At 39.4% G+C, this 252,623-nt stretch overlaps 1 protein-coding gene across 1 annotated transcript; it reads left to right on the forward strand.

Moving 5' to 3' along the window:
* The first annotated feature begins 114,907 nt into the window (after positions 1–114,907).
* Positions 114,908–242,670, forward strand: LOC131859020 (photosystem II CP43 reaction center protein-like). Its single transcript, XM_059212532.1, is given in 4 exon segments — positions 114,908–114,932; positions 156,304–156,429; positions 189,792–189,917; positions 242,096–242,670. Coding segments are annotated over 4 exon segments (852 nt in total).
* Positions 242,671–252,623: the final 9,953 nt, after the last annotated feature.

The raw sequence follows: 252,623 nt of genomic DNA on the forward strand, positions 1-252,623 counted from the left end.
TCAAAGAATGATGTGCGGCAAAATGGAATTTTGACACTACTGGCTCCGGAATAGGGACTTGTTTCTTGAAACCTTGTTGTGCCTCAAAACATTGATTTTGATGTGCCAAAATCAGGGCTTTCAAGGCATAATCTCCGAAATGAGGTTCTAAGAGCATGATGTACATGAAAATTAAATTTTGATGCTACTGACTCTAGAATCGGGGCATGCATCTTGAAAACTTGTTGTGCCTAAAAAACATTGATTTTGATGCTTTTGATGCACAATCTTCAAATGAGGTTTTAAGAGTACAATGTGCGCCAAAATCAAATTTTGATGCTATTGACTCTATAATAGGGACTTGCATCTTGAAACTTTGTTGTGACTCCAAAAATCAATTTTGATGCTCCAAAACGGGTGCTTTTGGGGCACAATTTCTAAAACAGGGTTCTAAGGACACAATGTGCATCAACAATGAATTTTGATGCTACTGGCTCTAGAATAGGGGCTTGCATCTTGAAACATTTTTGTGCCTCAAGACACTGATTATGATGATCCGAAACCAGGGCTTTTGAGGCACATGCTTCGAAGTGAGGTTCTAAGAGCACGATGTACACCAAACTTAGATTTTGATGCTATTGACTCTGTGCATTAAAATCACGTTTTGACACTACAGGCTCCGGAATAGGGACTTGCGTCTCGAAATTTTATTGTGTCTCCAAACACCAATATTGATGCTCCGAAATCGATGATTTTGAGGCATATGCTCCAAAACAAGGTTCTAAGAGTACGATGTACGCCAAAATCAGATTTTGACGCTATTGACTCTATAATCGGGACTTGCATCTTGAAACTTTGTTGTGACTCCAAAAATCGATTTTGATGCTCCAAAATTGGGGCTTTTGAGGCACAATTTCTAAAACACGGTTCTAAAGGCACAATGTGCATCAAACTTGAATTTTGATGCTCCTAGCTCTAGAATAGGGGCTTGCATCTTGAAACCTTGTTGTGCCTCAAAACACTGATTTTGATGATATGAAACCAGGGCTTTTGAAGCACAAGCTTCGAAATGAGGTTCTTAGAGCACGATGTGCACCAAAATTAGATTTTGATGCTATTGACTCTAGAATCAGGACTTGGATCTTGAAATGTTGTTGTGCCTCAAAACATTCATTTTGATGCTCCAAAACTGAGTCTTTTGAGGCACAAGCTCTGAAATGAGCTTCTCAAAGAATGATGTGCGTCAAAATGGAATTTTGATGCTACTGGCTCCGTAATAGGGACTTGTTTCCTGAAACCTTGTTGTGCCTCAAAACATTGATTTGGATGCTCTTAATCTAAGGCTTTTGAGGCAAAAGCTTCGAATGAGGTTTTAAGAGCACGACGTGCACCAAAATTAGATTTTGACGCTATTGACTCTATAATTGGGGCTTGCATCTTGGAACTTTGTTGTGATTCAAAAAATCAATTTTCATGCTTTAAAACTGGGGCTTTTGAGGCACAATTTCTAAACCAGGGTTCTAAGGACACAATGTGAATCAAACTTGAATTTTGATGCTACTGGCTCTAGAATAGGGGCTTGCATCTTGAAACCTTGCTGTGCCTCAAAACACTGATTTTGATGATCCGAAACCAGGGCTTTTGATGCACAAGCTTCGAAATGAGGTTCTAAGAGCACGATGTGCACCAAAATCAGATTTTGGATGCTATTGACTCTAGAATCAGGACTTGCATCTTGAAATCTTGTTGTGGGTCCAGACATTGATTTTGATGCTCCAAAACTGAGTCTACCGGCTCTAGAATCAAGACTTGCATCTTGAAACCTTGTTGTGCCTCCAAACATCGATTTTGATGCTCCAAAATTGGGACTTTTGAGGCAAAATTTCTGAAATAGGGTTCTAAGAGCACAATGTGCATGAAAATTAAATTTTGATGCTACTGGCTCTAGAATCGGGGCTTACATCTTGAAACCTTGTTGTGCCTCAAAACACTGATTTTGATGATCTGAGACCAAGGCTTTTGAGGCACAAGGTTTGAAATGAGGTTCTAAGAGCACGATGTGCACCAAAATCAGAGTTTCATGCTATTGACTCTAGAATCAGAACTTGCATCTCGAAACTTTGTTGTGCCTCCAAAACTTGATTTTGATGCTCCAAAACTGAGTCTTTCGAGGCAAAAGCTCTGAAATGAGCTTCTTAAAGATGGATGTGCGTCAAAATAGAATTTTGACGCTACTCGCTCTAGAATAGGGACTTGTTTCTTGAAACCTTGTTGTGCCTCAAAACATTGATTTTGATGTGTCAAAATCAAGGTTTTCAAGGCACAATCTCCAAAATGAGTTTCTAAGAGCATGATGTACATCAACAGTGCTTTCGAGCCACATGCTCCGAAATGAGTTTCTAAGAGAACGATGTGCATCAAAATGATGTTTTGACACTACAGGCTCCGGAATAGGGACTTGCGTCTCGAAAGCTTGTTGTGCCTCCAAACAACAATTTTGTTGCTTCAAAACTGATGATTTTGAGGCATAAGCTCCAAACTAATTTTTATGTTCCAAAAATGAGGCTTTTGAGTCACAACCTCCGAAATGAGGTTCTAAGAGCACGATGTGCGTCAAAATCAAATTTTGACACTACCGGCTCTAGAATCAAGATTTGCATCTTGAAACCTTGTTGTGCCTCCAAACATCGATTTTGATGCTCCAAAATTGGTGCTTTTGAGGCACAATTTCTGAAATAGGGTTCTAACAGCACATTGTGCATCAAAATTAAATTTTGATACTACTGGCTCTACAATAGGGGCTTGCATCTTGAAACCTTGTTGTGCCTCAAAGCATTGGTTTTGATGCTCTGAATCTGGGGCTTTTGAGGCACAAGCTTTCAATGAGGTTTTAAGAGCACGATATGCGCCAAAATCAGATTTTGACACTATTGACTCTATAATCGAGACTTGCATCTTGAAACTTTGTTGTGACTCCAAAAACCGTTTTTGATGCTAAAAAACAGGGGCTTTTGAGGCACGATTTCTAAAATAGGGTTCTAAGGGCACAATGTGCATCAAACTTTAATTTTTATGCTACTGAAACCTTGTTTTGCCTCAAAACACTGATTTTGATGATTCGAAATCGGGGCTTTTGCTGCACAAGCTTCGAAATGTGGTTCTAACAGCATGATGTGCACAAAAATCAGATTTTGATGCTATTGACTCTAGAATCAGGACTTACATCTTGAATCCTTATTGTGCCTCCAAACATTGATTTTGATGTTCCAAAACTAAGTCTTTCGAGGCACAAGCTATGAAATGAGCATCTCAAAGAATGATGTGCGTCAAAATAAAATTTTCACGCTTGTGGCTTCGTAATAGGGACTTGTTTCTTGAAACATTGTTGTGCCTCAAAACATTGATTTTGATGTGCCAAAATCAGAGCTTTCAAGGCACAATCTCTGAAATGAGGTTCTAAGAGCATGATGTACATCAAAATTGCATTTTGACTCTACCCTCTCTGGAATTGGGACTTGTGTCTTGAAACCTTGTTCTGACTCCAAACACTAATTTTTATGTTCCAAAAATGAGCCTTTTGAGTCACAACCTCCGAAATGAGGTTCTAAGAACACCATGTTTGTCAAAATCATGTTTTGATGCTATCAGCTTGAGAATTGGGACTTGTGTCTTCAAACCTTGTTGTGGCCTTTAAACATTGATTTGGGTGTTTTGAAACTGGTGCTTTCAAGCCACATGCTCCAAAACAAGTTTCTAAGAGAACGATGTTCATCAAAATCACGTTTTGACACTACATGCTCTAGAATAGGGACTTGCATCTCGAAAACTTGTTGTGCCTCCAAACACCAATTTTGATGCTTCGAAACCGATGATTTTGAGGCATAAGCTCCAAAACAAGGTTCTAAGAGCACGATGTGTGTCAAAATCAAATTTTGAGGCTACCGGCTCGAGAATCAGGACTTGCATCTTGAAACCTTGTTGTGCCTCCAAACATCGATTTTGATGCTCCAAAATTGGGGATTTTGAGTCACAATTTCTAAAACAGGGTTCTAAGAGCACAATGTGCATAAAAATTAAATTTTCATGCTACTGGCTCTAGAATCGGGGCTTGCATCTTGAAACCTTGTTGTGCCTCAAAACATTGATTTTGATGCTCTCAATCTGAGGCTTTTGAGGCACAAGCTTCGAATGAGGTTTTAAGAGCACGTTGTGCGCCAAAATCAGATTTTGATGCTATTGACTCTATAATCGAGACTTGCATCTTGAAACTTTTTTGATGCTATCAGCTTCAGAATTGGACCTTGTGTCTTCAAACCTTGTTGTGCCTTTAAAAATTGATTTGGGTGTTTTGAAACTGGTGCTTTCGAGCCGCATGCTTTGAAACGAGTTTCTAAGAGCACGATGTGCATCAAAATCACATTTTGACACTACAGGCTCCGGAATAGGGACTTGCATCTCGAAAGCTTGTTGTGCCTCCAAACACCAATTTTGATGCTTCGAAACCGATGATTTTGAGGCATAACCTCCAAACTAATTTTTATGTTCCAAAAATGAGGCTTTTGAGTGACAACCTCCAAAATGAGGTTCTCAGAGCACGATGTGTCTCAAAACAAATTTTGAAGCTACCGGCTCAGGAATCAGGACTTGCATCTTGAAACCTTCTTATGCCTCCAAACATCGATTTTGATTCTTCAAAATTGGGGCTTTTGAGGCACAATTTATGAAATAGGGTTCTAAGAGCACAATGTGCATCAAAATTAAATTTTAATGCTACTGGCTTTTGAATCAGGGCTTGCATCTTGAAACCTTGTTGTGCCTCAAAGAATTGATTTTGATGCTCTGAATGTTGGGCTTTTGAGGGACAAGCTTCAAATGAGGTTTTAAGAGCACGATGTGCGCCAAAATTAAATTTTGACGCTATTGACTCTATAATCGGGACTTGCATCTCGAAACTTTGTTGTGACTCCAAAAATTGATTTTGATGCTCCAAAATTGGGGCTTTTGAGGCGCAATTTCTAAAATAGGGTTCTAAGGGCACAATGTGCATCAAACTTGAATTTTCATGCTACTGAAACCTTGTTGTGCCTCAAAAGACTGATTTTGATAATCCAAAACCAGGGCTTTTGAGGCACAATCTCCGAAATGAGGTTCTAAGAGCATGATGTACATCAAAATTGCATTTTGACTCTACCCACTCTGGAATTGGGACTTGTGTCTTGAAACCTTGTTCTGACTCCAAACACTAATTTTTATGTTCAATAAATGAGTCTTTTGAGTCACAACCTCCGAAATGAGGTTCTAAGAACACCATGTTTGTCAAAATCGTATTTTGATGCTATCAGCTTGAGAATTGGGACTTGTGTCTTGAAACCTTGTTGTGCCTTTAAACATTGATTTGGGTGTTTTGAAACTGGTGCCTTCGAGCCACATGAATAGGGACTTGCGTCTCGAAAGCTTGTTGTGCCTCAAAACACCAATTTTGATGCTTCAAAACCGATGATTTTGAGGCAAAAGCTCCAAAACAAGGTTCTAAGAGCACAATGTGCATCAAAATCAAATTTTGACGCTACCCGGCTCCATAATCAGGACTTGCATCTTGAAACCTTGTTGTGCCTCCAAACATCGATTTTGATGCTCCAACATTGGGGCTTTTGAGGCACAATTTCTGAAATAGGGTTCTAAAAGCACAATGTGCATCAAAATTAAATTTTGATGCTACTGGCTCTAGAATCGAGGCTTGCATCTTGAAACCTTGTTGTGCCTCAAAACATTGATTTTGATGCTCTAAATCTACGGCTTTTAAGGCACAAGCTTCGAATGAGGTTTTAAGAGTACGATGTGCGCCAAAATCAGGTTTTGACGCTATTGTCTCTATAATCGGGACTTGCATCTTGAAACTTTGTTGTGACTCCAAAAATCGATTTTGATGCTTCAAAACTGGGGCTTTTGAGGCACAATTTCTAAAATGGGGTTCTAAGGGCACAATGTGCATCAGACTTGAATTTTGATGCTACTAGCTCTAGAATAGGGGCTTGCATCTTGAAACCTTGTTGTGCCTTCAATCATTGATTTTGATGTTCCAAAACTGAGTCTTTCGAGGCACAAGCTTTGACATGAGCTTCTCAAAGAATGATGTGCGTCAAAATGGAATTTTGACGCTACTGGCTCCGAAATAAGGACTTGTTTCTTGAAACCTTGTTCTGCCTCAAAATGTTGATTTTGACGTGCCAAAATCAAGGCTTTCAAGGCACAATCTCCGAAATGGGGTTCTAATAGCATGATGTACATCGAAATTGTATTTTGACTCTACCCACTCTGGAATTGGGACTTGTGTCTTGAAACCTTGGTGTGACTCCAAACACTAATTTTTATTTTCCAGAAATGAGGCTTTTGAGTCACAACCTCCGAAATGATGTTCTAAGAACACCATGTTTGTCAAAATCGTGTTTTGCTGCTATCAGCTTGAGAATTGGCACTTGTGTCTTGAAACCTTGTTGTGCCTTTAAATATTGATTTGGGTGTTTTGAAACTGGTGCTTTCGAGCCACATGCTCCGAAACGAGTTTCTAAGAGCACGATGTGCATCAAAATCACGTTTTGACACTAGAGGCTCTAGAATAGGGACTTGCATCTCGAAAGCTTGTTGTGCCTCCAAACACCAATTTTGATGCTTCGAAACTGATGATTTTGAGGCATAAGCTCCAAAACAAGGTTCTAAGAGCACGATATGCGTCAAAATCAAATTTTGACTCTACCGGCTCCAGAATCAAGACTTGCATCTTGAAACCTTGTTGTGCCTCCAAACATCGATTTTGATGCTCCAAAATTGGAGCTTTTGAGGCACAATTTCTGAAACAGGGTTCTAAGAGCACAATGTGCATCAAAATTAAATTTTGATGCTACTGGTTCTAGAATCGAGGCTTGCATCTTGAAAACTTGTTGTGCCTCAAAACATTTATTTTGATGCTCTGAATTTGGGACTTTTGAGGCACAAGCTTCGAATGAGGTTTTAAGAGCACGATGTGCACCGAAATCATATTTTGACGCTATTGACTCTATAATCGGGACTTGCATCTTGAAACTTTGTTGTGACTCCAAAAACTGATTTTGATGCTCCAAAACTAGGGATTTTGAGGAACAATTTCTAAAACAGCATTCTAAAGGCATAATGTGCATCAAACTTGAATTTTGATGCTACTGTATCTAGAATAGTGGCTTGCATCTTGAAACCTTGTTGTGCCTCAAACACTAATTTTGATGATCCAAAACCAGGGCTTTTGAGGCACAAGCTTAGAAATGAGGTTCTAAGAGCACGATGTGCACCAAAATCAGATTTTGATGCTATTGACTCAAGAATCCAGACGCGCATCTTGAAACCTTGTTGTGCCTCCAAACATTGATTTTGATACTCCAAAACTGAGTCTTTCAAGACACAAGCTCTGAAATGAGCTTCTCACATAATGATGTGCGTCAAAATAGAATTTTGACACTACTGGCTCCGGAATAGGGACTTGTTTCTTGAAACCTTGTTGTGCGTCAAAATAGAATTTTGACACTACTGGCTCCGGAATAGGGACTTGTTTCTTGAAACCTTGTTGTGCCTCAAAACATTGATTTTGATGTGCGAAAATCAGGGCTTTCAAGGCACAATCTCCAAAATGAGGTTCTAGGAGCATGATGTACATCAAAATTGCATTTTGACTCTACCCACTCTGGAATTGGGACTTGTGTCTTGAAACCTTGTTGTGACTCCAAACACTAATTTTTATGTTCCAAAAAAGAGGCTTTTGAGTCACAACCTCCGAAATGAGGTTCTAAGAACACAATGTTTCTCAAAATCATGTTTTGATGCTATCAGCTTGAGAATTGAAACTTGTGTCTTGAAACCTTGTTGTGCCTTTAAACATTGATTTGGGTGTTTTGAAACTAGTCCTTTCGAGCCACATGCTCCGAAACGAGTTTCTAAGAGCACGATGTGCATCAAAATCACGTTTTGACACTACAGGCTCCAGAATAGGGACTTGCATCTCGAAAGCTTGTTGTGCCTCCAAACACCAATTTTGATGCTTCGAAACCGGTGATTTTTAGGCATAAGATCCAAAACAAGGTTCTAAGAGCATGATGTGCGTCAAAATAAAATTTTGACGGTACGGGCTCCAAAATCAGGACTTGCATCTTGATATCTTGTTGTGCCTCCAAACATCAATTTTGATGCTCCAAAATTGGGGATTTGAGGCACAATTTCTAAAATAGGGTTCTAAGAGCACAATGTGCGTCAAAATTAAATTTTGATGCTACTGGCTCTAGAATCGGGGCTTGCATCTTGAAACCTTGTTGTGCCTCAAAACATTGATTTTGATGCTCTGAATCTGATTTTTGGAACATAAAAATTAGTGTTTGGAGTCACAACAAGGTTTTAAGACACAAGTCCCAATTCCAGAGTGGATAGAATCAAAATGCAATTTTGATGTACATCACGCTCTTAGAACCTCATTTTGGAGATTGTGTCTTCGAAGCCTTGATTTTGGCACATCAAAATCAATGTTTTGAGGCAAAACAAGGTTTCAAGAAACAAGTCCCTATTGCGGAGTCAGTAGCATCAAAATTCCATTTTGACGCACATCATTCTTTGAGAAGCTCATTTCAGAGCTTTTCCCTCGAAAGCCCTGTTTTCGGATGATCAAAATCAGTGTTTTGAGGCACAACAAGGTTTCAAGATGCAAGCCCCTATTCTAGGGCCAATAGCATCAAAATTCATGTTTGATGCACATTGTGCCCTTAGAACCCTATTTTAGAAATTGTGCCTGAAAAGCCCCAGTTTTGGAGCATCAAAATCGATTTTTGGAGTCACAACAAAGTTTCAAGATGCAAGTCCCGATTATAGAGTCAATAGCGTCAAAATATGATTTTGGCGCACATCGTGCTCTTAAAACCTCATTCAAAGCTTGTGCCTCAAAAGCCCCTGATTCAGAGCATCAAAATCAATGTTTTCAGGCACAATAATTTTCCAAGATGCAAGCCCCGATTCTAGAGCCTGTAGCATCAAAATTTAATTTTGATACACATTGTGCTCTTAGAACCTTGTTTCAGAAATTGTGCCTCAAAAGCTCCAATTTTGGAGCATCAAAATCGATGTTTGGAGGCACAACAAGGTTTCAAGATGCAAGTCCTGATTCTGGAGCCGGTAGAGTCAAAATTTGATTTTGATGCATATCGTGCTCTTAGAACCTTGTTTTGGAGCTTATGCCTCAAAATCATCAGTTTCGAAGCATCAAAATTGGTGTTTGGAGGCACAACAAGTTTTTGAGACGCAAGTCCCTATTCTGGAGCCTGTAGTGTCAAAACATGATTTTGATGCACATCGTTCTCTTAGAAGTTCATTTCGGAGCATGTGGCTTGAAAGCACCAGTTTCAAAATACCCAAATCAATGTTTAAAGGCACAACAAGGTTTCAAGACACAAGTCCGATTTCTCAAGCTGATAGCATCAAAACATGATTTTGACAAACATGGTGTTCTTAGAACCTCATTTCCGAGGTTGTGACTCAAAACCCTCATTTTGGGAACATAAAAATTAGTGTTTGGAGTCAGAACAAGGTTTCAAGACACAAGTCCCAATTCCAGAGTGGGTAGAGTCAAAATACAATTTTGATGTACATCATGTTCTTAGAACCTCATTTTGGAGATTGTGCCTTGAAAGCTCTGATTTTGGCACATCAAAATCAATGTTTTGAGGCACAACAAGGTTTAAAGAAAGAAGTCCCTATTCCAGAGCCAGTAGCGTCAAAATTTCATTTTGACGCACATCATTCTTTGAGAAGCTCATTTCAGAGCTTGTGCCTCGAAAGACTCAGTTTTGGAGCATCAAAATCAATGTTTGGAGGCAAAACAAGGATTCAAGATGCAAGTCCTGATTCTAAAGTCAATAGCATCAAAATCTGATTTTTGTGCACATGGTGCTGTTAGAACCTCATTTTGAAGCTTTTGCCTCAAAAGCCCTGGTTTTGGATCATCAAAATCAGTGTTTTGAGGCACAACAGGGTTTCAGTAGCATCAAAATTAAAGTTTGATGCACATTGTGCCCTTAGAACCCTATTTTAGAAATTTTGCGTCAAAAGCCCTAGTTTTTTAGCATCAAAAACGGTTTTTGGAGTCACAACAAAGTTTCAATATGCACGTCCCGATTATAGAGTCAGTAATGTCAAAATCATATTTTGGTGCATATCGTGCTCTTAAAAAATCATTCAAAGCTTGTGCCTCAAAAGCCCCAGATTTAGACCATCAAAATCAATGCTTTGAGGCACAACAAGGTTTTAAGATGCAAGCCTCGATTCTAGAGCCAGTAGCATCAAAATTTTATTTTGATGAACAATGTGTTCTTAGAACCCTGTTTCAGAAATTGTGCCTCAAAAGCCCCAATTTTTTATCATCAAAATCAATGTTTGGAGGCACAACAAAGTTTCAAGATGCAAGTCCTCATTCTGGAGCCGGTAATGTGAAAATTTTATTTTGACACACATCGTGCTCTTAGAACCTCATTTAGGAGGTTGTGACTCAAAAGCCTCATTTTTGGAACATAAAAATTAGTTTGGAGCTTATGCCTCAAAATCATCAGTTTCGAAGCATCAAAATTTGTGTTTGGAGGCACAACAAGCTTTCGAGACGCAATTCCCTATTCCGGAGCCTTTAGTGTCAAAACACCCAAATCAAATTTTAAAGGCACAACAAGGTTTCATGACACATGTCCCAATTCTCAAGCTGATAGCATCAAAACATGATTTTGATAAACATGGTGTTCTTAGAACCTCATTTCGAAGGTTGTGACTCAAAAGCCTCATTTTTGGAACATAAAAATTAGTGTTCAAAATCACAACAAGGTTTCAAGACACAAGTCCCAATTCCAAAGTGGGTAGAGTCAAAATGCAATGTTGATATACATCATGCTCTTAGAACCTCATTTTGGAGATTCTGCCTTGAAAGCCTTGATTTTAGCACATCAAAATCAATGTTTTGAGGCAAAACAAGGTTTCAAGAAACAAGCCCCTATTCCGGAGCCAGTAGCGTTAAAATTCTATTTTGACACACATCATTCTTTAAAAGCTCATTTCAGAGCTTGTGCCTCGAAAGACTTAGTTTTGGAGCATCAAAATCAATGTTTTGAGGCACAACAAGATTTCAAGATGCAAATCCTGATTCTAGAGTCAATAGCATCAAAATCTGATTTTAGTGCACATCATGCTCTTAGAACCTCATTTCGAAGCTTGTGCCTCAAAAGCCCTGGTTTTGGATCATGAAAATTAGTGTTTTGAGGCACAAAAAAGTTTCAAGATGCAAGCCCCTATTCTAGAGCCAGTAGCATCAAAATTCATGTTTGATGCACATTGTGCCCTTACAACTCCGTTTTAGAAATTGTGCCTCAAAAGCCCCAGTTTTGGAGCATCAAAATCGATTTTCGGAGTCACAACAAAGTTTCAAGATGCAAGTCCCGATTATAGAGTCAATAGCGACAAAATCTAATTTTCGCGCACATCGTGCTATTAAAACCTCATTCGAAGCTTGTGCCTCAAAAGCCCCAGATTCAGAGCATCAAAATCAATGTTTTGAGGCACAACAATTTTTCAAGATGCAAGCCCCGATTCTAGAGCCTTTAGTATCAAAATTTAATTTTGACGCACATTGTGCTCTTAGAACCCTGTTTCAGAAATTGTGCCTCAAAAGCCCCAATTTTGGAGCATCAAAATCGATGTTTGGAGGCACAACAAGGTTTCAAGATGCAAGTCCTAATTCTGGAGCGGGTAGCGTCAAAATTTGATTTTGACGCACATCGTGCTCTTAGAACCTTGTTTTGGAGCTTATGCCTCAAAATCATCGGTTTCGAAGCATCAAAATTGGTGTTTGGAGGCACAACAAGCTTTCGAGATGCAAGTCCCTATTCTGGAGCCTATAGTGTCAAAACGTGATTTTGATGCACATCGTGCTCTTAGAAACACGTTTCCGAGCATGTGGCTCGAAAGCACTAGTATCAAAACACCCAAATCAATGTTTAAAGGTACATCAAGGTTTCAAGACACAAGTCCCAATTCTAAAGCTGATAGCATCAAAACACGATTTTGAAAAACATGGTGTTCTTAGAGCCTCATTCCGGAGGTTGTGACTCAAAAGCCTCATTTTTGCAACTTAAAAATTAGTGTTTGGAGTCACAACAACATTTCAAGACAGAAGTCCCAATTCCAGAGTGGGTAGAGTCAAAATGCAATTTTGATGTACATTATGCTCTTAGAACCTCATTTCGGAGATTGTGCCTTGAAAGCCCTGATTTTGGCACATCAAAATCAAAGTTTTGAGGCACAACAAGGTTTCAAGAAACAAGTCCCTATTCCGGAGCCAGTAGCGTCAAAATTACATCATTCTTTGAGAAGCTCATTTCAGAGCTTGTGCCTCAAAAGACTCAGGTTTGGAGCATCAAAATCAAAGTTTGGAGGCACATCATGCTCTTAGAACCTCATTTCGAAGCTTGTGCCTCAAAAGCCCTAGTTTCGAATCATCAAAATCAGTGTTTTGAGGCACAACAAGGTTTCAGTAGCATCAAAATTCAAGTTTGATGCACATTGTGCCCTTAGGACCTTGTTTTAGAAATTGTGCCTCAAAAGCCCTAGTTTGGGACCATCAAAATCGATTTTTGGAGTCACAACAAAGTTTCAAGATGCAAGTCCCGATTATAGAGTCAATAGCATCAAAATCTGATTTTGGCGCACATCTTGCTCTTAAAACGTCATTCGAAGCTTGTGCCTCAAAAGACCCAGATTGAGAGCATCAAAATCAATGTTTTGAGGCACAACAAGGTTTCAAGATGCAAGCCCTGATTCTAGAGCCAGTAGTGTCAAAATTTAATTTTGATGCACATTGTGCTCTTAGAACCCTGTTTCAGAAATTGTGCCTCAAAAGCCCCAATTTTGGAGCATCAAAATCGACGTTTGGAGGCACAACAAGGTTTCAAGATGCAAGTCCTGATTCCGGAGCCGGTAGCAGCAAAATTTGATTTTGATGCACATCGTGCTCTTAGAACCTTGTTTTGGAGCTTATGCCTCAAAATCATCGGTTTCGAAGCATCAAAATTGGTGTTTGGAGGCACAACAAGCTTTTGAGACGCAAGTCCCTATTCCGGAGGCTGTATTGTCAAAACGTGATTTTGATGCGTATCGTGCTCTTAGAAACTCGTTTTGGAGCATGTGGCTCGAAAGCACCAGTTTCAAAACACCCAAATCAATGTTTAAAGGCACAACAAGGTTTCAAGACACAAGTCCAATTTCTCAAGCTGATAGCATCAAAACACGATTTTGACAAACATGGTCTTCTTAGAACCTCATTTCGGAGGTTGTGACTCTAAAGCCTCATTTTTGGAACATAAAAATTAGTGTTTGGAGTCACAGCAATGTTTAGGGACTGAAGTCCCAATTCCAGAGTGGGTAGAGTCAAAATGCAATTTTGATGTACATTATGCTCTTAGAACCTTATTTCGAAGATTGTGCCTTGAAAGTACATCATTCTTTGAGAAGCTCATTTCAGAGCTTGTGCCTCGAAAGACTCAGTTTTGGAGCATCAAAATCAATGTTTGGAGGCACAACAAGGTTTCAAGATGCAAGTCCTCATTCCAAAGTCAATAGCATCAAAATCTGATTTTTGTGCACATCGTGCTCTTAGAAACTCATTTCGAAGCTTGTGCCTCAAAAGCCCTGGTTTCGGATAATCAAAATCAGTGTTTTGAGGCACAACAAGGTTTGAAGATGCAAGCCCCTATTCTAGAGCAAGTAGCAACAAAATTCAAGTTTGATGCACATTGTGCCCTTAAAACACTGTTTTAGAAATTTTGCCTCAAAAGCCCCATTTTTGGAGTCGCAACAAACTTTCAAGATGCAATTCCCAATTATAGAGTCAATAGCAAGAATTTTGGCACGCATCGTGCTCTTAAAACCTCATTCGAAGCTTTTACCTTAAAAGTCCCAGATTCAGAGCACCGAAATCAATGTTTTGAGGTACAACAAGGTTTCAACATGCAAGCCCCGATTCTAGAGCCAGTAGCATCAAAATTTAATTTTGATGCACATTGTGCTCTTAGAACCCTTTTTCAGAAATTGTGCCTCAAAAGCCCCAATTTTGGACCATAAAAATCGAAGTTTGGAGGTACAACAAGGTTTCAAGATGCAAGTCCTGATTCTGGAGCCGGTAGCGTCAAAATTTGATTTTGCTGAACATCGTGCTCTTAGAAACTCATTTCAAACCATGTGGATCGAAAGCACCAGCTTCAAAACACCCAAATCAATGTTTAAAGGCTTTTGAGTCACAACCTCCGAAATGAGTTTCTAAGAACACCATGTTTGTCAAAATCGTGTTTTGATCCTATCAGCTTGAGAATTGGGACTTGTGTCTTGAAACCTTGTTGTGCCTTTAAACATTGATTTGGGTGTTTTGAAACTGGTGATTTCAAGCCACATGCTCCGAAATGAGTTTCTAAGAGCACGATGTGCATCAAAATCACGTTTTGACACTAAAGGCTCCGGAATAGGGACTTGCGTCTCGAAAGCTTGTTCTGCCTCCAAAGACCAATTTTCATGCTTCGAAACCGATGATTTTGAGGCATAAGCTCCAAACTAATTTTTATGTTCCAAAAATGAGGCTTTTGAGTGACAATCTCTGAAATGAGGTTCTAAGAGCACGATGTGCGTGAAAATCAAATTTTGACGCTACCAGCTCCAGAATCAGGACTTGCATCTTGAAACCTTGTTGTGCCTCCAAAAACCGATTTTGATGCTCCAAAATTGGGGCTTTTGAGGCACAATTTCTGAAACAAGGTTCTAAGAGCACAATATGCATCAGAATTAAATTTTGATGCTACTGGCTCTAGAATCGGGGCTTGAATCTTCAAACCTTGTTGTGCCTCAAAACATTGATTTTGATGCTCTGAATTTGGGGCTTTTGAGGCACAAGCTTCGAATGAGGTTTTAAGAGCACGATGTGCGCCAAAATTAGATTTTGACACTATTGACTCTATAATCGGGACTTGCATCTTGAAACTTTGTCGTGACTCCAAAAATCGATTTTGATGCTCCAAAACTGGGGCTTTTGAGGCACAATTTCTAGAACAGGGTTCTAAGGGCAATGTGCATCAAACTTGAATTTCGATGCTATTGCCTCTAGAATAGGGGCTTGCATCTTGAAACCTTGTTGTGCCTCAAAACACTGATTTTGATGATCTGAAACCAGGGCTTTTGAGGCACAAGCTTCGAAATGAGGTTCTAAGAGCACAATGTGCACCAAAATCAGATTTTGATGCTATTGACTCTAGAATAAGAACTTGCATCTTGAAACCTTGTTGTGCCTCCAAACATTGATTTTGATGCTCCAAAACTAAGTCTTTCGAAGCACAAGCTCTGAAATGATCTTCTCAAAGTATGATGTGCATCAAAATGGACGCTACTGGCTCCGGAATAGGGACTTGTTTCTTGAAACTTTGTTGTGCCTCAAAACATTGATTTTGATGTGCCAAAATCAAGGCTTTCAAGGCACAATCTCCGAAATGAGGTTCTAAGAGCATGATGTACATAAAAATTGCATTTTGACTCTACCCACTCTGGAATTGGGACTTGTGTCTTGAAACCTTGTTGTGACTCCAAACACTAATTTTTATGTTCCAAAAATGAGGCTTTTGATTCACAATCTCAGAAATGAGGTTCTAAGAACACCACGTTTGTCCAAATCGTGTTTTGATGCTATTAGCTTGAGAATTGGGACTTGTATTTTGAAACCTTGTTGTGCCTTTAAACATTGATTTCGGTGTTTTTAAACTGGTGCTTTCGAGCCACATGCTCTGAAATGAGTTTCGAAGAGCATGATGTGCATCAAAATCAGGTTTTGACACTACAAGCTTCGGAATAGGGACTTGAGTCTCGAAAGCTTGTTGTGCCTGCAAACACCAATTTTGATGCTTCGAAACCGATGATTTTGAAGCATAAGCTCCAAACTAATTTTTATGTTGCAAAAATGAGGCTTTTGAGTCACAACCTCTGAAATGAGGTTCTAAGAGCATGATGTGCGTCAAAATCAAATTTTGATGCTACCGGCTCCAGAATCAGGACTTGCATCTTGAAACCTTTTTGTGCGTGTTTTGAAACTGGTGCTTTCAAGCCACATGCTCCAAAATGAGTTTCTAAGAGCGTGATGTGCATTAAAATCACGTTTTCAAACTGCAGGATCCAGAATAGGGACTTGCGTCTCGAAAACCTGTTGTGCCTCCAAACACTAATTTTGATGCTTTGAAACCGATGATTTTGAGGCATAAGCTCCAAAACAAGGTTCTAAAAGCACGATTTGCATCAAAATCATATTTTGATGCTACCGGCTCCAGAATCAGGACTTGCATCTTGAAACCTTGTTGTGCCTCTAAACATCGATTTTGATGCTCCAAAATTGGGGCTTTTGAGGCACAATTTCTGAAATAGGGTTCTAAGAGCACAATGTGCATCAAAATTAAATTTTGATGCTACTGGCTCTAGAATCGGGGCTTGAATTTTAAAACCTTGTTGTGCCTCAAAATATTGATTGTGATGCTCTGAGTCTGGGGCTTTTTAGGCACAAGCCTTGAATGAGGTTTTAAGAGCACGATGTGCGCCAAAATCAGATTTTGATGCTATTGACTCTATAATTGAGACTTGCATCTTGAAACTTTGTTGTGTCTCCAAAAATCGATTTTGATGCTCCAAAACTGGGTTCTAAGGGCACAATGTAAATTAGTGTTTTGAAGCACAACAAGGCTTCAAGTTGCAAGCCTTGATTTTAGAGCCAGTAGCATCAAAATTCAATTTTGACGCACATTGTGCTCTTAGAACCCTATTTTAGAAGTTGTCCCTCAAAAGCCCTAGTTTTGGAGCATCAAAATCGATGTTTGGAGGCACAACAAGGTTTCAAGATGCAAGTCCTGATTCTAGAGCCAGTAGCATCAAAATTTCATTTCGACGCACATCGTGCTCTTAGAACCTTGTTTTGGAGATTATGCCTCAAAATCTTCAGTTTCCAAGCATCAAAATTGGTGTTTGAAGGCACAACAAACTTTCAAAATGCAAGTCCCTATTCCAGAGCCTGTAGTGTCAAAACGTGATTTTGATGCACATCGTGCTCTTAGAACCTCGTTTCAGAGCATGTGGAGCGAAAGCTCCAATTTCAAAACATCAAAATCAATGTTTAACGACACAACAAGGTTTCAAGCCACAAGTCTCGATTCTCAAGCTGATAGCGTCAAAACACGATTTTGACAAACATGGTGCTCTTAGAACCTCATTTCAGAGGTTGTGCCTCAAAAGCCTCATTTTTGGAGCATATAAATTAGTGTTTGGAGGCACAACAAGGTTTCAAGACACAAGTCCCAATTCCAGAGTTGGTAGCATCAAAACATGATTTTGATGTACATTGTGCTCTTACAACCTCACTTCGGAGCTTGTGCCTTGAAAGCCTTGATTTTGGACCATCAAAATCAATGTTTTGAGGCACAACAAGGTTTGAAGAAACAAGTCCCTAGTCCAGAGCTTGTAGAATCAAAATTCGATTTTGACACACCTCATTCTCTTAGAAGTTCATTTCGGAGCTTGTGCCTCGAAAGACCCAGTTTTGGAGCATCAAAATCAATGTTTGGAGGCACAACAAGGTTTCAAGATGCAATTTCCGAGTCTAGAGTCAATAGCGTCAAACTCTAATTTTGGTGCACATCGTGCTCTTAGAACCTCATTTCAAATCTTGTGCCTCGAAAGCCCCGGTTGCGGAGCATCAAAATCAGTGTTTTGAGGCACAACAATGTTTCAAGATGCAAGCCCCGATTCTAGAGCCAGTAGCATCAAAATTCAATTTTAATGCACATTGTGCTCTTAAAACCCTATTTTAGAAATTGTGCCTGAAAAGCCCCAATTTTGGAGCATCAAAATCGATGTTTGGAGGCACAACAATTTTTCAAAATGCAAGTCCTAATTTTGATGCACATCATGCTCTTAGAACCTCGTTTCAGAGCATGTGGCTCGAAAGCTCTAGTTTCAAAACATCAAAATCAATGTTTAAAGCCACAAAAAGGTTTCAAGACACAAGTCCCGATTCTCCGGCTGATAGCGTCAAAACACAATTTTGACAAACATAATGTTCTTAGAATCCCATTATGGATGTTATGCCTCAAAAGCCTCATTTTTGGAGCATAATAATTTGTGTTTGGAGGCACAACAAGGTTTCAAGACTCAAGTCCCAATTCCAGAGTCGGTAGCATCAAAACGCAATTTTAGAAATTGTGCCTCAAAAGCCCCAGTTTTGGAGCATCAAAATTGATGTTTGGAGGCACAACAAGGTTTCAAGATGCAAGTTTTGCTTATGGAGCCGGTAGCATCAAAATTTGATTTAGAACCTTGTTTTGGAGCTTATGCCTCAAAATCTTCGATTGCGAAGCATCGAAATTGGTGTTTGGAGGCACAACAAGCTTTCAAGATGCAAGTCCCTATTCCGGAGCTTGTCGTGTCATTTTTGATCAATGTTTAAAGGCACAACAAGGTTTCAAGACACAAGTCCCAATTCTCAAGCTAATAGCTTTAAAACACAATTTTGACAAACATGGTGTTCTTAGAACCTCATTTCAGAGGTTATGCCTCAAAAGCCGCATTTTTGGAACATAAAAATTAGTGTTTGGAGGCACAACAAGGTTTCAAGATAAAAGTCCCAATTCCAGAGTTAGTAGCGTCAGAATACAATTTTGATGTACATCATGCTCTTAGAACCTCATTTCGGAGCTTGTGCCTTGAAAGCCCTGATTTTGGAACATCAAAATCAATGTTTTGAGGCACAACAAGGTTTCAAGAATCAAGTCCCAATTCCGGAGCCTGTAGCGTCAAAATTCTATTTTGACACACATGTTTGTATTAGAAGGTCATCTCAGAGCTTGTGCCTCAAAAGACCCAGTTTTGGAGCATCAAAATCAATGTTTGGAAGCAAAATAAGGTTTCAAGATGCAAGTCCTGATTCTAGAGTCAATAGCATCAAAAACTTATTTTGGTGCATATTGTGCTCTTAGAACCTCATTTCAAAGATTGTGCCTCGAAAGCCCCGGTTTTGGAGCATCAAAATCGATGTTTCAAGATGCAAGTCCTAATTTTGGAGCCAGTAGCATCAAAATTTTATTTTCACACACACATCGTGCTCTTAGAACCTTGTTTTGGAGCTTATGCCTCAAAATCTTTGGTTTCGAAGCATCTAAATTGGTGTTTGGAGGCACAACAAGCTTTCAAGATGCAAGTCCCTATTCCAGAGCATGTAGTGTCAAAATGTGATTTTGATACACATCATGCTCTTAGAACCTTGTTTTGGAGCATGTGGCTCAAAAGCTCCAATTTCAAAACATCAAAATCAATGTTTAAAGGCACAACAAGGTTACAAGACACAAGTCTGGATTCTCAAGCTGATTGCATCAAAATACAATTTTGACAAACATGGTGTTCTTAGAACCTCATTTTGGAGGTTGTGCCCCAAAAGCCTCATTTTTGGAGCATAATAATTTATTTTTGGAGGCACAACAAGGTTTCAAGACACAAGTCCCAATTCCAGAGTCAGTAGCGTCAAAACGCAATTTTGATGTACATCGTACTCTTAGAACCTCATTTCAGAGCTTGTGCCTTGAAATCCCTGATCTTGGAACATCAAAATCAATGTTCTAAGGCACAACAAGGTTTCAGAAGCAAGTCCCTATTCTGGAACCTATAGCGTTAAAATTCCATTTTGAGGCACTTCATTCTCTTAGAAGCTCTATTTCGGAGCTTGTGCCTTGAAAGACCCAGTTTTGGAGCATCAAAATCAATGTTTAGAGGCACAACAAGGTTTCAAGATGCAAGTCCCGATTCTACAGTCAATAGTGTCAAAATCTGATTTAAGTGCACATCATGCTCTTAGAATCTCATTTCGAAGGTTGTGCCTCGAAAGCCCCGATTTTGGAGCATCAAAATCAGTGTTTTGAGGCACAACAAGGTTTCAAGATGCAAGCCCTGATTCTAGAGCCAGTAGCATCAAAATTTAATTTTGATGCACATTGTGCTCTTAGAACACTGATTTAGAAATTGTGCCTCAAAAGCCCCACTTGTGGAGCATCAAAATCGATGTTTGGAGGCACAACAAGGTTTCAAGATGCAAGTCCTGATTCTTGAGCTACTAGAGTCAAAATTTGATTTTGAAGCACATCGTACTCTTAGAACCTTGGTTTGGAGCTTATGCCTCAAAATCATTGGTTTTGAAGCATCGAAATTCATGTTTGGAGGGAAAACAAGCTTTCAAGATGCAAGTCCTTATTTCGGAGCCTGTAGTGTGAAAACGTGATTTTGATGCACATCATGCTCTTAGAACCTCGTTTCAGAGTGTGTGGCTCGAAAACTCTAGTTTCATAACATCAAAATAAATGTTTAAAGGCACAACAAGGTTTCAAAACACAAGTCCCTATTCAAAAGCTAATAGCGTCAAAACATGATTTTGACAAACATGGTGTTCTTAGACCATCATTTTTGGAGCATAAAAATTAGTATTTGGAGGCACAACAAGGTTTCAAGACACAACTCCCAATTCCAGAGTCAGTAGCATGAAAACACAATTTTGATGTACATCGTACTCTTACAACCTCATTTCGGAGCTTGTGCCTTGAAAGCCCTGATTTTGGAACGTCAAAATCAATGTTTTGAGGCACAACAAGGTTTCAAGATGCAAGTCCCGATTCTACAGTGAATAGTGTCAAAATCTGATTTTGGCACACATCGTGCTCTTAGAACCTCATTTTGAAGCTTGTGCCTCACATTTTCGGAGCATCAAAATCAATGTTTTGAGGCACAAAAAGGTTTCAAGATGCAAGCCTTGATTCTAGAGCTAGTAGCATGAAAATTCAATTTTGATGTACATTGTGCTCTTAGAACCATATTTTAGAAATTGTGCCTCAAAAGCCCCAGTTTTGGAGCATCAAAATCGATATTTGGACGCACAACAAGGTTTCAAGATGCAAGTCCTAATTTTGGAGCCGGTAGTGTCAAAATTTGATTTTGACACACATCGTGCTCTTAGAACCTTGTTTTGGAGCTTATGCCTCAAAATATTTGGTTTCGAAACATCAAAATTGGTGTTTAGAGGCACAACAAGCTTTCAAGACGCAAGTCCCTATTCCGGAGCCTGTAGTGTCAAAACATGATTTTGATGCAAATTGTGCTGTTAGAACCTCATTTTGGTGCAAGTGGCTCGAAAGCTCCAGTTTCAAAACATCAAAATCAATGTTTAAAGGCAAAACAAGGTTTCAAGAAACAAGTCCCAATACTCTAGCTGATAGCGTCAAAACACGATTTTGACAAACATGGTGTTCTTAGAAATACATTTTGGAGGTTGTGCCTCACAAGCCTCATTTTTGGAGCATAAAAATTAGTGTTTAGAGGCAAAACAAGGTTTCAAGACAAAAGTCCCAATTCCAGAGTCAGTAACGACAAAACAAAATTTTGATGTGCATCGTGCTCTTATAACCTCATTTCGGAGCTTGTGCCTTGAAAGCCCTGATTTTCGAACATCAAAAGCAATGTTTTGAGGCACAATAAGGTTTCAGGAAGCAAGTCCCTATTCTAGAGCCTGTAGCATCAAATATCCATTTTGACGCACATCATTCTCTTAGGAGCTCATTTCGGAGCTTGTGCATTGAAAGACCCAGTTTTGGAGCTTCAAAATCAATATTTAGAGGCACAATAAAGTTTCAAAATGCAAGTCTCGATTTTACAATCAATAACGTCAAAATATGATTTTTCTGCACATCGTGCTCTTAGAACCTCATTTTTAAGCTTGAAACTCGAAAGCCCCGATTTCAAAGCATCAAAATCAGTGTTTTGAGGCACAACAAGGTTTCAAGATGCGAGCCCCGATTCTAGAGCCAGTACCTTCAGAATTCAATTTTGATGCACATTGGGCTCTTAGAAGCCTATTTTAGAAATTGTGTCTCAAAATCCCCAATTTTGGAGCATCAAAATCGATGTTTGGAGGCATAACAAGGTTTACAGATGCAAGTCCTAATTCTGGAGCCGGTAGCGTCAAAATTTGATTTTGACGCACATCATGCTCTTAGAACCTTGTTTTGGAGCTTATGCCTCAAAATTGGTGTTTGGAGGAACAACAAGCTTTCAAGATGCAAGTCCCTATTCCAGAGCGTAGTGTTAAAACATGATTTTGATGCACATCGTGCTCTTAGATCTTTGTTTCGGAGTGTGTGGCTCAAAAGCTCTAGTTTCAAAACATCAAAATCAAAGTTTAAAGGCACAACAAGGTTTCAAGACACAAGTCTCGATTCTCAAGCTGATAGCATGAAAACAAGATTTTGACAAATATGGTGTTCTAAGAACCTCATTCCGGAGGCTGTGCCTCAAAAGCCTCATTTTTGGAGCATAAAAATTAGTGTTTGGAGGCACAACAAGGTTTCAAGACATAAGTCCCAATTCCATAGCACAACGCAATTTTGATGTACATCGTGCTTTTAGAACCTCATTTCAGAGCTTGTGCCTTGAAAGACCTGATTTTGGAACATTAAAATCAATGTTTTGAGGGACAACAAGGTTTCAAGAAGCAAGTCCCTATTCCAGAGCCTATAGCGTCAAAAGTCGATTTTGATGCACATCATTCTCTTAGAAGCTCATTCCGGAGCTTGTGCCTCGAAAGACCCAGTTTTGGAGGCACAACAAGGTTTCAAGAAGCAAGTCCCTATTTTGGAGTCTGTAGCATCAAAATTCCATTTTGATGCACATCATTCTCTTAGAATCTCATTTCGAAGATTGTGCCTCGAAAGACACAGTTTTGGAGCATCAAAATCAATGTTTGGAGGCACAACAAGGTTTCAAGATGCAAGTACCTTGTTTCAAAGCTCTTAGAACCTTGTTTCAAAGCTTTTTCCTCGAAAGCCCTGGTTGCAGAGCATCAAAATCAGTGTTTTGAGGCACAACAAGGTTTCAAGATGCAAGCCCTGATCGAAGAGCTACTAGCATCAAAATTCATTTGATGCACATTGTGCTCTTAGAACCCTATTTTAGAAATTGTGCATCAAAAGCCCCAGGTTGGAGGCACAACAAGCTTTCAAGATGCAACTCCCTATTCCAGAGCCTGTAGTGTCAAAACATGATTTTGATGCACATCGTGCTCTTAGAACCTCATTTCAGAGCATGTGGCTAGAAAGCTCCAGTTTTGAAACATAGAAATCAATGTTTAAAGGCACAACAAGGTTTCAAGACGCAAGTCCCGATTCTCAAGCTGATAGCGTCAAAACAAGATTTTGACAAACATGGTGTTCTTAGAACCTCATTTTGGAGGTTATGCCTTAAAAGCCTCATTTTTGGAGCGTAAAAATTAGTGTTTGGAGGCATAACAAGGTTTCAAGACACAAGTCCCAATTCCAGAGTCGGTAGCGTCAAAACTTAATTTTGATGTACATCGTGCTCTTCGAGCCTAATTCCAGATCTTGTGCCTTGAAAGCCCTAATTTTGGAACATCAAAATTAATGTTTTGGGGCATAATAAGGTTTCAAGAAGTAAGTCCCTATTCCTGAGCCTGTAGCGTCAAAATTAAATTTTGACGCACATCATTATCTTAGAAGCTCATTTCGGAGGTTGTGCCTTGAAAGACCCAGTTTTGGAGTATAAAAATCAATGTTTGGAGGCACAACAAGCTTTCCAGATGCAAGTCAAGATTCTAGAGTCAATAGTGTCAAAATCTGATTTTGGCGCACATCGTACTTTTAGAACCTCATTTCGAAGCTTGTGCCTTGAAAGCCCCAGTTTTTGAGCATCAAAATCAGTGATTTTGAGGCACAACAAGGTTTCAATATGCAAGCCCCGATTTTAGAGCCAGTAGCATCAAAATTTAATTTTGATTCACATTGTGCTCTTAGAACACTGTTTTAGAAATTGTGCGTCAAAAGCCCCAACTTTGGAGCATCAAAATTGATGTTTCGAGGCACAAGAAGGTTTCAAGATGCAAGTCCTGATTCTGGAGCCGGTAGCGTCAAAATTTGATTCTGGTGCACATCGTGCTCTTAGAAACTTGTTTTGGAGCTTATGCCTCAAAATCTTTGGTTTCGAAGCATCAAAATTGGTGTTTGGAGGCACAACAAGCTTTCAAGACGCAAGTCCCTATTTCGAAGCCTGTAGTGTCAACACGTAATTTTGATGCACATCTTGCTCTTAGAACATCATTTCGGATTGTATGGATCAAAAGCTCCAGTTTTAAAACATCAAAACCAATGTTTAAAGGCTCAACGAGGTTTCAAGACAGAAGTCCCAATTCTCAAGCTTATAGCGTCAAAACAAGATTTTGACAAACATGGTGTTCTTAGAACCTCATTTCGGAGGTCATGCTTGAAAAGACTCATTTTTGGAGCATAAAAATTAGTGGTTGGAGGCACAAAAAGGTTTCAAGACACAAGTCCCAATTGAAGAGTCAGTAGCGTCAAAACCCAATTTTGATGTACCTCTTGTTCTAAGAACCTCATTTCAAAGTTTGTGCATTGAAAGCCCTGATGTTGGAACATCAAAATCAATTTTTTGAGGCACAACAAGGTTTCAAGAATCAAGTCTCTATTCTGGAGCCTGTAGCGTCAAAATTCCATTTTGACGCACATCATTCTCTTAGAAGCTCATTTCAGAGCTTGTGCCTCGAAAGACCCAGTTTTGGAGCATCAAAATCAATGTTTGGAGGCACAACAAGGTTTCAAGATGCAAGCCCTGATTCTAGAGTCAATAGCGTCAAAATTGGATTTTAGCACACATTGTGCTCTTAGTACCTCATTTTGAAGCTTGTGCCTCGAAAGCCCCGGTTTCGGAGCATGAAAATTAGAGTTTTGATGAACAAGAAGATTTCAAGATGCAAGCCCTGCTTCTAGAGCCAGTAGCATCAAAATTCAATATTGATGCACATTGTGCTCTTCGAACCCTCTTTTAGAAATTGTGCCTTAAAAGCCCCAGTTTTGGAGCATCAAAATCAAAGTTTGAAGGCACAACAAGGTTTCAAGATGCAAGTCCTGATTCTGGAGCCGATAGAGTCAAAATTTGATTTTGATGTACATCATTATCTGAGAACCTTGTTTCGGAGCTTGTGCCTCAAAATCTTCAGTTTCAAAGCATCAAAATTGGTGTTTAGAGGAACAACAAGTTTTCAAGATGCAAGTCCCTATTCCGGAGCCCGTAGTGTCAAAATGTCATTTTGATACACATCATGTTCTTAGAACCTTGTTTCGGTGCGTGTGGCTTAAAAGCTCCAGTTTCAAAACATCAAAATCAATGTTTAAAGGCACAACAAGGTTTCACGACAAAAGTACCGATTCTCAAGCTGATGGCATCAAAACACGATTTTCACAAACATGGTGTTCTTAGAAACTCATTTCAGAGGTTGTACCTCAAAAGCCTCGTTTTGGAGCATAAAAATTAGTGTTTAGAGGCACAACAAGGTTTCAAGACACAAATCCTAATTTTAGAGTCAAAATTCCTTTTCGAGGCACATCATTCACTTAGAAGCTCATTTCGGAGCTTGTGCCTCGAAAGACCCAGTTTTCGAATATCAAAATCAATGTTTGGAGGCACAACAAGGTTTCAAGATGTAAGTCAGGATTCTAGAGTCAATAGCATCAAAATCTAATTTTGGTGCACATCGTACTTTTAGAACCTCATTTCGAAGCTTGTGTCTCGAAAGCCTCGGGTTCGGAGCATCAAAATCAGTGTTTTGTGGCACAACAAGGTTTCAAGATACAAGCCCCGATTCTAGATCCACTAGTATCAAAATTCAATTTTGATGCACATTGTGCTCTTAGAACCCTATTTTAGAAATTGTGCGTCAAAAACCCTTGTTTTGAAGCTTGTCTCTCAAAATGTGATTTTGATGCACATCATGCTCTTAGAACCTCATTTCGGAGCATGTTGCTGGAAAGCTCCAGTTATAGAACATCAAAATCAATGTTTAAAGGCGCAACAAGGTTTCAAGACACAAGTCCCGATTCTCAAGTTGATAGCTTCAAAACACGATTTTGAGAAACATGGTGTCCTTAGAACCTCATTTCGAAGGTTGTGCCTCAAAAGCGTCATTTTTGGAGTTTAAAAATTAGTGTTTGGAGGCACAACAAGGTTTCAAGACACAAGTCCCAATTCTAGAGTCAGTAGCATTAAGACACAATTTTGATGTAGATCGTGCTATTAGAACCTTGTTTTGGAGCTTATGCCTCAAAATCTTCAATTTCGAAGCATCAAAATTCATGTTTGGAGGCACAACAAGCTTTCAAGATGAAAGTCCATATTATGGAGCATATAGTGTCAAAACATGATTTTGATGCACATCTACTCTTAGAACCTCGTTTCGGAGCGTATGGCTCGAAAGCTCTAGTTTCAAAACATCAAAATCAATGTTTAAAGGTGCAACAATGTTTCACGACAAAAGTCCCGATTCTCAAGCTTGTGCCTCAAAAGACCTAGTTTTGGAGCATTAAAATCAATGTTTGGAGGCACAACAAGGTTTCAAGATGCAAGTGTCGATTCTAGAGTCAATAGCGTCAAAATCGGATTTTGGCGCACATCGTGCTCTTAGTACCTCATTTTGAAGCTTGTGCCTCGAAAGCCCCAGTTTCGGAGCATCAAAATCAGTGTTTTGAGGAACAACAAAGTTTCAAGATGCAAACCCCGATTATAGAGCCAGTACCATCAAACTTCAATTTTGATGTGCATTGTGCTCTTAGAACCATATTTTAGAAAATTATGCCTCAAAATCCCTAGTTTTGGAGCATCAAAATCGATGTTTCGAGGCACAACAAGGTTTAAGGATGCAAACCCTGATTCTGGAGCCGCTAGCGTCAAAATTTGATTTTGACGCACATCATGCTCTTAGACCCTTGTTTTGGAGCTTATACGTCAAAATCTTCAGTTTCGAAGCATCAAAATTGGTGTTTGGAGGCACAACAAGCTTTCAAGACCCAAGTCCCTATTCCAGAGCTTCTACAACCAAAACATGATCTTGATGCATAGCCTACTCTTAGAACCTCATTTTTGGAGCATAAAAATTAGTGTTTGGAGGCACAACATGGTTTCCAAAAACAAGTCCCAATTCCAGAGTCGGTAATGTCAAAACATAACTTTGATGTACATCATGCTCTTAGAACCTCATTTCGGAGCTTGTGTCTTGAGAGCCCTGTTTTTGGAACATCAAAATCAACGTTTTGAGGCATAACAAGGTTTCAAGAAGCAAGTCTCTTTTTTGGAGCATCAAAATCAATGTTTGGAGGCACAACAAGGTTTGAAGATGCAATTCCTGATTCTAGAGTCAATAGCATCAAAATTTGATTTTGGCGCACATCATGATCTGAGAACCTCATTTTGAAGCTTGTGCTAAGAAAGTCCCAGTTTTGGAGCATCAAAATTAGTGTTTTGAGGCACAACAAGTTTTCAAGATGCAAGCACAGATTCTAGAGCCACTAGCATCAAAATTCAATTTTGATGAACAATGTGCTCTTACAACCCCTATTTAGAAATTGTGCCTCAAAAGCCGTAGTTTTGGAGCATCAAAATAGATGTTTGGAGGCACAACAAGGTTTCAAGATAAAAGTCCTGATTCTGGAGCCGGTAGTGTCAGAATTTGATTTTGACGCACATCGTGCATTTAGAACCTCGTTTCAGAGCGTGTGGCTCAAAAGCTCCAAATTCCAAACATCAAATTCAATGTTTAAAGGCACAACAAGGTTTCAAGACACAAGTCCTGATTCTCAAGCTGATAGCGTCAAAACACGATTTTGACAAACATGGTGTTCTTAGAACCTCATTTCGGAGGTTGTGCCTCAAAAACCTCATTTTTGGACCATAAAAATTAGTCTTTGGAGGCACAACAAGGTTTCCAGAAACAAGTCCCAATTCCAGAGTCGGTAGCATCAAAATGCAATTTTGATGTACATCTTGCTCTTAGAATCTCATTTCGGATCTTGCGCCTTGAAAGCCTTGATTTTGGAACATCAAAATCAATGTTTTGAGGCACAACAAGGTTTCAAGAAGCAAGTCCCTATAACGGAGCCTGCAGCATCAACATTCCTCCAATTTGACGCACATCATTCTCTTAGAAGCTCATTTCAGAGCTTGTGCCTCAAAAGACCCAGTTTTTTAGCATCAAAATCAATGTTTGGAGGCACAACATGGTTTCAAGATGCAAGTCCCGATTCTAGAGTCAATAGCATCAAATTCTTATTTTGGGGCACATTGTGCTCTTAGAACATCATTTTGAAGCTTGTGCCTCGAAAGCCCTAGCTGCGGAGCATTAAAATTTGTGTTTTGAGGCAAAACAAGGTTTCAAGATACAAGTCATGATTCCTGAGCCGGTAGCATCAAAATTTGATTTTAATGCACATCATGGTCTTAGAACCTTGTTTTGGAACTTATGCCTCAAAATCTTCGGTTTCAAAGCATCAAAATTGGTGTTTGGAGGCACAACAAGCTTTCAAGATGCAAGTCCCTATTCCAGAGCCTTTAGTATCAAAACGTGATTTTGATGCACATCATGCTCTTAGAACATCGTTTCAGAGTCTGTGGCTCGAAAGCTCCAATTTCAAAACATCAAAATCAATGTTTAAAGGCACAACAAGATTACAAGACACAAGTCCGGATTCTCAAGCTGATTGAGTCAAAATACGATTTTGACAAACATGGTGTTCTAAAAACTTCATTTCGGAGGTTGTGCCCCAAAAGCCTCATTTTTGGAGCATAAAAATTAGTGTTTGGAAGCACAACGAGCTTTCACGACACAAGTCCCAATTCCAGAGTTGGTAGCGTCAAAATACAATTTTGATGTACATCGTGCTCTTAGAACCTCATTTCGGAGCTTGTGCCTTCAAAGACCCAGTTTTGGAGCATCAATATCAATGTCTGGAGGCACAGCAAGGTTTCAAGATGCAAGTCCCAATTCTAGAGTCAATAGTGTCAAAATTCAATTTTGATGCACATTGTGCTCTTAGAACCCTGTTTTAGAAATTGTGCCTCAAAAGTCCTAGTTTTTGAACATCAAAATGAATGTTTTGAGTCACAACAAGGTTTCAAGAAGCAAGTCCCTATTTTGGAGCTTGTAGCTTCAAAATTTCATTTTGACGCACACCACTCTCTTAGAAGCTCATTTTAGAGCTTGTGCGTCGAAAGACCCATTTTTGGAGAATCAAAATCAATGTTTGGAGGCACAACATGGTTTCAAGATGCATGTCCTAATTCTAGAGTCAATAGCGTCAAAATCTGATTTTGATGCACATCGTGCTCTTAGAACCTCATTTTGAAGCTTGTGCCTCAAAAGCCCCGATTTCAGAGCATCAAAATCAATGTTTTGAGGCACAAAAAGGTTTCAAGATGCAGGCCCTGATTTTAGAGCCAGTAGCATCAAAATACAATTTTGATGCACATTGTGCTCTTAAAACCCTCTTTTAGAAGTTTTGCCTCAAAAGCCCCAGTTTTGGTGCATCAAAATCAATGTTTGGAGGCACAATAAGGTTTCAAGATGCAAGTCCTTATTCTGGAGCCAGTATTGTCAAAATTTGATTTTGACACACATCGTACTCTTAGAACCTTGTTTTGGAGCTTATGCCTCAAAATCTTTAGTTTCCAAGCAGCAAAATTGGTGTTTGGAGGTACAACAAGCTTTCAAGATGCAAGTCCCTATTCTGGAGCCTGTAGTGTCAAAACATGATTTTGATGCTCATCATGCTCTTAGAACCTCATTTCGGAGCGTGTGGCTTGAAAGCTCCAGTTTTGAAACATCAAAATCAATGTTTAAAGGCACAATAAGGTTTCAAGACACAAGTCCCATTTCTCAAGCTGATAGCGTAAAAACACGATTTTGACAAACATGGCTTTCTTAGAACCTCTTTTCAGAGGTTGTGCCTCAAAACCCTCCTTTTTGGAGCATAAAAATTATTGTTTAGAGGCACAACAAGGTTTCTAGACACAAGTCCCAATTCCAGGCTCTATAGCGTGAAAACGCAATTTTCATATACATCGTGCTCTTAGAACCTTATTTTGGAGCTTGTGCCTTGAAAGCCCTGATTTGGGAACATCAAAATCAATGTTTTGAGGCACAACAAGGATTCAAGAAGCAAGTCCCTATTCCCGAGACTATAGTGTCAAAATTCCATTTTGACGCACATCATTCTCTTAGAAGCTCATTTCGGAGCTTGTGCCTTGAAAAACCCAATTTTAGAGCATCAAAATCAATATTTGGAGGCACAACAAGGTTTCAAGATGTAAGTCCTGATTCTAGAGTCAATATTATCAAATTTGATTTTGGCACACATCGTGCTCTTGGAACCTCATTTTGAAACTTGTGCCTTGAAAGCCCCAATTTTGGAGCATCAAAATCAGTGTTTTGAGGCACAACAAGGTTTCAAGATGCAAGCCCCGATTCTAGAGCCAGTAGCATCAAAATTCAATTTTGATCCACATTGTGCTCTTATAACCCCGTTTTAGAAATTGTGCCTCAAAAGCCCCCATTTTGGAGCATCAAAATTGATGTTTGGAGGCACAACAAGGTTTCAAGATGCAAGTCCTGAATCTTGAACCGGTAGAGTCAAAATTTGATTTTGATGCACATCGTGCTCTTAGAACCTTGTTCTGGAGCATATCCCTCAAAATCTTCGGTTTCGAAGCATTAAAATTGGTGTTTGGAGGCACAAAAAGCTTTCAAGATGCAACTCCCTATTCCAGAGCTTGTAGTTTGAAAACATGATTTTGATGCACATCATGCTCTTAGAACCTCATTTCAAAGTGTGTGGCTTGAAAGCTCTAGTTTCAAAACATCAAAATCAATGTTTAAAGGCATAACAAGGTTTCAAAACACAAGTCCCATTTCTCAAGCTGATAGCATCAAAATAGAATTTTGACAAACATGGTGTTCTAAGAATTTCATTTCAGAGGGTGTGCCTCAAAATCCTCATTTTTGGAGCATAAAAATTAGTCTTTGGAGGCACAACAAGGTTTCAAGACACCATTCTGAATTCCAGAGTCGTTAGCGTCAAAACGCAATTTTGATGTACATCGTGCTCTTAGAACCTAATTTCAGAGCTTGTGCTTTGAAAGCCCTGATTTTGCAACATCAAAATCAATGTGTCTTGAGGCACAACAAGGTTTCAAGATTCAAGCCTCGATTCTAGAGCCAGTACCATCAAAATTCAATTTTGATGCACATTGTGCTCTTAGAACCCTGTTTTAGAAATTGTGCCTCAAAAGTGCAAGTCCTGATTCTGGAGCCGGTAGCGTCAAAATTTTATTTTCACACACATCGTGCTCTTAGAACCTTGTTTTGGAGCTTACACCTCAAAATCTTTGGTTTTGAAGCATCAAAATTGCTGTTTGGAGGCACAACAAGCTTTCAGGATGCAAGTCCCTATTCGAGAGCCTGCAGTGTCAAAACGTGATTTTGATGCACATCGTGCTCTTAGAACCTTGTTTTGGAGCTTGTGGCTCGAAAGCACCAGTTTCAAAACATCAAAATCAACGTTTAAAGGCACAACAAGGTTTCAAGACACCAGTCCTGATTCTCAAGCTGATAGCGTCAAAACTCAATTTTGACAAACATGGTGTTCTTAGAACCTCATTTCGGAGGTTGTGCTTCAAAAGCCTCATTTTTTGAGCATAAAAATTAGTGTTTGGAGGCACAACAAGGTTTCCAGAAACAAATCCCAATTCTAGAGTCGGTAGCATCAAAATGTAATTTTGATGTACATCATGCTCTTAGAACCTCATTTTGTAGCTTGTGCATTGAAAGCCCTGATTTTGGAACATTGAAAGCCCTGATTTTGGAACATCAAAATCAATGTTTTGGGGCACAACAAGGTTTCAAGAAGAAAGTCCCTATTCCAAAGCCTATAGCATCAAAATTCCTCACATCATTCTCTTAGAAGCTCATTTTGGAGCTTGTGCCTTGAAAGACCCAGTTTTTTAGCATCAAAATCAATGTTTGGAGGCACGACAAGGTTTCAAGATGCAATTCCTAATTTTGGAGCTGGTAGCGTCAAAATTTGATTTTGATCCACATCATGCTCTTAGAACCTTGTTTTGGAGCATATGCCTCAAAATCCTCGGTTTCGAAGCATTAAAATTGGTGTTTAAAGGCACAACAAGCTTTCAAGATGCAATTCCATATTCCAAAGCCTGTAGTGTCAAAACCTAATTTTGATGCACATCATGCTCTTAGAACCTCATTTCGGAGCATGTGGCTTGAAAGCTCCAGTTTCGAAACATCAAAATAAATGTTTAAAGGCATAACAAGGTTTCAAGACACAAGTCCCGATTCTCAAGCTGATAGCATCAAAACACGATTTTGACAAACATGGTGTTCTAAGAACCTCATTTCAGAGGTTGTGCCTCAAAAGCCTCATTTTTGGAGCATAAAAATTAGTGTTTGGAGGCACAACAAGGTTTCAAGACACAAGTCCCAATTCCAGATTTGGTAGCATCAAAACGCAATTTTGAAGTAAATTGTGCTCTTAGAACCCTCATTTTGGAGCTTTTGCCTTGAAAGCCCTGATTTTGGAACATCAAAATTAATGTTTTGAGGCACAACAAGGTTTGAAGAATCAAGTCACTATTCCGGAGCTGTGGTGTCAAAATTCCATTTTGACGCACATCATTCTATTCGAAACTCATTTCGGAGCTTGTGCCTCGAAAGACCCAGTTTTGGAGCTTGAAAATCAATGTTTGGAGGCACAACAAGGTTCCAAGATGCAATTCCTGATTCTAGAGTCAATAGCATCAAAATCTGATTTTGGGGCGCATCGTGCTCTTAGAACATCATTTCGAAGCTTGTGCCTCGAAAGCCACACTTACGGAGCATCAAAATCAGAGTTTTGAGGCACAAAAAGGTTTCAAGATGTAATCCCGTATTCTAGAGCCAGTAGAATTTTGATGCACATTGTGCTCTTAGAACCCTGTTTTAGAAATTGTGCCTCAAAAGCCCCAGTTTTGGAGCATCAAAATAGATGTTTGGAGGCACAACAAGGTTTCAAGATGCAAGTCCTGATTCTGGAGCCGGTAGCGTCAAAATTTGATTTTGGTGCACATCGTGCTCTTAGAACCTTGTTTTGGAGCTTATGCCTCAAAATCTTTGATTTCAAAGCATCAAAAATGGTGTTTGGAGGCACAACAAGCTTTTAGGATGCAAGTCCCTATTACGGAGCCTATAGTGTCAAAACGTGTTTTTGATGCATATCGTGCTCTTAGAACCTTGTTTCAGAGCATGTGGCTTGAAATCTCGATTTTCGAAACATCATAATCAATGGTTAAAAGCACAACAAGGTTTCTAGACACAAGTCCCAATTCCAGAGTCGGTAGTGTCAAAACGCAATTTTGATGTACATCGTGCTCTTAGAACCTCATTTCAGAGCTTGTGCCTTGAAAGCTCTGATTTGGGAACATGAAAATCAACGTTTTGAGGCACAACAATGTTTCAAGAAGCAAGTCCCTATTCCAGAAATTGTAGCGTCAAAATTTTCCATTTTGACACACATCATTCTCTTAGAAGCTCATTTCGGAGCTTGTGCCTTGAAAGACCCAGTTTTGGAGCATGAAAATCAATATCTGGAGGCACAACAAGGTTTGAAGATGCAATTCCCGATTGTAGAGTCAATAACATCAAAATGTGATTTTGGCGCACATCATGCTCTTAGAACCTCATTTCAAAGCTTGTGTCTCGAAAGCCTCGGTTTTGGAGCATCAAAATCAATGTTTTGAGGCACAACAAGGTTTAAAGATGCAAGCACCTATTCTAGAGCCAGTAGCATCAAAATTCAATTTTGATGCACATTGTTCTCTTAGAACCTTGCTTTAGAAATTGTGCCTCAAAAGCCCTAGCTTTGGAGAATCAAAATCGATGTTTGGAGGGACAACAAGGTTTAAAGATGCAAGTCCTGATTCCTGAACTGGTAGCATCAAAATTTGATTTTCATGCACATCGTGCTCTTAAAACCTTGTTTTGGAACTTATGCCTCAAAATATTTGGTTTCGAAGCATCAAAATTGGTGTTTGGAGGCACAACAAGCTTTCAAGACGTAATTCCCTATTCCGGAGCCTTTAGTGTCAAAACGTGATTTTGATGCACATCGTGCTCTTAGAATCTCATTTTGGAGCATGTGGTTCGAAAGCTCCAGTTTCAAAACATCAAAATCAATGTTTAAAGGCACAACAAGGTTTCAAGCCACAAGTCTCGATTCTCAAGCTGATAGCGTCAAAACACGATTTTGACAAACATAATGTTCTTAGAATCCCATTACGGAGCTTGTGCCTCAAAAGCCTTGTTTTTGGAGCATAAAAATTAGTGTTTTGAGGCATAGTAAGGTTTCAAGATACATTTCCCAATTCCAGAGTCGGTAGCGTCAAAACACAATTTTGATGTACATCGTGCTCTTAGAACCCCATTTCCGAGCTTTTGCCTTGAAAGCCTTGATTTTGGAACATCAAAATCAATGTTTTGAGGCACAACAAGGTTTCAAAAATCAAGTCCCTATTCTGGAGCATATAGCGTCAAAATTCCTTTTTGACGCACATGTTTGTCCTAGAAGCTCATCTCGGAGCTTGTGCCTCGAAAGAGCCAGTTTTGGAGCATCAAAATCAATGCTTGGAAGTAAAATAATGTTTCAAGATGTAAGTCCCGATTCTAGAGTCAATAGCGTCAAAAACAAATTTTGGTACATATCGTGCTCTTAGAACCTCATTTCAAAGCTTGTGCCTCAAAAGCCCCAGTTTTGGAGCATCAAAATCAGTGTTTTCCGGCACAACAAGGTTTCAAGATGCAAGCCCCAATTCTAGAGAAAATAGCATCAAAATTCAATTTTGATGCACATTGTGCTCTTAGAACCCTCTTTTAGAAATTGTGCTTGAAAAGCCCCAGTTTTGGAGCATCAAAATTGATATTTGGAGGCACAACAAGGTTTCAAGATGCAAGTCTTGATTCTAGAGTCAATATCATCAAAATCTAATTTTGGCGCACATCGTCCTCTTAGAACCTCAGTTCGAAGCTTGTGCCTCAAAAGCCCCGGTTACAGAGCATCAAAATCAGTGTTTTGAGGTACAACAAGGATTCAAGATGCAAGCCCCGATTCTAGAGCTAGTAGCATTAAAATTCAATTTTGAATCACATTGTGCTCTTAGAACCCTGTTTTAGAAATTGTGCCTCAAAAGCCCTAATTTTGCAACATCAAAATCGATGTTTGGAGGCAAAAAAAGGTTTCAAGATGCAAGTCCTAATTCTTGAGCCGGTAGAGTCAAAATTTGATTTTGACACACATCATGCTCTTAGAACCTTGCTTTGGAGGTTATGCCTCAAAATCTTCAATTTCGAAGCATCGAAATTCGTGTTTGTAAGCACAACAAGGTTTCAAGATAAAAGTCTCGATTCTCAAGCTGATAGCATCAAAACACGATTTTGACAAACATGGTGTTCTTAGAACCTCATTTTGGAGGTTGTGCCTCAAAAGCATCATTTCTGGAACATAAAAATTAGTGTTTGGAGGCACAACAAGGTTTCAAGACACAAGTCCCAATTCCAGAGTCGGTAACATCAAAACACAATTTTGATGTACATCGAGCTCTTAAAACCTCATTTCAAAGGTTCTGCCTTTAAAGACCTAGTTTTGGAGCATCAAAATCAATGTTTGGAGGCATAAGCGTCAAAATTCAATTTTGACGCACCTCACTCTCCTAGAAGCTCATTTCGGAGCTTGTGCCTCAAAAGCCCCAGTTGCGGAGCATCAAAATTAGTGTTTTGAGGCACAACAACATTTCAAGATGCAAGCCCCGATTATAGAGCCAGTAGCATCAAAATTCAATTTTGATGCACATTGTGCTTTTAGAACCCTATTTTAGAAATTGTGCCTAAAAAGCCCAAATTTTGGAGCATCAAAATAAATGTTTGGAAGCACAACAAGGTTTCAAAATGCAAGTCCTGATTCTTGAGCTGGTAGCATCAGAATTTGATTATGACACACATCGTGTTCTTAGAACCTTGTTTTGCAGCTTATGCCTCAAAATCTTCAGTTTCGAATCATCAAAATTGGTGTTTGGCGGCACAATAAGCTTTCAAGATGCAAGTTCCTATTCTGGAGCTTGTAGTGTCAAAAAGTGAATTTGATGCACATCGTACTCTTAGAACCTTGTTTCGAAGCATGTGGCTCGAAAGCTCCAGTTTCAAAACATCAAGATCAATGTTTAAAGCCACAACAAGGTTTCAGGACACAAGTCTCGATTCTCCAGTTGATAGTGTCAAAACATGATTTTGACAAACATAATGTTCTTAGAATCCCATTACGGAGGTTGTGCCTCAAAAGCCTCATTTTTGGAGAATAAAAATTACTATTTGGAGGCACAACAAGGTTTCAAGACACAAGTCCCAATTCCAAAGTCAGTAGTGTCAAAACACAATTTTGATTTAGATCATGCTCTTAGAACCTCATTTCGAAGCTTGTGCCTTGAAAGCCCTAATTTTGGAACATCAAAATTAATATTTTGAGGAACAACAAGGTTTCAAGAATCAAGTCGCTATTCCGGAGCCTGTAGCATCAAAATTCCATTTTGACGCACATGTTTGTATTAGAAAGTCATATCGGAGCTTGTGCCTCGAAAGACCCAATTTTGGAGCATCAAAATCAATGTTTGGAAGAAAAACAAGGTTTCAAGATGCTAGTCCTGATTCTAGAGTCATTAGTGTCAAAAACTGATTTTGGTGCATAGCGTACTCTTAGAACCTCATTTCAAAGATTGTGCCTCAAAAGCCCCGGTTTTGGAGCATCAAAATCAGTGTTTTGCGGCACAACAAGGTTTAGAACCTTCTTTTGGAGCTTGAGCCTTAAAATCTTTGGTTTCGAAGCATCAAAATTGGTGTTTTAAGGCAAAACAAGCTTTCAAGATGCAAGTCCCTATTCTAGAGCCTATAGTGTCGATACGTGATTTTGATGCACATCGTGCTCTTAGAACCTCATTTCAGAGTGTGTAGCTCGAAAGCTCCAATTTCAAAACATCAAAATCAATGTTTAAAGGCACAATAAGGTTAAGAGACAAAAGTCCGGATTCTCAAGCTGATTGTGTCAAAATGAGATTTTGACAAACATGGTGTTCTTAGAACCTCATTTTGGAGGTTATGCCCCAAAAGCCTCATTTTTGGAGGATAAAAATTTGTTTTTGGAGGCACAACAAGGTTTCAAGACAGAAGTCCCAATTCCAGTATCGGTAGCATCAGAATGCAATTTTGATGTACATCGTGCTCTTAGAACCTCGTTTCGGAGCCTATGCCTAGAAAGCCCTGATTTTGGAACATCAAAATCAATGTTTTGAGGCACAACAAGGTTTCAAGAAGCAAGTCCCTATTCCGGAGCCTATAGCTTCGAAATTCCATTTTGACGCACATTATTCTCTTAGAAGCTTATTTCGGAGCTTGCGCCATGAAAGACCCAGTTTTGGAGCATCAAAATCAAAGTCTGGAGGCACAACAAAGTTTCAAGATGCAAGTCCCGATTCTAGAGTCAATTGCGTCAAAATCTGATTTTGACGCACATAGTGCTCTTAGAACCTCATTTCGAAGCTTGTGCCTCGAAATCCCCGGTTTTGGAGCATCAAAATTAGTGTTTTGAGGGACAACAAGGTTTCAAGATGCAAGCCTTGATTCTAGAGCTAGTAGCATCAAAATTCATTTTTGATGCACATTGTGCTCTTAGAACCATGTTTTGGAAATTGTGCCTCAAAAACCCCAGTTTCAAGATGCAAGTCCTGATTCTTGAGTCGTTAGAGTTAAAATTTGATTTTGATGCACATCGTACTCTTAGAACCTTGTTTATGACTTCATGCCTCAAAATCTTTGGTTTCAAAGCATCGAAATTTGTGTTTGGAGGCACAACAAGCTTTCAAGATGCAAGTCCCTATTTTGGAGCCTGTAGTGTGAAAACATGATTTTGATACACATCATGCTCTTAGAACCTAGTTTCGGAGCGTGTGGCTCAAAAGCTCTAGTTTCAAAACATCAAAATAAATGTTTAAAGGCACAACAAGGTTTCAAAACACAAGTCCCTATTCTCAAGCTGATAGCGTCAAAACACGATTTTGAAAAATATTGGTCTTCTTAGAACCTCATTTCAGAGGTTGTGCCTCAAAAGCCTCATTTTTGGAGCTTAAAAATTAATGTTTGGAGGCACAACAAGGTTTCAAGACACAAGTCCCAATTCTAGAGTCGGTAGCATCAAAATGCAATTTTAATATACATCGTGCTCTTAGAACCTCTTTTCGGAGCTTGTGCCTTGAAAGGCTTGATTTTTAAACATCAAAATCAATGTTTTGAGGCACAAGAAGGTTTCAAGAAGCAAGTCCCTATTCAAGAGCCTGTAGCATCAAAAGTCCATTTTGACGCACATCATTCTCTTAGAAGCTCATTTCGGAGCTTGTACCTCGAAAGACCCATTTTTGAAGCATCAAAATCGATGTTTGGAGGCACAACAAGGTTTCAAGATGCAAGTCCTAATTCTGAAGTTGGTAGCATCAAAAATTGATTTTCACGCACATCATGCTCGTAGAACCGTGTTTTGGAGCTTATGTCTCAAAATATTCGGTTTCGAAGCATCAAAATTTTTGTTTGGAGGCACAACAAGCTTTCAAGATGCAAGTCCCTATTCGGAAGACTGTAGTGTCAAAACATGATTTTGATGCAAATCGTTCTCTTAGAACCTCGTTTTGGAGCATGTGGCTCGAAAGGTCCAGTTTCAAAACATCAAAATCAATGTTTAAAGACACAACAAGGTTTCAAGACACAAGTCCCGATTCTCTAGCTGATAGCGTCAAAACACAATTTTGAAAAACATGGTGTTCTTAGAACAACATTTCGAAGGTTATGCCTCAAACGCCTCATTTTTTGACCATAAAAATTAGTGTTTGGAGGCACAACAAGGTTTCAAGACACCAGTCCCAATTCCAGAGTTGGTAGTGTCAAAACACAATTTTGATATATATCGTGCTCTTAGAACCTCATTTCAGAGCTTGTGCCTTGAAAGCCCTGATTTTCGAACATCAAAAGCAATGTTTTGAGGCACAACAAGGTTTCAGGAAGCAAGTCCCTATTGCAGAGCCTGTAGCATCAAAACTCCATTTTCACGCACATCATTCTCTTAGAAACTCATTTCAGAGCTCGTAACTCAAAAGACCTAGTTTTGGAGCATCAAAATCAATGTTTGGAGGCACAATAAAGATTCAAAATGCAAGTCTCGATTCTAGAGTCTATAGCGTCAAAATATGATTTTGGCGCACATCGTGCTCTTAGAACCTCATTTTGAAGCTTGAAACTCGAACGCCCTGGTTTCAGAGCTTCAAAATCAGTGTTTTGAGGCACAACAAGGTTTCAACATGCAAGCCCCGATTCTAGGTCCAGTACCATCAAAATTCAATTTTGATGCACATTGTGCTCTTAGAACCCTGTTTTAGAAATTGTGCCTCAAAATCCCTAATTTTGGAGAACCAAAATCGATGTTTCGAGGCACAACAATGTTTCAAGATGCAAGTCCTAATTCTGGAGTCGGTAGCGTCAAAATTTGATTTTGACACACATCATGCTCTTAGAACCTTGTTTTGGAGCTTATGCCTTAAAATCTTCGATTTCGAAGGATCAAAATTGGTGTTTGGAGGCACAACAAGGTTTCAAGATGCAAGTCCCTATTCCGGAGCCTGTAGTGTCAAAACGTGATTTTGATGCACATCATGCTCTTAGAACCTCATTTCAGAGCATGTGGCTCAAAAGCTCTAGTTTCAAAACATCAAAATAAAAGTTTAAAGGCACAACAAGATTTCAAGACACAAGTCCTGATTCTAAAGCTGATAGCGTCAAAACACGATTTTGACAAACATGGTGTTCTAAGAACCTCATTTCGGAGGTTGTGCCTCAAAAGCCTCATTTTTGGAGCATAAAAATTAGTGTTTGGAAGCACGACAAGGTTTCAAGACACAAGTCCCAATTCCAGAGTCAGTAGCATCAAAACACAATTTTGATGTACATTGTGCTCTTAGAACCTCATTTCGGAGCTTGTGCCTGGAAAGGCCTGATTTTGGAACATCAAAATCAATGTTTTGAGGAACAAGGTTTCAAGAAGTAACTTACTATTCCGGAACCTATAGCATTAAAATTCCATTTTGACGCACATCATTCTCTTAAAACCTCATTTCAGAGGTTGTGTCTCAAAAGACCTAGTTTTGGAGCATCAAAATCAATGTTTGGAGGCAGAACAAGGTTTCAAGATGCAAGTTCTGATTCTAGAGTCAATAGCGTCAAAATCTGATTTTGGTGCACATCGTGCTCTTAGAACCTCATTTCGAGGCTTGTGCCTCGTTAGCCCCGATTTTGGAGCATCAAAATCAGTGTTTTGAGGCACAATAAGGTTTCAAAATGCAAGCCCCGCTTCTAGAGCCAGTAGCATCAAAATTCAATTTTGATGAACATTGTGCTCTTAGAACACTCTTTTAGAAATTGTGCCTTAAAAGCCCCAGTTTTGGAGCATCAAAATCGATGTTTGGAGGCACAAGAAGGTTTCAAGATGCAAGTCCAAATTCTGGAACCGGTAGCATCAAAATTTGATTTTGATGTAAATCATGCTCTTAGAACCTTGTTTCAGAGATTATGCCTCAAAATATTTGGTTTCGAAGCATCAAAATTGGTGTTTAGAGGCACAACAAGTTTTCAAGACACAAGTCCCTATTCCGAAGTTCGTAGTGTCAAAACATGATTTTGATGCACATCGTGCTCTTAGAACCTCATTCCGGAGTGTGTGGCTCGAAAGCTCCAATTTCAAAACATCAAAATCAATATTTAAAGGCACAACAAGGTTTCACGACAAAAGTCCCGATTCTCAAGCTGATGGCGTCAAAACACGATTTTCACAAACATGGTATTCTTAGAAACTCATTTCGACTGTTGTGCCTCAAAAGCCTCATTTTTCGAGCATAAAAATTAGTGTTTGGAGGCACAACAAGGTTTCAAGACACAAGTCCCAATTCCTAAGTCCGTAGCGTCAAAATGCAATTTTGATGTACATCGTGCTCTTACAATGGCATTTATGAGCTTGTGCCTTGAAAGCCCTGATTTTGGAACATCAAAATCAATGTTTCGAGGCACAACAAGGTTTCAAGAAGCAAGTCCCTATTCCAAAATTTGTAGCACGAAAATTCCATTTTGAGGCATATCATTCACTTAGAAGCTCATTTCAGAGCTTGTGCCTTGAAAGACCCAGTTTTCGAGCATCAAAATCAATGTTTGGAGGCACAACAAGGTTTCAAGATGCAAGTCACGATTGTAGACTCAATAGCGTCAAAATCTAATTTTGGCGCACATCCCCTCATTTCGAAGCTTGTGTCTCGAAAGGCCTAGTTTCAAAGCATCAAAATCAGTGTTTTGAGGCACAACAAGGTTTCAAGATGCAAGCCCTGATTCTAGAGCCAGTAGCATCAAATTTCAATTTTGATGCACATTGTGCTCTTAGAACCCTGTTTTAGAAATTTTGCCTCAAAAGCCCCTATTTTGGAGCATCAAAATCAATGTTTGGAGGCACAACAAAGTTTCAAAATGCAAATCCTGATTCTGGAGTTAGTAGCGTCAAAATTTGATTTTGACACACATCATTCTCTTAGAACCTTGTTTTGGAGCTTATCTCTCAAAACATGATTTTGATACACATCGTGCTCTTAGAACCCCGTTCCGGAGCCTGTTGCTCGAAAGCTCCAGTTTTAGAACATCAAAATCAATGTTTAAAGGTACAACAATGTTTCAAGACACAAGTGCCGATTCTCAAGCTGATAGCGTCAAAACACGATTTTGACAAACATGGTGTTCTTAGAACCTCATTTCAAAGGTTGTGCCTCAAAAGCCTCATTTTTGGAGCTTAAAAAATAGTCTTTGGAGGCACAACAAGGTTTAAAGACACAAGTCCCAATTCCAGAGTCGGTAGAATTAAAACACAATTTTGATGTAGATCGTGCTCTTAGAACCTTGTTTTGGAGCTTATGCCTCAAAATATTCTGTTTTGAAGCATTAAAATTGGTGTTTGGAGGCACAACAAGCTTTGAAGACACAAGTCCTTATTATGGAGCATGTAGTTTCAAAACATGATTTTGATGCACATCCTGCTCTTAGAACCTCGTTTCAGAGCGTATGGCTCGAAAGCTCCAGTTTCAAAACATCAAAATCAATGTTTAAAGATGCAACAATGTTTCGGAGCTTGTGCCTTAAAAGCGCTAATTTTGGAACATCAAAATCAATGTTTTGAGGCACAACAAGGTTTGAAGAAGCAAGTCCCTATTCCGGAGCCTATAGCGTCAAAATTTCGTTTTGACGCACATCATTCCCTTAGAAGCTCATTTCAGAGCTTGTGCCTCGAAAGCCCCAGTTTTGGAGCATCAAAATCAATGTTTGTAGGCACAACAAGGTTTCAAGATGCAAGCCCTGATTCTAGAGCCAGTAGCATCAAAATTCAATTTTGATGCACATTGTGCTCTTAGAACCCTGTTTTAGAAATTTTGCCTCAAAAGCCCCTATTTTAGAGCATCAAAATCGATGTTTGGAGGCACAACAAAGTTTCAAAATGCAAGTCCTGATTCTGGAGTTAGTAGCGTCAAAATTTGATTTTGACACACATCATGCTCTTAGAACCTTGTTTTGGAGCTTATCTCTCAAAACATGATTTTGATACACATCGTGCTCTTAGAACCTCGTTTCGGAGCCTGTTGCTCGAAAGCTCCAGTTTTAGAATATCAAAATCAATGTTTAAAGGTACAATAAGGTTTCAAGACACAAGTGCCGATCTCAAGCTGATAGCGTCAAAACACGATTTTGACAAACATGGTGTTCTTAGAACCTCATTTCAAAGGTTGTGCCTCAAAAGCCTCATTTTTGGAGCTTAAAAATTAGTCTTTGGAGGCACAACAAGGATTAAAGACACAAGTCCCAATTCCAAAGTCGGTAGAATTAAAAGACAATTTTGATGTAGATCGTGCTCTTAGAACCTTGTTTTGGAGCTTATGCCTCAAAATCTTCTATTTTGAAGCATTAAAATTGGTGTTTGGAGGCACAACAAGCTTTGAAGACGCAAGTCCCTATTATGGAGCATGTAGTGTCAAAACATGATTTTGATGCACATCGTGCTTTTAGAACCTCATTTCAGAGCGTATGGCTCGAAAGCTCCAGTTTCAAAACATCAAAATCAATGTTTAAAGACGCAACAATGTTTCGGAGCTTGTGCCTTAAAAGCGCTAATTTTGGAACATCAAAATCAATGTTTTGAGGAACAACAAGGTTTGAAGAAGCAAGTCCCTATTCTGGAGCCTATAGCATCAAAATTCGATTTTGACGCACATCATTCCCTTAGAAGCTCATTTCGGAGCTTGTGCCTTGAAAGCCCCAGTTTTGGAGCATCAAAATCAATGTTTGTAGGCACAACAAGGTTTCAAGATGCAAGTCTCGATTCTACATTCAATAGCGTCAAAATCTAATTTTGGCGTACATCGTCCTCTTAGAACCTCACTTCGAAGCTTGTGCCTCGAAAGCCCTAGTTTTAGAGCATCAAAATTAGTGTTTTGAGGCACAACAAGGTTTCAAGATGCAAACCCTGATTATAGAGCCAGTACCATCAAAATTCAATTTTGATACGCATTGTGCTCTTAGAACCCTATTTTAGAAATTGTGCCTCAAAATCCCTAGTTTTGGAGCATCAAAATTGATGTTTCGAGGCACATTAAGGTTTTGGGAGCCTGTACTATCAACATGCTTTTGATGCACAACGTGATTTTGATTTTGAGCCTTTACTATCAATGTGCTCTTTGAACCTCATTTTGGAGCGTGTGGCTCGAAAGCTCTAGTTTCAGAACATCAAAATCAATGTTTAAAGGCACAACAAGGTTTCAACACACAAGTCCCGATTCTCAAGCTGATAGTGTAAAAACATAAAAATTAGTGTTTGGAGGCACAACAAGGTTTCAAGACACAAGTCCCAATTCCAGAGTCGGTAATGGCAAAACACAAATTTGATGTACATCGTGCTCTTTCAACCCTATTTTAGAAATTGTGCCTCAAAAGCCCCAATTTTCGAGCATTAAAATTGATGTTTGGAGGCACAACAAGGTTTCAAAATGCAAGTCTTGATTCTGGAGCCGGTAGCGTCAGAATTTGATTTTGATGCACATCGTGCTCTTAGAACCTTGTTTTGGAGCATATTAAGACAGAAGTCCCTATTATGGAGTCTGTAGAGTCAAAACATGATTTTCATGCACATCATGCTCTTAGAACCTCATTCCGGAGCGTGTGGCTCAAAAGCTCTAGTTTCAAAACAAAAAAATCAATGTTTAAAGGCACAACAAGGTTTCAAGACACAAGTCCTGATTCTCAAGCTGGTATCGTCAAAACATGATTTTGACAAGCATGGTGTTCTTAGAACCTCATTTCGGAGGTTGTGCCTCACAAGCCACATTTTTGGAGCATGAAAATTAGTGTTTGGAGGCACAAAAAGGTTTCAAGACACAAGTCCCAATTCCAAAGTCGGTAGCATCAAAATGCAATTTTGATGTACATCGTCCTCTTAGAACCTCATTTCGGAGCTTGTGTGTTGAAAGCCCTGATTTTGGAACATCAAAATCAATCTTTTGAGGCACAACAAGGTTTCAAGAAGCAAGTCCCTATTCCAGAGCCTGTAGCGTCAAAGCATCAAAATTCAATTCTCATGCACATTGTGCTCTTAGAACCCTATTTTAGAAATTGTGCCTCAAAAGCCCTAGTTTTGGAACATCAAAATTGATGTTTGGAGGCACAACATGGTTTCAAGATGCAAGTCGTGATTCTGGATCTAATAGCGTTAAAATTTGATTTTGACGCACAACGTGCTCTCAGAACCTTGTTTTGGAACTTATGCTTAAAAATCTTTAGTTTCGAAGCATCAAAATTGGTGTCTGGAGACACAACAAGCTTACAAGATGCAAGTCCCTATTACAGAGCTTGTCGTGTCAAAACATGATTTTGATGCAAATCATGCTCTTCAAACCTCGTTTCGGCGCGTGTGGCTCGAAAGCTCTAGTTTCCAAACATCAAAATCAATGTTTAAAGGCACAACAAGGTTTCAAGACAGAAGTTCCGATTCTCCAGCTGACAACGTCAAAACATGATTTTGACAAACATGGCGGTGTTCTTAGAACCATTTCGGAGGTTGTGTCTCAAAAGCCTCATTTTTTGAGCACAAAAATTAGTGCTTGGAGGCACAACAAGGTTTCTAGAAACAACTCCCAATTCCAGAGTCGGTATTGTCAAAATGCAATTTTGATGTACATCGTGATCTTAGAACCTCATTTCGGAGCTTGTGCCTTAAAAGCCCTGATTTTGGAACATCAAAATCAATGTTTTAGGTTACAACAAGGTTTCAAGAAGCAAGTCCCTATTCCGGAGACTATAGCATCAAAATTCCTCCATTTTGACGCACATCATTCTCGTAGAAGCTCATTTCGGATCTTGTGCCTCAAAAGACCTAGTTTTTGAGCATCAAAATCAATATCTGGAGGCACAACAAGGTTTCAAGATGCAAGTATCGATTCTAAAGTCAATAGCATCAAAATCTCATTTTGGAACACATCGTGCTCTTAGAACCTCATTTCGAAGCTTGTGCCTCGAAAGCCTCAGTTTTGGAGCATCAAAATTGGTGTTTTGAGGCAAAACAAGGTTTCAAGATGCAAGCCCCGATTCTAAAAGCCAATAGCATCAAAATTTAATTTTGATGCACATTGTGCTCTTAGAACCCTATTTTAGAAATTGTGCCTCAAAAACCCCCGTTTTGGAGCATCAAAATCGATGTTTGGAGGCACAACAAGGCTTCAAGATGTAAGTCCTAATTCTGGAGCCGGTAGCATCAAAATTTGGTTTTGACGCACATCATGCTCTTAGAACCTTGTTTTGGAGCTTATGCCTCAAAATCTTCGGTTTCAAAGCATCAAAATTTGTGTTTGCATGCACAACAAGCTTTCAAGATACAACTCCCTATTCAAGAGCCTATAGTGTTAAAACTTGATTTTGATGTACATCGTGCTCTAAGAACCTCGTTTCAGAGTGTGTGGCTCAAAAGCTCTAGTTTCAAAACATCAAAATCAATGTTTAAAGGCACAACAAGGTTTCAAGACACAAGTCCTGATTCTCAAGCTGATAGCGTCAAAACACGATTTTGACCAATATGGTGTTCTTAGAACCTCATTTCGGAGGTTGTGCCTCAAAAGCCTCATTTTTTGGTAGCATCAAAACGCAATTTTGATGTACATCATGCTCTTAGAAGCTCATTTCGGACCTTGTGCCTTCAAAAACCTAGTTTTGGAGCATTAAAATCAATGTGTGGATGCACAACAAGGTTTCAAGATGCAAGTACTGATTCTAGAGTCAATAGCGTCAAAATATAATTTGGGAACATCAAAATCAATGTTTTGAGTCACAACAAGGTTTCAAGAAGCAAGTCCTTATTCTGGAGTCTGTAGCATCAAAATTCCATATTGACACACATCATTATCTTAGAAGCTCATTTCGGATCTTGTGCCTTGAAAGACCCAGTTTTGGAGCATCAAAATCAATGTCTGGAGGCACAACAAGATTTCAAGATGCAAGTCCCAATTCTAGAGTCAATAGCATCAAAATCTAATTTTGGTGCACATCGTATTCTTAGAAACTCATTTTGAAGCTTTTGCCTCAAAAGCCCCGTTTGCAGAGCATCAAAATTAGTGTTTTGAGGCACAGCAAAGTTTCAAGATGCAAGCCCCGATTCTAGAGCTAGTAGCATCAAAATTCAATTTTGATGCACATTATGCTCATAGAACCCAGTTTTAGAAATTGTGCCTCAAAACTCGCAGTTTTGGAGTATCAAAATCGATGTTGGGAGGCACAACAAGGTTTCAAGATGCAAGTCCTGATGCATATGCCTCAAAATCTTCAGTTTCGAAGCATTAAAACTGGTGTTTGGAGGCACAACATGCTTTCAAGACTCAACTCCCTATTCCAGAGCCTGTAGTGTCAAAATGTGAATTTTAGGCACATCATGCTCTTAGAACCTCATTTCAGAGCGTGTGGCTCGAAAGCTCTAGTTTTGAAACAACAAAATCAATGTTTAAAGGCATAACAAGGTTTCAAGGCACAAGTCCCGATTCTCAAGTTGATAGCGTCAAAACATGATTTTGACAAACATGGTGTTCTAAGAACCTCATTTCGGAGGTTGTGACTCAAGAGCCTCATTTTTGGAGCATAAAAATTTAGTGTTTGGAGGCACAACAAGGTTTCAACACACAAGTCCCAAATCCAAAGTCGGTAGTATCAAAACACAATTTTTATGTACATCATGCTCTTAGAACCTAATTTCGGAGCTTATGCCTTGAAAGCCCTGATTTTGGAACATCAAAATATATGTTTTGAGGCACAACAAGGTTTCAATAAACAAGTCCCTATTCTGGAGCCTGTAGCGCCAAAATTCGATTTTGACGCACATCATTCTATTAGAAGCTTCCAATTCCAGAGTCGGTAGCACATCGTGCTCTTATAACTTCATTTCGAAGCTTGTGGCTCATAAGCCCTGATTTCGGAGCATCAAAATCAGTATTTTGAGGCACAACAAGGTTTCAAGATGCAAGCCCCGACTCTAGAGCCAGTAACATCAAAATTCAATTTTGATGCACATTGTGCTCTTAGAACCCTGTTTTAGAAATTGTGCCTCAAAAGCTCCCATTTTGGAGCATCAAAATCGATGTTTGGAGACACAACAAAGTTTCAAGATGCAAGTCCTGAATCTTGAGCTAGTAGAGTCAAAATTTGACTTTGACGCACATCGTGCTCTTAGAACCTTGTTTTGGAGCCTATGCCTCAAAATCTTTGATTTCAAAGGATCGAAATTCATGTTTGGATGCACAACAAGGTTTCAAGATGCAACTCCCTATTCCGGAGCCTCTAGTTTGAAAACATGATTTTGATTCACATCGTGCTCTAGGAACCTCGTTTCAGAGCATGTGGATCGAAAGCTCCAGTTTCAAAACATCAAAACTAATGTTTAAAGGCACAACAAGATTTCAAGACCCAAGTCCCGAATCTTAAGCTGATAGCGTTAAAACACAATTTTGACAAACATGGTGTTCTTATAACCTCATTTTTGGAGCATAAAAATTAGTGTTTGAGGGCACAACAAGGTTTCAAGACACAAGTCCCAATTATAGAGTCGGTAGCATCAAAACACAATTTTGATGTACATCATGCTCTTAGAACATCATTTCGGAGATTGTGCCTTGAAAGCCCTGATTTTGGAATATCAAAATCAATGTTTGAGGCACAACAAGGTTTCAAGAAGCAAGTCCCTATTCGAGAGCCTATAGCGTCAAAATTCCATTTTAACGCACATCATTCTCTTAGAAGCTCATTTCGGAGCTTGTGCCTTGAAAGACCTAGTTTTGGAGCATCAAAATCAATGTTTGGAGGCACAACAAGATTTCAAGATGCAAGTCCCAATTCTAGAGTCAATAGCATCAAAATCTGATTTTGGCACACATCCTGCTCTTAGAACCTCATTTCAAAGCTTGTGCCTCGCATTTTCGGAGCATCAAAATTAGTGTTTTGAGGCACAACAAGGTTTCAAGATGCAAGCCCCGATTCTAGAGCCAGTAGCATCAAAATTTAATTTTGATGCACATTGTGCTCTTAGAACCCTGTTTTAGAATTGTGTTTTAATGCTACCGACTCTAGAATTGGGACTTGTTTCTTCAAACCTTATTGTGCTCCAAACACTAATTTTTAAGCTCCAAAAACGAAGTATTTGAGGCACAACCTTTGAAATGAGGTTCTAAGGACACCATGTTTGTCAAAATCATGTTTTGACGCTATCAGCTTGAGAATCGGGACTTGTGTCTTGAAACCTTGTTGTGCCTTTAAACATTGATTTTGATGTTCTAAAACTAGAGCTTTCAAGCAACAGGCTCTGAAATGAAGTTCTATGAGCCCGACGTGCATCAAAATCATGTTTTGAGAGATAAGCTCCAAAACAAGGTTCTAAGTGCACGATGTGCGTCACAATCGAATTGTGACGCTACTGACTCCAGAATCAGGAATTGCGTTTTGAAACCTTGTTTTGCTTCCAAAGATCGATTTTGATGCTAAAAAATAGGAGCTTTTGAGGCACAATTTCTAAAACAGGGTTCTAAGAGCACAATGTGCATCAAAATTGAATTTTGATGCTACTGGCTCTAGAATCGGGGCTTGCATCTTGAAACCTTGTTGTGCCTCAAAACACTGATTTTGATGATCTGAAAAAGGGGCTTTTGAGACACAAGCTTTGAAATGAGGTTCTAATAGTATGATGTGCACCAATATCAGATTTTGATGCTTTTGACTCTAGAATCTAACTTGCATCTTGAAACCTTGCTGTGCCTCCAAACATTGATTTTGATGCTCGAAAACTGGGTCTTTCGAGGCACAAGTTTCCAAATGAGCTTCTAAGTGAATGTTATGCCTCAAAATGGAATTTTGACTCTGGAATTGGGACTTGTGTCTTGAAACCTTGTTGTGCCTCCAAACACTAATTTTTATGCTTAAAAAATGAGGCTTTTGAGGCACAACCTCCGAAATGAGTTTCTAAGAACACCATGTTTGTGAAAATCGTGTTTTGACGCCATCAGCTTGAGAATTGGGACTTTTGTCATGAAACCTTGTTGTGCCTTTAAACATTGATTTTGATGTGTTGAAACTGGAGCTTTCGAGCCACACGTTCTGAAATGAGGTTCTAAGACCATGATGTGCATCAAAATCATGTTTTGACACTACGGGCTCTGGAATAGGGACTTGCGTCTTGAAAACTTGTTGTGCCTCTAAACACCAATTTTGCTGCTCCAAAACCAAATATTTTGAGGCATAAGCTCCAAAACAAGGTTCTAAGAGCATGATGCACGTCAAAATCAAATTTTGATACTACCACCTCCAGAATCAGGACTTGCATCTTGAAACCTTGTTGTGCCCCCAAACATCGATTTTGATGCTCCAAAACTAGGGCTTTTAAGGCACAATTTCTAAAAGAGGGTTCTAAGAGCACAATGTGCATCAAAATTGAATTTTGATGCTACTGGCACTAGAAGTGGGCCTTGCATTTTGAAACCTTTTCTTCCTCAAAACACTGATTTTGATGCTCCAAAACCGGGGCTTTCAAGGCACAAGCCTCAAAATGAAGTTCTAAGAGCAGGATATGTGCCAAAATGAGATTTTGACCCTATTGACTCTAGAATCGGGACTTGCATCTTGAAACCTTGTTGTGCCTCCAAACATTGATTTTGATGCTCCAAAACTGGGTCTTTCCAGGCACAAGCTCCGAAATGAGCTTCTAAGAGAATGATGTACGTCAAAATGGAATTTTGACGCTATAGGCTCCGGAATAGAGACTTGCTTCTTGAAACCTTGTTGTGACTCAAAAAATTGATTTTGATGTTCCAAAATCAGGGCTTTCAAGGCACAAGCTTCGAAATGAGGTTCTAAGAGCACGAGGTACATCAAAATTGGGTTTTGATGCAACCGACTCTGCTATTGGGACTTGTGTCTTGAAACTTTTTTGTGCCTCCAAACACTAATTTTTATGCTCCAAAAATGAGGCTTTTCAAGCACAAACTCCGAAATGAGGTTCTAAGAACACCATGTTTGTCAAAATCATGTTTTGACACTATGAGCTTGAGAATTGAGATTTGTGTCTTGAAACCTTGTTGTGTCTTTAAACATTAATTTTTATGTTTTAAAATAGGAGCTTTCAATCCATACACTCCAAAATGAGGTTCTAAGAGCAAGATGTGCGTCAAAATCATGTTTTAACACTACAGGCTCTGAAATAGGGACTTGTGTCTTGAAAGCTTGTTGTGTCTCCAAACACCAATTTTGATGCTTCGAAACCAAAGATTTTGAGGCATAAGCTCCAAAACAAGTTTCTAAGAGCATGATGTGCGTGAAAATTAAATTTTGACGCTACCGGCTCTAGAATCAGGACATGCATCTTGAAACCTTGCTGTGACACCAAACATCGATTTTGATGCTCCAAAATTGGGGCTTTTGATGCACAATTTCTAAAACGGGATTCTAAGAGCACAATGTGCATCAAAATTGAATTTGATGCTCCAAAAATGAGGTTCTAAGAGCACAATGTGCGTCAAAATCTGATTTTGACACTATTGACTCTAGAATCTGGACTTGCATCTTGAAACCTTGTTGTGCCTCCAAACATTGATTTTGATGCTCCAAAACTAGGTCTTTCGAGTCACAAGCTCCGAAATGATCTTCTAGGAGAATGATGTACGTCAAAATGGAATTTTTATGCAACAGGCTCTGGAATAGGGACTTGCTTCTTCAAACCTTATTGTGCCCCAAAACATTGATTTTGAAGTTCCAAAATTAGGGCTTTCAAGGCACAAGATCTGAAATTAGGTTCTAAGATCACGATGTGGATCAAAATTAAGTTTTGACGCTACCAACTTTGGAATTGCAACTTGTGTCTTGAAACCTTGTTGTGCCTCCAAACACTAATTTTTATGGTCCAAAACCGAGGATTTTAAGGCACAACCTCCAAAATTAGGTTCTAAGAACACCATGTTTGTCAAAATCGTGTTTTGACGCTATCAGTTTGAGAATCGGGACTTGTGTCTTGAAACCTTGTTGTGGCTTTAAACATTGATTTTGATGTTTTGAAACTAGAGCTTTCGAGCCACACGCTCCAAAATGAGGTTCTAAGAGCACGATGTGCATCAAAATCACGTTTTGACACTACAGGCTCCAGAATAGGGACTTGCGTCTTGAAAGCTTGAAAGCTTGTTGGGCTTTCGAGGTACAAGCTCCGAAATGAGGTTCTAAGAGCACGATGTGCATCAAAATCAGATTTTGATGCTATTGACTCTAGAAACGGGACTTGCATCTTCAAACCTTGTTGTGCCTCCAAACATTGATTTTGATGCTCCAAAATTGGATCTTTCGAGGCACAAGCTCCGAAATGAGCTTCTAAGACAATGATGTACATCAAAATGGAATTTTGATGCTATAGAATGCAAAATAGGGACTTGATTCTTGAAACCTTGTTGTGCCTCAAAACATTGATTTTGATGTTCCAAGGGTTTCAAGGCACAAGCTCTGAAATGAGGTTCTAAGAGCATGACGTACATCAAAATTGTGTTTTGAAGCTACCGACTCTGGAATTGGAACTTGTGTCTTGAAACCTTGTTGTGCCTCCAAACACTAATTTTTATACTCCAAAAATGAGGATTTTGAGGCACAACATTCGTAATGGGGTTCTAAGAACATCGTCTTTGTCAAAATCGTGTTTTGATGCTATCAGCCTGAGAATCAGGACTTGTGTCCTGAAACCTTGTTGTGCTTTTAAACATTGACTTTGACGGTTCGAAACTAGTTCTTTCGAGCCACATGCTCCAAAATGAGGTTGTAAGAGCACAATGTGCATCAAAATCACGTTTTGACACTACAGGCTCTAGAATAGGAAATTGTGTCTTGAAAGCTTGTTGTGCCTCCAAACACCTATTTTGATGATTCGAAACTAAAGATTTTGAGTCATAAGCTCCAAAACAAGGTTCTAAGAACAGGATGTGTGTCAAAATCAAATTTTCACTCTACTGGCTCCAGAATCAGGACTTGCATCTTGAAACCTTGCTGTGCCTCCAAACATTGATTTTGATGCTCCAAAACTGGGTCTTTCGAGGCACAAGCTCCAAAATGAGCTTCTAAGAGAGTGATGTGCATCAGAATGGAATTTTGACGCTACAGGCTCTGGAATATGGACTAGCTTCTTGAAACCTTGTTGTGTTCCAAAACATTGATTTTGTTGTTAAAAAATCAGGGCTTTCAAGGCACAAGCTCCGAAATGAGGTTCTAAGAGCACGATGTACATCAAAATTGCATTTTTATGCTACCGACTATGGAATTGGGACTTGTGTCTTGAAACCTTGTTGTGCCTCCAAACACTAATTTTTATGCTCCAAAAATAAGGCTTTTGAGGCACAACCTCCGAAATGAGGTTCTTAGAACACCATGTTCGTCAAAATAATGTTTTGACGCTATCATCATGAGAATCGGGACTTGTGTCTTGAAACCTTGTTGTGCCTTTAAACATTGATTTTGATGTTTTGAAACTAGAGCTTTCGAGCCACACGCTCCGAAATGAGGTTCTAAGAACACGGTGTGCATCAAAATCAAGTTTTGACACTACAGGCTCCAGAATAGGGACTTGTGTCTTGAGAGCTTGTTGTGCCTCCAAACACCAATATTGATGATTTGAAACCAAAGATTTTGTTTTCCAAAACAAGGTTCTAAGAGCACAATGTGCGTCAAAATCAAATTATGACGCTACAGGCTCCAGAATCAGGACTTACATTTTGAAACCTTGTTGTGCCTCCAAAACTGAGGCTGTTGAGGCACAATTTCTAAAACAGGGTTCTAAGAGCACAATGTACATCAAAATTGAATTTTGATGCTACTGGCTCTAGAATTGGGGCTTGCATCTTGAAACCTTTTTGTGCCTCAAAAACTGATTTTCATGCTCTGAAACTGAGGCTTTCAAGGCACAAGCTTCGAAATGAGGTTATAAGAGGACGATGTGCACCAAAATTAGATTTGAATGCTATTGACTCTAGAATCAGGACTTGCATCTTGAAATCTTGTTGTGTTTCCAAACATTGATTTTGATACTCCAAAACTGGGTCTTTCGAGGCACATGCTCTAAAATGAGGTTCTAAGAGATTGATGTGCGTCAAAGTTGAATTTTTGATGCTACAGGCTCCTGAATAGGGGCTTGCTTCTTGAAACCTTGTTGTGCCTCAAAACATTGATTTTGATGTTCCAAAATTAGGGCTTTCAAGGCAAAAGCTCTAAAATAAGGTTCTAAGAGCACGATGTACATCAAAATTGTGTTTTGATGCTATAGACTCTGGGATTGGGACTTGTGTCTTGAAACCTTGTTGTGCCTCTAAACACTAATTTTTATGCTCTAAAAATAAGGCTTTTAAGGCACATCCTCCGAAATGGGGTTCTAAGAACACCGTGTTTGTCAAAATCGTGTTTTGACGCTATCAGCTTGAGAATTGTGACTTGTGTCTTCAAACCTTGTTGTGCCTTTAAGAATTGATATTGATGTTTTGAAACTGGAGCTTTCGAGCCACATGCTCTGAAACGAGGTTCTAAGAGCACGATGTGCATTAAAATCATGTTTTGACACTACAGGCTTTGGAATAGGGACTTGCGTGTTGAAAGCTTGTTATGCTTGCAAACACCAATTTCGATGGTTCGAAACCGAAGATTTTGAGGCAAAAGCTACAAAAGAAACTTCTAAGAGCACTATATGCATCAGAATCAAATTCTAATGCTACCGGCTCCAGAATTAGGACTTGCATCTTGAAACCTTGTTGTTGTGCCTGCAAGCATCGATTTTGATGCTCCAAAATAGGGGCTTTTGAGGCACAATTTCTAAAACAGGGTTTTGACTCTAGAATCGACACTTCCATCTTCAAACCTTGTTGTGCCTCCACACATTGATTTTGATGCTCCAAAACTAGGTCTCTCGAGGCACAAGCTCCGAAATGAGCTTCTTAGAGAATGATGTGCGTCAAAATGGAATTTTGATGCTACAGGCTCTGAAATAGGGACTTGCTTCTTGAAACCTTGTTGTGCCTCAAAACATTGATTTTGATATTCCAAAATCAAGGCTTTCAAGGCACAAGCTCCGAAATGAGGTTCTAAGAGTACGATGCACATCAAAATTGTGTTTTGACACTACTGAATCTGGAATTGGGACTTGTGTCTTGAAACCTTGTTGTGCCTCCAAACACTAATTTTTATGCTCAAAAAATGAGGCTTTTGAGGCAGAACCTCTGAAATGAGGTTCTAAGAACACCATGTTTTTCAAAATCGTGTTTCGACCCTATCAGCTTGAGAATCGAAACTTGTGTCTTGAAAACTTGTTTATGTCTTTGAACATTGATTTTGATGTTTTGAAACTGGAGCTTTCAAGCCAGACGCACCGAAATGAGGTTCTAAGAGCACGATGTACATTAAAACCACGTTTTGACACTACAGGCTCCGTAATAGGGATTTGCATCTTGAAAGCTTGTTGTGCCTCCAAACACCAATTTTGATGATTCGTAACTGAAGATTTTGAGGTATAAACTCCAAAAAAAAGGTTCTAAGAGCACGATGTGTGTCAAAATCAAATTTTGATGCTACCGGCTCCAGAATCAAGACTTGCATCTTGAAACATTGTTGTGCCTCCAAATATCGATTTTGTTGCTCCAAAACTGGGGCTTTTGATGCTCCGAAACTGGGGCTTTTGACGTACAAGCTTCGAAACGAGGTTCTAAGAGCACGATGTGCCTCAAAATCAGATTTTGATGCTATTGACTCTAGAAACAGGACTTGCATCTTAAAACCTTGTTGTGCCTCCAAACATTGATTTTGATGCTCCAAAACTGGGTCTTTCGAGGCACAAGCTCCAAAATGAACTTCTAAGAGAATGATGTGCATCAAAATGGAATATTGACGCTACAGGCTCTGGAAAGGGACTTGCTTCTTGAAACCTTGTTGTGCCCCAAAACATTGATTTTGATGTTCCAAAATTTTCAAGGCACAAGCTCGGAAATGAGGTTCTAAGAGCACGATGTACATCAAAATTGCATTTTGACGCTACCGACTCTGGATTTGGGACTTGTGTTTTGAAACCTTGTTGTGCCTCCAAACACTAATTTTTATGCTCCAAAAATGAGGCTTTTGAGGAACAACCTACAAAATGAGGTTGTAAGAACACCGTGTTTGTCAAAATCGTGTTTTGACTCTATCAGCTTGAGAATCGGGACTTGTATCTTGAAACCTTGTTGTGCCTTTAAACATTGATTTTGATGTTTTGAAACTGGAGATTTTGAGCTACACGCTCTGAAACGAGGTTCTAAAAGCACGATGTGCATCAAAATCGCGTTTTGACACTATGCGCTCTGGAATAAGGAATTGCGTCTTGAAAGCTAGTTGTGCCTCCAAACACCAATTTTGATGTTTTGAAATCGAAAATTTTGAGTCATAAGCTCCAAAACAAGGTTCTAAGAAAACGATGTGCGTCAAAATCAAATGTTGACGCTACCGGCTCCAGAATAAGGACTTTCATCTTGAAACCTTGTTGTGCCTTTAAACATTGATTCTGATGTTTTGAAACTGGACCTTTCAGGCTACATGCTCCAAAATAAGGTTCTAAGAGCACGATGTGCATCAAAATCACGTTTTGACACTATGGGGTCCGGAATAGGGTATTGCATCTTGAAAGCTTGTTGTACCTTCGAACACTTATTTTGATGCTCCGAAACTAGGGCTTTCGAGGCACAAGCTTCGAAATGAGATTCTAAGAGCACGATGTGCCCCAAAATCAGATTTTGATGCTATTGACTCTAGAATCGGGACTTGCATCTTGAAAGCTTGTTGTGCCTCCAAATATTGAAATTGATGCTCCAAAACTGGGTCTTTCGAGGCACTAGCTCCGAAATAAGCTTCTAAGAGAATGATGTGCGTCAAAATGGAATTTTGACGCTACAGGCTCAGAAATAGGGACTTGCTTCTTGAAACCTTGTTGTGCCTCAAAAGATTATTTTTGACGTTCCAAAATAAGGGCTTTAAAGGCACAGGCTCCAAAATGATGTTCTAAGAGCATGATGAACATCAAAATTGCGTTTTGATGCTACCGACTCTGGACTTGGGACTTCTATCCTGAAACCTTGTTGTGCCACACACTAATTTTTATGCTCCAAATACGAGGATTTTGAGGCACGACCTCCGTAATGAGGTTCTAAGAACACCATGTTTGTAAAAATCGTGTTTTGACGCTATCAACTTGAGAATCAGGACTTGTGTCGTGAAACCTTGTTGTGCCCTTAAACATTGATTTTGATGTTTTGAAACTGGAGCTTCCGATACACATGCTCCGAAATGAGGTTCTAAGAGCACGATGTGCATCAAAATCACGTTTTGACACTACAGGCTCCAGAATAGAGACTTGCCTCTTGAAAGCTTGTTGTGCCTCCAAACACCAATTTGGATGCTTCGGAACCAAAGATTTTGAGGCATAAGCTCCAAAACAAGGTTCTAAGAGAACGATGTGCATCATAATCAAATTCTGACGCTACCGGCTCTAGAATTAGGACTTGCATCTTGAAACCTTGTTTTGCCTCCAAACATCGATTTTGATGCTTCAAAACTGGGGCTTTTGAGGCACAATTTCTAAAACACAATGTGAATCAAAATTGAATTTTGATGCTACTAGCTCTAGAATCGGGGGTTGCATCTTGAAATCTTGTTGTGCCTCAAAACACTAATTTTGATGTTGGGAAACCGGGGCTTTCGAGGCACAAGCTTCGAAATGAGGTTCTAAGAGCATGAATTGTGCCAAAATCAGATTTTGACGTTATTGACTCTAGAATCGGAACTTGCATCTTAAAGCCTTATTGTGCCTCCAAACATTGATTTTGATGCTCCAAAACTGGGTCTTTCGAGGCACAAGCTCCGAAATGAGCTTGTAACAGAATGATGTGCGTTAAAATGGAATTTTCATGCTACAGGCTCCGGAATAGGGATTTTTTTCTTGAAACCTTGTTGTGCCTCAAAACATTGATTTTGATGTTCCAAATTTAGGGGCTTTCAAGGCACAAGGTTCGAAATGAGGTTCTAAGAGAACGATGCACATCAAAATTGTGTTTTGACACTACCGACTTTGGAATTGGGACTTGTGTCTTGAAACCTTGTTGTGCCTCCAAACACAAATTTTATGCTCCAAAAATGAGTCTTTTGATGCACAACCTCCGAAATGAGGTTCTAAGAACACCATGTTTGTAAAAATTGTGTTTTGACGCTATCAGCTTGAGAATTGGGACTTGTGTCTTGAAAGCTTGTTGTAACTCCAAACACCAATTTTGATGATTCGAAACCGAAGATTTTGAGGCATAAACTCCAAAGAAAGGTTCTAAGACCACGATGTGCATTGAAATCAACTTTTGACTCTACTGGATCCAGAATCAGGACTTGCATGTTGAAACCTTGTTGTGCTTCCAAACATTGATTTTGATGCTCCAAAACTGGGTCTTTCGAGGCACAAGCTCCGAAATGAGCTTCTAAGAAAATAATGTGCATCAAAATGGAATTTTGACTCTACAGGCTCCAGAATAGGGACTTGCTTCTTGAAACCTTGTTGTGGCTCAAAAAATTGATTTTGATGTTAAAAAATCAGGGCTTTCAAGGCACAAGCTTTGAAATGAGGTTCTAAGAGCACGATGTCAAAAGTGGGTTTTGACGCTAATGACTCTGGAATAAGGACTTGTGTCTTAAAAACTTTTTGTGCCTCCAAACACTAATTTTAATGCTCCAAAAATGAGGCTTTTGAGGCACGACCTCTGAAATGAGGTTCTAAGAACACCATGTTTGTCAAAATCGTGTTTTGATGCTATCACTTTGAGAATCCGGACTTGTGTCTTGAAACCTTGTTGTGCCTTTAATCATTGATTTAGATGTTTTGAAACTGGAGCTACCGAGCCATACACTTCGAAATGAGGTTCTAAGAGCACGATGTGCATCAAAATCACATTTTGACAGTACAGGCTCTGAAATAGGGACTTGCGTCTTGAAAGCTTGTTGTGCCTCCAAACACCAATTTTGATGCTTCTAAACTAAAGATTTTGAGGCATAAGTTGCAAAACAAGGTTCTAAGAGCACAATGTGCGTCAAAATCAAAATTTGATGCTACCGGCTCCAGAATCAAGACTTGCATCTTGAAACCTTGTTGTGCCTCCAAAGAACGATTTTGATGCTCTAAAATATGGGCTTTTGAGGCTCAATTTCTAAAACAGCGTTCTAAGAGCACAATGTGCATCAAAATTGACTTTTGATGCAACTGGCTTTAGAATCGGGGCTTGCATCTTGAAACCTTGTTGTACCTCAAAAGACTAATTTTGATGCTCCGAAACAGGGGCTTTCGAGGCATAAGCTTGGAAATGAGGTTCTAAGAGCACGATGTGCGCCAAAATCAAATTTTGATGCTATTGACTCTAGAATCGGGACTTGCATCTTGAAACCTTGTTGTACCTCAAAAGACTAATTTTGATGCTCCGAAATAGGGGCTTTCGAGGCATAAGCTTGGAAATGAGGTTCTAAGAGCACGATGTGCACCAAAATCAGATTTTGACGCTATTGACTCTAGAATCGGGACTTGCATCTTGAAACCTTGTTGTGCCTCCAAACATTGATTTTGATGCTTCAAAACTGGGTCTTTCGATGCACAAGCTCCGAAATGAGCTTCTAAGAAAATGATGTGCATCAAAATGGAATTTTGATGCTAAGGGCTCCATAATAGGGACTTGCTTCTTGAAACCTTGTTGTGCCTCAAAACATTGATTTTGATGTTCCAAAATCAGGGCTTTCAAGCCACAAGCTTCGAAATGAGGTTCTAGGAGCATGATGTACATCAAAATTGCATTTTGATGCTACTGACTCTGGAATTGGGAGTTGTGTCTTGAAACTTTGTTGTGCCTCCAAACACTAATTTTTATGCTCCAAAAATGAGGCTTTTAAGGCACGACCTACGAAATGAGGTTCTAAGAACATCATGTTTGTCAAAATCTTGTTTTGCTGCCATCAGCTTGAGAGTTGGGACTTGTGTCTTGAAAGCTTGTTGTGCCTTTAAACATTGATTTTGATGTTTTGAAACTGGAGCTTTCGAGCCACACGCTCCGAAATGAGGTTTCTAAGAGCACGATGTGCATCAAAATCACGTTTTGATACTACAGGCTCCAGAATAGGGACTTGCATCTTGAAATCTTGTTGTGCCTTTAAATAGGGTTCTAAGAGCACAATGTGTATCAAAATTGAATTTTTATTCTAAAGGCTCTAGAATGGGGGTTTGCATCTTGAAACCTTGTTGTGACTCAAAAAACTGATTTCGATGTTCCAAAATAAGGGCTTTCAAGGCACAAGCTTCGAAATGAGGTTCTAAGAGAATGATGTACATCAAATTGTGTTTTGATGCTACCGACTTTGGAATTGGGACTTGTGTCCTGAAAACTTGTTGTGCCTCCAAACTCTAATTTTATGCTCCAAAACTGAGTCTTTTGATGCACAACCTACGAAATAAGGTTCTAAGAACACCACATTTGTTAAAATTGTGTTTTGATGCTATCAGCTTGAGAATCGGGACTTGTGTCTTGAAAGCTTGTTGTACATCCAAACACCAATTTTGATGATTCGAAACTGAAGATTTTGAGGCATTCTCCAAAGAAAGGTTCTAAGACCATGATGTGTGTCAAAATCAAATTTTGACTCTATTGGATCCAAAATCAGGGCTTTCAAGGTGCAAGCTCCGAAATGAGGTTCTAAGAGCACGATGTACCTCAAATTTGCGTTTTGACACTACTGACTCTAGAATTGGGACTTGTGTCTTGAAACCTTGTTGTGCCTTAAAACATTGATTTTGATATTTTGAAACTGGAGCTTTCGAGCCACACACTCCGAAACGAGGTTCTAAGAGCACGATGTGCGCCAAAATCAGATTTTGACGCTATTGACTCTAGAATCGGGACTTGCATCTTGAAACCTTGTTGTGCCTCCAAACATTGATTTTTATGTTCTAAAATTGGGTCTTTCGAGGCGCAAGGTCTGAAATGAGCTTCTAAGAGCACGATGTATATCAAAATGGAATTTTGATGCTATAGGCTCTGGAATAGGGACTCGCTTCTTGAAACCTTGTTGTGCCTCAAAACTTGATTTTCGTGTTGCAAAATCAGGGTTTTCAAGGCACAAGCTCCGAAATGAGGTTCTAAGAGCACGATGTATATCAAAATTGCATTTTGACGCTACCGACTCTGGAATTAGGACTCGTGTCTTGAAAGCTTGTTGTGCCTCCAAACACCAATTTTGATGCTTTGAAACCAAAGATTTTGAGGAATAAGCTCCAAACCAAGGTTCTAAGAGCATGATGTGCGTTAAAATCAAATTTTGATGCTACCGGCTCCAGAATCAGATTTTGACGCTATTGACTCTAGAATCGGGACTTGCATCTTGAAACCTTGTTGTGCCTCCAAACATTGATTTTGATGATTTGAAACTGGAGCTTTCAAGCCACACGCTCTGAAATGAGGTTCTAAGAGCACGATGTGCATCAAAATCATGTTTTAACACTACAGGCTCCAGAATAGGGACTTGCATCTTGAAAGCTTGTTGTGCCTCCAAACACCAATTTCACTCCTTCAAAACCAAAGATTTTGAGGCATAAGCTCGAAAATAAGGTTCTAAGAGCGCGATGTGCGTCAAAATCAAATTCTGACACTAGCGGCTCTAGAATCAGACTTGCATTGTCAAACCTTGTTGTGCCTCCAAACATCGATTTTGATGCTACAAAACTGGGGTTTTGAGGCAAAATTTCTAACACAGGGTTCTCAGAGCACAAGCTACGAAATGAGCTTCTAAGAGAATCATGTGCGTCAAAAGGGAATTTTGATGCTACAAGCTTCGGAATAGGGACTTGCTTCTTGAAACCTTGTTGTGCCTCAAAACATTGATTTTGATGTTCCAAAATCAGGGCTTTCAAGGCACAAGCTCCAAAATGAGGTTCTAAGAGCATGATGTACATCAAAATTGCATTTTGACGCTACCGACTTTGGAATTGGGAATCGTGTCTTGAAACCTTGTTGTGCCTCCAAACACTAATTTTTATGCCTAAACAATGAGCCTTTTGAGGCACGATCTCCGAAATGAGGTTCTAAGAACACCATGTTTGTCTAAATAATGTTTTGACACTATCAGCTTGAGAATTGCGACTTCTGTCTTGAAACCTTGTTGTGCCTTTAAACATTGATTTCGATGTTTTGAAACTAGAGCTTTCAAACCACACGCTCCGAAATGAGGTTCTAAGAGCATGATGTGCATCAAAATCATGTTTTGACACTACAGGCTCTCGAATAGGGACTTGTGTCTTGAAAGCTTGTTGTGCCTCCAAACACCAATTTCGATGCTTCAAAACTTAAGATTTTGAGGCATAAGCTCCAAAAGAAATGTTCTAAGAGCACGATGTGCATCAAAATCAAATTTTAATACTACCGGCTCCAGAATTAGGACTTGCATCTTGAAAGCTTGTTGTGCCTCCGAAAATCGATTTTGATGCTCCAAAACTGGGGCTTTTGAGGCACAATGTCTAAAACAGGGTTCTAAGAGCACAATGTGCATGAAAATTGAATTTTGATTCTACTGGTTCTACAATCGGGGCTTGCACTTAAAAAATTGTTGTGCCTCAAAACACTGATTTTGATGATCCGAAACTGACACTTTCGAGGCACAAGCTTCAAAATGAGGTTCTAAGAGCACGATGTGTAACAAAATAAGATTTTGATGCTATTGACTCTAGAATCGGGAATTGCATCTTGAAACCTTGTTGTGCCTCAAAAGATTGATTTTGATGCTCCAAAACTGGGTCTTTCGAGGCACAGGCGCCAAAATGAGATTCTAAGAGAATGATGTGCATCAAAATGGAATTTTGACACTACAGGCTCTAAAATAGGGACTTGCTTCTTGAAACCTTGTTGTGCCTCAAAACATTGATTTTTATGCTCCAAAATTAGGGATTTCAAGGCACAAGCTCTGAAATGAGGTTCTAAGAGCACAATGTACTTGTGTCTACTGTGTTTTCGAGGCAGAAGCTGTGTTTTGTCGCTATCAATTTGAGAATCAGGACTTGTGTCTTGAAACCTTGTTCTGCCTTTAAACATTGATTTTGATGTTTTGAAACTAGAGCTTTCAAGGCACATGCTCTGAAACAAAATTCTAAGTGCACGATGTGTATCAAAATCATGTTTTGTCACTACAGGCTTCGGAATAGGGACTTTGTCTTGAAAGCTTCTTGTGCCTCCAAACACCAATTTTGATGCTTTGAAATCAAAGATTTTGAGGCATAAGTTCCAAAACAGTTCTAAGAGCACGATGAACGTCAAAATCAAATTTTGACGCTACTAGCTCCAAAATTAGGACTTGCATCTTGAAACCTTGTTGTGCCTCAAAACATCAATTTTGATGCTCCAAAATTGGGGCTTTTGAGGCACAATGTACATCAAAATTGTATTTTGATACTACTGGCTCTAGAATCGGGGCTTGCATCTTGAAACCTTGTTGTGCCTCAAAACACTGATTTTGATGCTCCGAAACTGGGGCTTTCGAAGGGACAAGCTTCGAAATAAGGTTCTAGGAACATGATGTGTGCCAAAATCAGATTTTAACGCTATTGACAATGACTCTAGAACCTAGACTTGCATCAAACATTGTTGTCCCTCCAAACATTGATTTTGATACTCCAAAACTGGGTCTTTCGAGGCACACGCTCTGAAATGAGCTTCTAAGAGAATAATGTGCGTCAAAATGGAATTTTGATGCTACAGGCTCCGGAATAGAGAATTGCTTCTTGAAACCTTGTTGTCCATCAAAACATTGATTTTGATGTTCCAAAATCAGGGCTTTGAAGGCACAAGCTCCGAAATGGGGTTCTAAGAGCACGGTGTACATCAAAATTGCATTTTGATCCTACCGACTCTGGAATTGGGACTTGTGTCTCGAAACCTTGTTGTGCCTCCAAACACTAACTTTTAAGCTCCAAAAATGAGGGTTTTGAGGCAAAACCTCCGAAATGAGGTTCTAAGAATACCATGTTTCTCAAAATCATGTTTTGACGTTATCAGCTTGAGAATCGGGACTTGTGTCTTGAAATCTTGTTGTGCCTTTGAAAATTGATTTTGATGTTTTGAATCTGGAGGTATCAAGCCACATGCTCCGAAATGAGCTTCTAAGAACACGATGTCCATCAAAATCATCTTTTGACACTACAGGCTCCGGAATAGGGACTTGCATCTTGAAAGCTTGTTGTGCCTCCAAACACCAATTTTGATGCTTCGAAACCAAAGATTTTGAGGCATATGGTCAAAAACAAGTTTCTAAGAGCATGATGTGTGTCAAAAACAAATTTTGACGCTACCAGCTCCAGAATCAAGACTTGCATCTTGAAACCTTGTTGTGCTTCCAAACATCAAGTTTGATGCTCCAAAACTGGGGCTTTTGAGGCACAATTTCTACAGTAGGGTTCTAAGAGCACAATGTGCATCAAAATTGAATTTTGATGCTACTGGCTTTAGAATCATGGCTTGCATTTTGAAACCATGTTGTGCCTCAAAAAACTGACTTTGATGCTTCGAAACTGAGGCTTTCGACACACAAGCTTCAAAATGAGGTTCTAAGAGCACGATGTGTGCCAAAATCAGATTTTGATGCTATTGACTCTATAATTGGGACTTGCATCTTGAAACCTTGTTGTGCCTTTAAACATTAATTTTGATGTTTTGAAACTAGAGCTTTCGAGCCACACGCTCCGGAACGAGGTTCTAAGAACACGATGTGCATCAAAGTCACGTTGTGACACTACAAGCTCTGGAATAGGGACTTTAATCTTGGATGCTTGCTGTGCTTGCAAACACAATTTTCGATGGTTTGAAACTGAAGATTTTGATGCATAATCTCCAAAACAAGGTTCTAAGAGCATGATGTGAGTCAGAATCAAATTCTGACTCTATCGACTGCATCTTGAAACCTTGTTGTGCCTCCAAACATTGATTTTGATGCTCCAAAACTAGGGCTTTTTAGGGATTTCTAAATATGGGTTCTAAGACCATAATGTGCATCAAAATTAAATTTTGATGCTAGTGGCTCTAGAATCGGGGCTTGCATCTTGAAACCTTGTTATGTCTCAAAACACTAATTTTGATGCTCTGAAACTGGGGCTTTCGAGCCACAATCTTCGAAATGAGGTTCTAAGAGCACGATGTACACCAAAATCAGTTTTTGACGCTATTGACTCTAGAATCGGGACTTGCATTTTCAAACCTTGTTATGCCTCAACAAATTGATTTTGATGTTCCAAAATAAGCGCTTTCAAGGCACAAGCTCCAAAATGAGGTTCTAAGAGCACGATGTACATCAAAATTGCATTTTGACACTACCGACTCTAGAATTGGGACTTCTATCTTGAAACCTTGTTGTGTTTTGACTCTACCGGCTCAAGAATCAGGGTTTGCATCTTGAAACCTTGTTGTGCCTCCAAACATAGATTTTGATGCTCCAAAACTGGGGTTTTTGAGGCACAATTTCTAAAATAGGGTTCTAAGAGCACAATGTGCATCAAAATTGAATTTTGATCCTCTTCGCTCTAGAATCGGGCTTGCATTTTGAAACCTTGTTGTGCCTCAAAGCACTAATTTTTATTCTCCAAAACTGTAGCTTTTGAGGCACAAGCTTTGAAATGAGGCTCTAAGAGCACGATGTGCACCATAATCATATTTTGACGCTATTGACTCTACAATCGAGACTTGCATCTTGAAACCTTGTTGTGCCTCCAGACATTGATTTTGATGCTCCAAAACTGGGTCTTTTGAGGCACAAGCTCCGAAATGAGCTTCTAAGAGAATGATGTGCGTCAAAATGGAATTTTGACGCTACAGGCTCTCGAATAGGGACTTGCTTCTTGAAACCTTGTTGTGCCTCAAAACATTGATTTTGATGTTCCAAAATTAGGGCTTTCAAGGCACAAGCTCCAAAATGATGTTCTAAGAGCATGATGTATATCAAAATTGCATTTTGATGCTACCGACTCTGGAATTGGGACTTGTGTCTTGAAACCTCATTTTCTCTCCAAACACTAATTTTTATGCTCCAAAAACAAGGCTTTTGAGGCACAACCTCTGAAATGAGGTTCTATGAACACCATGTTTGTCAAAATCGTGTTTTGTTGCTATCAGCTTGAGAATAGGGACTTGAGTCTTGAAACCTTGTTGTGCCTTTTAACATTTATTTTGATGTTTTAAAACTAGAGCTTTCGAGCTACACACTTTGAAATGAGGTTCTAAGAGCATGATGTGCATCAAAATCACATTTTCACACTACAGGCACCGAAATAGGGACTTGCATCTTGAAATCTTGTTGTGCCTCCAACAATGAATTTTGATGCTTCAAAACCAAATATTTTGAGGCATAAGCTCCAAAACAAGGTTCTAAGAGTAAGATGTGCGTCATAATCAAATTTTGACTCTACCGGCTCAAGATTCAGGACTTGCATCTTGAAACCTTGTTGTGCCTCCAAACATCGATTTTGATGCTCCAAAACTGGGGCTTTTGAGGCACAATTTCTAAAACAGGGTTCTAAGAGCACAATGTGCATCAAAATTGAGTTTTGATGCTACTGGCTCTAGAATCAGGGCTTGCATCTTGAAACCTTGTTGTGCCTCAAAAGACTGATTTTGATGCTCCGAAACCGGGGCTTTCGAGGCACATGCTTCGAAATAAGGTTCTATGAACACCATGTTTGTCAAAATCATGTTTTGACGCTATCAGCTTGAGAATAGGGACTTGTGTCTTGAAACTTACTTGTAACTTTAAACATTTATTTTGATCTTTTAAAACTAGAGCTTTCAAGCCACATGCTCTGAAATGAGGTTCTAAGAGCATGATGTGCATCAAAATCATGTTTTTACACTACAAGCTCCGAAATAGGGACTTGCATCTTGAAAGCTTGTTGTGCCTCCAAACATGAATTTCGATGCTTTGAAACCAAAGATTTTGAGGCATAAGCTCCAAAACAAGGTTCTAAGAGTACGATGTGCATCAAAATCAAATTTTGACTCTACCCGCCTCAAGAATCAGGACTTGTGTCTTGAAACCTTGTTGTGCCTCCAAACATCAATTTTGATGCTCCAAAACTGGGGTTTTTCAAGCACAATTTCTAAAACAGGGTTCTAAGAGCACAATGTGCATCAAAATTGAATTTTGATGCAACTAGCTCTAGAATCGGGGCTTGCATCTTGAAACCTTGTTGTGCCTCCAGACATTGATTTTGATTCTCCAAAAAGGAGGCTTTTGGGGCACATCCTCCGAAATGAGGTTCTAAGAACACCATGTTTGTCAAAATCGTATTTTGACGCAATCAGCTTGAGAATCTGGACTTGTGTCTTGTAACCTTATTGTGCCCTTAAACATTGATTTTGAAGTTTTGAAATTGGACTTTTCTAGCCACACGCTCCAAAATGAGGTTCTAAGAGCACGATGTGCATCAAAATCACGTTTGGACACTACAGGCTCTGGAATAGGGACTTGCATCTTGAAAGCTTATTGTGCCTCCAAACACCAATTTTGATGCTTCGAAACCAAATTTTTTGAGGCATAAGCTCCAAAAAAAGGTTCTAAGCGCACGATGTGCGTCAAAATCAAATTTTGAGGCTACGAGCTCCAGAATTAGGACTTGCATCTTGAAACCTTGTTGTGCCTCCAAAAATTGATTTTGATGCTCAAAAACTGGGGCTTTTCAGGCACAATTTCAAAAACAGAGTTCTAAGAGCACAATGTGCATCAAAATTGAATTTTGATGCTACTGGCTCTAGAATCGAGGCTTGCATCTTGAAAGCTTGTTGTGCTACAAAACATTGATTTTGATGCTCCAAAACTGGGGCTTTCGAGGCACAATATTTGAAATGATGTTCTAAGAGCACGATATGCACCAAAATCAGCTATTGACTCTAGAATCGGGACTTGCATCTTGAAACCTTTGTTTGCTTCCAAACATTGATTTTGATGCTCCAAAACTCGGTCTTTTGAGGCACAAGCTCCGAGATGACCTTCTAATACAAACATGTGCATCAAAATAGAATTTTGACGCTACATGATCCGGAATAGGGACTTGATTCTTGAAACCTTGTTGTGCCTCAAAACATTGATTTTGATGTTCCAAAATCAAGGCTTTCAAGGCACAAGCTCTGAAATGAGGTTCTAAGAGCATGATGTACATCAAAATTGTGTTTTGACGCTACTGACTCCAGAATTGGGACTTGTGTCTTGAAACCTTGTTGTGCCTCCAAACACTAATTTTTATGCTCCAAAAACGAGGCTTTTGAGGCACAACCTCCGTAATGGGATTCTAAGAACATTATGTTTGTCAAAATTGTGTTTTGACGCTATCAGCTGGAGAATCGGGACTTGTGTCTTCATACCTTGTTGTGGCTTTAAACATTGATTTTGATGTTTTGAAACTGGATCTTTCGAGCCACAGGCTCCGAAACGTGGTTCTAAGAGCATGATGTGGATCAAAATCACATTTTGACACTACAGGCTCCAGAATAGGGACTTGCATCTTGAAAGCTTGTTGTGCCTCAAAACACCAATTTTAATGATTCAAAAATGAAGATTATGAGGTATAAACTCCAAAACAGGGTTCTAAGAGCACAATGTGCATCAAAATTCTACTCGCTCTAGAATTGGGGATTGCATCTTGAAACCTTGTTCCTGCAAACTCTAATTTTGATGCTTTGAAACTGTGGGTTTCAAGGCACAAGCTTTGAAATGAGGTTCTAAGAGCATGAGGTGCACCAAAATCACATTTTGACGCTATTGACTTTAGAATCGGGACTTGCATCTTGAAATTTTGTTGTGCCTCCAAACATTGATTTTGATGAGCCAAAACTAGGTCTTTCAAGGCAGAAGGTCTGAAATGAGGTTCTAAGAGCTCGATTACATCAAAATTGTGTTTTGACATTACCGACTCTGGAATTGGGACTTGTATCTTGAAACCTTGTTGTGACTCCGAACACTAATTTTATCCTCCATAAATGAGGCTTTTGAGGCACAACCTCTGAAATGAGGTTCTAAGAACACCATGTTTGTCAAAATTGTGTTTTGATGCTATCAGCTTGAGAATTGGGACTTGTCTCTTGAAAACTTGTTGTGGCTTTAAACATTGATTTTAATGTTTTCAAACTGGAGCTTTCGAGCAACACGCTCGGAAACAAGATTCTAAGAACACGATGTGCATCTAAAATGACACGACAGGCTCCGGAATAGGGATTTGTGTCTTGAAAGCTTGTTGTGCCTCCAAACACCAATTTCGATGCTTCAAAACCAAACATTTTGAGGCATAAGCTCCAAAATAAGGTTCTAAATCAAATTTTATCGCTACCCGGCTCCAAAATCAGGACTTGCATCTTGAAACCTTGTTGTGCCTCCAAACATCGATTTTGATGCTCCAAAACTGGGGCTTTTGAGGCACAATTTCTAAAACAGGGTTCTAAGAGCACAATGTGCATCAAAATTGAATTTTGATGCTACTACCTCTAGAATCAGGGCCTGCATCTTGAAACCTTGTTATGCCTCAAAACATTGATTTTGATGCTGCGAAACTGAGGCTTTCAAGGCACAAGCTCTGAAATGATATTCTAAGAGAATGGTGTGCGTCAAAATGAAATTTTGCAGGTACAAGCTCCGGAATAGGGACATGATTCTTGAAACCTTGTTGTGCCTCAAAACATTGATTTTGATGTTCCAAAATCAGGGCTTTCAAGGCATAAGCTCCGAAATGAGGTTCTAAGAGCACGATGTACATCAAAATTATGTTTTGACGCTACCAACTCTGGAATTGGGACTTGTGTCTTCAAACCTTGTTGTGCCTCCAAACACTAATTTTTATGCTCCAAAAATGAGGCTTTTGAGGCACAACCTCTGAAATGGGGTTCTAAGAACATCATGTTTGTCAAAATCATGTTTTGATGCTATCAGCTTGAGAATCGGGACTTGTGTCTTGAAACCTTGTTCTACCTTTAAACATTGATTTTGATGTTTTGAAACTAGAGCTTTCGAGCCACATGCTCTGAAACTAGAGCTTTCGAGCCACACGCTCTGAAATGAGGTTTTAAGAGCACGATGTGCATCAAAATCGCGTTTTGACACTACAGGCTCTAGAATAGGAACTTGCGTCCTGAAAGCTTGTTGTGCCTCCAAACACCAATTTTGATTTTTTGAAACCAAAGATTTTGAGGCATACGCTCCAAAACAAGTTTTTAAGAGCACAATGTGCGTCAAAATCAAATGTTGACGCTACCAGCTCCAGAATCAGGACTTGCATCAAAATTCAAGGCTTTCAAGGCATAACCTCCGAAGTGAGGTTCTAAATGCACGATGTACATAAAAATTGTGTTTTGATGCTACCGACTCTCGAATTAGGATTGTATCTTGAAACCTTGTTGTGCCTATAAACACTAATTTTTATGCTCCAAAAATGAGGCTTTTGAGGCACAACGTCCGAAATGAGGTTCTAAGAACACCATGTTTGTCAAAATCAACTTTAGAATCAGGACTTGTGTCTTGAAACCTTGTTGTGCCTTTAAACATTGATTTTGATGTTTCAAAACTAGAGGTTTTGAGCCACACGCTCCGAAGCAAGGTTCTAAGAGCACGAAGTGCATCAAAATCACATTTTGATACTATAGGCTCCGGAATAGAGACTTGCATGTTGGAAGCTTGTTGTGCCTCCAAACATCAATTTGGATGCTTTAGAACCTAAGATTTTGAGGCATAAACTCCAAAACAAGGTTCTAAGAGCACGATGTGCGTCAAAATTAAATTCTGACGCTACCGGCTCCAGAATCAAGACTTGCAACTTGAAACGGGATTTGCGCTATCGGCTCCAGAATCAAATTTTGATGCTATTGACTCTAGAATTGGGATTTGCATCTTGAAACCATGTTGTGCCTCCAAACATTGATTTTAATGCTCCAAAACTACGTCTTTCGAGGCACAAGTTCTGAAATGAGATTCTAAGAGAATGATGTGCGTCAAAATGAAATTTTGCCACTACAAGCTCTGGAATAGGGACTTGATTCTTGAAACATTGTTGTGCCTCAAAACATTGATTTTGATGTTCCAAAATCAGGGCTTTGAAGGCACAAGCTCCGAAATGAGGTTCTAAGAGCACGATGTACATCAAAATTGTGTTTTGACGCTACCAACTCTGGAATTGGGACTTGTGGCTTCAAACCTTGTTGTGCCTCCAAACACTAATTTTTATGCTCCAAAAATGAGGCTTTTGAGGCACAACCTCTGAAATGGGGTTCTAAGAACATCATGTTTGTCAAAATCATGTTTTGACGCTATCAGCTTGAGAATCCGGACTTGTGTCTTGAAACCTTGTTCTGCCTTTAAACATTGATTTTGATGTTTTGAAACTGGAGCTTTCGAGCCACATGCTCTGAAACGAGGTTTTAAGAGCACGATGTGCATCAAAATCGCGTTTTAACACTACAGGCTCCGGAATAGGAACTCGCGTCTTGAAAGCTTGTTGTGTCTCCAAACACCAATTTTGATTTTTTGAAACCAAAGATTTTGACGCATACACTCCAAAACAAGGTTCTAAGAGCACGATGTGCGTCAAAATCAAATTTTGACGCTACTGGCTCCAGAATCAGGACTTGCATCAAAATTCAAGGCTTTCAAGGCACAACCTCCGAAGTGAGGTTCTAAATACATGATGTACATAAAAATTGTGCTTCGATGCTACCGACTCTAGAATTGGGATTGTATCTTGAAACCTTGTTGTGCCTCCAAACAGTAATTTTTATGCTCCAAAAATGAGGCTTTTGAGGCACAACATCCGAAATGAGGTTCTAAGAACACCATGTTTGTCAAAATCAACTTTAGAATCAAGACTTGTGTCTTGAAACCTTGTTGTGCCTTTAAACATTGATTTTGATGTTTCAAAACTAGAGGTTTTGAGCCACACGCTCTGAAATGAGGTTCTAAGAGCACAAAGTGCATCAAAATCACGTTTTGACACTATAGGCTCCGGAATAGAGAGTTGCATGTTGGAAGCTTGTTGTGCCTCCAAACATCAATTTGGATGCTTTGGAACCGAAGATTTTGAGGCATAAACTCCAAAACAAGGTTCTAAGAGCACGATGTGCGTCAGAATTAAATTCTGATGCTACCGGCTCCAGAATCGTGACTTACATATTGAAACCTTGTTGTGCCTCCAAACATTGATTTTGATGCTCGAAAATTGGGTCTTTTGAGGTATAAGCTCTGAAATGAGCTTCTAAGTGAATGATATGCCTCAAAATGGAATTTTGACTTTAGAATTAGGACTTGTGTCTTGAAACCTTGTTGTGCCTCCAAACACTAATTTTTATGCTCCAAAAATGAGGCTTTTGAGGTACAACCTCCGAAATGAGTTTCTAAGAACACCATGTTTGTGAAAATCGTGTTTTGACGCCATCAGCTTGAGAATTGGTACTTTTGTCATGAAACCTTGTTGTGCCCTTAAACATTGATTTTGATGTTTTGAAACTAGAGCTTTCGAGCCACACACTCCGAAACAAGGTTCTAAGAGCATGATGTGTATCAAAATCACATTTTGACACTACGGACTCTGGAATAGGGACTTGCATGTTGAAAGATTGTTGTGCCTCTAAACACCAATTTTGATGCTTCGAAACCGAAGATTTTGAGGCATAAGCTCCAAAACAAGGTTCTAAGATAATGATGTACGTGAAAATCAAATTTTGACTCTACCGGCTCCAGAATCAGGACTTGCATCTTGAAACCTTGTTGTACCTTCAAACATTGATTTTGATGCTCCAAAACTAGGGCTTTTAAGGCACAATTTCTAAAAGAGGATTCTAAGAGCAAAATGTGCATCAAAATTGAATTTTGATGCTACTGGCTCTAGAAGCGGGGCTTGCATCTTGAAACCTTGTTGTTCCTCAAAACACTGATTTTGATGCTCCTTAACCAGGGCTTTCAAGGCACAAGCTTCAAAATGAGGTACTAAGAGCACGATGTGCACCAAAATCCGATTTTAACGCTATTGACTCTAGAATCGGGACTTGCATCTTGAAACCTTGTTGTGCCTCCAAACATTGATTTTGATGCTCCAAAACTAGGTCTTTCGAGACATAAGCTCCGAAATGATCTAAGAGAATGATGTGCGTCAAAATGGAATTTTGACGCTACAGGCTCCGGAATATAGACTTGATTCTTGAAACCTTGTTGTGCCTCAAAAAATTGATTTTGATGTTCCAAAATCAGGGCTTTCAAGGCACCAGCTTCGAAATGAGGTTCTTTGAGCAAGAGGTACATCAAAATTGGGTTTTGATGCTATCGACTCTTCAATTGGGACTTGTGTCTTGAAACCTTTTTGTGCCTCCAAACACTAAGTTTTATGCTCAAAAAATGAGGCTTTTCAGGCACGACCTCCGAAATGAGATTCTAAGAACACCATGTTTGTCAAAATCTTGTGTTGACGCTATGAGCTTGAGAATTGGGACTTGTGTCTTGAAACCTCGTTGATCCTTTAAACATTGATTTTGATGTTTTAAAACTAGAGCTTTCAATCCATTCGCTCCGGAACGAGCTTCTCAAAGCAAGATGTGCATCAAAATCACGTGTTGACAATACAGGCTCCAAAATTGGGGCTTTTGACACACAATTTCTAAAACAGGGTTTTAAGAGCACAATGTGAATCAAAATTAAATTTTTATGCTACTGGCTCTAGAATTGGGGCTTGCATCTTGAAACCTTGTTGTGCCTCAAAACACTGATTTTGATGTTCGAAAACTAGGGCTTTCGAGGCACAAGCTTCTTAATGAGGTTCTAAGAGCACGATGTACGCCAAAATCAGATTTTGATGCTATTGACTCTAGAATCATGACGCATTTGGAAACCTTGTTGTGCCTCCAAACATTGATTTTGATGCTCCAAAATTGGGTCTTTCAAGGCACAAGCTCCGAAATGAGCTTCTAAGAGAATGATGTGCGCAAAAATGGAATTTTGACGCTACAGGCTTGGGAATAGGGACTTGCTTTTTGAAACCTTATTGTGCCCCAAAACATTGATTTTGATGTTCCAAAAATTAGGGCTTTCAAGGCACAAGATCTGAAATTAGGTTCTAGGACCATGATGTAGATTAAAATTAAGTTTTGACGCTACCGACTCTGGAATTGGGACTTGTGTCTTGAAACCTTGTTGTACCTCCAAACACTAATTTTTATGCTCCAAAACCGACGATTTTGAGGCACGACCTCCAAAATTAGGTTCTAAGAACACCATGTCTGTCAAAATCGTGTTTCCATGTTATCAGCTTGAGAATCAGGACTTGTGTCTTGAAACCTTGTTGTGGCTTGAAACATTGATTTTGATGTTTTGAAACTGGAGCTTTCGAGCCACATGCTCCGAAACGAGGTTCTAAGAGCATGGTGTGCATCAAAATCATGTTTTGACACTACAGGCTCTGGAATAGGGACTTGCATCTTGAAAGCTTGTTGTGCCTCCAAACACCAATTTTGATGCCTCGACACCGAAGATTGTGAGGCATAGCTCCAAAATAAGATTCTAAGAGCATGATATGCATCAAAATCAAATTTTGATGCTACCGGATCTAAAATCAGGACTTCCATCTTGGAACCTTGTTGTGCCTCCAAACATCAATTTTGATGCTCCAAATCTGGGGCTTTTGAGGCACAATTTCTAAAACAGGGTTCCAAGAGCACAACGTGCATCAAAATTAAATTTTTATGGTACTGGCTCTATAATCGGGGTTTACATCTTGAAACCTTGTTGTGCCTCAAAACACTGATTTTTATTCTCCGAAATCAGGGCTTTCGAGGCACAAGCTTCGAAATGAGGTTCTAAGAGCATGATATGCGGCAAAATCAGATTTTGACACTATTGACTCTAGAATCGGGACTTGCATCTTGGAACCTTGTTGTGCCTACAAACATTGATTTTGATGCTCCAAAACTGGGTCTTTCGAGGCACAAGCTCTGAAATGAGCTTCTAAGAGAATGATGTGCGTCAAAATGGAATTGTGATGCTATAGGCTTCAGAATAGGGACTTACTTCTTGAAACCTTGTTGTGCCTCAAAACATTGATTTTGATGTTCCAAAGTTACGGCTTTCAAGGCACAAGCTTCAAAATGAGGTTCTAAGAGCACGATGTGCATCAAAATCAGATTTTGACGCTATTGACTCTAGAATCGGGACTTGCATCTTCAAACCTTGTTGTGCCTCCAAACACTTATTTTGATGCTCTGAAACTGGGGCTTTCGAGGCACAAGCTTAAAAATGAGGTTCAAAGAACACGATGTGCACCAAAATCAGCGTTTTGTGCCTCCAAACACCAATTTTGATGCTTCGAAACTGAAGATTTTGAGGCACAAGCTCCAAAACAAGGTTCTAAGAGCACGATGTGCATCAAAATCAAATTTTGACGCTACCGGCTACAGAATCAGGATTTGCATCTTGAAAATTTGTTGTGCCTCCAAACAACGATTTTGATGCTCCAAAACTGGGGCTTTTGAGGCACAATTTCTAAAACGGGGTTCTAAGAGAACAATGTGCATCAAAATTGAATTTTGATGCTATTGGCTTTAGAATCAGGGTTTGCATCTTGAAACCATGTTTTGCCTCAAAACAATGATTTTGATGCTCTGAAACTGAGGCTTTCGACGCACAAGCTTCGAAATGAGGTTCTAAGAGCACGATGTGTGCCAAAATCAGATTTTGATACTATTGACTCTAGAATTGGGACTTGCATCTTGAAACCTTGTTTTGGCTTTAAACATTGACTTTGATGTTTTGAAACTAGAGCTTTCGAGCCACGCACTCTGTAATGAGGTTCTAAGAGCACGATGTGCACCATAATCAAATTCTGACTCTACTGGCTCCAGAATCAGGACTTGCATCTTGAAACCTTGTTGTGTGTCCAAACATCGATTTTGATGCTCCAAAACTAGGGCTTTTGAGGCACAATTTCAAAAACAGGGTTCTAAGAGCACAATGTGCATTAAAATTGAATTTTGCTGCTAGTGGCTCTAGAATCGGGGCTTGCATCTTGAAACCTTGTTGTGCCTCAAAACACTGATTTTGATGCTCTGAAACCGGGGATTTTGAGGCACAAGCTTCAAAATGAGGTTCTAAGAGCACGATGTGCACCAAAATCAGTTTTTGACGCTATTGACTCTAGAATCAGGACTTGCATATTCAAACCTTGCTGTGCTGACATTGATTTTGATATTCCAAAATCAGGGCTTTCAAGGCACAAGCTCCGAAATGACGTTATAAGAGCACGATGTACATCAAAATTTTGTTTTGAAGCTACCGACTCTAGAATTGGGACTTGTGTTTGCAAATCTTGTTGTGCCACCAAACACTAATTTTTATGCTCCAAAAATGAGGCTTTTGAGGCACAACCTCTGAAATGAGGTTCTAAGAACACCATGTTTGTCAAAATTGTGTTTTGACGCAATCAGCTTGAGAATCGGCGCTTGTGTCTTAAAACCTTATTGTGCCTTTAAACATTGATTTTAATGTTCTGAAACTGGAGCTTTCGAGCCACACGCTCTGGAACAAGGTTCTAAGACCACGATGTGCATCAAAATCATGTTTTGACACTACAGGGTTTGGAATAGGGACTTGCGTCTTGAAAGCTTATTTTGCCTCCAAACACCTATTTTGATGCTTTGAAACCAAAGATTTTGAGGCATAAGCTCCAAAACAAGGTTCGAAGAGCACGATGTGCATAAAAATCAAATTTTGATGCTACTAGCTCCAGAATCAGGACTTGCATCTTGAAGCCTTGTTGTGCCTCCAAACATCGATTTTGATGCTCCAAAACTGGGGCTTTTGAGGCATAATTTCTAAAACAGGGTTCTAAGAGCACAATGTGCATCAAAATTGAATTTTGATGCTAGTGGCTCTAGAATCAGGGCTTGCATCTTGAAACTTGTGTCTCAAAACATTGATTTTGATGCTCTAAAACTCAGCTTTTGAGGTACAAGCTTCGAAATGAGGTTCTAAGAGCACGATGTGCACCAAAATCAGTTTTTGATAGTATTGACTCTAGAAACGGGACTTGCATCTTCAAACCTTGTTGTGTTTCCAAACATTTATTTTTATTCTCCAAAACTGGGTCTTTCGAGGCACAAGCTTCGAAATGAGCTTCTAAGACAATGATGTGCATCAAAATGGAATTTTGATGCTACAGGCTCTGGAATAGGGACTTGATTCTTGAAACCTTGTTGTGCCTCAAAACATTGATTTTGATGTTCCAAAATCAGGACTTTCAAGGCACAAGCTCCGAAATGAGGTTCTAAGAGCACAATGTACATGAAAATTATGTTTTGAAGCAATCGACTCTCGAATTCAAACTTGTGTCTTGAAACCTTGTTGTGCCTCAAAACACTGATTTTTATTCTCCAAAAACGAGTATTTTGAGGCACAACTTCCGAAATGGGGTTCTAAGAACATCATCTTTGTCAAAATCCTGTTTTGATGCTATCAGCCTGAGAATCAGGACTTGTGTTTTGAAACCTTGTTGTGCTTTTAAACATTGATTTTGATGCTTTGAAACTGGAGCTTTTGAGACATAGGCCCCGAAACGAGGTTGTAAGAGCACGATGTACATCAAAATCACGTTTTGACACTACAAGCTCTGGAATAGGGACTTGCATCTTCAAAGCTTGTTGTGCCTCCAACCACCAATTTTGATGATTTGAATTCGAAGATTTTGAGGCATAAGCTCCAAAACAAGGTTCTAAGAACACGATGTGCGTCAAAATCAAATTTTAACTCTACCGACTCCAGAATAGAGACTTGCATCTTGAAACATTGTTGTGCCTCCAAACATCAATTTTGATGCTAAAAAATTAGCAATTTTGAGGCACAATTTCTAAAATAGGGTTCTAAGAGCACAATGTGCATCAAAATTCAATTTTGATGCTACTGGCTCTAGAATCAGGGCTTGCATCTTGAAACCTTGTTGTGCCTCAAAACATTGATTTTGATGCTCCAAAACCGGGGCTTTCAAGGCAAAAGCTTCGAAATGAGGTTCTAAGAGCACGATGTGTGCCAAAATCAGATTTTGATGCTATTGACTTTAAAATCGGGACTTCAATCTTGAAACCTTGTTGTGCCTCCAAACATTGATTTTGATGCTCCAAAACTGGGTCTTTTGAGGCACAAGCTCCGAAATGAACTTCTAAGAGAATGATGTGCATCAAAATGGAATTTTGACGCTATAGGCTCCGAAATAGGGACTTGCTTCTTGAAACCTTGTTGTGCCCCAAAACAATAATTTTAATGTTCCAAAATCAAGGCTTTCATGGCACAAGCTCCGAAATGAGGTTCTAAGAGCAAGATGTACATCAAAACTGTGTTTTTACGCTACCGACTCTGGAATTGGGACTTGTGTCTTGAAACCTTTTTATACCTCCAAAAACTAATTTTTATGCTCCAAAAATTAGGCTTTTGAGGCACAACCTTCGAAATGAGCTTCTAAGAACACCATCTTTGTCAAAATCGTGTTTTGATGCTATCAGCATGAGAATCGAGACTTGTGTCTTGAAACCTTGTTGTGCCTTTAAACATTGATTTTGATGTTTTGAAACTGGAGATTTTGAGCCACACGCTCCAAAATGAGGTTCTAAGAATACGATGTGCATCAAAATCAGGTTTTGACACTACAGGCTTCGGAATAGGGACTTGCATCTTGAAAGCTTGTTGTGCCACCAAACACCAATTTTGATGATTTGAAACCAAAGATTTTGTTTTCCAAAACAAGGTTCTAAGAGCACAATGTGCATCAAAATTAAATTATGATGCTACCAGCTCTAGAATCAGGACTTACATTTTGAAACCTTGTTGTGCCTCCAAAGATCGATTTTGATGCTCCAAAACTGGGGCTTTTGAAGCACAATTTCTAAAACAGGGTTCTAAGAGCACAATGTGCATCAAAATTGAATTTTGATGGTACTGGCTCTAGAATCGGGGCTTGCATCTTGAAACCTTGTTGTGCATCAAAAAACTGAATTTGATGCTCCGAAACTGAGGCTTTCGAGGCACAACCTTCAAAATGAGGTTCTAAGAGCATGATGTGCGTCAAAATTAGATTTGGACGCTATTGACTCTAGAATCGGGACTTGCATCCTGAAACGTTGTTGTGCTTCGAAACATTGATTTTGATACTCCAAAATTGGGTCTTTTGAGGCACATGCTCCGAAATGAGCTTCTAAGAGAATGATGTGCCTAAAAGTTGAATTTTGACACTACAGGCTCCTGAATAGGGACTTGCTTATTGAAACCTTGTTGTGCCTCAAAACATTGATTTTGATGTTCCAAAATCAGAGCTTTCAAGGCACAAGTTCCGAAATAAGGTTCTAAGAGCACGATGTAAATCAAAATTGCATTTTGACGCTACAGACTCTAGGATTGGGACTTGTATCTTGAAACCTTGTTGTGCCCAAACACTAATTTTTGTGCTCCAAAAATAAGGCTTTTGAGGCACATCCACCGAAATGGGGTTCTAAGAACACCATGTTTGTCAAAATTGTGTTTTGACACTATCAGCTTGAGAATCGGGACTTGTGTCTTGAAACCTTGTTGTGCCTTTAAACATTGATATTGATGTTTTGAAATTGGAGCTTTCGAGCCACACGCTCTGAAATGAGGTTCTAAGAGCACGATTTGCATCAAAATCACGTTTTGACACTACAAGCTCTCGAATAGGGACTTGCATGTTGAGAGCTTGTGGTGCTTGCAAACACAAATTTCAATGGTTCAAAACTGAATATTTTGAGGCATAAACTACAAAACAAACATCTAAGAGCACGATGTGCGTCATAATCAAATTCTGACGCTACCAGCTCCAAAATCAGAACTTGCATCTTGAAACCTTGTTGTTGTGCCTCTAAACATCGATTTTGATGCCTCAAAACTGGGGCTTTTGAGGCATAATTTCTAAACCAGGGTTTTGACTCTAGAATCTACACTTACATCTTCAAACCTTGTTGTGCCTCTACACATTGATTTTGATGCTCCAAAACTAGGTCTTTCGAGGCACAAGCTCCGAAATGAGCTTCTAAGAGAATGATGTGCGTCAAAATGAAATTTTAACGCTACAAGCTCGAGAATAGGGACTTGCTTCTTGAAAGCTTGTTGTGCCTCAAAACATTGATTTTGATATTCCAAAATCAGGGCTTCCAAGGTACAAGCTTTGAAATGAGGTTCTAAGAGGAGGATGTACATCAAAATTATGTTTTGACGCTACTGACTCTGGAATTGGGACTTGTGTCTTGAAACCTTCTTGTGCCTCCAAACACTAATTTTTATGCTCCAAAAATGAGGATTTTGAGGCAGAACCTCCGTAAAGAGGTTCTAAGAACACCATGTTTTAAAAATCGTGTTTTGACAATATCAGCTTGAGCATCGGGACTTGTGTCTTGAAACCTTGTTCTACCTTTAAACATTGATTTTGATGTTTTCAAACTGGAGCTTTCAAGCCACACGCTCTGAAACAAGGTTCTAAGAGCACGATGTACATTAAAACCACATTTTGACACTACAGGGTCCGTAATAGGGACTTGCATCTTGAAAGCTTGTTGTGCCTCCAAACACCAATTTTGATGATTCGAAACTGAAGATTTTGATGTATAAGCTCGAAAACAAGGTTCTAAGAGCATGATGTGCGTCAAAATCAAATTTTGATGCTACCGGCTCCAGAATCAAGACTTGCATCTTAAAACCTTGTTGTGCCTCCAAACATCGATTTTGATGCTCCAAAACTGGGGCTTTTGAGGCACAATTTCTAAAACAGGGTTCTAAGAGCACAATGTGCATCAAAATTCAATTTTAATGCTACTAGCTCTAGAATTGAGGCTTGCATCTTGAAACCTTGTTGTGCCTCAAAACATTGATTTTGATGCTCCAAAACTAAGGCTTTCGAGGAACAAGCTTCGAAATGAAGTTCTAAGAGCACGATGTGCACCAAAATCAGATTTTGATGCTATTAACTCTAGAATCGAGACTTGCATCTTGAAACCTTGGTGTGCCTCCAAAGATTGATTTTGATACTCCAAAACTGGGTCTTTCAAGGCACAAGCTCCGAAATGAGCTTCTAAGAGAATGATGTGCATCAAAATGGAATTTTGACGCTATAGGCTCCAGAATAGGGACTTGCTTCTTGAAACCTTGTTGTGCCCCAAAACATTGATTTTGATGTTCCAAAATCAGGGCTTTCAAGGCACAAGCTTCAAAATGAGGTTCTAAGAGCACGATATACATCAAAAGTGGGTTTTAACACTAATGACTCTAGAATTAGGACTTGTGTCTTGAAACCTTTTTGTGCCTCCAAACACTAATTTTTATGCAACAAAAATGAGACTTTCGAGGCACAACCTCCGAAATGGGTTTCTAAGAACACCATGTTTGTCAAAATCATGTTTTGATGCTATCAGCTTGAGAATCGGGACTTGTGTCTTGAAACCTTGTTGTTCCTTTAAACATTGATTTTGATGTTTTAAACTGGAGCTTTCGAGCCACACAGTCCGAAACGAGGTTCTAAGAGCACAATGTGCATGAAAATCAGGTTTTGATGCTCCAAAACTGGGGCTTTTGAGGCACAATTTCTAAAACATGGTTCTAGGAGCACAATGTGCATCAAAATTCAACCTTGACAATCTAGGCTTCGGAATAGGGACTTGCTTCTTGAAACCTTGTTGTGCCTCAAAACATTGATTTTGACGTTCCAAAATCAGGGCTTTCAAGGCACAAGCTCCGAAATGAGGTTCTAAGAGCACAATGTACCTCAAAATTGCATTTTGACGCTACCGACTTTAGAATTGGGACTTGTGTCTTGAAACCTTGTTGTGCTTTAAAACATTGATTTTGATGTTTTGAAACTGGAGCTTTGGAGCCTTACACTCCGAAATGAGGTTCTAAAAGCACGATGTGCCTCAAAATCACATTTTGATACTACAAGCTCCGAAATAAGGACTTGCATCTTGAAAGCTTGTTGTGCCTGCAAACACCAATTTTGATGCTTTGAAACTGAAGATTTTGAGGTATAAGCTCCAAAACAAGGTTCTAAGAGCATGATGAGCGTCAAAATCAAATTTTGATGCTACTGGCTCCAAAATCAGGACTTGCATCTTGAAACCTTGTTGCGCCTCCAAACATTGATTTTGATGCTCCAAAACTGGGGCTTTGAGGCACATTTTTGATGCTACTAGCTCTAGAATCGCGACTTGCATCTTAAAACCTTGTTGTGCCTCAAAACAATGATTTTGATGCTCCGACACCAGGGCTTTCGAGGCACAAGCTTTGAAATGAGGTTCTAAGAGCACGATGTGCACCAAAATCATATTTTGACACTATTGACTCTAAAATCAAGACTTGCATCTTCAAACCTTGTTGTGCCTCAAAACATTGATTTTGATGCTCCAAAATTGGGTCATTCGAGGCACAAGTTCCGAAATGAGCTTCTAAGAGAATGATGTGTGTCAAAATGGAATTTTGACGCTACAGGGTTTGAAATAGGGACTTGCTTCTTGAAACCTTGTTGTGCCTCAAAACATTGATTTTGATGTTCTAAAATCAGGGCTTTCAAGGCACAAGCTCCAAAATGAGGTTCTAAGAGAACGATGTACATCATAATCATGTTTTGAAGCTACCGACTCCAGAATTGGGACGTGTGTCTTGAAACCTTGTTGTGCCTCCAAACACTAAATTTTATGCTCCAAACATGAGGCTTTTGAGCCACGACGTCCAAAATGAGGTTCTAAGAACACCATGTTTGTCAAAATCGTGTTTTGACGCAATCAGCTTGAGAATTGGGACTTGTGTCTTAAAACCTTGTTGTGCCTTTAAACATTGATTTTGATGTTTTGAAACTGGAGCTTTCGAGCCACACGCTCTGAAAAGAGGTTCATTCTAAGAGCATGATTGCATCAAAATCAAGTTTTGACATTCCAGGCTCCGGAATAGGGACTTGCATCTTGAAAGCTTGTTGTGACTCCAAACACCAATATCGATGCTTCGAAATGAAATATTTTGAGACATAAGCTCCAAAACAAGGTTCGAAATGAGGTTCTAAGAGCATGATGTGGGCCAAAATCAGATTTTGACGCTATTGACTCTAGAATAGGGACTTGCATTTTGAAACCTTGTTGTGCCTACAAATATTGATTTTGATGCTCCAAAACTAGGGCTTTCAAGGCACAACCTTCGGAATGAGCTTCTAAGAGAATGATGTGCATTAAAATGGAATTTTGACACAACAGGCTACGGAATAGGGACTTGCTTCTTGAAACCTTTTTGTGCCTCAAAAGATTGATTTTGATGTTCCAAAATTAGGGCTTTCAAGGCACAAGCTTCGAAATGAGGTTCTAAGAACACCATGTTTGTCCATATCGTGTTTTGATGCCATCAGCAAGAGAATCGGGACTTTTGTCGTGAAACATTGTTGCGCCTTTAAACATTGATTTTGATATTTTGAAACTAGAGCTTTCAAGCCATACGCTCCGAAACGAAGTTCTAAGAGCACGATGTGCATCAAAATCATGTTTTGACACTACATGCTCCATAATAGGGACTTGCGTCTTGAAAGCTTGTTGTGCCTCCAAACACCAATTTTGATGCTTCGAAACCAAAGATTTTGAGGCATAAGCTCCAAAACAAGGTTCTAAGAGCACGATCTACATCAAAACTATGTTTTAATGCTACCGACTCTAGAATTGGGACTTGTGTCTTCAAACCTTGTTGTGCCTCCAAACACTAATTTTTAAGCTCCAAAAACGAGGCTTTTGATGCACAACCTTCGAAGTGAGGTTCTAAGGACACCATGTTTGTCAAAATCGTGTTTTGATGCTATCAACCTTAGAATCGGGACTTGTGTCTTTAAACCTTGTTGTGCCTTTAAACATTGATTTTGATGTTCTAAAATGGGATCTTTCGAGCAACACACTCCGAAACGAGGTTCTAAGAGCACTATGTGCATCAAAATCATGTGTTGAGAGATAAGCTCCAAAACAAGGTTCTAAGAGCATGATGTCCGTCAAAATAAAATTTTGACGCTACTGAGTCCAGAATCAGGACTTGCATTTTGAAACCTTGTTGTGCCTCCAAACATCGATTTTGATGCTCCAAAATAGGGGCTTTTGAAGCACAATTTCTAAAATAGGGTTCTAAGAGCATAATGTGCATCAAAATTGAATTTTGATGCTACTGGCTCTAGAATTAGGGCTTGAATCTTGAAACCTTGTTGTGCCTCAAAACACTGATTTTGATGCTTTGAAACCGGGGCTTTCGAGACACAAGCTTCAAAATGAGGTTCTAAGAGTACGATGTGCGCCAAAATCAGATTTTGACGCTATTGACTATAGAATCGTGACTTGCATCTTAAAACCTTGTTCTGCCTCCAAACATTGATTTTGATGCTCCAAAACTGGGTCTTTCGAGGCACAAGCTCTGAAATGAGCTTCTAAGAGAATGATGTACATCATAATGGAATTTTGACGCTAAAGGTTCCGGAATAGAGACTTGCTTCTTGAAACCTTGTTGTGCCTCGAAAAATTGATTTTGATGTTCCAAAATCAAGGCTTTCAAGGCACAAGCTTTGAAATGAGATTCTAAGAGCAAGAGGTACATCAAAATTGGATTTTGATGCTACCGACTCTGCAATTGGGACATGTGTCTTGAAACCCTTTTGTGCCTGCAAACACTAATTTTTATGCTCCAAAAATGAGGCTTTTCAGGCACGACATCCGAAATGAGGTTTTAAGAACACCATGTTTGTCAAAATCGTGTTTTGACACTATGAGCTTGAGAATCAGGACTTGTGTCTTGAAACCTTTTTGTGCCTTTAAACATTGATTTTGATGTTTTAAAACTGGAGCTTTCAATCCATACGCTCCGAAACAAGGTTCTAATAGCAAGATGTGCATCAAAATCATGTTTTGACACTACAGGCTCTGAAATAGGGACTTGCATCTTGAAAGCTTGTTGTGCCTCCAAACACCAATTTTGATGCTTCGAAACCAAAGATTTTGAGGCATTAGCTCCAAAACAAGTTTCTAAGAGCACGATGTGTGTCAAAATCAAATTTTGATGCTACCGGCTCCAGAATTAGGACTTGCATCTTGAAACCTTGTTGTGCCTCCAAACATCAATTTTGATGCTCCAAAATTGGGGCTTTTGATGCACAATTTCTAAAACAAGGTTCTAAGAGCACAATATACATCAAAATTGAATTTTGATGCTACTGGCTCTAGAATCGAGGCTTGCATTTTGAAACCTTGTTGTGCCTCAAAACACTGATTTTGATGCTCGGAAACTGGGGCTTTCGACGTACAAGCTTCGAAAATGAGGTTCTAAGAGCACGATGTGTGCCAAAATCAAATTTTGACGCTCTTGACTCTAGAATCGTGACTTGCATCTTGAAACCTTGTTGTGCCTCCAAACATTGATTTTGATGCTCCAAAACTAGGTCTTTCGAGGCACAAGCTCTGAAAAGAGCTTCTAAGAGAATGATGTGCATCAAAATGGAATTTTGACGCTACAAGCTCCAGAATAGAGACTTGCTTCTTGAAATCTTATTGTTCCCCAAAACATTGATTTTGATGTTCCAAAATTAGGGCTTTCAAGGCACAAGATCTAAAATTAGGTTCTAAGAGCACGATGTGGATCAAAATTAAGTTTTGATGCTACTGACTCTAGAATTGGGACTTGTGTCTTGAAACCTTGTTGTGCCCCGAAACACTAATTTTTATGCTCCAAAACTGAGGATTTTGAGGCACGAACTCAAAAATTAGGTTCTAAGAACACCATGTTTGTCAAAATCATGTTTTGACGGTATCAACTTGAGAATCAGGACTTGTGTCTTGAAACCTTGTTGTGGCTTTAAACATTGATTTTGATGTTTTGAAACTGGAGCTTTCGAGCCACACATTTCGAAAAGAGGTTCTAAGAGCACGATGTGCATCAAAATCATGTTTTGACACTACTGGCTCCAGAATAGGGACTTGCATCTTGAAAGCTTGTTGTGCCTCCAAACACCAATTTTGATGCTTCGACACCGAAGATTGTGAGGCATAAATTCAAAATAAGATTCTAAGAGCACGATATGCGTCGAAATCAAATTTTGATGCTACTGGATCCAGAATCAGGATTTGCATCTTGAAACCTTGTTGTGCCTCAAAACACTGATTTTGATTTTGATGTTCCAAAATTAGGGCTTTCAAGGCACAAGCTCCGAAATGAGGTTATAAGAGCACGATGTACATCAAAATTGAATTTTGACGCTACTGGCTCTAGAAGCGGGGCTTGCATCTTGAAACCTTTTTGTTCTTCAAAACACTAATTTTGATGCTCCGAAATTGCAGCTTTCGAGGCACAAGCTTCAAAATGAGGTTCTAAGAGCACGATATGCACCAAAATCAGATTTTGATGCTATTGACTATAGAATCGGGAATTGCATCTTGAAACCTTGTCCCTCCAAACATTGATTTTGATGCTCCAAAACTGGGTCTTTCGAGGCACAAGCTCCGAAATGAGCTTCTAAGAGAATGATGTGCGTCATAATGGAATTTTGACGCTAAAGGCTCTGGAATAGAGAATTTCTTCTTGAAACCTTGTTGTGCCTCGAAAAATTGATTTTGATGTTCCAAAATCAAGGCTTTCAAGGCACAAGCTTCAAAATGAGGTTCTAAGAGCACGAGGTACATCAAAATTGGATTTTGATGCTATCGACTCTACAATTGGGACTTGTGTCTTTAAACCTTGTTGTGCCTCCAAACACTAATTTTTGCGCTCCAAAAATGAGGCTTTTAAGGCACAACCTCTGAAATGAGGTTCTAAGAACACCATGTTTGTTAGAATTGTGTTTTGATGCAATCAGCTTGAGAATCGGGTTTTTTGTCTTGAAACCTTTTTGTGTCTTTAAACCTTGATTTTAATGTTTTGAATCTGGAGCTTTCAAGCCACACGCCCTGAAACAAGGTTCTAAGAGCACGATGTGCATCAAAATCATGTACAGGCTTTGGAATAGGGACTTGCGTCTTGAAAGCTTGTTGTGCCTCCAAAAACCTATTTCGATGCTTTGAAACCAAAGATTTTAAGGCAGAAGCTCCAAAATAAGGTTCTAAGAGCACGATGTGCATCAAAATCAAATTATGACTTGCATGTTGAAACCTTGTTGTGCCTCCAAACATTGATTTTGATGCTCCAAAACTGGGGCTTTTGAGGCACAATTTCTAAAACAGGGTTCTAAGAGCACAATGTGCATCAAAATTGAATTTTGATGCTAGTGGCTCTAGAATCGGGGTTTTCATCTTGAAACCTTGTTATGCCTCAAAACATTGATCTTGATGTTCCAAAATCAGGGCTTTCAAGGCACAAGCTCCGAAATGAGGTTCTAAGAGCACGATATACATCAAAATTGTGTTTTTACGCTACCGACTCTGGAATTGGGACTTGTGTCTTGAAACCTTGTTGTGTGTCCAAGCACTAATTTTTATGCTCCAAAAAAAAGGCTTTTGAGTCACAATGTCCGAAATGAGGTTCTAAGAACACCATGTTTGTCAAAATCATGTTTTAACGCTATCAGCTTGAGAATCGAGACTTGTGTCTTGAAACCTTGTTGTGCCTTTAAACATTGATATTGATGTTTTGAAATTGGAGCTTTCGAGCCACATGCTCTGAAATGAGGTTCTCAGAACACGATGTGCATCAAAATTAGGTTTTGACACTACAAGCTCCAGAATAGGGACTTGCGTCTTGAAAGCTTGTTGTGTCTCCAAACACCAATTTTGATGATTTGAAACCGAAGATTTAAAGGCATAAATAGGGACTTGCTTCTTGAAACCTTGTTGTGCCTCAAAACATTATTTTTGACGTTCCAAAGTCAAGGCTTTAAAGGCAGAGGCTCCAAAATGAGGTTCTAAGAGCTTGATGTACCTCCGTAGTGAGGTTCTAAGAACACCATGTTTGTCAAAATCATGTTTTGACGCTATCAGCTTGAGAATCGGGACTTGTGTCATGAAACCTTGTTGTGCCTCCAAACACCAATTTGGATGCTTCAAAACAGAAGATTTTGAGGCATAAGCTCCAAAACAAGATTCTAAGAGCACGATGTGCGTCATAATCAAATTCTGATGGTACCCTCTCTAGAATCAGGACTTGCATCTTGAAACGTTGTTTTTTCTCCAAACATCAATTTTGATGCTCCAAAACTAGGGCTTTTGAGGCACAATTTTTAAAACAAGGTTCTAAGAGCACAATGTGCATCAAAATTCAATTTTGATGCTACTGGTTCTACAATCGGGGCTTGCATCTTGAAACCTTGTTGTGCCTCAAAACACTAATTTTGATGTTGGGAAACAGGGGCTTTCGAGGCATAAGCTTCAAAATGAGGCTCTAAGAGCATGAATTTCGCCAAAATCTGATTTTGATGCTATTGACTGTATAATCGGGACTTGCATCTTGAAACCTTGTTTTGCCTCCAAACATTGATTTTGATGCTTCAAAATTGGGTCTTTCGACGCACAAGCTCCGAAATGAGCTTGTAACAGAATAATGTGTGTGAAAATGGAATTTTCATGCTACAAGCTCCGGAATAGGGACTTGCTTCTTGAAACCTTGTTGTGCCTCAAAACATTGATTTTGATGTTCCAAAATCAAGGCTTTCAAGGTACAAGCTTCTAAATGAGGTTCTAAGAGAACGATGTACATCAAAATTGTGTTTTGACACTACAGACTTTGGAATTGGGACTTGTATCTTGAAACCTTGTTGTGCCTCCAAACACTAATTTTTATGCTCCAAAAATGACTCTTTTGATGCACAACCTCCAAAATGAGGTTCTAAGAACACCATGTTTGTAAAAATTTTGTTTTGACGCCATCGACTTGAGAATCGGGACTGGTGTCTTGAAAGCTTGTTGTACCTCCAAACACCAATTTTGATGATTCGAAACCGTAGATTTTGAGGCATAAGCTCCAAAGAAAGGTTCTAAGACCACGATGTGCGTCAAAATCAACTTTTGACTCTACTGGATCCAAAATCAGGACTTGCATGTTGAGTCCTTGTTGTGCCTCCAAACATTGATTTTGATGCTCCAAAACTGGGTCTTTCGAGGCAGAAGCTCCGAAATGAGCTTCTAAGAAAATAATGTGTCTCAAAATGGAATTTTGACCCTACAGGCTTCGGAATAGGGACTTGCTTCTTGAAACCTTTTTGTGCCTCCAAACACTAATTTTTATGCTCTAAAAACGAGGCTTGTGAGGCACGACCTCCTAAATGAGGTTCTCAGAACACCATGTTTGTCAAAATCGTGTTTTGATGCTATCAGCTTGAGAATCCAGACTTGTGTCTTGAAACCTTGTTTTTGCCTTTAAACATTGATTTTGATGTTTCGGAACCGAAGCTTTCGAGCCATACGCTCCAAAATGAGGTTCTAAGAGCATGATGTGCATCAAAATCACATTTTGATAGTACAGGCTCCGAAATAGGGACTTGCGTCTTGAAAGCTTGTTGTGCCTCCAAACACCAATTTTGATGCTTCTAAACTGAAGATTTTGAGGCATAAGCTCCAAAACAAGGTTCTAAGAGCACGATGTGCATCAAAATCAAATTTTGATGCTACCGGCTCCAGAATCAGGACTTGCATCTTGAAACCTTGTTGTGCCTCCAAACAATGATTTTGATGCTCCAAAATTGGGACTTTTGAGGCACAATTTCTAAAACAGCGTTCTAAGAGCACAATGTGCATCAAAATTGAATTTTGATGCAACTGGCTCTAGAATCGGGGCTTGCATCTTGAAACCTTGTTGTGCCTCCAAACATTGATTTTGATGCTCCAAAATGAGCTGCTAAGAACATGATGTGCGTCAAAATGGAATTTTGATGCTAAGGGCTCAATAGTACGGACTTGCTTCTTCAAACCTTGTTGTGCCTCAAAACATTGATTTTGATGTTCCAAAATCAGGGCTTTCAAGGCATAAGCTCCGAAATGAGGTTCTAGGAGCACGATGTACATCAAAATTGCATTTTGATGCTACTGACTCTGGAATTGGGAGTTGTGTCTTGAAACCTTGTTGTGCCTCCAAACACTAATTTTTATTCTCCAAAAATGAGGCTTTTGAGGCACGACCTCTGAAATGAGGTTCTAAGAACACCATGTTTGTCAAAATCTTGTTTTGACGCAATCAGCTTGAGAATCGGGACTTGTGTCTTGAAACCTTGTTGTGCCTTTAAACATTGATTTTGATGTTTTGAAAATCACGTTTTGACACTATAGGCTCCGAAATAGGGACTTGCATCTTGAAAGCTTATTGTGCCTCCAAACAGGGTTCTAAGAGAACAATGTGCATCAAAATTGAATTTTTATTCTACTGGCTCTAGAATCGGGGCTTGCATTTTGAAACCTTGTTGTGCCTCAAAAAATTGATTTTGATGCTCCGAAACCGAGGCTTTCATGGCACAAGCTTCGAGATGTGGTTCTAAGAGCATGATGTGCACCAAAATGAGATTTTGACGCTATTGACTCTAGAATCGGGACTTGCATCTGCCTCCAAACATTGATTTTGATGCTACAAAACTGGGTCTTTCAAGGCACATGCTCCAAAATGAGCTTTTAAGAGAATGATGTGCGTCAAAATGGAATTTTGATGCTATAGGCTCTAGAATAGGGACTTGCTTCTTGAAACCTTGTTGTGCCTCAAAACATTGATTTTCATGTTCCAAAATCAGGGCTTTCAAAGCACAAGCTCTGTAATGAGGTTCTAAGAGCACGATGTACCTAAAAATTGCGTTTTGATGCTACTGACTCTAGAATTGGGACTTGTGTCTTGAAACCTTGTTGTGCCTTAAAACATTGATTTTGATGTTTTGAAACTGGAGCTTTCCAGCCACACGCTCCGAAACGAGTTTCTAAGAGCACGATGTGCCTCAAAATCACGTTTTGATACTACAGCTTCTAGAATAGGGACTTGCATCTTGAAAGCTTGTTGTGCCTCCAAACACCAATTTTGATGCTTCGAAACTAAAGATTTTGAGGCATAAGCTCCAAAACAAGGTACTAAGAAGACAAAGTGCATCAAAATCAAATTTTGATGCTACTGGCTCTAGAATCGGGGCTTGCAGTTTGAAACCTTGTTGTGGCTCCAAACGCTGATTTTGATGCTCTGAAACCGGGGCTTTCGGGGCACAAGCTTCGAAATGAGGTTCTAAGAGCACGATGTGCACCAAAATCACATTTTGACGCTATTGACTCTAGAATTGGGACTTGCATCTTGAAACATTGTTGTGCCTTCAAACATTGACTTTTCTTCAAACCTTGTTGTGCCTCCAAAAATTAGATTATGACGCTAATGACTCTAGAATTGGGACTTCAATTTTGGAACCTTGTTGTGCCTCCAAACATTGATTTTGATGCTCCAAAACTGGGGCTTTTGAGGCACAATTTCTAAAACATGGTTCTAAGAGCACAATGTGCATCAAAATTGAATTTTGATGCTACTGGCTCTAGAATCGGGGCTTGCATCTTGAAACCTTCTTGTGCCTCAAAACACTAATTTTGATGCTCCGACAGCGTGGCTTTCAAGGCACAAGCTTTGAAATGAGGTTCTAAGAGCACGATGTACGCCAAAATCAGATTTTGATGCTATTGACTCTAGAATCAAGACTTGCATCTTCAAACCTTGTTATGCCTCCAAACATTGATTTTGATGCTCCAAAACTGGGTCTTTCGAGGCACAAGCTTCGAAATGAGCTTCTAAGAGAATGATGTGCGTCACAATGGAATTTTGATGCTACAGGCTCCGGAATAGGGACTTGCTTCTTGAAACCTTGTTATGCCTCAAAGCATTGACTTTGATGTTACAAAATCGGGGCTTTTAAGGCACAAGCTCCAAAATGAGGTTCTAAGAGAATGATGTACATCAAAATTGCCTTTTGAAGCTACCGACTTTGCAATTGGGACTTGTGTCTTGAAAACTTGTTGTGCCTTCAAACACTTATTTTTATGCTCCAAACATGAGAGTTTTGAGGCACAACATCCGTAATGAGGTTCTAAGAACACCATGTTTGTCAAAATCGTGTTTTGACGCAATCAGCTTGAGAATCGGAACTTGTGTCTTGAAACCTTGTTATGCCTTTAAACATTGATTTTGATGTTTTGAAACTGGAGCTTTTGAGCCACATGCTCCGAAACGAGGTTCTAAGAGCATGATTGCATCGAAATCACGTTTTGACACTACAGGCTCTGGAATAGGGACTTTTATCTTGAAAGCTTGTTGTGCCTCCAAAACCCAATATCGATGCTTCAAAATGAAAGATTTTGAGCGATAAGCTCCAAAACAAGGTTCTAAGAGCACGATGTACAGCAAAATAAAATCTTGATGTTCCCCGGCTCCAAAATCAGGATTTGCATCTTGAAACCTTGTTGTGCCTCCAAACATCAATTTTGATGCTCCAAAATTGAGGATTTTGACGCACAATTTCTAAAACAGGGTTCTAAGAGCACAATGTTGAAACCTTGTTGTGCCTCAAAACACTGATTTTGATGCTCCCAAACTAGGGCTTTCGAGGCAAAAGCTTCGAAATGAGGTTCTAAGAGCACAATGTGTGCCAAAATCAGTTTTTGATGCTATTGACTCTAGAATCGGGACTTGCATCTTGAAACCTTGTTGTGCCTCCAAATATTGATTTTGATGCTCCAAAACTGGGTCTTTCAAGCCACAAGCTCCGAAATGAGCTTCTAAGAGAATGATGTGCCTTAAAATGGAATTTTGATGCTACAGGCTCCGGAATAGGGACTTGCTTTTTGAAACCTTGTTGTGCCTCAAAACATTGATTTTGATGTTCCAAAATCAGGGCTTTAAAGGCACAAGCTTTGAAATGAGGTTCTAAGAGCACAATGTACATCAAAATTGCGTTTTGATGCTACCGACACTGGAATTGGAACTTGTGTCTTGAAACCTTGTTGTGCCTCCAAACACTAATTTTTATGCTCCAAAAATGAGGCTTTTGAAGCACGACCTCCGAAATGAGGTTCTAAGAACACCATGTTTGTCAAAATCGTGTTTTGATGCTATCAGCTTGAGAATCGGGACTTGTGTCTTGAAACATTGTTGTGCCTTTAAACATGGATTTCGATGTTTTTAAACTAGAGCTTTCAAGCCACATGCTCCGGAATGAGGTTCTAAGAGCATGATGTTTTGAAACTTGGGCTTTTGAGGCATAATTTCTAAAACAGGGTTCTAAGAGCACATTGTCCATCAAAATTGAATTTTGATGCTACTAGCTCTAGAATTGGGGCTTGCATTTTGAAACCTTGTTGTGCCTCAAAACACTGATTTTGATGCTCTGAAACCGGGGCTTTCGAGGCACAAGGTTTGAAATGAGCTTCTAAGAGCACGATGTGCGCCAAAATCAGATTTTGACGCTATTGACTCTAGAATTGGGACTTGCATCTTGAAACCTTGTTGTGCCTCCAAACATTGATTTTGATCCTCCAAAACAGGGTCTTTCAAGACACAAGCTCCGAAATGAGCTTCTAAGAGAATGATGCGCATCAAAATGGAATTTTGATGCTACAGGCTCCAAAATAGGGACTTGCTTCTTGAAACCTTATTGTGCCTCAAAACATTGATTTTTGTGTTCCAAAATCATGGCTTTCAAGGCACAAGCTCCGAAATGAGGTTCTAAGAGCACGATGTACATCAAAATTTCATTTTGACGCTATCGACTCTGGAATTGCCACTCGTTTCTTGAAACCTTGTTGCACCTCCAAACACTATTTTTATGCCTCAAAAATGAGGATTTTGAGGCACGACCTCTGAAATGAGGTTCTAAGAACACCATGTTTGTGAAAATCATATTTTGATGCTATCAGATTGAGAATCAGGACTTGTGTCTTGAAACCTTGTTGTGCCTTTAAACATTGATTTTAATGTTTTCAAACTGGAGCTTTCGAGCCACACGCTCCAAAATGAGGTTCTAAGAGCACGATGTGCATTAAAATCATGTTTTGACAGTATAGGCTCCAGAATAGGGACTTGCATCTTTAAAGCTTGTTGTACCTCCAAATACCAATTTTGATGATTTGAAACCAAAGATTTTGAGGCATAACTCCAAAACAAGGTTCTAAGAGCACGATGTGCATCAAAATCAAATTTTGACTTTACTGGCTCCAGAATAAGGACTTGCATCTTGAAACCTTGTTGTGCCTCCAAACATCGATTTTGATGCTCCATAAATGGGCCTGTTGAAGCACAATTTCTAAAACAGGGTTCTAAGAGCACAATGTCCATCAAAACTGAATTTTGATGCTACTGGCTCTAGAATCCGGGCTTGCATCTTGAAACCTTGTTCTGCCTCAAAAGACTAATCTTGATACTCCGAAATCAGGGCTTTCGAGGCACAAGCTTTGAAATGAGGTTCTAAGAGCACGATGTGCGCCAAAATTAGAATTTGACGCTATTGACTCTAGAATTGGGACTTGCATCCTGAAACCTTGTTGTGCCTCCAAACATTCATTTTGATGCTCGAAAACTGGTTCTTTTGGGGCAAAAGCTCCGAAAATAATTTGACGCTACAGGCTCTGGAAGAGGAACTTGCTTCTTGAAACCTTGTTGTGCCTCAAAACATTGATTTTGATGTTCCAAAATTAGGGCTTTCAAGGCACAAGCTCCGAAATGAGGTTCTAAGAGCACGATGTATCTCAAAATTGCATTTTGATGCTACAAACTCTAGAATTGAGACTTGTGTCTTGAAACCTTCTTGTGCCTTAAAACATTAATTTTGATGTTTTGAAACTGGAGCTTTCGAGCCACACGCTCGGAAATGAGGTTCTAAGAGCACGATGTGCCTCAAAATCATGTTTTGATACTACAGGCTCCGGAATAGGGACTTGCATCTTGAGAGCTTGTTGTGCCTCTAAACACCAATTTTGATGTTTTGAAACTGAAGATTTTGAGGCATAAGCTCCAAAACAAGGTTCTAAGAGCACGATGTGCGTCAAAATCAGATTTTGACGCTATTGACTCTAGAATAGGCACTTGCATCTTCAAACCTTGTTGTGCCTCCGAACATTGATTTTGATGCTCCAAAACTAGGTCTTTTGAGGCACAAGATCCAAAATAAGCTTCTAAGAGAATGATGTGCGTCAAAATCAAATTTTGATGCTACAGGCTCTAGAATAGAGACTTTCTTTTTGAAACCTTGTTGTGCATCAAAACATTGATTTTGATGTTCCAAAATTAGGGATTTCAAGGGACAAGCTCTGAAATGAAGTTCTAAAAGCACGATGTATATCAAAATTTCATTTCGAAGCTACCAACTTTGGAATTGGGACTTGTAGCGTCAAAACACAATTTTTATGTACATCATGCTCTTAGAACCTCATTTCGGAGCTTGTGCCTTGAAAGCCCTGATTTTGGAACATCAAAATCAATGTTTTAAGGCACAACAAGGTTTCAAGAATCAAGTCCCTATTCTGGATCCTGTAGCGTCAAAATTCCATTTTGACGCACATGTTTGTATTAGAAGGTCATCTCGGAGCTTGTGCCTCGAAAGACCCAGTTTTGGAGCATCAAAATGAATGTTTGGAAGCAAAACAAAGTTTCAAGATGCAAGTCCCGATTCTAGAGTCAATAGCATCAAAAACTGATTTTGGTGCATATCGTGCTCTTAGAACCTAATTTCAAAGATTGTGCCTTGAAAGCCCTGATTTTGGAGCATCAAAATCAGTGTTTTGTAGCACAACAAGGTTTCAAGATGCAAGCCCTGATTCTAGAGCCAGTACCATCAAAAATACAATTTTGATGCACATTGTGTTGTTAGAACCCTCTTTTAGAAATTGTACCTCAAAAGCCCCAGTTTTGGAGCATCAAAATCAATGTTTGGAGGCACAACAAGGTTTCAAGATGGAGCCGATAGCCTCAAAATTTGATTTTGACGCACATTGTGCTCTTAGAACCTTGTTTTGGAGCTTATGCCTCAAAATCTTTGGTTTCGAAGCATCAAAATTGGTGTTTGGAGGCACAACAAGCTTTCAAGATGCATGTCCCTATTCCAAAGCCTGTAGTGTCAAAACGTGATTTTGATGCATATCGTGCTCTTAAAAACCTTGATACAAAGCGTGTAGCTCGAAAAGTTCAATTTAAAAACATAAAAATCATTGTTTAAAGGCACAACAAGGTTACAAGACACAATTCCAGATACTCAAGTTGATTGCATGAAAATACGATTTTGACAAACATGTTGTTCTTAGAACCTCATTTTGGAGGTTGTGCCCCAAAAGTCCCTATTTCGGAGCCTGTAGCGTCAAAATTCCATTGTGACGCAAATCATTCTCTTAGAAGCTCATTTCGAAGCTTGTGCCTCGAAAGATCTAGTTTTGGAGCATCAAAGTCAACGTTTGCAGGCACAACAAGGTTTGAAGATGCAAGTCTTGATTCTAGAGTCAATAGCGTCAAAATCTGATTTTGGCGCACATCATCCTCTTAGAACCCTGTTTCTGAGCATCAAAATCAATGTTTTCAGGCACACCAAGGTTTCAATATGCAAGCCCCAATTGTAGAGCTTGTAGTATCAAAATTCAATTTTGATGCACATTGTGCTCTTAGAACCCTATTTTAGAAATTGTGCCTCAAAAGCCCCATATTTGGAGCATCAAAATTGATGTTTGGAGGCACAACAAGGTTTCAAGATGCAAGTCCTTATTCTAGATCCGGTTTTGGAGCATCAAAATTTAATTTTGATGCACAACAAGGTTTCAAGATGCAAGCCCCGATTCTAGAGCTTGTAGCATCAAAATTCAATTTTGATGCACATTGTGCTCTTACAACCATGTTTTAGAAATTGTGCCTCAAAAGCCCCAGATTTGTAGCATCAAAATGATGTTTGAAGGCACAACAAGGTTTCAAGATGCAAGTCATGATTCTGGATCCGGTTTCGGAGCATCAAAGTTCAATTTTGATGCACAACAAGGTTTCAAGATGCAAGCCCCGATTCAAGAGCTAGTAGCATCAAAATTCAATTTTGATGCACATTGTGCTCTTAGAACCCTATTTTAGAAATTGTGCCTCAAAAGCCTTAGTTTTGGAGCATCAAAATCGATGTTTGGAGGCACAACAAGGTTTCAAGACGCAAGTCCTGATTCTGGATCCGGTTTCAGAGCATCAAAATCAATGTTTTGAGGCACAACAAGGTTTCAAGATGCAATCCCTGATTCTAGATGCACATTGTTCTCTTAGAACCCTGTTTTAAAAATTGTGCCTCAAAAGTGCCACTTTTGGAGCATCAAAGTCGATGTTTGGAGGCACAACAAGTTTTCAAGATGCAAGTCCTAATTCTGGAGCCAGTAGCGTCAAAATTTGATTTTCATGCACATCATGCTCTTAGAACCTTGTTTTGGAGCTTATGCCACAAACTATTCAGTTTCGAAGCATCAAAATTGGTGTTTGGAGGCACAACAAGATTTCAAGATGCAAGTCCCTATTCCAAAGCCTGTAGTTATAAAACGTTATTTTGATGCAAATCATCCTCTTAGAACCTCATTTCGAAGCATGTGGCTCGAAAGCTCCAGTTTCAAAACATCAAAATCAATGTTTAAAGACACAACAAAGTTTCAAGACACAAGTCCCGATTCTCTAGCTGATAGCGTCAAAACACGATTTTGACAAACATGGTTTTCTTAGAAGCACATTTCAGAGGTTATGCCTCAAAAGCCTCATTTTTGGAGCATAAAAATTAGTGTTTGGAGGCCCAACAAGGTTTCACGACACAAGTCCCAATTCCAGAGTCAGTAGCGTCAAAACGCAATTTTGATGTACATCGTCCTCTTAGAACCTCATTTTGGAGCTTGTGCCTTGAAGGCCTTGATTTTCGAACATCAAAAGCAATGTTTTGAGGCACAACAAGGTTTCAGGAAGCAAGTCCCTATTCCAGAGCCTGTAGCGTCCAAATTCCATTTTGACGCACATCATTCTCTTAGAAGCTCATTTCGAAGCTCGTGCCTCGAAAGACCCAGTTTTGGAGCATCAAAATCAATGTTTGGAGGCACAATAAAGTTTCAAAATGCAAGTCTTGATTCTAGAGTCAATAGCGTCAAAATATGATTTTGGCTCACATTGTGCTCTTAGAACCTCATTTTGAAGCTTGAAACTCGAAAGCCACGGTTTCGGAGCATCAAAATCAGTGTTTTGAGGCACAATAAGGTTTCAAGATGCAAGCCCTGATTCTAGAAATTGTCCCTCAAAATCGATGTTTGGAGGCACAACAAGGTTTCAAGATGCAAGTCCTAATTCTAGAGCTGCTAGCGTCAAAATTTGATTTTGATGCACATCATGCTCTTTGAACCTTATTTTGGAGCTTATGCCTCAAAATCTTCGGTTTCAAAGCATCAAAATTGGTGTTTGGAGGCACAACAAGCTTTCAAGATGCAAGTCCCTATTCCGAAGCCTGTAGTGTCAAAACATGATTTTGATGCACATCGTGCTCTTAGAACCTCGTTTTAGAGCGAGTGGCTCGAAAGCTCCAATTTTAAAATATTAAAATCAACATTTAAAGGCGCAACAAAGTTTCATGACAAAAGTCCTGCTTCTCAAGATGATGGCATTAAAACATGAGATGGACAAACATGGTGTTCTTAGAACCTCATTTCAGAGGTTGTGCCTCAAAAGCCTCATTTTTGGAGCATAAAAATTAATGTTTGGAGGCACAACAAGGTTTCAAGACACAAGTACCATTTCCAGAGTTGGCAGCATCAAAACGCAATTTTGATGTACATCGTGCTCTTAGAACCTCATTTTGGAGCTTGTGCCTTGAAAGCCCTAATTTTGGAACATCAAAATCAATGTTTTGAGGGACAAGGTTTCAAGAAGCATGTCCCTATTCTAGAGCTTGTATGACAAAATTCCATTTTGACACACAACATTCTCTTAGAAGCATATTTCAAAGCTTTTGCCTCGAAAGACCCAGTTTTGGAGCATCAAATTCAATGTTTGGAGGCACAACAAGGTTTCAAGATGCAAGTCCCGATTCTAGAGTCAATAGCGTCAAAATCCAATTTTGGCGCACATCGTGCTCTTAGAACCTCATTTCAAAGCTTGTGTCTTGTAAGCCCCAATTTCGGAGCATCAAAATCAGTGTTTTGAGGCACAACAAGGTTTCAAGATGCAAGCCCCGATTCTAGAGCCAGTAGCATCAAAATTCAATTTTGAAGTACATTGTGCTCTTATAACCCTGTTTTAGAAATTGTGCCTCAACAACCCCACATTTGGAGCATTAAAATCGATGTTTGGAGGCACAACAAGGTTTCAAAATGTAAGTCCTGATTCTGGAGCCAGTAGCATCAAAACACAATTTTTATGTACAACATGCTCTTAGAACCTCATTTTGGAGCTTTTGCCTTGAAAGCCCTGATTTTGGAACATCAAAATCAATGTTTTAAGGCACTACAAGGTTTCAAGAATCAAGTCCCTATTCCGCATCCTATAGCATCAAAATTCCATTTTGACGCACATGTTTGTATTAAAAGGTCATCTCGAAGCTCCAAAATCAGGACTTGCATTTTGAAACCTTGTTGTGCCTCCAAACTTCGATTTTGATGCTCCAAAATTGGGGCTTTTCAGGGACAATTTCTAAAACAGGGTTCTAAGAGCACGATGTGTATCAAAATTCAATTTTGATGCTACTAGCTCTAGAATCGGGGCTTGCATCTTGAAACGTTGTTGTGCCTCAAAACACTGATTTTGATGCTCCGCAACCAGGGCTTTTGAGGCACAAGATTCGAAATGAAGTTCTAAGAGCACGAGTTGCACCAAAATTAGATTTTGATGCTATTGACTCTAGACTCCGGAATTGCATCTTGAAACCTTGTTGTGCCTCAATACATTGATTTTAATGTTCCAAATTCAGGGCTTTCAAGGCACAAGCTCCAAAATGAGGTTCTTAGAGCATGATGTACATCAAAATTGTGTTTTGACGCTACCGACTCTGGAAAATGAGGCTTTTGAGGAACAACCTCCGAAATGAGGTTCTAAGAACACCATGTTTGTGAAAATCATGTTTTGATGCTATCAGCTTGAGAATCGGGACTTGTGGCTTGAAACCTTGTTGTGCCTTTAAAAATTGATTTTGATGTTTTGAAACTGGAGCTTTCAAGCCACATGCTTCGAAACGAGGTTCTAAGAGCACGATGTGCATCAAAATCACATTTTGACACTACAGGCTCTGGAATAGGGACTTGCTTCTTGAAACCTTGTTGTGCCTCCAAACACCAATTTTGATCCTTGGAAACTGAAGATTTTGAGGCATAAGCTCCAAAACAAGGTTCTAAGAGCATGATGTGCGTCAAAATGAAATTTTGACACTATCGGCTCCAAAATCAGGACTTGCATCCTAAAACCTTGTTGTGGTTCCAAACATCGATTTTGATGCTACAAAACTGGGGCTTTTGAGGCACAACCTCCGAAATGAGGTTCTAAGAACACCATGTTGTACCTTTAAACATTGATTTTGATGTTTTGAAACTGGAGCTTTCGAGCCATACGCTCCGAAATGAGGTTCTAAGAGCACGATGTGCATCAAAATCATGTTTTAACACTACAATCTCTAGAATAAGGACTTGCATCTTGAAAGCTTGTTGTATCTCCAAACACTAATTTTGATGCTACGAAACCAAAGATTTTGAGGCATAAGCTCCAAAACAAGTTTCTAAGAGCACGATGTGTGTCAAAATCAAATTTTGATGCTACCGGCTCCATAATCAGGACTTGCATCTTCAACTCTTGTTGTGCCTCCAAACATTGATTTTTTTGCTCCAAAATTGGGGCTTTTGACACAATTTCTAAAATAGGGTTCTAAGAGCACAATGTGCTTCAAAAACGAATTTTGATGCTACGGGCTCTAGAATCGGGGCTTGCATCTTGAAACCATGTTTTGCCTCAAAACACTGATTTTGATGCTCCGAAACTAGGGCTTTCAAGGCACAAGCTTCAAAATGAGGTTCTAAGAGCACAATGTGTGCCAAAATTAGATATTGACGCTATTGACTCTAGAATCGACACTTGCATCTTGAAACCTTGTTGTGCCTCTAAACATTGATTTTGATGCTTCAAAACTAGATCTTTCAAGGCACAAGCTCTGAAATGAGCTTCTAACAGAATGATGTGCGTCAAAATGGAATTTTGACAGTACAGGCTCCGGAATAGGGACTTGATTCTTGAAACCTTATTGTGCCCCAAAACATTGATTTTGATGTTCCAAAATCAGGGCTTTCAAGGCACAAGCTCTGAAATTAGGTTCTCAGAGCACGATGTGGATCAAAATTAAATTTTGACGCTACCGACTCTGGAATTGGGACTTGTCTCTTGAAACCTTCTTGTGCCTCCAAACACTATTTTTTATTCTCCAAAGCCGAGGATTTTGAGGCACGACCTCCAAAATTAGGTTCTAAGAACACCATGTTTGTCAAAATCGTGTTTTGATGATATCAGCTTGAGAATCAAGACTTGTGTCTTGAAACATTGATTTTGATGTTTTGAAACTAGAGCTTTCGAGCCACACGCTCCGAAATGAGGTTCTAAGAGCATAATGTGCATCAAAATCATGTTTTGACACTACAGGCTCCGGAATAGGGACTTGCGTCTTGAAAGCTTGTTGTGCCTCAAAACATTGATTTTGATGTTCCAAAATCAAGGCTTCCAAGGCACAAGCTCCGAAATGAGGTTCTAAGAGCATGATGTACATCAAAATTGCCTCGAAACCGAAGATTGTGAGGCATAGCTCCAAAATAAGATTCTCAGAGCACGATGTGCGTGAAAATCAAATTTTGATGCTACCAGCTCCAGAATTAGTACCTTGCATCTTGAAACCTTGTTGTTCCTCCAAACATCATTTTTGATGCTCCAAATCTGAGGCTTTTCAGGGACAATTTCTAAAATAGGGTTCTAAGAGTACAATGTGCATCAAAATTAAATTTTGATGGTACTGGTTCTATAATCGGGGTTAGCATCTTGAAACCTTGTTGTGCCTCAAAACACTGACTTTGATGTTCTGAAACCGAGACTTTTGAGGCACAAGCTTTGAAATGAGGTTCTAAGAGCATGATGTGCACCAAAATTAGATTTTCACACTATTGACTATAGAATCAGGATTTGCATCTTGAAACCTTGTATTTGTTTTGCCTACAAAAAATGATTTTGATGCTCCAAAACTGGGGCTTTCAAGGCACAAGCTCTGAAATGAGCTTCTAAGAGAATGATGTGCGTCAAAATGGAATTGTGACGCTATAGGCTCCAAAATAGGGACTTACTTCTTGAAACCTTGTGTCTCAAAACATTGATTTTGATGTTCCAAAATCAGGGATTTCAAGGCACAAGCTCCGAAATGAGGTTCTAAGAGCATGATGTACATCAAAATTGTGTTTTGACGCTACCGACTCTGGAATTGGGACTTGTGTCTTGAAACCTTGTTGTGCCTCCAAACAATAATTTTTATGCTCCAAAAATGAGGTTCTAAGAACACCATGTTTGTCAAAATCGTGTTTTAACGCTATCAGCTTGAGAATCAGGACTTGTCTTGAAACCTTGTTGTGCTTTTAAACATTGATTTTGATGTTTCAAAACTAGAGCTTTCGAGCCACACACTCTGAAACAAGGTTCTAGGAGCATGATGTGCATCAAAATCACATTTTGACACTACAAGCTCTCGAATAGGGACTTGCATCTTGAAAGCTTGTTGTGCCTCAAAACATCAATTTTGATGCTTCCAAACAGAAGATTTTGAGGCATAAGCTCCAAAACAAGGTTCTAAGAACACGATGTGCGTCAAAATCAAATTTGGACGCTATCGGCTCCAGAATCACGACTTGCATCTTGAAACTTTGTTGTGCCTCCAAACATCGATTTTGATGCTCCAAAACTATGGCTTTTGAGGCACAATTTCTAAAACAGGGTTCTAAGAGCACAATGTGCATCAAATTTGAATTTTGGTGGTATTGGCTCTAGAATCAGGGCTTGCATCTTGAAACCTTGTTGTGCCTCAAAACACTGATTTTGATGCTCCAAAACAGGGGCTTTCGAGTTTCAAGCTTAAAAATGAGGTTCTAAGAGCACGATGTGCGCCAAAATCATATTTTGATGCTATTGACTCTAGAATCGGGACTTGCATCTTGAAACCTTATTGTGCCTCCAAACATTGATTTTGATGCTCCAAAACTAGGTCTTTCGAGGCACAAGCTCCGAAATGAGCTTCTGAGCAAATGATGTCCGTTAAAATGGAATTTTAATGCTACAGGCTCCAGAATAGGGACTTGCTTCTTGAAACCTTGTTGTGCCTCAAAACATTGATTTTGATGTTCCAAAATCAGGGCTTTTAAGAAACAAGCTCTGAAATGAGGTTCTAAGAGCACGATGTACATAAAAATTATGTTTTGATGCTACCGACTCTGGAATTGGGATTTGTATCTTGAAACCTTGTTGTTCCTCCAAACACTAATTTTTATGCTCCAAAAATGAGGCTTTTGAGGCACAACCTCCAAAATGATGTTCTAAGAACACCATGTTTGTCAAAATCAGCTTGAGAATCAGGACTTGTGTCTTGAAACCTTGTTGTGCCTTTAAACATTGATTTTGATGTTTCAAAACTGGAGCTTTTGAGCCACACACTCTGAAATGAGGTTCTAAGAGCAGGAAGTGCATCAAAATCACGTTTTGACACTATAGGCTTTGGAATAGAGACTTGCATCTTGGAAGCTTGTTGTGCCTCCAAACACCAATTTGGATACTTTGAAACCGAAGATTTTGAGGCATAAGCTCCAAAACAAGGTTCTAAGAGCACGATGTGCATCAAAATCAAATTCTAACGCTACCGGCTCCAGAATCAGGACTTGCACCTTGAAACCTTGTTGTTCCTCCAAACATCAATTTTGATGCTCCAAAACTGGGGCTTTTGAGGCACAATATCTAAAAGAGGGTTCTAAGAGCACAATGTGCATCAAAATTGAATTTTGATGCTAATTGCTCTAGAATTGGGACTTGCATCTTGAAATTCTATTTTGCCTCCAAACATTGGTTTTGATGCTCCTAAACTGTGTCTTTCGAGGTAGAAACTCTTAAATGAGGTTCTAAGAGCTCGATGTACATCAAAATTTTGTTTTGATATTATCGACTCTGGAATTGGGACTTGTGTCGTTAAACCTTGTTGTGCCTCCAAACACTAATTTTTATGTTTTGAAACTGGAGCTTTCGAGCAACACACTCCGAAATGAAATTCTAAAAGCACGATGTGCATCAAAAATGACACGACAGGCTCCGGAATAGGGATTGCATCTTGAAAGCTTGTTGTGCCTCCAAACACCAATTTCAATGCTTTGAAAATGAACATTTTGAGGTATAAGATCCAAAACAAGGTTCTAAATCAAATTTTGATGATACCGGCTCCAGAATCAGGACTTGCATCTTGAAACCTTGTTGTGCCTCCAAACATCGATTTTGATGCTCCAAAACTAGGGCTTTTGAGGAACAATTTCTAAAATAGGGTTCTAAGAGCACAATGTGTATCAAAATTGAATTTTGATGCTACTGGCTCTAGAATCAGGGCCTGCATCTTGAAACCTTGTTATGGCTCAAAACGTTGATTTTGATACTCCGAAACCGGAGCTTCGAAATGAGGTTGTAAGAGAATGATGTGTGCCAAAATCAAATTTTGACGCTATTGACTCTAGAATCGGGATTTGCATCTTGAAACCATGTTGTGCCTCCAAACACTGATTTTAATGCTCCAAAACTGGGTCTTTTGAGGCACAAGCTTTGAAATGAGCTTCTAAGAGAATGATGTGCGTCAAAATGAAATTTTGATGCTACAACCTTCGGAATAGGGACTTGATTCTTGTAACCTTGTTGTGCCTCAAAAAATTGATTTTGATGTTCCAAAATCAGGGCTTTCAAGGCACAAGCTCCGAAATAAGGTTCTAAGAGCACGATGTACATCAAAATTGTGTTTTGACGCTACCAACTTTGGAATTGGGACTTGTGTCTTCAAACTTTGTTGTGCTTCCAAACACTAATCTTTATGCTCCAAAAAAGAGGCTTTTGAGGCACAACCTCCAAAATGGGGTTCTAAGAACATCATATTTGTCAAAATCATGTTTTGACGTTATCAGCTAGAGAATCAGGACTTGTGTCTTGAAACCTTATTGTGCCTTTAAACATTGATTTTGATGTTTTGAAACTGGAGCTTTCGAGCCACACGCTCCGAAACGAGTTTCTAAGAGCATGATGTGCATCAAAATCACGTTTTGACACTACAGGCCCTAGAATAGGGTCTTGCGTCTTGAAAGCTTGTTGTGCCTCTAAACACCAATTTTGATTCTTCAAAACCAAAGATTTTGAGGCATAAGCTCCAAAACAAGGTTCTAAGAGCACGATGTGCGTTAAAATCAAATTTTGATGCTACTGGCTCCAGAATCAGGACTTGCATCAAAATTCAGGGCTTTCAAGGCACAAGCTCCGAAATGAGGTTCTAAGATGATATACATAAAATTTGTGTTTTGATGCTACCAACTCTGGAATTGGGATTTGTATCTTGAAACCTTGTTGTGCATCCAAACACTAATTTTTATGCTCCAAAAATTAGGCTTTTGAGGCACAACCTCCGAAATGAGGTTCTAAGAACACCATGTCTGTCAAAATCAGCTTTAGAATCAGGACTTGTGTCTTGAAACCTTGTTGTGCCTTTAAACATTGATTTTGATGTGTCAAAATTGGAGCTTTTGAGCCACATGCTCCGAAATGAGGTTCTAAGAGCACGAAGTGCATCAAAATCATGTTTTGACACTATAGGCTCAAGAATCAGGACTTACATCTAGAAACCTTGTTGTGCCTCCAAACATCGATTTTGATGCTCCAAAACTACGGCTTTTGAGGCACAATTTCTAAGAGCACAATGTGCATCAAAATTGAATTTTGATGCTACTGGCTGTAGAATCGGGGCTTGCATCTTGAAACCTTGTTATGCCTCAAAGCACTGATTTGGATTCTTTGAAACCAGGGCTTTCTAGGCACAAGCTTTGAACTGAGGTTCTAAGAGCACGATGTGCGCCAAAATTAGATTTTGACGATATTGACTCTAGAATCGGGACTTGCATCATGAAACCTTGTTGTGCCTCCAAAGATCGATTTTGATGCTCCAAAACTGGGGCTTTTGACGCACAAGCTCCGAAATGAGCTTCTAATAGAATGATGTGTGTCAAAATTGAATTTTGACGCTACAGGCTTCGGAATAAGGACTTGCTTCTTGAAACCTTGTTGTGCCTCAAAACATTGATTTTGATGTTCCCAAATCAGAGCTTTCAAGGCACAAGCTCCGAAATGAGGTTCTAAAAAGATGATGTATATCAAAATTGTGTTTTGACGCTACCGACTTTGGAATTGGGACTTGTGTCTTAAAACCTTGTTGTGCCTCCAAACACTATTTTTTATGCTCCAAAAATGAGGCTTTTGAGGCACAACCTCCGAAATGAGGTTCTATGAACACCAATATTTTTCAAAATCGTGTTTTTACGCTATCAGCTTGAGAATAGGGACTTGTATTTTGAAACCTTGTTGTGCCTTTAAACATTTATTTTGATGTTTTGAAACTAGAGCTTCGAGCCAAACGCTTCGAAACTAGGTTCTAAGAGCATGATGTGCATCAAAATCATGTTTTCACACTATAGGCTCTGGAATAGGGACTTGCATCTTGAAAGCTTGTTGTGCCTCCAAACATGAATTTCGATGCTTTGAAACCAAAGATTTTGAGGCATAAGCTCATAAACAAGGTTCTAAGAGTACAATGTGCGTCAAGATCAAATTTTGACTCTACCGGCTCAAGAATCAGGACTTGCATCTTGAAACCTTGTTGTGCCTCCAAACATCAATTTTGATGCTCTAAAATCGGGGCTTTTGACGAACAATTTCTAAAACAGGGTTCTAAGAGCACAATGTGCATCGAAATTGAATTTTGATGCTACTAGCTCTAAAATCAGGGCTTGCATCTTGAAACCTTTTTATGCCTCAAAACAGTAATTTTGATGCTCCGAAACTGGGGATTTCGAGGCACAAGCTTCGAAATGAGGTTCTAAGAGCACGATGTGTGTCAAAATCAGATTTTGACGCTATTGACTCTAGAATCGGGACTTGCATCTTGAAACCTTGTTGTGCCTCCAGACACTGATTTTGATGCTCCAAAACTGGGTCTTTCATGGCACAAGCTCCGAAATGAGCTTCAAAGAGAATGATGTGCGTCAAAATAGAATTTTGAAGCTACAGGCTCCGGAATAGCGACTTGCTTCTTGAAACCTTGTTGTGCCTCAAAACCAATGTTTTGAGGTTCCAAAATCAGGGCTTTCAAGGCACAAGCTCTGAAACGAGGCTTTTGGGGCATAACCTCCGAAATGAGGTTCTAAGAACACCATGTTTGTCAAAATCGTATTTTGACGCAATTAGCTTGAGAATCCGGACTTGTGTCTTGTAACCTTGTTGTGCCTTTAAACATTGATTTTGATGTTTTGAAATTGGAGCTTTCAAGCCACACTCTCCGTAACGAGGTTCTAAGAGCATGATGTGCATCAAAATCATGTTTTGACACTATAGGCTCTGGAATAGGGACTTGCTCTGGAATAGGGACTTGACACCAATTTTGATGCTTCGAAACCAAATATTTTAAGGCTCAAGCTCAAAAAGAAGGTTCTAAGAGCACGATGTGCACCAAAATCAAATTTTGACGCTACCGGCTCTAGAATTAGGACTTGCATTTTGAAACCTTGTTGTTCCTCCAAACATTGATTTTGATGCTCCAAAACTAGGCCTTTTGAGGCACAAGTTTTAAAAAAGGGTTCTAAGAGCACAATGAGTGGCTCTAGAATCGGGGCTTGCATCTTGAAACATTGTTGTGCCGCAAAACACTGATTTTGATGCTCCAAAATTGGGGCTTTCAAGGCACAATCTTTGAAATGAGGTTCTAAGAGCACGCTATGCGCCAAAATTAGTTTTTAACACTATTGACTCTAGAATCGGGACTAGCATCTTGAAACCTTGTTTTGCTTCCAACATTGATTTTGATGCTCCAAAATTGGGTCTTTCGAGGCACAAGCTCCGAGATGACCTTGTAATACAAACATGTCCGTCAAAATGGAATTTTGATGCTACAGGCTCTGGAATAGGGACTTGATTCTTGAAACCTTGTTTTGCCTCAAAACATTAATTTTGAGGTTCCAAAATAAGGGCTTTCAAGGCACAAGCTCCGAAATGAGGATCTAAGAGCGTGATCTAAATCAAAATTGTGTTTTGACGCTACCGACTCTGGAATTGGGACTTGTGTCTTGAAACCTTGTTGTGCCTCCAAACACTAATTATTATGCTCCAAAAATGAGGCTTTTGAGGCACAACCTCTGTAATGGGATTCTAAGAACATTATGTTTGTCAAAATCATGTTTTGATGCTATCAATTGGAGAATCGGGACTTGTGTCTTGAAACCTTGTTGTGTCTTTAAACATTGATTTTGATGTTTTGAAACTGGAGCTTTCGAGCCACACGCTCCAAAACGAGGTTCTAAGAGCACGATGTGCATCAAAATCATGTTTTGACAGTACAGGCTCTAGAATACGGACTTACATCTTGAAAGCTTGTTGTGCCTCCAAACACCAATTTTGATGATTCGAAACTAAAGATTTTGAGGCATAAGCTCCAAAACAAGGTTCTAAGAGCACGATGTGCGTCAGAATAAAATTCTGAGGCTACCGGCTCCAGAATCAGGACTTCCATTTTGAAACCTTGTTGTGCCTCAAAACATCGATTTTGATGCTCCAAAATTGGAGCTTTTCAGGCACAATTTCTAAAACAGGGTTCTAAGAGCACAATGTGCATCAAAATTGAATTATGATGCTACTGGCTCTAGAATCAAGGCTTGCATCTTGAAACATTGTTGTGCCTCAAAACACTGATTTTGATGCTCCGCAACCGGGGCTTTCGAGGCACAAGCTTCGAAATGAGGTTCTAAGAGCACGATGTGCACCAAAATTAGATTTTGATGCTATTGACACTAGACTCCGGAATTGCATCTTGAAACCTTGTTGTGCCTCCAAACATTGACTTTGATGCTCCAAAATTGGGTCTTTCGAGGCACAAGCTCCGAAATGAGCTTCTAAGAGAATGAAGTGCGTCAAAATCGAATTTTGACGCAACAAGCTCTAGAATAGGGACTTTCTTCTTGAAACCTTGTTGTGCCTCAAAACATTAATTTTGATGTTCCAAAATCAAGGCTTTCAAGGCACAAGCTCCAAAATGACATTCTAAGAGCATGATGTACATCAAAATTGTGTTTTGACGCTATTGACTCTGAAATTGGGACTTGTGTCTTGAAACCTTGTGGTGCCTCCAAACACTAATTTTTATGCTCCAAAAATGAGGCTTTTGAGGCACAACCTCCGAAATGTGGTTCTAAGAACACCATGTTTATCAAAACTATGTTTTGACGCTACCGGCTTGACAATCGGGAGTTGTGGCTTGAAACCTTGTTGTGCCTTTAAACATTGATTTTGATGTTTTGAAACTGGAGCTTTCAAGCCACATGCTCTGAAATGAGGTTCTAAGAGCACGATGTGCATCAAAATCACATTTTGACACTACAGGCTCCGGAATAGGAACTTACGTATTGAAAGCTTCTTGTTCCTGCAAACACCAACATTGATGCTTGGAAACTGAAGATTTTGAGGCATAAGCTCCAAAACAAGGTTCTAAGAGCACGATGTAAGTCAAAATAAAATTTTGATGCTACCGGCTCCAGAATCAGGACTTGCATCTTGAAACCTTGTTGTGCCTCCAAACATCGATTTTGATGCTCCAAAACCGGGGCTTTTGAGGCACAACTTCTAAAATAGGGTTCTAAGAGCACAATGTGCATCAAAATTGAATTTTGATGCTACTGGCTCTAAAATCGAGGCTCATAACTTGAAACCCTGTTGTGCCTCAAAACACTGATTTTGATGCTTTGCAACCGAGACTTTCGACGAACAAGCTTCGAAATGAGGTTCTCAAAGCACGATGTGTGCGAAAATCAGATATTGATGCTATTGACTCCTAGAATCAGGACTTGCATCTTGAAAACTTGTTGTGCCTCCAAACATTGATTTTAATGCTCCAAAACTGGGTCTTTCGAGGCACAAGCTCTGAAATGGGCTTCTAAAATGATGTTTCCAGAATAGGGACTTGATTCTTGAAACCTTGTTGTGCCTCAAAACATTGATTTTGATGTTTTCAAATCAAGGCTTTCAAGGCACAAGCTCCAAAATGAGGTTCTAAGAGCACGATGTACACTAATTTCTATGCTCCAAAAATTAGGCTTTTGAGGCACAACCTCTGTAATGAGGTTCTAAGAACACCATGTTTGTCAAAATCAACTTGAGAATCAGGACTTGTGTCTTGAAACCTTGTTGTGCCTTTAAACATTGATTTTGATGTTTTGAAATTGGAGCTTTTGAGCCACATGCTCTAAAATGAGGTTTTAACAGCATTAAGTGCATCAAAATCATGTTTTGACAATACAGGTTCCAGAAACTTACGTCTTGGAAGCTTGTTTTGACTATTGAAAATGACTCTAGAATCCAGACTTACATCAAACCTTGTTGTGCCTCCAAACATTGATTTTGATGCTCCAAAACTGGGTCTTTCAAGGCACAAGCTCCGAAATGAGCTTCTAAGAGAATGATGTGCGTCAAAATGGAATTTTGATGCTAGAGGCTCCGGAATAGGGACTTGCTTCTTGAAACCTTGTTGTCCCTCAAAACATTGATTTTGATGTTCCAAAATCAGGGCTTTGAAGGCACAAGCTCCGAAATGGGGTTCTAAGAGCATGATGTACTTGTGTCTTGAAACCTTGTTGTGCCTCCAAACACTAATTTTTAAGCTCCAAAAATGAGGCTTTTGAGGCACAACCTCCGAAATGAGGTTCTAGGAATACCATGTTTGTCAAAATCATGTTTTGACGCTATTAGCTTGAGAATCGAGACTTGTGTGTTGAAACCTTGTTGTGCCTTTAAACATTGATTTTTATGTTTTGAAACTAGAGCTTTCGAGCCACACGCTCTAAAACGAGGTTGTAAGAGTACAATTTGCATCAAAATCATCTTTTGACACTACAAGCTTCGGAATAGGGAATTGCATTTTGAAAGCTTGTTGTGCCTCTAAACACTAATTGTGATGCTTCGAAACCGAAGATTTTGAGGCATAAGGTCCAAAACAAGTTTCTAAGAGCATGATGTGTGTCAAAAAAAAATTTTGACACTACCGGCCCCAGAATCAAGACTTGCATCTTGAAACCTTGTTGTGCTTCCAAACATAGATTTTGATGCTCCAAAACTGGGGCTTTTGAGGCACAATTTCTAAAACAGGGTTCTAAGAGCACAGTGTGCATCAAAATTGAATTTTGATGTTACTGGCTCTAGATTCGGGGCTTGCATCTTGAAACCTTGTTGTGCCTCTAAACATTGATTTTGATGCTCCAAAACAGGGTCTTTCAAGGCACAAGCTTCTAAATGAGCTTCTAAGAGAATGATGTGCGTCAAAATGAAATTTTGATGCTACAGGCTCCGGAATAGGGACTTGCTTCATGAAACTTTGTTGTGTCTCAATACATTGATTTTGAGGTTTTAAAATCAGGGCTTTGAAGGCACAAGCTTCGAAATGAGGTTCTAAGAGCACGAATTGTGACTTGTGTCTTGAAACCTTGTTGTGCCTCCAAACACAAATTTTTATGCTATCAGCTTGAGAATCTGGACTTTTGTCTTGAAACCTCGTTGTGCCTTTAAACATTGATTTTGATGTTTCAAAACTAGAGCTTTCGAGCCACATGCTCTGAAACGGGGTTCTAAGAGCACGATGTGCATCAAAATCACGTTTTGACACTACAGGCTCCCAAATAGGGACTGGCATCTTCAAAGTTTGTTGTGCCTCCAAACACCAATTTTGATGCTTTGAAACCGAATATTTTGAGGCATAAGCTCCAAAACAAGGTTCTAAGAGCACCATGTGTGTGAAAATCAAATTTTGATGCTACTGACTACAAAATGAGGACTTGCATCTTGAAACCTTGTTGTGCCTCCAAACATCGATTTTGATGCTCCAAACCTGGGGCTTTTTAGGGACAATTTCTAAAATAGGGTTCTAAGAGCACAATGTGCATCAAAATTGAATTTTGAGGGTACTGGCTCTAGAATCAGGGCTTGCATCTTGAAACTTGGTTGTGCCTCAAAACACTGATTTTGATGATCCGAAACCTTGTTGTGCCTCCAAACATTGATTTTGATGTTCCAAAATTGGGTCTTTCGAGGCACAAGCTCCGAAATGAGCTTCTAAGAGAATGATGTGCGTCAAAATGGAATTTTGATGCTATAGGCTCTGGAATAGGGACTTGCTTCTTGAAACCTTGTTGTGCCTCAAAACATTGATATTCATGTTTTCAAAATCAGGGCTTTCAAGGCACAAGCTCCGAAATGAGGTTCTAAGAGCACGATGTACATCAAAATTGCATTTTAACGCTACCGACTCTGGAATTGGGACTCGTGTCTTGAAAGCTTATTATGCCTCCAAACAATAATTTTGATGCTTTGAAACCAAAGATTTTGAGGAATAAGCTCCAAACCAAGGTTCTAAGAGCATGATGTGCGTCAAAATCAAATTTTGACACTACCGGCTCCAGAATCAGATTTTGATGCTATTGACTGTAGAATCGGGACTTGCATCTTGAAACCTTGTTATGCATCCAAACATTGATTTTAATTCTCCAAAACTGGGTCTTTCGAGGAACAATCTCCAAAATGAGCTTCTAAGAGGAATGATGTGCGTCAAAATGGAATTTTAACGTTATAGGCTTGGGAATAGGGACTTGCTTCTTTTAACCTTGTTTTGCCTCAAAACATCAAAATGGTGGAACAAAGGACCCCCAACCCCATTCTGGTTATCATTGCTCACTGACCCTCTCTCTCTTATGTTCCCAGAACCATGCCTTTCTCCTTTCCCCCGTATTTCCTTATTGAAGGGGAATCAGAGAAGCACATGACTCTATGAAATGAATCAATACGTCATGAACTGGATATGCTTGCCTTTTTCCGCATTACCACATCAATAGATCAGATTAGATTGCTTAGATCGCTTGGTCCTCGCTAACCCTTTACCTTAGCCGATTTCACCAATCTTTTAGCCACATTTGGACAACATTGTCACCATTTCTTGGACACTACTTCACGGCAAAACTTACCCAGCAACATCTTGATAAAACTACATACAATATTTAGAGCCTCCCACATGAGAGAAGATATATAGATTTGAGAGATAGGAACCACTACATCCAAAATCAGGGCTTTCAAGGCACCAGCTCCGAAATGAGGTACTAAGAGCATGATGTACATCAAAATTGCATTTTGATGCTACCAACTCTGGAATTGGGACTCGTGTCTTGAAACCTTGTTGCGTTTCCAACCACTAATTTTTATGCCTCAAAAACGAGGATTTTGAGGCACGACCTCTGAAATCAGGTTCTAAGAGCACAATGTGTGTCAAAATCAAATTTTAAAGCTACCGGCTCTAGAATCAGGACTTGCATTGTCAAACCTTTTTGTACCTCCAAACATCGATTTTGATGCTCCAAAACAGGGGCTTTTGAGGCACAATTTCTAAAACAGGTTCTAAGAGCACAATGTGCATCAAAATTGAATTTTGATGCTACTAGCTCTAGAATCAGGGCTTGCATCTTCAAACCTTGTTGTGCCTCAAAACACTAATTGTGATGCTCCAAAACTGGGGCTTGCGAGGCACAAGTTTTGAAATGAGGTTCCAAGAGCACGATGTGCGCCAAAATCAGACTTTGACACTATTGACTCTAGAATCGGGACTTGCATTTTGAAACCTTGTTGTGCCTCCAAACATTGATTTTGATGCTCGAAAATTGGGTCTTTCGAGGCACAAGCTCCGAAATGAGCTTCTAAGAGAATCATGTGTGTCAAAATGGTATTTTGACACTACAGGCTTTCAAATAGGGACTTGCTTCTTGAAACCTTGTTGTGCCTCAAAACATTGATTTTGATGTTCCAAAATCAGGGCTTTGAAGGCACAAGCTCCAAAATGAGGTTCTAAGAGCATGATGTACATCAAAATTGTGTCTCCAATAACTAATTTTTATGCCTCAAAAGTGAGGCTTTTGAGGCATGATCTCTGAAATGAGGTTCTAAGAACACCATGTTTGTCAAAATCAAGTTTTGACGCTATCAGCTTGAGAATTGTGACTTGTGTCTTGAAACCTTGTTGTGCCTTTAAACATTGATTTTGATGTTTTGAAACTGGAGCTTTCGAACCACACACTCCGAAATGAGGTTCTAAGAGCACGATGTGCATCAAAATCATGTTTTGACACTACAGGCTCCGGAATAGGGACTTGTGTCTTGAAAGCTTGTTGTGCCTCCAAAAACCAATTTCGATGCTTCAAAACTGAAGATTTTGAGGCATAAGCTCCAAAAGAAAGGTTCTAAGAGCAGGATGTGCGTCAAAATCAAATTTTGACACTACCGGCTCCAGAATCAGGACTTGCATCTTGAAACCTTGTTGTGCCTCCAAACATTGATTTTGATGCTCCAAAACTAGGGCTTTTGAGGCACAATGTCTAAAACAGGGTTCTAAGAGCACAATATGCATCGAAATTGAATTTTAATGCTATTGGCTCTACATTCGGGGATGGCACTTGAAAACTTGTTGTGCCTGAAAACATTGATTTTGATGATTCAAAACTGGCGCTTTCGAGGCACAAGCCTTGAAATAAGGTTCAAAGAGCACGATGTGTAACAAAATTAGATTTTGACGCTATTGACTCTAGAATCGGGACTTGCATCTTGAAACCTTGTTGTGCCTCTAAACATTAATTTTGATGCTCCAAAACTTGGTTTTTTGAGGCACAACCTGTTAAACGAGCTTCTAAGAGAATGATGTGCATCAAAATGGAATTTTGACGCTACAGGCTCAACAATAGGGACTTGCTACCGACTCTGGTATTGGGACTTGTATCTTGAAACCTTGTTATGCCTCCAAATACTAATTTTTATGCTCGAAAAATGAGGCTTTTCAGGTATGACCTCCGTAATGAGGTTCTAAGAGCACAATTTGCATCAAAAAATGAATTTTGATGCTACCGGCTCTAGAATCGAGGCTTGCATCTTGAAACATTGTTGTACCTCAAAAACAGTGATTTTGATGTTCCGAAACCAGGGCTTTCGAGGCACAAGCTTTGAAATTAGGTTCTAAGAGCACGATTTGCGCCAAAATCAGATTTTGATGCTATTGACTCTAGAATTGGGACATGTATTTTGAAACCATGTTGTGCCTCCACAGATTGATTTTGATGCTCCAAAACTAGGTCTTTCAAGGCACAAGCTCCAAAATGAGGTTCTAAGAGCACGATGTACATCAAAATTACGTTTTTAGGCTATCGACTTTAGAATTGGGACATGTGTCTCGAAACCTTGTTGTGCCTCCAAACACTAATTTTTATGCTTCAAAAATGAGGCTTGTGAGACACAACCTCTAAAATGAGGTTCTAAGAACACCATGTTTGTCAAAATTGTCTTTTGACGCTATCAGCTTGAGAATCAGGACTTTTGTCTTGAAACCTTGTTGTGCCTTTAAAGATTGATTTTGATGTTTCGAAACTAGAGCTTTCGAGCCACACGCTCCGAAATGAGGTTCCTAAAAGCACAATGTGCATCAAAATCATGTTTTGACACTATAGGCTCCGTAATAGGGACTTGCATGTTGAAACCTTGTTGTGCCTCCAAACATCGATTTTGATGTTCATCAAAATTGAATTTTGATGCTAATGGCTCTAGAATCGGGGCTTGCATCTTGAAACCTTGTTGTGCCTACAAACATTGATTTTGATGCTCCAAAACTAGGTTTTTTGAGGCAGAAGCTCCGAAATGAGCTTCTAAGAGAATGATGTATGTCAAAACAGAATTTTGACGCTACAGGCTTTGGAATAGGCTCTTGCTTCTTGAAACCTTGTTGTGCCTCAAAACATTGATTTTGATCTTCCAAAATCAGGGCCTTCAAGGCACAACCTCTGAAATGAGGTTCTAAGAGCACGATGTACAACAAAATTACATTTTAACGCTACCGACTCTAGAATCAGGACTTGTGTCTGGAAACCTTGTTGTGCCTCCAAACATTGATTTTGATGCTCCAAAATGAGCTTCTAAGAGAATCATGTGCATCAAAATGGAATTTTCATGCTATAGGCTCCAGTATAGGGACTTGCTTCTTGAAACCTTGTTGTTCCTCAAAACATTAATTTTGATGTTCCAAAATCAGGGCTTTCAAGGCACAACCTCCGAAATGAGGTTCGAAGAGCATGATGTACATGAAAATTTTGTATTGATGCTACCGTCTCTGGAATTGGGACTTGTGTCTTGAAACTTTGTTGTGCCTCCAAACACTAATTTTTATGCTCCAAAAATGATGTTCCAAGAACACCATGTTTGTCAAAATCATGTTTTGACGCTATCAGCTTAACAATCGGGACTTGTGCATTGAACACTTATTGTGCCTTTAAACATTGATTTTGATGTTTTGAAACCGAAGCTTTCAAGATGCAAGTCCCTATTTCGGAGCCTGTATTGTAAAAACATGATTTTGATGCACATTGTGCTCTTAGATCCTCGTTTCGGAGCGTGTGGCTTGAAAGCTCCAGTTTTGAAACATCAAAATCAAAGTTTAAAGGCATCAAAACACGATTTTGACAAACATGGTGTTCTAAGAACCTCATTTCGGAGGTTGTGGCTCGAAAGCTTCGGTTTCAAAACATCAAAATCAATGTTTAAAGGCACAATAAGTGTTCAAGACACAAGTCCCGATTCTTAAGCTGATAGTGTCAACACATGATTTTGACAAACATGGTGTTCTTAGAACCTCATTTCGGAGATTGGCCTCAAAAGCCTTGTTTTTAGAGCATAAAAGTTAGTGTTTGGAGGCACAACAAAGTTTCAAGACACAAGTCCCAATTCCAGAGATGGTAGCATCAAAACGATATTTTCATGTACATCATGCTCTTCGAACCTCATTTCGGAGGTTGTGCCTTGAAAGCCCTGATTTTGGAACATCAAAATTAATGTTTTGAGGCACAACAAGGTTTCAAGAAGCAAGTCCCTATTTTGCAGTCTATAGTGTCAAATTTTAATTTTGATGCACATCATTCTCTTAGAAGCTCATTTCAGAGCTTGTGCCTCGAAAGACCGCACATCGTGCTGTTAGAGCCTCATTTGCAGAGCTTGTGCCTCGAAAGACCTGATTTTGGAACATCAAAATCAATGTTTTGAGGCACAACAAGGTTTCAAGAAGCAAGTCCCTATTCTGGAGCCTATAGTGTGAAAATTTCATTTTGACGCACATGATTCTCTTAGAAGCTCATTTCGGAGCATCAAAATCAATTTTTGGAGGCAGAACAAGGTTTCCAGACACAAGTCCCAATCCTAGAGTCGGTAGTGTTAAAATGCAATTTTGTTGTACATCGTGCTCTTAGAACCTCATTTCAGAGGTTGTGCCTTGAAAGCCCTAATTTTGGAAGATCAAAATCAATTTTTTAAGGCACAACAAGGTTTCAAGAAGCAAGCGCCTATTCCAGAGCCTGTAGCATCAAAATTCTGTTTTGACGCACATCATTCTCTTAGAAGCTCATTTCGGAGCTTGTGCCTCAAAAGACCCAGTTTTGGAGCATCAAAATCAATGTTTGGAGGCACAACAAGGTTTCAAGATGCAAGCCCCGATTCTAGAACCACTAGCATCAAAATTCAATTTTGATGAACAATGTGCTCTTAAAACTCTATTTTAGAAATTGTGCCTCAAAAGCCCTAGGTTTGGATCATCAAAATCGATGTTTGGAGGCACAACAAGGTTTCAAAATGCAAGTCCCTATTACGGAGCCTATAGTGTCAAAACGTGATTTTGATGCACATCGTGCTTTTAGAACCTCCTTTCGGAGTGTGTGCCTCGAAAGCTCCAATTTCAAAACATCAAAATCAATCTTTAAAGGCACAACAAGGTTTCAAGACACAAGTCCCGATTCTTAAGCTGATAGTGTCAAAATAGAATTTTGACAAACATGGTGTTCTTAGAACCTCATTTCAGAGATTGTGTCTCAAAAGCCTCATTTTTGAAGCATAAAAATTAGTGTTTGGAGGCACAACAAGGTTTCAAGACACATGTCGCAATTCCATAGTCGGCAGTGTAAAAATGCAATTTTGATGTACATCATGCTCTTAGAACCTCATTTTCGAGCTTGTGCCTGGAAAGACCTAGTTTTGGAGCATCAAAATCAATGTTTGGAGGCACAACATGGTTTCAAGATACATGTCCCGATTCTAGAGTCAATAGCATCAAAATCTGATTTTGGTGCACATCGTGCTCTTAGAACCTCATTTCAAAGCTTGTGCCTCAAAAGCCCTGGTTTCGGAGCATCAAAATCATTGTTTTTGAGGCACAACAATGTTTCAAGATGCAAGCCTCGATTCTAGAGCCAGTAGAATCAAAATTCATTTTTTGATGCACATTATGCTCTTGGAACCTCGTTTCGGAGGTCGTACCTCAAAAGCCTCATTTTTCGAGCATAAAAATTAGTGTTTGGAGACACAACAAGGTTTCAAGATACGAGTCCCAATTCCAGATTTGGTGGCAAGTCCCTATTCTGGAGTCTGCAGCATCAAAATTCTATTTTGACGCACATCATTCTCTTAGAAGCTTGTTTCAGAGCTTGTGCCTCGAAAGACCCAATTTTGGAGCATCAAAATCAATGTTTTGAGGCACAACAAGGTTTGAAGATGCAAGTCCTGATTTTGGAGCCGGTAGTGTCAAAATTTGATTTTGACGCACATCGTGCTCTTAGAACCTTGTTTTGGAACTTACGCCTCAAAAGCTTTGATTTCGAAGCATCAAAATTGGTGTTTGGAGGCACAACAAGCTTTCAAGACGAAGTCCCTATTCCGGAGCCTGTAGTGTCAAAACGTGATTTTGATACACATCGTGCTCTTAGAATTTCATTTCGGAGTGTGTGGCTCGAAAGGTCCAATTTCAAAATATCAAAATAAATGTTGAAAAGCACAATAATGTTTCAAGACACAAGTCCTCATTCTCAAGCTATTAGCGTCAAAACATGATTTTGAGACAGAAGAAGCTTCCAAGACGCAAGTCTCTATTTTGGAGCCTGTATTGTCAAAACGTGATTTTGATGCACTTCGTGCTGTTAGAACCTCGTTTCGGAGCGTGTGGCTCAAAAGCTCCAGTTTCGAAACATCAACATCAATGTTTATAGGCACAACAAGGTTTCAAGACACAAGTCCTGATTCTCAAGCTGATTTTGACAAACATGGTATTCTTAGAACCTCATTTCAGAGGTTGTGCCTCAAAAGCCTCGCTTTTCGAGCATAAAAATTAGTGTACATCGTGCTCTTAGAACCTCATTTCAAAGATTGTGCCTTGAAAGCCCTAATTTGGAAACATCAAAATCAATGTTTTGAGGCACAACAAGATTTCGAGAATCAAGTCCCTATTCCGGAGCCTGTAGCGTCAAAATTCCATTTTGATGCACATCATGTTAGAAGCTCATTTCAGAGCTTGTGCCTCGAAAGACCCAATTTTGGAGCATTAAAATCAATGTTTGGAGGCACAACAAGGTTTCAAGATGCAAGTCCTAATTCTAGAGTCAATAGCGTCAATATATGATTTGGCACACATCGTGCTCTAAGAACCTCATTTCGAAGCTTGTCCCTCGAAAGTCTTGGTTGCGGAGCATCAAAATCACTATTTTGAGGCACAACAGGGTTTCAAGTTGCAAGCCCCGATTTTAGAGCCAGGAGCATCAAAATCGATGTTTGGAGGCACAACAAGGTCTCAAGATGCAATTCCTGATTCTGGAGCCAGTAGCATCAAAATTTCATTTTGATGCACATCGTTCTCTTAGAACCTTGTTTTGGAGCTTATGCCTCAAAATCTTTGGTTTTCAAGAATCAAAGTTGGTGTTTGGAGGCACAACAAGCTTTCAAGACGCAAGTCCCTATTCCGGAGCCTGCAGTGTCAAAATGTGATTTTGATGCACATCTTGCTCTTAGAACCTCATTTTAGAGCATGTGGCTCAAAAGCTCCAGTTTCAAAACATCAAAATCAATGTTTAAAGGAACAACAAGGTTTCAAGCCACAACTCTCGATTGTCAAGCTACTAGCGTCAAAACACAATTTTGACAAACATGGTGTTCTTAGAACCTAATTTCGGAGGTTGTGCCTCAAAAGCCTCGTTTTTGGAGCATAAAAATTACTGTTTAGAGGCACCACAAGGTTTCAAGACACAAGTCCCAATTTCAAAGTTGGTAGCATCAAAACGCAATTTTGATGTACATCGTGCTCTTGGAACCTCATTTCGGAGCTTGTGCCTTGAAAGCCCTGATTTTGGAACATCAAAATTAATGTTTTGAGGCACAACAAGGTTTCAAGAATCAAGTCCCTATTCCGGAGCCTGTAGCATCAAAATTCCATTTTAAAGCACATGTTTGTATTAGAAGGTCATCTCTGAGCTTGTGCCTCGAAAGACCCAATTTTGGAGCATCAAAATCAATGTTTGGAGGCACAACAAGGTTTCAAGATGCAATTCCGGAATCTAGAGTTAATAGCATCAAAATCTAATTTTGGTGCACATCATGCTGTTAGAACCTCATTTCGAAGCTTGTGCCTCGAAAGCCCTGGTTGCGGAGCATCAAAATCAGTGTTTTGAGGCACAACAACGTTTCAAGATGCAAGCCCTGATTCTAGAGCTAGTAGCATCAGAATTCAATTTTGATGCACATTGTGCTCTTAGAACCCTGTTTTAGAAATTGTGCCTGAAAAGCCCCAGTTTTGGAGCATCAAAATCGATGTTTGGAGAGACAACAAGGTTTCAAAATGCAAGTCCTGATTCTCAAGCCGGTAGCGTCAAAATTTTATTCTGACGCACATCGTGCTCTTAGAACCTTGTTTTGGAGCTTATGCCTCAAAATAATTAGTTTCAAATCATCAAAATTGGTGTTTGGAGGCACAAAAGGCTTTTAAGACGTAAGTCCCTATTGCGGAGCCTATATTGTCAAAACGTGATTTTGATGCACATCGTGCTCTTAGTACCTCATTTCGGAGCATGTGGCTTGAAAGCTCTAGTTTCAAAACATCAAAATCGATGTTTAAAGCCACAACAAGGTTTCAAGACACAAGTTCCGATTTTAGCATCAAAAACTGATTTTGGCGCATAGCGTTCTCTTAGAACCTCATTTCAAATATTGTGCTCTTAGAACCCTATTTTAAAAATTGTGCCTCAAAAGGCCCAATATTGGACCATCAAAATCGATGTTTGGAGGCACAACAAGGTTTCAAAATACAAGTCCTAATTCTGGAGCCGGTAGCATCAAAATTTGATTTTTGACAAACATCGTGTTCTTAGAACCTTCTTTTGGAGCTTGAGCCTTAAAATCTTTGGCTTCGAAGCATGAAAATTGGTGTTTTAAGGCACAAAAAGCTTTGAAGACGCAAGTCCCTATTCCAAAGCCTATAGTTTAAAAACGTGATTTTGATGCACATCATACTCTTAGAACCTCATTTTGTAGCGTGTGGCTCGAAAGCTCCAATTTCAAAACATCAAAATCAATGTTTAAAGGCACAACAAGGTTACAAGACACAAGTCCGGATTCTCAAGTTGATTGCGTCAAAATACAATTTTGACAAACATGGTGTTTTTAGAACCTCATTTTGGAGGTTGTGCCCCAAAAGCCTCATTTTGGAGCTTTTGCCTTGAAAGCCTTGATTTTGGAACCTCAAAACATTGGTTTTGAAGCACAACAAGGTTTCAAGAAGCAAATCCCTATTCCAGAGCCTGTAGCTTCAAAATCCCATTTTGACGCACATCATTCTCTTAGAAGCTCATTTCGGAGCTTGTGCCATGAAAGACCCAGTTTTGGAGCATCAAAATCAATGTCTGGAGGCACAACAAGGTTTCAAGATGCAAGTCCCAATTCTAGAGTCAATAGCGTCAAAATCTGATTTTGACGCACCTCATTCCCTTAGAAGCTCATTTCAGAGCTTGTGCCTCGAAAGACCCAATTTTGGAGCATCAAAGTCAATGTTTGGAGGCACAACAAGGTTTCAAGATGCAATTCCGGAGTCTAGAGTCAATAGCGTCAAAATCTAATTTTGGTGCACATCGTGCTCTTAGAACCTCATTTCGAAGCTTGTGCCTCGAAAGTCGCAGTTGCTGAGCATCAAAATCAGTGTTTTGAGGCACAACAACGTCTCAAGATGCAAGCCTTGATTCTAGAGCCAGTAGCATCATAATTCAATTTTGATGCACATTGTGCTCTTAGAACCCTATTTTAGAAATTGTGCCTGAAAAGCCCCAATTTTGGAGCATCAAAATCGATGTTTGGAGGCACAACAAGGTTTCAAAATGCAAGTCCTGATTCTTGAGTCGGTAGAGTCAAAATTTGATTTTGACGCACATCGTACTCTTAGAACCTTGTTTATGAGCTTATGCCTCAAAATCTTTGGTTTCAAAGCATCGAAATTCATGTTTGGAGGCACAACAAGCTTTCAAGATGCAAGTCCCTATTCCGGAGCCTGTAGTGTGAAAACATGATTTTGATGCACATCATGCTCTTAGAACCTAGTTTCAGAGGGTGTGGCTCGAAAGCCCCAGTTTCAAAACATCAAAATAAATGTTTAAAGGCACAACAAGGTTTCAAAACACAAATCCCTATTCTCAAGCTGATAGCATCAAAACACGATTTTGAAAAATATTGGTGTTCATAGAACCTCATTTTGGATGTTGTGCCTCAAAAGCCTCATTTTTGGAGCATAAAAATTACTGTTTGGAGGCACAACAAGGTTTCAAGACACAAGTCTCAATTCCAGAGTCGGTAGCGTCAAAATGCAATTTTGATATACATCGTGCTCTTAGAACCTCATTTTGGAGCTTGTGCCTTGAAATCTCTGATTTGGGAACATCAAAATCAATGTTTTGAGGCACAACAAGGTTTCGAGAAGCAAGTCCCTATTCCGAAGCCTGTAGCATCAAAATTCGATTTTGATGCACATCATTCTATTAGAATCTCATTTCTAAGCTTGTGCCTCAAAAGCCCTAGTTTTGGAGCATCAAAATCGATATTTGGAGGCACAACAAGGTTTCAAGATGCAAGTCCCGATTCTAGAGTCAATATCGTCAAAATCTAATTCTGGCGCACATTGTCCTCTTAGAACTTCAGCTCGAAGCTTGTGCCTCGAAAGCCTCGGTTTCAGAGCATCAAAATCAGTGTTTTGAGGCACAACAAGGTTTCAAGAGGCAAGCTTCGATTCTAGAGCAAGTAGCATCAAAATTCAATTTCGATGCACATTGTGCTCTTAGAACCCTGTTTTAGAAATTGTGCCTCAAAAGCCCCAGTTTTGGAGCATCAAAATCGATGTTTGGAGGCACAACAAGGTTTCAAGATGCAAGTCCTGATTCTTGAGCCGGTAGAGTCAAAATTTGATTTTGACACACATCGTGCTCTTAGAACCTTGCTTTGCAGCTTATGCCTCAGAATCTTCCGTTTCGCAGCTTCAAATTTTGTATTTGATTTTGATTCATATCGTGCTCTTAGAATCTTATTTTGGAGCTATGCCTCACAATTTTTGATGTCAAGGCATCAAAATTGGTTTTTGGAGGCACAACAAGCTTTCAAGATGCAATTCCCTATTCCAGAGCCTGTAGTGTCAAAATGTGATTTTGAGGCACACCGTGCTCTTAGAACATCGTTTCGGAGCGTGTGGCTCGAGAGATCTAGTTTCAAAACATCAAAATCAACGTTTAAAGCCACAACAAGGTTTCAAGAAACAAGTCCCAATTCTCAAGCTGATAGCGTCAAAACATGATTTTGACAAACATGGTGTTCTTAGAACCTAATTTTGGAGGTCGTGCCTCAAAATCCTTGGTTTTGGAGCGTAAAATTAGTGTTTGGAGGCACAACAAGGTTTCAAGACACAAGTCCCAATTCCAAAGTTGGTAGCATCAAAACTTAATTTTGATGTACATTGTGCTCTTAGAACCTAATTTCAGATCTTGTGCCTTGAAAGCCCTAATTTTGGAACATCAAAATTAATGTTTTAGGGCACAATAAGGTTTCAAGAAGTAAGTCCCTATTCCCGAGCCTGTAGCTTCAAAATTCCATTCTGATGCACATCATTCTCTTAGAAGCTCATTTCGGAGCTTGTGCCTCGAAAGACCCAGTTTTGAAGCATCAAAATCAATGTTTGGAGGCACAACAAGGTTTCCAGATGCAAGTCACGATTCTAGAGTCAACAATGTCAAAATATGATTTTGGCGCACATTGTGCTTTTAGAACCTCATTTCGAAGCTTGTGCCTCGAAAGCCCCAGTTTTTGAGCATCAAAATCAGTGTTTTGAGGCACAACAAGGTTTCAAGATGCAAGCCCCGATTCTAGAGCCAGTAGCATCAAAATTTAATTTTGATTCACATTGTGCTCTTAGAACCCTGTTTTAGAAATTGTGCGTCAAAAGCCCCAATTTTGGAGCATCAAAATTGATGTTTCAAGGCACAAGAAGGTTTCAAGATGCAAGTCCTGATTCTGGAGCCGATAGCATCAAAATTTGACTTTGACGCACATCGTGCTCTTAGAAACTTGTTTTGGAGCTTATGCCTCAAAATCTTCGGTTTCAAAGCATCAAAATTGGTGTTTGGAGGCACAACAAGCTTTCAAGATGCAAGTCCCTATTTCGGAGCCTATAGTGTCAACACGTGATTTTGATGCACATCTTGCTCTTAGAACCTCATTTCGGAGCGTATGGATCAAAAGCTCCAATTTTAAAACATCAAAACCAATGTTTAAAGGCTCAACGAGGTTTCAAGACACAAGTCCCAATTCTCAAGCTTATAGCGTCAAAACAAGATTTTTACAAACATGGTGTTCTTAGAACCTCATTTCAGAGGTCATGCCTAAAAAGCCTCATTTTTGGAGCATAAAAATTAGTGTTTGGAGGCACAAAAAGGTTTCAAGAAACAAGTTCCAATTGAAGAGTTGGTAGCATCAAAACCCAATTTTGATGTACCTCTTGCTCTAAGAACCTCATTTTGAAGCTTTTGCCTTGAAAGCCCTGATTTTGGAACATCAAAATCAATTTTTTGAGGCACAACAAGGTTTCAAGAATTAAGTCTCTATTCTGGAGCCTGTATCATAAAAATTCTATTTTGATGCACATCATTCTCTTAGAAGCTCATTTAGGAGCTTGTGCCTCGAAAGACCCAGTTTTGGAGCATCAAAATCAATGTTTTGAGGCACAACAAGGTTTCAAGATGCAAGTCCCGATTCTAGAGTCAATAGCGTCAAAATCGGATTTTGGCGTACATTGTGCTCTGAGTACCTCATTTTGAAGCTTGTGCCTCGAAAGCCCCAGTTTCGGAGCATCAAAATCACTGTTTTAAGGAACACCAAGGTTTCCAGATGCAAGCCCCACTTCTAGAGCCAGTAGCATCAAAATTCAATTTTGATGCACATTGTGATCTTAGAACCCTCTTTTAGAAATTGGGCCTTTAAAGCCCCAATTTTGGAGCATCAAAATCAATGTTTGAAGGCACAACAAGGTTTCAAGATGCAAGTCTTGATTCTAGAGCCGGTAGAGTCAAAATTTGATTTTGACGTACATCATTATCTTAGAACCTTGTTTTGGAGCTTATGCCTCAAAATCTTTGGTTTCAAAGCATCAAAATTGGTGTTTAGAGGCACAACAAGTTTTCAAGAGGCAAGTCCCTATTCCAGAGCCCGTAGTGTCAAAATGTGATTTTGATACACATCGTGTTCTTAGAACCTTGTTTCGGAGCGTGTGGCTCGAAAGCTCTAGTTTCAAAACATCAAAATCAATGTTTAAAGGCACAACAAGGTTTCACGACAAAAGTACCAATTCTCAAGCTGATGGTGTCAAAACACGATTTTCACAAACATGGTGTTCTTAGAAACTCATTTCGGAGGTTGTGCCTCAAAAGCCTCGCTTTTGGAGCATAAAAATTAGTGTTTGGAGGCACAACAAGGTTTCAAGACACAAAGCCTAATTCTAGAGTCAAAATTCCATTTCGAGGCATATCATTCACTTAGAAGCTCATTTCGGAGCTTGTGCCTCGAAATTTTCAAGCATCAAAATTAGTGTTTGGAGGCACAACAAGGTTTCAAGAGGTAAGTCATGATTCTAGAGTCAATAGTGTCAAAATCTGATTTTGGTGCACATCGTACTCTTAGAAGCTCATTTCGAAGCTTGTGTCTCGAAAGCCTCGGGTTCGGAGCATCAAAATCAGTGTTTTGTGGCACAACAAGGTTTCAAGATGCAAGCCCCGATTCTAGATCCACAACCATCAAAATTCAATTTTGATGCACATTGTGCTCTTAGAACCCTGTTTTTGAAATTGTGCATCAAAAGCCCTTGTTTTGGAGCTTATCTCTCAAAACGTGATTTTGATGCACATCATGCTCTTAGAACCTCATTTCGGAGCATGTTGCTCGAAAGCTCCAGTTTTAGAAAATCAAAATCAATGTTTAAAGGCACAACAAGGTTTCAAGACACAAGTCCCGATTCTCAAGTTGATAGCTTCAAAAGATGATTTTAACAAACATGGTGTCCCAATTCCAGAGTCGGTAGCATTAAGACACAATTTTGATGTAGATCGTGCTCTTAGAACCTTGTTTTGGAGCTTATGCCTCAAAATCTTCGATTTCAAAGCATCAAAATTGGTGTTTGGAGGCACAACAAGCTTTCAAGATGCAAGTCCCTATTATGGAGCATGTAGTGTCAAAACGTGATTTTGATGCACATCTACTCTTAGAACCTCATTTCGGAGCGTATAGCTCGAAAGCTCCAGTTTCAAAACATCAAAATCAATGTTTAAAGGTGCAACAATGTTTCACGACAAAAGTCCCGATTCTCAAGCTTGTGCCTCGAAAGACCTAATTTTGGAGCATCAAAATCAATGTTTGGAGGCACAACAAGGTTTCAAGATGCAAGTGCTGATTCTAGAGTCAATAGGGTCAAAATTGGATTTTGGCGCACATCATGCTCTTAGTACCTCATTTTGAAGCTTGTGCCTCGAAAGCCCCGGTTTTGGAGCATCAAAATTAGTGTTTTGAGGAACAACAAGGTTTCAAGATGCAAACCCCAATTATAGAGCTAGTACCATTGAACTTCAATTTTGATGCGCATTGTGCTCTTAGAACCTTATTTTAGAAAATTGTGCCTCAAAATCCCCAGTTTTGGAGCATCAAAATTGATGTTTCGAGGCACAACAAGGTTTCAGGATGTAAACCCTGATTTTGGAGCCGCTAGCATCAAAATTTGATTTTGATGCACATCATGCTCTTAGACCCTTGTTTTGGAGCTTATACCTCAAAATCTTCAGTTTCGAAGCATCAAAATTGGTGTTTGGAGGTAGAACAAGCTTTCAAGATGCAAGTCCCTATTCTGAAGCCTGTACAATCAAAACATGATTTTGATGCACAACGTGCTCTTAGAACCTTGTTTCGGAGCGTCTGGCTTGAAAGCCCTCATTTCAGAACATCAAAATCAATGTTTAAAGGCACAACAAGATTTCAACACACAAGTCTCGATTCTCAAGCTGATAGCGTCAAAACATGATTTTGACAAACATGGTGTTCTTAGAACCTCATTTTTGGAGTATAAAAATTAGTGTTTCGAGGCACAACATGGTTTCCAGAAACAAGTCCCAATTCCAGAGTCAGTAACGTCAAAACATAACTTTGATATACATCGTGCTCTTAGAACCTCATTTCAGAGCTTGTGTCTTGAAACCCCTGATTTTGGAACATCAAAATCAATGTTTTGATGCACAAAAAGGTTTCAAGAAGCAAGTCCCTATTCTGGAGCCTATAGCATCAAATTTCCATTTTGACGTACATCATTCCCTTAGAAGCTCATTTCAGAGCTTGTGCCTCGAAAGACCCAGTTTCCAAATAAAATTTCAGAGCTTGTGCCTCGAAAGACCTAGTCTGAAGATGCAAGTCCTGATTCTAGAGTAAATTGCATCAAAATTTGATTTTGGCGCACATCGTGCTCTTAGAACGTCATTTTGAAGCTTGTGCTAAGAAAGTCCCAGTTTCAGAGCATCAAATTTAGTGTTTTGAGGCACAACAAGTTTTCAAGATGAAAGCCCCGATTCTAGAGCTACTAGCATCAAAATTCAATTTTGATGAACAATGTGCTCTTACAACCCTATTTTAGAAATTGTGCCTCAAAAGCCCTAGTTTTGGAGCATCAAAATCGATGTTTGGAGGCACAACAAGGTTTCAAGATGCAAGTCATGATTCTGGAGCCAGTAGCGTCAGAATTTGATTTTGACGCACATCGTGCACTTAGAACCTCATTTCGAAGCGTGTGGCTTGAAAGCTCCAATTTCCAAACATCAAAATCAATGTTTAAAGGCACAAGAAGGTTTCAAGACAGAAGCCCGATTCTCAAGCTGATAGCATCAAAACCCGATTTTGACAAACATGGTGTTCTTAGAACCTGATTTCGGAGGTTGTGCCTCAAAACCCTCATTTTTGGACCATAAAAAGTAGTGTTTGGAGGCACAACAAGGTTTCCAGAAACAAGTCCCAATTCCAGAGTCGATAGCATCAAAATGCAATTTTGATGTACATCATGCTCTTAGAACCTCATTTCAGAGCTTGTGCCTTGAAAGCCCTGATTTTGGAACATCAAAATCAATGTTTTGAGGCACAACAAGGTTTCAAGAAGCAAGTCCCTATTTCAGAGCCTATAGCATCAACATTCCTCCATTTTGACGCACATCATTATCTTAGAAGCTCATTTCAGAGCTTGTGCCTCGAAAGACCCAGTTTTTGAGCATCAAAATCAATGTTTGGCGGCACAACAAGGTTTCAAGATGTAAGTCTTGATTCTAGAATCAATAGCATCAAAATCTGATTTTGGAGCACATCGTGCTCTTAGAACATCATTTCAAAGCTTGTGCCTTGAAAGCCCCATTTGTGGAGCATTAAAATTAGTGTTTTGAGGCAAAACAAGGTTTCAAGATGTCCTGATTCCTGAGCCGGTAGCATCAAAACTTGATTTTCACGCACATCGTGCTCTTAGAAACTTTTTTTGGAACTTATGCCTCAAAATCTTCGGTTTTGAAGCATCAAAATTGGTGTTTGAAAGCACAACAAGCTTTCAAGATGAAAGTCCCTATTCCAGAGCCTGTAGTGTCAAAACGTTATTTTGATGCACATCATGCTCTTAGAACCTCGTTTCAGAGCGTGTGGCTCGAAAGCTCCAATTTCAAAACATCAAAATCAATGTTTAAAGGCACAACAAGGTTACAAGACACAAGTCCAGATTCTCAAGCTGATTGCGTCAAAATATGATTTTGACAAACATAGTGTTCTAAGAACCTCAATTCGGAGGTTGTGCCCCAAAAGCCTCGTTTTTGGAGCATAAAAATTAGTGTTTGGAAGCACAACGAGGTTTCAAGACACAAGTCCCAATTACAGAGTTGGTAGCATCAAAACGCAATTTTGATGTACATCATGCTCTTAGAACCTCGTTTCAGAGCTTGTGCCTTCAAAGCCCTTATTTTGGAACATCAAAATCAATCCGAAACCAGGGCTTTTGAGGCACAAGCTTCGAAATGAGGTTCTAAGAGAATTATGTGCACCAAAGTCAGATTTTGATGCTATTGACTCTAGAATCAGGACTTGCATCTTGAAACCTTGTTGTGCCTCGAAACATTGATTTTGATGCTCCAAAACTGAGTCTTTTGAGGCACAAGCTCTGAAATGAGCTTCTTAAAGAATGATGGAATTTTGACACTACTGGCTCTGGAATAGGGACTTGTTTCTTGAAACCTTGTTGTGCCTCAAAATGTTGATTTTGATGTGCCAAAATCAGGGCTTTCAAGGCACAATCTCCGAAATGAGGTTCTAAGAGCATGATGTACATCAACATTGCGTTTTGACTCTACCCACTCTGGAATTGGGACTTGTGTCTTGAAACCTTGTTGTGACTCCAAACACTAATTTTTATGTTACAAAAATGAGGCTTTTGAGTCACAACCTCCGAAATGAGGTTCTAAGAACACCATGTTTGTCAAAATCGTGTTTTGATGCTATCAGCTTGAGAATTGGGACTTGTGTCTTGAAACCTTGTTGTGCCTTTAAACATTGATTTGGGTGTTTTGAAAGTGGTGCTTTCGAGCCACATGCTCTGAAACAAGTTTCTAAGAGCATGATGTGCATCAAAATCGCGTTTTGACACTACAGGCTCCGGAACAGGGACTTGTGTCTCGAAAGCTTATGTGCCTCCAAACACCAATTTTGATGCTACGAAACCGATGATTTTGAGGCATATGCTCGAAAACAAGGTTCTAAGAGCACGATGTGCGTCAAAATCAAATTTTGACCCTACCGGCTCCAGAATCAGGACTTGCATCTTGAAACGTTGTTGAGCCTCCAAACATCGATTTTGATGCTCCAAAATTGGGGCTTTTGAGGCACAATTTCTGAAACAAGGTTCTAAGAGCACAATATGCATCAAAATTAAATTTTGATGCTACTGGCTGTAGATTTTGATGTTCCAAAATCAGGGTTCTCAAGGCACAAGCTCCGAAATGAGGTTCTAAGAGCACGATGTACATCAAAATTGCATTTTAATGCTACCGACTCTAGAATTGGGACTTGTGTCTGCAAACCTTGTTGTGCCTCCAAACACTAATTTTTATTCTCCAAAAATGAGGCTTTTGAGGCACAACCTCTAAAATGAGGTTCTAAGAACACCATGTTTGTCAAAATCATGTTTTGATGCTATCAGCTTGTCAATCGGGACTTGTGGCTTTAAACCTTGTTGTGACTTTAAACATTGATTTTGATGTTTTGAAACTGGAGATTTTGAGCCACATGCTCCGAAATGAGGTTCTAAGAGCACGATGTGCATCAAAATCATGTTTTGATACTACAGGCTCTGAAATAGGGACTTGTGTCTTGAAAGCTTGTTGTGCCTCCAAACACCAATTTTGATACTTCGAAACTAAAGATTTTGAGGCATAAGCTCCAAAACAAGGTTCTAAGAGAACGATGTGCGTCAAAATCAAATTCTGACGCTATCGGCTTGAGAATGAAGACTTGCACCTTGAAACATTGTTGTTCCTCCAAACATCGATTTTGATGCTCCAAAACTGGGGCTTTTGAGGCACAATATCTAAAACAAGGTTCTAAGAGCATAATGTGCATCAAAATTGAATTTTGATGCTACTGGCTCTAGAATCGGGGCTTGCATCTTGAAACCTTGTTGTCCCTCAAAACACCAATTTTGATGTTCTGAAACCAGGGCTTTTGAGGCACAAGCTTCAAACTGAGGTTCTAAGAGCATGATGTGCGCCAAAATTAGAGTTTGATGATATTGACTCTAGAATCAGGACTTGCATCTTGTAACCTTATTGTGCCTCCAAATATCAATTTTGATGCTCCAAAACTATGGCTTTTGAGCCACAATTTCTAAAACAGGGTTCTAAGAGCACAATGTGCATCAAAATTGAATTTTGATGCTAGTTGCTCTAGAATCAGGACTTGCATCTTGAAACCTTGTTGTGCCGCGAAAACACTGATTTTGATCCTCCAAAACCGGGGCTTTCGAGGCACAATCTTTGAAATGAGGTTCTAAGAGCACGATATGCACCAAAAATCATTTTTGGACGCTATTGACTCTAGAATCGGGACTTGCATCTTGAAACCTTGTTTTGCTTCTAAACATTGATTTTAATGCTCCAAAACTAGGTCTTTTGAGGCACAAGTTCTGCGATAAGCTCCTAAGACAAACATGTGCGTCAAAAAACTAATTTTGTTGCTACTGGCTCTAGAAGCGGGGCTTGCATCTTGAAACCTTGTTGTTCCTCAAAAAACTGATTTTGATGCTCTAAAACTGTGGCTTTCGAGGCACAAGCTTCAAAATGAGGTTCTAAGAGCACAGTGTGCACCAAAATTAGATTTTGATGCTATTGACTCTAGAATCGGGAGTTGCATCTTGAAACCTTGTTGTGCCTCCAAACATTGATTTTGATGCTCCAAAACTGGTTCTTTTGAGTTACAAGCTCCGAAATAAGCTTCTAAGAGAATAATGTGCGTCAAAATGGAATTTTGATGCTATAGGCTCCGGAATAGAGACTTGCTTCTTGAAACCTTGTTGTGCCTCAAAAAATTGATTTTGATGTTCCAAAATCAGGGCTTTCAAGGCACAAGCTTTGAAATGAGGTTCTAAGAGCACGAGGTACATCAAAATTGGATTTTGATGCTAGTGACTCTACAATTGGGACTTGTGTCTTGAAACCTTTTTGTGCCTCCAAACATAAATTTGTATGCTCTAAAAATGAGGCTTTTCAAGCACGACATCCGAAATGAGGTTCTAAGAACACCATGTTTGTCAAAATCATGTTTTGACGCTATGAGCTTGAGAATCGGGAGTTATGTCTTGAAACCTTGTTGTGCCTTTAAACATTGATTTTGATGATTTAAAACTAGAGCTTTTGATCCATACGCTCTGAAACGAGGTTAAAAATTGAATTTTTATGCTACTGGCTCTAGAAGCGGGGCTTGCATCTTGAAACCTTGTTGCTCCTCAAAAAACTGATTTTGATGCTCTGAAACTGGGGCTTTCGAGGCACAAGCTTTGAAAATGGAGTTGTAAGAGCATGATGTGCGCCAAAATTAGATTTTGACGCTATTGACTCTAGGATCATGACTTGCATCTTGAAACCTTGTTGTGCCGACAAACATTGATTTTGATGCTCCAAAACTGGGTCTTTCGATGCACAAGCTCTGAAATGAGCTTCTAAGAAATGATGTACGTCAAAATGGAATCTTGACACTATAGGCTCCGGAATAGGGACTTTCTTCTTGAAACCTTATTGTCCCCCAAAACATTGATTTTGATATTCCAAAATTAGGGCTTTCAAGGCACAAGCTCCAAAACAAGGTTCTAAGAGCACGATATGGATCAAAATTAAGTTTTGATGCTACCGACTCTGGAATTGGGACTTGTGTCTTGAAACCTTGTTGTGCCTCCAATCACTAATTTTTATGCTCCAAAACTGAGGATTTTGAGGCACGACCTCCAAAATTAGGTTCTAAGAACACCATGTTTGCAAAATCGTGTTTTGACACTATTAGCTTGAGAATTGGGACTTGTGTCTTGAAACCTTGTTGTGCCATTAAACATTGATTTTAATGTTTGGAAACTGGAGCTTTCAAGCAACACGCTCCGAAATGAGATTCTAAGAGCACGATGTGCATCTAAAATGACACGACAGGCTCCGGAATAGGGACTTGCATCTTGAAAGCTTGTTGTGCCTCCAAACACCAATTTCGATGCTTCAAAACTGAACATTTTGAGGCATAAGCTCAAAAACAAGGTTCTAAATCAAATTTTGATGCTACCGGCTCCAGAATCAGGATTTGCATCTTGAAACCTTGTTGTGCCTCCAAAAATCAATTTTGATGCTCAAAAACTGGGGCTTTTGAGGCACAATTCCTAAAATAGGATTCTAAGAGCACAATGTGCATCAAAATTGAATTTTGATGCTACAAGCTCTAGAATCAGGGCCTGCATCTTGAAACCTTGTTATGCCTCAAAACATTGATTTTGATGCTCCGAAATCGAGGTTTTCGAGGTTTAAGCTTCGAAATGAGGTTCTAAGAGCATGATGTGCGCCAAAATCAAATTTTGATGCTATTGACTCTAGAATCAGGGTTTGCATCTTGAAACCATGGTGTGCCTCCAAACATTGACTATAATGCTCCAAAAATGGGTCTTTCGAGGCACAAGCTCTGAAATGAGATTCTAAGAGAATGATGTGCGTTAAAATGAAATTTTGACGCTACAAGCTCCGGAATAGGGAGTTGATTCTTGAAACCTTGTTGTGCCTCAAAACATTGATTTTGATGTTCCAAAATCGGGGCTTTCAAGGCACAAGCTCCGAAATGAGGTTCTAAAAGCACGATGTACATCAAAATTGTGTTTTGATGCTACCAATTCTGGAATTGGGACTTGTGTCTTCAAACCTTGTTGTGCCTCCAAACACTAATTTTTATGTTCCAAAAATGAGGCTTTTGAGGCACAACCTCCGAAATGAGGTTTTAAGAACACCATGTTTGTCAAAGTCAGCTTTAGAATCAGGACTTGTCTCTTGAAACCTTGTTGTGCCTTTGAACATTAATTTTGATGTTTCAAAACTAGAGCTTTTGAGCCACACTCTCCGAAATGAGGTTCTAAAAGCATGAAGTGCATCAATATCATGTTTTGACTCTATTGACTCTCGAATCGGGACTTGCATCTTGAAACCTTGTTGTGCCTCCAAACATTGATTTTGATGCTCCAAAACTAGATGTTTCAAGGCAGAACCTTTGAAATGAGGTTTTAAGAGCTCGATGTACATCAAAATTTTGTTTTGACATTACCAACTCTGGAATTGGGACTTGTGTCTTTAAACCTTGTTGTGCCTCCAAACACTAATTTTTATGTTCTAGAAATGAGATTCTAAGAACACCATGTTTGTCAAAATCGTGTTTTGACGCTATCAGCTTGAGAATCGAGACTTTTGTCTTAAAACGTTGTTGTGCCTCTAAACATTAATTTTGATGTTTTGAAACTGGAGCTTTCGAGCCACACGCTCCAAAATAAGGTTCTAAGAGCACGATGTGCATCAAAATCACATTTTGACACTATAGGCCACACGCTCCAAAATAAGGTTCTAAGAGCACGATGTGCATCAAAATCACGTTTTGACACTGAAGATTTTGAGGCATAAGCTCCAAAGCAAGGTTCTAAGAGCACGATGTGTGTCAAAATCAAATTTTGACTCTATCAGCTCAAGAATCTGGACTTGCATCTTGAAATCTTATTGTGCCTCCAAACATCGATTTTGATGCCCCAAAACTGGGGCTTTTGAGGCACAATTTCTAAAACAGGGTTCTAAGAGCACAATGTGTATCAAAATTGAATTTTGATGCTACTTGCTCTATAATCGGGGCTTGCATCTTGAAACCTTGTTGTGCCACAAAAAAATGATTTTGATGCTCCAAAACTGGGGCTTTTGAGGCACAAGCTTTGAAATGAGATTCTAAGAGCATGATATCCACCAAAATCAGTTTTTGACGCTATTGACTCTAGAATCGGGACTTGCATCTTGAAACCTTGTTGTGCCTCAAAACATTGATTTTGATGTTCCAAAATTAGGGCTTTCAAGGAAAAAGCTTGGAAATGATGTTCTAAGAGCATGATGTACATCAAAATTGCGTTTTGGCGCTACCGACTCTGGAATTGGGACTTGTATCTTGAAACCTTATTGTGCCTCAAAACACTAATTTTTATGCTCCAAAAACAAGGCTTTTGAGGCACAAGCTCCGTAATGGGATTCTAAGAACATTATGTTTGTCAAAATCATGTTTTGACGCTATCAGCTTGAGAATCGGGACTTGTGGCTTGAAACCTTGTTGTGCCTTTAAACATTGATTTTGATGTTTTGAAACTGGAGCTTTTGAGCCACATGCTTCAAAACCAAAGATTTTGCGGCATAAGTTCCAAAACAAGGTTCTAAGAGCACGATGTGCGTGGAAATCAAATTTTGATACTATCGGCTCAGGAATCAGGACTTGCATCTTTAAACCTTGTTGTGCCCTCCAAACATCGATTTTGATTCTCTAAAACTGGGGCTTTTAAGGCACAATTTCTAAAACAGGGTTCTAAGAGCACAATGTGCATCAAAATTGAATTTTCATGCTACTAGCTCTAGAATAGGCGCTTTCATCTTGAAACCTTGTTGTGGCTCAAAACACTAATTTTGATGCTTTGAAACCGAGGCTTTTGGGGCACAAGCTTTGAAATGAGGTTCTAAGAGCACGATGTGCGCCAAAATCAGATTTTGATGTTATTGACTCTATAATCAGGAATTGCATCTTGAAACCTTTTTCTGCCTCCAGATATTGATTTTCATGCTCCAAAACTGGGTCTTTTGAGGCACAAGCTCCGAAATGAGCTTCTAAGAGAATGATGTGCATCAAAATGGAATTTTGACGCTACAGTCTCCAGAATAGGGACTTGCTTCTTGAAACCTTGTTGTGCCTCCAAACACCAATTTTGATGCTTTGAAACCGAAGATTTTGAGGCATAAGCTCCAAAACAAGGTTCTAAGAGCACAATGTGCACCAAAATCAAATTTTGACGCTACCCTGCTCCAGAATCAAGACTTGCATCTTGAAACCTTGTTGTGCCTCCAAACATCTATTTTGATGCTCCAAAACTGGGGCTTTTCAGGCACAATTTCTAAAATAGGGTTCTAAGAGCACAATCTGCATCAAAATTGAATTTTGATGCTACTAGCTCTAGAATCGAGGATTGCATCTTCAATCCTTTTTGTGTCTCAACAATCTAATTATGATGCTCCGTAAGTGGAGCTTTCGAGGCACAAGCTTCGAAATGATGTTCTAAGAGCGCAATGTGCCACAAAATTAGATTTTGACGCTATTGACTCTATAATCGAGACTTGTATCTTAGAACCTTATTGTGCCTCCAAACCAAAGATTTTGAGGCATATGCTCCACAATAAGGTTCTAAGAGCATGATGTGCGTCAAAATCAAATTTCGATGCTACCAACTCCAAAATCAGGACTTGCATCTTGAAACATTGTTGTGACTCCAAAGATAAATTTTGATGCTCCAAAACTGGGACTTTTGAGGCACAATTTCTAAAACAGGGATATGCATCAAAATTCAATTTTGATGCTACTAGCTCTAGAATCGGGGCTTGCATCTTGAAACCTTGTTGTGCCTCCAAACATTGATTTTGATGCTCAAAAACTGGGTCTTTCGAGGCACAAGCTCCGAAATGAGCTTCTAAGAGAATGATGTGAGACAAAATGGAGGAATTTTGACGCTATAGGCTCCGGAATAGGGACTTGCTTCTTGAGACCTTGTTGTGCCCTAAAAAATTGATTTTGATGTTCCAAAATCAAGGCTTTTGAGGAACAGCCTCCGAAATGAGGTTCTAAGAACACCATGTTTGTCAAAATCGTGTTTTGACGCTATCAACTTGAGAATCGGGACTTGTGTCTTGAAACCTTGTTGTGCCTTTAAACATTGATTTTGATGTTTGGAAACTGGAGCTTTCAAGCCACATGCTCCGAAACGAGGTTCTAAGAGCACGATTTGTATCAAAATCATGTTTTGACACGACAGGCTCAAGAATAGGGATTTGTGTCTTGTAAGCTTGTTGTGCCTCCAGACGCCATTTTTGATGCTTCGAAACCGAAGATTTTGAAGCATAAGTTCCAAAAGAAGGTTCTAAGAGCACGATTTGTGTCAAAATCAAATTTTGATGCTACCAGATCCAGAATCACAACTTGCATCTTGAAACCTTGTTGTGCCTCCAAACATCGATTTTGATGCTCCAAAACTGGGGCTTTTGAGGCACAATTTCTAAAACAGGGTTCTAAGAGCACAATGTGCATCAAAATTGAATTTTGATGCTACTGGCTCTAGAATCAGGGCTTGAATCTTGAAACCTTGTTGTGCCTGAAGACATTGATTTTGATGTTGTAAAATCAGGGCATTCAAGGCACAAGCTCTGAAATTATGTTCTAAGAGCACGATGTACATCAAAATTGCGTTTTGACACTACTGACTCTGGAATTGGGACTTGTGTCTTGAAACCTCATTGTGCTTCCAAAGACTAATTTTTATGCTCCAAAAAAGAGGCTTTTGGGGCACAAGCTCTGAAATGAGGTTCTTAGAACACCATGTTTGTCAAAATCGTATTTTCACGCAATCAGCTTTAGAATTCGGACTTGTGTCTTGTAACATTGTTGTGCCTTTAAACATTGATTTTGATGTTTTGAAATTGGAGCTTTCGAGCCACACACTCCAAAATGAGGTTCGAAGAGCACGATGTGCATCAAAATTATGTTTTGACACTACAAGCTCTGGAATAGGGACTTGCGTCTTGAAAGCTTGTTGTGGCTCCAAACACCAATTTTGATACTTTGAAACCAAAGATTTTGAGGCATAAGTTCCAAAACAATATTCTAAGAGCACGATGTGCGTCAAAATCAAATTTTGATGCAACCGGCTCAGGAATCAGGACTTGCATCTTGAAACCTTGTTTTTCCTCAAAACACTGATTTTGATGCTCTGCAACCGAGGCTTTCGAGAAACAAGCTTCGAAATGTTGTTCTAAGAGCATGATGTACCACAAAATCAGCCTTTGATGCTATTGACTCTAGAATAGGGACTTGCATCTTGAAACCTTGTTGTGCCTCCAAACATTGATTTTGATGCTCAAAAACTTGTTCTTTCAAGGCACAAGCTCTGAAATGAGCTTGTAAAAGAATGATGTGCGTCAAAATGGAGGAATGTTGATGCTACAGGCTTCGGAATAGGGAATTGCTTCTTGAAACCTTGTTGTGCCTCAAAACATTGATTTTGATGTTCCAAAATCAGGGCTTTCAAGGCACAAGCTCTGAAATGAGGTTCTAAGAGCATGATGTACATCAAAATTTCATTTTGATGCTACCCACTTTGGAGTTGGGACTTGTTCCTGGAAACCTTGTTGTGCCTCCAAACACTAATTTTTATGGTCCAAAAATGAGCTTTTTGAGGCACAACCTCCAAAATTTTTATGGAAACCTTGTTGAAACCTTGTTGTGCCTTTAAACATTAATTTTGATGTTTGGAAACTGGAGCTTTCGAGCCACACGCTCTGAAATGAGGTTCAAAGTGCACAATGTGCGTCAAAATCAAATTCTGATGCTACCGGCTCGAGAATCAGGACTTGCATCTTGAAACCTTGTTGTGCCTCCAAACATCGATTTTGATGCTTCAAAACTAGGGCTTTTGAGGCACAATTCGTAAAACAGGGTTGTAAGAGCACATTGTTCATCAAAATTGAGTTTTGATGCTAGTGGCTCTAGAATCAGGGCTTTCATCTTGAAAAGTTGTTGTGCCTCAAAACAGTAATTGTGATGCTCCAAAACTGGGACTTTCTTAGCACAAGTTTCAAAATGAGGTTCTAAGAGCATGATGTGCGCCAAAATCAAATTTTGATGCTATTGACTTTAGAATCAAGACTTGCATCTTCAAACCTTGTTGTGCCTCCAAACATTGATTTTGATGCTCCAAAACTGGGTCTTTTGAGGCACAAGCTCCGAAATGAGCTTCTAAGAGAATGATGTGCGACAAAATAGAATTTTGATGCTACAGGCTCCAGAATAGGGACTTGCTTCTTGAAACATTGATTTTGATGTTCCAAAATCAGGGCTTTCAATACACAAGCTCTGAAATGAGGTTCTCAGAGCACGATGTACATCAAAGTTATGTTTTGACGTTACCGACTCTGGAATTGGGACTTGTTTCTGGAAACCATGTTATGCCTCCAAACACTAATTTTTATGCTCCAAAAATGAGGTTTTTGAGGCACAACCTCCGAAATGAGGTTCTAAGAACACCATGTTTGACAAAATTGTGTTTTGATGCTATCAGCTTGAGAATCGAGACTTGTGTGTTGAAACCTTGTTGTGGTTTTAATCATTGATTTTGATGTTCTGAAACTAGAGCTTTCGAGCCACATGCTCTAAAATGAGGTTCTAAGAGCACGTTGTGCATCAAAATCATGTTTTGATTGTACAGGCTCTGGAATAGGGACTTGCAGCTTGAAAGCTTGTTGTGCCTCCAAACACCAATTTTGATGCTTCGAAACCAAAGATTTTGAGGTATAAGCTCCAAAACAAGGCTCTCAGAGCACGATGTGTGTCAAAATCAAATTTTGATGATAGCAGCTCAAGAATCAGGGTTTGCATCCTAAAACCTTGTTGTGCCTCAAAACATCGATTTTGATGCTCCAAAACTGGGGATTTTGAGGCACATTTTTCTAAAATAGGGTTCTAAGAGCACAATGCGCATCAAAATTGAATTTTGCTGGTATTGGTTCTATAATTGGGGTTTGCATCTTGAAACCTTGTTGTTCCTCAAAACACTGATTTTGATGCTCCGAAACCTGGGCTTTCGAGGCATAAGCTTCAAAATGAGGTACTAAGAGCACGATGTGCGCCAAAATGCAATTTTGACGCTATTGACTCTAGAATCGGCACTTGCATCTTGAAACCTTGTTGTGCCTCCAAACATTGATTTTGATGCTCCAAAACTAGGTCTTTCGAGGCACAAGCTTGAGAATCTGGAATTTTGTCGTGAAACATTGTTGCACCTTTAAACATTGATTTTGATGTTTTGAAACTGGAGCTTTTGAGCCATACGCTCCGAAACGAGGTTCTAAGAGTAGATGTGCATCAAAATCACGTTTTGACACTACATGCTCCATAATAGGGACTTGCATCTTGAAAGCTTGTTGTGCCTCCAAACACCAATTTTGATGCTTCGAAATCAAAGATTTTGAGGCATAAGCTCCAAAACAAGGTTCTAAGAGCACGATCTACATCAAAATTATGTCTTAGTGCTACCGACTTTGGAATTGGGACTTGTGTCTTGAAACCTTGTTGTGCCTCCAAACACTAATTTTTAATCTCCAAAAATGAGGCTTTTGAGGCACAACCTTCGAAATGAGGTTCTAAGGACACCATGTTTGTCAAAATTGTGTTTTGACACTATCAACTTGAGAATCGGTACTTGTGTCTTGAAACCTTATTGTGCCTTTAAACATTGATTTTGATGTTCTAAAACTGGAGCTTTCGAGCAACACACTCCGAAATGAGGTTCTAAGAGCATGATGTGCATCAAAATCACGTTTTGAAAGATAAGCTCCAAAACAAGCGTTTTTGAGGCACAATTTCTAAAACAGGGTTCTAAGAGCACAATGTGCATCAAAATTGAATTTTGATGCTAGCGGATAGATCCGGGGCTTGCATCTTGAAACCTTGTTGTACCACATAACATTGATTTTGATACTTCGAAACTGAGTCTTTCGAGACACAAGCTTCGAAATGAGGTTCTAAGAGTACGATGTGCGCCAAAATCAGATTTTGATGCTATTGACTCTAGAATCGTGACTTACATCTTGAAACCTTGTTGTGCCTCCAAACATTGATTTTGATGCTCGAAAATTGGGTCTTTCAAGGCACAAGCTCCTAAATGAGATTCTAAGTGAATGATATGTTAGGATTCCCACAGATACTGAGACGGGGGGGTGAATCAGTATCTAACCGGTGAGTAGTATTTCTTAAGTTAAAACATGCAGAACATAAAATAGCAGTATACCGGTATGCAAGAATTAATGCAATAAACAGAATCAGAAACATCCACATGAAAAAAACACCATAACACAAGATGTTTAACGAGGAAACCTTGGTGGGATTTGTGACCCACAATATTCACTTACTGGCCAATAAGAGAATATTACTTACAATAGGGGCCTGCACATGCAGGAAGGCCAACTGCCTAGAGCTCACTGCTCAATGAGAAGTCACACTGACTTACAATGAGGATTATACTAATCCAATGACTGTAATACTTTACAATAGCATCTTCAATGCCAGATTCAGTACCGATTCTAACTCTGTTCTTTACATATACCCTTGACCTATAATTCGTACATTAGGTCTACCTAATAATTTTATTTATGCTCGCTACCTTACATTTTTTAAATGTCTACAATGACCTCCTTTATATACAAGAGTCATTTTACAATTTGCCAAGTCAGCTTACAATAATAATCAAAATATTACACATCAAAAATCCTGTCGGCCTCTATGCCGGTATACATCTTTTCTTCTGTGCCAGTGCCGGTGCCGGTGCACTGTCTTGCTTGTGTAATGCTTTGCTGGTATGATGTCTTGCCGGTGCCATAGGATTGCAAGGTTGTCATTAATAACAAAACCTTCAATCACACACAATGTCTCATTGGAGTGTCCATATGCCAACAATCTCCCCCTTTGGCATTGATGGCAACACTCATGAGAAATTTCAAAAAGTGTCCAAAATGTGTAGTCCAAAAAAAATTTACCAAAAATATGAAGGGCTCCCCTAAGCATATGATTTTAATCCTCCACAACTGGGGCTTTCGAGGCACAAGCTTTGAAATGATGTTCTAAGAGCACGATGTGCTCCAAAATCAGATTTTGATGCTATTGATTCTAGATTCGAGACTTGCATCTTGAAACCTTGTTGTGCCTCCAAACATTGATTTTGATGCTCAAAAATTGGGTCTTTCGAGGCACAAGCTCTGAAATGAGCTTCTAAGATAATGATGTGCGTCAAAATGGAGGAATGTTGATGCTATAGGCTCCGAAATAGGGACTTGCATCTTGAAACCTTGTTGTGCCTCCAAACATTGATTTTGATGTTCCAAAATTGGGTCTTTCGAGGCACAAGCTCCGAAATTAGCTTCTAAGAGAATGATGTGTGTCAAAATGGAATTTTGATGCTACATGCTCTGGAATAGGGACTTGCTTCTTGAAACCTTTTTGTGCCTCAAAACATTGATTTTCATGTTGTAAAATCAGGGCTTTCAAGGCATAAGCTCCAAAATGAGGTTCTAAGAGCAGGATGTACATCAAAATTGCATTTCGAGGCTACCGACTCTGGAATTGGGACTCATGTCTTGAAAGCTTATTTTGCCTCCAAACACCAATTTTGATGCTTTGAAACCACAGATTTTGAGGAATAAGCTCCAAACCAAGGTTCTAAAAGCATGATGTGTGTCAAAATCAAATTTTGATGCTACCGGCTCCAGAATCAAATTTTGACGCAATTGACTCTAGAATCGGGACTTGCATCTTGAAACCTTGTTGTGCCTCCAAACATTGATTTTGATGCTCCAAAACTAGGTCTTTTGAGGAACAAGCTCCGAAATGAGCTTCTAAGAGAATGATGTGCATCAAAATGGAATTTTAATGCTATAGGCTCGGGAATAGGGACTTGCTTCTTAAAACCTTGTTGTGCCTCAAAACATCAAAATGGTGGAACAAAGGACCCCCAACCCTATTCTGGTTGTCATCACTTGCTGACCCTCTCTCTCTTAAGTTCGCAAAACCACACCTTTCCCCTTTCCCCCCTATTTCCTTATTGAAGGGGAATCAGAGAAGCACATGACTCGATGAAATGAATCGATACGTCCTGAACTGGATATGCTTGCCTTTTTCCGCATTACCACATCAATAGATCAAATTAGATTGTTTTGATTGCTTGGTCCTCGCTAACCCTTTACCTTAGCCGATTTCACCTATCATTTAGCCACATTTGGAAAACATTGTCACCATTTCTGGGACACTACTTGGCGGCAAAACTTACCTAGCAGCATCTTGATAAAACTACCTATAGTATTTAGAGCCTCCCACTTCAGAGAAGATTTATAGATTTGAGAGACAGGAACCACTACATCCAAAATCAGGGCTTTCAAGTCACAAGCTCCGAAATGAGGTTCTAAGAGCATGATGTACATCAAAATTGCATTTTGATGCTACTGACTCTGGAATTGGGACTTATGCCTTGAAACCTTGTTGTTCCTCCAAATACTAATTTTTATGCTCCAAAAATGAGTCTTTTGAAGCACAACCTCCGAAATGAGGTTCTAAGAACACCATGTTTGTCAAAATCATGTTTTGGCACTATCAGCTTGAGAATTGCGACTTGTGTCTTGAAACCTTGTTGTGCCTTTAAACATTGATTTTGATGTTTTGAAATTGGAGCTTTCGAGCCACACTCTCCGAATTGAGGTTCTAAGACCACGATGTGCATCAAATCACGTTTTGACACTACAATCTCCAGAATAGGGCCTTGCATCTTGAAAGCTTGTTGTGCCTCCAAACAGGGTTCTAAGAGCACAATGTGCATCAAAATTGAAGTTTGATGCTACTGGCTCTACAATCGGGGCTTGCATCTTGAAACCTTGTTGTGCCTCCGAACATCAATTTTGATGCTCCAAAACTGGGGCTTTTGAGGCAAAATGTCTAAAACAGCGTTCTAAGAGCACAATGTGCATCAAAATTCACAATCGACGCTTGCACTTGAAAACTTGTTGTGCCTCAAAACACTAATTTTGATGATCCAAAACCAGCGCTTTCAAGGTACAAGCTTCGAAATGAGGTTCTAATTTTGATGCTATTGACTTTAGAATCGGGACTTGCATCTTGAAACCTTGTTGTGCCTCAAAACATTGATTTCGATGCTCCAAAACTGGGTCTTTTGAGGTACAAGCTTCGAAACGAGCTTCTAAGAGAATGATGTGCGTCAAAATGAAATTTTGATGCTACAGGCTCTAGAATAGGGACTTGCTTCTTGAAATCTTATTGTGTCTCCAATCATTGATTTTCATGTTTCAAAATTGGGGCTTTCAAGACACAAGCTCCAAAATGAGGTTCTAAGAGAATGATGTACATGAAAATTGCGTTTTCATGCTACCAAAAATGAGGCTTTTGAGGTATGACCTCTGAAATGAGGTTCTAAGAGCACAATGTGCATCAAAAATGAATTTTGATGCTACTGGCTCTAGAATCGGGACTTACATCTTGAAACCTTGTTGTGCCTCAAAACACTGATTTTGATGCTCCGAAGCCAGGGCATTTGAGGCACAAGCTTTGAAATGAGGTTCTAAGAGCATGATGTGCGTCAAAATTAGATTTTGACGCTATTGACTCTAGAATCGGTACATGCATCTCGAAACCATGTTGTGCCTCCAAACAATGATTTTGATGCTCCAAAACTGGGTCTTTCGAGGCGCAAGTTCTGAAATGATCTTGTAAGAGAATGATGTGCATCAAAATAAAATTTTGATGCTACAGGTCCCAGAATAGGGACTTGCTTCTTGAAACTTTGTTGTGCCTCAAAACATTCATTTTGATGTTCCCAAATCAGGGCTTTCAAGGCACAAGCTTCAAAATGAGGTTCTAAGAGCATGATGTACATCAAAATTGCGTTTTGACACTACCGACTTTGGAATTGGGACATGTGTCTTGAAACCTTGTTGTGCCTCCAAACAATAATTTTTATGCTCCAAAAATGAGACTTTTGAGACACAATCTCTGAAATGAGGTTCTAAGAACACCATGTTTGTGAAAATTGTGTTTTGATGCTATCAGCTTGAGAATCGGGACTTGTGTCTTGAAACCTTGTTGTGCCTTTAAAGATTGATTTTGATGTTTTGAAACTGGAGCTTTCAAGCCACATGCTCCGAAATGAGGTTCTAAGAGCACGATGTGCACCAAAATCATGTTTTGACACTATAGGCTCCTTAATAGGGACTTGCATCTTGAATGCTTGTTGTGCCTCAAAACACCAATTTTAATGCTTCGAAACCAAAGATTTTGAGGCATAAGCTCCAAAACAAAGTTCTAAGAGTATGATGTGCGTCAAAATCAAAATTTGATGCTACTAACCCCAGAATCAAGACTTGCATCTTGAAACCTTGTTATGCCTCCAAACATCGATTTTGATGCTCCAAACCTAGGGCTTTTGAGGAACAATTTCTAAAATAGGGTTGTAAGAGCACAATGTTCATCAAAATTAAATTTTGATGCTAGTGGCTCTAGAATCGGGGCTTGCATCTTGAAACCTTGTTGTGCCTCCAAACATTGATTTTGATGCTCCAAAACTAGGTCTTTTGAGGCACAAGCTCCGAAATGAGCTTCTAAGAGAATGATGTGCGTCAAAATGAAATTTTGATGCTACAGGCTCTGGAATAGGCACTTGCTTCTTGAAACCTTGTTGTGCCTCAGAACATTGATTTTGATGTTCCAAAATCAAGGCTTTCAAGGGACAACCTCTTAAATGAGGTTCTAAGAGCACGATGTACATCAAAATTGTGTTTTGACACTACCGACTCTATAATCTGGACTTGTGTCTGGAAACCTTGTTGTGCCTCCAAACATTGATTTTGATGCTCCAAAATGAGCTTCTAAGAGAATCATGTGCGTCAAAATAGAATTTTGATGCTATAGGCTCCGGAGTAGGGGCTTTCTTCTTGAAACCTTGTTGTGCCTCAAAACATTGATTTTGATGTTCCAAAATCAAGGCTTTCAAGGCACAAGCTCTGCAAAGGAGGCTCTAAGAGCACAATGTGTGGTCTTTCAAGGCAAAAGCTCCGAAATGAGCTTCTAAGAGAATGATGTGCATCAAAATGAAAATTTGACGCTATAGACTCCAAAATAGGGACTTGCTTCTTGAAACCTTGTTGTGCCTCAAAACATTAATTTTGATGTTCCAAAATCAGGGCTTTGAAGGCACAACCTCCGAAATGAGGTTCAAAGAGCATGATGTACATGAAAATTGCATTTTGACGCTATCGTCTCTGGAATTGGGACTTGTGTCTTGAAACTTTGTTGTGCCTCCAAACACTAATTTTTATGCTCCAAAAATGAGGCTTTTGAGGCAAAACCTCCGAAATGAAGTTCCAAGAACACCATGTTTGTCAAAATCATGTTTTGATGCTATCAGCTTGAGAATCGAGACTTGTGTATTGAAACCTTGTTGTGCCTTTAAACATTGATTTTGATGATTGGAAACTGGAGCTTTCAAGCCACATGCTCCGAAATGAGGTTCTAAGAGCACAGTGTGTATCAAAATCATGTTTTGATAGGATAGCCTCCAGAATAGGGACTTCCATCTTGAAAGCTTGTTGTTCCTCCAAATACCAATTTTGATGCTTCGAAACTGAAGATTTTGAGAGATAAGCTCCAAAACAAGGTTCTAAGAGCACAATGTGTGTCATAATCAAATTCTAATGCTATCGGCTCCAAAATTAGGACTTTCACTTTGAAACCTTGTTGTGTCTCCAAACATCGATTTTGATGCTCCAAAACTGGGGCTTTTGAGGCACAATTTCTAAAATAGGGTTCTAAGAGCACATTGTGCATCAAAATTGAATTTTGATGCTACTATTTCTAGAATCGGGGCTTGCATTTTGAAACCATGTTGTGCCTCAAAAAATTGATTTTGATGCTCTGAAACTGAGACTTTCGACACACAAGCTTCAAAATGAGGTTCTAAGAGCACGATGTGCGCCAAAATCAGATTTTGATGCTATTGACTCTAGAATTGGGACTTGCATCTTGAAACCTTGTTGTGCCCTTAAACATTGATTTTGATGTTTTGAAACTGGAGCTTCAAGCCACATGCTTCGAAACAAAGTTCTAAGAACATGATGTGCATCAAAATCATGTTTTCACACTATAGGCTCTGCAATAAGGACTTTCATCTTGGATGCTTGTTGTGCTTGCAAACACCAATTTCGATGGTTCGAAACTGAAGATTTCAAGGCATAATCTCCAAAACAAGGTTCTAAGAGCATGATGTGTGTCAGAATCAAATTCTGACTCTACCGGCTCTAGAGTCAGGACTTGCATCTTGAAACCTTGTTGTGTCTCCAAACATTGATTTTGATGCTCCAAAACTAGGGCTTTTGAGGCATAATTTCTAAAACAGGGTTCTAAGAGCATAATGTGCATCAAAATTAAATTTTGATGCTACTGGCTCTAGAATCAGAGCTTGCATCTTGAAACCTTGTTGTGCCTCAAAACACTGATTTTGATGCTACGAAATTGGGGCTTTCAAGGCACAAGGTTTGAAATGAGCTTCTAAGAGTACGATGTGCGCCAAAATCATATTTTGATGTCGTTGACTCTAATATCGGAACTTACATCTTGAAACCTTGTTGTGCCTCCAAACATTGATTTGGATCCTCCAAAAGAGTGTCTTTCGAGGCACAAGCTCCGAAATGAGCTTCTAAGAGAATGATGTGCTTCAAAATGGAATTTTTACGCTACAGGCTCCGGAATAGGGACTTGCTTCTTGAAACCTTATTGTGCCTCAAAACATTGATTTTGATGTTCCCAAATCAGGGCTTTCAAGGCACAAGCTCCGAAATGAGGTTCTAAGAGCACGATGTACATACAAATTGCGTTTTTATGCTACCGACTCTGGAATTGGGACTTGTGTCTTGAAACCTTGTTGTGCCTCCAAACACTAATTTTTATGTTCCAAAAATGAGGCTTTTGGGGCACAACCTCCGAAATGAGGTTCTAAGAACACCATGTTTGTCAAAATTGTATTTTGACGAAATCAGCTTGAGAATCCAGACTTGTGTCTTGTAACCTTGTTGTGCCTATAAACATTGATTTTGGTGTTTTGAAATTTGAATTTTGGAGCCGTACGCTCCGAAAAGAGGTTCTAAGAGCATGATGTGCATCAAAATCACATTTTGACACTACAGGCTCTGGAATAGGGACTTGCGTCTTGAAAGCTTGTTGTGCCTCCAAACACCAATTTTGATGCTTTGAAACCAAAGATTTTGAGGCATAAGCTCCAAAAAAAGGTTCTAAGAGTCAGGACTTGCATCTTGAAACCTTGTTGTGCCTCCAAACATTGATTTTGATGCTCCAAAACTGGGGCTTTTGAGGCACAATTTCTAAAATAGGGTTCTAAGAGCACAATGTGCATCAAAATTGAATTTTGATGCTACTAGCTCTATAATCAAGGCTTGCATCTTGAAACCTTGTTGTGCTGCAAAACACTGATTTTGATGCTGCAAATTGGGGCTTTCGAGGCACAATATTTGAAATGAGGTTCTAAGAGCACGATATGCACCAAAATCAGTTTTTTATGCTATTAACTCTAGAATATGGACTTGCATCTTGAAACCTTGTTTTGCTTCCAAACCATTTTGATGCTCCAAAATTAGGTCTTTCGAGGCACAAGCTCCGAGATGACCTTCTAACACAAACATGTGCGTCAAAATGGAATTTTGACGCTACAGGATCCGGAATAGGGACTTGATTCTTGAAACCTTGTTGTGCCTCAAAACATTGATTTTGATGTTCCAAAATTAGGGCTTTCAAGGCACAAGCTCTAGAATGAGGTTCTAAGAACACCATGTTTGTCAAAATCATATTTTGACGCTATCAGCTTGAGAATCCGAACTTGTGTCTTGTAACCTTGTTGTGCGTTTAAACATTGATTTTGATGTTTTGAAATTGGACCTTTCGAGCCACATGCTCCGAAATGAGGTTCTAAGAGCACGATGTGCATTAAAATCATGTTTTGACACTACAGGCTCTGGAATAGGGAATTGCGTCTTGAAAGCTTGTTGTGCCTCCAAACGCCAATTTTGATGCTTCGAAACCAAAGATTTTGAGGTATAAGCTCCAAAACAAGGTTCTAAGAGCATGATGCGCGTCAGAATCAAATTCTGACTCTATTGGCTCCAAAATCAGGACTTTCATCTTGAAACCTTGTTGTGCCTCCAAACATCGATTTTGATGCTAAAAAACTGGGGCTTTTGAGGCACAATTTCTAAAACAGAGTTCTAAGAGCATAATGTGCATCAAAATTAAATTTTGATGCTAGTGGTTCTAGAATCGGGGCTTGCATCTTGAAACCTTGTTGTGTCTCAAAACATTGATTTTGATGCTCCAAAATCGGGGCTTTCGAGGCACAATCTTTGAAATGAGGTTCTAAGAGCACGCTATGCACCAAAATTAGTTTTTGACGCTTTAACTCTAGAATCAGGACTTGAATCTTGAAACCTTGTTTTGCTTCCAAACATTGATTTTGATGCTCCAAAATTGGGTCTTTCAAGGCACAAACTTCGAGATGGCCTTCTAATACAAACATGTGCATCAAAATGGAATTTTGACGCTACAGGATCCGGAAAAGGGACTTGATTCTTGAAACCTTGTTGTGCCTCAAAACATTGATTTTGGTGTGCCAAAATCAGGGCTTTCAAGGCACAAGCTCCGAAATGAGGTTCTAAGAGCATGATGTACATCAAAATTGTGTTTTGACGATACTGACTCTGGAATTGGGACTTGTGTCTTGAAACCTTGTTGTGCCTCAAAACACTAAATTTTATGCTCCAAAAATGAGGCTTTTGATGCACAACCTCCGTAATGGGCTTCTAAGAACATTATGTTTGTCAAAATCATGTTTTCACGCTATCAGCGGGAGAATCAGGACTTATGTCTTGAAACCTTGTTGTGGCTTTAAACATTGATTTTGATGTTTTGAAATTGGAGCTTTTGAGCCACACGCTCTGAAACGAAGTTCTAAGAGCATGATGTGCATCAAAATCACGTTTTGACACTACAGGTTCCTGAATAGGGACTTGCGTCTTGAAAGCTTGTTGTGCCACCAAACACCAATTTTGATGATTTGAAACTGAAGATTTTGAGGCATAAGCTCTAAAGCAAGGTTCTAAGAGCACGATGTGCATCAGAATCAAATTCTGACACTACCGGCTCCAGAATCAGGAATTGCATTTTGAAACCTTGTTGTGCCACCAAACATTGATTTTGATGCTCCAAAATTGGGGCTATTCAGGCACAATTTCTAAAACAAGGTTGTAAGAGCACAATGTGCATCAAAATTCAATTGACTCTAGAGCACGATGTGCACCAAAATTAGATTTTGATGCTATTGACTCTAGACTCGGGAATTGCATCTTGACACCTTATTTTGCCTCAAAACATTGATTTTGATGTTCCAAAATCAGGGCTTTCAAGGCACAAGCTCCGAAATGAGGTTCTAAGAGCACCATGTACATCAAAATTGCATTTTGACGCTACCGATTCTAGAATTGGGACTTGTGTCTTGAAACCTTGTTGTGCCTCCAAACACTAATTTTTATGCTCCAAAAATGAGGCTTTTGAGGCACCACTTCCGAAATGAGGTTCTAAGAACACCATGTTTGTCAAAATCATGTTTTGACGCTATCAGCTTGAGAATAAGGACTTGTGGCTTGAAACCTTGTTGTGCCTTTAAACATTGATTTTGATGTTTTGAAATTGGAGCTTTCGAGCCATACGCTCTGAAACGAGGTTCTAAGAGCACGATGTGCATGAAAATCACGTTTTGACACTACAATCTCCGGAATAGGGACTTGCATCTTGAAAACTTGTTGTGCCTCCAAACACCAATTTTGATGCTTCGAAACCGAAGATTTTGAGGCATAAGCTCCAAAACAAGCTTCTAAGAGCACGATGTGCATCAAAATCAAATTTTGATGGTACTGGCTCCAGAATCAGGACTTGCATCTTGAACCCTTGTTGTGCCTCCAAACACCAATTTTAATGCTTCGAAACCGAATATTTTGAGGCATATGCTCCAAAACAAGGTTTCGAGGTGCAAGTCCTGATTTTGGAGCCGGTAGTGTCAAAATTTGATTTTGACGCACATCATGCTAATATATTATATTATATAATATATTATTATATTATATATGTTATTTAAAAATAATTTAAGTACAGAAATCAGATATCCGATTTTCTGAGACTTTTATATTTTGACAGTGACAACCCGTGAGTCATTTCTAACTCACGGGGCCGCGCGATTTCATCAAAATCTGATATCTGGTGTTTTGGCAAAAAATTGCTAAAAAATAGATTGAGAGGGAAGAATTTTATCGTTTTCAATCATTTTCATTCATTTTTTGTATTTTTTGTTAATGTTTATTTGATTTGTCATTGAAAATATGGTTTTTTGTACAGTCTTTTTCCAAGTTTTGGATCTTTGGCATTCTTTTTGGAAATTTTGATGGCATTGATGTCAAAGGGGGAGTGATATAGATGTGAAAAATAAAAAAAGGGAATTGTATATATTAGGGGGAGGTATGGAGTATTTTGTATTGATGGATATTCAGCTCAGGGGGAGCAGGTTCTAGATGAAACCGGCAGATGAAACCATGATCATTTTTCACATGAGTGTTGCCATCAATTCCAAAGGGGGAATTGTTGGCAATTGACACTCTATTGGTTGGTTTCACTATGTTGGCATTGATGGCAACATGGCATCTTATTACGGCTTCATATTTTGGTTCAGTTGTGTATTTTAAGGCACTTCACAGACTCTACACCGGCACCGGCACCGGCACCGGTAGGATGGATGAATTTCTTTAGTTACTGGCAATGCAGGCTGACATGGTTTAGAATAAGGTTATCGATATTGGAGGCCGACATCTTTTGGATCCAGCATCGGCAATTGATTTTGGTGTTCATATATTTATGTTATCTAGTCGACATGTATATTGATATTGTAATTATCTTTGTAAGCCGACATAAGGCATGATAAATTGTATAGGATATATAGGTCAGTTGGATTAGAACATTTTGATATATATGTAGATGTGATATGATGAAAATATGTATTAGGAAGGAATTAATAAACGAGATGCAAAATATATCTGAGAGATCATGTATGTGAGGATATTTGTGTAAAGGGGTATTTCGATAAAGGGTTTAGGGTTTCAGACCGGAACAAACAGAGCTTAACCAAAACTATATTCAAGCATAGAAGATGTTATCTTTGGAGTTCAATCATTTCTCTAGATTGTTATCTTGATTTATATATAGTCAATGAGGCTTTTGAGTCACAGCCTCCAAAATCAGGTTCTAAGAACACCACGTTTGTCAAAATTGTGTTTTGATGCTATCAGCTTGAGAATTGGGACTTGTGTCCTGAAACCTTGTTGTGCCTTTAAACATTGATTTGGGTGTTTTGAAACTGGTGCTTTCAAGCCGCATACTCCAAAATAAGTTTCTAAGAGCATGATGTGCATCAAAATCACGTTTTGACACGACAGACTCTGGAATAGGGACTTGCGTCTCGAAAGATTGTGGTGCCTCCAAACACCAATTTTGATGCTTCGAAACCGATGATTTTGAGGCATAAGCTCCAAAACAAGGTTCTAAGAGCACGATGTGCATCAAAATCAAATTTTGACGCTACCGGCTCCAGAATTAGGACTTGCATCTTGAAACCTTGTTGTGCCTCCAAACATCGATTTTGATACTCCAAACTCAGTTTTGGATCATCAAAATCGATGTTTGGAGGCACAACAAGGTTTCAAGATGCAAGACCTAACTCTAGAGTCAAAAACATCAAAATCTGATTTTGGTGTACATCGTGCTCTTAGAACCTCATTTCAAAGCTTGTGCCTCAAAAGCCCTGGTTTCGGATCACCAAAATCAGTGTTTTGAGGCACAACAAAGTTTCAAGATGCAAGCCCCTATTCTAGAGCCAGTAGCATCAAAATTCAAGTTTGATGCACATTGTGCCCTTAGAACCCTTTAGAAATTGTACCTCAAAAGCCCAGGTTTGGGAGCACCAAAATCGATTTTTGGAGTCACAACAAAGTTTCAAGATGCAAGTCCCGATTATAGAGTCAATAGCGTCAAAATCTGACTTTGGCGCACATCGTGCTCTTAAAACTTAATTCGAAGCTTGTGCCTCAAAAGCCCCAGATTTAGAGCATCAAAATCAATGTTTTGAGGTACAACAAGGTTTCAAGATGCAAAATCCGATTCTAGAGCCAGTAGAATCAAAATTTAATTTTGATGCACATTGTGCTCTCAGAACCCTGTTTCAGAAATTGTGCCTCAAAAGCCCCAATTTTGAAGCATCAAAATCGATGTTTGGAGGCACAACAAGGTTTTCAAGATGCAAGTCCTGATTCTGGAGCCGGTAGCATCAAAATTTGATTTTGAAGCACATCGTGCTCTTAGAACCTTGTTTTGGAGCTTATGCCTCAAAATCATTGGTTTCAAAGCATCAAAATTTGTGTTTGGAGGCACAACAAGCTTTCGAGACGCAAGTCCCTATTCTGAAGCCTATAGTGTCAAAATGTGATTTTGATGCACATCGTGCTCTTAGAAACTCATTTCGAAGCATGTGGCTTGAAAGCACCAATTTCAAAACACTCAAATCAATGTTTAAAGACACAACAAGGTTTCAAGACACAAGTCCCAATTCTCAAGTTGATAGCATCAAAACACAATTTTGACAAACATGGTGTTCTTAGAACCTCATTTCGGAGGTTGTGACTCAAAAGCCTCATTTTCGGAACATAAAAATTAGTGTTTGGAGTCACCACAAGGTTTCAAATACAACTCCCTACAACAAGGAGACACAAGTCCCAATTCCAGAGTGGGTAGAGTCAAAATGCAATTTTGATGTACATCATGCTCTTAGAACCTCATTTCGGAGATTGTGCCTTGAAAGCCTTGATTTTGGTACATCAAAATAAATGTTTTGAGGCACAACAAGGTTTCAAATACAACTCCCTATTCTGGAGCCAGTAGCGTCAAAATTCCATTTTGACGCACATCATTCTTTGAGAAGCTCATTTCAGAGCTTGTGCTTGGAAAGACTAAGTTTCGGAGCATCAAAATCAATGTTTGGACGCACAAAAAGGTTTCAAGATGCAAGTCCTGATTCTAAAGTCAATGGCATCAAAATCTAATTTTGGTGCACATCGTGCTCTTGGAACCTCATTTGGAAGCTTGTGCCTCAAAAGCCCTGGTTTCAGATCACCAAAATTAGTGTTCTGAGGCACAACAAGGTTTCAAGATGCAAGCCCCTATTCTAGAGGCAGTAGCATCAAAATTCAAGTTTGATGCACATTGTACCCTTACAACCCTATTTTAGAAATTGTGCCTCAAAAGCCTCAGTTTTGGAGCATTAAAATTGATTTTTGGAGTCACAACAAAGTTTCAACCTCCAAGTCTCGATTATAGAGTCAATAGCGTCAAAATCTGATTTTAGCGCACATCGTGCTCTTAAAACCTCATTCGAAGCTTGTGCCTCAAAAGCCCCAGATTCAGAGCATCAAAATCAATGTTTTGAGGCACATTAAGGTTTCAAGATGCAAGCCCCGCATCTAGAGCCAGTACCATCAAAATTTAATTTTGATGCACATTGTGTTCTTAGAACCCTGTTTCAGAAATTGTGCCTCAAAAGCCCCAATTTTGGAGCATCAAAATCGATGTTTGGAGGCACAACAAGGTTTCAAGATGCAAGTCCTGATTCTAGAGCCGGTAGCGTCAAAATTTGATTTTGATGCACATCGTGCTCTTAGAACCTTGTTTTGGAGCTTATGCCTCAAAATCATCGGTTTCGAAGCATAAAAATTGGTGTTTGGAGGCACAACAAACTTTCGAGTTGCAAGTCCCTATTCCGGAGCGTGTAGTGTCAAAATGTGATTTTGATGCACATCGTGCTCTTAGAATCCCGTTTCGGAGAATGTGGCTCGAAAGGTCCAGTTTCAAAACACCCAAATCAATGTTTAAAGGCATAACAGGGTTTCAAGACACAAGTCCGAATTCTCAAGCTGATAGCATCAAAACACAATTTCGACAAACATGGTGTTCTTAGAACCTTATTTCAGAGGTTGTGACTCAAAAGCCTCATTTTTTGAATATAAAAATTAGTATTTGGAGTCACAACAAGGTTTCAAGACACAATTCACAATTCCAGAGTGGGTAGAGTCAAAATGCAATTTTGATGTACATCATGCTTTTAGAACCTCATTTCAAAGATTGTGCCTTGAAAGCCCTGATTTTAGCACATCAAAATCAATGTTTTGAGGCACAACAAGGTTTGAAGAAACAAATCCCTATTCCGGAGCCAGTAGCATCAAAATTCCATTTTGACGAACATCATTCTTTGAGAAGCTCATTTAAAAGCAGGTGCCTCGAAAGACTTAGTTTTGGAGCATCAAAATCAATGTTTGGAGGCACAACAAGGTTTCAAGATGCAAGTCCTGATTCTAGAGTCAATAGCATCAAAATTTGATTTTGGTGCACATCGTGCTCTTAGAACTCATTTCGAAGCTTGTGCCTCAAAAGCCATGGTTTCGATCATAAAAATCAGTGTTTTGAGGCACAACAAGATTTCAAGATGCAAGCCCCTATTCTTGAGCCAGTAGCATCAAAATTCAAGTTTGATGCACATTGTGCCCTTAGAACCCTGCTTTAGAAATTATGCCTTAAAAGCCCCAGTTTTGGAGCATCAAAATTGATTTTTGGAGTCACAACAAAGTTTCAAGATGCAAGTCCCGATTAGATAATCAATAGCATCAAAATCTGATTTTGGTGCACATCGTGCTCTTAAAATCTCACTCGAAGCTTGTGCCTCAAAAGTCCCAGATTTAGAGCATCAAAATCAATGTTTTGAGGCATAACAAGGTTTCAAGACAAAAGTCCCAATTCTCAAGCTGATAGCATCAAAACAAGAGTTTGATAAACGTGGTGTTCTTAGAACCTCATTTCGAAGGTTGTGACTCAAAAGCCTCATTTTTGGAACACAAAAATTAGTGTTTGGATTCACAACAAGGTTTCAAGACACACGTCCCAATTCCAGAGTGGGTAGAGTCAAAATGCAATTTTGATGTACATCATGCTCTTAGAACCTCATTTCGAAGATTGTGCCTTGAAAGCCCTAATTTTGGCACATCAAAATCAATGTTTTGAGGCACAACAAGGTTTCAAGAAACAAGTCCCTATTCCAGAGCCAGTAGCATCAAAATTCCATTTTGACGCACATCATTCTTTGAGAAGCTCATTTCAGAGCTTGTGCCTCGAAAGACTCAATTTTGGAGCATCAAAATCAGTTTTCATTGCTTGTTGTTTTGTTTGGTTTAACAATACAGCTTATCCCAGTGAATTCTATGGACCTACCGGCCCAGAGGCCTCTCAAGCACAAGCATTTACTTTTCTAGTTACAGACCAACGTCTTGGAGCTAGTGTGAGGTCTGCCCAAGGGCCTACTGGTTTAGGTAAATATCTTATGCGTTCTCCTACTGGAGAAATTATTTTTTGAGGCATCAAAAGCCCCAAATTTAGAGCATCAAAATGAATGTTTTGAGGCACAATAAGGTTTCAAGATGCAAGCCCCGATTGTAGAGCCAGTAGCATCAAAATTTAATTTTGATGCATATTGTGCTCTTAGAACCTTGTTTCAGAAATTGTGCCTCAAAAGCCCCAATTTTGGAGCATCAAAATCGATGTTTGGAGGCACAACAACGTTTCAAGATGCAAGTCCTGATTCTGGAGCCGGTAGGGTCAAAATTTGATTTTGACGCACATCATGCTCCTAGAACCTTGTTTTCAAGCATATGCCTCAAAATCATCGATTTCGTAGCATCAAAATTGGTGTTTGGAGGCACAATAAGCTTTCGAGACTCAAGTCCCTATTCCGGAGCCTGTAGTGTCAAAACACGATTTTGATGCACATCATGCTCTTAGAAACTCGTTTCGAAGCATGTGGCTCGAAAGCACCACTTTCAAAACACCCAAATCAATGTTTAAAGGCACAACAAGGTTTCAAGACACAAGTCCCAATTCTCAAGCTGATAGTATCAAAACACGATTTTGACAGACGTGGTGTTCTTAGAACCTCATTTCGGAGGTTGTGACTCAAAAGCCTCATTTTTGGAACATAAAAATTAGTGTTTGGAGTCACAACAAGGTTTCAAGACACAAGTCCCAATTCTAGAGTGGGTAGAGTCAAAATACAATTTTGATGTACATCATGCTCTTAGAACCTCATTTCGGAGATTGTGCCTTGAAAGCCCTGATTTTGGCATATCAAAATCAATGTTTTGAGGCACAACAAGGTTTCAAGAAACAAGTCCCTATTCTGGAGCCAGTAGCGTCAAAATTCCATCATTCTTTGAGAAGTTCATTTCAGAGTTTGTGTCGCGAAAGACTCAGTTTTGAAGCATCAAAATCAATGTTTGGAGACACAACAAGGTTTCAAGATGCAAGTCCTGACTCTAGAGTCAATAGCATCAAAATGTGATTTTGGTGCACATCGTGCTCTTAGAACCTCATTTCGAAGCTTGTGCCTCAAAAGCCTTGGTTTTGGATCATCAAAATCAGTGTTTTGAGGCACAACAAGGTTTCAAGATGCAAGCCCCTATTCTAAAGCCAGTAGCATCAAAATTCAAATTTGATGCACATTGTGCGCTTAGAACCCTGTTTTAGATATTGTGCCTCAAAAGCCCCAGTTTTGGAGCATCAAAATCAATTTTTGGAGTCACAACAAAGTCTAAAGATGCAAGTCCCGATTATAGAGTCAATGGTGTCAAAATCTGATTTTGGTGCACATCGTGCTCTTAAAACCTCATTCGAAGCTTGTGCCTCAAAAGCCCTAGATTCAGAGCATCAAAATCAATGTTTTGAGGCACAACAAGGTTTCAAGATGCAAGCCCCGATTCTAGAGCCAATAGCATTAAAATTTAATTTTGACGCACATTGTGCTCTTAGAACCCTGTTTCAGAAATTGTGTCTCAAAAGCCCCAATTTTGGAGCATCAAAATCGATGTTTGGAGGCACAACAATGTTTCAAGATGCAAGTCTTGATTCTGGAGCCGGTAACGTCAAAATTTAATTTTGATGCACATCGTGCTCTTAGAACCTTGTTTTGGAGCTTATGCCTGAAAATCATCGGTTTTGAAGCATCAAAATTGGTGTTTGGAGGCATAACAAGCTTTCGAGATGCAAGTCCCTATTCTGGAGCTGTAGTGTCAAAACGTGATTTTGATGCACATCGTGCTCTTAGAAACTCATTTCTGAGCATGTGGCTCGAAAGCACTAGTTTCAAAACACCCAAATCAATGTTTTGAGGCACAACAAGGTTTGAAGACACAAGTCCCAATTCTCAAGCTGATAGCATCAAAACACGATTTTGACAAACATGGTGTTCTTAGAACGTCATTTCGGAGGTTGTGACTCAAAAGCCTTTAAACATTGATTTGGGTGTTTTGAAACTAGTGCTTTCAATCCACATGGTTTGAAATGAGTTTCTAAGAGCACGATGTTCATCAAAATCAAATTTTGACGCTATCGGCTCCAGAATAAGGACTTGCATCTTGAAATCTTATTGTACCTCCAAACATCGAGTTTGATGCTCCAAAATTGGGGCTTTTGAGGCACAATTTCTAAAACAGGGTTCTAAGAGCACAATGTGCATCAAAATTAAATTTTGATGCTACTGGCTCTAGAATCGGGGCTTGCATCTTGAAACCTTGTTGTACCTCAAAACATTGATTTCGATGTTGTGAATCTGGGACTTTTGAGGTAAAAGCTTCGAATGAGGTTTTAAGAGCACGATCTGTGCCAAAATTCTTGCTATTGACTCTATAATCGGGACTTGCATCTTGAAAGTTTGTTGCGACTCCAAAAATTGATTTTGATGCTCCAAAACTGGGGCTTTTGAGGCAAAATTTCTAAAACAGTGTTTTAAGGGCACAATGTGCATCAAAATTGAATTTTGTTGCTACTGGCTCTAGAATAGGGGCTTGCATCTTGAAACCTTGTTGTGCCTCAAAACACTGATTTTGATGATCCGAAACCAGGGCTTTTGAGGCACAAGCTTCGAAATGAGTTTCTAAGAGCACGATGTGCACAAAAATCAGATTTTGATGCTATTGACTTTAGAATGAGGACTTGCATCTTGAAACCTTGTTGTGCCTCCAAACATTGATTTTGATGCTCCAAAACTGAGTCTTTCGAGGCACAAGCTCTGAAATGAGCTTCTCAAAGAATGATGTGCGTCAAAATGGAATTTTGACACTACTGGCTCGAGAATAGGGACTTGTTTCTTGAAACCTTGTTGTGCCTCAAAACATTGATTTTGATGTGACAAAATCAGGGCTTTCAATGCACAATCTTGAAAATAAGGTTCTCAGAGCATAATGTACATCAAAATTGCATTTTGACTCTACCCACTCTGGAATTGCGACTTCTGTCCCTAAACGTTGCTGTGACTCCAAACACTAATTTTTATGTTCCAAAAATGAGGCTTTAGAGTCACAACCTCCGAAATGAGGTTTTAAGAAGACCATGTTTGTCAAAATCGTGTTTTGATGCTATCAGCTTGAGAAATTGGACTTGTGTCTTGAAACCTTGTTGTGCCTCTAAACATTGATTTGGGTGTTTTGAAACTGGTGCTTTCGAGCCACATGCTCCAAAATGAGTTTCTAAGAGCACGATACGCATCAAAATCATGTTTTGACAATACAGCCTCCGGAATAGGGACTTGCATCTTGAAAGCTTGTTGTGCTTCCAAACATCGATTTTGAGGCATAAGCTCCAAAACAAGGTTCTAAGAGCACGATGTGCGTCAAAATCAAATTTTGTTGCTACCGGCTCCAGAATCAGGACTTGCATATTGAAACCTTGTTGTGCCTCCAAACATCGATTTTGATGCTCCAAAATTAGGGCTTTTGAGGCACAATTTCTGAAACAGGGTTCTAAGAGCACAATGTGCATCAAAATTAAATTTTGACGCTACTGGCTTTTGAATCGGGGCTTGCATCTTGAAACCTTGTTGTGCCTCAAAACATTGATTTTGATGCTCTCAATCTGGGTCTTTTGAGGCACAAGCTTCGAATGATGTTTTAAGAGCACGATGTGCACCAAAATCAGATTTTGACGCTATTGACTCTATAATCGGGACTTGCATCTTGAAACTTTGTTGTGACTCCAAAAATCGATTTTGATGGTCCCAAACTAGGGCTTTTGAGGCACAATTTCTAAAACAAGGTCCTAAGGGCACAATGTGCATCAAACTTGAATTTTGATGCTACTGAAACCTTGTTGTGCCTCAAAACACTGATTTTGATGATTCGAAACTAGGGCTTTTGAGGCACAAGCTTCGAAATGAGGTTCTAAGAGCATGATGTGCACCAAAATCAGATTTTGATGCTATTGACTCTAGAATCAGGACTTGCATCTTGAAATCTTGTTATGCCTCCAAACATTAATTTTGATTCTCCAAAACTGAGTCCTTTGAGGCACAAGCTCTGAAATGAGCTTCTAAAAGAATGATGTAATTTTGACACTACTGGCTCCGGAATAGGGACTTGTTTGCATCAAAATTAAATTTTGATGCTACTGGCTCTACAATCGGGGCTTGCATCTTGAAACCTTGTTGTGCCTCAAAGCATTGATTTTGATGCTCTGAATCTGGGGCTTTTGAGACAAAAGCTTTGAATGAGGTTTTAAGAGCATGATATGCGCCAAAATCAGATTTTGACACTATTGACTCTATAATCGGGACTTGCATCTCGAAACTTTGTTGTGACTCCAAAAACCATTTTTGATGCTAAAAAACTTGCGCTTTTGAGGCACGATTTCTAAAATAGGGTTCTAAGGGCACAATGTGCATCAAACTTTAATTTTGATGCTACTGAAACCTTGTTTTGCCTCAAAACACCGATTTTGATGATCCAAAATCGGGGCTTTAGAGGCACAAGCTTCGAAATGAGGTTCTAACAGCACAATGTGCAAAAAAATCAGATTTTGATGCTATTGACTCTAGAATCAAGACTTACATCTTGAATCCTTGTTGTGCCTCCAAACATTGATTTTGATGCTCCAAAATTGAGTCTTTCGAGGCACAAGCTCTGAAATGAGCATCTCAAAGAATGATGTGCGTCAAAATAAAATTTTGACGCTACTGTCTCCGGAATAGGGACTTGTTTCTTGAAACCTTGTTGTGCCTCAAAACATTGATTTTGATGTGCCAAAATCTGAGCTTTCAAGGCACAATCTCCGAAATGAGGTTCTAAGAGCATGATGTACATCACAATTGCATTTTGACTCTACCCACTCTGGAATTGGGACTTGTGTCTTGAAACCTTGTTCTGACTCCAAACATTAATTTTTATGTTACAAAAATGAGGCTTTTGAGTCACAACCTCTGAAATGAGGTTCTAAGAACACCATGTTTGTCAAAATCGTGTTTTGATGCTATCAGCTTGAGAATTGGGACTTGTGTCTTAAAACCTTGTTGTGCCTTTAAACGTTGATTTGGGTGTTTTGAAATTGGTGCTTTCGAGCCACATGCTCCAAAATGAGTTTCTAAGAGAACGATGTGCATCAAAATCACGTTTTGACACTACAGGCTCCAGAATAGGGACTTGCATCTCGAAAACTTGTTGTGCCTCCAAACACCAAATTTGATGCTTCGAAACCGATGATTTTGAGGCATAATCTCCAAAACAAAGTTCTAAGAGCACGATGTGCGTCAAAATCAAATTTTGAGGCTACCGGCTCTAGAATCAGGACCTGCATCTTGAAACCTTGTTGTGCCTCCAAACATCGATTTTGATGCTCCAAAATTGGGGATTTTGAGTCACAATTTCTAAAATAGGGTTCTAAGCGCACAATGTGCATCAAAATTAAATTTGGATGCTACTGGCTCTACAATCGGCGCTTGCATCTTGAAACCTTGTTGTGCCTCAAAACATTGATTTTGATGCTCTCAATTTGAGGCTTTTGAGGCACAAGCTTCGAATGAGGTTTTAAGAGCATGATGTGCACCAAAATCAGATTTTGATGCTATTGACTCTATAATCGAGACTTGCATCTTGAAACTTTTTTGATGCTATCAGCTTGAGAATTGGGTCTTGAATCTTGAAACCTTGTTGTGCCTTTAAAAATTGATTTAGGTGTGTTGAAACTGGTGCTTTCGAGCCACATGCTCTGAAACGAGTTTTTAAGAGCACGATGTGCATGAAAATTACATTTTGACACTAAAGGCTCCGGAATAGCGACTTGCATCTCGGAAGCTTGTTGTGCCTCCAAACACCAATTTTGATGCTTCGAAACCGATCATTTTTAGGCATAAGCTCCAAACTAATTTTTATGTTCCAAAAATTAGGCTTTTGAGTGACAACCTCCGAAATGAGGTTCTAAGAGCACGATGTGTGTCAAAATCAAATTTTGAAGCTACCGGCTCCAGAATCAGGACTTTCATCTTGAAACCTTGTTGTGCCTCCAAACATCGATTTTGATTCTCCAAAATTGGAGCTTTTGAGGCACAATTTCTAAAACAGGGTTCTAAGAGCACAATGTGCATCAAAATTAAATTTTGATGCTACTGGTTTTTGAATCGGGGCTTGCATCTTGAAACCTTGTTGTGCCTCAAAGCATTGATTTTGATGCTCTGAATATGGGGCTTTTGAGGCACAAGCTTCAAATGAGGTTTTAAGAGCACGATGTGCGCCAAAATCAGATTTTGACACTATTGACTCTATAATTGTGACTTGCATCTCGAAACTTTGTTGTGATTCCAAAATTCGATTTTGATGCTCCGAAATTGGGGCTTTTGAGGCACAATTTCTAAAACAAGGTTCTAAGGGCACAATGTGCATCAAACTTGAATTTTGATGCTACTGAAACCTTGTTGTGCCTCAAAAGACTGATTTTGATGATCCGAAACCAGGGCTTTTGAGGCACAATCTCCGAAATGAGGTTCTAAGAGCATGATGTACATCAAAATTGCATTTTGACTCTACCCACTCTTGAATTGGGACTTGTGTTTTGAAACCTTGTTCTGACTCCAAACACTAATTTTTATTTTCCAAAAATGAGGCTTTTGAGCCACAACCTCGGAAATGAGGTTCTAAGAACACCATGTTTGTCAAAATCGTATTTTGATGCTATCAGCTTGAGAATTGGGACTTGTGTCTTGAAACCTTGTTGTTCCTTTAAACATTGATTTGGGTATTTTGAAACTGGTGCTTTCGAGCCACATGCTCCGAAACGAGTTTCTAAGAGAACGATGTGCATCAAAATCACATTTTGACAATACAAGCTCCAGAATAGGGACTTGCATCTCGAAAGCTTGTTGTGCCTCCAAACACCAATTTTTATGCTTCAAAACTGATGATTTTGAGGCATAAGCTCCAAAACAAGGTTCTAAGAGCACGATATGCATGAAAATCAGATTTTGACACTACCGGCTCCAAAATTAGGACTTGTATTTTGAAACCTTGTTGTGCCTCCCAACATCGATTTTGATGCTCCAAAATCAGTGTTTTGAGGCACAACAAGGTTTCAAGATGCAAGTCCCTATTCTAGAGCCAGTAGCATCCAAATTCAAGTTTGATGCACATTGTGCCCTTAGAACCCTGTTTTAGATATTGTGCCTCAAATGCCCTAGTTTTGGAACATCAATATCGATTTTTGGAGTCAAAACAAAGTTTCAAGATGCAAGTCCCGATTATAGAGTCAATAGCGTCAAAATCTGATTTCGGCACACATCGTGCTCTTAAAACCTCATTCTAAGCTTGTGCCTCAAAAGCCCCAGATTCAAAGCATCAAAATCAATGTTTTGACGCACAACAAGGTTTCAAGATGCAAGTTCCGATTCTAGAGCCAGTAGAATCAAAATTTAATTTTGATGGACACTATGCTCTTAGAACCCTCTTTTAGAAATTGTGACTCAAAATCCCCAATTTTGGAGCATCAAAATCGATGTTTGGAGGGACTTGCATCTCGAAAGCTTGTTTTGCCTCCAAAAACCAATTTTGATGCTTCGAAACCGATTATTTTGAGGCATAAGCTCCAAAACAAGGTTCTAAGAGCACGATGTGCGTCAAAATCAAATTTTGACGCTACTGGCTCGAGAATCAGGTTTTGCATCTTGAAACCTTGTTTTGCCTCCAAACATCGATTTTGATGCTCCAAACTTGGGGCTTTTTAGGCACAATTTTTGAAACAGGGTTCTAAGAGCACAATGTGCATCAAAATTAAATTATGATGTTACTGGCTCTCAAATCGGGGCTTGCATCTTGAAATCTTGTTGTGCCTCAAAACATTGATTTTGATGCTCTGAATCTGGGACTTTTGAGTGACAAGCTTCGAATGAGGTTTTAAGAGCACGATGTGCAGTAAAATAAGATTTTGAAACTATTGACTCTGTAATCGGGACTTGCAGCTTGAAACTTTGTTGTGACTCCAAAAATCGATTTTGATGCTCCAAAACTGGGGCTTTTGAGTCACAATTTCTAAAACAGGGTTCTAAGCGCACAATGTACATCAAACTTGAATTTTGATGCTACTGGCTCTAGAATAGGGGCTTGCATCTTGAAACCTTCTTGTGCCTCAAAACACTGATTTTGATGATGCGAAACCAGGACTTTTGAGGCACAAGCTTCGAAATGAGGTTCTAAGAGCACGATGTGCACCAAAATCAGATTTTGATGCTATTGACTCTAGAATCAGGACTTGCATCTTGAAACATTGTTGTGCCTTCAAACATTGATTTTGATGCTCCAAAATTGAGTCTTTCGAGGCACAAGCTCTGAAATAAGCTTCTCAAAGAATGATGTGCGTCAAAATAGAATTCTGATGCTACTAGCTCCGGAATAGGGAATTGTTTCTTGAAACCTTGTTGTGCCTCAAAACATTGATTTTGATGTGCCAAAATCAGGGCTTTCAAGGCACAATCTCCGAAATGAGGTTCTAAGAGCATGATGTACATCAAAATTGCATTTTGACTCTACCCACTTTGGAATTGGGACTTGTGTCTTGAAACCTTGTTCTGACTCCAAACACTAATTTTTATGTTCCAGAAATGAGGCTTTTGAGTCACAACCTCGGAAATGAGGTTCTAAGAACACCATGTTTGTCAAAATCATGTTTTGATGCTATCAGCTTGAGAATTGGGACTTGTGTCTTAAAACCTTGTTGTGCCTTTAAACATTAATTTGGGTGTTTTGAAACTGGTGCTTTCGAGCCACATGCTTCGAAACGAGTTTCTAAGAGAACGATGTGCATCAAAATCATGTTTTGACACTACAGGCTCCAGAATAGGGACTTGCATCTCAAAAACTTGTTGTGCCTCCAGAAACCAATTTTGATGCTTTGAAACCAATGATTTTGATGCTCTGAATCTGGGACTTTTGAGGCACAAGCTTCGAATGAGGTTTTAAGAGCACGATGTGCGCCAAAATCAGATTTTGACGCTATTGACTCTATTATCGGGACTTGCATCTTGAAAGTTTCTTGAGACTCCAAAAATCGATATTGATGCTCCAAAACTGGGGCTTTTGAGGCACAATTTCTAAAATAGGGTTCTAAGGGCACAATGTGCATCAAACATGAATTTTGATGCTACTGGCTCTAGAATAGGGGCTTGCATATTGAAACCTTGTTGTGCCTCAAAAAACTGATTTTGATGATCCGAGACTAGGGCTTTTGAGGCACAAGGTTCGAAATGAGGTTCTAAGAGCATGATGTGCACCAAAATCACATTTTGATGCTATTGACTTCAGAATCAGGAATTGCATCTTGATACCTTGTTGTGCCTCCAAACATTGATTTTGATGCTCCAAAACTGAGATTTTCGAGGCACAAGCTTTGACATGAGCTTCTCAAAGAATGATTTGCATCAAAATGAAATTTTGACGCTACTGGCTTCGGAACAGGGACTTGTTTCTTGAAACCTTGTTGTGCCTCAAAACATTGATTTTGATGTGCAAAAATCAGGGCTTTCAAGGCACAATCTCTGAAATGAGGTTCTAAGAGCATGATGTAAATCAAAATTGAATTTTGACTCTACCCACTCTGGAATAGGTACTTGTGTCTTGAAACCTTGCTGTTACTCCGAACACTAATTTTTATGTTCCAAAAATGAGGCTTTTGAGTCACAACCTCCGAAATGAGGTTCTAAGAACACCATGTTTGTCAAAATCTTGTTTTGATGCTATCAGCTTAAGAATTGATACTTGTGTCTTGAAACCTTCTTGTGCCTTTAAACATTGATTTGGGTGTTTTGAAACTGGTGCTTTCAAGCCACATGCTCCGAAATGAGTTTCTGAGAGCACGATGTGCTTCAAAATCACATTTTGACACTACAGGCTCATGAATAGGGACTTGCTTCTTGAAAGCTTGTTGTGCCTCCAAACACCAATTTTGATGCATAAGCTCCAAAACAAGGTTCTAAGAGCACGATGTGTGTCAAAATCAAATTTTGACGCTACCCGGCTCCAGAATCAGGACTTGCATCTTGAAACTTTGTTGTGCCTCCAAACATCAATTTTGAAGCTCCAAAATTGCGGCTTTTGAGGTATAATTTATGAAAAAGGGTTCTAAGAGCACAATGTGCATTAAAATTAAATTTTGATGTTACTGGCTCTAGAATCGAGGCTTGCATCTTGAAACCTTGTTGTGCCTCAAAACATTGATTTTGTTGCTCTGAATTTGGGGATTTTGAGGCACAAGCTTCAAATGAGGTTTTAAGAGCACGATGTATACCAAAATCAGATTTTGACACTATTGACTCTATAATTGGGACTTGCATCTTGAAACTTTGTTGTGACTCCAAAAATAGATTTTGATGCTCCAAAACTGGGGCTTTTGAGGCATAATTTCTAAAACAGGGTTCTAAGGGGACAATGTGCATCAAACTTGAATTTTGATGCTACTGGCTCTAGAATAGGTGTTTGCATTTTGAAACTTTGTTGTGCCTCAAAACACTAATTTTGATGATCCGAAACCAGGGCATTCAGACACAAGCTTCGAAATGAGGTTCTAAGAGCACGATGTGCACTAAAATTAGATTTTGATGTTATTGACTCTAGAATTAGGACTTGCATCTTGAAACCTTGTTGTGCCTCCAAACATTGCTTTTGATGCTCCAAAACTGAGTATTTTGAGGCACAAGCTCTATAATGAGCTTCTCAAAGAATGATGTGCATCAAAATGGAATTTTGATGCTATTGGCTCCGGAATTGGGACTTGTTTCTTGAAACCTTGTTGTGCCTCAAACCATTGATTTTGATGTGCCAAAATCAGAGCTTTCAAGGCACAATCTCCTAAATGAGGTTCTAAGAGCATCAAAATCGATGTTTGGAGGCACAACAAGGTTTCAAGATGCAAGTCCTGATTCTTGAGCCGGTAGTGTCAAAATTTGATTTTGACGCACATCGTGCTCTTAGAACCTTGTTTTGGAGCTTATCCCTCAAAATCATCCGTTTCAAGACATCAAAATTGGTGTTTGAAGCCACAAAAAGCTTTCAAGACGCAAGTCCCTATTCCGGAGCCTGTAGTGTCAAAACGTGATTTTGATGCACAACGTGCTCTTAGAAACTCGTTTCGGAGCATGTGGCTCGAAACCACCAGTTTCAAAATACCCAAATCAATTTTTAAAGGCAGAACAAGGTTTCAAGACACAAGTCCCAATTCTCAAGTTGATAGCATCAAAACATGATTTTGATAAACATGGTGTTCTTAGAACCTCATTTCGGAGGTTGTGACTCAAAAGCCTCATTTTTGGAACATAAAAATTAGTGTTCGGAATCACAACAAGGTTTCAAGACACAAGTCCCAATTCCAAAGTGGGTTGAGTCAAAATGCAATGTTGATATACATCATGCTCTTAGTACCTCATTTTGGAGATTGTGCCTTGAAAGCCCTGATTTTGGCACATCAAAATCAATGTTTTGAGGCAAAACAAGGTTTCAAGAAACAAGTCCCTATTCCGGAGCTAGTAGCGTCAAAATTCTATTTTGACACACATCATTCTTTGAGAAGCTCATTTCAGAGCTTGTGTCTTGAAAGACTCAGTTTTGGAGCATCAAAATCAATGTTTTGAGGCACAACAAGATTTCAAGATGCAAGTCCTGATTCTAGAGTCAATAGCAGCAAAATCTGATTTTAGTGCAAATCGTGCTCTTAGAACCTCATTTCGAAGCTTGTGCCTCAAAAGCTCTGGTTTCATATCATCAGCTGATAGCATCAAAAGACGATTTTGAAAAACGTGGTGTTCTTAGAACCTCATTTCGGAGGTTGTGACTCAAAAGCCTCATTTTTGGAACATAAAAAATTAGTGTTTGGAGTCACAACAATGTTTCAAGACACAAGTCCCAATTCTAGAGTGGGTAGTCAAACTACAATTTTGATGTACATCATGCTCTTATAACCTCATTTCGGAGATTGTGCCTTGAAAGCCCTGATTATGGCACATCAAAATCAATGATTTGAGGCACAACAAGGTTTCAAGAAACAAGTCCCTATTCCAGAGCCAGTAGCGTCAAATTTCCATTTTGACGCACATCATTCTTTGAGAAGTTCATTTCAGAGCTTGTGCCTCGAAAGATTTAGTTTTGGAGCATCAAAATCAATGTTTGGAGGCACAACAAGGTTTCAAGATGCAAGTCTTGATTCTAGATTCAATAGCATCAAAATTTGATTTTGGTGCACATTGTGCTCTTAGAACCTCATTTCGAAGCTTGTGCCTCAAAAGCCCTGGTTTCGGATCATGAAAATTAGTATTTTGACGCACAAAAAAGTTTCAAGATGCAAGCCCCTATTCTAGAGCCAGTAGCATCAAAATTCAAGTTTGATGCACATTGTGCCCTTACAACTCTGTTTTAGAAATTGTGAATCAAAAGCCCCAGTTTTGGAGCATCAAAATCAATTTTTGGAGTCACAACAAAGTTTCAAGATGCAAGTCCCGATTATAAAGTCAATTGCGTCAAAATCTAATTTTCGTGCACATCGTTCTCTTAAAACCTCATTCGAAGCTTGTGCCTCAAAAGCCCTAGATTCAGAGCATCAAAATCAATGTTTTGAGGCACAATAATTTTTCAAGATGCAAGCCCCGATTCTAGAGCCTGTAGCATCAAAATTTAATTTTGATGCACATTGTGCTCTTAGAACCCTGTTTCAGAAATTGTGCCTCAAAAGCCCCAATTTTGGAGCATAAAAATCGATGTTTGGACGCACAACAAGGTTTCAAGATGCAAGTCCTGATTCTGGAGCCGGTAGCATCAAAATTTGATTTTGACGCACATCGTGCTCTTAGAACCTTGTTTTGGAGCTTATACCTCAAAATCATCGGTTTCAAAGCATCAAAATTGGTGTTTGGAGGCACCACAAGCTTTCAAGATGCAAGTCCCTATTCCGGAGCCTGTAGTGTCAAAACGTGATTTTGATGCACATCGTGCTCTTAGAAACTTATTTTGGAGCATGCGGCTTGAAAGCACCAGTTTCAAAACACGCAAATCAATATTTAAAGGCACAACAAGGTTTCAAGACACAAGTCCCAATTCTCAAGCTGATAGCATCAAAACACAATTTCGACAAATGTGGTGTTCTTAGAACCTCATTTCGGAGGTTGTGACTCATAAGCTTCCTTTTTGGAACATAAAAATTAGTGTTTGGAGTCACAACAAGGTTTCAAGACACAAGTCCCAATTCCAGAGTGGGTAGTGTCAAAATGCAATTTTGATGTACATCATGCTCTTAGAACCTCATTTCAGATATTGTGCCTTGAAAGCCCCGATTTTGGCACATCAAAATCAATGTTTTGAGGCACAACAATGTTTCAGGAAACAAGTCCCTATTTCGAAGCCAGCTTTTGACGCACATCGTTCTTTGAGAAGCTCATTTTAAAGCTTGTTCCTCAAAATACTCAGTTTTGGAGCATCAAAAGCAATGTTTGGAGGCACAACAAGGTTTCAAAATGCAAGTCCTGATTCTAGAGTCAATAACATCAAAATCTGATTTTGGTGCACATCGTGCTCTTAGAACCTCATTTAGACACTTGTGCCTCAAAAGCCCTGGTTTCGGATCATCAAAATATGTGTTTTGAGGCACAACAAAGTTTCAAGATGCAAGCACCTATTCTAGAGCCAATAGGATCAAAATTGAAGTTTGATGCACATTGTGCCCTTAGAACCCTGTTTTAGAAATTGTGCCTCAAAAGCCCCAGTTTTGGAGCATCAAAATCGATTTTTGGAGTCACAACAAAGTTTCAAGATGCAAGTCCCAATTATAGGGTCAATATTGTCCAAATCTGATTTTGGCGTATATCGTGCTCTTAAAACTTCATTCGAAGCTTGTGCCTCAAAAGCCCCAGATTCAGAGCATCAAAATCAATGTTTTGAGGCACAACAAGGTTTCAAGATGCAAGCCCCGATTCTATAGCCAGTAGCATCAAAATTTAATTTTGATGCACATTGTGTTCTTAGAATCTTATTTCAGAAATTGTCCCTCAAAAGTCCCAATTTTGGAGCATCAAAATCGATGTTTGGAGGCAAAACAAGGTTTCAAGATGCAAGTCCTAATTCTGGAGTGTAGCGTCAAATTTTGATTTTGACGCACATCGTGCTCTTAGAACCTTGTTTTGGAGCTTATGCCTCAAAGTTATCGGTTTCAAAACATCAAAATTGGTGTTTGGAGGCACAACAAGCTTTCGAGAGGCAAGTCCCTATTCCGGAGCCTGTAGTGTCAAAACGTGATTTTGATGCACATCGTACTCTTAGAAACTCATTTCAGAGCATGTGGCTCGAAAGCACCAGTTTCAAAACATCGAAATCAATGTTTAAAGGCACAACAAGGTTTCAAGACACAAGTCCCAATTCTCAAGCTGATAGCATCAAAACACGATTTTGACAAAAATGGTGTTCTTAGAACCTCATTTCGGAGGTTGTGACTGAAAAGCCTTATTTTTGGAACAAAACAATTAGTGTTTGGAGTCACAACAAGGTTTCAAGACACAAGTCCCAATTGCAGAGTAGGTAGAATAAAAATACAATTTTGATGTACATCATGCTCTTAGAACCTCATTTCGGAGATTGTGCCTTGAAAGCCCTGATTTTGGCATAGAAAAATCAATGTTTTGAGGCACAACAAGGTTTCAAGACACATGTCCCTATTCCGCAGCCAGTCGTGTCAAAATTCCATTTTGATGCACATCATTATTTAAGAAGCTCATTTTAGAGCTTATGCGTCGAAAGAGTCAGTTTTGGAGCATCAAAATCAATGTTTGGAGGCACAACAAGGTTTCAAGATGCAAGTTCTGATTCTAGAGTCAATAGCATCAAAATCTGGTTTTGGTGCACATCGTGTTCTTAGAACCTCATTTCAAAGCTTGTGCCTCAAAAACCCTGGTTTCGGATCATCAAAATCAGTGTTTTGAGGCACAACAAGGTTTCAAGATGCAAGCCCCTATTCTAGAGCCAGTAGCATCAAAATTCAAGTTTGATGCACATTGTGCCCTTAGAACCCTGTTTTAGAAATTATGCCTCAAGAGCCCCAGTTTTGGAGCATCAAAATCAATTTTTGGAGTCACAACAAAGTTTCAAGATGCAAGTCCCGATTATAGAGTCAATAGCGTCAAAATCTGATTTTGGCGCACATCGTGCTCTTAAAACCTCATTCGAAGCTTGTGCCTCAAAAGCCCCAGATTCAGAGCATCAAAATCAATGTTTTGAGGCACAACAAGGTTTCAAGATGCAAGCCCCGATTATAGAACCAGTAGCATCAAAATTTAATTTTGACGCACATTGTGCTCTTAGAACCCTGCTTCAGAAATTGTGCCTCAAAAGCCCCAATTTTGGAGCATCAAAATCTATGTTTGGAGGCACAACAAGGTTTCAAGATGCAAGTACTGATTCTAGAGCCGGTAGCATCAAATTTGATTTTGATGCACATCGTGCTCTTAGAACCTCATTTCTGAGGTTGTGACTCAAAAGCCTCATTTTTGGAACATAAATATTACTTTGTAGCTTATGCCTCAAAATCATCGGTTTCGAAGCATAAAAATTGGTGTTTGGAGGCAAAACAAGCTTTCAAGACACAAGTCCCTATTTCGGAGCCTGTAGTTTCAAAACTTGATTTTGATGCACATCGTGCTCTTAGAAACTCATTTCGGAGCATGTGGCTTGAAAGAACTAGTTTCAAAACACCCAAATCAAAGTTTAAAGGCACAACAAGGTTTGAAGACACAAGTCCCAATTCTCAAGCTGATAGCATCAAAACACGATTTTGACAAACGTGGTGTTCTTAGAACCTCATTTCGGAGGTTGTAACTCAAAGGACTCATTTTTGGAACATAAAAATTAGTGTTTGGAGTCACAACAAGGTTTCAAGACACAAGTCCCAATTCCAGAGTGGGTAGTGTCAAAATGCAATTTTGATGTACATCATCCTCTTAGAACCTCATTTCGGATATTGTGCCTTGAAATCCCCGATTTTGGCACATCAAAATCAATGTTTTGAGGCACAACAAGGTTTCAAGAAACAAGTCCCTATTCCGGAGGGCACATCATTCTTTGAGAAGCTCATTTCGGAGCTTGTTCCTCGAAATACTCAGTTTTGGAGCATCAAAAGCAATGTTTGGAGGCACAACAAGGTTTCAAGATGTAAGTCCTGATTCTAGAGTCAATAACATCAAAATCTGGTTTTGGTGCACATCGTGCTCTTGGAACCTTATTTAGACACTTGTGCCTCAAAAGCCCTGGTTTCGGATCATCAAAACTAGTGTTTTCAGTCACAACAAAGTTTCAAGATGCAAGCACCTATTCTAGAGCCAGTAGCATCAAAATTCAAGTTTGATGCACATTGTGGCTTTAGAACCCTATTTTAGAAATTGTGCCTGAAAAGGCCCAGTTTTGGAGCATCAAAATCGATTTTTGGAGTCGCAACAAGGTTTCAAGATGCAAGTCCTGATTTTGGAGCCGGTAGCATCAAAATTTGATTTTGACGCACATCGTGCTCTTAAAACCTTGTTTTGGAGCTTATGCCTCAAAATTATCGGTTTCGAAGCATCAAAATTGGTGTTTGGAGGCACAACAAGCTTTTGAGACGCAAGTCCCTATTCCGGAGCCTATAGTGTCAAAACGTGATTTTGATGGACATCGTACTCTTAGAAACTCGTTTCAGAGCATGTGGCTCGAAAGCACCAGTTTCAAAACACCAAAATCAATGTTTAAAGGCACACCAAGGTTTCAAGACACAAGTCACAATTCTCAAGCTAATAGCATCAAAACACGATTTTGACAAACATGGTGTTCTTAGAACCTCATTTCGGAGGTTGTAACTGAAAAGCCTTATTTTTGGAACAAAAAAATTAGTGTTTGGACTCACAACAAGGTTTCAAGACACAAGCCCCAATTCCAGAGTGGGTAGAATAAAAATACAATTTTGATGTACATCATGCTCTTAGAACCTCATTTCGGAGATTGTGCCTTGAAAGCCCTGATTTTGGCATATCAAAATCAATGTTTTGAGGCACAACAAGGTTTGAAGACACAAGTCCCTGTTCCGGAGCCAATAGCGTCAAAATTCCATTTTGACGCACATCATTGTTTGAGAAGCTCATTTCAGAGCTTATGCCTCGAAAGACTCAGTTTTGGAGCATCAAAATCAATGTTTGGAGGCACAACAAGGTTTCAAGATTCAAGTCTTGATTCTAAAGTCCATAGCCTCAAAATCTGATTTTGCTGCACATCATGTTCTTAGAACCTCATTTTGAAGATTTTGCCTCAAAAACCCTGGTTTCGGATCATCAAAATCAGTGTTTTGAGGCACAACAAGGTTTCAAAATGCAAGCCCCTATTCTAGAGCCAGTAGCATCAAAATTCAAGTTTGATGCACATTGTGGCCTTAGAACCCTTTTTTAGAAATTGTGCCTCAAGAGCCCCAGTTTTGGAGCATCAAAATCAATTTTTGGAGTCACAACAAAGTTTCAAGATGCAAGTCCCGATTATAGAGTCAATAGCGTCAAAATCTGATTTTGGGGCACATCGTGCTCTTAAAACCTTATTCGAAGCTTGTACCTCAAAAGCCCCAGATTCAGAGCATCAAAATCAATGTTTTGAGGCACAACAAGGTTTCAAGATGCAAGCCCCAATTATAGAACCAGTAGCATCAAAATTTAATTTTAATGCACATTGTGCTCTTAAAACCCTGCTTCAGAAATTGTGCCTCAAAAGCTCCAATTTTGGAGCATCAAAATCGATGTTTGGAGGCACAACAAGGTTTCAAGATGCAAGTCCTGATTCTGGAGCCGGTAGCATCAAAATTTGATTTTGACGCACATCGTGCTCTTAGAACCTCATTTCCGAGGTTGTGACTCAAAAGGCTCATGTTTGGAACATAAATATTAGTTTGGAGTTTATGCCTCAAAATCATCGGTTTCGAAGCATAAAAATTGGTGTTTTGGGGCACAACAAAATTTCGAGACGCAAGTCCCTATTCCGGAGCCTCTAGTGTGAAAACTTGATTTTGATGCACATCGTGCTCTTAGAAACTCGTTTCGGAGCATGTGGCTCGAAAGCATCAGTTTCAAAACACCAAAATCAATGTTTAAAGGCACAACAAGGTTTCAAGACACATGTCCCAATTCCAAAGTGGGTAGAGTCAAAATGCAATTTTGATGTACATCATCCTCTTAGCACCTCATTTCGGAGATTGTGCCTTGAAAGTCCTGATTTTGGCACATCAAAATCAATGTTTTGAGGCACAACAAGGTTTCATGAAACAAGTCCCTATTCGGAAGCCATTTTGACGCACATCATTCTTTGAGAAGCTCATTTCAGAGCTTGTGCCTCGAAAGACTCAGTTTTGGAGCATCAAAATCAATGTTTGGAGGCACAATAAGGTTTCGAGATGCAAGTCCTAATTCACATTGTGTCCTTACAACCCTGGTTTAGAAATTGTGCCTCAAAAGCCCCAGTTTTAAAGCATCAAAATCGATTTTTGGAGTCACAACAAAGTTCCAAGATGCAAGTCCCGATTATAGAGTCAATAGCATCAAAATCTAATTTTCGCGCATATCGTACTCTTAAAACCTCATTCGAAGCTTGTGCCTCAAAAGCCTTAGATTAAGAGCATCAAAATCAATGTTTTGAGGCACAACAAGGTTTGAAGATGCAAGCCCCATATTAGAGCATCAAAATCAATATTATTAGGCACAACAATGTCTCAAGAAACAAGTCCCTATTACGGAGCCAGTAGCGTCAAAATTCCATTTTGATACACATCATTCTTTGAGCAGCTCAGTTCAGAGCTTGTGCCTCAAAAGACTTAGTTTTGGAGCATCAAAATGAATGTTTGGAGGCACAACAAGGTTTCAAGATGCAAGTCCTGATTCTTGAGCCGGTAGTGTCAAAATTTGATTTTGACTCACATCGTGCTCTTAGAACCTTGTTTTGGAGCTTATCCCTCAAAATCATCGGTTTCAAGACATCAAAATTGGTATTTGGAAGCACAAAAAGCTTTCGAGATGCAAGTCCCTATACCGGAGCCTATAGTGTCAAAACGTGATTTTGATGCACATCGTGCTCTTAGAAACTCATTTCGGAGCATGTGGCTCGAAACCACCAGTTTCAAAATACCCAAATCAATGTTTAAAGGCACAACAAGGTTTCAAGACACAAGTCCCAATTCTCAAGCTGATAGCATCAAAACATGATTTTGACAAACATGGTGTTCTTAGAACCTCATTTCCGAGGTTGCGACTCAAAAGCCTCATTTTTGGAACATAAAAATTAGTGTTTGGAGTCAGAACAAGGTTTCAAGACACAAGTCCCAATTCCAGAGTGGGTAGAGTCAAAATGCAATTTTGATGTACATCATGCTCTTAGAACCTCATTTCGGAGATTGTGCCTTGAAAGCTCTGATTTTGGCACATCAAAATCAATGGTTTGAGGCACAACAAGGTTTCAAGAAACAAGTCCCAATTCCAGAGCCAGTAGCGTCAAAATTCCATTTTGATGCACATCATTCTTTGAGAAGCTCATTATAGAGCTTGTGCCTCAAAATACTCAGTTTTGGAGCATCAAAAGCAATGTTTGGAGGCACAACAAGGTTTCAAGATGCAAGTCCTGATTCTAGAGTCAATAACATCAAAATCTAATTTTGGTGTACATCGTGCTCTTAGAACCTCATTTCGAAGCTTGTGCCTCAATGCCCTGGTTTCGGATCATCAAAATCAGTGTTTTGAGGCACAACAAAGTTTCAAGATGCAAACACCTATTCTAGAGCCAGTAGCATCAAAATTCAAGTTTGATTTACATTGTGCCCTTAGAACCCTGTTTTAAAAATTATGCCTCAAAAGCCCCAGTTTTGGAGCATCAAAATCTATTTTTGGAGTCACAACAAAGTTTCAAGATGCAAGTCCCGATTATAGAGTCAATAGTGTCAAAATCTGATTTTGGCGTACATCGTGCTCTTAAAACCTCATTTGAAGCTTGTGCCTCAAAATCCCCAAATTTGGAGCATCAAAATCAATGTTTTGAGGCACAACAAGGTTTCAAGATGCAAGCCCCGATTCTAGAGCCAATAGCATCAAAATTTAATTTTAATGCACATTGTGCTCGTAGAACCCTTTTTCAGAAATTATACCTCAAAAGCCCCAATTTTGGAGCATCAAAATCGATGTTTGGAGGCACAACAAAGTTTCAAGATGCAAGTCCTGATTCTGGAGCCGGTAGCGTCAAAATTTGACTTTGACGCACATCGTGCTCTTAGAACATTGTTTTGGAGCTTATGCATCAAAATTGGTGATTGGAGGCACAACAAGCTTTCGAGAAGCAAGTCCCTATTCTTGAGCCTGTAGTGTCAAAATGTGATTTTGAAGCACATCGTGCTCTTAGAAACTCATTTTGGAGCATGTGGCTCGAACGCACTAGTTTCAAAACACCCAAATCAATGTTTAAAGGCACAAGAAGGTTTCAAGACACAAGTCCCAATTCTTAAGCTCATAGCATCAAAACAAGATTTTGACAAACATGGTGTTCTTAGAACCTCATTTCGGAGGTTGTGAAAATTGAATTTTGATGCTACTGGTTCTAGAATCGGGGCTTGCATCTTGAAACCTTGTTGTGCCTCGAAACACTTATTTTGATGCTCCGAAACTGGGGCTTTCGAAGGGATAAGCGTCAAAATGAGGTTCTAGGAACACGATGTGCACAAAAATCAGATTTTAACACTATTGAAAATGACCCTAGAATCCAGACTTGCATCAAACCTTGTTGTGCCTCCAAACATTGATTTTGATGCTCCAAAACAAGGTCTTTCAAGGCACAAGCTCCGAAATGAGCTTCTAAGAGAATGATGTGCGTCAAAATGGAATTTTGATGCTAGGGGTTCCGAAATAGGGACTTGCTTCTTGAAACCTTGTTGTCCCTCAAAACATTGATTTTGATGTTCCAAAATCAGGGCTTTGAAGGCACAAGCTCCGAAATGGGGTTCTAAGAGCATGATATACATCAAAATTGCATTTTGACGCAACCGACTTTGGAATTGGTACTTGTGTCTCGAAACCTTGTTGTGCCTCCAAACACTAATTTTTAAGCTCCAAAAATGAGGCTTTTGAGGCACAACCTCCGAAATGAGGTTCTAGGAATACCATGTTTGTCAAAATCATGTTTTGACGCTATTAGCTTGAGAATCGAGACTTGTGTGTTGAAACCTTGTTGTGCCTTTAAACATTGATTTTTATGTTTTGAAATTGGAGCTTTCGAGCCACACGCTCTAAAACGAGGTTCTAAGAGTACAATTTGCATCAAAATCATCTTTTGACACTACAAGCTTCGGAATAGGGACTTGCATTTTGAAAGCTTGTTGTGCCTCTAAACACTAATTGTGATGCTTCGAAACCGAAAATTTTGAGGCATAAGGTCCAAAACAAGTTTCTAAGAGCATGATGTGTGTCAAAAAAAATTTTTGACACTACCGGCCCCATAATCAAGACTTGCATCTTGAAACCTTGTTGTGCTTCCAAACATAGATTTTGATGCTCCAAAACTGGGGCTTTTGAGGCACAATTTCTAAAACAGGTTCTAAGAGCACAATGTGCATCAAAATTGAATTTTGATGTTACTGGCTCTAGATTCGGGGCTTGCATCTTGAAACCTTGTTGTGCCTCCAAACATTGATTTTGATGCTCCAAAACAGGGTCTTTCAAGGCACAAGCTTCTAAATGAGCTTCTAAGAGAATGATGTGCGTCAAAATGAAATTTTGATGCTACAGGCTCTGGAATAGGGACTTGCTTCTTGAAACTTTGTTGTGTCTCAATACATTGATTTTGATGTTTTAAAATCAGGGCTTTCAAGGCACAAGCTTCGGAATGAGGTTCTAAGAGCACGAATTGTGACTTGTGTCTTGAAACCTTGTTGTGCCTCCAATCACAAATTTTTATGCTATCAGCTTGAGAATCGGGACTTTTGTCTTGAAACCTCGTTGTGCCTTTAAACATTGATTTTGATGTTTCAAAACTAGAGCTTTCGAGCCACATGCTCCGAAATGGGGTTCTAAGAGCACGATGTGCATCAAAATCACGTTTTGACACTACAGGCTCCCAAATAGGGACTTGCGTCTTGAAAGTTTGTTGTGCCTCCAAACACCAATTTTGATGCTTTGAAACCGAATATTTTGAGGCATAAGCTCCAAAACAAGGTTCTAAGAGCACGATGTGTGTGAAAATCAAATTTTGATGCTACCGACTACAAAATGAGGACTTGTATCTTGAAACCTTCTTGTGCCTCCAAAGATCGATTTTGATGCTCCAAACCTGGGGCTTTTTAGGGACAATTTCTAAAACAGGGTTCTAAGAGCACAATGTGCATCAAAATTGAATTTTGAGGGTACTGGCTCTAGAATCAGGGCTTGCATCTTGAAACTTGGTTGTGCCTCAAAACACTGATTTTGATGATCCAAAACCTTGTTGTGCCTCCAAACATTGATTTTGATTTTCCAAAATTGGGTCTTTCGAGGCACAAGCTTCGAAATGAGCTTCTAAGAGAATAATGTGCGTTAAAATGGAATTTTGATGCTATAGGCTCTGGAATAGGGACTTGCTTCTTGAAACCTTGTTGTGCCTCAAAACATTGATATTCATGTTTTCAAAATTAGGGCTTTCAAGGCACAAGCTCCGAAATGAGGTTCTAAGAGCACGATGTACATCAAAATTGCATTTTGACGCTACCGACTCTGGAATTGGGACTCGTGTCTTGAAAGCTTGCTGTGCCTCCAAACAATAATTTTGATGCTTTGAAACCAAAGATTTTGAGGAATAAGCTCCAAACCAAGGTTCTAAGAGCATGATGTGCGTCAAAATCAAATTTTGACACTACTGGCTCCAGAATCAGATTTTGATGCTATTGACTCTAGAATCGGGACTTGCATCTTGAAACCTTGTTGTGCATCCAAACATTGATTTTAATTCTCCAAAATTGGGTCTTTCAAGGAACAATCTCCAAAATGAGCTTCTATGAGGAATGATGTGCATCAAAATGGAATTTTAACGCTATAGGCTTGGGAATAGGGACTTGCTTCTTTTAACCTTGTTTTGCCTCAAAACATCAAAATGGCGGAACAAAGGACCCCCAACCCCATTCTGGTTATCATTGCTCGCTGACCCTCTCTCTCTTATGTTCCCAGAACCACGCCTTTCTCCTTTCCCCCGTATTTCCTTATTGAAGGGGAATCAGAGAAGCACATGACTCTATGAAATGAATCAATACGTCCTGAACTGGATATGCTTGCCTTTTTCCGCATTACCACATCAATAGATCAGATTAGATTGCTTAGATCGCTTGGTCCTCGCTAACTCTTTACCTTAGCCGATTTCACCAATCTTTTAGCCACATTTGGACAACATTGTCACCATTTCTTGGACACTACTTCGCGGCAAAACTTACCCAGCAACATCTTGATAAAACTACATACAATATTTAGAGCCTCCCACATGAGAGAAGATATATAGATTTAAGAGACAGGAACCACTACATCCAAAATCAGGGCTTTCAAGGCACCAACTCCGAAATGAGGTTTTAAGAGCATGATGTACATCAAAATTGCATTTTGATGCTACCAACTCTGGAATTGGGACTCGTGTCTTGAAACCTTGTTGCGTTTCCAACCACTAATTTTTATGCCTCAAAAACGAGGATTTTGAGGCACGACCTCTGAAATGAGGTTCTAAGAACACCATGTTTTGATGCTATCAGCTTGAGAATCGGGACTTGTGTCTTGAAACCTTGTTGTGCCTTTAAAAATTGATTTTGATGATTTGAAACTGGAGCTTTCGAGCCAAAAACTCCGAAATGAGGTTCTAAGAGCACAATCTGCAACAAAATCACGTTTTGGCACTACAGGCTCTGGAATAGGGACTTGCATCTTGAAAGCTTGTTGTGCCTCCAAACACTAATTTCGATCCTTCGTAACTGAAGATTTTGAGTCATAAGCTCCAAAACAAGGTTCTAAGAGCACAAAGTGTGTCAAAATTAAATTTTAAAGCTACCGGCTCTAGAATCAGGACTTGCATTGTCAAACCTTGTTGTACCTCCAAACATCGATTTTGATGCTCCAAAACAGGGGCTTTCGAGGCACAATTTCTAAAACAGGTTCTAAGAGCACAATGTGCATCAAAATTGAATTTTGATGCTACTAGCTCTAGAATCAGGGCTTGCATCTTCAAACCTTGTTTTGGAGCTTATGCCTCAAAATCATCGATTTCGCAGCATCAAAATTGGTGTGTGGAGGCACAGAAAGCTTTCGACACGCAAGTCCCTATTCCAGAGCCTGTAGTGTCAAAACGTGATTTTAATGCACATCGAGCTATTAGAAAGTCGTTACGTTGCATGCGGCTCGAAAGCACCAGTTTCAAAACACACACAACAAGGTTTCAAGATGCAAGTCCTGATTTTGGAGCCTGTAGCGTCAAAATTTGATTTTGACGCACATCATGCTCTTAGAACCTCATTTCGAAGGTTCTGATTCAGAAGCCTCATTTTTGGAACATAAAAATTAATTTGGAGGTTATGCCTCAAAATCATCGGTTTCGAAGCATGAAAATTGGTGTTTGGAGGCAGAACAAGCTTTTGAGACTCAAGTCACTATTCCGGAGCCTGTAGTGTCAAAACGTGATTTTGATGCACAACGTGATCTTAGAAACTCATTTCAGAGCATGTGGCTCAAAAGCACCAGTTTCAAAACGCCCCAATCAATGTTTAAAGGCAGAATAAGGTTTCAAGACACAAGTCCCATTTCTCAAGCTAATAGCATCAAAACAAGGTTCTAAGAGCATGAAGTGCGTCAAAATCAAATTTTGACGCTACCGGCTCCAGAATCAGAACTTGCATCTTAATACCTTGTTGTGCCTCCAAACATCGATTTTGATGCTCCAAAATTGGGGCTTTTGAGGCACAATTTTTGAAACAGGGTTCTAAGAGCACAATGTGCATCAAAATTAATTTTTGATGCTACTGGCTCTAGACTCGGGGCTTGCATCTTGAAACCTTGTTGTGCCTCAAAACATTGATTTTGATGTTCTGAATCTGGGGCTTTTGAGGCTCAAGCTTTGAAAGAGGTTTTAAGAGCACGATGTGCGCCAAAATCAAATTTTGACGCTATTGACTCTATAATCGGGACTTGCATCTTAAAACTTTGTTGTGACTCCAGAAATCAATTTTGATGCTCCAAAACTGGGGCTTTTGAGGTACAATTTCTAAAACAAGGTTCTAAGGGCGCAATGTGCATCAAACTTGAATTTTGTTGCTACTGGCTCTAGAATAGGGGCTTGCATCTTGAAACCTTCTTGTGCCTCAAAACACTAATTTTGATTATCTAAAACCAGGGCTTTTGAGGCACAAGCTTCGAAATGAGGTTCTAAGAGCACGATGTGCACCAAAATAAGATTTTGATGCTATTGATTCTAGAATTAGGACTTGCATCTTGAAACCTTGTTTTGCCTCCAAACATTCATTTTGATGCTCCAAAACTTGGTCTTTTGAGGCACAAGCTATGAAATGAGCTTCTCAAAGAATGATGTGCGTCAAAATGGAATTTTGACGCTACTGGCTCCGGAATAGGGACTTGTTTCTTGAAACCTTGTTGTGCCTAAAAACATTGAGTTTGATGTGCCAAAATCAGGGCTTTCAAGGCACAATCTCCGAAATGAGGTTCTAAGAGCATGATATACATTAAAATTGCATTTTGACTCTACCCACTTCGGAATTGGGTCTTGTGTCTTGAAACCTTGTTGTGACTCCAAACACTAATTTTTATGTTCCAAAAATGAGGCTTTTGAGTGACAAGCTCTGAAATGAGGTTCTAAGAACACCACATTTGTCAAAATCGTGTTTTGATGCTAGCAGCTTGAGAATTGGGACTTGTGTCTTGAAACCTCTTAGAACCTCATTTCAGAGCTTGTGCCTTGAAAGCCCTGATTTTGGAACATCAAAATCAATGTTTTTAGGCATAACAAGGTTTCAAGATGCAAGTCCCTGTGATAGAGTGAATAGCGTCAAAATCTGATTTTGGGGCACATCGTGCTCTTAGAACATCATTTTGGAGTGTGTGGCTCAAAATCTCTAGATTCAAAACATCAAAATCAATGGTTAAAGGCACACCAAGGTTTCAAGACACAAGTCCCGATTCTCAAGCTCATAGAACAACCTATGAGCTTGACGAACATGGTCTTCTTAGAACCTCATTTCAGAGGTTGTGCCTCAAAAGCCTCATTTTGGAGTATAAAAATTAGTATTTGGAGGCACAACAAGGTTTCAAGACACAAGTCCCAATTCCAGAGTCGGTAGTGTCAAAATGCAATTTTTATGTACACGTGCTCTTAGAACCTCATTTTAGAGCTTGTGCTTTGAAAGCCCTTATCTTGGAACATTAAAATGAATGTTTTGAGGCACAACAATGTCTCAAAAAGCAAGTTCTGGATCCGATAGCACATGATTCTCTTAGAAGTTCATTTCGGAGCGTGTGCCTCGAAAGACCTAGTTTTGTAGCATCAAAATCAATGTTTGGAGGCACAACAAGGTTTCAAGATGCAAATCCCGATTCTAGAGTCAATAGTGTCAAAATCTGATTTTTGAGCACATCTTGCTCTTAGAACCTTATTTCAAAGCTTGCACCTCGGAAGCCTCGGTTCGGAGCATCAAAATCATTACTTTGAGGCACAACAAGATTTCAAGATGGAAGACCCGATTCTAGAGCCAGTAGCATCAAAATTCAATTTTGATGCACATTGTGCTCTTAGAACCCTGTTTTATAAATTGTGCCTCAAAAGCCCCAGTTTTGGAGCATCAAAATCGATGTTTGGAGGCACAACAAGTTTTCAAGATGCAAGTCCTGATTCTGGAGCCAGTGGCATCAAAATTTGATTTTGATGCACACTGTGCTCTAAGATTCTTGATTTGGAGCTTATGCCTAAAAATCTTTAGTTTCGAAGCATCAAAACTAGTGTTTGGAAGCACAACAAGCTTTCAAGATGCAAGTCCCTATTCTGGAGCCTGTAGTGTGAAAACATGATTTTGAGAATTGGGACTTGTGTCTTGAAACCCTGTTGTGCCTCAAAACACTGATTTTGATAATCCGAAAACAGGGCTTTTGAGGCACAACCTTCGAAATGAGGTTCAAAACTGATGATTTTGAGGCATAAGCTCCAAAACAAGGTTCTAAGAGCACGATGTGCGTCAAAATCAAAATTTGATGCTACCGGCTCCAAAATAAGGACTTGCATCTTGAAACCTTGTTGTGCCTCCAAACATCGATTTTGATGCTCCTAAATTGGGGCTTTTGAGGCAAAATTTCTTAAACAGGGTTCTAAGAGCACAATGTGTATCAAAATTAAATTTTGATGCTACTGACTCTAGAATCGGGGCTTGCATCTTGAAACCTTGTTATGCGTCTAAACATTGATTTTGATACTCTAAATCTGGGGCTTTTGAGGCACAAGCTTCGAATGAGGTTTTAAGAGCACGATGGGCCCCAAAATAAGATTTTGAGGCTATTGACTCTATAATCGGGACTTGCATCTTGAGACTTTGTTGTGACTCCAAAACTGGGGCTTTTGAGGCACAATATCTAAAATAGGGCTCTAAGGGTACAATGTGCATCAAACTTGAGTTTTGATGCTACTGGCTCTAAAATAGGGGCTTGTATCTTGAAACCTTGTTGTGCCTCAAAACACTGATTTTGATGATCCGAAACCAGGGCTTTTGAGGCACAAGCTTCAAAATGAGTTTGTAAGAGCACGATGTGCACCAAAATCAGATTTTGATGCTATCAGCTTGAGAATTGGGACTTGTGTCTTGAAACCTTGTTGTGCCTTTAAACATTGATTTGGGTGTTTTGAAACTGGTTTTTTCAAGCCACATGCTCCAAAACGAGTTTCTAAGAGCATGATGTGCATCAAAATCACGTTTTGACACTATAGGCTCTGGAATAGGGACTTGCGTCTTGAAAGCTTGTTGTGCCTCCAAACACCAATTTTGATGCTTCAAAACCGATGATTTTGAGGCATAAGCTCCAAAACAAGGTTCTAAGAGCACGATGTGTGTCAAAATCAAATTTTGACGCTACCGCCTCCAGAATCAGGACTTGCATCATGAAACCTAATTGTGCCTCCAAGCATCGATTTTGACGCTCCAAAATTAGGGTTTTGAGGCACAATTTCTGAAACAGGGTTCTAAGAGCACAATGTGCATCAAAATTAAATTTTGATGCTATTGGCTCTAAAATTGGGGTTTGCATGTTAAAACCTTGTTGTGCCTCAAAACATTGATTTTGATGCTCTGAATCTGGGGCTTTTGAGGCACAAGCTTCGAATTGGGTTTTAAGAGCACGATATGCGCCAAAATCAGATTTTGACGCTATTGATTATATAATCGGTACTTGCATCTTGAAACTTTGTTGTTACTCCAAAAATCGATTTTGATGATCCAAAACTGGGGCTTTTGATGCACAATTTCTAAAACAGGGTTCTAAGGGCACAATGTGCATCAAACTTGAATTTTGATGCTACTCAAACCTTGTTGTGCCTCAAAACACTGATTTTGATGATCCCAGACCAGGGCTTTTGACGCACAAGCTTTGAAATAAGATTCTAAGAGCACGATGTGCACCAAAATCAAATTTTGATGCTATTGACTCTAGAATCAGGACTTAGATCTTGAAACCTTGTTGTGCCTACAAACATTGATTTTGATGCTCCAAAACTGAGTCTTTCGAGGCACCAGCTCTTAAATGAGCTTCTCAAAGAATGATGTGCATCAAAATGAATATTTGACGCTACTGGCTCGGGAATAGGGACTTGTTTCTTGAAACCTTGTTGTGCCTCAAAACATTGATTTTGATGTGCCAAAATCAGGGCTTTCAAGGCACAATCTCTGAAATGAGGTTATAACAGCATGATGTAGATCAAAATTGCATTTTGACTCTACCCACTCTAGAATTGGGACTTGTGTCTTGAAACCTTGTTGTGACTCCAAACACTAATTTTTATGTTCCAAAAATGAGGCTTTTGAGTCACAACCTTCGAAATGAGGTTCTAAGAACACCATGTTTGTCATTTGACTCTACCCACTCTAGAATTGGGACTTGTGTCTTGAAACCTTGTTGTGCCTTTAAACATTGATTTGGGTGTTTTAAAACTAGTGCTTTCGAGCCACATGCTCCGAAACGAGTTTCTAAGAGCACGATTTGCATCAAAATCACGTTTTGACACTATAGACTCTCGAATAGGGACTTGCCTCTCGAAAGCTTGTTGTGTTTCCAAAAACCAAATTTGTTACTTCAAAACTGATGATTTTGAGGCATAAGCTCCAAAACAAGGTTCTAAGAGCATGATGTGCGTCAAAATCAAATTTTGATGCTACCCGCTCCAGAATCAAGACTTGCATCTTCAAACCGTGTTATGCCTCCAAGCATCGATTTTGATGCTCCAAAATTGGGGCTTTTGAGGAACAATTTTTGAAACAGGGTTCTAAGAGCACAATGTGCATCAAAATTAAATTTTGATGCTACTGGCTCTAGAATCGGGGCTTGCGTCTTGAAACGTTGTTGTGCCTCAAAACATTGCTTTGATGCTCTGAATCTGGGGCTTTTGAGGCAAAAGCTTCGAATGAGGTTTTAAGAGCACGATGTGCGCCAAAATCAGTTTTTGATGCTATTGACTCTATAATCGGGACTTGCATCTTGAAACTTTGTTGTGACTCTAAAAATCAATTTTGATGTTCCAAAACTGGGGCTTTTGAGGCACAATTTCTAAAACAGGGTTCTAAGGGCACAATGTGCATCAAACTTGAATTTTGATGCTATTGGCTCTAGAATAAGGGGCTTGCATCTTGAAACCTTGTTGTTCCTCAAAACACTAATTTGGACGATCCAAAACCATGGCTTTTGAGGCACAAGCTTCGAAATGAGGTTCTAAGAGCATGATGTGCACCAAAATCAAATTTTGATGCTATTGACTCTAGAATGAGGACTTGCATCTTGAAACCTTGTTGTGCCTCCAAACATTGATTTTGATGCTCCAAAACTGAGTTTTTCGACACACAAGCTCTGAAATGAGCTTCTCAAAGAATGATGGAATTTTGACGCTACTGGCTCCAGACTAGGGTCTTGTTTCTTGAAACCTTGTTGTGCCTCAAAACATTGATTTTGATGTTCGAAAATCAGGGTTTTCAAGGCACAATCTCCGAAATGAGGTTCTAAGAGCATGATGTACATCAAAATTGTATTTTGACTCTACCCACTGTGGAATTGGGACTTGTGTCTTGAAACCTTGTTGTGACTCCAAACACTAATTTTTATGTTCCAGAAATGAGGCTTTTGAGTAACAACCTCCGAAATGAGGTTCTAAGAACACCACGTTTGTCAAATTCATGTTTTGATTCTATCAGCTTGAGAATTGGGACTTGTGTCTTAAAACCTTCTTGTGCCTTTACACATTGATTTGGGTGTTTTGAAACTGGTGCTTTTTAGCCACATACTCCGAAACAAGTTTCTAAGAGCACGATGTGCATCAAAATCACGTTTTGACACTACAAGCTGCGGAATAGGGACTTGCAACTCGAAAGCTTGTTGTGCCTCCAAACACCAATTTTGATGCTTCGAAACTGATGATTTTGAGGCATAAGCTCCAAAACAAGGTTCTAAGAGCATGATGTGCATCAAAATTAAATTTTGATGCTACTAGCTCCAGAATCAGGACTTGTTTCTTGAAACCATGTTGTGTCTCCAAACATCGATTTTGATGCTCCAAAATTGGGGCTTTTGAGGGACAATTTCTGAAACGGGGTTCTAATAGCACAATGTGCATCAAAATTAAATTTTGATGCTACTGGCTATAGAATCGGGGCTTGCATCTTGAAACCTTGTTGTGCCTCATAACATTGATTTTGATGCTTTGAATCTGGGGCTTTTTTAGGCACAAGCTTCGAATGAGGTTTTAAGATCACGATGTACGCCAAAATCAGATTTTGACAATATTGACTCTATAATTGGGACTTGCATCTTGAAAGTTTGTTGTGACTCCAAATATCGATTTTGATGCTCCAAAACTGGGGCTTTTGAGGCACAATGTGCATCAAACTTCAATTTTGATGCTACTGGCTCTAGAATAGGTGCTTGCATCTTGAAACTTTGTTGTGCCTCAAAACACTGATTTCGATGATCCGAAACCAGGGCTTTTGAGGCACAAGTGTCTAAATGAGGTTCTAAGAGCACGATGTGCACCAAAATCAGATTTTGATGTTATTGACTCTAGAATCAGGACTTGCATCTTGAAACCTTGTTGTGCCTCCAAACATTTCTTTTGATGCTCCAAAACTGAGTATTTTGAGGAACAAGCTCTGAAATGTTCTTCTCAAAGAACGACGTGCATCAAAATTTCATTTTGACGCTATTGGATCCGGAATAGGGACTTGTTTCTTGAAACCTTGTCATGCCTCAAAACATTGATTTTGATGTGCCAAAATCGGGGCTTTCAAGGCACAATATCCGAAATGAGGTTCTAAGAGCATGATGTACATAAAAATTGCATTTTGACACTACCCACTCTAGAATTGGGACTTGTGTCTTGAAACCTTGTTGTGACTCCAAACACTAATTTTTATGTTCCAAAAAGGAAGCTTTTGAGTCACAACCTCCGAAATGACGTTCTAAGAACACCACGTTTGTCAAAATTGTGTTTTGATGCTATCAGCTTGAGAATTGGGACTTGTGTCTTGAAACCTTGTTGTTCCTTTAAACATTGATTTGGGTGTTTTGAAACTAGTGCTTTCAAGCTGCATGCTCCAAAATAAGTTTCTAAGAGCACGATGTGCATCAAAATCACGTTTTGACACTACAGACTCCGGAATAGGGACTTGCGTCTCAAAAGCTTGTGGTGCCTCCAAACACCAATTTTGATGCTTCGAAACTGATGATTTTGAGGCATAAGCTCCAAAACAAGGTTCTAAGACCACATTGTGCGTCAAAATCAAATTTTGACGCTACCGTCTCCAGAATCAGGACTTGCATCTTGAAACCTTGTTGTCCCTCCAAACATCGATTTTGATACTCCAAACTCAGTTTTGGAGCATCAAAATCGATGTTTGGAGGCACAACAAGGTTTCAAGATGCAAGTCCTAATTATAGAGTCAAAACCATCAAAATCTGATTTTGGTGCACATCGTGCTCTTAGAACCTCATTTCGAAGCTTGTGCCTCAAAAGCCCTAGTTTCGGATCATCAAAATCAATGTTTTGAGGCACAACAAGGTTTCAAGATGCAAGCCCCTATTTGAGAGCCAGTAGCATCAAAATTCATGTCTGATGCACATTGTGCCCTTAGAACCCTTTAGAAATTGTGCCTCAAAAGCCTAGGTTTGGGAGCATCAAAATCTATTTTTGGAGTCACAACAAAGTTTCAAGATGCAAGTCCCGATTATAGAGTCAATAGCGTCAAAATTTGAATTTGGCGCACATCGTGCTCCTAAAACTTCATTCGAAGCTTGTGCCTCAAAAGACCCAGATTTAGAGCATCAAAATCAATGTTTTGAGGTACAACAAGGTTTCAAGATACAAGCTCCGATTCTAGAGCCAGTAGAATCAAAATTTAATTTTGATGCAGATTGTGCTCTTAGAACCCTGTTTCAAAAATTGTGCCTCAAAAGCCCCAATTTTGAAGCATCAAAATCGATGTTTGGAGGCACAACAAGGTTTCAAGATGCAAGTCCTGATTCTGGAGCTAGTAGCGTCAAAATTTGATTTGGAAGCACATCGTGCTCTTAGAACCTTGTTTTGGAGCTTATGCCTCAAAATCATTGGTTTCAAAGTATCAAAATTTGTGTTTGTAGGCACAACAAGCTTTCGAGATGCAAGTCCCTATTCTGAAGCCTATAGTGTCAAAACGTGATTTTGATGCACATCGTGCTCTTAGAAACTCTTTTCGGAGCATGAGGCTCGAAAGCACCAGTTTCAAAACACCGAAATCAATGTTTAAAGGAACAACAAGGTTTCAAGACACAAGTCCAATTTCTCAAGCTGATAGCATCAAAACGCGATTTGGACAAACATGGTGTTCTTAGAACCTCATTTCGGAGGTTGTGACTCAAAAGCGTCATTTTTGGAACATAAAAATTAGTGTTTGGAGTCACAACAAGGTTTCAAGAAACAAGTCCCTATTCCAGAGCCAGTAGCATCAAAATTCCATTTTGACGCACATCATTCTTTCAGAAGCTCATTTAAGAGCTTGTGCCTCGAAAGACTCAGTTTTGGAGTATCAAAATCAGTTTTCATTGCTTGTTGTTTTGTTTGGTTTAACAATACAGCTTATCCTAGTGAATTCTATGGACCTACCGGCCCAGAGGCCTCTCAAGCACAAGCATTTACTTTTCTAGTTACAGACCAACTTCTTGGAGCTAGTGTGAGGTCTGCCCAAGGGCCTACTGGTTTAGGTAAATATCTTATGCATTCTCCTACTGGACAAATTATTTCTGGAGGGGAAACGATGTTTCAAGATGAAAGCCCCTATTCTAGAGCCAGTAGCATCAAAATTCAAGTTTGATGCACATTGTGCCCTTAGAACCCAGTTTTGGAGCATCAAAATCGATTTTTGGAGACACAACAAAGTTTCAAGATGCAAGTCTCGATTATAGAGTCAATAGCGTCAAAATCTGATTTTGGCGCACATCGTGCTCTTAAAACCTCATTCGAAGCTTGTGCCTAAAAAGCCCCAGACTCAGAGCATCAAAATCAATATTTTGAGGCACAACAAGGTTTCAAAATTCAAGCCCCGATTCTAGAGCCCGTAGCATCAAAATTTAATTTTGATGCACATTATGCTCTTAGAACCCTGTTTCAGAAATTGTGCCTCAAAAGCCCAAATTTTGGAGCATCAAAATTGATGTTTAGAGGCACAACAAGGTTTCAAGATGCAAGTCCTGATTCTGGAGCCGGTAGCATCAAAATATGATTTTGACGCAAATCGTGCTTTTAGAACCTTGTTTTGGAGCTTATGCCTCAAAATCATCGGTTCCAAAGCATCAAAATTGGTGTTCGAAGGCACAATAGGCTTTCGAGACGCAAGTCCCTATTCTGGATCCTACAGTTTCAAAACATGATTTTAATGCACATCATGCTCTTAGAAATTCGTTTTGGAGCATGTGGCTTGAAAGCACCAGTTTCAAAACACGCACAAAAAGGTTTCAAGATGCAAGTCCTGATTCTGAAGCCGGTAGCGTCAAAATTTGATTTTGACGCACATCATGCTCTTAGAACCTCATTTCGGAGGTTGTGACTCAAAAGCCTGATTTTTGCAACATAAAAATTAGTTTGGAGCTTATGCTTCAAAATCATCAGTTTCGAAGCATCAAAATTGGTGTTTGCAGGCACAACAAGCTTTCGAGACTCAAGTCCCTATTCCGGAGCTTGTAGTGTCAAAACCTGATTTTGATGCACATCATGCTCTTAGAAACTCGTTTCAGAGCATGTGGCTCGAAAGCACCAGTTTAAAAACACCCAAATCAATGTTTAAAGGCACAACAAGGTTTCAAATTACAAGTCCCAATTCTTAAGCTGATAGCATCAAAACATGATTTTGACAAACGTGGGGTTCTTAGAACCTCATTTCTGAGGTTGTGAATCAAAAGCCTCATTTTTGGAACATAAAAATTAGTGTTTGGAGTCACAACAAGGTTTCAACACACAAGTCCCAATTCCAGAGTGGGTAGAGTCAAAATGCAATTTTTATGTACATCATGCTCTTAGAACCTCATTTCGGAGATTCTGCCTTGAAAGCCCTGATTTTGGCACACCAAAATCAATGTTTTGAGGCACAACAAAGTTTCAAGAAACAAGTCCCTATTCTGGAGCCAGTAGCGTCCATTTTGACGCACATCATTCTTTGAGAAGCTCATTTCAGAGCTTGTGCTTCGAAAGACTTAGTTTTGGAGCATCAAAATCAATGTTTGGAGGCACAACAAGGTTTCAAGATGCAAGTTCTTATTCTAGACTCAATAGCATCAAAATCTGATTTTGGTGCACACTGTGCTCTTAGAACCTCATTTCAAAGCTTGTGCCTCAAAAGCCCTAGTTTCCGATCATCAAAATAATTGTTTTGAGGCACAATAAGGTTTCAAGATGCAAGCCCCTATTCTAGAGGCAGTAGCATCAAAATTCAAGTTTGATGCACATTGCCCTTAGAACCCTGTTTTAGAAATTGTGCCTGAAAAGCCCCAGTTTTGGAGCATCAAAATCGGTTTTTGGAGTCACAACAAAGTTTCAAGATGCAAGTCCCGATTATGGAGTCAATAGTGTCAAAATCTAATTTTGGCGCACATCGTGCTCTTAAAACCTCATTCGAAGCTTCTGCCTCAAAAGCCCCAAATTCAAAGCATCAAAATGAATGTTTTGAGGCACAAAAAGGTTTCAAGATGCAAGCCCCGATTCTAGAGCCAGTAGCATCAAAATTTAATTTTGATGCATATTGTGCTCTTAGAACCTTGTTTCAGAAATTGTGCCTCAAAAGCCCCAATTTTGGAGCATCAAAATTGATGTTTGGAGGCACAACAACGTTTCAAGATGCAAGTCCTGATTTTTGAGCCGGTAGGGTCAAAATTTGATTTTGACGCACATCGTGCTCTTAGAACCTTGTTTTCGAGCATATGCCTCAAAATCATCGGTTTCGTAGCATCAAAATTGGTGTTTGGAGGCACAATAAACTTTCGAGACGCAAGTCCCTATTCCAGAGCTTGTAGTGTCAAAACGCGATTTCGATGCATCATGCTCTTAGAAACTCGTTTCAGAGCATGTGGCTCGAAAGCACCACTTTAAAAACACCCAAATCAATGTTTAAAGGCACAACAAGGTTTCAAGACACAAGTCCCAATTCTCAAGCTGATAGCATCAAAACATGATTTTGACAAACATGGTGTTCTTAGAACCTCATTTCGGAGGTTGTGACTCAAAAGCCTCATTTTTGTAACATAAAAAATTAGTATTTGGAGTCACAACAAGGTTTCAAGACACAAGTCCCAATTCCAGAGTGGGTAGAGTGAAAATGCAATGTTGATGTACATCATGCTCTTAGAACCTCATTTTGGAGATTGTGCCTTGAAAGCCCTGATTTTGGCACATCAAAATCAACATTTTGAGGCACAACAAGGTTTCAAGAAACAAGTCCCTATTCCGGAGCCAGTAGCGTCAAAAGTCCATCATTCTTTGAGAAGCTCATTTCAAAGCTTGTGCCTCAAAAGACTCAGTTTTGAAGCATCAAAATCAATGTTTCGAGGCACAACAAGGTTTCAAGATGGAAGTCCTGATTCTAGAGTCAATAGCATCAAAATCTGATTTTGGTGCACATAATTCTCTTAGAACCTCATTTCGAAGCTTGTGCCTCAAAAGCCCTGGTTTCGGATTGATTTTGATGTTCCAAAAAAAGGGCTTTGAAGGCACAAGCTCTGAAACGAGGTTCTAAGAGCACGATGTACATCAAAATTGCGTTTTGATGCTACCAACTCTGTAATTGGGACTTGTGTCTTGAAACCTCGTTGTGCTCCCAAACACTAATTTTTATGCTCCAAAAACGAGGCTTTTGGGGCTCAACCTCCGAATTGAGTTTATTAGAACACTATGTTTGTCAAAATCATATTTTGACGCAATCAGCTTGAGAATCTGGACTTGTGTCTTGTAACCTTGTTGTGCCTTTAAACATTGATTTTGATATTTTGAAATTGGAGCTTTCGGGCCACAGGCTCCGAAACGAGGTTCTAAGAGCATGATGTGCATCAAAATCACGTTTTGACACTACAGGCTCTGGAATAGGGACTTGCATCTTGAAAGCTTGTTGTGCTTTCAAACACCAATTTTGATGCTTCGAAACCGAAGATTTTGAGGCATAAGTTCCAAAAAAAGGTTCTAAGAGCACGATATGCGTGAAAATAAAGTTTTGATGCTACCGGCTCAGGAATCAGGACATCTTGAAACCTTGTTTTGCCTCAAAACATTGATTTTAATGCCCCACAACTGGGGCTTTCGAGGCACAAGCTTTGAAATGATGTTCTAAGAGCACGATGTGCTCCAAAATCAGATTTTGATGCTATTGATTCTAGAATCAAGACTTACATCTTGAAACCTTGTTGTGCCTCCAAACATTGATTTTGATGCTCAAAAACTGGGTCTTTCGAGGCACAAGCTTTGAAATGAGCTTCTAAGATAATGATGTGCGTCAAAATGGAGGAATGTTGATGCTACAGGCTCCGAAATAGGGACTTGCTTCTTGAAACCTTTTTGTGAGGCACAACCTCCGAAATCAGGTTCTAAGAACACCATGTTTGTCAAAATCGGGTTTTGATGCTATCAGCTTGAGAATCGGGACTTCTGTCTTGAAACCTTGTTGTGCCTTTAAACATTGATTTTGATGTTTGGAAATTGGAGCTTTCAAGCCACACGCTTCGAAATGAGGTTCTAAGTGCACGATGTGCGTCAAAATCAAATTCTGACACTACCAGCTCTAGAATCAGGACTTGCATCTTGAAACCTTGTTGTGCCTCCAAACATCGAATTTGATGCTCCAAAACTAGGGCTTTTGAGGCACAATTTCTAAAATAGGGTTGTAAGAGCACATTGTTCATCAAAATTGAATTTTGATGCTAGTAGCTCTAGAATCGGGGCTTGCATCTTGAAAACTTGTTGTGCCTCAAAACACTAAATTTGATGCTCCAAAATCAGGGGTTTCAAGACACAAGCTCTGAAATGAGGTTCTAAGAGCACGATGTATATCAAAGTTATGTTTTGACGTTACTGACTCTAGAATTGGGACTTGTTTCTGGAAACCATGTTGTGCCTCGAAACACTAATTTATATACTCCAAAAATGAGGTTCTAAGAACACCATGTTTGTCAAAATCATGTTTTGACGCTATCAGCTTGAGAATCGAGACTTGTGTGTTGAAACCTTGTTGTGCCTTTAAACATTGATTTTGATGTTCTGAAACGAGGGCTTTCGAGCCAGACGCTCCGAAATGAGGTTCTAAGAGCACGTTGTGCATCAAAATCATGTTTTGATTGTACAGGCTTCGGAATAGGGACTTGCATCTTGAAAGCTTGTTCTGCCTCCAAACACCAATTTTGATGCTTCAAAACTAAAGATTTTGAGGTATAAGCTCCAAAACAAGGGTCTAAGAGCATGATGTGCATCAAAATCAAATTTTGATGCTAGCAGCTCCAAAATCAGGGTTTACATCCTGAAACCTTGTTGTGCCTCGAAACATCAATTTTGATGCTCCAAAACTGGGGATTTTGTGGCACAATTTTCTAAAATAAGGTTCTAAGAGCACAATGCGCATCAAAATTGAAGTTCAATGGTACTGGCTCTATAATCGAGGTTTGCATCTTGAAACCTTGTTGTTCCTCAAAACACTAATTTTGATGCTCCAAAACCGGGGCTTTCGAGGCACAAGCTTCAAAATGAGGTACTAAGAGCACGATGTGCGCCAAAATCCAATTTTGACCCTATTGACTCTAGAATCAGCACTTGCACCTTGAAACCTTGTTGTGCCTCCAAACATTGATTTTGATGCTCCAAAATTAGGTCTTTCGAATACACAAGCTTGAGAATCGGGACTTTTGTCGTGAAACATTGTTGCACCTTTAAACATTGATTTTGATGTTTTGAAACTGGAGCTTTCGAGCCATACGCTCTGAAACGAGGTTCTAAGAGTAGATGTGCATCAAAATCACGTTTTGACACTACATGCTCCACAATAATAAACAAGGCAAAACACTTGAGATCTAAACTGAGTCCAAGATTGGACTATCTAGCATCTTTGCGGAAGGAAATCTCAGAGGCTTTAGTATAGGGAAGTAAAACACCGGTAGAACAATTGCAGCATCTCACCGGTACTGTGAAGAGGACTAAAACAACAATAAAAGATAGCAAAGAGTTTATGGATAGTATAAACTTAATTTTGGGCGATCTTTTCCAGATAATAACTACCCAACTACAAGGTTGGGGATATGGACAGGTATAACTACAAACTCTACTAACATCTTGACAACCTTTGTCATTGATGCCAAAGGGGGAGTAGTAGGATGAGAAAGTTCAAACACAGGAATCATATGCTCAGGGGGAGCCCTTCATATTTTTGGTAAATTTTTTTTGGACTACACATTTTGGACACTTTTTGAAATTTCTCGTGAGTGTTACCATCAATGCCAAAGGGGGAGATTGTTGGCATATGGACACTCCAATGAGACATTGTGTGTGATTGAAGGTTTTGTCATTAATGACAACCTTGCAATCCTATGGCACCGGCAAAGCATTACACAAGCAAGACAGTGCACCGGCACCGGCACCAGCACATAAGAAAAGATGTATACCGGCATAGAGGCCGACAGGATTTTTGATGTGTAATATTTTGATTATTATTGTAAAATGACTCTTGTATATAAAGGAGGTCATTGTAGACATTTAAAAAATGTAAGGTAGCGAGCATAAAGAAAATTATTAGGCAGACCTAATGTGCGAATTATAGGTCAAGGGTATATGTAAAGAACAGAGTTAGAACCGGTACTGAATCTGGCATTGGAGATGCTATTGTAAAGCAATACATATCATTGGATTAGTATAATCCTCATTGTAAGTCATTGTGACTTCTCATTGAGCAGTGAGCTCTAGGCAGTTGGCCTTCCTACATGTGCAGGCTCCTATTGTAAGTAATATTCTCTTATTGGCCAGTAAGTGAATATTGTGGGTCACAAATCCCACCGAGGTTTTTTCCACATTGGGTTTCCTCGTTAAACATCTTGTGTTATGGTGTTTTTTTAATGTGGATGTTGCTAATTCTATTTATTGCATTAATTCTTACATACCGGTATACTTCTATTTTATGTTCTGCATGTTTTAACTTAAGAAATACTACTCACCGGTTAGATACTGATTCACTCGCCCCTCTCAGTATCTGTGGGAATCCTAACATCGTGCTCTTAGAACCTCATTTTGAAGCTTGAAACTCGAAAGCCCCAATTTTGGAGCATCAAAATCAATCTTTTGAGGCACAACAAGGTTTCAAGATGCAAGCCCTGATTCTAGAGCCAGTACCACCAAAATTCAATTTTGATGCACATTGTGCTCTTAGAACCTTGTTTTAGAAATTGTCCCTCAAAAGTCCCAGTTTTGGAGCATCAAAATTGATGTCTGGAAGCACAACAAGGTTTCAAGATGCAAGTCCTGATTCTGGAGCCGGTAGCATCCAAATTTGATTTTGATGCACATCGTACTCTTAGAACCTTGTTTTCAAGCTTATGCCTCAAAATCTTCGTTTTCGAAGCATCAAAATTGATGTTTGGAGGCACAACAAGCTTTCAAGGCGCAAGTCCCTATTCCGGAGCCTGTAGTGTCAAAACATGATTTTGATGCACATCATGGTCTTAGAACCTCATTTTAGAGTGTGTGGCTTGAAAGCTCTAGTTTCGAAACATCAAAATCAATGTTTAAAGTCACAACAAGGTTTCAAGAAAAGTCCCGATTCTTAAGCTGATAGCATCAAAATGCAATTTTGACAAACATGGTGTTCTCAGAACCTCATTTTGGAGGTTGTACCTTAAAAGCCTCATTTTTGGAGAGTAAAAATTAGTGTTCGGAGGCACAACAAGGTTTCAAGACACAAGTCCCAATTCCAGAGTCGGCAGTGTCAAAACGCAATTTTCATGTACATCAAGCTCTTAGAACCTCATTTCGAAGCTTGTGCCTTGAAAGCCCTGATTTTGGAACATCAAAATCAATGTTTTGAGGCACAACAAGGTTTCAAGAAGCAAGTCCCTATTCTGGAGCCTGTAGCGTCACAATTTCATTTTCACGCACATCATTCTCTTAGAAGCTCATTTCGGAGATTGTGCCTCGAAAGCCCTAGTTTTGGAGCATCAAAATCAATGTTTGTAGGCAAAACAAGGTTTCAAGATGCAAGTCCCGATTCTAGAGTCAACAGCGTCAAAATATGATTTAGGCGAACATCATGCTCTTAGAACATCATTTCGAACTTGTGCCTCAAAGGTTTCAGAGCTTCAAAATCAGTGTTTTGAGGCACAACAAGGTTTAAAGATGCTAACCCCGATTATAGAGCCAGTAGCACCAAAATTCAATTTTGATGCACATTGTGCTCTTAGAACCCTATTTTAGAAATTGTACCTCAAAAGCCACAGATTTGGAGCATCAAAATCGATGTTTGGCGACACAACAAGGTTTCAAGATGCAAGTACTGATTCTAGAGCCGATAGCATCAAAATTTAATTTTCACGCACATCATGCTCTTAGAATCTTATTTTGGAGCTATGCCTCACAATCTTTGGTTTAGAGGCAAATTTGATGTACATCGTTCTCTTAGAACCTCATTTCGGAGCTTGTGCCTTGAAAGCCCTGATTTGGAACATCAAAATCAATGTTTTGAGGCACAACAAGCTTTCAAGACGCAAGTCCCTATTTCGGAGCCTGTAGTGTCCAAACGTGATTTTGGTGCACATCGTGCTCTTAGAACCTTGTTTTGGAGTATGTGGCTCGAAAGGTCCAGTTTCAAAACATCAAAATCAATGTTTAAAGCCACAACAAGGTTTCAAGACACAAGTCTCGATTCTATAATTGATAGCGTCAAAACACAATTTTGACAAACATGGTGTTCTTAGAACCTAATTTTGGAGGTCGTGCCTCAAAATCCTCAATTTTGGAGCATAAAAATTAATGTTTGGAGGCACAACAAGGTTTCAAGACACAAGTCCCAATTCTCAAGTCAGTAGCGTCAAAATTTAATTTTGATCTACATCGTGCTCTTCCAATTCTAGAGTCAATACTAGCTCTATAAGTTTCAAAATATTAAAATCAATGTTTAAAGGCACAACAAGGTTTCAAGAAAAAAGTCCCAATTCACAACAACGTTTCAGTTTTTTACGCTATTGACTCTAAAATCGAGACTTTGTAAAAATTGTGTTTTGATACTATCAGCTTGAGAATCGGGACTTGTGTCTTCAAATATTGATTTTGATGTTTTGAAACTGGAGCTTTTGAGCCACATGCTCCGAAACGAGGTTCTAAGAGCATGATGTGCATCAAAATCACTTTTTAACACTATAGGCTCTAGAATAGGGACTTGCATCTTGAAAGCTTGTTGTGCCTACAAACACGAATTTCAATGCTTTGAAATCGAAGATTTGGAGGCACAACAAGGTTTCAACACACAAGTCCCAATTCCAGAGTCGGCAATGTCAAAACGCAATTTTCATGTACATCAAGCTCTTAGAACCTCATTTCGAAGCTTGTGCCTTGAAAGCCCTGATTTTGGAACATCAAAATCAATGTTTTGAGGCACAACAAGGTTTCAAGAAGCAAGTCCCTATTCTGGAGCCTGTAACGTCAAAATTCGAGTTTCATGAACATCATTCTCTTAGAAGCTCATTTCAGAGCTTGTGCCTTGAAAGACCCAGTTTTGGAGCATCAAAATCAATGTGTGGAGGCACAACAAGGTTTCAACATGCAAGTCCTGATTCTAGAATCAATAGTGTCAAAATCTAATTTTGGCGCACATCATGCTCTGAGAAGCTCATTTCGAAGCTTGTGCCTCGAAAGCCCCAGTTGCGGAGCATCAAAATTAGTGTTTTGAAGCACAACAAGGCTTCAAGTTGCAAGCCTCGATTTTAGAGCCAGTAGCATCAAAATTCAATTTTTGACGCACATTGTGCTCTTAGAACCCTATTTTACAAGTTGTCCCTCAAAACCCTAGTTTTGGAGCATCAAAATCGATGTTTGGAGGCACAACAAGGTTTCAAGATGCAAGTCCTGATTCTAGAGCCAGTAGCATCAAAATTTCATTTCGACGCACATCGTGCTCTTAGAACCTTGTTTTGGAGCTTATGCCTCAAAATCTTTAGTTTCCAAGCATCAAAATTGGTGTTTGAAGGCACAACAAACTTTCAAAACGCAAGTCCCTATTCCAGAGCCTGTAGTGTCAAAACGTGATTTTGATGCACATCGTGCTCTTAGAACCTCGTTTCGGAGCATGTGGAGCGAAAGCTCTAGTTTCAAAACATCAAAATCAATGTTTAATGACACAACAAGGCTTCAAGCCACAAGTCTCGATTCTCAAGCTGATAGTGTCAAAACATGATTTTGACAAACATGGTGTTCTTAGAACCTCATTTCAGAGGTTGTGCCTCAAAAGCCTCGTTTTTGGAGCATATAAATTAGTGTTTGGAGGCACAACAAGGTTTCAAGACACAAGTCCCAATTCCAGAGTTGGTAGCGTCAAAACATGATTTTGATGTATATCGTGCTCTTACAACCTCACTTTGGAGCTTGTGCCTTGAAAGCCTTGATTTTGGAACATCAAAATCAATGTTTTGAGGCACAACAAGGTTTGAAGAAGCAAGTCCCTAGTCCAAAGCTTGTAGCATCAAAATTCGATTTTGACACACCTCATTCTCTTAAAAGTTCATTTCGGAGCTTGTGCCTCGAAAGACCCAGTTTTGGAGCATCAAAATCAATGTTTGGAGGCACAACAAGGTTTCAAGATGCAATTCCCGAGTCTAGAGTCAATAGCGTCAAAATCTAATTTTGGTGCACATCGTGCTCTTAGAACCTCATTTCAAATCTTGTGCCTCGAAAGCCCCCGTTGCGGAGCATCAAAATCAATGTTTTGAGGCACAACAATGTTTCAAGATGCAAGCCCTGATTCTAGAGCCAGTAGCATCAAAATTTAATTTTAATGCACATTGTGCTCTTAGAACACTGATTTAGAAATTGTGCCTCAAAAGCCCCACTTGTGGAGCATCAAAATCGATGTTTGGAGGCACAACAAGGTTTCAAGATGCAAGTCCTAATTCTTGAGCCACTAGAGTCAAAATTTTATTTCGACGCACATCGTACTCTTAGAACCTTGTTTTGGAGCTTATGCCTCAAAATCATTGGTCTCGAAGCATCGAAATTCATGTTTGGAGGGAAAACAAGCTTTCAAGATGCAAGTCCTTATTCTGGAGCCTGTAGTGTCAAAACGTGATTTTGATGCACATCGTGCTCTAAGAACCTCGTTTAGGAGCATCTGGAGGGAAAGCTCCAGTTTCAAAACATCAAAATCAATGTTTAACGACACAAAAAGGCTTCAAGCCACAAGTCTCGATTCTCAAGCTGATAGCGTCAAAACACGATTTTGACAAACATGGTGTTCTTAGAACCTCATTTCAGAGGTTGTGCCTCAAAAGCCTCATTTTTGGAGCATATAAATTAGTGTTTGGAGGCACAACAAGGTTTCAAGACACAAGTCCCAATTCCAGAGTTGGTAGCGTCAAAACATGATTTTGATGTATATCGTGCTCTTACAACCTCACTTTGGAGCTTGTGCCTTGAAAGCCTTGATTTTGGAACATCAAAATCAATGTTTTGAGGCACAACAAGGTTTGAAGAAGCAAGTCCCTAGTCCAGAGCTTGTAGCATCAAAATTCGATTTTGACACACCTCATTCTCTTAGAAGTTCATTTCAGAGCTTGTGCCTCGAAAGACCCAATTTTGGAGCATCAAAATCAATGTTTGGAGGCACAACAAGGTTTCAAGATGCAATTCCCGAGTCTAGAGTCAATAGCGTCAAAATCTAATTTTGGTGCACATCGTGCTCTTAGAACCTCATTTCAAATCTTGTGTCTCGAAAGCCCCGATTGCGGAGCATCAAAATCAGTGTTTTGAGGCACAACAATGTTTCAAGATGCAAGCCCCGATTCTAGAGCCAGTAGCATCAAAATTCAATTTTAATGCACATTGTGCTCTTAGAACCCTATTTTAGAAATTGTGCTTGAAAAGCCCCAATTTTGCAGCATCAAAATCGATGTTTGGAGGCACAACAATTTTTCAAAATGCAAGTCCTAATTTTGATGCACATCATGCTCTTAGAACCTCATTTTAGAGCATGTGGCTCGAAAGCTCTAGTTTCAAAACATCAAAATCAATGTTTAAAGCCACAAAAAGGTTTCAAGACACAAGTCCCGATTCTCCAGCTGATAGGGTCAAAACACAATTTTGACAAACATAATGTTCTTAGAATCCCATTATGGATGTTATGCCTCAAAAGCCTCGTTTTTGGAGCATAATAATTTGTGTTTGGAGGCACAACAAGGTTTCAAGACACAAGTCCCAATTCCAGAGTCGGTAGCATCAAAACGCAATTTTAGAAATTGTGCCTCAAAAGCCCCAGTTTTGGAGCATCAAAATTGATGTTTGGAGGCACAACAAGGTTTCAAGATGCAAGTTTTGATTCTGGAGCCGGTAGCACCAAATTTTGATTTAGAACCTTGTTTTGGAGCTTATGCCTCAAAATCTTCGGTTGGGAAGCATCGAAATTGGTGTTTGGAGGCACAACAAGCTTTCAAGATGCAAGTCCCTATTCCGGAGCTTGTCGTGTCATTTTTGATCAATGTTTAAAGGCACAACAAGGTTTCAAGACACAAGTCCCAATTCTCAAGCTAATAGCTTTAAAACATGATTTTTACAAACATGGTGTTCTTAGAACCTCATTTTTGGAACATAAAAATTAGTGTTTGGAGGCACAACAAGGTTTCAAGATAAAAGTCCCAATTCCAGAGTTAGTAGCGTCAGAATACAATTTTGATGTACATCATGCTCGTAGAACCTCATTTCGGAGCTTGTGCCTTGAAAGCCCTGATTTTGGAACATCAAAATCAATGTTTTGAGGCACAACAAGGTTTCAAGAATCAAGTCCCTATTCCGGAGCCTCTAGCGTCAAAATTCTATTTTGACACACATGTTTGTATTAGAAGGTCATCTCGGAGCTTGTGCCTCGAAAGACCCAGTTTTGGAGCATCAAAATCAATGTTTGGAAACAAAATAAGGTTACATCGTGCTCTTAGAACCTTGTTTTGGATCACGTGGCTCAGAAGCTCCAATTTCAAAACATCAAAATCAATGTTTAAAGGCACAACAAGGTTACAAGACACAAGTCTGGATTCTCAAGCTGATTGAGTCAAAATACAATTTTGAAAAACATGGTGTTCTTAGAACCTCAATTCGGAGGTTGTGCCCCAAAAGCCTCATTTTTGCAGCATAATAATTTGTTTTTGGAGGCACAACAAGGTTTCAAGACACAAGTCCGAATTCCAAAGTCGGTAGCGTCAAAACGCAATTTTGATGTACATCGTACTCTTAGAACCTCATTTCAGAGCTTGTGCCTTGAAAGCCCTGATCTTGGAACATCAAAGTCAATGTTCTAAGGCACAACAAGGTTTGAGAAGCAAGTCCCTATTCTGTAACCTATAGCGTTAAAATTCCATTTTGAGGCACTTCATTCTCTTAGAAGCTCATTTCGGTGCTTGTGCCTTGAAAGACCCAGTTTTGGAGCATCAAAATCAATGTGTGGAGGCACAACAAGGTTTCAAGATGCAAGTCCCGATTCTACAGTCAATAGCGTCAAAATCTGATTTAAGTGCACATCGTGCTCTTAGAATCTCATTTTGAAGGTTGTGCCTCGAAAGCCCCGATTCCGGAGCATCAAAATCAGTGTTTTGAGGCACAACAAGGTTTCAAGATGCAAGCCCTGATTCTAGAGCCAGTAGCATCAAAATTTAATTTTGATGCACATTGTGCTCTTAGAACACTGATTTAGAAATTGTGCCTCAAAAGCCCCACTTGTGGAGCATCAAAATCGATATTTGGAGGCACAACTAGGTTTCAAGATGCAAGTCCTAATTCTTGAGCCACTAGAGTCAAAATTTCATTTCGACGCACATCGTACTCTTAGAACCTTGTTTTGGAGCTTATGCCTCAAAATCATTCGTCTCGAAGCATCGAAATTCATGTTTGGAGGGAAAACAAGCTTTCAAGATGCAAGTCCTTATTCTGGAGCCTGTAGTGTCAAAACGTGATTTTGATGCACATCGTGCTCTTAGAACCTCGTTTCGGAGCATGTGGAGCGAAAGCTCCAGTTTCAAAACATCAAAATCAATGTTTAACGACACAACAAGGCTTCAAGCCACAAGTCTCGATTCTCAAGCTGATAGCGTCAAAACATGATTTTGACAAACATGGTGTTCTTAGAACCTCATTTCAGAGGTTGTGCCTCAAAAGCCTCGTTTTTGGAGCATATAAATTAGTGTTTGGAGGCACAACAAGGTTTCAAGACACAAGTCCCAATTCCAGAGTTGGTAGCATCAAAACATGATTTTGATGTATATCGTGCTCTTACAACCTCACTTTGGAGCTCGTGCCTTGAAAGCCTTGATTTTGGAACATCAAAATCAATGTTTTGAGGCACAACAAGGTTTGAAGAAGCAAGTCCCTAGTCCAGAGCTTGTAGCATCAAAATTCGATTTTGACACACCTCATTCTCTTAGAAGTTCATTTCGGAGCTTGTGCCTCGAAAGACCCAGTTTTGGAGCATCAAAATCAATGTTTGGAGGCACAACAAGGTTTCAAGATGCAATTCCCGAGTCTAGAGTCAATAGCGTCAAAATCTAATTTTGGTGCACATCGTGCTCTTAGAACCTCATTTCAAATCTTGTGCCTCGAAAGCCCCGGTTGCGGAGCATCAAAATCAGTGTTTTGAGGCACAACAATGTTTCAAGATGCAAGCCCCGATTCTAGAGCCAGTAGCATCAAAATTCAATTTTAATGCACATTGTGTTCTTAGAACCCTATTTTAGAAATTGTGCTTGAAAAGACCCAATTTTGGAGCATCAAAATCGATGTTTGGAGGCACAACAATTTTTCAAAATGCAAGTCCTAATTTTGATGCACATCATGCTCTTAGAACCTCATTTTAGAGCATGTGGCTCGAAAGCTCTAGTTTCAAAACATCAAAATCAATGTTTAAAGCCACAAAAAGGTTTCAAGACACAAGTCCCGATTCTCCAGCTGATAGCGTCAAAACACAATTTTGACAAACATAATGTTCTTAGAATCCCATTATGGATGTTATGCCTCAAAAGCCTCGTTTTTGGAGCATAATAATTTGTGTTTGGAGGCACAACAAGGTTTCAAGACACAAGTCCCAATTCCAGAGTCGGTAGCATCAAAACGCAATTTTAGAAATTGTGCCTCAAAAGCCCCAGTTTTGGAGCATCAAAATTGATGTTTGGAGGCACAACAAGGTTTCAAGATGCAAGTTTTGATTCTGGAGCCGGTAGCATGAAATTTTGATTTAGAACCTTGTTTTGGAGCTTATGCCTCAAAATCATCGGTTGCGAAGCATCGAAATTGGTGTTTGGAGGCACAACAAGCTTTCAAGATGCAAGTCCCTATTCCGGAGCTTGTCATGTCATTTTTGATCAATGTTTAAAGGCACAACAAGGTTTCAAGACACAAGTCCCAATTCTCAAGCTAATAGCTTTAAAACACGATTTTGACAAACATGGTGTTCTTAGAACCTCATTTTAGAGGTTATGCCTCAAAATCGTCATTTTTGGAACATAAAAATTAGTGTTTGGAGGCACAACAAGGTTTCAAGATAAAAGTCCCAATTCCAGAGTTAGTAGCATCAGAATACAATTTTGATGTACATCATGCTCTTAGAACCTCATTTCGGAGCTTGTGCCTTGAAAGCCCTGATTTTGGAACATCAAAATCAATGTTTTGAGGCACAACAAGGTTTCAAGAATCAAGTCCCTATTCCAGAGCCTCTAGCGTCAAAATTCTATTTTGACACACATGTTTGTATTAGAAGGTCATCTCGGAGCTTGTGCCTCGAAAGACCTAGTTTTGGAGCATCAAAATCAATGTTTGGAAGCAAAATAAGGTTACATCGTGCTCTTAGAACCTTGTTTTGGAGCATGTGGCTCAAAAGCTCCAATTTCAAAACATCAAAATCAATGTTTAAAGGCACAACAAGGTTACAAGACACAAGTCTGGATTCTCAAGCTGATTGAGTCAAAATACAATTTTCACAAACATGGTGTTGTTAGAACCTCATTTCGGAGGTTGTGCCCCAAAAGCCTCGTTTTTGGAGCATAATAATTTGTTTTTGGAGGCACAACAAGTTTTCAAGACACAAGTCCCAATTCCAGAGTCGGTAGCGTCAAAACGCAATTTTGATGTACATCGTACTCTTAGAACCTCATTTCAGAGCTTGTGCCTTGAAAGCCCCTGATCTTGGAACATCAAAATCAATGTTCTAAGGCACAACAAGGTTTGAGAAGCAAGTCCCTATTCTGGAACCTATAGCGTTAAAATTCCATTTTGAGGCACTTCATTCTCTTAGAAGCTCATTTCGGAGCTTGTGCCTTGAAAGACCCAGTTTTAGACCATCAAAACCAATGTTTGGAGGCACAACAAGGTTTCAAGATGCAAGTCCCGATTCTACAATCAATAGTGTCAAAATCTTATTTAAGTGCACATCATGCTCTTAGAATCTCATTTCGAAGGTTGTGCCTCGAAAGCCCCGATTTCGGAGCATCAAAATCAGTGTTTTGAGGCACAACAAGGTTTCAAGATGCAAGCCCTGATTCTAGAGCCAGTAGCATCAAAATTTAATTTTGATGCACATTGTGCTCTTAGAACACTGATTTAGAAATTGTGCCTCAAAAGCCCCACTTGTGGAGCATCAAAATCGATGTTTGGAGGCACAACAAGGTTTCAAGATGCAAGTCCTAATTCTTGAGCCGCTAGAGTCAAAATTTGATTTTGAAGCACATCGTACTCTTAGAACCTTCGTTTGGAGCTTATGCCTCAAAATCATTGGTCTCGAAGCATCGAAATTCATGTTTGGAGGGAAAACAAGCTTTCAAGATGCAAGTCCTTATTCCGGAGCCTGTAGTGTGAAAACGTGATTTTGATGCACATCATGCTCTTAGAACCTCGTTTCAGAGTGTGTGGATCGAAAACTCCAGTTTCATAACATCAAAATAAATGTTTAAAGGCACAACAAGGTTTCAAGACACAAGTCCCTATTCTCAAGCTAATAGCGTCAAAACATGATTTTGACAAACATGGTGTTCTTAGACCCTCATTTAAGAGGTTGTGCCTCAAAAGCCTCATTTTTGGAGCATATAAATTAGTGTTTGGAGGCACAACAAGGTTTCAAGACACAAGTCCCAATTCCAGAGTTGGTAGCGTCAAAACATGATTTTGATGTATATCGTGCTCTTACAACCTCACTTTGGAGCTTGTGCCTTGAAAGCCTTGATTTTGGTACACCAAAATCAATGTTTTGAGGCACAACAAGGTTTGAAGAAGCAAGTCCCTAGTCTAGAGCTTGTAGCATCAAAATTCGATTTTGACACACCTCATTCTCTTGGAAGTTCATTTCGGAGCTTGTGCCTCGAAAGACCCAGTTTTGAAGCATCAAAATCAATGTTTGGAGGCACAACAAGGTTTCAAGATGCAATTCCCGAGTCTAGAGTCAATAGCGTCAAAATCTAATTTTGGTGCACATCGTGCTCTTAGAACCTCATTTCAAATCTTGTGCCTCGAAAGCCCCGGTTGCAGAGCATCAAAATCAGTGTTTTGAGGCACAACAATGTTTCAAGATGCAAGCCCCGATTCTAGAGCCAGTAGCATCAAAATTCAATTTTAATGCACATTGTGCTCTTAGAACCCTATTTTAGAAATTGTGCTTGAAAAGCCCCAATTTTGGAGCATCAAAATCGATGTTTGCAGGCACAACAATTTTTCAAAATGCAAGTCCTAATTTTGATGCACATCATGCTCTTAGAACCTCATTTTAGAGCATGTGGCTCGAATGCTCTAGTTTCAAAACATCAAAATCAATGTTTAAAGCCACAAAAAGGTTTCAAGACACAAGTCCCGATTCTCCAGCTGATAGCGTCAAAACACAATTTTGACAAACATAATGTTCTTAGAATCCCATTATGGATGTTATGCCTCAAAAGCCTCGTTTTTGGAGCATAATAATTTGTGTTTGGAGGTACAAAAAGGTTTGAAGACACAAGTCCCAATTCCAGAGTCGGTAGCATCAAAACGCAATTTTAGAAATTGTGCCTCAAAAGCCCCAGTTTTGGAGCATCAAAATTGATGTTTGGAGGCACAACAAGGTTTCAAGATGCAAGTTTTGATTCTGGAGCCGGTAGCATCAAATTTTGATTTAGAACCTTGTTTTGGAGCTTATGCCTCAAAATCTTCGGTTGCGAAGCATCGAAATTGGTGTTTGGAGGCACAACAAGCTTTCAAGATGCAAGTCCCTATTCCGGAGCTTGTCGTGTCATTTTTTATCAATGTTTAAAGGCACAACAAGGTTTCAAGACACAAGTCCCAATTCTCAAGCTAATAGCTTTAAAACATGATTTTGACAAACATGGTGTTCTTAGAACCTCATTTTAGAGGTTATGCCTCAAAAGCGTCATTTTTGGAACATAAAAATTAGTGTTTGGAGGCACAACAAGGTTTCAAGATAAAAGTCCCAATTCCAGAGTTAGTAGCATCAGAATACAATTTTGATATACATCATGCTCTTAGAACCTCATTTCGGAGCTTGTGCCTTGAAAGCCCTGATTTTGGAACATCAAAATCAATGTTTTGAGGCACAACAAGGTTTCAAGAATCAAGTCCCTATTCCGGAGCCTCTAGCGTCAAAATTCTATTTTGACACACGTGTTTGTATTAGAAGGTCATCTCGGAGCTTGTGCCTCGAAAGACCTAGTTTTGGAGCATCAAAATCAATGTTTGGAAGAAAAATAAGGTTACATCGTGCTCTTAGAACCTTGTTTTGGAGCATGTGGCTCAAAAGCTCCAATTTCAAAACATCAAAATCAATGTTTAAAGGCACAACAAGGTTACAAGACACAAGTCTGGATTCTCAAGCTGATTGAGTCAAAATACAATTTTCACAAACATGGTGTTGTTAGAACCTCATTTCGGAGGTTGTGCCCCAAAAGCCTCGTTTTTGGAGCATAATAATTTGTTTTTGGAGGCACAACAAGTTTTCAAGACACAAGTCCCAATTCCAGAGTCGGTAGCGTCAAAACGCAATTTTGATGTACATCGTACTCTTAGAACCTCATTTCAGAGCTTGTGCCTTGAAAGCCCCTGATCTTGGAACATCAAAATCAATGTTCTAAGGCACAACAAGGTTTGAGAAGCAAGTCCCTATTCTGGAACCTATAGCGTTAAAATTCCATTTTGAGGCACTTCATTCTCTTAGAAGCTCATTTCGGAGCTTGTGCCTTGAAAGACCCAGTTTTAGAGCATCAAAACCAATGTTTGGAGGCACAACAAGGTTTGAAGATGCAAGTCCCGATTCTACAATCAATAGTGTCAAAATCTTATTTAAGTGCACATCATGCTCTTAGAATCTCATTTCGAAGGTTGTGCCTCGAAAGCCCCGATTTCGAAGCATCAAAATCAGTGTTTTGAGGCACAACAAGGTTTCAAGATGCAAGCCCTGATTCTAGAGCCAGTAGCATCAAAATTTAATTTTGATGCACATTGTGCTCTTAGAACACTGATTTAGAAATTGTGCCTCAAAAGCCCCACTTGTGGAGCATCAAAATCGATGTTTGGAGGCACAACAAGGTTTCAAGATGCAAGTCCTAATTCTTGAGTCGCTAGAGTCAAAATTTGATTTTGAAGGACATCGTATTCTTAGAACCTTGGTTTGGAGCTTATGCCTCAAAATCATTGGTCTCGAAGCATCGAAATTCATGTTTGGAGGAAAAACAAGATTTCAAGATGCAAGTCCTTATTCCGGAACCTGTAGTGTGAAAACATGATTTTGATGCACATCATGCTCTTAGAACCTCGTTTCAGAGTGTGTGGATCGAAAACTCCAGTTTCATAACATCAAAATAAATGTTTAAAGGCACAACAAGGTTTCAAGACACAAGTCCCTATTCTCAAGCTAATAGCGTCAAAACATGATTTTGACAAACATGGTGTTCTTAGACCATCATTTTTGGAGCATAAAAATTAGTATTTGGAGGCACAACAAGGTTTCAAGACACAACTCCCAATTCCAGAGTCAGTAGCATCAAAACACAATTTTGATGTACATCGTACTCTTACAACCTCATTTCGGAGCTTGTGCCTTGAAAGCCCTAATTTTGGAACGTCAAAATCAATGTTTTGAGGCACAACAAGGTTTCAAGATGCAAGTCCCGATTCTAGAGTCAATAGTGTCAAAATCTGATTTTGGCAGACATCGTGCTCTTAGAACCTCATTTTGAAGCTTGTGCCTCACATTTTTGGAGAATCAAAATCAGTGTTTTGAGGCACAACAAGGTTTCAAGATGCAAGCCTCGATTCTAGAGCTAGTAGCATGAAAATTAAATTTTGATGTACATTGTGCTCTTGGAGCATCAAAATCGATATTTGGACGCACAACAAGGTTTCAAGATGCAAGTCCTAATTTTGGAGCCGGTAGTGTCAAAATTTGATTTTGACACACATCGTGCTCTTAGAACCTTGTTTTCGAGCTGATGCCTCAAAATATTTGGTTTCGAAACATCAAAATTGGTGTTTAGAGGCACAACAAGCTTTCAAGATGCAAGTCCCTATTCCGGAGCCTGTAGTGTCAAAACGTGATTTTGATGCAAATTGTGCTGTTAGAACCTCGTTTCGGTGCAAGTGGCTCGAAAGCTCCAGTTTCAAAACGTCAAAATCAATGTTTAAAGGCACAACAAGGTTTCAAGAAACAAGTCCCAATACTCTAGCTGATAGCGTCAAAACACGATTTTGACAAACATGGTGTTCTTAGAAATACATTTCGGAGGTTGTGCCTCAAAAGCCTCATTTTTGGAGCATAAAAATTAGTGTATAGAGGCAAAACAAGGTTTCAAGACACAAGTCCCAATTCCAGAGTCAGTAACGACAAAACAAAATTTTGATGTGCATCGTGCTCTTATAACCTCATTTCGGAGCTTGTGCCTTGAAAGCACTGATTTTCAAACATCAAAAGCAATGTTTTTAGGCACAACAAGGTTTCAGGAAGCAAGTCCCTATTCCAGAGCCTGTAGCGTCAAAATTCAAGTCTCGATTCTACAATCAATAGCGTCAAAAAAGTTTCAAAATGCAAGTCTCGATTCTACAATCAATAGCGTCAAAAAATGATTTTTGCGCACATCGTGCTCTTAGAACCTCATTTTGAAGCTTGAAACTCGAAAGCCCCGATTTCAGAGCATCAAAATCAGTGTTTTGAGGCACAACAAGGTTTCAAGATGCAAGCCCCAATTTTAGAGCCAGTACCTTCAAAATTCAATTTTGATGCACATTGGGCTCTTAGAAGCCTATTTTAGAAATTGTGTCTCAAAATCTCCAATTTTGGAGCATCAAAATCGATGTTTGGAAGCACAACAAGCTTTCAAGATGCAAGTCCTAATTCTGGAGCCGGTAGCGTCAAAATTTGATTTTGATGCACATCATGCTCTTAGAACCTTGTTTTGGAGCTTATGCCTCAAAATTGGTGTTTGGAGGCACAACAAGCTTTCAAGATGCAAGTCCCTATTCTAGAGCGTAGTGTTAAAACATGATTTTGATGCACATCGTGCTCTTAGATCCTTGTTTCGGAGTGTGTGGCTCGAAAGCTCTAGTTTCAAAACATCAAAATCAAAGTTTAAAGGCACAACAAGGTTTCAAGACACAAGTCTCGATTCTCAAGCTAATAGCACGAAAACACGATTTTGACAAATATGGTGTTCTAAGAACCTCATTCCGGAGGCTGTGCCTCAAAAGCCTCATTTTTGGAGCATATAAATTAGTGTTTGGAGGCACAACAAGGTTTCAAGACATAAGTCCCAATTCCATAGCACAACGCAATTTTGATGTACATCGTGCTTTTAGAACCTCATTTCAGAGCTTGTGCCTTGAAAGACCTGATTTTGGAACATTAAAATCAATGTTTTGAGGGACAACAAGGTTTGAAGAAGCAAGTCCCTATTCTACAGCCTATAGCGTCAAAAGTCGATTTTGATGCACATCATTCTCTTAGAAGCTCATTCCGGAGCTTGTGCCCCGAAAGACCCAAGTTTGGAGGCACAACAAGGTTTCAAGAAGGAAGTCCCCATTTTGGAGTCTGTAGCATCAAAATTCCATTTTGATGCACATCATTCTCTTAGAATCTCATTTCGAAGATTGTGCCTCGAAAGACACAGTTTTGGAGCATCAAAATCAATGTTTGGAGGCACAACAAGGTTTCAAGATGCAAGTACCGATTCTAGAGTCAATAGCGTCAAAATCTGATTTTGACGCACATCGTGCTCTTAGAACCTTGTTTCGAAGCTTGTGCCTTGAAAGCCCTGGTTGCAGAGCATCAAAATCAGTGTTTTGAGGCACAACAAGGTTTCAAGATGCAAGCCCCGATCCACGAGCTAGTAGCATCAAAATTCAATTTTGATGCACATTGTGCTCTTAGAACCCTATTTTAGAAATTGTGCATCAAAAGCCCCAAGTTGGAGGCACAACAAGCTTTCAAGATGCAACTCCCTATTCCAGAGCCTGTAGTGTCAAAACATGATTTTGATGCACATCGTGCACTTAGAACCTCATTTCAGAGCATGTGGCTAGAAAGCTCTAGTTTTGAAACATAGAAATCAATGTTTAAAGGCACAACAAGGTTTCAAGACGAAAGTCATGATTCTCAAGCTGATAGCGTCAAAACAAGATTTTGACAAACATGGTGTTCTTAGAACCTCATTTTGGAGGTTATGCCTTAAAAGCCTCATTTTTGGATCGTAAAAATTAGTTGGAGGCATAACAAGGTTTCAAGACACAAGTCCCAATTCCAGAGTCGGTAGCGTCAAAACTTAATTTTGATGTACATCGTGCTCTTAGAACCTAATTCCAGATCTTGTGCCTTGAAAGCCCTAATTTTGGAACATGAAAATTAATGTTTTGGGGCATAATAAGGTTTCAAGAAGTAAGTCCCTATTCCTGAGCCTGTAGCATCAAAATTCAATTTTGACGCACATCATTATCTTAGAAGCTCATTTCGGAGGTTGTGCCTTGAAAGACCCAGTTTTGGAGCATAAAAATCAATGTTTGGAGGCACAATAAGCTTTCCAGATGCAAGTCAAGATTCTAGAGTCAATAGTGTCAAAATCTGATTTTGGCGCACATCGTACTTTTAGAACCTCATTTAGAAGCTTGTGCCTGGAAAGCCCCAGTTTTTGAGCATCAATATCAGTGATTTTAAGGCACAACAAGGTTTCAATATGCAAGCCCCAATTCCAGAGCCAGTAGAATCAAAATTTAATTTTGATTCACATTGTGCTCTTAGAACCCTGTTTTAGAAATTGTGCGTCAAAAGCCCCAACTTTGGAGCATCAAAATCGATGTTTCGAGGCACAAGAAGGTTTCAAGATGCAAGTCCTGATTCTAGAGCCGGTAGCGTCGAAATTTGATTTTGGTGCACATCGTGCTCTTAGAAACTTGTTTTGGAGCTTATGCCTCAAAATCTTTGGTTTCGAAGCATCAAAATTGGTGTTTGGAGGCACAACAAGCTTTCAAGACGCAAGTCCCTATTTCGAAGCCTGTAGTGTCAACACATAATTTTGATGCACATCTTGCTCTTAGAATGTCATTTCGGAGTTTATGGATCAAAAGCTCCAGTTTTAAAACATCAAAACCAATGTTTAAAGGCTCAATGAGGTTTCAAGACACAAGTACCAATTCTCAAGCTTATAGCGTCAAAACAAGATTTTGACAAACATGGTGTTCTTAGAACCTCATTTCGGAGGTCATGCCTGAAAAGACTCATTTTTGGAGCATAAAAATTAGTGTTTGGAGGCACAAAAAGGTTTCAAGACACAAGTCCCAATTGAAGAGTCAGTAGCATCAAAACCCAATTTTGATGTACCTCTTGCTCTAAGAACCTCATTTCGAAGTTTGTGCGTTGAAAGCCCTGATTTTGGAACATCAAAATCAATTTTTTGAGGCACAACAAGGTTTCAAGAATCAAGTCTCTATTCTGGAGCCTGTAGCGTCCAAATTCCATTTTGACGCACATCATTCTCTTAGAAGCTCATTTCGGAGCTTGTGCCTCGAAAGACCCAGTTTTGGAGCATCAAAATCAATGTTTGGAGGCACAACAAGGTTTCAAGATGCAAGTCTTGATTCTAGAGTCAATAGCGTCAAAATTGGATTTTAGCACACATTGTGCTCTTAGTACCTCATTTTGAAGCTTGTGCCTCGAAAGCCCCGGTTTCGGAGCATGAAAATTAGAGTTTTGAGGAACAACAAGATTTCAAGATGCAAGCCCTGCTTCTAGAGCCAGTAGCATCAAAATTCAATATTGATGCACATTGTGCTCTTCGAACCCTCTTTTAGAAATTGTGCCTTAAAAGCCCCAGTTTTGGAGCATCAAAATCAATGTTTGAAGGAACAACAAGGTTTCAAGATGCAAGTCCTGATTCTATAGCCGATAGAGTCAAAATTTGATTTTGATGTACATCATTATCTGAGAACCTTGTTTTGGAGCTTGTGCCTCAAAATCTTCAGTTTCAAAGCATCAAAATTGGTGTTTAGAGGAACAACAAGTTTTCAAGATGCAAGTCCCTATTCCGGAGCCCGTAGTGTCAAAACATGATTTTGATACACATCGTGTTCTTAGAACCTTGTTTCGGTGCGTGTGGCTCAAAAGCTCCAGTTTCAAAACAATAAAATCAATGTTTAAAGGCACAACAAGGTTTCACGACAAAAGTACCGATTCTCAAGCTGATGGCATCAAAACACGATTTTCACAAACATGGTGTTCTTAGAAACTCATTTCAGAGGTTGTACCTCAAAAGCCTCGCTTTTGGAGCATAAAAATTAGTGTTTAGAGGCACAACAAGGTTTCAAGACACAAATCCTAATTTTAGAGTCAAAATTCCTTTTCGAGGCACATCATTCACTTAGAAGCTCATTTCGGAGCTTGTGCCTCGAAAGACCGAGTTTTCGAGCATCAAAATCAATGTTTGGAGGCACAACAAGGTTTCAAGATGTAAGTCATGATTCTAGAGTCAATAGCATCAAAATCTAATTTTGGTGCACATCGTACTTTTAGAACCTCATTTCGAAGCTTGTGTCTTGAAAGCCTCGGGTTCGGAGCATCAAAATCAGTGTTCTGTGACACAACAAGGTTTCAAGATACAAGCCCCGATTCTAGATCCACTAGCATCAAAATTGAATTTTGATGCACATTGTGCTCTTAGAACCCTATTTTAGAAATTGTGCGTCAAAAACCCTTGTTTTGGAGCTTATCTCTCAAAATGTGATTTTGATGCACATCGTGCTCTTAGAACCTCATTTCGGAGCATGTTGCTGGAAAGCTCCAGTTTTAGAACATCAAAATCAATGTTTAAAGGCACAACAAGGTTTCAAGACACAAGTCCCGATTCTCAAGCTGATAGCTTCAAAACATGATTTTGAGAAACATGGTGTCCTTAGAACCTCATTTCGAAGGTTGTGCCTCAAAAGCGTCATTTTTGGAGCTTAAAAATTAGTGTTTGGAGGCACAACAAGGTTTCAAGACACAAGTCCCAATTCTAGAGTCAGTAGCATTAAGACACAATTTTGATGTAGATCGTGCTCTTAGAACCTTGTTTTGGAGCTTATGCCTCAAAATCTTCAATTTTGAAGCATCAAAATTCATGTTTGGAGGCACAACAAGCTTTCAAGATGAAAGTCCATATTATGGAGCATATAGTGTCAAAACATGATTTTGATGCACATCTACTCTTAGAACCTCGTTTCAGAGCGTATGGCTCGAAAGCTCCAGTTTCAAAACATCAAAATCAATGTTTAAGGTGCAACAATGTTTCACGACAAAAGTCCCGATTCTCAAGCTTGTGCCTCAAAAGACCTAGTTTTGGAGCATTAAAATCAATGTTTGGAGGCACAACAAGGTTTCAAGATGCAAGTGCCGATTCTAGAGTCAATAGCGTCAAAATCGGATTTTGGCGCACATCATGCTCTTAGTACCTCATTTTGAAGCTTGTGCCTCGAAAGCCCTAGTTTCGGAGCATCAAAATTAGTGTTTTGAGGAACAACAAGGTTTCAAGATGCAAACCCCGATTATAGAGCCAGTACCATAAAACTTCAATTTTGATGTGCATTGTGCTCTTAGAACCCTATTTTAGAAAATTATGCCTCAAATTCCCCAGTTTTGGAGCATCAAAATCGATGTTTCAAGGCACAACAATGTTTAAGGATGCAAACCCTGATTCTGGAGCCGCTAGCATCAAAATTTGATTTTGACGCACATCATTCTCTTAGACCCTTGTTTTGGAGCTTATATGTCAAAATCTTCGGTTTCGAAGCATCAAAATTGGTGTTTGGAGGCACAACAAGCTTTCAAGACGCAAGTCCCTATTCTAGAGCTTGTACAACCAAAACATGATCTTGATGAATAGCCTACTCTTAGAACCTCATTTCGGAGCATGTGGCTCGAAAGCTCTAGTTTCAAAACATCAAAATCAATGTTTAAAGGCACAACAAGGTTTTAACACACAAGTCTTGATTCTCAAGTTGATAGCATCAAAACGCAATTTTGACAAACATGGTGTTCTTAGAACCTCATTTCGGAGGTTGTGCATAACTTTGATGTACATGTCAAAACATAACTTTGATGTACATCGTGCTCTTAGAACCTCATTTCGGAGCATGTGTCTTGAGAGCCCTATTTTTGGAACATCAAAATCAACGTTTTGAGGCATAACAAGGTTTCAAGAAGCAAGTCTCTATTTTGGAGCCTGTAGCATCAAAATTCCATTTTGACGCAGATCATTCCCTTAGAAGCTCATTTCAAAGCTTGTGCCTCCAAAGACCCAGTTTTGGAGCATCAAAATCAATGTTTCGAGGCACAACAAGGTTTGAAGATGCAATTCCTGATTCTAGAGTCAATAGCATCAAAATTTGATTTTGGCGCACATCATGATCTTAGAACCTCATTTTGAAGCTTGTGCTAAGAAAGTCCCAGTTTTGGAGCATCAAAATTAGTGTTTTGAGGCACAACAAGTTTTCAAGATGCAAACACAGATTCTAGAGCCACTAGCATCAAAATTCAATTTTGATGAACAATGTGCTCTTACAACCCTTATTTAGAAATTGTGCATCAAAAGCCCTAGTTTTGGAGCATCAAAATCGATGTTTGGAGGCACAACAAGGCTTCAAGATGAAAGTCCTGATTCTGGAGCCGGTAGCGTCAGAATTTGATTTTGACGCACATCGTGCATTTAGAACCTCATTTTAGAGCGTGTGGCTCAAAAGCTCCAATTTCCAAACATCAAATTCAATGTTTAAAGGCACAACAAGGTTTCAAGACACAAGTCCTGATTCTCAAGCTGATAGCGTCAAAACATGATTTTGACAAACATGGTGTTCTTAGAACCTCATTTCGGAGGTTGTGCCTCAAAAACCTCATTTTTGGACCATAAAAATTAGTCTTTGGAGGCACAACAAGGTTTCAAGAAACAAGTCCCAATTCCAGAGTCGGTAGCATCAAAATGCAATTTTGATGTACATCGTGCTCTTAGAACCTCATTTCGGAGCTTGCGCCTTGAAAGCCTTGATTTTGGAACATCAAAATTAATGTTTTGAGGCACAACAAGGTTTCAAGAAGCAAATCCCTATAACAGAGCCTGCAACATCAACATTCCTCCAATTTGACGCACATCATTCTCTTAGAAGCTCATTTCAGAGCTTGTGCCTCAAAAGACCCAGTTTTTTAGCATCAAAATCAATGTTTGGAGGCACAACATGGTTTCAAGATGCAAGTCCCGAGTCTAGAGTCAATAGCATCAAATTCTTATTTTGGGGCACATTGTGCTCTTAGAACATCATTTTGAAGCTTGTGCCTCGAAAGCCCTAGGTGCGGAGCATTAAAATCAGTGTTTTGAGGCAAAACAAGGTTTCAAGATACAAGTCATGATTCCTGAGCTGGAAGCATCAAAATTTGATTATAATGCACATCATGGTCTTAGAACCTTGTTTTGGAACTTATGCCTCAAAATCTTTGGTTTCAAAGCATCAAAATTGGTGTTTGGAGGCATAACAAGCTTTCAAGATGCAAGTCCCTATTCCAGAGCCTGTAGTATTAAAACCTGATTTTGATGCACATCATGCTCTTAGAACCTCGTTTCAGAGCGTGTGGCTCGAAAGCTCCAATTTCAAAACATCAAAATCAATGTTTAAAGGCACAACAAGATTACAAGACACAAGTCCGGATTCTTAAGCTAATTGAGTCAAAATATGATTTTGAGAAACATGATGTTCTAAGAACTTCATTTCGGAGGTTGTGCCCCAAAAGCCTCATTTTTGGAGCATAAAAATTAGTGTTTGGAAGCACAACGAGCTTTCAAGACACAAGTCCCAATTCCAGAGTTGGTAGCGTCAAAATGCAATTTTGATGTACATTGTGCTCTTAGAACCTCATTTCGGAGCTTGTGCCTTCAAAGCCTTGATTTTGGAACATCAAAATCAATGTTTTTAGGCACAATAAGGTTTCAAGAGGAAACTCCCTATTCCGGAGTCTGTAGCGTCAAAATTCCATTTTGACACACATCATTCTCTTACAAGCTCATTTCAAAGCTTGTGCCACGAAAGACCCAATTTTGGAGCATCAATATCAATGTCTGGAGGCACAACAAGGTTTCAAGATGCAAGTCCCAATTCTAGAGACAATAGTGTCAAAATTCAATTTTGATGCACATTGTGCTCTTAGAACCCTGTTTTAGAAATTGTGCCTCAAAAGTCCTAGTTTTTGAACATCAAAATGAATTTTTTGAGTCACAACAAGGTTTCAAGAAGCAAGTCCCTATTTTGGAGCCTGTAGCTTCAAAATTTCATTTTGACGCCCACCACTCTCTTAGAAGCTCATTTCAGAGCTTGTGCCTCGAAAGACCCATTTTTGGAGAATCAAAATCAATGTTTGGAGGCACAACATGGTTTCAAGATGCATGTCTTGATTCTAGAGTCAATAGCATCAAAATCTGATTTTGACGCACATCGTGCTCTTAGAACCTCATTTTGAAGCTTGTGCCTCAAAAGCCCCGGTTTTAGAGCATCAAAATCAATGTTTTGAGGCACAAAAAGGTTTCAAGATGCAGGCCCTGATTTTAGAGCCAGTAGCATCAAAATTCAATTTTGATGCACATTGTGCTCTTAAAACCCTCTTTTAGATGTTGTGCCTCAAAAGCCCCAGTTTTGGTTCATCAAAATCGATGTTTGAAGGCACAACAAGGTTTCAAGATGCAAGTCCTTATTCTGGAGCCAGTAATGTCAAAATTTGATTTTGACGCACATCGTACTCTTAGAACCTTGTTTTGGAGCTTATGCCTCAAAATCTTTGGTTTCCAAGCAGAAAAATTGGTGTTTGGAGGCACAACAAGCTTTCAAGATGCAAGTCCCTATTCTGGAGCCTGTAGTGTCAAAACATGATTTTGATGCTCATCGTGCTCTTAGAACCTCATTTCGGAGCGTGTGGCTTGAAAGCTCCAGTTTTGAAACATCAAAATCAATGTTAAAGGCACAATAAGGTTTCAAGACACAAGTCCCATTTCTCAAGCTGATAGCGTAAAAACACGATTTTGACAAACATGGCTTTCTTAGAACCTCTTTTCGAAGGTTGTGCCTCAAAAGCCTCCTTTTTGGAGCATAAAAATTATTGTTTAGAGGCACAACAAGGTTTCTAGACACAAGTCCCAATTGCAAGCTCTGTAGCGTGAAAACGCAATTTTCATATACATCGTGCTCTTAGAACCTCATTTTGGAGCTTGTGCCTTGAAAAACCCAATTTTGGAGCATCAAAATCAATATTTGGAGGCACAACAAGGTTTCAAGATGCAAGTCCTGATTCTAGAGTCAATATCATCAAATTTGATTTTGGCACACATCATGGTCTTGGAACCTCATTTTGAAACTTGTGGCTTGAAAGCCCCAGTTTCGGAGCATCAAAATCAGTGTTTTGAGGCACAACAAGGTTTAAAGATGCAAGCCCCGATTCTAGAGCCAGTAGCATCAAAATTCAATTTTGATCCACATTGTGCTCTTAGAACCCTGTTTTAGAAAGTGTGCCTCAAAAGCCCCCATTTTGGAGCATCAAAATTGATGTTTGGAGGCACAACAAGGTTTCAAGATGCAAGTCCTGAATCTTGAGCCGGTAGAGTCAAAATTTGATTTTGATGCACATCGTGCTCTTAGAACCTTGTTCTGGAGCATATCCCTCAAAATCTTCGGTTTCGAAGCATTAAAATTGGTGTTTGGAGGCACAAAAAGCTTTCAAGACGCAACTCCCTATTCCAGAGCCTGTAGTTTGAAAATGTGATTTTGATGCACATCATGCTCTTAGAACCTCATTTCAAAGCGTGTGGCTTGAAAGCTCTAGTTTCAAAACATCAAAATCAATGTTTAAAGGCATAACAAGGTTTCAAAACACAAGTCCCATTTCTCAAGCTGATAGCATGAAAATACAATTTTGACAAACATGGTGTTCTAAGAACTTCATTTCGGAGGGTGTGCCTCAAAAGCCTCATTTTTGGAGCATAAAAATTAGTCTTTGGTGGCACAACAAGGTTTCAAGACACCATTTCGAATTCCAGAGTCGTTAGCGTCAAAAGACAATTTTGATGTACATCGTGCTCTTAGAACCTAATTTCAGAGCTTGTGCTTTGAAAGCCCTAATTTTGCAACATCAAAATCAATGTCTTGAGGCACAACAAGGTTTCAAGATTCAAGCCCCGATTCTAGAGCCAGTACCATCAAAATTCAATTTTGATGCACATTGTGCTCTTAGAACCCTGTTTTAGAAATTGTGGCTCAAAAGTGCAAGTCCTGATTCTGGAGCCGGTAGCGTCAAAATTTTATTTTGACGCACATCATGCTCTGAGAACCTTATTTTGGAGCTTATGCCTCAAAATCTTCGGTTTCAAAGCATCAAAATTGGTGTTTGGAGGCACAACAAGCTTTCAGGATGCAAGTCCCTATTCGAGAGCCTGTAGTGTCAAAACGTGATTTTGATGCACATCGTGCTCTTAGAACCTTGTTTTGGAGCTTGTGGCTCGAAAGCACCAGTTTCAAAACATCAAAATCAACGTTTAAAGGCACAACAAGGTTTCAAGACACCAGTCCTGATTCTCAAGCTGATAGCGTCAAAACTCAATTTTGATAAACATGGTGTTCTTAGAACCTCATTTCGGAGGTTGTGCTTCAAAAGCCTCGTTTTTGGAGCATAAAAATTAGTGTTTGGAGGCACAACAAGGTTTCCAGAAACAAATCCCAATTCTAGAGTCGATAGCATCAAAATGTAATTTTGATGTACATCATGCTCTTAGAACCTCATTTTGTAGCTTGTGCATTGAAAGCCCTGATTTTGGAACATCAAAATCAATGTTTTGGGGCACAACAAGGTTTCAAGAAGAAAGTCCCTATTCCAAAGCCTATAGCGTCAAAATTCCTCACATCATTCTCTTAGAAGCTCATTTCGGAGCTTGTGCCTCGAAAGACCCAATTTTTTAGCATCAAAATCAATGTTTGGAGGCACAACAAGGTTTCAAGATGCAATTCCTGATTTTGGAGCTGGTAGTGTCAAAATTTGATTTTGACGCACATCATGCTCTTAGAACCTTGTTTTGGAGCATGTGCCTCAAAATCCTCGGTTTTGAAGCATTAAAATTGGTGTTTAAAGGCACAACAAGCTTTCAAGACGCAATTCCATATTCCAAAGCCCGTAGTGTCAAAACCTAATTTTGATGCACATCATGCTCTTAGAACCTCGTTTCGGAGCGTGTGGCTTGAAAGCTCCAGTTTCGAAACATCAAAATAAATGTTTAAAGGCATAACAAGGTTTCAAGACACAAGTCTCGATTCTCAAGCTGATAGCGTCAAAACACGATTTTGACAAACATGGTGTTCTAAGAACCTCATTTCAGAGGCTGTGCCTCAAAAGCCTCGTTTTTGGAGCATAAAAATTAGTGTTTGGAGGCACAACAAGGTTTCAAGACACAATTCCTAATTCCAGATTTGGTAGCATCAAAACACAATTTTGAAGTACATTGTGCTCTTAGAACCTTATTTTGGAGCTTTTGCCTTGAAAGCCCTGATTTTGGAACATCAAAATTAATGTTTTGAGGCACAGCAAGGTTTGAAGAATCAAGTCACTATTCGAAGCTCATTTCGGAGCTTGTGCCTCGAAAGACCCAGTTTTGGAGCTTGAAAATCAATGTTTGGAGGCACAACAAGGTTCCAAGATGCAATTCCTAATTCTAGAGTCAATAGCGTCAAAATCTGATTTTGGGGCGCATCGTGCTCTTAGAACATCATTTCGAAGCTTGTGCCTCGAAAGCCCCGCTTACGGAGCATCAAAATCAGAGTTTTGAGGCACAAAAAGGTTTCAAGATGTAATCCCGAATTCTAGAGCCAGTAGAATTTTGATGCAAATTGTGCTCTTAGAACCCTGTTTTAGAAATTGTGCCTCAAAAGCCCCAGTTTTGGAGCATCAAAATAGATGTTTGGAGGCACATAAAGGTTTCAAGATGCAAGTCCTGATTCTAGAGCCGGTAGCGTCAAAATTTGATTTTGGTGCACATCGTGCTCTTAGAACCTTGTTTTGGAGCTTATGCCTCAAAATCTTCAGTTTCAAAGCATCAAAAATGGTGTTTGGAGGCACAACAAGCTTTCAGGATGCAAGTCCCTATTACGGAGCCTATAGTGTCAAAACGTGATTTTGATGCATATCGTGCTCTTAGAACCTTGTTTCGGAGCGTTTGGCTTGAAATCTCGATTTTTGAAACATCATAATCAATGATTAAAAGCACAACAAGATTTCTAGACACAAGTCCCAATTCCAGAGTCGGTAGCGTCAAAACACAATTTTGATGTACATCGTGCTCTTAGAACCTCATTTCAGAGCTTGTGCCTTGAAAGCTCTGATTTGGGAACATGAAAATCAACGTTTTGAGGCACAACAATGTTTCAAGAAGCAAGTCCCTATTCCGGAAATTGTAGTGTCAAAATTCCATTTTGACACACATCATTCTCTTAGAAGCTCATTTCGGAGCTTGTGCCTCGAAAGACCCAGTTTTGGAGCAGGAAAATCAATATCTGGAGGCACAACAAGGTTTCAAGATGCAATTCCCGATTGTAGAGTCAATAACGTCAAAATGTGATTTTGGCGCACATCGTGCTCTTAGAACCTCATTTCAAAGCTTGTGCCTCGAAAGCCTCGGTTTTGGAGCATCAAAATCAATGTTTTGAGGCACAACAAGGTTTAAAGATGCAAGCACCTATTCTAGAGCCAGTAGCATCAAAATTGAATTTTGATGCACATTGTTCTCTTAGAACCCTGTTTTAGAAATTGTGCCTCAAAAGCCCCAGTTTTGGAGAATCAAAATCGATGTTTGGAGGGACAACAAGGTTTAAAGATGCAAGTCTTGATTCCTGAACTGGTAGCATCAAAATTTGATTTTCATGCACATCATGCTCTTAAAACCTTGTTTTGGAACTTATGCCTCAAAATCTTTGGTTTCGAAGCATCAAAATTGGTGTTTGGAGGCACAACAAGCTTTCAAGACGTAATTCCCTATTCCGGAGCCTTAGTGTCAAAACGTGATTTTGATGCACATCGTGCTCTTAGAATCTCATTTCGGAGCATGTGGTTCAAAAGCTCCAGTTTCAAAACTTCAAAATCAATGTTTAAAGGCACAACAAGGTTTCAAGCCACAAGTCTCGATTCTCAAGCTGATAGCGTCAAAACATGATTTTGACAAACATAATGTTCTTAGAATCCCGTTACGGAGCTTGTGCCTCAAAAGCCTTGTTTTTGGAGCATAAAAATTAGTGTTTTGAGGCAGAGTAAGGTTTCAAGATACATTTCCCAATTCCAGAGTCGTTAGCGTCAAAACACAATTTTGATGTACATCGTGCTCTTAGAACCCCATTTCCGAGCTTTTGCCTTGAAAGCCCTAATTTTGGAACATCAAAATCAATGTTTTGAGGCACAACAAGGTTTCAAAAATCAAGTCCCTATTCTGGAGTGTATAGAATCAAAATTCCTTTTTGACGCACATGTTTGTCCTAGAAGCTCATCTCGGAGCTTGTGCCTCGAAAGAGCCAGTTTTGGAGCATCAAAATCAATGCTTGGAAGTAAAATAAGGTTTCAAGATGCAAGTCCCGATTCTAGAGTCAGTAGCGTCAAAAACTAATTTTGGTACATATCGTGCTCTTAGAACCTCATTTCAAAGCTTGTCCCTCAAAAGCCCCAGTTTTGGAGCATCAAAATCAGTGTTTTCCAGCACAACAAGGTTTCAAGATGCAAGCCCCGATTCTAGAAAAAATAGCATCAAAATTCAATTTTGATGCACATTGTGCTCTTAGAACCCTCTTTTAGAAAGTGTGCTTGAAAAGCCCCAATTTTGGAGCATCAAAATTGATATTTGGCGGCACAACAAGGTTTCAAGATGCAAGTCTTGATTCTAGAGTCAATATCATCAAAATCTAATTTTGGCGCACATCGTCCTCTTAGAACCTCAGTTCGAAGCTTGTGCCTCAAAAGCCCCAGTTACAGAGCATCAAAATCAGTGTTTTGAGGTACAACAAGGATTCAAGATGCAAGCCCCGATTCTAGAGCTAGTAGCATCAAAATTCAATTTTGAATCACATTGTGCTCTTAGAACCCTGTTTTAGAAATTGTGCCTCAAAAGTCCTAATTTTGTAGTATCAAAATTGATGTTTGGAGGCAAAAAAAGGTTTCAAGATGCAAGTCCTATTTCTTGAGCCGGTAGAGTCAAAATTTGATTTTGACACACATCATGCTCTTAGAACCTTTCTTTGGAGGTTATGCCTCAAAATCTTCGATTTCGAATCATCAAAATTCGTGTTTGTAAGCACAACAAGGTTTCAAGATAAAAGTCTCGATTCTCAAGCTGATAGCATCAAAACACGATTTTGACAAACATGGTGTTCTTAGAACCTCATTTTGGAGGTTGTGCCTCAAAAGCCTCATTTCTGGAACATAAAAATTAGTGTTTGGAGGCACAAGGTTTCAAGACACAAGTCCCAATTCCAGAGTCACTAACGTCAAAACACAATTTTGATGTACATCGAGCTCTTAAAACTTCATTTCAAAGGTTATGCGTTTAAAGACCTAGTTTTGGAGCATCAAAATCAATGTTTGGAGGCACAAGCGTCAAAATTCAATTTTGATGCACCTCATTCTCTTAGAAGCTCATTTCGGAGCTTGTGCCTTGAAAGACCCAATTTGGAGAATCAAAATCAATGTTTGGAGGCACCAAAAATGAGGCTTTTGACACACAACCTCCGAAATGTGGTTCTAAGAACACCATGTTTGTCAAAATTATGTTTTGACGCTACCAGCTTGACAATCGGGAGTTGTGGCTTGAAACCTTGTTGTGCCTTTAAACATTGATTTTGATGTTTTCAAACTGGAGCTTTCAAGCCACATGCTCTGAAATGAGGTTCTAAGAGTACGATGTGCATCAAAATCACATTTTGACACTACAGGCTCCCGAATAGGAACTTACATATTGAAAGCTTGTTGTTCCTCCAAACACCAACATTGATGCTTGGAAACTGAAGATTTTGAGGCATAAGCTCCAAAACAAGGTTCTAAGCGCACGATGTAAGTCAAAATAAAATTTTGATGCTACCGGCTCCAGAATCAGGATTTGCATCTTGAAACCTTGTTGTGCCTCCAAACATCAATTTCGATGCTCCAAAACCAGGGCTTTTGAGGCACAACTTCTAAAACAGGGTTCTAAGAGCACAATGTGCATCAAAATTGAATTTTGATGCTACTGGCTCTAAAATCGAGGCTCGCAACTTGAAACCCTGTTGTGCCTCAAAACACTGATTTTGATGCTTTGCAACTGAGACTTTCGACGAACAAGCTTTGAAATGAGGTTCTCAAAGCACGATGTGTGCGAAAATCAGATATTGATGCTATTGACTCCTAGAATCAGGACTTGCATCTTGAAAACTTGTTGTGCCTCCAAACATTGATTTTAATGCTCCAAAACTGGGTCTTTCGAGGCACAAGCTCTGAAATGGGCTTCTAAAATGATGTTTCCAGAATAGGGACTTGATTCTTGAAACCTTGTTGTGCCTCAAAACATTGATTTTGATGTTTCCAAATCAAGGCTTTCAAGGCACAAGCTCCAAAATGAGGTTCTAAGAGCATGATGTACACTAATTTTTATGCTCCAAAAATTAGGCTTTTGAGGCACAACCTCTGAAATGAGGTTCTAAGAACACCATGTTTGTCAAATCAACTTGAGAATCAGGACTTGTGTCTTGAAACCTTGTTGTGCCTTTAAACATTGATTTTGATGTTTTGAAATTGGAGCTTTTGAGCCACATGCTCTAAAATGAGGTTTTAACAGCATTAAGTGCATCAAAATCATGTTTTGACAATACAGGTTCCAGAAACTTACGTCTTGGAAGCTTGTTGTGCCTCAAAATCGTGTTTTGATGCTAATAGCTTGAGAATCAGGACTTGTGTCTTGAAACCTTGTTGTGCTTTTAAACATTGATTTTGATGTTTTGAAACTGGACCTTTCGAGCCACACGCTTCGAAACGAAATTCTAAGAGCACGATGTGTATCAAAATCACGTTTTGACACTACAGGCTCTAGAATAGGGACTTCATCTTGAAAGCTTGTTGTGCCTCCAAATACCAATTTTGATGCTTCAAAATCAAAGATTTTGAGGCATAAGTTTCAAAACAAGGTTCTAAGAGCACGATGTGCGTCAAAATCAAATTTTGATGCTACCGGCTCCAAAATCAAGACTTGCATCTTGAAACCTTGTTGTGCCTCAAAATTTTGATTTTGATACTCCAAAACTAGGGCTTTTGAGGCACAATTTATAAAAGAGTGTTCTCACAATGTGCATCAAAATTGAATTTTGATGCTACTGGTTCTAGAATCGGGGCTTGCATCTTGAAACCTTGTTGGGCCTCGAAACACTTATTTTGATGCTCCAAAACTGGGGCTTTCGAAGGGACAAGCTTCAAAATGAGGTTCTAGGAACACGATGTGCACAAAAATCAGATTTTAACACTATTGAAAATGACTCTAGAATCCAGACTTGCATCAAACCTTGTTGTGCCTCCAAACATTGATTTTGATGCTCCAAAACTGGGTCTTTCAAGGCACAAGCTCCGAAATGAGCTTCTAAGAGAATGATGTGCGTCAAAATGGAATTTTGATGCTAGAGGCTCCGGAATAGGGACTTGCTTCTTGAAACCTTGTTGTCCCTCAAAACATTGATTTTGATGTTCCAAAATCAGGGCTTTGAAGGCACAAGCTCCGAAAGGGGTTTCTAAGAGCATGATATACATCAAAATTGCATTTTGACGCTACCGACTTTGGAATTGGTACTTGTGCCTCAAAAACTTGTTGTGCCTCCAAAGACTAATTTTTAAGCTCCAAAAATGAGGCTTTTGAGGCACAACCTCCGAAATGAGGTTCTAGGAATACCATGTTTGTCAAAATCATGTTTTGACACTATTAGCTTGAGAATCGAGACTTGTGTGTTGAAACCTTGTTGTGCCTTTAAACATTGATTTTTATGTTTTGAAACTGGAGCTTTCGAGCCACATGCTCTAAAACGAGGTTCTAAGAGTACAATTTGCATCAAAATCATCTTTTGACACTACAAGCTTCGGAATAGGGACTTGCATTTTGAAAGCTTGTTGTGCCTCTAAACACTAATTTTGATGCTTCGAAACCGAAGATTTTGAGGCATAAGGTCCAAAACAAGTTTCTAAGAGCATGATGTGTGTCAAAAAAAAATTTTGACACTACCGGCCCCAGAATCAAGACTTGCATCTTGAAACCTTGTTGTGCTTCCAAACATAGATTTTGATGCTCCAAAATTGGGGCTTTTGAGGCACAATTTCTAAAATAGGGTTCTAAGAGCGAAATGTGCATCAAAATTGAATTTTGATGTTACTGGCTCTAGATTCGGGGCTTGCATCTTGAAACCTTGTTGTGCCTCCAAACATTGATTTTGATGCTCCAAAACAGGGTCTTTCAAGGCACAAGCTTCTAAATGAGCTTCTAAGAGAATGATGTGCGTCAAAATGAAATTTTGATGCTACAGGCTCCGGAATAGGGACTTGCTTCTTGAAACTTTGTTGTATCTCAATACATTGATTTTGATATTTTAAAATCAGGGCTTTCAAGGCACAAGCTTCGAAATGAGGTTCTAAGAGCACGAATTGTGACTTGTGTCTTGAAACCTTGTTGTGCCTCCAAACACAAACTTTTATGCTATCAGCTTGAGAATCGGGACTTTTGTCTTGAAACCTCGTTGTGCCTTTAAACATTGATTTTGATGTTTCAAAACTAGAGCTTTCGAGCCACATGCTCCGAAACGGGGTTCTAAGAGCACGATGTGCATCAAAATCACGTTTTGACCCTACAGGCTCCCAAATAGGGACTTGCGTCTTGAAAGTTTGTTGTGCCTCCAAACACCAATTTTGATGCTTTGAAACCGAATATTTTGAGGCATAAGCTCCAAAACAAGGTTCTAAGAGCACGATGTGTGTGAAAATCAAATTTGATGCTACCGACTACAAATGAGGACTTGCATCTTGAAACCTTGTGTGCCTCCAAACATCGATTTTGATGCTCCAAACCTGGGGCTTTTTAGGGACAATTTCTAAAACAGGGTTCTAAGAGCACAATGTGCATCAAATTGAATTTTGAGGGTACTGGCTCTAGAATCAGGGCTTGCATCTTGAAACTTGGTTGTGCCTCAAAACACTGATTTTGATGATCCGAAACCTTGTTGTGTCTCCAAACATTATTTTGATGTTCCAAAATTGGGTCTTTCGAGGCACAAGCTCCGAAATGAGCTCTAAGAGAATGATGTGCGTCAAAATGAATTTTGATGCTATAGGCTCTGGAATAGGGACTTGCTTCTTGAAACCTTGTTGTGCCTCAAAACATTGATATTCATGTTTTCAAAATCAGGGCTTTCAAGGCACAAGCTCCGAAATGAGGTTCTAAGAGCACGATGTACATCAAAATTGCATTTGATGCTACCGACTCTGGAATTGGGACTCGTGTCTTGAAAGCTTGTTGTGCCTCCAAACATAATTTTGATGCTTTGAAACCAAAGATTTTGAGGAATAAGCTCCAAACCAAGGTTCTAAGAGCATGATGTGCGTCAAAATCAAATTTTGACACTACCGGCTCCTGAATCAGATTTTGATGCTATTGACTCTAGAATCGGGACTTGCATCTTCAAACCTTGTTTGGAGCTTATGCCTCAAAATCATCGGTTTTGAAGCATCAAAATTGGTGTTTGGAGGCACAGAAAGCTTTCGACACGCAAGTCCCTATTTCGAGCCTGTAGTGTCAAAACGTGATTTTAATGCACATCGAGCTCTGAGAAAGTCGTTACGGAGCATGTGGCTCGAAAGCACCAGTTTCAAAACATGCACAACAAGGTTTCAAGATACAAGTCCTGATTTTGGAGCCCGTAGCGTCAAATTTTGATTTTGACGCACATCGTGCTCTTAGAACCTCATTTCGGAGGTTGTGATTCAGAAGCCTCATTTTTGGAACATAAAAATTAATTTGGAGCTTATGCCTCAAAATCATCGGTTTCGAAGCATCAAAATTGGTGTTTGGAGGCACAACAAGCTTTGAGACTCAAGTCCCTATTCCGGAGCCTGTAGTGTCAAAACGTGATTTTGATGCACATCATGCTCTTAGAAACTCATTTCGAAGCATGTGGCTCGAAAGCACCAGTTTCAAAACACCCCAATCAATGTTTAAAGGCAGAATAAGTTTTCAAGAAACAAGTCCCATTTCTCAAGCTGATAGCATCAAAACAAGGTTCTAAGAGCATGAAGTGCGTCAAAATTTGATTTGACGCTACCGGCTCCAGAATCAGGACTTGCATCTTAAAACCTTGTTGTGCCTCCAAACATCGATTTTGATGCTCCAAAATTGGGGCTTTTGAGGCACAATTTCTGAAAACAGGGTTCTAATAGCACAATGTGCATCAAAATTAAATTTTGATGCTACTGGCTCTAGACTCGGGGCTTGCATCTTGAAACCTTGTTGTGCCTCAAAACATTGATTTTGATGCTCTGAATCTGGTGCTTTTGAGCTCAAGCTTTGAATGAGGTTTTAAGAGCACGATGTGCGCCAAAATCAGATTTTGACGCTATTGACTCTATAATCGAGACTTACATCTTAAAACTTTTTGTGACTCCAGAAATCAATTTTGATGCTCCAAAACTGGGGCTTTTGAGGTACAATTTCTAAAACAAGGTTCTAAGGGCGCAAGTGCATCAAACTTGATTTTGTTGCTACTGGCTCTAGAATAGGGGCTTGCATCTTGAAACCTTCTTGTGCCTCAAAACACTGATTTTGATTATCTAAAACCAGGGCTTTTGAGGCACAAGCTTCGAAATGAGGTTCTAAGAGCACGAGGTGCACCAAAATCAGATTTTGATGCTATTGATTCTAGAATTAGGACTTGCATCTTGAAACCTTGTTTTGCCTCCAAACATTCATTTGATGCTCCAAAACTTGGTCTTTTGAGGCACAAGCTATGAAATGAGCTTCTCAAAGAATGATGTGCGTCAAAATGGAATTTTGACGCTACTTAGGCTCTGGAATAGGACTTGTTTCTTAAAACCTTGTTGTGCCTAAAAACATTGAGTTTGATGTGCCAAAATCAGGGCTTTCAAGGCACAATCTCCGAAATGAGGTTCTAAGAGCATGATGTACATTAAAATTGCATTTTGACTCTACCCACTTCGGAATTGGGTTTGTGTCTTAAAACCTTGTTGTGACTCCAAACACTAATTCTTATGTTCCAAAAATGAGGCTTTTGAGTGACAAGCTCTAAAATGAGGTTCTAAGAACACCACGTTTCTCAAAATCGTGTTTTGATGCTAGCAGCTTGAGAATTGGGACTTGTGTCTTGAAACCTCTTAGAACCTCATTTCAGAGCTTGTGCCTTGAAAGCCCTGATTTTGGAACATCAAAATCAGTGTTTTTAGGCATAACAAGGTTTCAAGATGCAAGTCCCTGTGATAGAGTCAATAGCGTCAAAATCTGATTTTGGGCACATCGTGCTCTTAGAACATCATTTCGGAGTGTGTGGCTCAAAATCTCTAGATTCAAAACATCAAAATCAATGTTTAAAGGCACACCAAGGTTTCAAGACACAAGTCCCAATTCCCAAGCTCATAGAACAACCTATGAGCTTGACGAACATTATTTTGACGAACATGGTCTTCTTAGAACCTCATTTCAGAGGTTGTGCCTCAAAAGCCTCATTTTGGAGTATAAAAATTAGTATTTGGAGGCACAACAAGTTTCAAGACACAAGTCCCAATTCCAGAGTCGGTAGTGTGAAAATGCAATTTTTATGTACATCGTGCTCTTAGAACCTCATTTCAGAGCTTGTGCTTTGAAAGCCCTTATTTTGGAACATTAAAATGAATGTTTTGAGGCAGAACAATGTTTCAAAAAGCAAGTTCTGGATCCTATAGCACATGATTCTCTTAGAAGTTCATTTCGGAGCGTGTGCCTCGAAAGACCCAGTTTGTAGCATCAAAATCAATGTTTGGAGGCACATCCCGATTCTAGAGTCAATAGTGTCAAAATCTGATTTTTGAGCACATCTTGCTCTTAGAACCTTATTTCAAAGCTTGCGCCTCGGAAGCCCCGGTTCGGAGCATCAAAATCATTGCTTTGAGGCACAACAAGATTTCAAGATGGAAGACCCGATTCTAGAGCCAGTAGCATCAAAATTCAATTTTGATGCACATTGTGCTCTTAGAACCCTGTTTTATAAATTGTGCCTCAAAAGCCCCGGTTTTGGAGCATCAAAATCGATGTTTGGAGGCACAACAAATTTTCAAGATGCAAGTCCTGATTCTGGAGCCAGTGGCATCAAATTTTGATTTTGATGCACACTATGCTCTAAGATTCTTTATTTGGAGCTTATGCCTAAAAATCTTTAGTTTCGAAGCAACAAAACTAGTGTTTGGAAGCACAACAACGTTTCAACATGCAAGTCCCTATTCTGGAGCCTGTAGTGTGAAAACATGATTTTGAGAATTGGGACTTGTGTCTTGAAACATTGTTGTGCCTCAAAACACTGATTTTGATAATCCGAAACCAGGGCTTTGAGGCACAAGCTTCAAAATGAGGTTCAAAACTGATGATTTTGAGGCATAAGCTCCAAAACAAGGTTCTAAGAGCACGATGTGCGTCAAATCAAATTTTGACGCTACCAGGCTCCAAAATCAGGACTTGCATCTTCAAACCTTGTTGTGCCTCCAAACATCGATTTTGATGCTCCTAAATTGGGCTTTTGAGGCACAATTTCTTAAAAAGGGTTCTAAGAGCACAATGTGTATCAAAATTAAATTTGAGATGCTACTGACTCTAGAATCAGGGCTTGCATCTTGAAACCTTGTTATGCCTCAAAACATTGATTTTGATGCTCTGAATCTGGGGCTTTTGAGGCACAAGCTTCGAATGAGGTTTTAAGAGCACGATGGGCCCCAAAATAAGATTTTGAGGCTATTGACTCTATAATCGGGACTTGCATCTTGAGACTTGTTGTGACTCCAAAACTGGGGCTTTTGAGGCACAATTTCTAAAACAGGGTTCTAAGGGTACAATGTGCATCAAACTTGAATTTTGATGCTACTGGCTCTAGAATAGGGCTTGCATCTTGAAACCTTGTTGTGCCTCAAAACACTGATTTTGATGATCCGAAACCAGGGCTTTTGAGGCACAAGCTTCGAAATGAGTTTGTAAGAGCACGATGTGCACCAAAATCAGATTTTGATGCTATTGACTCTAGAATCAGGACTTGCATCTTGAAACCTTGTTATGCCTCCAAACATTGATTTTGATGCTCCAAAATTGAGTCTTTCGAGGGACAAGCTCTGAAATGAGCTTCTGAAAGAATGATGGAATTTTGACGCTACTGGCTCCGAATAGGGACTTGTTTCTTGAAACCTGTTGTGCCTCAAAACATTGATTTTGATGTGCCAAAATCAGGGCTTTCAAGGCACAATCTCCGAAATGAGGTTCTAAGAGCATGATGTACATCAAAATTTCTTTTTGACTCTACCCACTCTAGAATTGGGACTAGTGACTTGAACCTTGTTGTGACTCTAAACACTATTTTTTATGTACCAAAATGAGGCTTTGGAGTCACAACCTCCAAAATGAGTTTCTAAGAACACCATGTTTGTCAAAATCATGTTTTGATGCTATCAGCTTGAGAATTGTGACTTGTGTCTTGAAACCTGTTGTGCCTTTAAACATTGATTTGGGTGTTTTGAAACTGGTGCTTTCAAGCCACATGCTCCAAAACGAGTTTCTAAGAGCACGATGTGCATCAAAATCACGTTTTGACACTATAGGCTCTGGAATAGGGACTTGCATCTTGAGACCTTTTTGTGCCTACAAACATTGATTTTGATGCTCCAAAACTGAGTCTTTTGAGGCACAAGCTCTTAAATGAGCTTCTCAAAGAATGATGTGCGTCAAAATGAAATTTTGACGCTACTGGCTCGGGAATAGGGACTTGTTTCTTGAAACCTTGTTGTGCCTCAAAACATTGATTTTGATGTGCCAAAATTAGGGCTTTCAGGCACAATCTCTGAAATGAGGTTATAAGAGCATGATGTACATCAAAATTGCAGTTTGACTCTACCCACTCTGGAATTGGGACTTGTGTCTTGAAACCTTGTTGTGACAACAAACACTAATTTTTATGTTCCAAAAATGAGGCTTTTGAGTCACAACCTTCGAAATGAGGTTCTAAGAACACCACGTTTGTCATTTGACTCTACCCACTCTAGAATTGGGACTTGTGTCTTGAAACCTTGTTGTGCCTTTAAACATTGATTTGGGTGTTTTAAAACTGGTGCTTTCGAGCCACATGCTCCGAAACGAGTTTCTAAGAGCACGATTTGCATCAAAATCACGTTTTGACACTACAGGCTCTCGAATAGGGACTTGACTCTCGAAAGCTTGTTGTGCCTCCAAAAACCAATTTTGTTACTTCAAAACCGATGATTTTGAGGCATAAGCTCCAAAACAAGGTTCTAAGAGCACGATGTGCGTCAAAATCAAATTTTGATGCTACCCGCTCCAGAATCAAGACTTGCATCTTCAAACCTTGTTATGCCTCCAAGCATCGATTTTGATACTCCAAACTCAGTTTTGGAGCATCAAAATCGATGTTTGGAGGCACAACAAGGTTTCAAGATGCAAGTCCTAATTATAGAGTCAAAACCATCAAAATCTGATTTTGGTGCCTCAAAACATTGCTTTGATGCTCTGAATCTGGGGCTTTTGAGGCAAAAGCTTCGAATGAGGTTTTAAGAGCACGATGTGCACCAAAATCAGTTTTTGACGCTATTGACTCTATAATCGGGACTTGCATCTTGAAACTTTGTTGTGACTCTAAAAATCAATTTTGATGCTCCAAAACTGGGGCTTTTGAGGCACAATTTCTAAAATAGGGTTCTAAGGGCACAATGTGCATCAAACTTGAATTTTGATGCTATTGGCTCTAGAATAGGGGTTTGCATCTTGAAACCTGGTTGTTCCTCAAAACACTAATTTGGATGATCTGAAACCATGGCTTTTGAGGCACAAGCTTTGAAATGAGGTTCTAAAAGCACGATGTGCACCAAAATCAGATTTTGATGCTATTGACTCTAGGAATCAAGACTTGCAGCTTCTCAAAGAATGATGTGTGTCAAAATTGAATTTTGATGCTACTGGCTCTGGAATAGGGACTCGTTTCTTGAAACCTTGTTGTTCCTCAAAACATTGATTTTGATGTGCCAAATCAGGGCTTTCAAGGCACAATCTCCAAAATGAGGCTTTTGAGTCACAACCTCCGAAATGAGGTTCTAAGAACACCATGTTTGTCAAAATCGTGTTTTGATGCTATCAGCTTGAGAATTGGGACTTGTGTCTTGAAACCTTGTTGTGCCTCAAAACATGGATTTTGATGCTCTGAATCTAGGGCTTTTGAGGCACAAGCTTCGAATCAGGTTTTAAGAGCACGATGTGCGACAAAATCAGATTTTGACGCTATTGACTCTATAATCGGGACTTGCAGCTTGAAACTTTGTTGTGACTCAAAAAATCGATTTTGATGCTCCAAAACTGGGGCTTTTGAGACACAATTTCTAAAGGGTTCTAAGCGCACAATGTGCATCAAACTTGAATTTTGATGCTACTGGCTCTAGAATAGGGGCTTGCATCTTGAAACCTTGTTGTGCCTCAAAACACTGATTTTGATGATCCGAAACCAAGGCTTTTGAGGCACAAGCTTCGAAATGAGGTTCTAAGAGCACGATGTGCACCAAATTCAAATTTTGATTCTATTGACTCTAGAATCAGGACTTGCATTTTGAAACCTTGTTGTGCCTCCAAACATTGATTTTGATGCTCCAAAACTGAGTCTTTCGACACACAAGCTCTGAAATGAGCTTCTCAAAGAATAATGGAATTTTGACGCTACTGGCTCCGGACTAGGGTCTTGTTTTTTGAAACCTTTTTGTGCCTCAAAACATTGATTTTGATGTTCGAAAATCAGGGCTTTCACGGAACAATCTCTGAAATGAGGTTCTAAGAGCATGATGTACATCAAAATTGTATTTTGACTCTACCCACTCTGGAATTGGGACTTGTGTCTTGAAACCTTGTTGTGACTCCAAACACTAATTTTTATGGTCCAGAAATGAGGCTTTTGAGTAACAACCTCTGAAATGAGGTTCTAAGAACACCACGTTTGTCAAATTCATGTTTTGATTCTATCAGCTTGAGAATTGGGACTTGTGTCTTAAAACCTTCTTGTGCCTTTAAACATTGATTTGGGTGTTTTGAAACTGGTGCTTTTTAGCCACATACTCCGAAACAAGTTTCTAAGAGCACGATGTGCATCAAAATCACGTTTTGACACTATAGGCTGCGGAATAGGGACTTGCATCTCGAAAGCTTGTTGTGCCTCCAAACACCAATTTTGATGCTTCGAAACTGATGATTTTGAGGCATAAGCTCCAAAACAAGGTTCTAAGAGCACGACGTGCGTCAAAATCAAATTTTGACGCTACCGGCTCCAGAATCAGGACTTGCATCTTGAAACCTTGTTGTGCCTCCAAACATCGATTTTGATGCTCCAAAATTGGGGCTTTTGAGGTACAATTTCTGAAATAAGGATCTAAGAGCACAATGTGCATCAAAATTAAATTTTGATGCTACTGGCTCTAGAATCGGGGCTTGCATCTTCAAACCTTTTTGTGCCTCAAAACATTGATTTTGATGCTCTGAATATGGGACTTTTGAGGCACAAGCTTCGAATGAGGTTTTAAGAGCACGATGTGCGCCAAAATCAGATTTTCATGTTATTGAATCTATAATCGGGACTTGCATCTTCAGACTTTGTTGTCACTCCAAAAATCAATTTTGATGCTCCAAAATTGGGGCTTTTCAGGCACAATTTCTAAAATAGGGTTCTAAGGGCACAATGTGCATCAAACTTGAATTTTGATGCTACTGGCTCTAGAATAGGGGCTTGCATCTTGAAACCTTGTTGTGCCTCAAAACACTGATTTTGATGGTCCGAAACCAGGGCTTTTGAGGCACAAGCTTCGAAATGAGGTTCTAAGAGCACGATGTGCACCAAAATCAGATTTTGATGCTATTGACTGTAGAATCAGGACTTGCATCTTGAAACCTTGTTGGCCCTCCAAACATTGATTTTGATGCTCCAAACCTGAGTCTTTCGAGGCACAAGCTCTGAAATGAGCTACTCAAAGAATGATGGAATTTTAACACTTCTGGCTCCGGAATAGGGACTTGTTTTTTGAAACCTTGTTCTGCCTCATAACATTGATTTTGATTTGCCAAAATAAGGGCTTTCAAGGCACAATCTCTGAAATGAGGTTCTAAGAACATGATATACATCAAAATTGCATTTTAACTCTACCCACTCTGGAATTGGGACTTGTGTCTTGAAACCTTGTTGTGACTCCAAACACTAATTTTTATGTTCCAAAAATGAGGCTTTTGAGTCAGAAACTCCGAAATGAGGTTCTAAGAACACCATGTTTGTCAAAATCGTGTTTTGAAACTATTGCTTTTGAGGCACAATTTCTGAAACAGGGTTGTAAGAGCACAATGTGCATCAAACTTGAATTTTGATTCTATTGGCTCTAGAATCGGGGCTTGCATCATGAAACCTTGTTGTGCCTCAAAACATTGATTTTGATGATCCAAAACTAGGGCTTTTGAGGCACAAGCTTCGAAATGAGGTTCTAAGAGCACGATATGCACCAAAATCAGATTTTGATGCTATTGACTCTAGAATCAGGACTTGCCTCTTGAAACCTTGTTGTGCCTCTAAATATTGATTTTGATGCTCCAAAACTGAGTCTGTCGAGGCACAAGCTCTGAAATGAACTTGTTAAAGAATGATGTACGTCAAAATGGAATTTTGACGCTACTGGCTCCGGAATAGGGACTTGTTTCTTGAAACCTTGTTGTGCCTCAAAACATTGATTTTGATGTGCCAAAATCAGGGCTTTCAAGGCACAGTCTCCGAAATGTGGTTCTAAGAGCATAATGTACATCAAAATTGCATTTTGACTCTACCCACTCTGGAATTGGGACTTGTGTCCTGAAACACTAATTTTTATATTTCAAAAATGAGGCTTTTGAGTGACAACCTCCGAAATGAGCTTCTAAGAACACCATGTTTGTCAAGATCATGTTTTGATGCTATCAGCTTGAGAAATTGGACTTGTGTCTTGAAACCTTGTTGTGCCTTTAAACATTGATTTGGGTGTTTTGAAACTGGTGCTTTCGAGCCACATGCTCCGAAAGGAGTTTCTAAGAGCACGATGTGCATCAAAATCACGTTTTGACACTACATGCTCCGGAATAGGGACTTGCGTCTCGAAAGCTTGTTGTGCCTCCAAACACCAGTTTTGATGCTTCAAAACCAATGATTTTGAGGCATAAGCTCCAAAACAAGTCTAAGAGCATGATGTGCGTCAAAATCAAATTTTGACGCTACCGGCTCCAGAATCAGGACTTGCATCTTGAAACCTTGTTCTGCCTCCAAACATCGATTTTGATGCGCCAAAATTGGGGCTTTTGAGGCATAATTTCTAAAAGAGGGTTCTAAGAGCACAATGTGCATCAAAATTAAATTTTGATGCTACTAGCTCTAGAATCGGGGCTTGCATTTTGAAACCTTGTTTTGCCTCAAAACATTGATTTTGATGCTCTGAATCTGGGTCTTTTGAGGCACAAGCTTCAAATGACGTTTTAAGAGCACGATGTGCGCCAAAATCAGATTTTGACGCTATTGACTCTATAATCGGGACTTGCATCTTGAAACTTTGTTGTGACTCCAAAAATCGATTTTGATGCTCCCAAACTAGGGCTTTTGAGGCACAATTTCTAAAACAGGGTTCTAGGGGCACAATGTGCATCAAACTTAAATTTTGAAGTTACTGAAACCTTGTTGTGCCTCTAAACACTAACTTTGATCATCCAAAACCATGGCTTTTGAGGCACAAGCTTCAAAATGAGGTTCTAAGAGCATGATGTGCACCAAAATCAAATTTTGATGCTATTGACTCTAGAATCAGGACTTGCATCTTGAAACCTTGTTGTGCCTCCAAACATTGATTTTGATGCTCCAAAACTGAGTCTTTTGAGGCACAAGCTCTTAAATGAGCTTCTCAAAGAATGATGGAATTTTGACGCTATTGGCTCTGGAATAGGGACTTGTTTCTTGAAACCTTGTTGTGCCTCAAAACTTTGATTTTGATGTGCCAAAATCAGGGCTTTCAAGGCACAATCTCTGAAATGAAGTTCTAAGAGCATGATGTACATCAAAATTGCATTTTAACTCTACCCACTTTGGAATTGGGACTTGTGTCTTGAAACCTTGTTGTGACTTCAAACACTAATTTTTATGTTACAAAAATGAGGCTTTTGAGTCACAACCTTGGAAATGAGGTTCTAAGAACACCATGTTTGTCAAAATCATGTTTTGATGCTATCAGCTTGAGAATTGGGACTTGTGTTTTGAAACCTTATTGTGCCTTTAAACATTGATTTGGGTATTTTGAAACTAGTGGTTTCGAGCCACATGCTCCGAAACGAGTTTCTAAGAGCACGTTGTGCATCAAAATCACGTTTTGACACTACAAGCTCCGGAATATGGACTTGCGTCTCGAAAGCTTGTTGTGCCTCCAAACACCAATTTTGATGTCTTGAAACGGATGCTTTTGAGGGATAAGCTCCAAAACAAGGTTCTAAGAGCACGATGTGCATCAAAATCAAATTTTGATGGTACTGGCTCCAGAATCAAGACTTGTTTCTTGAAACCATGTTGTGTCTCCAAACATCAATTTTGATGCTCCAAAATTGGGGCTTTTGAGGCACAATTTCTGAAACGGGGTTCTAAGAGCACAATGTGCATCAAAATTAAATTTTAATGCTACTGGCTATAGAATAGGGGCTCGCATCTTGAAACCTTGTTGTGCCTCAAAACATTGATTTTGATGCTATGAATCTGGGGCTTTTGAGGCACAAGCTTCGAATGAGGTTTTAAGAGCATGATGTACGCCAAAATCAAATTTTGACAATATTGACTCTATAATTGGGACTTGCATCTTGAAACTTTGTTGTGACTCCAAATATCGATTTTGATGCTCCAAAACTGGGGCTTTTGAGGCACAATTTCTAAAACAGGGTTCTAAGGGCACAATGTGCATCAAACTTCAATTTTGAAGCTACTGGCTCTAGAATAGGTGCTTGCATCTTGAAATTTTGTTGTGCCTCAAAACACTAATTTTGATGATCCGAAACCAGGGCTTTTGAGGCACAAGTGTCTAAATGAGGTTCTAAGAGCACGATGTGCACCAAAATCATATTTTGATGTTATTGACTCTAGAATGAGGACTTGCATCTTGAAACCTTGTTGTGCCTCCAAACATTTCTTTTGATGCTCCAAAACTGAGTGTTTTGAGGAACAAGCTCTGAAATGAGCTTCTCAAAGAACGACGTACGTCAAAATTTCATTTTGACGCTACTGGATCCGGAATAGGGACTTGTTTCTTGAAACCTTATCGTGCCTCAAAACATTGATTTTGATGTGCCAAAATCGGGGCTTTCAAGGCACAATATCCGAAATGAGGTTCTAAGAGCATGATGTACATCAAAATTGCATTTTGACACTACCCACTCTGGAATTGGGACTTGTGTCTTGAAACCTTGTTGTGACTCCAAACACTAATTTTTATGTTCCAAAAAGGAAGCTTTTGAGTCACAACCTCCGAAATGAGGTTCTAAGAACACCACGTTTGTCAAAATTGTGTTTTGATGCTATCAGCTTGAGAATTGGGACTTGTGTCTTGAAACCTTGTTGTGCCTTTAAACATTGATTTGGGTGTTTTGAAACTGGTGCTTTCAAGCCGCATGCTCCAAAATAAGTTTCTAAGAGCACGATGTGCATCAAAATCACGTTTTGACACTACAGGCTTCGGAATAGGGACTTGCGTCTCGAAAGCTTGTGGTGCCTCCAAACACCAATTTTGATGCTTCGAAACCGATGATTTTGAGGCATAAGCTCCAAAACAAGGTTCTAAGACCACGATGTGTGTCAAAATCAAATTTTGACGCTACCGTCTCCAGAATCAGGACTTGCATCTTGAAACCTTGTTGTGCCTCCAAACATCGATTTTGATACTCCAAACTCAGTTTTGGAGCATCAAAATCGATGTTTGGAGGCACAACAAGGTTTCAAGATGCAAGTCCTAATTATAGAGTCAAAACCATCAAAATCTGATTTTGGTGCACATCATGCTCTTAGAACCTCATTTCGAAGCTTGTGCCTCAAAAGCCCTGGTTTCGGATCATCAAAATCAATGTTTTGAGGCACAACAAGGATTCGAGAGCCAGTAGCATCAAAATTCAAGTCTGATGCACATTGTGCCCTTAGAACCGTTTAGAAATTGTGCCTCAAAAGCCTAGGTTTGGGAGCATCAAAATCGATTTTTGGAGTCACAACAAAGTTTCAAGATGCAAGTCCCCATTATAGAGTCAATAGCGTCAAAATCTTACTTTGGCGCACATCGTGCTCCTAAAACATCATTCGAAGCTTGTGCCTCAAAAGCCCCAGATTTAGAGTATCAAAATCAATGTTTTGAGGTACAACAAGGTTTCAAGATGCAAGCTCCAATTCTAGAGCCAGTAGAATCAAAATTTAATTTTGATGCACATTGTGCTCTTAGAACCCTTTTTCAGAAATTGTGCCTCAAAAGCCCCAATTTTGAAGCATCAAAATCGATGTTTGGAGGCACAACAAGTCTTCAAGATGCAAGTCCTGATTCTGGAGCTGGTAGTGTCAAAATTTGATTTTGAAGCACATCGTGCTCTTAGAACCTTGTTTTGGAGCTTATGCCTCAAAATCATTGGTTTCAAAGTATCAAAATTTGTGTTTGTATGCACAACAAGCTTTCGAGACGCAAGTCGCTATTCCCAATTCCAGAGTGGGTAGAGTCAAAATGCAATTTTGATGTACATCATGCTTTTAGAACCTCATTTCAGAGATTGTGCCTTGAAAGCCCTGATTTTGGCACATCAAAATCAATGTTTTGAGGCACAACAAGGTTTGAAGAAACAAGTCCCTATTCCGGAGCCAGTAGCATCAAAATCCCATTTTGACGCACATCATTCTTTGAGAAGCTCATTTAAAAGCTTGTGCCTCGAAAGACTTAGTTTTGGAGCATCAAAATCAATGTTTGGAGGCACAACAAGGTTTCAAGATGCAAGTCCTGATTCTAGAGTCAATAGCATCAAAATTTGATTTTGGTGCACATCGTGCTCTTAGAACTCATTTCGAAGCTTGTGCCTCAGACGCCATGGTTTCGGATCATCAAAATCAGTGTTTTGAAGCACAACAAGGTTTCAAGATGCAAGCCCCTATTCTTGAGCCAGTAGCATCAAAATTCAAGTTTGATGCACATTGTGCCCTTAGAACCCTGTTTTAGAAATTGTGCCTTAAAAGCCCCAGTTTTGGAGCATCAAAATTGATTTTTGGAGTCACAACAAAGTTTCAAGATGCAAGTCCCGATTATATAATCAATAGCGTCAAAATCTGATTTTGGTGCACATCGTGCTCTTAAAACCTCATTCGAAGCTTGTGCCTCAAAAGTCCCAGATTCAGAGCATCAAAATCAATGCTTTGAGGCACAACAATTTTCAAGACAAAAGTCCCAATTCTCAAGCTGATAGCATCAAAACAAGATTTTGACAAACGTGGTGTTCTTAGTACCTCATTTCGAAGGTTGTGACTCAAAAGCCTAATTTTTGGAACATAAAAATTAGTGTTTGGATTCACAACAAGGTTTCAAGACACACGTCCCAATTCCAGAGTGGGTAGAGTCAAAATGCAATTTTGATGTACATCATGCTCTGAGAACCTCATTTCGAAGATTGTGCCTGGAAAGCCCTAATTTTGGCACATCAAAATCAATGTTTTGAGGCACAACAAGGTTTCAAGAAACAAGTCCCTATTCCGGAGCCAGTAGCATCAAAATTCCATTTTGACAAACATCATTCTTTGAGAAGCTCATTTCAGAGTTTGTCCCTCGAAAGACTCAATTTTGGAGTATCAAAATCAGTTTTCATTGCTTGTTGTTTTGTTTGGTTTAACAATACAGCTTATCCCAATGAATTCTATGGACCTACCGGCCTAGAGGCCTCTCAAGCACAAGCATTTACTTTTCTAGTTACAGACCAACGTCTTGGAGCTAGTGTGAGGTCTACCCAAGGGCCTACTGGTTTAGGTAAATATCTTATGCGTTCTCCTACTGGAGAAATTATTTCTGGAGGGGAAACAATGCATTTTTCGGATCTTCGTGCTACCTGGTTGGAACCTCTAAGAGGTCCTAATGGTTTGGACCTGAGTAAGCTAAAAAAAGAAATACAACCTTGACAAGAATGACGTTCAGCAGAATATATGACTCATGCTCCTTTAGGTTCTTTAAATTCTATGGGTGGTGTAGCTACCGAGATTAATGCGGTCAATTATGTCTCACCTCGAAGTTGGTTAGCCACCTCTCATTTTGTTCTAGGATTTTTCTTTTTCGTAGGTCATTTGTGGCATGCAGGAAGAGCTCGTGCAGCTGCAGCAGGATTTGAAAAAGGAATTGATCATGATTTTGAACCTGTTCTTTCCATGACCCCTCTTAATTAAACCAGAGATAAAACTAGATATTATCTTTATTGATCAATGTTTCAAGATGCAAGTCCTGATTCTAGAGTCAATTACATCAAAATCTGATTTTGGTGACCATCGTACTCTTAGAACCTCATTTCAAAGCTTGTGCCTCAAAAGCCCTGGTTTCGGATCATCAAAATCAATGTTTTGTGGCACAACAAGGTTTCAAGATGAAAGCCACTATTCTAGAGCCAGTAGCATCAAAATTCAAGTTTGATGCACATTGTGCCCTTAGAACCCAGTTTTGGAGCATCAAAATCAATTTTTGGAGACACAACAAAGTTTCAAGATGCAAGTCTCGATTATAGAGTCAATAGCGTCAAAATCTGATTTTGGCGCACATCGTGCTCTTAAAACCTCATTCGAAGCTTGTGCCTAAAAAGCCCAAGACTAAGAGCATCAAAATCAATATTTTGAGGCACAACAAGGTTTCAAAATTCAAGCCCCAATTCTAGAGCCAGTAGCATCAAAATTTAATTTTGATGCACATTGTGCTCTTAGAACCCTGTTTCAGAAATTGTGCCTGAAAAACCCAAATTTTGGAGCATCAAAATCGATGTTTAGAGGCACAACAAGGTTTCAAGATGCAAGTCCTGATTCTGGAGCCGGTAGCATCAAAATATGATTTTGACGCAAATCGTGCTTTTGGAACCTTGTTTTGGAGCTTATGCCTCAAAATCATCGGTTCCAAAGCATCAAAATTGGTGTTCGGAGGCACAACAGGCTTTCGAGACGCAAGTCCCTATTCTGGATCCTACAGTTTCAAAACGTGATTTTAATGCACATCATGCTCTTAGAAACTCATTTTGGAGCATGTGGCTTGAAAGCACCAGTTTCAAAACACGCACAAAAAGGTTTCAAGATGCAAGTCCTGATTCTGGAGCCGGTAGCGTCAAAATTTGATTTTGACGCACATCATGCTCTTAGAACCTCATTTCGAAGGTTGTGACTCAAAAGCCTCATTTTTGCAACATAAAAATTAGTTTGGAGCTTATGCTTCAAAATCATCGATTTTGGAGCATCAAAATTGGTGTTTGCAGGCACAACAAGCTTTCGAAACTCAAGTCCCTATTCCCAAGCTGATAGCATACATGGTGTTCTTAGAACCTCATTTCGTAGGTTGTGACTCAAAAGGCTCATTTTTGGAACATAAAAATTAGTATTTGAAGTCACAACAAGGATTCAAGACACAAGTCCCAATTCCAGAGTGGGTAGAGTCAAAATGCAATTTTGATGTACATTATGTTCTTAGACCTCATTTCGGAGATTGTGCCTTGAAAGCCCTAATTTTGGCACATAAAAATCAATGTTTTGAGGCACAACAAGATTACAAGAAACAAGTCCCTATTCCGGAGGCAGTAGCGTCAAAATTTCATTTTGACGCACATCATTCTTTAAGAAGCTCATTTCAGAGCTTGTGCCTCGAAAGACTCAGTTTTGGAGAATCAAAATCAATGTTTGGAGGCACAACAAGGTTTCAAGATGCAAGTCCTGATTCTAGAGTCAATAGCATCAAAATCTGATTTTGGTGCACATCGTGCTCTTAGAACCTCATTTCGAAGTTTATGGCTCAAAAGCCCTGGTTTCGGATCATCAAAATCAATGTTTTGAGGTACAACAAGGTTTCAGTAGCATCAAAATTCAAATTTGATGCACATTGTGCCCTTAAAACCTTATTTTAGAAATTGTGCCTGAAAAGCCCCAGTTTTGGAGCATCAAAATCGATTTTTGGAGTCACAACAAAGTTTCAAGATGCAAGTCCCGATTATAGAGTCAATTACGTCAAAATCTGATTTTGGCACACATCGTGCTCTTAAAACCTCATTGGAAGCTTGTACCTCAAAAGCCCCTGATTCAGAGCATCAAAATCAATGTTTTGAGGCACAACAAGGTTTCAAGATGCAAGCCCCGATTCTAGAGCCAGTAGCATCAAAATTTAATTTTGATGCACAATGTGCTCTTAAAACTCTATTTCAGAAATTGTGCCTCAAAAGCCCCAATTTTGGAGTATCAAAATCGATGTTTGGAGGCACAACAATGTTTCAAGATGCAAGTCCTGATTTTGGAGCCAGTAGCATCAAAATTTGATTTTGACGCACATCGTGCTCTTAGAACTTTGTTTTGGAGCTTATGCCTCAAAATCAGCGGTTTCGAAGCATCAAAATTGGTGTTTGGAGGCACAACAAGCTTTCGAGACGCAAGTCCCTATACCGGAGCCTGTAGTGTCAAATCATGATTTTGATACACATCGTGCTCTTAGAAACTCGTTTTGGAGCATGTGGCTCGAAAGCACCAGTTTCAAAACACCCAAATCAATGTTTAAAGGCACAACAACGTTTCAAGACACAAGTCCTAATTTTCAAGCTGATAGCATCAAAACATGATTTTGACATACACGGTGTTCTTAGAACCTCATTTCGGAGGTTGTGACTCAAAAACCTCATTTTTGGAACATAAAAATTAGTGTTTGGAGTCACAGCAATGTTTCAAGACACAAGTCCCATTTCCAGAGTGGGTAGAGTCAAAATGCAATTTTGATGTACATTATTGTAGCGTCGTAAATTGTACGCACTTGCTAGGGTGGTACAATTTCACACCTAGTTTAGCACCCACCTTGGCGCATTTTGCATTTGCATTTCCCCTTTAGCACTTAATTAATTAAATTAATTAGGTCTAAGGTCCTATTTTATCATCTCCCATATCATAAAGTTGGGCCCTTTCATTAAAGTGTGCCCCTTTCATTTTATTCTTCCAATACATCATTTAATCAAAAACCCTAATTAGGCCCTATTTTGAACTTGGGGGCTTGATTTCGGGGGTCAAAACATCTCGAAATCACCTGTAACTTCGGGATTCTCTCTAAAATCATCATATCTGACGGCCCTGAAAATTTGGTGAAAAGTTGTCGGGACCATGGCGCCCATGCAACATGGTCCCGGACATTTTTCCCGAAATTTTGGGAGCACGATCCAATCATAAAATAAAGCTTAACCCCAAGAAATTGGCGGGACATTCAATCTCTAGGTCAGCCAAAATACGAATTTACAACCTAGGGTTTCATACATAAAAGCTCTCTTTCCTCATTGGAAAGGATTCGATTTTTGATTTTCAGGGCCTCATATGCAGCGAAAGAGCAGATCTTTGAAGACTTCAACAACATTCAACATCCATCTATCAAATATTCATCAATTTCATTCATTCATTTAGGGCTTGGCAGACATTGAAGAACAATAGGAGATTACCGACTGAAGATTGGCTTGTACTCCTCCCTTGAGGGTTGGGTGGAAATCACCGAAGCGGGGGTTTGACTAAGGCAAAACCCTATATAGCCGCCCAAACACCTTTTCAAATATAAGTGCAGGTTTCGGGACTCGGACGATGCCGCAGGTTGCAGATCCGGGAGAAGCAGACTGAGACCGACCTTCCCACCAAATTTCAGAGAAAAAGACCAGGACAGGGGCGTGGGGCACCTTGGTCCTGCCAGGACAGGGGCGCTGGGCGCCCTGGTCCGACAGCATTTTCAGCATTTTTGACAGCTTTTTCCAAAGTGCAAAAACAGCAGTTTCCGGAGCAGTTTCAGGGGCAGAATCAAGACAGTGGCGCCCGCGCCCCCGTCCCGAACATTTTCAGTCAGATTTTAACTCCGGGTATGTATTTTAATTCTTGTCTTATCCTTGTGTTTACAGCTTTCCATCATTTAAGTTCAATTCTGCAATCTTGTCATTAGTTCCTACTTGCATTTTGAGGTTAGGGATTGAACTTGCATCATTTTATCTTTCAATTCCAACAAGGGAATAGAAATCCTAATAGATATCCCGTGGCTCTCTCTTTCACAAAAAGAAGTAGCCAATTGTGCGATATCTCTAGGCTCTTTCGTATTCCGTAATGTGTGTCAAAAGGTAGGATTAGGGCATGTTAACCTAGTCTCGCTTTTTCCCCTACACAATTATGCTCTTAGAACCTCATTTCGGAGATTGTGCCTTGAAAGCCTTGATTTTGGAACATCAAAATCAATGTTTTGAGGCACAACAAGATTACAAGAAACAAGTCCCTATTCTAGAGCCAGTAGTGTCAAAATTCCATTTTGACGCACATCATTCTTTGATAAGCTCATTTCAAAGCTTGTGCCTCGAAAGACTCAGTTTTGGAGAATCAAAATCAATGTTTGGAGGCACAACAAGGTTTCAAGATGCAAGTCCTGATTCTAGATTCAATAGCATCAAAATCAGATTTTGGTGCACATCGTGCTCTTAGAACCTCATTTCGACGCTTGTGCCTCAAAAACCCTGGTTTCAGATCATCAAAATCAGTGTTTTGAGGCACAACAAGGTTTGAAGTTGTAAGCCCCTATTCTAGAGCGAGTAATGTCAAAATTCAAGATTGATGCACATTGTGCCCTTAGAACCCTGTTTTAGAAATTGTGCCTCAAAAGCCCCAGTTTTGGAACATCAAAATCGATTTTTGGAGTCACAATAGGGTTTCAAGATGCAAGTCCCGATTATAGAGTCAATAGCGTCAAAATCTTATTTTATCGCACATCGTGCTCTTAAAACCTCATTCAAAGCTTGTGCCTCAAAAGTCCCAGATTCAGAGCATCAAAATCAATGTTTTGATGCACAACAAGTTTTCCTGTTTTAACATGAATGATTAGTATAATATATATATATATATATATATATATATATATATATATATATATATATATATATTTTGTAACAAAAAAGCTCTCCGAATCCTTCAGGATTAATTCTTCATTCTCTACTAAAAAGAATGAGAGTGACAATCTTTTTTTTATCCATTTTTGTTATTAACATGCTAATTTTTTATTTATATCTCGAAATATCATTTTATTTTTTTTAATCAGAAATTCAATTCAAAATTGACGGGTTAATGTCAGCTTATCCGTGTAGTTATGCATTATTTAACTAGGAATCGATTTGATGAAAGATCTTTACTTTTGTGCTTTGGTTTCAAGATGCCAGCCCCGATTCTAGAGCTAGTAGCATCAAAATTTAATTTTGACACATTGTGCTCTTAGAACCCTGTTTCAGAAATTGTGCCTCAAAAGCCCCAATTTTGGAGCATCAAAATCGATGTTTGGAGGCACAACAAGGTTTCAAGAAACAAGTCCTGATTCTGGAGCCGGTAGCGTCAAAATTTGATTTTGACGCACACCATGCTCTTAGAACCTTGTGTTTGGAGCTTATGCCTCAAAATCATCAGTTTCGAAGCATCAAAATTGGTGTTTGGAAGCACAACAAGCTTTCGAGACGCAAGTCCCTATTACGAAGCCTGTAGTGTCAAAACATAATTTTGGTGCACATCGTGCTCTTAGAAACTCATTTCGGAGCATGTGGCTCGAAAGCACCAGTTTCAAAACACCCAAATCAATGTTTAAAGGCACAACAAGGTTTCAAGACACAAGACCCAATTCTCAAGCTGATAGCATCAAAACACGATTTTGACAAACATGGTGTTCTTAGAACCTCATTTCGGAGGTTGTGACTCAAAAGCCTCATTTTTGGAACATAAAAATTAGTGTTTGGAGTCACAACAAGGTTTCAAGACACAAGTCCCAATTCCAGAGTGGGTAGAGTCAAAATGTAATTTTGATGTACATCATGCTCTTAGAACCTCATTTCGGAGATTGTGCCTTGAAAGCACTGATTTTGGCACATCAAAATCAATGTTTTGAGGCACAACAAGGTTTGAAGAAACAAGTCCCTATTCCGGAGCCAGTCGCTTTCAAAATTCTATTTTGACGCACATCATTCTTTGAGAAGCTCATTTTAGAGCTTGTGCCTCGAAAGACTCAGTTTTGGAGCACATCGTGCTCTTAAAACCTCATTCGAAGCCTGTGCCTCAAAAGACCCAGATTCAGAGCATCAAAATCAATGTTTTGAGGCACAACAAGGTTCCAAGATGCAAGCCCTGATTCTAGAGACAATAGCATCAAAATTTAATTTTGATGCACATTGTGCTCTTAGAACCCTCTTTCAGAAATTGTGCCTCAAAAGCCCCAATTTTGGAGAATCAAAATCGATGTTTGGAGGCACAACAAGGTTTCAAGATGCAAGTCCTGATTCTGCAGCCGGTAGCATCAAAATTTGATTTTGACGCACATCATTTTCTTAGAACCTTGTTTTGGAGCTTATGCCTCAAAATCATCAGTTTCGAAGCATCAAAATTGGTGTTTGGAGGCACAACAAGCTTTCGAGACGCAAGTCCCTATTCTAGAGCCTATAGTGTCAAAACGTGATTTTGATGCAAATCGTGCCCTTAGAAACTTGTTTCAGAGCATGTGGCTCGAAAGCACCAGTTTCAAAACACCCAAATCAATATATAAAGGCACAACAAGGTTTCAAGACACAAGTCCCAATTCTCAAGCTGATAGCATCATAACACGATTTTGATGCACATCGTGCTCTTAGAAACTCGTTTCGGAGCACGTGGCTCGAAAGCACCAACTTCAAAACACCCAAATCAATATTTAAAGGCACAACAAGGTTTCAAGACACAAGTCCCAATTCTCAAGCTGATAGCTTCACAACATGATTTTGACAAACATGGTGTTCTTAGAACCTCATTTTGGAGGTTGTGACTCAAAAGCCTCATTTTTGGAGCAGAAAAATTAGTGTTTGCAGTCACAACAAGGTTTCAAGGCAGAAGTCCCAATTGCAGGGTGGGTAGAGTGAAAATGCAATTTTGATGTACATCATGCATTTAGAACCTCATTTTAGAGATTGTGCCTTGAAAGCCCTGATTTTGGCACATCAAAATCAATGTTTTGAGGCACGACAAGGTTTCAAGAAACAAGTCCCTATTCCGGAGCCAGTAGCATCAAAATTCCATTTTGACGCACATCATTCTTTGAAAAGCTCATTTCAGAGCTTGTGCCTCGAAAGACTCAGTTTTGGAGCATCAAAATCAATGTTTGGAGGCACAACAAGGTTTCAAGATGCAAGTCCTGATTCTAGAGACAATAGGATCAAAATCTGATTTTGGTTCACATCGTGCTCTTAGAACCTCATTTCGAAGCTTGTGCCTCAAAAGCCTTGGTTTTGGATCATCAAAATCGGTGTTTTGAGGCACAACAAGGTTTCAAGATGAAAGCCCCTATTCTAGAGCCAGTAGCATGAAAATTCAAGTTTGATGGACATTGTGCCCTTAGAACCCTGTTTTACAAATTGTGCCTCAAAAGCCCCAATTTTGGAGCATCAAAATCAATTTTTGGAGTCACAACAATGTTTCAAGATGCAAGTCTTGATTATAGAGTCAATAGCGTCAAAATTTGATTTTGGCGCACACAATGCTCTTAAAACCTCATTCAAAGGTTGTGCCTCAAAAACCCCAGATTCAGAGCATCAAAACCAATGTTTTGAGGCACAACAAGGTTTCAAGATGCAAACCCCGATTCTAGAGCCAGTAGCATCAAGATTTAATTTTGGAGCTTATGCCTCAAAATCATCGGTTTCAAAGCATCAAAATTGGTGTTTGGAGGCAGAACAAGCTTTCGAGATGGAAGTCCCTATTCCAGAGCCTCATTTCTTAGAGCTGATAGAATAAAAACATGATTTTGACAAACGTGGTGTTCTTAGAACCTCATTTCGGAGGTTGACTCAAAAGCCTCATTTTTGGAACATAAAAACTATTGTTTGGAGTCACAACAAGGTTTCAAGACACAAGTCCTTATTCCAGAGCCAGTAGCATCAAAATTCCATTTTGACGCACATCATTCTTTGAGAAGCTCATTTCAGAGCTTGTGCCTCGAAAGACTCAGTTTTGGAGCATCAAAATTAATGTTTGTAGGCACAGCAAGGTTCTCAGATGCAAGTCCCGATTATAGAGTCAATAGCGTCAAAATCTGATTTTGTTGCACATCGTGCTCTTAAAACCTCATTCGGAGCTTGTTCCAGAAAAGCCCCAGATTCAGAGCATCAAAATCAATGTTTTGAGGCACAACAAGGTTTCAAGATGCAAGCCCAGATTCTAGAGCCAATACCATCAAAATTTAATTTTGATGCACATTGTGCTCTTAGAACCCTGTTTCAGAAATTGTGCCTCAAAAGCCCCAATTTTGGAGCTTCAAAATCGATGTTTGGAGGCACAACAAGGTTTCAAGATGCAAGTCTTGATTCTGCAGCCAGTAGCATGAAAATTTGATTTTGACGTACATCATTTTCTTAGAACCTTGTTTTGGACCTTATCCCTCAAAATCATCGGTTTCGAAGCATCAAAATTGGTGTTTGGAGGCACAACAAGCTTTCGAGATGCGAGTCCCTATTCCGGAGCCTATAGTGTCAAAACATGATTTTGGTGCAGATCGTGCCCTTAGAAACTTGTTTCAGAGCATGTGGCTCAAAAGCACCAGTTTCAAAGCACACAAATCAATATTTAAAGGCACAACAAGGTTTCAAGACACAATTCCCAATTCTCAAGCTGATAGCATCAAAACATGATTTTAAGAAACGTGGTGTTCTTAGAACCTCATTTCGGAGGTTGTGACCCAAAAGCCTCATTTTTGGAACATAAAAATTAGTGTTTGGAGTCACAACAAGGTTTCAAGACACAAGTCCCAATACCAGAGTGGGTAGAGTCAAAATACAATTTTGATGTACTTCATGCTCTTAGAACAGCCTTGAAAGCCCTGATTTTGGCACATGAAAATCAATGTTTTGAGGCACAACTAGGTTTCAAGAAACAAGTCCCTATTTCGGAGCCAATAGCATCAAAATTCCATTTTGACGCACATCATTCTTTGAGAAGCTCATTTCAGAGCTTGTGCCTCGAAAGACTCAGTTTTGGAGCATCAAAATCAATCTTTGGAGGCACAACAAGGTTTCAAGACGCAAGTCCTGATTCTAGAGTCAATAGCATCAAAATCTGATTTTGGTGCACATCGTGCTCTTAGAACCTCATTTCGAAGCTTGTGCCTCAAAATCCCTGGTTTCGGATCATCAAAATCAGTATTTTGAGGCACAACAAGGTTTCAAGATGCAAGACCCTATTCTAGAGCCAGTAGTATGAAAATTCAAGTTTGATGGACATTGTGCACTTAGAACCCTGTTTTAGAAATTGTGCCTCAAAAGCCCCAATTTTGGAGCATCAAAATTGATTTTTGGAGTCACAACAAAGTTTGAACATGCAAGTGTCGATTATAGAGTTAATAGCGTCAAAATCTGATTTTGGCGCACATAGTGCTCTTCAAACCTCATTCGAAGGTTTTGCCTCAAAAGCCCCATTTTCAGAGCATCAAAACCAATGTTTTGAGGCACAACAAGGTTTCAAGATGCAAGCCCCGATTCTAGAACCTTGTTTGCAGGCACAACAGGCTCTTAGAAACTCATTTCGAAGCATGTGGCTTGAAAGCACCAGTTTCAAAACACGCACAACAAGGTTTCAAGATGCAAGTCATGATTCTGGACCCGGTAGCTTGAAAATTTGATTTTGACGCACATCGTGCTCTTAGAGGTTGTGACTCAAAAGCCCCATTTTTGGAACATAAAAATTAGTTTGGAGCTTATGCTTCAAAATCATCGGTTTCAAAGCAAAAAAATTGGTGTTTGCAGGCACAACAAGTTTTCCAGACTCAAGTCCCTATTCCGGAGCCTGTAGTGTCAAAATACAAGTCCCAATTCTCAAGCTGATAGCATCAAAACACGATTTTGACAAACGTGGTGTTCTTAGAACCTCATTTTGAAGATTGTGACTCTAAAGCCTCATTTTTGGAACATAAAAATTAGTGTTTGGAGTCACAAAAAGGTTTCAAGACACAAGTCCCAATTCCAGAGTGGGTAGAGTCAAAATACAATTTTGATGTACATCATGCTCTTAGAACCTCATTTCGGAGATTGTGCCTTGAAAGCCCTAATTTTGGCATATCAAAATCAATGTTTAGAGGCACAACAAGGTTTCAAGAAACAAGTCCC

Source organism: Cryptomeria japonica, chromosome 10, assembly GCF_030272615.1.
Source record: "Cryptomeria japonica chromosome 10, Sugi_1.0, whole genome shotgun sequence".
In the NCBI taxonomy this organism is placed as follows: domain Eukaryota; kingdom Viridiplantae; phylum Streptophyta; class Pinopsida; order Cupressales; family Cupressaceae; genus Cryptomeria; species Cryptomeria japonica.